Genomic DNA, 288,358 nt, shown 5'->3' on the forward strand with positions numbered 1-288,358 from the left:
AGCCTCAGGTGGTTGAGGAGAAGGTTGGTAGTGTTGTTGTTGGTGCTGATAGTGTGCCTGATGCGGCTGGTGTTGGGGTTCATTGTGGTTCGATTCTGAGGATCAATATGAGACAGTAGAAACGGTACCCATGCTGATGGAAAAGATGGCAGGTCAAGTAGAGAGCAGAGGAACAAGCTGTCAGTGGTGTGATAGGTTATAACAATGAGTTGAAACTGGATAGTGACTTTGCTGGAAGTACTAGCAGCCTGTAGAAAGCTAAATGTGGCTGGGAATACAGTCAGCAACAGCTTCTACCAGCTGTGAGGTGGGAGCTTTTATACTACATTTCATGCTGTCATCTAATCAGCGGTAGCAATGGCCACTAAACCCCTGACTCAGGTTGACAGACATGGTTCACGAGCTGCATGAATCCCACTAGGGAAAATTGAAAGGTAAGCTGAAAAAGGTGCTTAACAATCTGACCTGTTAAAGATTTGAATTAGGTTACTCACCTCTGCCGGTCAGGTCATTGCCATGCCAACAGATGTGCGCAAGGGAAAGGCGCATGGGGGCGAGATGATGATAGGTTTCCAATCCACTGCAAGATATTTCAAATTTCCCACCCAGCCTGCCACCAATCATGTCCACATGGACCCCAGAAAATTCTGGCCATTAAGTATATTCAAGGCTGAGATAGATAGATTTTTGGACTCGAGGGGAATCAAGAGATTATGGGGATCGGGCGGGCGGAAAGTGGATTGAGGTCAAAGGTCAGCCATGATCTTAGTGAATGGCAGACCAGGCTTGAGGGGCCATATAGCCTACTCTTGCTACAATTCTTATGTTCTTATGTTCTTATTAGTACTTTGAAAGCCTGTAAGACTGTAAATTTGAGAACAAACAGCTGTGCAATCCAAAATGGCTTCCATGGGTTGCCATTGTTGCCTTGTCAGTACATTCTCGACATCCTCCGGGCTGTGCTTGAACCCACACCCAGCTTAAACTAGTACCCAGCTTAAACTACCACCCAGCTTAAACTCATCATCATCATAGGCAATCCCTCGAAACAAGGATGACTTGCTTCCACGCCAAAAAGGGATGAGTTCACAGTTGTTTCAATGAAGGAACTAATATTCCAGATCCCGAACTACACCTTGAAGGGTGGAAGATGCCTGTACGTGGATTTTTTTGACATGTGGTGGCCGTTGCATCCCAGCCACCACACGGGCTTGATAGAGCTAGATCTTGGTCCAGTGGCAAGGATTAACCAAGACTACTGGAGACCAGCTCTGCTGCACTGACCTAATGCACACACATATCGCAGTGTGGGCTGGCTCATGCTGCCGCTGGGCCCTCGCCTCTTCTGGGCCCCGAACTCTCGCCTCTGCTGGGCCCCCATTACATCCCTCTACGAACTCTTGCCGCTCCTTCGCCCCGACCTCACCACTCCTGTTGTACCTGCCCGCACTGCAGTCACCCGTCGTCCTCCTGCAGCAGCACACGCTGCTCCCTGCATTGGTATGCCGCCGCACGCTGCTCCCTCTAATGGCCCCGGTCTACCATCCAGCTTAAATTACCACAAACAGCTGGCTGGATGTATATGGGGATATGACCGAGGGCCCATTTCACAAATGAGAGATGAGGTCACCTGGCTTCACAATGAAAACCATGACAACTCACATGGTGGACGTAAAACATCAAAGTGGCACAAAATGTGTATCTTTACACAGGAAACATGGCAAGAGTTTAAAATCAAGTGTGTTTATCAAACCCATCTCAATTTGAGATCACTGGAGAGTGGGTAAGAAATATTGTGTAAAGGAACAGAATCAGAGAGTAAAGAGACAAAGTCACCCGAGAACACTTCAGGCTGTGAGTGAGTCAATTAAAGGCAGCCTTTAATTTATAATTAGCCATTTATATGGTTCTGATCTCACTAATATTTTGGCTATAAAAAGGTTCAATGGTGCAATAGGGATTGCTTTTTAAAGTTTAGTGCTAAGATACATTTTTGGAGAATAGTATAGAAGCTTTGCCAGTAGCGAAACCATGTTACACTTGAGTCAGATGTGTTTGAAACTGATACTTATTGCATAAAGTAAAAACATGTTCCATTTCCTAATTCTAAATTCTTCGAGGGACTACTGAGTTAAAATAATATTCTGAGGCCTTCATTCTACCAAATTCCATGATGGGTAATAATACTGATGGAATTAATCGTAAGATGGATTTATCCCTATATGTAAAAAAGCCCAACAAGGGAGGATTCGCTATTGGATCTAGTAATGGGGAATGAACCAGAGCAGATAAGAGAAGTAAAAGTAGGGGAACATCTAGGCAATAGTGATCATAATATAATATGCTTTAAGATGATAATTGAGAAGGATATAAGTATGGCGAAGACCAGGTTAATTGATTGGTGAAAATAGAACTTGGGAAAATAAAATAAAATGGCAACAATATTGGCAAACAATGATGTAGAACAGCAATGGGAAACATTTAAAACGTTATTCAGCAGAGTGCAGGAACAATATATTCTGCTAAAAGAAAAGAACAAACTAAACACTAATGAGACTCCATGGATGAATGAAGACATACAGGAACAATTGAGGGTAAGGAAAGAGGCATACATTAAATACATAGACAGAAGGGGAGTGTATGATAAGAGAGAATATGAAGAGATTGAAAACAAGTCAAAAACAATTAGAAAGGCAAAGAGAAAATATGAAATTAAATTATCATGTAACATAAAACAAAATAGTAAAATATTTTACAGGCTCATCAATAAAAATGGAAGGTTGGGATGGAAAAAGACCATTAAGGGATAAATAGGATAATACTACAGGTAACGATAGGGAGATGGCAAAAATATTAAATCATTATTTTGCTTCTGTATTTACGAGGGTGATAGAACAGGTGGACATGACATTGGATGATGAGATTAGTAATGAGATAAGTGTATTTAAGATTTAAAAAAAGGATATGTTAAATAAACTAATCAAACTCACAGAGGATTAAACCCCTGGTCCTGATGGATTGCATCCGCACATTTTAAAATAATCTTGGGATGAGATGGAAGAGGCATTATTACACATATTTCATAATTTGTTAGGAAAAGGTTTAGTGCCAGAGAGCTGGTGGACAGCTAACATAGGGCCCGAACTTGGTCAAAGCCAAGGCCCACCCAAGTGCCGCCCAAAGGACTGCCGAGGGCCGCCGAGAGACTGGGCGGTACTTTGCCAGGAAGATTCCTCTAACAGAGATGGCAGTACCGGCCGATGGCAAAACAACAATTTACACCATCAATCTGGGAGGCAGTGGGCAGGAGCTCCCAATCTCGGTGGCAAATGCGATCCTCACCAAAGTGCTGCTGAGGATTGAATCAGGCCCAGGGAGGGAGAAGCACATAAAAATAAAAATCTTCACTTAAAAAAATGCACTGGAATACCTTCAGGGGACACCGTACAGATAAATCACTGAAAATAAAAATTAAAAGATGTTCACTAATCTTTTTTTGCAGGTCTTCTTACTTACCGTTGGGGTTAGATCTGCCTTCAGGCAGATGTCTTTCCCCCTGCTGCCACCGACTCCTGCCCAGAGGAACCTGCCAGCTCGGCGGGCAAGAGGCCACTTACACGACTTGTGCGCCAGCGGCCGTAAGCGGGTGGTTCTCAGCGATACTCCCCTCCCGCCGGCGGCAGACCTAGAGGAACCTGTCACCGAGGGGCGAGCACCAAAAAAAAAACTTGGCAGCAGCCGGCGGCATGGGTGGTCATGGGTGGTAAGGCCCCATAATACCTATTTTGGTCCCATAATACCTATATTTAAGAAGGGGGATAGAACATGTCCAGGGGATTATAGACCAGTTAGCTTTACATCGGCGGCAGGAAAAATAATAGAATCCCTACTAAAGGAGAGAATAGAAGAACATCTAGAACCAAAAAATATAATAATGAACAGTCAGCATGGATTTCAAAAGGGAAAGTTTTGCTTGACAACCTCATTGAATTTTTAAAGTGGTAACAGAGAGAGTAGACAATGGTAATGCAGTAGATGTAATTTATCTAGATTTTCAAATGGCCTTCATTAAGGTACCCCTTAATAGGCTGATGAACAAGGTCAGAGAATGCGGATTGAGGGGACAAGAATGGATCGCTAGCTGGCTTCAAGACAGAAAGCAGAGAGTGGGGTAAAAGGCAATGGCAGAACATGGGTAGTGGTGTTCCACAAGGATCAGTGCTGGGACCACTGTTGTTCACAATTTATATTAACGATTTAGACTTAGGAATCAAAAACATACTTTCTAGATAGTAAACACCGAAGAGGACTGTGCAACATTACAGGAGGACATTAATAAACTTATAGAATGGGCATATAATTGGCAAATGAAATTCAACATGGATAAATGTGAGTTATTACATTTTGGTAGGAAGAATAGGGAGGTCAATTATTACTTGAAAAGTGCAAGTCTGGGTGGGGTAGAGGAATAAAAGGATCTCGGAGTACAAATACACAAATCACTAAAATTTGCGACATAAGTTAGCAAGGCTATAGAAAAAGAGTCTTCTGAGTCTTCTGTCTGCGCCGAAAAGCCGAAAAACACAGCCGAGCCTTCTGCGCTGGGGGGGAAAGAACGTACGTTTTTGACGTCGCTGCAATGCATGCGCAGTACAACTCAGAGTTGGCAACTGAGAGGCCTCCAGATCGGGACCGGGATCTCAAGCAGGCACAGCTAGGAGAAACAGTAGAATAGCAGAAAGAAAGGCACATTTAGATATCCAGGGTAAGCATAGAGTAAGGAAAGAATGGGATGGTTTATGGTCACTTTTAAGTTGCTTGTAATAAAGGACAATGTTGACTTATTTTGCCTTTACTTATTCATGGAAATTATAGTCATACAGAAAACTGTGGACTTATGTCATGCTCGGTTATTCATTCATGTTATGTACGTTTGGATGACCATGTAGGGCCAAAGAATTCCAATGTGATGTGATGACATAGGATGGGTACTGGATTAAAGGACTTGTAATTTTTGTGATGGTGGGGTTAAATGATGACAAAGGGAGATTGTTAAACAGTTGCAAACACTTTATTGATAAGTTGAATTTGGATTCGTGCTTCTACCGTCACTGAGGAGTTATCTGAGTAATGGTCCTCCTGATATTCCATGTTCTTTTACCTCCAAAATAGCTAGGACATTTCCAGAGGCATCTCCAAGCCCAGGTTTTTCTGGATAAAACAGTTGCTCCCTCCCCCGCCCAACCATCTCCGGTCCCCGAGTGAGTGCTTTCCCCCGGTCTACTTCACTTCCCACCCCTAGCCCAAGCTGAAGGGCTTGCCAGTAAGTGCGCTCCCTCCCCCGACGACCCTCTCCGGTCCCCAAGTGAGTGCCGGTCCCGTTCGGCTGTGGCCCTGAGTGAGTGCCAGTAAGTGCGCTCCCTCCCCCGCCGACCCTCTCCAGTCCCCGAGTGAGTGCCAGTCCCGGTCCGCTTCGCTTCCTGCCCCTAGCCCAGGCCGAATGGCCTCCGATTTACTTACCTATGACGATTTCTTTAACTCCTCACAAGGGTTTTCTCGAGAGGCCACATACGATGGCCTAAGCAGAAATGGAGTAACTATCAGCTGGCCAAAGTTCACTAAATGGCCAGAATTGGCGTAGGTGGCTGGTTATGCCCCCTTTGGATGAAAACAAAACGTACCTAAAAAAAATGTAACTAAATGAGTTACGCTGGTGCAAATTGATTGGGGAAACTGTGGATTTTTAAGTTAGGCCAGAAAAAGCAGCCTGCTCCAAAAAAGCGGCACAAATCACTGGGGAAAATTGAGCCCAGAGAATTGAAAAGTAGGGAAATTATGCTAAACCTGTATTGAACCTTGGTTAGATGATACTTAGAGTACTGCTTGCAGTTCTGGTCATCATATTATAAAAAGGATATAGAGGCATTCGAGAGTGTGCAGAGAAGATTTACAAGGATGATACCAGAAATGCGAGGATATATATATTAGGAAAGGATGAACAGGCTGGGTCTTTTTTCTCTTGAAAAAAGAAGGCTAAGGTGTGACCTAATAGAGGTCTTAAAATTATCAAAGGTTTTGGTAGAGTGGATACATTGTTTCCACTTGTGGGGAAGAGCATCAAAAGATAGTCACCAAGAATTCCAATAGAGCATTCAGAAGATATTTCTTTATCCAAAGAGTGGTGAGAATGTGGAACTCGCTACCACAGGGAGTGGTTGAAGCGAATAGTATTGATGCATTTAAGGGGAGGTTAGATAAGCATATGAGGGAGAAGGGACTAGAGAGTTATGCTGATAGATTTAGATGAGGAAAGACGGGAGGAGGCTCAAGTGGAGCATAAATGCCGGATGGATTGGTTGGGCCGAATGGTCTGTTTCTGTGCTGTACATTCTATGTAATCCTATGTAAAGCTCTCCCAATCCTCTGGCTTACTACTATTCTTCCCAACATTATAAGCTTCTTTTCGTTTAATACTATCCTTAACTTCTTTATTTAGCTCCAGATGGATCCCGTGGAGTTTATTTTTCTCAATCGAATATATATTCGTTAAGTATTTTGGAATATTTCTTTAAATGTCAACATGTGCAGAAATGGGATTATTGGAGAGACATTTCTAGTAAATGCCACAAAGCTGAGATGTTCAGTGAACAAATTCATAGAATCATAGAAAATTACGACACAGAAGGAGGCCCATCTTGTCTGTGCCAGTCGAAAAAGGGCTACCCAGCCTAATCTCACCTTCCAGCACTAGGTTCGTAGCCCTGTAGATTATTGGTCTTTGTGCACATCCAAGTACTTTTTAAATGTGATGAGGGTTTTTGCCTCTATCACCCTTTCCGGCAGTGAGTTCCACATTCCCACCACTCTCTGGGTGAAGACATGTTTCCTCATCTCCCCTCTCATCCTCCTACCAACTACTTTAAATCTATGCCCCTGGTTATTGACCCCTCTGCTAATGGAAATAGGTCCTTCCTATCTAGGCCCCTCAATTTTATATACCTCAAGTAAATCTCCCCTCAGCCTCCTCTGTTCCAAGGAAAACAACCGCAGCCTATCCAATCGTTCCTCATAGCTAAAGTTTTCCAGGCCCAGCAACACCTTCATAAATCTCGTCTGCACCGTTTCTAGTACGATCACATCCTTCCTGTAATGTGGTGACCAAAATTGCACATAGTACTCAAGCTGTGGCCTAACTAATGTTGGATACAATTCTAGCATAACTTGTCTTATTCTATGCCCCGGCTATTTAGAATATACATTAATGCTTTAGACAAAGGAATTGAGTGTTATATCTCCAAGTTTGCAGATGACACTAAGCTGGGTGGCAGTGTAAGCTGCGAGGAGGATGCTAAGAGGCTGCAGGGTGACTTGGACAGGTTAGGTGAGTGGGCAAATGCATGGCAGATGCAGTATAATGTAGATAAATGTGAGCTTATTCACTTTGGTGGCAAAAACAAGAAGGCAGAATATTATCTGAATGGTGACAGATTAGGAAAAGGGGAGGTGCAACGAGATCTGGGTGTCATGGTACATCAGTCATTGAAGGTTGGCAAGCAGGTATGGTGGTGAAGAAGGCAAATGGCATGTTGGCCTTCATAGCTAGAGGATTTGAGTATAGGAGCAGGGAGGCCTTACTGCAGGTGCACAGGGCCTTGGTGAGGCCACACCTTGAATATTGTGTTCAGTTTTGGTCTCCTAATCTGAGGAAGGACGTTCTTGCTATTGAGGGAGTGCAGCAAAGGTTCACCTGACATATGAAGAAAGACTGGATCGACTCGGCTTATATTCACTGGAATTTAGAAGAATGAGAGGGGATCTCATAGAAGCATATAAAATTCTGACGGGATTGGACAGGTTAGATGCAGGAAGAATGTTTCCGATGTTGGGGAAGTCCAGAACCAGGGGTCACAGACTAAGGATAACGGGTAAGCCATTTAGGACCAAGACGATGAGAAACTTGTTCACTCAGAGAATTGTGAACCTGTGGAATTCTCTACCACAGAAAGTTGTTGAGGCCAGTTCGTTAGATATATTCAAAAGGGAGTTAGATGTGGCCCTTACGGCTAAAATGATCAAGGAGTATGGAGAGAAAGCAAGAATGGGATACTGAAGTTGCATGATCAGCCATGATCATATTGAATGGTGGTGCAGGCTTGAAGGGCCGAATGGCCTGCTCCTGCACCTATTTTCTATGTTTCTATGTTTCTAATAATGGAAAGCACTCGGTATGCCTTTTTAACTACCTTATCGACCTGTCCTACTACCTTTAAGGATCTGTTGTCATATACGCCAAGGTCCTGTTCCTCCACATCTCTAAGTATCCTCCCATTTATTGTGTATTCCCTTGCCTTGTTGCTCCTTCCCAAACCTTACACTTTTCTGGATTGAATTCCATTTGCCACTTTTCTGCCCAACCGACCAGTTCATCGATATCTTAAGTAAACATAAGATAAGGGTTCTCTTCCCTTTCAATAGGCAGAAGTGACCTCCCCAGAAGATCAACGCAGCCTGGTTGCACATTCAAAATCATGTTTGACGAATTTGCTGGAGTTCTTTGAGGATATAACGAGTAGGGTGGATAAGGGGGGGACCAGTGGATGTGGTGTATTTGGATTTCCAGAAGGCATTCGATAAGGTGCCACATAAAAGGTTACTGCACAAGATAAGAGCTCACGGGGTTGGGGGTAAAAACTAGTTTGGATAGAGGATTGGTTAACTAACAGAAAACAGAGAGTCGGGATAAATGGGTCATTTTCTTGCTGGCAAACGGTAACTAGTGGGGTGTCTCAGGGATCAGTGCTGCGGCCTCAACTATTTACAATCTATATTAATGACTTGGATGAAGGGACTGAGTGTAATGTAGCCAAATTTGCTGATGATACAAAGTTGGGTGGGAAAGCAAGTTGTGAGGAGGACATAAAAAATTTTCAAAGCGATATCGACAGGCTAAGTGAGTGGGCAAACATTTGGCAGATGGAGTTATAATGTGGGAAAGTGTGAGGTTATCCATTTTGGCAGGAAAAATACAAAAGCAAATTATTATTTAAATGGAGAGAAACTACAAAATACTGCAGTACAGAGGGACCTGGGGGTCCTTGTGCATGAAACACAAAAAGTTAGTATGCAGGTACAGCAAGTAATCAGGAAGGCAAATGCAATGTTGGTCTTTATTGCAAGGGGGATGGAGTATAAAAGTAGAGAAGTTCTGTTACAACTGTATAGGGTATTGGTGAGGTCATACCTAGAGTATTGCATACAATTGTGGTCTCCTTATTTAAGGAAGGATATACTTGCATTGGAGGCGGTTCAGAGAAGGTTCACTAGGTTGATTCCGGAGATATGAGGGGGTTGATTTATGAAGAAAGGATGAGCAGGTTGGGCCTATACTCATTGGAGTTCAGAAGAATGAGAGGTGATCTTATTGAAACATATAAGATAATGAGGGGGCTCGACAAGGTGGACGCAGAGAGGATATTTCCACTCATACGGGAAACTAAAACTAGGGGACATAGTCTCAGAATAAGGAGCTGCCGATTTAAGACTGAGATGAGGAGGAATTTCTTCTCTGTGGGCTGTAAATCTGTGGAATTCTCTGCCCCAGAGAGCTGTGGAGGCTGGGTCATTGAACATATAATGAAGGTGGAGATACACAGATTTTTGAGTGATAAGCGAGTGAAGGGTTACGGGAAGTGGGCAGGGAAGTGGAGCTGAGCCCAAGATCAGATCAGCCATGATGTTATTAAATGGCGGAGCAGGCTCGAGGGGCCAAATGACCTACTCCTGCTCCAAATTCTTAAGTTCTTATGTTCTTATGTGCACGGGAGGGCACAAGCAGGGATGTCGTCAGGAGGACCTGGCTGCAGTGGTGCAAACATTTCAGTAGATCATGAAACGTTACTGCAAAGTCACACTCAATCTCATCCTGCTGTGCCTCTCAACACATCCGTATCACTCTGCCTTCCCTACCCTACTCCTGCACATCCTTACTCATGTCAACTTACCTTGCACTTCCATCCATCCCTCTTCTATCTACATTATCACATCCCTGTACAATCATACCAACTAACAACACACAAGGGTGGGCACTTGGGTCTTTTACCAATGTTCATGTCAAGTTTCTGTTAATGTGTTGTGGAACATTGAAATCTTTATTTTCAACACTTTGTGTTCTTGGACAGATTTGTGTGCACTTTTGGATGCAGCTTAGTGAGTTGCAGTGAATGGCGAGACATAATGGTAACCCCCGCAATGGTGATGAGTGTGAAAGTAATAGCTTGGGCCTTGTAAGGAAGCTTTAGTGTTGGTGTGGGGTTGTTCCAACCTTGCACAGCATTTGGCAGTCAGGGTGTACAGCATCAAATGAAGTAAATCCAGACAAGGTGAGGCTACCCCAGGCTTCCCGGACAGCAATATGGTCGGGAGCTGATGCCGTGTGCCCTGTGCAGCATCAGGTGTTGTGGAGAAGGTTGGTGTTGTTGTTGATGCTACTGGTGTGCCAGATGCTGCTGGTGTGCCTGGTGATGCTGGTGTTCAGGCTGATTGTGGTGGGATTCTGAAGATGAAGGTGAGAGAGTATAAAGTGCAGTGATGCTGATGGCATAGATGGCAGGTGAAGTTGAGATGACAGAAGCGATCTATTAATGGTGAGAGAGATAATGAGGTTAGACGGGATGAAGACTTGTGTAAAGACTTGCAGCATTCTGAATCTATAGTGGAAAGACAGTTTAGTGAAGTGGCTAAAGGAACATTTCTCAATCAGTTGGGAGCTTTGATTTGACATTTGAAGCTGTCAGTTCATCACCTGCAACAATGGTAGTGACCTCCCACCTCAGCCCAGTGGGCGACCTGTCAAATCCAAAAAGCTGTGGAAAAAGCATTGGTAGATAGCTGTAAACAAGCCAGGAATGATTTTAATTGCCTCCACCGACACTGTGTATCGAGTCTGCTCAGAGCTAACAGAGTCCGACATTCAACAAAGGTGCGGGGTGCCAGGTTGAGAGCTGGGTCCCGACCCGCTGTGAAAAAAAGACACATTCCCACCCAACCTGCCACTGAGCGTGCCCGCTGACCCCACTGCAAAATTGCCCCAAGATCTGTTTCCAGTTGTCAGAAAGTAACTTGTCCTTGGATGGATCACAGGTAAGAGATCCCAGTGTTGGAGAATAATCTTTGGTCCAGAACATCAGAAAGCTTGGATGGAGGAAAACATGGTAACAAGTTCTGAAGAATAAAAACCATGAAAGAAAACAAATGAATGTTGAAATACATGAGCAGTTCTTGTGATATATTTAAATGCTGCAGTGTAAACACAACTACCTTGACAAACTGAGGATAGACTGGGTGGTGACCAGCAATATTTCCTGAGTCCTCTCCCATGGTGAGATGCATTGCCTGCTGAAAGTGCACATGAGAAAATCCCGAGCCTGTGATCCTCATGTGCATTGAGCTCAATGGATGGAAAATTACAGACAGAATGCCCATGATTTTCTTTTGTGTACTCACTTCATGCAAGGACTTGGAAAATTTACTCTTAAATATATCTTACAATTAATTCCATCAGTATTATTACCATCATGGAATCTGATAGAATGAAGGCCTTGGAATATTAATGTAACTCAGTTGTCCCTCGAAGAATTTAGGAAATGGTACCTGTTTTTACTTTATGCATCAATACTAGTGTCAAGCACATCTGACTCAGGTGTAACATGGTTTTGCTATAGGGCAAAGCTGCTATACTATACTCTAAAAATGCATCTTAGCACCAAATGTTACAAAGCAATCCCGACGGCAACATTGTACCCTTTTATAGGCAAAAATTTAGTGAGATAGGAACCATATAAATGGCTAATTATAAATTAAAGACTGTCTTCATTGACTCACTCACAGCCTGAAGTCTTGGATGACTTTGTCTCTTTACTCTCTGATGCTGTTCCTTCACATAGTGTTTCTAACCCACTCTCCAGTGATCTGCTCAAATTGAGTTGGGTTTGATAAACTCACTAGATTTTAAACTCTGGCCATGTTTCACATGTAAAGATACACATTTTGTGCCACTTTGTTGTTTTATGTCCATCCTGTGGGTTTTCATGGTGTTTATTGTGAAGCCAGGTGACCTAATCCCTAATTTGCGATGCGGGCCTTGGGGCGTGTCCCCATGTATGTCCAGCCAACTGTTTGTGGTAGTTTAAGCTGGGTGTGGGTTAATGCAGAGCCTGGAGGTAGAGAATATACTGACAAGGCAACAATTGCAATCCAAGAATTAGGAGCAGGAGTAGACCATATGGCCCCTCCAGCCTGCTCTGCCATTCAGTAACATCTTGGCTGATCTTCAACTTTAACTCCACTTTCCCACCCAATCTCCATATCCCTTGTTTCAACTAGTGTCCAAAAATCTATCAATCTTAGCCTTGAATATACTCAATGAATCTACATTCACAGCAATTTTCAGTAGAGAACTCTAAAGATTCACAATCCTCTGAAAGAAGAAATTCCTTCTCAGCTCAGTCTTAATGGTCCGACTCCTTATCCTGAGACAATGCCGTCTAGTTCTAGACATTCCAGCCAGGAGAAACAACCTCTCAGGATCTACCCTGTCAATATCCCTCAAAATCTTATATGTTCCAATGAGATTACCTCTCATACTTCTAAACTTCAGAGAGGAAAGATCCAATGTACTCAATCTCTCCTCATAGGACAACTCTCTCATCCCAGGAATCAATCTAGTGAGCCTTCATTGCACCACCTCTAAGGCAAGTATATCTTTTCTCAGATAAACACATAAGAATATAGGAGTAGAAGTAGGCCATTCACCTCCTCGAGCCTATTCCGCCATTCAATAAAATCATGGCTGATCTTCGACCTCAACTCCACTTTCCTGCATTGTCCCCATATAGGGCCCAAGTTTCCACACGCGCCTAGAACGGCGCAGTCCCGACCTGGACGCCCGTTTTTCACGCCACAAAGTGCGCCTAAAAAATCTTCCGTATTCACCTGCAGGTCCTCTGGCCTTCGGCGCAGCCAGCACGAGCTGTGGGGGGGGCGGAGCCAGGTCCCTGCACTGAAAACAGTGCCGGGACCTCTGCACATGCGCGCTACAGTGGGCACGCGAGTGCAGTAGCTCCAGGCGCCGAACTGTGTGGGAGGGGCCCGAAGCACGCAGCCCCTAGCCCTGGCCGAATGGCCTCACTGGGGCTGCGTGAATAAGGCTCCTCCCACGGCCAGCTCCTGCTTACCCCCCCGCCGCCCCCCTGCCTCCGGACCAGACCGGACACCCGCTCCCCGCCCACCCCTGCCTCCGGACCAGACCCGACACCCGCTCCCCCCCCCCCCGACTGGACCCGATCCGACCCGCGCTCCTGTTCCCGCTCCCCGCCTCCCCGACTGGACCCGACCCAACCCGCGCTCCTGTTCCCTCCCCCCCCACCCCTGACTGGACCCGACCCGACCCGCGCTCCTGTTCCCCCCCCCACCCCTGACTGGACCCGACCCGACCCGACCTGCGCTCCTGTTCCCGCTCCCCGCCTGGACCCGACCCGACCCGCGCTCCCGTGCCTGCTCCCCGCCCCCCCGACTGGACCTGACCCGACCCGCGCTCCTGTTCCCACTCCCCGCCTCCCCGACTGGACCCAACCCGACCCGCGCTCCCGCCCCCTGACCCGACCCCCCCCCCCACTGGACCCGACCCGACCCGACTCCCGCTCCCTGACCTCTCTCTCTCTCCCTCCCCCCCTCTCTCTCTCACCCTCCCCACCTCTCTCTCTCTCCCTCCCCCCCTCTCTCTCTCTTTCTCCCTCCCCCCCCCTCCCCGAACAGAACCGAACCGACCCGACCCAACCCAACACCACCTACCTGTAAATCTGGTGCTGGGGACGGGCCCTGCCCGAAGTCTCGGGCCGGCCCGTTCAGCCTTCGGTCCCGAAAGGCCTGCCTGAAGCACTTTCACATAGGTAGGAAGATGGTTTATTTAATCTTTTCTTTGCTTATAAATGTTTATTCAGGTTGGATTTATTTGTATAATATTTGTATAAGTATAAATAAGGATTTATTATAGAATTTAATGACTTCCCTCCCCCCCCCCCCCCACACCTCGTTCTGGAGACCTAATTTGTAACCTGCGCCTGATTTTGTAATGTGTAGAACCGGTTTTTTCAGTTCTACAAAAATCTTCACTTGCTCCATTCTACTTTAGTTTGTAGTACGTTTTCACTGTGGATCTTTCAAATCAGGCGTCAGTGGCCGGACACGCCCCCTTTTGAAGAAAAAATTCTGTTCCAAAGTAGAACTGTTCTAACTGACTCGAACTGCAGAAAAAAAAATGTGGAGAATTGCGATTTCTAAGATAGTCCATTCTCCACCAGTTGCTCCTAAAAATCAGGCGGAAATCATGTGGAAACTTGGGCCCATAGTGTCTATACATAAGAAGAAAATTGATCGTAAAGTGCTTGATTCCATTAATATTCAAAAATATATCGATCTCTGTCTTGCATATACTCAAAGGCTGAGTCTTCACAGCCCTCTGGGTAGAGAATTCCAAAGATTCACCACCTTCTGAGTAAAGGAGTTTCTCCTCATATCAGTCTTAAATGGCCAACCTCTGATTCTGAGACTGTGACCCCTGGTTCTAGACTCCCCAGCCAGGGGAAACATCTTCCCTGCATCTCTCCTGTCAAGCCCTGATAGAATTTTGTATGTTTCAATGAGATCACCTCTCATTCTTCTAAACTCTGAAGAATATTGGCCTAGTCTACTCAATCTCTCTTCATAGGACAATCCCCCCCATCCCAGGAATCAGTCTGGTGAACCTTCCTTAGGTAAGAAGACCAAAACTGTACACAATACTCCAGGTGCGTCTCACCAGGGCCCTATATAATTGCCATAAAATGTCTTTACTCTTATACGCAAATCCTCTTGTAATAAAGGCCAACATATCATTTGCTTTCTTAATTGCTTGCAGTACATGCATGTTAACTTTTAGTAGTCCATGTACAAGGACACTGAGGTCCCTCCTGAACACCAACATTTCCCAATCTCTCACCATTTAAAAAATACTCTGCTTTTCTATTTTTCCTTCCAAAGTGGATAACTTCACATTTCTCCACATTACATTCCATTTACTATGTACTTGCCCATTCACTTAGCCTGTCTATATCCCCTTGAAGCCTCTTTACATCCTCCTCACAACTTACATTCACACCTGGCTTTGTATCATCAGCAAACTTGGATATATTACATTTGGGGCCCAAGTTTGGTCGACTTAATAACGGCTGCCACCGAATTTTCTCACCGGTCTCGATGTTTTTTGCGCGCTCTCCCCTCCAAGCGAGTTTGGTCAGGTCCTCCTGCCGGCAGGAGAAAAGACCGCTGGGAACCGTCCACTGGCGTGCAACGCCCACAGGAGTCCTCCCGCCCACTGAGCCCCCAGTTTGGTCTGGGCGGTCGTCCGCTCCAGCAGCAGAAGAGACCGTGGCATAGAGGCAGGTCTTACCTGGATGGTAAGTATGAAGACCTGCAAAAAAAGGTTAGTGCACTTGTTTTCTTTATTTCTTTTGCCGGGATTTAGGTGAATGGGGTCCACTGAAGGATTTCTGGTAGCTTTTTAAAATTGTTTTGAAATGGGTTTTTTTCCCGTTCCCCCCTCCCTGGGCCCGACTCTATCCTTGGCATTACTTTGCCGAGGATCGCATTTGCCACCCAGAATGGAACCTACTGCTCGCTGTCGCCCAGAATCGGTGTGAAAGGCCCATTTTTGTTCCATGGCATATTTTTTCACAAAACCTCCGCCCAAAGTACTGTCAGGATCTTAGCGGTCCTTTGGACGGTACTTGGGCAGAACTTACATTTCACCAAATTCGGGCCCTTGGTCTCCTCATCCAAATCATTGATATAGATTGTGAATGGCTGGGGCTCAAGCACTGATCCTTGCAGTACCCCACTAGTTACAGCCTGCCAACCTGAAAATGACCCGTTTATACCTGAGCTCTGTCTTCTGTCGGTTAACCAATCCTCAATCCATGCTAGTATATTACCCCCAAACCCATGAGCCCTAATTTTATTTAATAACCTCTTGTGGGGCACCTTATTGAATGCCTTCTGAAAATCCAAATACACCACATCCGCTGGTTCCCCCTTATCTATTCTACTAGTTACAACCTCAAAAAACTCTTTAACAGATTTGTCAAACATGATTTTCCCTTTCATAATTCCCTGTTGACTCTGCCCAATCCTATTATTATTTTCGAGGTGCCCTGTTACTACGTCCTTAATGATAGATTCTAGCACTTTTCCTACTACTGATGTCAAACTAACTGGTCTGTAATTCCCCGTTTTCTTGCTCCCTCCTTTCTTAAATAGCAGTGGTTACATTAGCTACTTTCCAATCTGTGGGAACCATCCTCGAATCTATGGAATTTTGGAAGATGACAACTAATGCATCCACTATCTCTATAGCCACTTCTTTCAAAACCCTAGGATGTAGGCCATCATTAGGTCATTGGGATTTATCGGCTTTCAGTCCCATTAATTTCTCCAGTACTTTTTTTTTACTAATACTAATTTCTTTCGGATCCTCATTCTCACTAGACCCTTGGTTCTCCACTATTTCCGGGAGATTTTTTGTGTCTTCTTCTGTGTTTAATTTTTCTGCCATTTCCTTATTCCCCATTATAATTTATTCTGTCTCAGCCTGTAAGGGACCCACATTTACTTTTGCTAATCTTTACCTTTTTATAAACGTAAAGAAGCTTTTACCGTCTGTTGTTATGTCTCTCACTAGTTTACTCTCATTCTATTCTCCCTTTCTTTATCAATTTCTTGGTACTCCTGTGCTGAATTCTAAAATCCTCCAAGTCGTCAGGCTTACTACTCTTTTTGGCAATATTATAAGCCTCTTCCTCTGATCTAATACTATCTTTAACTTCTCTTGTTAGTCACCGTTGGAACACTAAGGAGACCAAGAGGTCGAAATTGCCCCTTCCGATAAGACCTTTGGCTGCCTGAAAGTGACAGCCATGGGGCGACACTGAATGGCCGCTGACTCTCCGTGGAGGGGCCCCCATTTTGGAAATTGCCCTTCCTGAGTTTTGGAGCGGTGTCCAGGACTGCTCCACCAGTTTTCCTACCACGGCGTACATGCGCTGACCCCTTACTGACTGGCAGGGACCCCCTCGCGAAATTGTCCCCTGGGAAATTGCCCCTTTTCTAGTATTGCCCCGTGGGAGCCGCCCTTCGCCAATTGGTGCCCTCCACAGCTTTTGCTTTCGGTGCACTCTCTGTAGCATGGCGGCGCAGCTGCCTTTAAAGGGGAGGGCGCACTGCCACGGCCGCCATGTTACTTTTTTTCCAGCCGACTGCCAGGTCCTCTTGGATGCCAGGCTGCTGGCCTGGCCGAACCCCTCCCTGGTGGCCCAGTGTTTGCCACTAAAGTGGCTAAAGAGTTCGCAGCAGCCCTCCCCTTTAACTGAAGGGGAGAGATGTTATGTCGCACCAGCGCGATTACATCATCATGATAGTCTCGGCTACTCTGCCCCGCCCCCCACTTCCGCCGCCCTGATGAGGCCACTTCCGCCCCACTCCAAAGAAATCCCCGAGGAGCAGAATTTCGACGGTTTGACCGCCCCAATGCATGGGGCGGCCAGAACACATCAAAACCGATAGCTGTGCCTCATTTTGGATGGTAGGCAATTCCGGCCCCCAAATCTGTGCACTGTACCCTAGGTGCGGCCTCACCAAAGCCCTGTACAATTGCAGCAAGACTTCCTTACACAAGTACTCCATCCCCCTTGCAATAAAGGCCAACATTTCATTTACCTTCCTAATTGCTTGATGTACCTACATGCGAATTCTCTGTGTTTTCTGTAGAAGGACACCAACATCTCTCTGAAACCAACATTTAAAAGTTTCTCACCATTTAAAAAAAGATTGTTTTTCTATTCTTCCTACCAAAGTGAATAATCTCACATTTACCCACATTATACTCCATCTGCCACCTTACTGCCCTGTCACTTAACCTGTTTATCCCTTTTGTCGGCTCTTTGTGTCCTCTTCACAGTTTACTTTCCCACCTAGCTTTGCATCATCAGCAAATCTTGGCTACATTACACTTGGTCCCTTCATCTAAGTCATGAATATCGATTGTAAATAGCTGACGCACATGCACTGATCCATGCGGCACCCCACTAGTTACAACCTGCAATCCAGAAAATGACCCCTTTATCCCGACTCTCGATTTCTGTCCATTAGTCAATCCTCTATCCATGCTAATATATACCCCCAACCCCATTATCCCTTATCTTGCGTAGTAACCTTTTATGTGGCACCTTATCGAATGCCTTTTGGGAATCCAAATAAACAACATCCACTGGTTCCCCTTTATCTACCCTGCTTGTTACATCCTCAAAAAACTCTTAGAAATGTGTTAAGCACAATTTCCATGTCAGAAAACCATGTTAAGTCTGCCTAATCATATTAAGTGGACTGTTACCCCTTCCTTGATAATGGATTCCCACATTTTCCCAACTTCTGATGTCAGGCTAACTGGCCTATAGTTCCTTGTTTTCCCTCTCCCTCTTTTCTTGAATAGCAAGATTTCATTTGCAATGCTACATTTGCTACCTTCCAATCTGCTGGGAACATTTTAGAATCTGGGGAATTTTGGATGATCACAACCAATGCATCCACTGGCTCTGCAGACACCTCAATTAGAACCCGAGGATGCAGGCCATCAGGTGCGAGGTTTTGTCAGCTTTTAGTCCCATTAGTTTCACAAGTACTTTTTCTCTACTGATCTTAATTACTTTAAGTTCCTCACTCTCCTTAGTCCCTTGGTTCCCCATTATTGTTGGTATGCTTTTTGTATCTTCTACTCTGAAGACAGATACAAAGGGCTGGATTTTCCAGGTGGTCACCAGGCATGATCGGTGGTGGGTCGGGTGGGGAAATGTGTTTTATCCCCAGCAGGTCGGGACCCCCTGTGAACCCGCCACCATGCGCCTTTACCCGATGGTGGGTCTGTCAGCGCTGAGTAGACCCGACACGCAATGGCAGGTTCATCGCGGGGTATCCAATTCAAGTAATTAGTGGCTTGTTTGAAGCCACTTAAGAATGAATGTCATCTCAACTTCTGCATTTTACATCTCACCCATGCAGTCCATGCTTGTCGTGGACCATGTCAGTCAAGCCGTGGAGGGAGTGCAATGGCTATTGACTCAGCTGTTGAGTTGATAGCTTCAAATGCACGGTAACGGCTCCCACCTTACAGAGATATCTTCCCTCAGCCATAAACTATTCCTCACTGCATTTTCACAACAGATTCACCATGCTGCAAGTCTTTACACAATACTGCATCCAGTCTGAACTCATTTTTTCTCTCACCGTTGACAGATCGCTTCTGTCAATTCTACTTTACCTGCCATCTAATCTATTAGCACAGGTGTCTTTTACACTCTCTCAGCTTGGTCCTCAGAATCTCACCAGAATCATCCTCAACACCAGCATCACCAGGCTCACCAGCATCACCAGGCACACCAGTAGCACCAACAACAACACCACTAACCTTTTTCTGCAAGAACCTGATGCTGCACAGGACACAGGGCATCAGCACCCGACCACATTGATGCCTGGGAGACCAGGGATGGCCTCACCATGGCCAGATTGACTTCACTTGACACTGTACACCCTGGCTGCCACATGATAAGCCAGGCTGGCACCACCCCACACCTAGTCCATAAAGCACCTCTGCAATGCCGAAGCCATTCTTTTCACACTCATCATCATTGCAGCGGGTACTGTTATGACTCACCCACTGGCTAAGCCACTTCGAAAGGTGCACACAAATCTGTCCAAGAAGGCAAAGCATTGAAAATAAAGGTTTCAATGTTTGACAGCACATTAACAGAAACTTTACATGAACATTGGCTAAAAGACCTAAGTCCCTATCCTTTTGTGTTGTTAGCTGGTAAGATTGCACGAGGATGAGGGTGAGTGTGGGGGGGGCGGTGGTGGGGGGGCGTGGGGGGTGGCTGGTGAGATGGGAAGTGATAATGTAGTTAGAGAGAGATGAGTGGAGGTGCAGGTAACCATCATCATAGGCAGTCCCTCGAAATCGAGGAAGACTTGCTTCCACTCTAAAAGTGAGTTCTTAGGTGACTGAGCAGTCCAAGATGGGAATTACAGTCTCTGTCACAGGTGGGACAGATAGTGGTTGAAGGAAAGGGTGGGTGGGACTGGTTTGCCGCCGCTCCTTCTGCTGCCTGTGCTTGTTTTCTGCATACTCTCGGCGACGAGACTCGAGGTGCTCAGCGCCCTCCCAGATGCACTTCCTCTACTCAGGGCGGTCTTTGGCCAGGGACACCCAGGTGTCGCTGGGGATGTTGCATTTTATCAAGGAGGCTTTGAGGGTGGCCTTGAAACGTTTCCTCTGCCCACCTGGGGCTCGATTGCCATGTAGGAGTTCTGAGTAGAGTGCTTGCTTTGGGAGTCTTGTGTCAGGCATGCAGACAATGTGGCCCGCCCAACGGAGCTGGTCGAGTGTGGTCAGTGGTTCGATGCTGGGGATGTTGGCCTGATCGAGGACGCTAACATTGGTGCGTCTATCCTTCCAGGAGATTTGCAGGATGCACATAAGTTGGTGTGAGTAAGGATGTGCAGGAGTAGGCTAGGGAAGGCAGAGTGATGGGGATACGATGAGAGGCACATCAGGATGAGGTTGAGTGTGGCTTTGTACTAACCTTTTGTGATCGACTGAGATAATTGAAAGTTTTGCAGTACTATATCCAGGTCCTCCTGACGACATCCCTGCTTGTGCCCTCATCCTCATTATGCAACTAGGCTGTGTTGATCTCCTTGGGAGGCCTATTCCTCTCATGGGCAGGGAAGAGGAGCCCCCTTCATAAGCATATGGGGGGAGTCATGGGAGAGCCAGCGTGCATATCTCTGTACAGTCATTGTCAGTGTTTATAGCACCTCAATGCTCTAGAATACTGACAGCACAAATGTCAAAATAAAGTTGGCCATGGTCCCTTTAAAGAAATGACTGATGACACCTTATAAATGGCATCACCAGACCTGCTTCCGCTAATTGACTGGCAAACATGCTGGGTGGGCTTAACAAGCCCAATCAAGAGAAATTCATTTCAGAGGCAGGGATGGAGCCAGCAGCGGGGTCGGGACCCGCCACCGACGTCGCCTGCCATGGACCCGCAGAGCTCAGCAAATGCAAGGCCAAAATAATTTTTTTTAAGTCTCTGCCATACCCTTATTCTCCATTATTATGTCTCCAGTCTCAGCCTCTAGTTTATTCCCATATTCTATTTTCTCCCTTTTTATCAATGTTTTTGTCATTCTTTGCTGATTTCTAAAGCTCTCCCAATCCTCAGGCTTACTACTATTCTTCACCTCTTCTTTTAATCTAATACTATCCTTAACTTTTATAGTTACCCACGGATGGATCCCATAGATGTTTATATTTCTCAATGGAAATTATATTCATTAATAATTTTGGAATATTTATTTTAAGGTCAAAATACGCAGAAATAAGATTGTTGGAGAGACATTTCAAGTAAATGCCACAAAGCTGAGACGTTCCGCAGAAGCGAGGTGGCCACCATTATTTCTCCCAAACCATGACCAGCGTAAATGGGGCCAATTTCCTGGCCAAAAGATCTGACTTCTCCTGACCTTTTACAGTTTAACATCTGAAAAAACATAATTTCCAGGCCCTGGCAAAATATGGCTGCATCATTTTGAAAATGTCACTTTTTCCAGCTGTCAGAAAGTAACTTACGCTTGGCTGGTTCACAGGTAAGAGATCTTACCAGTGTTGTAGAATAATCTTTAGTCCAGAACATCAGAAATCCTGGATGGAGGAAAACATGGTGACACGTTCTGAAGCATAAAAAAAAATGAAAGAAAATAAATTAATGTTGATATAAGTGAGCAGTTCTTGTGATATATTTAAATGCTAATGGCTGCAGTGTACACACAACTGCCTTGACAAACTGAGGATAGACTGGGCGACTGAAGGGTGTGAGAGGGAATATTTCCTGAGTCCTCTCCCATGGTGAGGTGCATTGTCTGCTGAAAGTGCACATGAGAAAATTCCGAGCGTACTGCCTGCCAGTGATCCTCAGTGCATTTATCTCAATGGATGGAAAATTACAGAGAGAATGCCCATGATTTTCTGATGTGTACTCACTTTATGCAAGGACTTGGAAAATCTATTCATAAATCCATCTTATGATTAATCCCATCAGTATAATGGGCCCAGGTTTCCACATGATTTGCGCCTGATTTTTAGGAGCAACTGGTGGAGAACGGACTATCTTAGAAATCGCAATTCTCCACATTTTTTTTTCTGCAGTTCTAGTCAGGTAGAACAGTTCTACTTTGGAACAGAATTTTTTCTTCAAAAGGGGGTGTGTCCGGCCACTGACGCCTGATTTGAAAGTTTCCACAGTGAAAACGTACTCCAAACTAACTTAGAATGGAGCAAGTGAAGATTTTTGTAGAACTGAAAAAACCTGTTCTACACATTAAAAAATCAGGTGCAGGTTACAAATTAGGCGTCCAGAACGAGGTGAGGGGTGAGGTGGGGAAGGGAAGTCATTAAATTCGACAATAAATCCTTATTTATACTTCTACAAATATTATACAAATAAATCCAACCTGAATAAACATTTATAAGCAAAGAAAAGATTAAATAAACCATCTTCCTACCTGTGTGAAAGTGCTTCAGCCAGCCTCACAAGTTTGTTTGTTCGTTCCCAATGGCGGGCGGGCACGACCGCAGCGGGGGGAGGGTGGCAGGAAGACATTCCCGACGGCAGGCGGGCCCAACTGCAGGGGAGGGGGGGGGGGAGGAAGACGTTCCCGAAGGCGGGCGGGCCCAACCGCAGCGGAGGGGGGGAGGAAGCCGTTCCCGCGGGGGGGGGGAAGGAGACAGTGAGAAGGCTGCAGGAAGCCTCAGTGCTGATGTGCTGATGGCAATGTGCTTTTATTAAAAAATGTTCAAAAATTAAACAGCTACAAAGAACTACAAAAATGGCCGAGTGCCAATGTTTCCTTCACACTGCGCGTGCGCGAACGCTGCAACGCGCACGCGCAGCGTTGCCGGCAGGAAAAAAACTAATTTAAATAGTACCCGCCCCCTCCCACTTACAAAATCGGCGCGAGTGCAGGCTCCGTCCCCCTGGGCGCCGCGCCAAACAGACAAGGAGCTGCAGGGCTCTCCAGAATCGCAAGTTTTTTTTCAGGCGCCGTTTTAGGCGCGAAAAACGGGCGCCCAGCTCGGAGGGGCACCCGTCTTTTATCGTGTGGAAACTTGGGCCCTATAACCCATCGTGGAATCTGATTGAATGACGTCTTTGGAATATTACTGTAACTCAGTTATCCCTCGTAGAATTTAGCATTTAGGAAATGAAACATATTTTTACTTTATGCATCTCAAATTGAGATGGGTTTTTTAAACTCACTTGATTTTAAACTCTGGCCATGTTTCCTATGTAAAGACACACATTTTGTGCCACATTATTGTTCTATGTCCACCCCTGTGGGTTGTCATGGTTTTCATTGTGAAGCCAGGTGACCTAATCCCTCATTTCTGATGCGGGCCTTGGGTCATGTCCCTATATAAGTCCAGCCAGCTGTTTGTGGTAGTTTAAGCTGGGTGTGGGTTAATGCATAGCCCAGCGGTACAAAATATCCTGCAAGGCAACAATTGCAACCCATGGCAGCCATATTGGATTGCACAACTGGTTGCCCCCAATTTAGACGCTACAGTATCACAGGCAACAAGTATCCTATCTTGTTTATTGACTGACAACTGTGCAGGTTCACGATTCTCTGGAATATCTGTATCCCAACACGGGATCTGTAATGAGTGGGCGATCCATTGTGTCCAGTTGAGAGAAAAATCTACTACATGGATAAGTTCACAGCTTTTATTGTAACTAGAAAGAAAGACTTGCATTTATATAATGCCTTTCACAACCTCAGGATGTCCCAAAGCACTTTACTGCCAATAAAATACTTTTTGATATATAGCCACTGTGGTCATATAGGAAACACAGCAGCCAATTTGCACACAGCAAGCTCCCACAAATAATGTGATAATGACCAGATAATCTGTTTTAGTGTTGGTGATTCAGGGTTAAATATTGGCCTGGACACCAGGGTTAGATCCCCTGCTCATCTTCGAAATAGTACCATGGGATCTTTTACACCTGAGTTAGCAGACAGGGCCTCGGTTTAACATCTCATCTTGAAAGACAGCACCTCTGACAGTGTAGCACTCCTTCAGTATTACAGTGGAGTATCAGCCCGGATTTTTGTGCTCAAGTCTCTGGAGTGGAAACTTGAACCCACAACCTTCTGACCCACAAGCGTAAGTGTTACCCACTGCTGATACTTGGCTATAGTGTCTACACATCAGAAAAACTTAATTGATCGTAAAGTGCTTTAGGACAACCTGAGGTAGTGAAAGGCGCTATATAAGTGCAAGTACTTAAAAATTTTGTTTCCCTTCAGGATGTAAACTCTGAACAGATTGAATCTGCTTCGTGATAGCATGAAAAAGTTAATGTGACAGTGCAGTGGTTTGTGACATCAGTATTTAGTGACGAAGACTGCAGACATGTTAGTGGCTTAGTCTGTGTTATTGTGAGTAACTAATAAAGCCCCTATAGTATTACTCAGAGATAGTTTGGGACCTAGAGTGACTTTCTGATCCTACTGCAGTCCTACAATAGCAGGTCACCCATCAAAGTAATACAGAAAATTTGCGGAAGAATATATTACAACTGATGCAATGTAGTGCTATATAAAACACATTGGGCTAGAGTTTCCTTGTTTTTTGCATGCTTAACGCCTACTTAACATCCATTTTACCATTGAAATGATATATAATGCCCATATATCGCCCATTTAGGCACAAAATGGAAACTGATGGACATTTTTCGGAAACTTATTGCCAAGCGTTATTTTCGCCATGTGCGTAACGCCAGGAAAAAATAATACCGTCCGTCCACATTTTTGGGTGAAATCATCGGAATGGGCAAAATCAACGGCCATAATATCGCCCAGCGTTACTTTCTGCATGGAATTAACGCCGAGATTCATTAATACCACCCACCCAATTTTTTGTTGTTGTAAAGAGCACATTTGGCGAAACTAATGCCCAGGGGATCACCCACTGTCACTTTCACCACCTCGCACACATATCGCCCAGAAAAAGTCGAACTGTTCTGAACTCAAGCCAGCGGTGTGGCTGCCATTTTTAAAATCGCAGTTCGCTTCATTCAAACGGCTGCTTCAATTTCGGGGGAGTTTGCATTGACTCTGGAGTTCTTGTCAGGTGAAGTGACCATCTCAACAGACATATTGTCAGACTCTGGACTATTGGAGGTTTAATCTAGGTGTATTTTAATGAAGAAATGATTGCTTCTGATCAATCGCTATTATACTTTCATTGCAATGGGGCCAGACATTTCTCAGACTATAGATGCTGCAGAGTGCAGATGGCTCAATGTGTGTTGCAAATCATTATGTCCCCAAATTAAGATGTGCAAGAATGAGGAGGAGGGACAGACCATATACACCCCGCACGTACAGGGAAAAATGATCTTACCTCGACGTGTCCGCCCACACCTGCCTTCGGAGACTGCGCTTTCACAAGGTGGTGATCAATTAAATATGTGAGATCATCAGATCACATATGCAGCCTGCTATCAGGACATCAGTGTCGGTCGAGGTCAAGGTCACCGCGGCACTGTCTTTCTACGCATCCGGTTGTTTTCGGGCCTCCGCGGTCGAGATTTGCCCTCTGCCTCACCTTGCAATCCATCGCTGCATTCGACAGGTCATGGAGACCCTGTACACGAGAAAGATGGACTTTATCAGCTTCCCCATGACCACGGAAGCTTAGACTGACAGGGCTGGAGCATTCTTCCTCATTGCTAAGTTCCAGAGGATGCAGGGAGCTATACAGTGCACTCACATCGCCTTCTCAGGACCCAGAGCGTTTTCGTAACAGAAAAGGATTTCACTCCCTGAAGGTCCAACTAGTTGTCGACCACAACCAGATCATACTGGCAGTGAATGCCAAATGTCCGGGCACCTTCGATGAGCCTCACATCCTGCGTGAGAGCGCTGTCTCTGACATCTTTAAGAGTCAGCCACAAGGACAATGCTGGATGCTTGGTGATAACCGATATGGCCTGGCCACCTGGCTGATGACCCCCCTGCGTGACACCCACACCGAGACCAAGAATCGATACAACCAGAGCCACAGAGACACACGCAATGTGGTCCAGAAAACAATAACTGTGCTTAAGTAGTGCTTCAGATGTCTGGACCACTCAGGAGGGGAGCTACAATACAACCCTGAGCAAGTAGGTAAATTCGTGGTCGTGTGCTCCATGCTGTACAACCTGGCTATCAGGAGGGACCGAGAATTGCCAGAAGGGACTGATGCTCCACCTCAGGAGAGAGAGGAAGAGGACAACGAGGGGCTGGAAGCTGACCTAGGGTCAGACAATCAGGCTGGCTATGCAACCATGCCCATGACCCCCTCCAGACCGCAGGAAAGGGCCCGTTGGGGCTACATATCTGCAAGACTCTTACGTGAGGAGCTGATATTTGAACAATTTGCCTGAAAGAATGTTACTTTGAGTGACAACACTGACACACTGCCGTGTGTGTGTAGCTCTGATTTCAATGGTGCCCATCACCTTGGTGCCAGTTAAACTTTACGTTGTTTGAAGTTAAGTTTTATTTAACCCTTTCATGTTAAGGAATCACCAGTGTGTAACGGTCCAGCTATCTGAGACAATGTGCAACAAGGTTATGTTCAATAAAAAAAATGTTATACCAACATTGGTCTGAAATCATAAGTATCACAGGCAAAAATACCCAACCCCCGCCCACACCCCACTTTTTCCACCATTGACATCAATCAATATTCAACATGTCCAGCAACACAGAATACAAAGGCAAAGCAGGAGGGTGGTCCCCTCCCCCCCAGACATTACAACAAATTGCATACAGCCAGATGGAGATATAACACAGCCATCACCTGCAGACATGCATCTCACTTTCCTTCCCCCCTCCCCTTCTTCTCCCCACCTCTACCCCTTTCCCTCCTTGTTCCATGGCGCCTGGCCGAGGAGTTCCTCAGGCGGTGCCTCATTGTGGGGGGGGGTGAAGGCAGAGGCGATGGTTGCATGGGTATGGGAGCGGGGGTGCCGAGGGGGCAACATTCTCTGATGCAGAAGCAGGATCTTGGTCCTTGCCCTCATCTGTCATTCGCAGTGGTGGTGCGGAACCTAGGGGTGGAGTGTCACGCTCTGGAACCATTTGGAGGCCTGTGGCTGCAGTGTTCCTGGCTATCGCCTCCAGGGCCTCCGCCATCCATGGAATGTACTCAGTCATGGTGGCCAGCTGTCGGGATATGCCCCCCAATGTCTACAGTCCTTCTGGACAACTGTACCATCTCTCCGCTCTCATGTGGCACTCGTGGACCAGATCTGCCGCGTCCACGAGGCCTCCACGGGGTCGGCGCCATCCTGGGGACAAATGGGGTGCCCTGTGGCGAGGTGCAGAGGGCCGGTATCTCCAGAGTGGAGGCGGGAATGACCGGAGGAGCACTAGATGGCCTTGGAGTGGAATGGCTTCTGGAGGGTGTCGATCCAGGTTCCTTGAAGTCTGTGCTCTCATCCGTAGGGAACAGACCCAGCGGATTGATGGGCGAGAATCGGAGCTCCTCAGCACCAGATGTAGGATCATCTGGAGTGTCGGGCCCCGCGCCCCCACCTTCTGGCCTCTGTGGTCTTGCCTGGGACCGCGCTGCTGGCTGAGCTGCAAAACACAAATGAGGTTATTAGAGGAGAAGGGGGTGCTAGTGTGACAAGGTGAGTCCAGCGCTACACACAGCATTTACACGACAAAAGCACCACCTCTATCAAAATCATCACAGACATCACATTTCATGACCATCAACACATTTGCATTGCAATGATTTTCATTAGGCCAGCATTATTTCTCGGACAATTTTAGAAATCATCTATCATATATGATTGTTCGGATATGAGTGGGTGTGGCATCTATTGACTTTACATCATGCAATGGTGTAAGCTTTACTCACGTGGCATCACTTCAGGTCTACAGATGCATCCATGGCTGTCCGGGGGTGCTTCCCCACGAGTGCGAGCACCCGCTCCTCCATCTCTGTGATGTCGCTGGGGACTGGTGGCCCCCCGACCCGTTCACCTCTGCACGGACCTCATCGTCGATAGCTTCTTCTGTAAAAGGTGACAGGACGACATGGCATGAGATCATTGCGTGATATCATTGCTAGGTACTGTCACAGAGACTGATACAACACATAACCGACAGATGTAATCATGATTATTATGATAATTAGCATTCTTTACCTAAAGACGTGGACCGTGACCGCAGGCTTTGAGTAAAACATTCCCGGTAAAAGTGCAAGACCTCACAGCTGGTGATAATCACTCATGACTGTTACAAATCAAATTATATAAATACATAAGCACATGTAAATCAATGTAATACTTACTCTTGCAGATCCCATCGTTTGCGGTATTGGTTGCCTTCACGCACCTTGTTGGACGTTGACGAGACCACCTCTGCTATCTCGGGCCATATCTTTTGGTAGGCCTTTGGGGTAGGCTTCCCACGCCCTCCCTGTGTCAAATCACACCAGCATAATTTGACCTCCTGCAGGAGGACGGCATTTGCTTCATCCGAGAACCTCCTGGCTCTTTTGCGCCTCCAATATGCTCCTCTCCCACCTCACTGCTCTCGCCAGTGTCAGTCTTCACAGCGTGCTGTGATGCCTCCTCCTCTCTCTCCATTATAGACCAAATTCGGGCAAATATGTGGCTGGTAACAGCTAATTTTTGTTTCCCCATTTGTTGTAAAGCTCTAAACTCTCCCTCCTTCCTCCCAAAGCAGCCATACCACACCCACACACGCCTTCAGTCCCTCTCAGCTCCCTCTTTCTCTGTCTCCTCTTCTGCGCATGTCATGATTACCCTTGATCTCCTGAATCACTGGACTTGAGCGTTGCCATGCTGTCGCTTAGGACGGGGCCACTTTACAGCAGAAGGTCAGTGAGATTTAATGCTATCACCCATTTCATATTGCTCGTGGTAACGCCCAATTTCAATAATGGAGATTAGGTGCTTTGAGAATGGGTGAGATGCCGGCGATCTGAAAACCCATTTTTACCGCTCCGCCGGAAATAACGCCTATTTTTGGGCGATCAGCATAAAAGTGTAAAGTCTAGCCCACAGAGTCTCACGTTACATATTTAAAATATCATATCATAAAACTTGCTTATGATGGAAGTAACAGTATTCCTTCCTTTCCAAAAGCTCTCATCCCAGTTCTTTACATTGTGAAATATAATTTGTTGCTCTGTCTCCAGGAGAGTTTGCAGTAATTACTTAAAGTATGAGGCCTCCACAACATCCAGAACTGTTCCAATGTACTCCTTCCATAGCTCCTGTGATAGTGCACTAAACTAGGACCCTGATTTTGCTGTGGTCCACCAGGTTCCAGCATTTGCCCCGGGGGATGAAGATGTGCCCACCCCAAAGATGTCCATCAGCATAAGGGGAAAAGTGTCAGGGGTGAGGAAAACCTACCTCGGGAGTTCACCCTTGACAGGCTTTCTCTGGGATACAGCATACGGTCAGTGAAAGCATGTCTGCTCAGACCAGATGTATCTCTCTGAAAAATGGCATTGGTGGGGCCAACCAGAAGGTCCAGGCCTGGACGGAGACCAGGACCCCCAAATATGAGCAAAAACATTTGAAAAAATAAGAGCCCTTGAATTTCTTTAATGTGAGTTACGCTGTTTATAAGCTTCTAGAGGGAGTTGCAAGCAAATTTCCTGGGAACTAGCCTAACATCTGTCATTGGGAAAATGCTGGAGTCCATCATTAAGGAAGTACTAGCAGGACATTTAGAAAATCATAATACAGTCAAGCATAGTCAGCATGGTTTTATGAAAGGGAAATCATGTTTGACAAGTTTTCTGGAGTTCTTTGTGGATGTAATGAGCAGAGTGGATAAAGGAGAACCAGTTGATGTCGTATATTTGGATTTTCAGAAAGCATTCGATAAAGTGCCACATAAAAGGTTACTACACAAGATAAGAGCTCATGGGGTTGGGGGTAATATATTAGCGTGGATAGAGGATTTGCTAACTAACAGAAAACATAGAGTCAGGATAAATGGGTCATTTTCAGGTTGGCAAACTGTAACTAGTGTGGTGCCACTGGGATCAGTGCTGGGGCCTCAGCTATTTACCATCTTTATTAATGACTTGGATGAAGGGACCGAGTGTAACGTAGCCAAATTTGCTGATGATACAAAGATAGGTGGGAAAGCAAGTTGTGAGGATGACGCAAAGAATCAACAAAGGGATATAGATAGGTTCAGTGAGTGGGCAAAAATTTGGCAGATGGACTATAATGTGGGAAAATGTATGGTTATCCAATTTGGTAGGAAAAATAAAAAAGCAAATTATTATTTAAATGGGGAGAGGTTACAAAAGGCTGTGATACAAAGGAATCTGGGTGTTATTGTGCGTGAAACACAAAAAGTTTGCAAGCAGGTACAGCAAGTAATTAGGAAGGCAAATAGAATGTTGGCTTTTATTGCAAGGGAGATGGAGTATAAAAGTAGGGAAGTCCAGCTCCAAATTTACAGGGCATTGGTAAGACCACACCTGGAGTACTGCATACAGTTATAGTCTCCTTATTTAAGGAAGGATATACTTGTATTGGAGGCTGTTCAGAGAAGGTTCACGAGGTTGATTCCTGAGATGAAGGGGTTGTCTTATGAAGAAAGGTTGAGCAGGATGGGCCTATACTCATTGGAGTTTACAAAAATAAAAGATGATCTGATTGAAACATATAAAATTCTGAGGGGGCTTGACAGGGTAGATGCAGAGAGAATGTTTCCCCCCATGGAGGAATCTAGAACTAGGGGGCATAGTTTCAGAATAAGGGGTCGTCCATTTAAAACAGAAATGAGGAAAAATTTATTCTCTCAGAGGGTTGTGAATCTTTGGAATTCTCTACCCCAGAGAGCTGTAGAGGCTGGGTCATTGAATATATTTAAAGTGGAGATAGACAGATTATTGAATGATAAGGGAGTCAAGGGTCATGGGAAGTGGGTGGGGCAGTGGAGTTGAGGCTAGGATCAGATCAGATTGAATGGCGGAGCAGGCTCGAGGGGCCAAATGGCCTATTACTGCTCCTAGTTGTTATGTTCATATGAATGTTCCTTTGCAGTTCTCTTGGCACAAGCTCTGCTATAAGTCACATGTAGAAGCGGAATGAGTAGGAGTTCCAAGTAGAACGCTTGCTTTGGGAGTCTTGTGTCAGGCATGCAGACAATGTGGCCCGCCCAACGGAGCTGGTCGAGTGTGGTCAGTGCTTCGATGCTGGGGATGTTGGCCTGATCGAGGACGCTAATGTTGGTGCGTCTATCCTTCCAGGAGATTTGCAGGATGCACATAAGTTGGTGTGAGTAAGGATGTGCAGGAGTAGGGTAGGGAAGGCAGATTGATGGGGATGTGATGAGAAGCACAGCAGGATGAGGTTGAGTGTGGCTTTGTACTAACGTTTCGGGATCTACTGAGATCATTGAAAGTTTTGCAGTACTATACCCAGGTCCTCCTGACAACATCCCTGCTTGTGCCCTCATCCTCATTATGCAACCAGGCTGTGTTGATCTCCTTGGGAGGTCTATTCCTCTCATGGGCAGGGAAGAGGAGCCCCCTTCATAAGCATATGGAGGGAGTCATGGGAGAGCCAGCATGCATATCTCTGTGCAGTCATTGTCAGTGTTTATAGTACCTCAATGCTATGGAATACTGACAGCTCTGGTATAAGTCACATGTAGAAGCGGAATGAGTAACTCTTCCCTCAGGAAACCTGCATGCAGAAGTGGTGCAGCCTTTACAACCTCCCTACAGACGTCAGACTTCAGCATAACATTTATGGACAAAAAAGGAAGGCTGTGGCAATTGTTCACAGCCTCTTCGGATCAAATCTCTTCAGGGCATTTCTCACCCTCATCTTCAGTCCATTTCGGCAGCAGTATGAGCAGTAGAATGCCAGCTTGCCCACTGGGCATCATGCCAGTGCACTGTCCTGAAAAAGGGTAGCAAGTTTTTCAGAGGAAGACCTGCAAATCCTCCTGGTTTAGAATCTAAGCCTATAAAGTATGGCTGGTGACATGAGCAGGTGGACCCTTTAGCATGTCCACCCAACATTTATCTGTCCACTATTTTAATACAGGCATTCCCTACATTACAACAGTGACTATACTCCAAAAATACTGCATTGGCTGTAAAGCGCTCTGAGGCATTTACTGGTTGTGAAAGGCGCTATATGAATTCCAGCCTTTCAAGTCTTTCTTTATTATTCCATTCACTTGAAATGTATTAAAGCTCCCTTTAACAGAAGAATTTCTTATGAGCACGTTGTATTTGGTCATTAACATTACCATAATGGCTGAGCTAAAACAGAAAGTGATTAAATACCCTAGAGCAATTCATTTTATTTCTGACATTACTACAGGATGTTCGAATGGCCTCAGAGATGCCATGATAACAGCTATTAATGTTATCATTTAACTTTGACTTCCAGAAACTATTATGGTTATGTGAATGGAGTGCATTGTTAACAAAGCAAAAAGACCTATATCCTGGAATTTTCCATTCATAAATTGGTTGGTGCAGCAGGTGGGGGGGGGGGGGCATGTGAGGGGTGATCTTATCTATAATCAGCTGTAAATGGAATAGCCATTATTCATAAAGGCTAATTTTTTATTGGATGTCAGTAGATCTCCAAATATATTAATAATGTGCTATCATCCCGATGATGGATGGAGCTGCCTGTCCAGTTACAGAGCAGATCCAGACCTCATGGGAGTGTACTCAAGATAATTGTGCAAAATGGAAAATTGCAGATTTAGTCAAGGATTGTTGAATTTTCTGGAGCTTGCAGAGATATTTCTGCTCTACATCAAAAAGGTCCATAACAGAGGTCAGGATTTTTATTAATTATTTAAGTAAATGGTATATGCATTTTTTTCAATCCATTTCCCTTTATCAAGACTGATAACAATTTTTTAAACTTGATTTGTAACATTTCTGTGAATAATGAATATTATTAATGAACCAGTCCATCTTCTTGATTGCCTGCCCAATATAGGTTCAAAAATATCGTAAATCAAATGCACTGAACATCTTTGTTTTCAAAAAGAATCGGCCTCACCATAAAACGTAAGGTATTTTAAATAAATCAAGCTTAAAGGATAACAGCACTACAGCAGAAATAAATAGATAGATTTATTTATGGATCTGTAAAAGGGAGATAATTTTGAACACTGCAGAAGAAAGTAAGCCAGCTTTTCTGGATGCTGTGATACCACAAGGTGATTTGTGACACATGATTTTATTGCAAATTGGTCTTGTGGACATTTTTTGACAGAACTATCTATAATCCCTCAAACCACACCCACCAACCCGCCACCTCCCCAGCCATGTTTTTGGAACTGCAGGGAATTTGGAAGAATTTCAAACACAGGGGCTGACTGAGAAAATAAAGTCTCAATTTTAAATCGCTTGCAGACATTGGCATTTTCGACAGTAAAATTTCATGAAAGAATGTCACCACTGCAGAGACTGTTGACTCAGTCTTTAGAAACAGAGAAACATAGAAAATAGGTGCCGGAGTAGGCCATTCAGCCCTTCTAGCCTGCACCGCCATTCATAGAGTTCATGGCTGAACATACAACTTCAGTACCCCATTCCTGCTTTCTCACCATACCCCTTGATCCCCTTAGTAGTAAGGACTACATCTAACTCTTTTGTGAATATATTTAGTAAATTGGCCTCAACAACTTTCTGTGGTAGAGAATTCCACAGGTTCACCACTCTCTGGGTGAAGAAGTTTCTCCTCATCTCGGTCCTAAATGGCTTACCCCTTATCCTTAGACTGTGACCCCTGGTTCCGGACTTCCCCAACATTGGGAACATTCTTCCTGCATCTAACCTGTCTAAACCCATCAGAATTTTAAACGTTTCTATGAGGTCCCCTCTCATTCTTCTGAACTCCAGTGAATACAAGCCCAGTTGATCCAGTCTTTCTTGATAGGTCAGTCCTGCCATCCCGGGAATCAGTCTGGTGAACCTTCGCTGCACTCCCTCAATAGCAAGAATGTCCTTCCTCAGGTTAGGAGACCAAAACTGTACACAATACTCCAGGTGTGGCCTCACCAATGCCCTGTACAACTGTAGTAACACCTCCCTGCCCCTGTACTCAAATCCCCTCGCTATGAAGGCCAACATGCCATTTGCTTTCTTAACCGCCTGCTGTACCTGCATGCCAACCTTCAATGACTGATGTACCATGACACCCAGATCTCGTTGCACCTCCCCTTTTCTTAATCTGTCACCATTCAGATAATAGTCTATCTCTCTGTTTTTACCACCAAAGTGGATAACCTCACATTTATCCACATTATACTTCATCTGCCATGCATTTGCCCACTCACCTAACCTATCCAAGTCGCTCTGCAGCCTCATAGCATCCTCCTCGCAGCTCACACTGCCACCTAACTTAGTGTCATCCGCAAATTTGGAGATACTACATTTAATCCCCTCGTCTAAATAATTAATGTACAGTGTAAACAGCTGGGGCCCCAGCACAGAACCTTGCGGTACCCCACTAGTCACTGCCTGCCATTCTGAAAAGTGCCCATTTACTCCTACTCTTTGCTTCCTGTCTGACAACCAGTTCTCAATCCATGTCAGCACACTACCCCCAATCCCATGTGCTTTAACTTTGCATATTAATCTTTTGTGTGGGACCTTGTCGAAAGCCTTCTGAAAGTCCAAATATACCCCATCAACTGGTTCTCCCTTGTCCACTTTACTGGAAACATCCTCAAAAAATTCCAGAAGATTTGTCAAGCATGATTTCCCTTTCACAAATCCATGCTGACTTGGACCTATCATGTCACCTCTTTCCAAATGCGCTGCTATGACATCCTTAATAATTGATTCCATCATCTTACCCACTACCGATGTCAGGCTTACCGGTCTATAATTCCCTGTTTTCTCTCTCCCTCCTTTTTTAAAAAGTGGGGTTACATTGGCTACCCTCCACTCCACAGGAACTGATCCAGAGTCAATGGAATGTTGAAAAATGACTGTCAATGCATCCGCTATTTCCAAGGCCACCTCCTTAAGTACTCTGGGATGCAGTCCATCAGGCCCTGGGGATTTATCGGCCTTCAATCCCATTAATTTCCCCAACACAATTTCCTGACTAATAAGGATTTCCCTCAGTTCCTCCTCCTTACTAGACCCTCTGACCCCTTTTATATCCGGAAGGTTGTTAGTGTCCTCCTTAGTGAATACCGAACCAAAGTACTTGTTTAATTGGTCCGCCATTTCTTTGTTCCCCGTTATGACTTCCCCTGATTCTGACTGCAGGGGACCTACGTTTGTCTTTACTAACCTTTTTCTCTTTACATATCTATAGAAACTTTTGCAATCCGTCTTAATGTTCCCTGCAAGCTTCTTCTCGTACTCCATTTTCCCTGCCCTAATCAAACCCTTTGTCCTCCTCTGCTGAGTTCTAAATTTCTCCCAGTCCCCGGGTTCGCTGCTATTTCTGGCCAATTTGTATGCCACTTCCTTGGCTTTAATACTATCCCTGATTTCCCTTGATAGCCACGGTTGATCCACCTTCCTTTTTTTATTTTTACGACAGACAGGAATGTACAATTGTTGTAGTTCATCCATGCGGTCTCTAAATGTCTGCCATTGCCCATCCACAGTCAACCCCTTAAGTATCATTCGCCAATCAATCCTAGCTAATTCACGCCTCATACATTCAAAGTTAGCCTTCTTTAAGTTCTGGACCATGGTCTCTGAATTAACTGTTTCATTCTCCATCCTAATGCAGAATTCCACCATATTATGGTCACTCTTCCCCAAGGGGCCTCGCACAACGGTATTGCTAATTAATCCTCTCTCATTACACAACACCCAGTCTAAGATGGCCTCCCCTCTAGTTGGTTCCTCGACATATTGGTCTAGAAAACCATACCTTATGCACTCCAGGAAATCCTTCTCCACCGTATTGCTTCCAGTTTGGTTAGCCCAATCTATGTGCATATTAAAGTCACCCATTATAACTGCTGCACCCTTATTGCATGCACCCCTAATTTCCTGTTTGATGCCCTCCCCAACATTACTACTACTGTTTGGAGGTCTGTACACAGCTCCCACTAACGTTTTTTGCCCTTTGGTGTTCTGCAGTTCTACCCATATAGATTCCACATCATCCAAGCTAATGTCCATTCTAACTATTGCATTAATCTCTTCTTTAACCAGCAATGCTACCCCACCTCCTTTTCCTTTTATTCTATCCTTCCTGAATGTTGAATACCCCTGGATGTTGAGTTCCTAGCCCTGATCATCCTGGAGCCACGTCTCCGTAATCCCAATCACATCATATTTGTTAACATCTATTTGCACAGTTAATTCATCCATCTTATTACGGATACTCTGTGCATTAAGACACAAAGCCTTCAGGCTTGTTTTTTTAACACCCCTTTTCCTTTTAGAATTTTGCTGTACAGTGGCCCTTTTTGTTTTTTGTCTTGGGTTTCTCTGCCCTCCACTTTTCCTCATCTCCTTTCTGTCTTTTGCTTTTGTCTCCTTTTTGTTTCCATCTGTCTCCCTGCATTGATTCCCATCCCCCTGCCATATTAGTTTAACTCCTCCCCAACAGCACTAGCAAACACTCCCCCGAGGACATTGGTTCCGGTCCTGCCCAGGTGCAGACCGTCCGCTTTGTATTGGTCCCACCTCCCCCAGAACCAGTTCCAATGCCCCAGGAATTTGAATCCCTCCCTGCTGCACCACTGCTCAAGCCATGTATTCATCTGCGCTATCCTGTGATTCCTACTCTGACTAGCATGTGGCACTGGTAGCAATCCCAAGATTACTACTTTTGAGGTCCTACTTTTTAATTTAGCTCCTAACTCCATAAATTCGTTTCATAGGACCTCATCCCTTTTTTTACCTATGTCGTTGGTACCAATGTGCACCACGACAACTGGCTGTTCTCCCTCCTTTTTTAGAATGTCCTGCACCCACTCAGCGACATCCTTAACCCTTGCACCAGGGAGGCAACATACCATCCTGCAGTCTCGTTTGCGGCCGCAGAAACGCTTATCTATTCCCCTTACAATTGAATCCCCTATCACTATCGCTCTCCCACTCTTTTTCCTCCCCTCCTGTTCAACAGAGCCAGCCATGGTGCCATGAACTTGGCTGCTGCTGCCCTCCCCTGATGAGTCATCCCCCTCAACAGTACTCAAAGCAGTGTATCTGTTTTGCAGGGGGATGACCACAGGGGACCCCTGCACTACCTTCCTTGCACTGTTCTTCCTGTTGGTCTTCCATTCCCTATCTGGCTGTGGACCCTTCACCTGCGGTAAGACCAACTCGCTACACGTGCTACTCACGTCATTCTCAGCATCGTGGATGCTCCAGAGTGAATCTACCCTCAGCTCCAACTCCGCAACGCGGTCCGTCAGGAGTTGGCGGCAGATACACTTCCTGCACACGTAGTCGTCAGGGACACCGGAAGTATCCCTGAGTTCCCACATGGTACAGGAGGAGCATAACACGCGACCGAGCTGTCCTGTCATGACTTAACCCTTAGATAAGCAACAACAATGCTAAAGTTTACTCACTGTTATAGAAGAGAAGAAAGAAAAACCACTCACCAATCACCAGCCAATCACTTACCCCCTTGGCTGTGACATCACCTTTCTGTTTCTTTCTACTTCTTTTTGCCTTCTCCCTGTAGCTGCACAAGTACGCCTCTCGCTGCCACTGGGCCTTTTATAGGCCTCCGACCCCGGACTTTAGCTACTGAATGCTCAAACATTGGAGCTTTGCAGCAAGGTCCCAAATTGGATCATGTTGTAAATAGACTGGGAGTGGGAGAAACACAAAATTACTGGCTTCTGGGCAGCACTAAGCAGCATCCGCACAAACCCTGCAAGATGCAGGTACTTGATGCGCAAGTGTTAAATTAAAAGCTCTCCACTGTGTTCACCCAGAACAGACCATGGAACATACAACGTCCCAATGCCCGATTCACAAATATGATGGAGGCATCGCAGCGATACACTCCACTACACCTGGCGCAATTATCTGGCGTAACCATCTAAACTGTTGTTGTTCTACATCTACACCAGCCATATGAGGTAGTAGTGCGCCCCTTCCCCCTGCACCTTTACACATCCTGGACAGTGAGGCTGCTGTTCCTTCTCCGGTGCACCTGCATGGCTTTAAGTACATCTTCCCTCTTCAGGACCACATAGTCACCCTCGCTGACAGTGTGGTCCTGAAGTTGTTGGTGCTGCTGGTGTTGGAACTGATCGTGGTGAGATTCTGAGAACCAAGGTGAGGTGAAACAATATAAGCAGCACCCCTGTTGATTGAATACATGGCAGGTGAAGTAGAGATGACGGAAGCAATCTGTCAATGGTGAGAGAGATTCTTCCAATGAGGTGGTACTGGATGGAGACCTTGCTGGAAGACTTGCAGCCTGCAGAATCTGTTGCTGGGAGCAATCGCTTCTGTCTGAAGAATGTGATCAGCTGTCAGGTGGCAGTTATTATAGTACATTTGATGCTGTGAACTAATCAGCTGGATCAATGACCACTGAACTCCTGCCTCAGGTTGACAGATATCGGAGCAGCATGAGTCCCGTGGGCATCCAGTGAAATTGCAAAGGTAACGTTAAAAAGACTCTTAAGGATCTGAGAACAAGCTAATAATCCTTTAAATTGGATCCCTCGCCTCTGCCAGTCGAATTGCTGCCGCACTGACCAACGTACCCAAGGGAAAGGCATATGGGGGCAGATTACCAACCCACTGCAAGAAATTTCAACTTTCCCACCCGACCCACCTGTGACCACGCCCTGGAAAATTCCAGCCAACCTGGGCCATTGCTGCACCAGCTTGCCCCTCTTCCAAGGCTATTACCTGGATTGATACTTCAATGCCGAACTGAGGGATTGCTACATTATCACAGGTTTCATCTTTCAGATGAAACGTTAAGCCAAGACCCCTGATACCATCCCAACACCACCAAAAACAGATTATTTAGTCATTTATCTCATTGCTGTGTGTGGGACCTTACTGTGTGCAAATTGTTTGCTGCAGTTACTACACATCAAAATGATGTCCTGAGATTAAGAAAGGCAATATATAATTGCAAGTTCTTTCTTTCTTTCTTTCTTTCTTTCCTCCATTGTGATCTTGAGGACGTTGGTCACCAATGCACAATCCCTCTTGTCTAGAACAACATGTAGCACCAAGCAAGCATTAATAGTATTAAGTATGATACAAGCAGTTGCAGGGCCATGTCATTACTCAGAAAAAGGAGTAATGGGGCTGCCTTCATTTCAATAGGCACAATACAACCAATCACCAGAATTACTTCTCCCATTAATGAAACAATGAGCACTAGGTGAGGTCATCATAGTGCAGCACGGACTAAGATATATTATTCTGACATACAGAGTTCACTTTTGGGCAAATACATGTGTTGCACTTTATTTCAATGTTACCAGTATGTTCACTTCTAATGATGTGGAATAAGGGAGCAACAGATTAATGGATTGGTAGTAAAGGTATGGTGGAGGACAATGATGGGATAATGTATTGTGACATTGCATGATGCACATGCAGACTGGGCTGTTTCTACTGTGAGATCAGGCACTTAGCTGAAGATTTTGTCAGTTGAATTCTGCCTTCGAACTCACCTGCGGCTCGGTAGGCATTTCTTCTGGATCTAGCTCTGTGTCCTCTTCTGTCAATGTTGTGCCTGGGTCGACATTTCCACCTATACCATGCTAATGCTTCTTTGTACAGCAAATTGTGGCAACATGCAACACAGTACTGTGATCTTTGACAGTATTACCTTCAATTGTAATTTCTCTGTTGTTTGGAAGATGATTTTATTTTAATAATTAATTCCCTGTCTTGTATCTTGTTTTTGTGATCGTGTTTATTTTTCCTTCTCATTTCACCTAAAGGATGCTCATGGGCCCAATTTTATTGCTACATATGTTTTGAATTGTACCATTTTACAAAACATGTAAATTATCTGTCATAACCAGCAACCTTTAACAAGTACATTGTGTAAACATTTCCTTTCCATGTAATGTCATGAGGTGTAAGGTTATAAAACATTATTGCTCAGCAGGTTCTCCTTGGATGGCCATCTGAATTTTACAATGTAGATTACAGCATGGGGTCAATTAGTGACTCTAGTTGTGTCTTGGGGGACCGTACTTGGTGTAAATAAAGTTAGCACAAACCTTAAAAATTAACACTTAGCTTCTTTATTCATGGGCATGTGTATCTTTTCCAAGATATCAGTTGTGAAGAAAAGTTCAAAACAGCTGGATAAAGTCAAAGATGGACATGATGCTAGTGCTAACAGTTGTCAAGCCTGGCTGCTCTGTAAGAACATCCTTCATTGTAGCTTACCCTTGGAATTGATTGTGTAGAATGGTTCATCACCCCGCCAGCCCTATCATTAACTGTATTGCTTCTTTTGTTGCTTTTTGTATCATCAGACTCAAAGCAAATTCGCCATTTGCTTCTTCTATTTCTTCAAAGTTATCTTCTGTTTTAGAACATGTCTCTTCCTGTTCTATTTGAATGTCCATTGTCAAGAAAGAAAGCATATTTGTAGAAGCTGTAGTTCATTTTTCTTACTTGGGTTCAGCTAGCAACCCAGAATGGCTGGAGGAGGGGGAATGTGTTTCAGAGCATTTAAAGAAAAAGAAATACATTGGCTGTCAACTTGTGAGTGATCAGTGAGAGTTATACTCAATCAAGAGAGCAACACCCAAACATAATAGAATCATGGAATCATAGAATAAAAACATACAGAACAAGGCCATTCGGCCCATCATACCTGTGCCAGCTTTTTGAAAGAGCTATTCAATTAATTCAACTCCCCTGCCCTTTCCCCACAGCACTGCAATTTTCCCCTTCAAGTATTTATCCAATTTTCTTTTGAATGTTATTATTGAATCTATTTCCACCATTCTTTCAGGCAGTCTATTCCAGAGCATAACAATTCGTGGCTTAGTATAACTTCCTAATGTTGTACTTGCTTCTACTTATAAAGCCAAGGGTACCATATGCTTTAAAAAAAAACATCTTCACAACTTGTCCTGCCAACTTCAAAGATTTGTGTATGTGAACCAAAGATCTCGCTATTCCTGCACCCCATTTAAAATTGTGCCATTTAGTTTAAATTGCCTCTCCTCATTCTTCCTACCAAAATGCATCACTTCGCACTTCTCTGCAATAAACTTCATCTGCCATGTGCCTGCCCATTTCACCAGTCTGTCTATGTTCTCCTGAAGTCTGTTACTACCCTCCTCACTGTTTACTACATTTCCAAGTTTTGTGTCAGTTGCAAACTTTGAAATTTTTCCCTGCCCATCCAAGTTCAAGCCATTAATATATATCAAAAAGAGCAGTGGTCCTAATACCGACCGCTGGGGAACCCAACTGTATACTACAATTACATAAAATGGCAGTGCAGTAATCCATCCGGGGTGATTCTCCCACCACATATCACATTGGGGTTCATTTTCACCTTCACTACTTGGACAATAAATTGGTGGAGTGGATCGCACTACCCGACTTTTATTTTCATTGATTTCAATAATGGGTTCTATATTGGGTGGCAGTTCCATTCCATCAGTTCACTGGCCAAGCCGTGATGGTGAAAATTACCTTTGTCGTGTTGAATAACTTCTGTCGGAATGTTGGCTTGGGTCCTTCTTTCCTGTGAGAGAGAAAGGTCATAAAGAAAACATAAAGAAACAGTTTGCAGCAGCTGAACTACTATGTGCGTTTGGTTCTACCTCTTGATCGTGAGTACTGATTAAGCACACATGGAAGGGGAAAGGTTATCAGTTTACCGCCATAAAGTTTTGTAATGGAGAAAAAAAAAACTCAGGTACAATGAATTATATAGTATTGGTTTGTTATGGTTCTGAGAGTATCGCCAATCTGTCTTGTAGGCAGTGTGTGCAGTTTGCAAAGCTCCTTTGAGTATGTTTAAATTCTACAGGGGCACAAGGTTTGAATCATAATGGACAATCTGATCGATTACTAATTTGGTTGATTTCCCCCTCTAAGTAAAACTGAGTACATTGGTAACATTCAGAACTGAGCATAAAAATAATCCCACAAAATAGGTATAATGTGGATGATTCAGCCTGGTGGTAATCTAACCAAAACCCAGATTCCACTCAACTCCCTGGTGGAAAATGATATGTTGCTGGCAGTTGGAAGATTCTTCCCTGCTCCCTGCCCCTCTACAGTGTTGGAAGATCCTCTCTCTCCTCATCTCAACAGTGTTTAATCATTCTGTTAGCTTTACAGGTTGACATAATGCATGTCTGGATAATGATTGAGTTTGAGATAAAAGAAAATCTCAAATGATCCACATTGGGTCCCAATAAATTGCTGTTTTAAATGTTAGTGGCAGAGCACTTACTGCATTCATCTGAAATTCCTCTCCCTGCTATTTTAATGAAGGTGTTAATCTATTTTAAATGGATTAAAGCCTCAGTAAAATAGAGAGAGAAATTACATGCAAATAAGTTGCATTCTTGATAGTATTAGCCATAGTCATTTCTAGGCTACATTCTACAAAACAAAATCAGAACTTTGGGCTAATTTGGCCCAAGGAGGTTCAAAAGCACCTGCCTCTTTAAGAAAACAGTAATATGTGTCAATGGAATTTTGCTTATCTACATCCTTTTTCTGTTTGTAAGATGTTATTTCATAAGCGACACTAATGCTCATGCAAACCAAAATTCCTGTCTTTAATATATTATACTGGCTGAGTTAGTGACTTTAGAAAAAGGTTATGAGACTTATCACTGTCGAGAGTTGGTTATGCCATTAATTATTTCTCCCACTTCTGCAGTGAATTTATATATATCAATATTTTTTTATCTTTTACATTCCTGAATTCATTGTTCTGAAAAATGTTGACTATGTACAAGTGCCAAAATTGTCCTCGGGGGAGGGGGAGGGGGTGGGTCGGAGGTGGGGGTCTCCCAAACAGTCACTAACTTTGGCGACAGAATGGCAGAAACCTCCAATCTGTAGGCCGATCGGGGGGACACCCAAACACCACATCTTTCTATTCTCTAAATATTTATTTCAGTTAATCTGGGTCCCATTTTTGGTAATCACAGGATTATAAGATACATTACATAGGCACATAGGAACAGGAGAAGTCCATCAGTGGCTCGCGCCTTCTCCACCGTCCAATTAGACCATGGATGATCTGTATCTTAACTCCATTTACCCGACTTGGTTCCATATCTATTGATACCCTTACCTAACAAAAATCTGCCAATTTTGAAAGCTCCAATTGTTCCAGCAACCACAGCCTTTTGGAGGAGAAAATTCCAGATTTCTACTACCCTTTGTGTGAAAAAGAGCTTCCTGATTTTGTAAGGAATTTGTTTCATGGTTTCTTTGCTTAAGAATTCATCGCAACACATTGTGATTAAGAACTAGTGGGTTTATTAGCAAAGGTTCAACAATCACACTACACATTACCAGTTCATCCATCAGGCTCATAACCACCTGCCTCATTGTGCATCCCTTGAACCCAACTAGCTGGGGTTTTATTGAGTCTTGTGAACATCATGTGACTGGCTAAGCCACTTCCAACTCAATAGCTCTACAAACCTGTGAGCATACTCACAGGGGCATACATTACTGATTTCACTCCTAAATTGCCTAGCTCTAATTTTAATATTATTTCCCCTCATTCTTGATCCCTCCATTAGTTTCTCTGGGCCCAAATTTGCCCAGGAGTTGCTCTGTTTTTTTTGGAGCAACTTGATTTTTCTGGAGTATCTTAAAAATCCCCATTCTGCACATTTAGTTTGTGCCAGTGTAAGTGAGTTAGTTAGGACTTTTTTTAATTTAGTTTTTTTTTCAAAAGGGGGCGTTACAGGCCACCTTCACCAATTTTGACGATTTAAGCCAGTTTGGACAGCTAATAGTTGCTCCAACTAACTTCGGCCAGTGCATGTGGCCACTTGTGGCCGCACAGAAAACCCTTGCGGAGAGTTAAGAAATCAGCACGGGTAGGTACTTAATGACTTGACTAAAGAATGTGAATAGGATCAAACAGCTATACAGAACTGACAAACTTCGCGAAGTTAATTTACTATACAACAGAAGCATTCATGGAAGCTTAAACTACAAAAATAAAAGAAGTAAACAGACAAAACATATTTACATAATTTTTTCAAAATATCCAAATAAAAAATAGAAGTACCTCCTGCTCGAAGGAAAGTATTTTCATCAACAGAGTTGAGGAAAGTCTTGAGTAAGCTCATTAAAATTACTGGCTACACAGTTATTACACCGCCTCCCCCCCCCCCCCCCCACCTCCCCCATCAAAACTCTCCTCTCTTCTCCCACCCCACCATCAAAACTCTCCTCTTTCCTCCCCCCCAGATCAAAACTCTCCTCCTTCCCTCAACTGATCAAAACTCTTCCTCCCCCCCCGATCAGAAGTCTCCCCGCACCAACCTGTTTCTTGTAGCCCTCAGAGCGGCCTGTGCGGCAGGCCACTCGGCCTGGGATAGGGTGGGACGCGTTGGATCTCATGCTGCAGGCACAATCATAGGAGGAGCGAAGCTACTGCGCATGTGTGAACGCTCCAATGTGAATGCGCAACGCTGCCGGCGCTGTTGCAGACGCTGGGCCCTAGCCCCGCCCCCCCGGCCAGCTCTGTTTCAGCAGCATGGCCCTAGCTCTGCCCCCCACTGTGCTTGTCACGTCGCGCCAAGGCCTAGGATGGTCCATGGAGTGGGGAGAATACGGAGCTACATTATGCCACCGTTTTGGGAGCAGAAAGTCGGCGCACCTCAGGTAAGTGCACCATTTTAACCAGAGGGCCAAATTTGGGCCCTCTGTGTCTATTCTATCAAATATTTTTATAATCTTAAACACCTCGATCAAATCACTCCTAAATCTTCCATATTCGGGATCATACAGCCAAATTTAGTCCTCTTCATCTTATCAGGAAAGTAATCTTATCCACTACAGCACTTAGGTGCTTCTTATTAATACTGTATTAATTTGCTTTCTCAGTTATGTAATTCAATGCTGCCATTTGAAAACTAACTGCAGGTACTTCAGATGTGTGAAGCTCTACACTTTCCCATTTGACCGAACACAATCCAAATTGCCCAGCGCGGGGGTGGGGGCGGGGGGTGGGAGCGGGGTGCTGACTGATTATGATGTCGCTTTCTACCCTTTCAGTGATGAATGACATCATTCCGGCCTGATTTCCAGTCCATGTGTGCTGTGCATGATGTCACCCTGCGCAAGGTAATTTCCAACAAAGGAAAGTTCGAATTGAACATTTGAGATAAATGATAAGCTTTAACCCAGATCTTTCAAACTGCCAGAGCCTTAATCTGTTGATCCGTGATTCCAAGATCGCGTCCTTTGTGCTATTAATTTTCTGTATGAACAAAAACATGATTTATAATTAAAATATGTGAAACCTTAAAGGAGGCAGCTGTGTTTAATTTCTTAGTATTGACTACCTCATAGGAGAATAAATTATGTTGCCTGACCTCATTCAATATGATTCATGGCATCTGTATTGTAATTTAATAAAATTACTGTAACTCTTTTCAACACAAGGTGGTTAATGGGAGCTACAGCACAGATGTAACCTTTTACATGAATAGAAGAATTCATAAAGCATTAACAAAATTGTTCCTCTTTATAGGCATCTGGAAAAATGTCAACCTTCCCCACAGTTTCACTGTTAAAGAGATTATGTAAGGGAAATATGGGCAGAGCACTTTTATGCTGTTGTGTACTTAATTCTGTAAGAAAAAAAAGATTGCCCACAGTTTTCATACAGTTTGTAATTTTGCAAATATAAATGTGTATTATATCTTCAGCTAAATATTGGCCGATCTCTTGTGGATTTCACTTTGTATTTTCTAATCCTTCTTTTCTTGCTTTTCTTTCAAGGAAAATAATTAGATTGGGCCCAACAGCCCTGGAAATGAAAAGTTTAATGATCTCAGCAGGTAGAAGTAATACTCCGTCTTTCTCTGCTACTTTTGTGAAGATTTGATAAATATTTTCCACCTTAAGTTGGCCAGGAGTGATGAGAATCCCCATTATTTTGAGCCCGATTTTAGCCCAGCCCGCATGGCACGAACGGGATGGGCAGGTGGCTAAAATGTCAGGCGGGGGGCGGGTGGGTGCATGGGGGGTGGGGGTTGCTCTGCATTCCTACCCACCGCCATTTTAACCATGGACATTTTAGGCACGGGAGGGCCTACTTAATAAGCTTATATCACTGGCAAGGTGACACGATTTTTACCTGATATCACGGGAGGCTCACACGTGTACAGTTTTGGTCTTTGTAACTAAGGTAGGATACACTTGCCTTAGAGGGGGTGCAAAAAGGTTAACTAGACTGATTCCAGAGATGAGAGGGGCACCCTATGAGGAAAAATGGAGTAGATTGGGTCTATACTCTCTGGAGTTTAGAAGAATGAGAGGTGATCTGATTTAAGGGTATAACATTCTTTGAGGGCTTGACAAGGTAGATGCTGGGAGGCTGATTCCCCCTGGCTGAAGAGTCTAGAATTAGCAGTCATAATCTCAGGATAAGGGTTTGGCCATTTAGGACAGAGATGAGGAGGAATTTCTTCAATCAGAGGGTTGTGAATCTTTGGAATTCTCTACTCCAGAGGGCTACGAATTCTTAGTCGTTGAGTATATTCACGACTGAGATCGATAGGTTTTTTGGCAGCAAGGAAATCATCTTGCTCCTATTTCTTATGTTGTTATATTCTTACAACGTCAAACCCGGCAGAAAACCTGGCAGGAGGCTGCAGAGTGGTGAGGATTCCTTGTAGGCCAGGAGCAGCAAGGAATCCTTGGGCCTCCCCAGCCCTGGCCTTCTGCCTCCCTCCCACACAGCAGGAGCACTAACATTGTGCCAGAAATCGTTCCCTTGGGATGCCAGTTGCATTGGCCTCCCGCCCGATTTCCTGCTCCCACCCATTGTGATGTCATTCCTTGCCGACTTTGGACCGGAAACAGTGCTGCACTAGACGCAACAGGGATTCATGAAGGAGAAATCATGTTTAACTAATTTACTGGAATTTTTTGAGGATATAACGAGCATGGTGGATAGAGGTGTACCGATGGATGTGGTGTATTTAGATTTCCAAAAGGCATTCGATAAGGTGCCACACAAAAGGTTACTGCAGAAGATAAAGGTACGCGGAGTCAGAGGAAATGTATTAGCATGGATCGAGAATTGGCTAGCTAACAGAAAGCAGAGAGTCGGGATAAATGGGTCCTTTTCGGGTTGGAAATCGGTAGTTAGTGATGCGCCACAGGGATCGGTGCTGGGACCACAACTGTTTACAATATACATAGATGACCTGGAAGAGGGGACAGAGTGTAGTGTAACAAAATTTGCAGATGACACAAAGATTAGTGGGAAAGCGGGTTGTGTAGATGACACAGAGAGGCTGCAAAGAGATTTAGATAGGTTAAGCGAACGGGCTAAGGTTTGGCAGATGGAATACAATGTTGGAAAATGTGAGGTCATCCACCTTGGAAAAAAAAACAGTAAAAGGGAATATTATTTGAACGGGGAGAAATTACAACATGCTGAGGTGCAGAGGGACCTGGGGGTCCTTGTGCATGAATCCCAAAAAGTTAGTTTGCAGGTGCAGCAGGTAATCAGGAAGGCGAATGGAATGTTGGCCTTCATTGCGAGAGGGGAGTACAAAAGCAGGGAGGTCCTGCTGCAACTGTAAAAGGTATTGCTGAGGCCGCACCTGGAGTACTGCGTGCAGTTTTGGTCACCTTTCTTAAGGAAGGATATACTAGCTTTGGAGGGGGTACAGAGATGATTCACTAGGCTGATTCTGGAGATGAGGGGGTTACCTTATGATGATAGATTGAGTAGACTGGGTCTTTACTCATTGGAGTTCAGAAGGATGAGGGGTGATCTTATAGAAACATTTAAAATAATGAAAGGGATCGACAAGATAGAGGCAGAGAGGTTGTTTCCACTGGTCGGGGAGACTAGAACTAGGGGGCACAGCCTCAAAATACGGGGGAGCCAATTTAAAACCGAGTTGAGAAGGAATTTCTTCTCCCAGAGGGTTGTGAATCTGTGGAATTCTCTGCCCAAGGAAGCAGTTGAGGCTAGCTCATTGAATGTATTCAAATCACAGATAGATAGATTGTTAACCAATAAGGGAATTAAGGGTTACGGGGAGCAGGCGGGTAAGTGGAGCTGAATCCACGGCCAGATCAGCCATGATCTTGTTGAATGGCGGAACAGGCTCGAGGGGCTAGATGGCCTACTCCTGTTCCTAATTCTTATGTTCTTATGTTCTTATGTACTATGCAAATGTAGCTGGGAGTTCAAATGACCCGGGTCTCATGCTGAACTCTCCATCGGGGGGGGGGGCGGGGCGGGTGCGGGGGTGCGGTTCCCTCCCAATTTACACACACCACAAGAGCTCCTCATGTTTAAAATCAGGACTCTGAATACAGTATTGTGATCCCCATAGAATCCAGATGGTAGTAACTATTCTATATCAGAATCAATTTCTCATCGTCAGCTAATGTCAGATGGCTTTAGTGATTTTAATCTGTTGGGAAGGATTTTTTAAACATTTCCATTTTTTCCCATTGTTACCAATCATTTCCAGCAGAAAGGTTGAGCAAGTGAACAGTCCCAAGGCTTTCACCAATAACATTCCAAAACTGGCAATTATAGCATTGGCAGGGCTTGCAATTTATGTAAGAGCCTCATTCTTCAATGCTTTGACTCACATATAAAATACAATCAATTGGCAAATGTTAACAATGCTAATGTTAGGAAGTGCACCAAAAGCGCGGGAAAAAGTTTTCTTTTTGGCATCTTTGAGCATGGCTGAGACAGAGAATTGAACATGTGGGTACATAAAATAGTAAACGGTCTGGAAAAGATCAACCTTAAATTAAATTATGGGAGTAATGCAAGGAGACATGGGGCCGTAATTTGCAGCCCCGATGGGTACGCATGAGGTGCGCACGCGTCTGTAGGGGAATCACAAGTTCCGAGTTTAGGCATGCGCTAAAACCCTAATTTCTTCAGCATTTCCGGGAAAAGGGCATCTGTGGGTGGAGAGTTGGGCTATTTGCTCAACTTCTGCCCATCGAATGCCCTTGAAATTCTTACGCCTGGCAAAAGCAGGCCTTAAGTCATAAGAGTTTTAAAAAACATAAAAATATTTTTTTTCCATTCTTTTGAACATTAAAACATATGTAGACTAAGGTAAGGTTATTTTTAGGCCCTTTAAAACTTTTAAATTTATTTTTCAAAAAATTAAATTTTTTGTTTTAAATGTTTAATTATATTGTATTTGAATTAATGTTAAATATATAATTTTTTTATTTATTTGTTACGTTAAATGTGTTTTTTATGTGATCCCCATTCATGTTGATGGGGAATCCCGGTAAGCATGAATGGGGATCCCCTCCTTTCATTGCTTGGGCTGGCCCATGTAATCCCAGGGGTGCTTGCGAACCGCCTGCGCACCTGGTGTACATAGGCCTTTACGCATGTCTGCGCATAGAGGCCTAGGATCGCAATTCTCTGTGTTCCCGAGGTAGAAGGTAAGTTCGTAGATTTTTTGCCAGTCGGAGGCATCCGCCCACAGGAAGACTCCAACCGCAAATTCAGGGCCATGGGTTCAAACTAATATAACATAACTTTGGATTGATGTTAGGAAATTCTTCTTCACTCAGAGCGATCAAGACGTACAGATAGAGTGGGGGAGGTGAAAGTCCAAGATGTATATAAGAAACAATTAGATATTGCAATGGAGGGGATGCAGGGTGCTTCTATTTGAATGAACTAATATGGATCGAACACTTGCCCTTATTTCTAAATATTTTGTGATGATTGCAGTTGCAAATCTACATCCCATCACTCCACACTGCATCCTTTGGGACCCCAACACAGTGTGTAGCTCACTATGTTTGGCAAGATGTTATTTTTTATATCTCTCATGGCACTAAAGACGAAAGCAAGAAATGCAGTGGCACGAAAACATAATTCTACATCATTGAATAGTTATTGAAACATTCATTTTATTTCCAGCATAGTTTTGAGCTACAGCCATTATAATACTGAAGTGCTGTTAAGAAATCAATATGTTCGGATTTAGATGCTCAAGGAGACAGTGTCACCTTCTGCCAAATCACATAAAGTATAAGCCCACCTACTTAAATCAAGAAATGTCAAAAAGACAAGTAGGGTAAGTGCTTTGTACTGTAACTTTATATAAAATATCAAAGATGAATGTACTCTCTAAGACACGCTGAGGTAGATATTGGCAAACATTGTGTCCATTATTTGGACATAAAATGGATGTAAAACATATTAATTTAGCAGTGCGACAGCCAATGCCCAATGAGCGCAAGCGTTGGTCCCACTTCTAAAATAGGCCTCTTAAATATTAAAATTATTGGTGTAAGGCCTGTTGAAGGATCCTATCCAGAAATTATTCAGCGATGAGCCAAGTCTGGGCCCGAAAACATCCCCAGACCAAAGTCTAACGCGTTACATCTAAGGTGCCATTAATGCCATTCAGCTATTATCTATGTGGCAACAAAAGAAAAACATGAATATTATTCATGGTGCTGATCATTAAAAACAGTTGGTCCAGAATAGCATAGCATGGCAGTCCTGTGCATCTACTGATGAAGTTACAAAATGGTGTCGCTAAGTAGAATCTGCACTCTACAATGTGGCACTACTTGGAGTTACTGCTGAATCAAAAATCTTCTGCCTGTTGTGTCACTCATGATGATATTAATTCCCAATGAAATTCAATGCAGTACTTTGTAACTAACAGTAAAATTAGAGACACCGGTCGGAATTTTACCGGCGCTGAGAGGACGGGAGCAGAGGTGGGTCAGCTGCAAATTTGAAATGATTGACAGCTGTTTGGGACCCTGCTGTCAACCCGCCTTCACGCTAGTCTCCCAGGTATCGGGTTTGACAGCACTGAATAGATCCGACATCAAGCGGTGGAGGAGGCAATTTAGATTATTAAAACTTGTTAACAAATGATTTTAACTCACCTTTAAATTTTAAGAGTTCACCAACAGCTTCCCCGCTGCTCGGGATCACGTCAGGTAAGGAGGTCGGGTGTTGCGTCAGCATGACTTCTTAACTTGACAGCTGCAAATGGTCTATAAAAGTTCCCATTTCATATTTGTTCACGTTCCAAGATTAGCATCTGTTGCTTACTGCTTTTGGAAGACAGATTGAGCTTTTTTGCAGCTTCCAAGTGTTTGGAGCAAACTCTCTATCCAGTGTCACCTCATTGGAACAACCTCTCTCACCATTGACAGATCACTTCTGTCATTTCAACTTCAGCTGCCATCTATTCCATCAGCATTGGTGCGCTTGAAAAAAAATATCACCTTGTTCCTCAGAATCCCACCACGATCTGCCCCAACACCAACATCACCAGGCACAACAGGAGCACTTACAACAACACCAACTTTCTCCGCAATCACCTGATGCTGCACAGGACACAAGGCATCAGCACCTGACCACAATGCTGCCCAAGACACCAGGGATGACCTCACCATGGCCAGATTTATTTCACTTGACTTTGTACACCCTGGTTGTCACATGACACGCCAGCTTGGCACCACCCCACACCAACAACATAAAGCATCCAAGCCTACAATGCTCAAGCCATTCCTTTCAAACTCATCACCATTTTTGGGGGTTACTGTTATGCCTCACCATTCACTCACTAAGCCACTTCCAAAGGTGCACACAAATCTGTTCAAGAAGGCAAAATGTTGAAAATAAAGATTTAAATGTTTGACAAAATATTAACAGAAACTTTACATAAACATTGGCGATAACATCCAAGTGCCTACCCCCGTGTGTTGTTAATTGGTATGATTGGACTAGGATGAGGGTGAGTGTGAGGGGTGGCTAGTGAGATGGGGAAGTGATAATGTAGATAGAGAGGGAAGGTGGAGGTGCAAGCTAAGTTAGTGTGAGTAAGGATGTGCAGGAATAGGATAGGGAAGGCAGAGTGATAGGGATGTGATGAGTGGCACAGCAGAGTGAGGTTGAGTGTGGCTTTGCAGTAACGTTTCATGATCTACTGAGATCATTGAAAGATTTTCACCACCAGGCTGTGTTGATTTCCTGGAGAGGTCTCCTCCACTCATTGGAAGGGAAGAGAAGCCCCCACTGCGAGTTGAGACTCCCTCCATAAGCATCTGGAGGGAGTGATGGGAGAGCCTGGGTGCAGCTGAGTACCTTTGTGCAGTCATTGTTAGTGTTTGCAGCACCTCAATGCTGTACGACACTGACAGCACAACTGTCTAAATCAATTTGGACATGGTCCCTTTAAGGAAATTGGCTGATAATGCATCATCAAATGACATCATCTGACCCACATCCTTTTAATTGGCTGGGAAACTTGCTGGGCAAGCTTAACAAGCCACACAAATCGTAGAAAGGAGATAAGGAAAGATGGAGGGCAGAGAAATCAAATGCAAAAATCAAAAAGGGCCACATTACAACATAATTCTAAAAGGACAAACAAGCCTGAAGGCTCTGTGTCTCAATGCGTGGAGCATTCGTAATAAGGTGGATGAATTAACTGCGCAGATAGCTGTTAACAGATATGATGCAATTGGGATTACGGAGACTTGGCTCCAGAGTGACCAAGGCTGGGAACTCAACATCCAGGGGTATTCGATATTCAGGAAGGATAGACAGAAAGGAAAAGGAGATGGGGTAGCGTTGCTGGTTAAAAAGGAGATTAATGCAATAGTAAGAAAGGACATTAGTTTGGATGATGTGGAATCTGTATGGGTAGAGCTGCGAAACACCAAAGGGCAGAAAATGCTAGTGGGTGTTGTGTACAGACAACCAAACAGTGGCAGTGAGGTTGGGGATGGCATCAAACAGGAAACTAGGGATGCATGCAATAAAGGTACAGCAGTTATCATGGGTGACTTTAATCTACATATAGATTGGGCTAACCAAACTGGTAGCGATATGGTGGAGGAGGATTTCCTGGAGTGTATAAGGGATGGTTTTCTAGACCAATATGTCGAGGAACCAATGAGGGAGCAGGCCATCCTAGACTGGGTGTTGTGTAATGAGAGAGGATTAATTAGCAATCTTGTTGTGCGAGGCCCCTTGGGGAAGAGTGACCATTAAGATGGAGAGTGACACAGTTAGTTCAGAGAATAGGATCCTAAACTTAAAGAAGGATAACTTTGAATGTATGAGGTGTGACTTGGCTAGGATAGACTGGCAAATGATACTTAAAGGGTTGGCGGTGGGTAGGCAATGGCAGACATTTAAAGATCACATGGATGAACTTCAACAATTGTACATCCCTGTCTGACGTAAAAATAAAACAGGGAAGGTGGCTCAACCATGGCTAACAAGAGAAATCAATATTCAGGAAGTATAGACAGGAAGGAAAAGGAGGTGGGGTAGCGTTAATGGTTAAAGAGGAGGTTAACGCAATAGTAAGGAAGAACATTAGCGTGGATGATGTGGAATCTATATGGGTAAAGCTGCGAAACACCAAAGGGCAGAAAACGTTAGTTGGGGTTGTGTACAGACCACCAAACAGTAGTAGGGAGATTGGGGATGGCATCAAGCAGGAAATTAGGGATGCGTGCAACAAGGGTACAGCAGTTATCATGGGTGACTTTAACCTATATATTGATTGGGCTAACGAAACAGGTAGCAATACTGTGGAGGAGAAATTCCTGGAGTGTATAAGGGATGGTTTTCTGGACCAATATGTCGAGGAACCAACTAGAGAGCAAGCCATCCTAGACTGGATCTTGTGTAACGAGAGAGGATTAATTCGCAATCTGGCCGTGCGTGGCCCCTTGGGGAAGAGTGACCATAATATGGTAGAATTCTTCATTAAGATGGAGAGCGACACAGTTAACTCAGAGACTAGGGTCCAGAACTTAAAGAAAGGAAACTTCGATGGTATGAGACGTGATTTGTCTAGGATAGACTGGCGAATGATACTTAATGGGTTGACGGTGGATAGGCAATGGCAGATATATAAAGATCACATTGATGAACTTCAACTATTGTACATCCCTGTCTGGCATAAAAATAAAACAGGAAAGATGGCTCAACCGTGGCTAACAAGGGAAATTAGGGATAGTGTTATATTCAAGGAAGGGGCATATAAATTGGCCAGAAAAAGCAGCAAACCTGAGGACTGGGAGAAATTTAGAATTCAACAGAGGAGGACTAAGGTTGTAATTAGGAGGGGGAAAATCGAGTATGAGAGTAAGCTTGCAGGGAACATAAAAACTGACTGCAAAAGCTTCTATAGATATGTGAAGAGAAAAAGAATAATGAAGACTAATGTAGGTCCCTTGCAGTCAGAATCAGATGAATTCATAATGGGGAACAAGGAAATGGCAGACCAATTGAACAAATACTTTGGTCTGTCCTCACTAAGGAAGACACGAATAACCTCCCGAAAATACTAGGGGACCGAGGGTCTAGCGGGAAGGAGGAACTGAGGGAAATCCTTATTAGTCAGGAAATGGTGTTAGATAAACTGATGGGACTGAATGCCGATAAATCCCCAGGGCCTGATAGTCTGCATCCCAGAGTACTTAAGGAAATGGCCCTAGAAATAGTAAGTGGTCATTTTCCAGAATTTCATGGATTCTGGATCAGTACCTGTGGATTGGACGGTAGCTAATGTAAACCCACATTTTAAAAAAGGAGGGAAAGAGAAAACAGGGAATTATAGACAGGTCAACCTGACATCGGTGGTGGGGAAAATGCTGGAATCAATTATTAATGATGTAATAGCAGAGCATTTGGAAAGTAGTGACAGGATCAGTCCAAGTCAGCTTGGATTTATGAAAGGGAAATCATGCTTGACAAATCTTCTAGAGTTTTTTGAGGATGTAACTAGTAGAGCGGATAAGGGAGAATCAGTGGATGTGGTGTATTTGGACTTTCAAAAGGCCTTTGACAAGGTCCCACACAAGAGATTAGTGTGCAAAATTGAGGCACAATGTATTGACGTGGATAGAGAACTGGTTGGCAGACAGGAAGCAAAGAGTAGGAATAAACGGGTTCTTTTCAGAATGGCAGGCAGTGACTAGTGGGGTTCAGTGCTGGGACTCCAGCTATTTACAATATACATTAATGATTTAGACGTAGGAATTGAAGGTAATATCTCCAAGTTTGCAGATGACACTAAGCTGGGTGGCAGTCTGAGCTGTGAGGAGGATGCTAAGAGGCTGCAGGGTAACTTGGACAGGTTAGGTGAATGGGCAAATGCATGGCAGATGCAGTATAATGTGGATAAATGTGAGGTTATCCACTTTGGTGGCAAAAACAGGAAGGCAGATTATTATCTGAATGGTGACAGATTAGTACAAGGGGAGGTGCAAAGAAACCTGGGTGTCATGGTACATCAGTCACTGAGGATAGCCATGCAGGTAAAGTGGGCAGTAAAAAAAGAAAATGGCATGCTGGCCTTCATAGCGAGAGGATTTGAGTATCAGAGCAGGGAGGTCTTACTGCAGTTGTCCATTCCTTGGTGAGACCACAGCTTGAGTATTGTGTGCAGTTTTGGTCTCCTAATCTGAGGAAGGACGTGCTTGCTATTGAGGGAGTGCAGCGAAGGTTCACCAGACTAATTCCCGGGATGGCAGGTCTGACACATGAAGAAAGACTGGATTGACTAGGCTTATACTCATTGGAATTTAGAAGAATGAGAGGGGACCTCATTGAAACATATAAAATTATGACGGGACTGGACAGCTTTGATGTAGGAAGAATGTTCCTGATGTTGGGGAAGTCCAGAACCAGGGGTCACAGTCTAAGGCTAAAAGGTAAGCCATATAGGACGGAGATGAGGAGAAACTTTTTCACCCAGTGAGTGGTGAACCTGTGGAAATCTCTACCATAGAAAGTTGTGGAGTCCATTTCTTTGGATATATTCAAGAGTGTAAGGTTCGAAAATCCACGGCCGCATTTTATTGGAACAACCTAAGGACAAGAAAACCAAGATGGGATCGTTCTAGACATTTCAAATGAACATTTTTGGCCAATTAAAATCCTCAGACCAGGCAGGCTGGGAAACATGTGGGCGGATACAGACATTGTGGAGTCTGGCTCACAAGCGAGACAGAGGCACTGGCCAATGGGGGAAAAGTATATTCTGGCAGACCAATCAGGGGTCGAGTCGGGCTTGAAGCGGGGTAATCCTTAACCAATAGGGACTACCCGGCCCAGTTCGAAAATATGACTCACCCCTAATCAAATTATGAATGTGGACCATCATCTACCTAATTAATATGGACAGTGGACAAAAATCCTGAGATCACTGCGGTGATGGCCCATCAAAGGGGAAGCCCAAACCGATTGACTCCCAGGACTGTTACAATGGACCAGCAGACTTTGAGGCACCAATGTGTGCTGAAACAATACCCTTGTCCTCACACCTACCTGTACCTGTGACATCTTCTGATTAAATATTCAAAGCTATCTCCCAGCCCAAACTTACACAATGGATCACCAACTGAGTTTGGGCGCGAAAATGCCAGAACTAAACTGGATACAAATATAGGACCTACAGAACCACCGAGAGGAGAGAAGCAGCTGGAGCAGTATGAGAAGAAGTAGAGGAGCAGTATCAGTCACAGACAGACAAAAACCGAGAGAGAACGGAGACGGATTGTTACCGGCTGGGAAACCTACCATCGAACGGGCCCTGGATTCGACTTGTGTGCAGAATATACAACCCAACTACCGAGAGGCCCAACATCGTCTCAAGAAGCCGAGCCGCACACCGAACAACGCTCCGAAGCCAACCAGCTGAAGAACCGGAGACCGATGTAACTGGGAGAGGCAACATTCACTCCAGCTACCCCGTAAACCAACCATCCTAAGGCTAAAAAATAACTGTCAAAAGGGATCGTAAGTATTATCCTGGGGTTTCTTTTCCCAACTGTCAGCCTAGGTCAGTCAGGTAAAAAGGAGGGTGGGGGTGGTGTTGGAAATGTCTTGTAAAGATAAAATTGTGTAAGGTTTTCGTTGTGTCCGTTTCTTCCCATAGATTTTCATAGTTTATAAGTGTGTGTCAGATATGCGTTTTGATGAAGTTTGACCTTGTTGGAAACTTACCGTGGTTAATAAATTGGACTTACCCGTTTTTTTCGTTCCAAGGACTACTTGTCTCTGAGTGTTTTGTTTTCCCTTGTGGAAGCTCATAATCCACCAAAATTCTGAGGTTAGAACCAGATAGGGGTGCTAGGATGCTTCGAAACCGCCAGTTTAGTGGTCAGCGAGCCATAAGTTGCTGAACCGTCCCCTAGAAGGGACAGAGAGGCCCAATATACCAACAGCCACCAAAGACCCCCATAATTGGGCAGAGCAAAAAACCCCTACACTCATGGCGAGCCAGCCAGGAGCTCAGTGGGAGAATGAGCTTACTACCTCAGAGAGGGTGGTACTGGAAAAATCTAAAATGGAGGAGAGAATTACGGAATATGTTATCTCCAAGGTCAATTTTGCCAAAACATAGGTTCAGAACCTGACCAGGTCGCCACCTCCAGCGGATACGGCAGTCCAGTAGACAAAAGGGCCTACACATAACAAAAGGGTAGAAAAGGCAATTTGGCTGATATTTTTAACTAGGCAGGTTCGGGAGTTAGACCTCCAGGTAGGAAAATTACAGGAGGAATTAAAGGATGCCGTTATCACCTCAGCGGCCAGGGGGGCCGCGGGTACTAAGGTCACAGAAGAGTTAATAGAGGAAAGGAATAGAAGGGCACGGTTAGAGGAAACGTTCTGCAATCATCAGGAGTACCTGCAGAGTTAGGTTACGGTGTCACGGGCTACGGAACAGAAGTACAGGAAACAGAGTGCAGCTTATGCCCAGCAGGTCCAAGAGCTTCAGGTCCAATTAAGGGATTTGCGCACAGCCCTGTAAAGTTAACACCGAAATAAGCCATGAGAAGGCAGATCATGCGCCCTGCCATAAGCGGATCCAATCCCTCCTCCAGGCTCTGTCCCAGGTAAAGGGGGCAGTCTGTCTGTTGGGGCCCAGGGAGGCAACCAACGTGTCAGGGTATTGGGGAGTGGAAGAGGATCCGGCGGCAGAGGACAGTCGACCGCCTCCTGAGGCGCCGGTAGTGTGTCCGGCAGGCCTTCCGGAGGATCAGAGGGTGCAGCCCAAGAAACCCACAGAGCATGGGATCGGCCAGGTAGAGCCGGTCCAGCCAAAGGGATATGGGACACCCACAGAAAGGGTCGAGTCTACAGATTTAAATTCAGAGGCAGTTGAGGCTGAGGAAACGGGGAGCCAGTGGTGGTGTCTGCCGTGGGACCAATGTGCCTGGCTGTGCAGAGGAAGTACGGTCCCCCACAAGGTGCACAACCCCAAGAATCGCTGGACAGCGAGTTTATCATTCCGCATTCAGTTGCTGCATTAAAGGCCATGGTGTCACATATCCTAAAGCTCACTAGACTGGGAGATCCAGATGCTCACTTCCTGGAGATAGCGCAGGCAGTGGACATGAACACATGCGATAACACGGAAGCAGTTAAAGGGCTCCTTTTTTCCATTGACGGGAAGATCTATCAGGCTCTTCCCCCAGATTGTCGCGGGGGACAAAGCACCCTCGCAGCACTACAAAGAGCTATCCTAGAGGCCATGGGGTGGAATGAAAGGAGTCCCTTTGAAAGGATAGTGAAAACACACCAGTTAGCAGGAGAGGCCCCACAGATATACATGGAAAGGTTATGGCTGGTCTACAGTACAGCATGTGGTGGCCTGCTTGTCAGAAACAACCTTACAGCGGAACAAAGGGAAGCATGGTTTCGCACTATAATTGCGAACTGCCTGCCCAGTGTCAAGGAAAAGGCAGATCTCTGGTTCATCCCGGGAGATCCCAATCTCACTGAAGCCATCGTGATAGGCAGATTGGCTGCCACACGGCAGCGGGATGGGGAGGAAGAGGGGAAGCCAGAGAAAACAGTAAAAGGCCAGGTGCATGCAGTGCAACCCAACCAAACCCCCAAGAGAGAGTGGCATCAGGAGGGTGGACATCCTCCTGATAGAAGGGGGGGTGTGTTACTGGTGCGGTAAGCCTGGCCACTACCTCAACAACTGCAGGGCCAATCCCTACCGCGTGAAAGAAGTAAAAACACCCACAGAGGTGAAACCGGGTAATGAGAAAGCGGGTGCCACAACAGTGTTTGAAATCGCTGTAGAAACCCTCAGGCAGCTGCTGACAGGTCCCAGCCATATCAATGTAGCGGTGGGTAGAGAGATCCCCACAGCTCCCATACGGCAGGAACCATGACTAGCACCCACCAAGCCTGCCTACCTGTGTCCGCTGGACTATGACTCGTGGGGAAGACCGTGGGTAAACATGGAGGTGGAGGGGAACCAGGAAACTTACTTGTTGGACACGGGGGCTTCAAGCACCCTTGTCCACACAGAGGACCCGGCCTCCTCGCCCCTGTCCAGCGGTGTGCCCTACGAGCTAGTCGACTTCACGGGGAACGAAAGAACAGGGTATTTTTCGATCCCACTGACCCTTAAGTTGGGAGCACTCACCACCAAATGGAAGTGCATCATGATAAGGTGGGAGCAGGCTAACAAAGGTATATTGGGGGCAGACTTCATTATAGCCCACCAGATCTGCGAAATCACTGTTTATGGGGAACAGTGGCCCAGGTACAAACAACGAGGTCATGCTTATAGAAAGGATACAAGACAAAGGGGCTCTGTGTACTGTGAAGCCAAAAGGGGGTTATGACTTAGAGCTTCTGGTCAGGGACACCCCGGCAGAGTACAGGGCCTATGTGCGAGCCAGTCTCGCAGCATGTGCCACCCACAAACACGACTGTGGGAGAGTCACTGGAGTAGAGGTCAGGATAGATGGGGATCCCATGTCCCGACCTCAGAGGCAGTATAACTTCCCGAGAGAGGCAAAAGCCGACTTGGAAGTGGCACTGAGCTCACTGGTGGAGCAGGGTGTGTTGAGACCCATAGCCATGCACGTGAACTGTCTCCTGTGGCCAGTCAGAAAACCGGACAACTCGTGGAGGGCCACCGTGGACTACCGGGTGCTCAACAGAAACATCCTGGCCTGTGCTCCTACAGTGGCAGCAGTGGCAGAGCTGATCAGGGAAATCCCTGCGTCAGCAACCACCTTCACAGTCCTAGACATTTCAAATGGCTTCTGGTCTATCCCTGTGAGGAGAGAGGGCCAGTACAAGTTTGCTTTCACCTTTAAGGAACAGCAATATACTTGGAGCTGCCTCTCGCAGGGATTTCACAACAGTCCCAGCATCTTCCACCAGTGCATGGCGAACTGTTTGAAGAGCTTCAGCCAGCCGCAACAGTTGGTGCAGTATGTGGATGACCTGCTCCTTTTCACTGACAACAGTAAAGAGCATGGTCCCCTGCTGGCAGAACTGTTGGCTGTGCTGAAGGAGGGGGGTTCTAAGGTCAACCCCAAGAAGGCCCAGATAGGGTTAAAGGAAGTAAAATTCCTGGGTCCAACACTCAGAGCAGGGGAACGAGGTATAGATGAGGCCCGAAGGCAAGCTGTGCAGGAACTCCCGGTACCGACCACCGTATCCGGAGTCAGATTTTTTTTTAGGGATCGCAGGCTACTGTACAGATTTCATAGAAGATTGTGCAGCAACTGCAGCCCCTCTACTCAGGCTCCTACACAAAGGGGTCGAGTGGGAGTGGGATCAAGGCTGCCAAGCTGCATTTCTTCAGTTGAAACAGAACCTGCAGAAGGCACCTGCACTGGGGGCCATTGATGGGGGAAAGGATTTCTATGTAGAAGTAGCAGCCAACGGGGACAGTCTGAGTGCAGTGCTTTTACAGGAAAGGCACGGTCAGCTGAGACCGGTGGTGTACTCCTCTAGAGTCCTTGCAGAGGTGGAGAAGGGGTACTCCAACTGTGAAAGGCATCTGTTAGCCACTGGGCTGTGAAAAGAGCACAGGTTTTCACAGGAGTATCCCCGATCACACTCCTCACCCATCTCACCCTACCCAGATGTTGTTAGATGGGAGAATAAAGGATGAAACAGTCAGCAGTGCCAGGATCACTCGCTGGACCCTCCTCCTCTCCCATCAAGGTCAGGGGCCTCTGCAAGCCCAGGCTCGCAGCTAACCTCACTTATGCAGGGTAGCCACACATGTGCTCAGTAGAAGGGGTTTGGGACACCAACTTTGGATTTCGGGAAGGGGTACATCCCACAGGCCGCGAGATCTACGTCGATGGATCCAGTTCGGTGTTCGCGGGTACAAGACTCATGGGCTGCGGAGTTTGGGACCCCGAGGCAGGCATAGCCTTGGCGCTTAAACTCCCCAGCACCCTGAGCGCCCAGCAGGCTGAACTGTCAGCGGTGATGTATGTGGTGACATACCCCGAGGAATTCCCTACCCTGTACACGATTTGTTCGGACAGTATGTTTACTTGCAATTCGTGTACGGAGTATCTGGTTATTTGGTCATGCAGGGGGTACACATCCGCAGATGGGAAGCCCCTGGTAACCAAACCCCTGCTAGTAAGGATAGTGGCAGCCCTATGGAACAATAGGGAGGTCTACATCCACAAGGTTAAGGCCATTCTAAGACAGAGCCCAGGGCAGAATGTAACCAGCGGGCAGACCTCCTGGCCAGAGAAGGAGCTAAGACAGGTCGCTTCTGGGACCCGTATGAGAAAGGCAGGGTGATAACAGCTAGAGGCAAGCCAGGGGTAGCAGTGGCCCCGGACCTGAGAACGGTTCAGGTGCAGGACCCCGTCCTCAAGGCTGCCATAGCAACCATCCTAAGTGGAGGAAAGGCAGAGAGCCCATACAGTGCCGCAGATATAGCTGTCAAGGAAGCGATGATGTTTAAAGGGGATAAATGAGTGGTTACAGCACAACACCAGCGGGAGTTCCTACAACTGGCCTATGAGGGTCCAGGTGCGGGACACCCCGGACCAGAGTCCACCTGGCAGAAGGTGGAACAGGCAGCATGATGGCCAGATCTCCGGAATGACGTCCGTGATTTCTGCGCAGCCTGTCAGGTGTGTGCAGCCAACAACCCAGACCCCCAGAAGAGAAAGGTATAGAAACATAGAAACATAGAAAATAGGTGCAGGAGTAGGCCATTCGGCCCTTCTAGCCTGCACCGCCATTCAATGAGTTCATGGCTGAACATGCAATTTCAGTACCCCATTCCTGCTTTCTCGCCATACCCCTTGATCCCCCGAGTAGTAAGGACTTCATCTAACTCCCTTTTGAATATATTTAGTGAATTGGCCTCAACAACTTTCTGTGGTAGAGAATTCCACAGGTTCACCACTCTCAGGGTGAAGAAGTTTCTCCTCATCTCGGTCCTAAATGGCTTACCCCTTATCCTTAGACTGTGTCCCCTGGTTCTGGACTTCCCCAACATTGGGAACATTCTTCCTGCATCTAACCTGTCTAACCCCGTCAGAATTTTAAACGTTTCTATGAGGTCCCCTCTCATTCTTCTGAACTCCAGTGAATACAAGCCCAGTTGATCCAATCTTTCTTGATAGGTCAGTCCTGCCATCCCGGGAATCAGTCTGGTGAACCTTCGCTGCACTCCCTCAATAGCAAGAATGTCCTTCCTCAGGTTAGGAGACCAAAACTGTACACAATACTCCAGGTGTGGCCTCACCAAGGCACTGTACAACTGTAGTAACACCTCCCTGCCCCTGTACTCACATCCCCTTGCTATGAAGGCCAACATGCCATTTGCTTTCTTAACCGCCTGCTGTACCTGCATGCCAACCTTCAATGACTAATGTACCATGACACCCAGGTCTCTTTGCACCTCCCCTTTTCCTAATCTGTCACCATTCAGATAATAGTCTGTCTCTCTGTTTTTACCACCAAAGTGGATAACCTCACATTTATCCACATTATACTTCATCTGCCATGCATTTGCCTACTCACCTAACCTATTCAAGTCGCTCTGCAGCCTCATAGCATCCTCCTCGCAGCTCACACTGCCACCCAATTTAGTGTCATCTGCAAATTTGGAGATACTACATTTAATCCCCTTGTCTAAATCATTAATGTACAGTGTAAACAGCTGGGGCCCAAGCACAGAACCTTGCGGTACCTCACTAGTCACTGCCTGCCATTATGAAAAGTCCCCATTTTCTCCTACGCTTTGCTTCCTGTCTGACAACCAGTTCTCAATCCATGTCAGCACACTACCCCCAATCCCATGTGCTTTAACTTTGCACATCTCTTGTGTGGGACCTTGTCGAAAGACTTCTGAAATTCCAAATATACCACATCAACTGGTTCTCCCTTGTCCACTCTACTGGAAACATCCTCAAAAAATTCCAGAAGATTTGCCAAGCATGATTCCCCTTTCATAAATCCATGCTGACTTGGACCTATCATGTCACCTCTTTCCAAATGCACTGCTATGACATCCTTAATAATTGATTTCATCATTTTACCCACTACCGATGTCAGGCTGACCGGTCTATAATTCCGTTATCTCTCTCCCTCCTTTTTTAAAAAGTGGGCTTACATTGGCTACCCTCCACTCCATAAGAACTGATACAGAGTCAATGGAATGTTGGAAAATGACTGTTAATGCAGCCACTATTTCCAAGGCCACCTCCTTAAGTACTCTGGGATGCAGTCCATCAGGCCCTGGGGATTTATCGGCCTTCAATCCCATCAATTTCCCCAACACAATTTCCTGACTAATAAGGATTTCCCTCAGTTCCTCCTCCTTACTAGACCCTCTGACCCCTCTTATATCCGGAAGGTTGTTTGTGTCCTCCTTAGTGAATACCGAACCAAAGTACTTGTTCAATTGGTCCGCCATTTCTTTGTTCCCCGTTATGACTTCCCCTGATTCTGACTGCAGGGGACCTACGTTTGTCTTTACTAACCTTTTTCTCTTTACATATCTATAAAAACTTTTGCAATCCGTCTTAATGTTCCCTGCAAGCTTCTTCTCGTACTCCATTTTCCCTGCCCTAATCAAACCCTTTGTCCTCCTCTGCTGAGTTCCAAATTTCTCCCAGTCCCCGGGTTCACTGCTATTTCTGGCCAATTTGTATGCCACTTCCTTGGCTTTAATACTATCCCTGATTTCCCTTGATAGCCACGGTTGAGCCACCTTCCCTTTTTTATTTTTACACCAGACAGGAATGTACAATTGTTGTAGTTCATCCATGCGGTCTCTAAATGTCTGCCATTGCCCATCCACAGTCAACCCCTTAAATATCATTCGCCAATCTATCCTAGCCAATTCACGCCTCATACCTTCAAAGTTAGCCTTCTTTAAGTTCTGGACCATGGTCTCTGAATTAACTGTTTCATTCTCCATCCTAATGCAGAATTCCACCATATTATGGTCACTCTTCCCCAAGGGGCCTCGCACAATGAGATTGCTAATTAATCCTCTCTCATTACACAACACCCAGTCGAAGATGGCCTCCCCCCTAGTTGGTTCCTCGACATATTGGTCTAAAAAAACCATCCCTTATGCACTCCAGGAAATCCTCCTCCACCGTATTGCTTCCAGTTTGGTTAGCCCAATCTATGTGCATATTAAAGCCAGCCATTATAACTGTTGCACCTTTATTGCATGCATCTCTAATTTCCTGTTTGATGCCCTCCCCAACATTACTACTACTGTTTGGAGGTCTGTACACAACTCCCACTAACGATTTTTGCCCTTTGGTGTTCTGCATCTCTACCCATATAGATTCCACATCATCCAAGCTAATGTCCTTCCTAACTATTGCCTTAATCTCCTCCTTAACCAGCAATGCTACCCCACCTCCTTTTCCTTTTATTCTATTCTTCCTGAATGTTGAATACCCCTGGATGTTGAGTTCCCAGCCCTGATCATCCTGGAGCCACGTCTCCGTAATCGCAATCATATCATATTTGTTAACATCTATTTGCACAGTTAATTCATCCATCTTATTGCGGATACTCCTTGCATTGAGACACAAAGCCTTCAGGCTTGTTTTTTTAACACCCTTTGTCCTTTTAGAATTTTGCTGTACAATGGCCCTTTTTGTTCTTTGCCTTGGGTTTCTCTGCCCTCCACTTTTCCTCATCTCCTTTCTGTCTTTTGCTTTTGCCTCCTTTTTGTTTCCCTCTGTCTCCCTGCATTGGTTCCCATCACCCTGCCATATTAGTTTAACTCCTCCCCAACAGCACTAGCAAACACTCCCCCTAGGACATTGGTTCCGGTCCTGCCCAGGTGCAGACTGTCCAATTTGTACTGATCCCACCTCCCCCAGAACCGGTTCCAATGCCCCAGGAATTTGAATCCCTCCCTGCTGCACCACTGCTCAAGCCATGTATTCATCTGCGCTATCCTGCGATTCCTACTCTGACTAGCACGTGGCACTGGTAACAATCCCGAGATTAGTACTTTTGAGGTCCTACTTTTTAATTTAGCTCCTAGCTCCTTAAATTCGTTTTGTAGGACCTCATCCCTTTTTTTACCTGTGTCGTTGGTACCAATGTGCACCACGACAACTGGTTGATCTCCCTCCCTTTTTAGAATGTCCTGCACCTGCTCCGAGACATCCTTGACCCTTGCACCAGGGAGGCAACATACCATCCTGGAGTCTCGGTTGCGGCCGCAGAAACGCCTATCTATTCCCCTTACAATTGAATACCCTATCACTATCGCTCTCCCACTCTTTTTCCTGCCCTCCTGTGCAACAGAGCCAGCCACGGTGCCATGAACTTGGCTGCTGCTGCCCTCCCCTGATGAGTCATCCCCCCCAACATTACCCAAAGCAATGTATCTGTTTTGCAGGGGGATGACCACAGGGGACCCCTGCACTACCTTCCTTGTACTGCTCTTCCTGTTGGTCTTCCATTCCCTATCTGGCTGTGGACCCTTTCCCTGCGGTACGACTAACTCGCTACACGTGTACTCACGTCATTCTCAGCATCCATGGGACACATCAGGCGGGTAGAGGGACCATGGCAGTCGATCCAAATTGACTACATAGGGCCCCTACCAACCGCCCAGGGAGAGTACAATACTGTCTAGTGCTGGTGGATGTATTCTCCAAATGGGTGGAAGCCTTCCCTTGCCGAACAGCTACTGCATTGGGGACGGAAAAGATCCTGGTCAGGGAAGTGTTCTCAAGGTGGGGTCTGCCGCAGTTTGTGGAGTCCGACCAGGGATGCCACTTCACCGGCCAGGTGATGCAGGCCACCTTAAAGGTACTGGGGATTAAAGCACGGTGGCATGTGGCGTACAACCCCCAGTCCTCAGGCCGTGTAGAGCATCTCAACCGCACCATCAAGGAAAGGCTCCGCAAGGAGACAGGGAATTCACCCAACAGATGGGTAGCGGTCTTGCCACTCGTCCTTATGGGGATCTGGGCCTGTCAGTCGAAAAGCACAGGGTATTCACCCCACGAGCTGATGACTGGGAAACCCATGAGGACCCCAGTACACACATTGGTGCCGGGTCTCAGCGAAGGACAGCTTCAGGAAGCTAACCGAGATCACTTTGCGAGGAATCTGCTGGACCAGCTGCAGCAGATTCACTGGCAGGCAGCCAGCAACATGGGAAGACAGCACTTTAGTAACAAGCTGCTGCTGGAACCCCGTAGCCACCACGACTGGGAAATAGGCGATCAGGAATACGCAGCTTCGCCAGGGTGGGGGTGTTCGAACCACTGTACATGGGGCCCTACAGTATAGTGGACAAGGCAAGCCCTACGGTTTATGCGGTCCAATTACCCCACCGGGTAAAGTGGTACCACATAAACCAATGCAAGCAGTTCGACCCTACTAGGGCAGGAAAAAGGAAGGCTCCCACAGGTAAAGAAACCTCACGGGAGGCAGAGGACATTCCGGTGGATGTGGAGGCTGTAACAGAGGTCAACCCCGGCCCCAAAGCCCCACAACCCGGAATAGTCCACTGCCACAGTAGGACCATCACACAGCAGAGTGAAGTGGCACAGCCTGATAGGCAGGAAAGGGTCTTAGCACAGGAGAAGGGAGTCCTGTGCAGTATAACAACAGGGCAGAGAGAGGAAGGGCTAGACCAGTGGGAGGACCAAGGGGTGCAGCCCGTAACATGGGACTCCGCGCCACTGGTTAGGCATAGTTCCAGAGTGGGACAGCCTAGGATGGCTTGGTCCCCCGTATACCTTCCCGCCCGTCCCAGATTCAAACGAGAAAAGAAGCACAAGAGTGGTAGACTCTGTGCGGTAAAAGGGACACCACCGAAAGACCCGAGAAAGATCCCAGACACCGAAGGGCTTACAGAAATGGAAGCAGGACATTTAAAAGAAGTCCTCCTGCAAGCCCTACAAACAGGGGCAGTCCAGCTCCTGGGGCAAGGTCAGCAAGATGGCCAACAAAGCCAAGTCAGTATCAGAGACTGACCTGGCCACCCGGAGACGGGTGGCATTATATATATAACGGTGTTCTGTATATAGTTTAGGGAGATTTTAAAGTGAGGGGATGGTGTTTTTTATTTTGTGATATTACTCCAGTCGAGCCTGAAGAGGTCTCAGACAAGACTGTGTTCAATTTTGTGTTCCAGGAGATGCTCCGGACCGTCACGATGTTAAATACCTACCTGGGGACCTGCACCGGACAGAAACTCGACATCGAGATGTCTTTGACATACAGGTGCTCCGGGGGCGGGGCGCCAATCGTGACCACGGGAGAAGGGATCATGGAGGCAGAAGGCCAGGCCACCTACTTCCACAAGGGGAGATGGCCTGGGTGGTTGGGTTCGAATTCCACCCGGTATTCGAGCCACGAGAGTTTTACCTGTGGGGAGGCCTCCATCCCTTGCCCCGAAATCGAGATGGCCACGTCCCGGGTTAGGGTGACAGAGGGAAGGAGAGTGTGTTTAACGTGTGTTGGGGACATACCTTTGGGACGCTGGTGGTGGCTCAGGAAACTGAGCGCGGACATCGAGGACAACAGCTCAGACTGGGAATGTCTGAGCAATGACACCTACCGGACGATCACGGGGTCACCGGGGGGGGGGGGGGGGGGCGGGGAGTCACGGTGCGTTGGGAGAAATGGTGGGCCTATGATCAGGGGATCTATACATGCCTATGGGGGTCGGCCCAGGTGTGCCCAGCGGGTTTATCCATTGCCTTTGCCAGATGGTGGAAGGACTCGGGGAAGGGGATGGAATGGGATCACAGCAGGGAAGACTGTGTGCTCCCTCGCTTCCGGGTACCAGTCAACGCCATCGAGCTGCTGGCTCAGGTGACGAAACCCCTGCCCACGCCCAAGCCCATTGACAGTTATGGATGTCCGTCCATCACTAAGGGACCTGGGAATGGGTTAGTTTTAGTACCAACAGATAAGTTAGTATACCAGGGAGTACATTATGCTGTTGCTTCAGTAATTCTAAATTTGACAGAAGTACGCCTACCTGCCTTCTGCCCCAGAGAAACTGAGTTGTTGTACCAAGCTCTACTGAAGGAAATGTTCAAGAGCTTCTATGAGCTGGACTTTGGGGACGTCAATGTGGCGGACCTGTATAGACAAGAAGATACAGCCGAGCAGGGCAGACAATGCGGGGGGGTCATGAATGACGTTTTCACCAGATTTAACACTGGGGCATCCGTCATGAACAGCCTGGATGATGTGCAGCTGGCCCTACAGATCAATGGGTTAAAGTCACAGCTGCACAGCATCCTAGGGAAAGAGAATAATGTGTTGGGTTCCACGCTTCACGAGGGGGTGGCTATGACTGTGCATCTGAAAGAAATTATGCCCAGCTAGAGGCTCACGCCTGGACAATAAACACCTTGATCAAGGAGGACCGGCTGGCCTCGGATCAGGCTGCACAGAACGAGGTGTGTGCACTCTATGGGGCCTGGTTGCTGGGAGAGAGACGCAGCAATTTGGAAGACCTTGGGCAACGTCGGGTCCCCTCCTGGATCAGCAACCAGCACGTGGAGGCACTACACCCATACAGCAGCACCCTCAGTCCCTGCCAACTCCGCGTGGCGTCGGAAGCCAATCCTGTCCCTGTTGACTGTGGAAATCCAACCACACTATTATGGGTGTAGTTGTACGAATGCCAGTGATGGGGCCATCCACCAAGCCAGCACCCCTGTACCGTGTGGAGAACATTGGAGTCATTTGTGGGGGGTACATGTCCGTTTCACAACGGTCCCATCCTATGTCATTGTGTGGGAGCACGCAATGAGAGGTACAGGCCTATCTGGCTGCCGTAGCCGGGGAGCACACATCATCCTGTGTCCCCAGCACTTGAACGCCTTCGGGAGGCCACAGTGCGGGTTTAGCACTGCTGGGGCAGAACCTATAAATTGCACGATGGAGGTGATGGCACCTGGCCATGTACCTCCACAGATAGCATATGTAGGTGGTGGGACGTATTGTGTCGCCACGACTACCCACCGGTACAGACATGACCCGAGTAAGTGGTGTGATGTTCCGGACAGCAATTTTTGCTTTAAACCTAGGGCAGAAGTTCAAGTGGCCCAAACTTACATAATGGACCACCAACTGAGTTTGGGCGCGAAAAGGCCAGAACTAAATTGAATACAAATATAGGACCTACGGAACCACCGAGAGGAGAGAAGCAGCTGGAGCAGTATGAGAAGGAGTAGAGGAGCAGTATCAGTCACAGACAGACAAAAACCGAGAGAGAACGGAGACGGACTGTTACCGGCTGGGAAACCTACCATCGAACGGGCCCTGGACTCGACTTGTGTGCAGAATATACAACCCAACTACCGAGAGGCCCAACATCGTCTCAAGAAGCCGAGCCGCACACCGAACAACGCTCCGAGGCCAACCAGCTGAAGAACCGGAGACCGATGTAACTGGGAGAGGCAACATTCACTCCAGCTACCCCGTAAACCAACCATCCTAAGGCTAAAAAATAACTGTCAAAAGGGATCGTAAGTATTATCCTGGGGTTTCTTTTCCCAACTGTCAGCCTGGATCAGTCAGGTAAAAAGGAGGGTGGGGGTGATGTTGGAAATGTCTTGTAAAGATAAAATTGTGTAAGGTTTTCGTTGTGTCCGTTTCTTCCCATAGATTTTCATAGTTTATAAGTGTGTGTCAGATATGCGTTTTGATGAAGTTTGACCTTGTTGGAAACTTACCGTGGTTAATAAATTGGACTTACCCGTTTTTTTCGTTCCAAGGACTACTTGGCTCTGAGTGTTTTGTTTTCCCTTGTGGAAGCTCATAATCCACCAAAATTCTGAGGTTAGAACCAGATAGGGGTGCTTCGAAACTGCCAGTTTATTGGTCAGCGAGCCATAAGTTGCTGAACCGTCCCCTAGAAGGGACAGAGAGGCCCAATATACCAACAGCCACCAAAGACCCCCGTAATTGGGCAGAGCAAAAACCCCCTACAAGAGGGAGTTAGATGTGGCTCTGACGGCTAAGGGGATCAGGGGGTATGGAGGGAAAGCGGGAATGGGATACTGAAGTTGCATGATCAGCCATGATCATATTGAATGGTGGTGCAGGCTCGAAGGGCCGAATTGCCTGCTCCTCCATCTATTTTCTATGTTTCTATGTTTCTATCGTGTTAAATCCAAGGAAGAGGCATATAAATTGGCCAGAAAAAGCAGCAAACCTGAGGACTGGAAGAAATTTAGAAATCAACAGAGGAGGACAAAGGGTTTAATTAGGAAGGGGAAAATAGAGTATGGGCCCAAGCTTTTGCCCTCTGGAAAAAGGGCGCATCTCGATAACGTGTGCCGACTTTCTGGAAGAAAAAGGGCGCCGAAAACTTACCTTGTGATTCTGCGAACTCTTCAGGACGTCTTCGTGTTTGGCGTGGCGCAGCACAAGCGGTCGGGGGCGGAGCCAGGTCCTGGCGCTGAAAACAGTGCCGGGACCTCTGCACATGCGCGCTAGAGTGTGTGCGCATGTGCAGTAGCTCCAGGTCCCCGAGGCTGCGTGGAAGGGGCTCGAAGCACGCCGCCCCAAGCCCTGGCCGAATGGGCTCACTGGGGCGGCGAAGATCGGACTCGGGACTCCCTCCGCTTCAGCTTCAGCTCCCCACACCTTCCCTCCACCCCCTCCCCCCCCCGCCTCCCGTTCAAGTCCCGCTCTGGCTCTCCCCCCAATCCCTCCCTCCCGTTCAGGTCCGGCTCCGGCTCCGCACCCCCGTTGTTCAAGTCCCGCTCCGGCTGCCCCCCCACCTCCCTCCCATTCAAGTCCCACTCCGGCTCCGGTTCACGTCCCGTTCCGGCCTCCACACCCTCCCTTCCCGTTCAAGTCCCGCTCCGGCTCCCCCCGCCCCCCTCTCTCCCGTTCAAGTCCCACTCCGGCTTCCCCCGTCTCCCGTTCAAGTCCCACTCCGGCTCACCCCCCTCCCGTTCAAGTCCCACTCCAGCTCCCCCCCCCTCCCCACCCGTTCATGTCCCGCTCCGACTCCCCACGCCCCCCTCTCTCCCATTCAAATCCTGTTCTGGCTCCCCCCACCCCCCCCCCTTCCCATTCAAGTCCCACTCCGGCTCCCCCCCTCTCCCGTTCAAGTCCCACTCCGGCTCACCCCCCTCCCGTTCAAGTCCCACTCCAGCTCCCCCCCCCTCCCCACCCGTTCATGTCCCGCTCCGACTCCCCACGCCCCCCTCTCTCCCATTCAAATCCTGTTCTGGCTCCCCCCACCCCCCCCCTTCCCATTCAAGTCCCACTCCGGCTCCCCCCCTCTCCCGTTCAAGTCCCACTCCGGCTCCACCCCCCCCTCCCGTTCAAGTCCCACTCCGGCTCCCCCCCTCTCCCGTTCAAGTCCCACTCCGGCTCCACCCCCCCCTCCCGTTCAAGTCCCACTCCGGTTCCCCCCCTCTCCCGTTCAAGTCCCACTCCGGCTCCACCACCCCCCTCCCATTCAGGTCCCGCTCCGACTCCCCCCCCCTCTCTCCCCCCTCCCCTCTCCCCACTCCTCCTCTCCCCTCCCTCCCCCTCTCCTCTTTCTTCCCTCCCCCCCTCTTCCCTCTCTCCCCCCTTACCCCCTTTCCCCTCCTTTTCCCCTCTTCCCCCTCCTCTTTCCCCCCTCCTCTTACCCCTTCCTCTCCGCCCCCCCTCATCTTCCTCCCTCCTCCCCCCTCCTCTCCCTCCTCTCCCCCCCTCGCCCCCCTTCCTCCCCCACCCCTCACTGTCAGAAACACAGAGAGACACTGACACTGACAGAGAGATACTGACAGAGAGAGAGATACTGACAGAGACAGGGAGAGAGCCACTGGGAGGCCCCCCGTCCCAGCAAGCTGTTGGAGGGCTCCCGGTGTTGCAGTCGGTGAGTAGAAACAATTTTTTATTTATTGATTTTTTTTTTTGTTGATTTTTTTTGATTGATTTATTGGTTGATTTATTGATGTATTATCATTTATTATTGATGATGGCTCTTTATTTGTAAAACTGAAGTGTTTAATGTTTGTAAACTTCCCTCCCCGCTCCCCCATCACTCGTTCCCTATGCCTGATTTCTAAGGGTAGGCAAGGTTTTTCTGAGCGTACAAAAATCTACACTTACTCCATTCTAAGTTAGTTTGGAGTAAGTTTTTGCTCCCTAAACTTGCAAAACAGGCGTAAGTGGCTGGACACGCCCCCTTTTGAAAATAAAATCTGTTCTAAAATGGAACTATTCTAACTCACTAGAACTGAAGCAAACTAAATGCCGAGAATTGCAATTTCTAAGATGCTCCATTCTAAACTAGTTGCTCCAAAAAAATAGGAGCAACTCAAGCCTAAACTTGAGCCCGATGAGAGTAAGCTTGCAGGGAACATAAAAAATGACTGCAAAAGCTTCTATAGATATGTGAAGAGAAAAAGATTAGTGAAGACTAATGTAGGTCCCATGCAGTCAGAATCAGGTGAATTTATAATGGGGAACAAAGAAATGGCAGACCAATTGAATAAATACTTTGGTTCTGTCTTCACTAAGGAAGAGACAAATAACCTTCTGGAAATACTAGGGGACCAAGGGTCTAGCGAGAAGGAGGAACTGAAGGAAATCCTTATTAGTCAGGAAATTGTGTTAGAGAAATTGATGGCATTGAAGGCCGATAAATCCCCTGAGCCTGATAGTCTGTATCCCAGAGTACTTAATGAAGTGGCCCTAGAAATAGTGGATGCATTGGTGCTCTCTCTCTTCCCCCCACTCTCTCTCTCATCCAGCCCTCTTGCTCTCTCTTCCCCAATTCTCTCTCTCTTACCCCCATCCCCCTCACTTCCTCCTCACTCTCTCTCTTCCTCCCTCTCCCTCTCTCTTCCCTCTGGCTCTCTCTCCATCTCTCTCTCTTCCCCCCCCTTCTCTCTCTCTCTTCCCCTCTCTCTCTATATCTCTCTCTCTTTCCCCCTCTCTCTCTCTGCCCCCCTCTCTCTCTCTCTTTTCTCCTCTCTCTCTCTCTCTCTCTCTTTCGCCCCCCCATCTCTCCCTCTCTCTCTCATCCCCCCCCCCACTCTCTATCTCTCTTCACCCCCGGCTCTCTCTCTCTCTCTCTCTTTCCCCCACCGCTCTCTCTCTCTCTCTGTCTCTTCCCCCCGGCTATCTCCCTCTCTCTCTTCCCCCCTCTATTTCTTCCTCTCTCTACCCCCTCTCTTCCCCCCCTCTCTCTCTCTCTATCTCTATCTCTTCCCCCCCGATCAATCTCTATCTCTCTCTTTCCCCCATTATTTCTCCCTCTCTCTTCCTACCCCCCCCCAAACCTCGCTCCCCATAATATGGTAGAATTCTTCATTAAGATGGAGAGTGACATAGTTAATTCAGAGAATTTAAAGAAAGGTAACTTCGATGGTATGAGATGTGAATTAGCTAGGATAGACTGGCGAATGATACTTAAAGGGTTGACGGTGGCTAGGCAGCGGCAGACATTTAAAGATCACATGGATGAACTTCATCAATTGTACATTCCTGTCTGGCATAAAAATAAAGTGGGGAAGTTTGCTCAACCGTGGCTAACAAGGGAAATTAGGAATAGTGTTAAATCCAAGGAAGAGGCATATGAATTGGCCAGAAAAAGCAGCAAACCTGAGGACTGGGAGAAATTTAGAATTCAACAGAGGAGGACAAATGGTTTAATTAGGAGGGGGAAAAGAGAGTATGAGAGTAAGCTAGCAGGGAACATAAAAACTGACTGCAAAAGCTTCTATAGATATGTGAAGAGAAAAAGATTAGTGAAGGCAAATGTAGTTCCCTTGCAGTCAGAATCAAGTGAATTTATAATGGGGAACAAGGAAATGGCAGACCAATTGAACAAATACTTTGGTTCTTTCTTCACTAAGGAAGACACAAATAACCTTCTGGAAATACTAGGGGACTGAGGGTCTAGCGAGAAGGAGGTACAGAAGGAAATCCTTATTAGTCAGGAAATTGTATTGGGGAAATTGATGTGATTGAAGGCCGATAAATCCCCAGGGCCTGATAGTCTGCATCCCAGAGTACTTAAGGAAGTGGCCCAAGAAATAATGGATGCATTGGTGGTCTTTTTTCAACATTCTATAGACTCTGGATCAGTTCCTCTGGATTGGAGGGTAGCTAATGTAACCCCACTTTTTAAAAAAGGAAGGAGAGAGACAACAGGAAATTATAGACCGGTCAGACTGACATCGGTCGTGGGTAAAATGATGGAATCTATTATTAAAGATGTCAAAGCAGCGCATTTGGAAAGACATGATAGGTCCAAGTCAGCATGGATTTGTGAAAGGGAAATCATGCTTGACAAATCTTCTGGAATTTTTTGAGGATGTTTCCAGTAGAGTGGACAAGGTTGTGGTGTATTTGGACTTTCAAAAGGCTTTTGACAAGGTCCCACACAAGAGATTAACGTGCAAATTTAAAGCACATGGGATTGGGGGTAGTGTGCTGACATGGATTGAGAACTGGTTGTCAGACAGGAAGCAAAGAGTAGGAGTAAATGGGTACTTTTCAGAATGGCAGGCAGTGACTAGTGGGGTACCGCAAGGTTCTGTGCTGGGGCCCCAGCTTTTTACATTGTACATTAATGATTTAGACGAGGGGATTAAATGTAGTATCTCCAAATTTGCAGATGACACTAAGTTGGGTGGCAGTGTGAGTTGCGAGGAGGATGCTATGAGGCTACAGAGTGACTTGGATAGGTTAGGTGAGTGGGCAAATGCATGACAGATGAAGTATAATGTGAATAAATGTGAGGTTATCCACTTTGGTGGTAAAAACAGAGAGACAGACTATTATCTGAATGGTTACAGATTAGGAAAAGGGGAGATGCAATGAGACCTGGGTGTCATGGTACATCAGCCATTGAAGGATGGCATGCAGGTACAGCAGACGGTTAAGAAAGCAAATGGCATGTTGGCCTTCATAGCAAGGGGATTTGAGTACAGGGGCAGGGAGGTGTTGCTACAGTTGTATAGGGCCTTGGTGAGGCCACACCTGGAGTATTGTGTACAGTTTTGGTCTCCTAACTTGAGGAAGGACATTCTTGCTATTGAAGGGGTGCAGCGAAGATTCACCAGACTGATTCCCGGGATGGCGGGACTGACATATCAAGAAAGACTGGATCAACTGGGCTTGTAGTCATTGGAATTCAGAAGAATGAGAGGGGACCTCATAGAAACGTTTAAAATTCTGACGGGGTTAGACAGGTTAGATGCAGGAAGAATGTTCCCAATGTTGGGGAAGTCCAGAACCAGGGGTCACAGTCTAAGGATAAGGGGTAAGCCATTTAGGACCGAGATGTGGAGGAACTTCTTCACCCAGAGAGTGGTGAACCTGTGGAATTCTCTACCACAGAAAGTTGTTGAGGCCAATTCACTAAATATATTCAAAAGGGAGTTAGATGTAGCCCTTACTACTAGGGGGATCAAGGGGTATGGCAAGAAAGCAGGAATGGGGTACTGAAGTTGCATGTACAGCCATGAACTCATTGAATGGTGATGCTGGCTCGAAAGGCCGAATGGTCTACTCCTGCACCTATTTTCTATGTTTCTATGTTTCTAATATCTCCAAGTTTGCAGATGACATTAAGCTGAGTGTCAGTGTGAGCTGTGAGGGGGATGCTAAGAGGCTGCAGGGTGACTTGGACAGATTAGGTGAGTGAGCAAATGGCAGATGCAGATGCAGTATAATGTAGATAAATGTGAGGTTATCCACTTTGCTGGCAAAAACAGGAAGGCAGAATATTATCTAAATGGTGACAGATTAGAAAAAGGAGAGGTGCAACGAAACCTGGGTGTCATGGTACAGGGCCTTGGTGAGGCCACACCTTGAATATTGTGCACAGCTTTGGTCTCCTAATCTGAGGAAGGACATTCTTGCTATTGAGGGAGTGCAGCGAAGGTTCATCGGACTGATTCCTGGGATGGCAGGACTGTCATATGAAGAAAGACTGGATCGATTAGGCTTATATTCACTGGAATTTAGAAGAATGAGAGGGGATCTCATAGAAACATATAACATTCTGACGGGATTAGACAGGTTAGATGCAGGAAGAATGTTCCCGATGTTGGAGAACCAGGGGTCACAGTCTTATGATAAGAGATAAGCCATTTTGGACCGAGATGAGGAGAAACTTCTTCACTCAGAGAATTGTGAACCTGTGGAATTCTCTACCACAGAAAGTTGTTGAGGCCAGTTCGTTAAGTACATTCAAAAGGGAGTTAGATGTGGTCCTTAGGGCTAAAGGGATCAAGGGGTATGGAGAGAAAGCAGGAATGGAGTGTTGAAGTTGCATAATCAGCCATGATCATATTGAATGGTGGTGCAGGCTCGAAGGATAAAATGGCCTACTCCTGCACCTATTTTCTATGTTTGTATGTTTCTAATCATTGTAAAATCACTTCTATAGAGCGGGCTGGAACCAGCAGCGGGTTCGGTCCCCGCTACCATCCTCGGTCCCACTGAATCCGACTCAATAGATGAAATCACTACCACAGTTGCTATTCTGAGGGAATTTTCAGGCCAGTTTAACTCCTCAACCAGTCAACTCTGACAAATATATATCAACAGCCATCATATTTCGTGCCAACGAAGCTCACACAGGTGCTGTATATTCTCAGAGGATGTTCACAGTGTAGCTATGTGATATGTCACCACCATGTGATTTTCTCCATAATCTATTGCAATACTGGAGAAGAGTCAAAAAATATCTTGTGATCTATGCTGTAGAGAACCCTGGATGAGTGCAGCTACAGCAACACTCAAGAAGCTCGACACCATCCAGGACCCAGCAGTTCACTTGATTGGCACCCCATCCACCAGCTTAACCACCTACTCCCTCCACCACCGAGCTCAGTGGCTACAGTGTGTACTATGTACAGGATGCACTGCAGCAACTCACGAAGGCTTCTTTGGCAGCATCTCCCAAAATCACGTCCTCCACCACCTAGAAGGACAAGGGTATCAGATGCTTGAGAACATCATCGCCTCTAAGTTCTGCATCTAGTCAAACACCATACCGATGTGGATAAGTATCACGTTTCTTCATTATCACTGGGCAAACATCTTGGAACTTCCTACTTAACAGTGTTGTGGGCGTATGTTCACCACACAGACTGCAGTGCTTCAAGAAGAAGTCCCACCACCATCTTCTCAAGGGCAACTCAGGAATTGCAATAAAATGCCGGCGTTGCCAGTGACGTCCACATCCCGAGAATAATAATAAAAAGAAAATCTCAATATATGTGTGCTGTTACCCACTTTGGAGAAAAAGGAAGGGTATAGATGGGATTACAGTATATTAGCAATAAGCCAACTCAACTTTTGGGAGATCGTCAAAGGAAATATTGTTTTTTCAGGAAGGAATTTACTTTGTGGATTCTAGAGGAACAAGACTTTGCTAGGATGGTCTCTCAATGTGTACAATAGGGAAAATGAGTACCGTTGGAGTTCACTGTTATTGTCAACCTTTAAGAATAATCTATCACAGAAGGCTGATGTGGCTATGAAATAGAGAGCACATATGGTAGGGGTCTGCAATTTAATATGATGGATGATTATATTTTGCAATATAAGTTTTAATAGGCCAATGTGTTTCTGTACAAATAAGGAGCAAAAGGATCTTCTATAAAAGAGCAGCATATTGATTGCTTCATAAGATCAAACGAGACTAAGTCACAGGAATGTAACCTTAAACTAGAATGCACCCCCCCCCCCAGGAGAAATTGGCAGGAAATAAAGGGAGAACGGGAATAAATGACCTGAATTTGCAGAACTCTAGACCAGGGGGCTTCGGGTAAAATGTGACTCATTATAAAATGGCTATTTCATTCAGGATGCAACTTTTCCTTCTAGCACCCTATAAGTTGTTCTTGCATGTGGAATTAATAAACTCGCAAGCACCTTGTCAGATCACCATTCATTTCAAATTCCTCCTTGCCTCCAAACAGAAGAGAGCTAACTTTTATCAGGATAACTCAGTACCTTTTGTGGAGGGCTGAAGTTCCATTATATATCTAGATCTCTCTCTTATCTTGGCTCTAGGAACTTCCCAAAGTTGACCAGCTGTGGCCAGAGCTCTGGAGACACATACATCAGCTGACAGCCACAGGTGTGGAGAGGTGTACCACAGACGAAACCTGGGCAGCTTAATCTGGACCACTGGGACAGATGTAGTGAAACATCCTGTGCATAACTTTTTGACCCACCATGCACTGTTGACGATGAACCCAACCGCAGTTAATGCGCAAATTGGCTAGCCAGTTCAGGAGATGAAGAGCTATGCCATGCCTTGCGAATCTCCAGAGCTTGCTGGTCGACTTACGCCACTCTGCCGTTTGCTATGTACAAACAGCATCCCGCCCTTAGCCTCTGCTATTATTTTTAAGAATGTGCTGGATTTGCTCATTACTTACCCATTAAACTCATTGTAGAAAGTTAGGGCTGGTAATTAAGAGTTTAAGTACCTTTTCAACTATGTGATAATTATTATTACAAGGCGAATTAACCCTTCTGGCCCAGAAAGGGAACAACTTAAACCGTTGAGTCTCATTCCTGCATGTAGTCAATTCTTTTTAGAGATATAAAAAATTTCTAATTTCAATTTTTAAAATGTTTTTCTTACACTTTCTTTCTGCCGCATTTTTTCTCTCTCTCTTAATCCAATCTTTCTTCCACTCTCTTTATTTCTTTTTCTATACCTGATTTGACTCTAATACCCTCCTTTTATGTCATTCCGTTTCTTTCTCAATCCTTAAAGCTAATTGATAAGGAGATAGACTGTTGGTCCCATCGTTCACTAAAGTCCCAGATGCCCTGTTACCCTTGCACTTATCAGATCGCATTTGCAGCAAGTTTTGGCGCAAGAAAGTCTTGAGCTATAATGATGAAGGGAAAGATCTTCATGAATCAGATGTGAAAAGAAGTAGGGCTTCACTTGTTGTGAGGCTTTTTTTGAAAATTGGTTCTTTGACAAACTTCAAAATATGTTTGGTATCCTAAACACAACATTTTCCTAATTCAGTCCACCCGTGAGACCAATTTCTTGGTCTTTTAATTCACCAGAAAGTCAACTGTAATTAAAACAATTCCACGACTTCAGCAAAACAAGAAAAGCTAAAACGAAAAGGAATGTGAAAAAGAACTTGCAATACAAACGTTCACAGGAACCCAGGAGGTGACATAGCATCTGAATGGAGAGTCCCGTGGCAGTCTGGAAGTTATTGGAATTAATGGGCCTAAGTTTCCGATATCCGTTAGAACGCGCACCTCCGAGATGCCCGCCTATTTTGTAGAATGAAAAGCGCGCCAAAAACTTACCTCGCAATTCTCCGAATGCAGCAGGCCTGTTCAGCAGTCAGACCAATGCAGCACAACAGCGGGGGGTGCGGAGCTACAGCCCTGGGCCAAAAAGAGTACTGGCAGCTGCGCGCATGCGCAGTGGAGTCTGTGCGCATGCGCAGTAGTTCCTGGCCCACAGATTCTGTGTGAGTGTGCTGCTGGCTGTGTGAGAGGGGCTCGAAGCATGCCGACCTGAGCCCTGGCCAAATGGGCTCCCCGCTGCAAGTAAGGCTGATTGGATATCTCCCCAAGGCAAGAAATATTGGAGAGTGGAGGAGAAAGTCAAGAGTTCAGCACCACCTCTCTCCCCTCCCACAATGCCACATTGAGCCTAGCCTCCCAATGTGCGTCTTACCGCACCTAGCCCTGCCTGGCCGAATGGGCTCTCAACTGCAAGTAAGGCTGACTGGATATCTCCCCAAGGCAAGAAATATTGGAGAGATTTCACAGTGGAGGAGAAAGTCATTTGCTGAATGGGCTCCCTCATTGCGACTAGAGTGCCGATTTCCAGCCTACAGCAGGCAGCTTCTAGCCCTGGCCGAATGGGCTCCTGGAGCGGGCAGAGTGCCGATTTCTAGCCTGCAGCATGCAGCCCCTAGCCCTGGCTGGGCTCCCAGTGCTCCCAAATGGGTATGTGAGGTAGGAACTTTTTATTTTTTATTTATTGATTTAGTGAATGATTTTTTATTTTTTATTTATTGATTCATTTATTTATTTATCATTTATTATTGATGATGGTTATTTTTAAAAGTGAAGTGTTTAATGCTTTGGAAAATCCCCTATTTCCCTCTAACTTCCCTCGCCCCCCTGCCCCCCCCCCACCCCCCCGCCCGCCCCAATCTCTGGCTACCTGCGCCTAATTCTAAAGTGTACGCAAGGTTTTTCTGAGCATATAAAAGTCAACACTTACTCCATTCTAAGTTAGTTTGGAGTAACTTTTCGGTGTCTAAACCTGTGAAACAGACGTAAGTGGCCAGTAACACCCCCTTTTGAAAATAAAACGGAACTAAAACAAAAGTGTAAACTAGAACTGCAGCAAACTAAATGCCGAGAATTGCGATTTCTAAGATACTCCAAACTAAACTAGTTGCTCCAAAAAAATAGGAGCAACTCCACCCGAAACTTGGGCCCTATGAGGGGTACAGATTTTGAAAAAATAGTATTTCATGACTCAAGTGGTGCAAAGTGAAAGAAAGCATGTCAGGAAGATCTGTGGGCACCAACGCCAGACTGCCCACATCTGCCATTATACTATCAAAACTATCTGTAGACCTACCTGGCACAGGCCTTACAGGCTCTGGATCAGTGCAGTGCCAGTCTGTGCCATCTGCTGCAAACACGCCTGCAGCCAAACTGCACCACCGTGACAGCAGTGTCAGTGGCAGACAAGGTCACCTCCTCCTTGAATGTTGTTGCCTCTTCCTCCTTCCCAGCTAGCACAGGGATGATCTGCAGCACATAAGTATTAAACAGGTGACTGATGCACAGCCAGCATGGCCAGCACTTTCATCTCCTTTCCCACTGAAATTGCACAGCAGCGTGGCACAATGCCCAATGTAACCACACCAGCATTTCCCAAAGGTAAGGGTTCATCGATGCCACCATGTGGCTATCCTGTGTTTCAGTGGGGCCAATGATAGAGTCCCGGCTCCTTGTTGCTCCTTAGATGTTGTGCGTGCCTGCGCACAAATAAGCTGACCTTGCACGTTAATACATTGATCAGCTCATTTGGACATTTTGATGTGGCTGCCAGTGAATTGTTCATGACAGATTTGGAGAGTACTGAGCTCATGTGGGTAGGATGTCCAGTGCTAACAGCACATCGATGGCTGTGATCCATGAAGACAGCAGATGCGTATTTCTAAACATTTATTCACGGGATGTGTGCGTCGCTGGCAAGCCCAGCATTTATTATCCACCCCTAATTGCCCTTGAGAAGGTGATGGTGAGCCGTCTTCTTGAACCGCTGCAGTGCTTGAAGTGAAAGGACTCCCATAGTGCTGTTAGGGAGGGAGTTCCAGGATTTTGACCCAACGTATGAGCAAACCTGGCCCCTTGAGGCCCAAGAGTGTGGCTGATGGTAAGCTGGGTTGCTCCAGTGGAAGGTTAGAAGAAAAAAAAATGGAGTAACTATTTGTACTAAGCCTCCCTTCTGCGCATGTGTCTCCCGATACATGTGCTGTGCCACTCCATCACTTGCCCAAACACTGTGTTTGCTGCCTCCACGCTTATACCGGTTTTTGTCTCATTCGGTCGTTGGAAAGGTATTTTTAAAATAATTGAATCCTTTGCAAAAACTGCAATATTTGTTCCCTATTTACCTGTCTGTGAGGTTTTACTGTGTGCAAAATGCCTACCACATTTGCTTACAGACAATAGTTACTGCACCTTACAATAACTCATTTTATGGAAGGTGCTTTGAAATGTATCTGAGGGATCTGAGAAAGTGTTATACAAAGGCAATGCTGGACCCTGATGGTGCACATGTTACTTAGTACTGGTGAAGCAGTTAAAGGTTATAGAGTGGTTTCACCTGGGATAACAGCTTCCATTTAGAACTGCTTACCACACATCAGATGTGTCATTATTGCAAGACCACATGGTCAGCAATCCAACACCAAAAAAGTCTATTCGGTGTCCTGATGATTGTCAGGAAGTGTAGCACCTTTCCGCACTGGACTGCTGCACTGTCAGAGATGACAGGTTTTGGATGAGATATTAAAGCGAGGCCCCAGTCTTCCCTTTCAAGTGGACGCAAAAGATCCCAAGGCACTATTTTGAAGAAGAGCAGAGGAGTCCTGGCCAATGTTTATCCCTTAACCAACATCACTAAAGCAGATTATCTGGTCATTATCACATTGCTGTTTGTGGGAGCTTGCTGTGTGCAAATTGATTGCTGTACTTCCTATGTTTCTCCATTTCAAAAGTACTTTGTACTTTGTTGCTGTATAGCACTTTGGAACGTCCTGAGGTCGTGAAAGGCGCTATACAAATGTAAGCCAAGTCTATTATAATATGAGACTGCCTGCCTCCAACTATTTTTTTTCTCAATCGGAAATGTTAAATAACACTGAATTTTGCTGCTCTGGACCCAGCCTTGGATAATACATAGATATTTATTACCAAATACAGTTCTGGGATACACAAAATGAAGTGGCACTTTGTGTGCATCCCTATCATTTTTAATTGTCAATCAGTCATTTTAGATTTAGAATTTTTTTTTCAGATTTTATCTCTAATTTTGCCTGTGTTACGAGACTGTCAACAATTAAACAAATACTCATTGCCAGGTGATCAAAGGATATGCATATCCTGGAAAACAAAACACAATTTAGATTTCCTTGATTGATACACTGGCTAAAGAAAGAATTTGGAAAATTCACCCTCCTTTTCAATCCACATGCATGGTTACAAGAACATAAGAACATAAGAATTAGGAACAGGAGTAGGCCATCTAGCCCCTCGAGCCTGCTCCGCCATTCAAAAAAATCATGGCTGATCTGGCCGTGGACTCAGCTCCACTTACCCACCCGCTCCCCATAACCCTTAATTCCCTTATTGGTTAAAAATCTATCTATCTGTGATTTGAATACATTCAATGAGCTAACCTCAACTGCTTCCTTGGGCAGAGAATTCCACAGATTCACAACCCTCTGGGAGAAGAAATTCCTTCTCAACTCGGTTTTAAATTGGCTCCCCCTTATTTTGAGGCTGTGCCCCCTAGTTCTAGTCTCCCCGACCAGTGGAAACAACCTCTCTGCCTCTATCTTGTCTATCCCTTTCATTATTTTGAACGTTTCTATAAGATCACCCCTCATCCTTCTGAACTCCAACGAGTAAAGACCCAGTCTACTCAATCTATCATCATAAGGTAATCACCTCAGCTCCGGAATCAGCCTAGTGAATCGTCTCTGTACCCCCTCCAAAGCTAGTATATCCATCCTTAAGTAAGGTGACCAAAACTGCACGCAGTACTCCAGGTGCGGCCTCACCAATACCCTGTACAGTTGCAGCAGGACCTCCCTGCTTTTGTACTCCATCCCTCTCGCAATGAAGGCCAGCATTCCATTCGCCTTCCTGATTACCTGCTGCACCTGCAAACTAACTTTTTTTGGGGGGGATTCATGCACAAGGACTCCCAGGCCGCCTGCAATTTCTGCGGTCTGGAGGAGTCCGTGTTCCATGTTTTTATTGAGTGCACAAGGTTGCAGCCCCTGTTCCACTATTTAAAGGGGCTGCTCCTGAAATTCTGGCTGCACTTCAGTCCCACTCTCCTGATCTTTGGGCACCCTGTGCGGAGGGGAGCGGGTAGGTCCGAGGGCCTCCTCGTAGGACTGCTCCTGGGCACGGCCAAGGGTGCCATCAGCCGGTCCAGGCAGCGGGCGGTCGAGGGGGTCGTTCAACCTGACTGCCTGCCTCTCTTCCGCTCTTATATCCGGTCCAGGGTGTCCTTGGAGATGGAGCACGCGGTGTCCACCGGTACGCTCGCGGCCTTCCGCGAGAGGTGGGCACCAGAGGGACTGGAATGCATCATCACGCCCGGCAACCAAATTTTAATTTGATTTTACGTTTTTTAAGTTTAATTTGTTTTAATTGCCGGTGCTTTTAGTGTCCCCCTCCCCTTTTATAGGGGGCACTGGAGAAAAAAATTTGATTTTAGTGCCCCCAAAAAAAAAAAAAAACACAAAAAAAACCCCACAAAAAAGAAAAAAAAAAGGGGCCTTGTAAATGTCTGGTGTGTCATCCAAGTCGGGTGGCACCGATTAATGTTTTATGTTTTTCAGATAAACTCCAAAAAGAGTTTCATGCACAAGGACCCCCAGGTCCCTCTGCATCGCAGCATGTTGTAATTTCTCCCCATTCAAATAATATTCCCTTTTACTGTTTTTTTTTCCAAGGTGGATGACCTCACATTTTCCGACATTGTATGCCATCTGCCAAATCTTAGCCCATTCGCTTAACCTATCTAAATCTCTTTGCAGCCTCTCTGTGTCCTCTACACAACCCGCTTTCCCACTAATCTTTGTGTCATCTGCAAATTTTGTTACACTGCACTCTGTCCCCTATTCCAGGTCATCTATGTATATTGTAAACAGTTGTGGTCCCAGCACCGATCCCTGTGGCACACCACTAACCACTGATTTCCAACCCGAAAAGGACCCATTTATCCCGACTCTCTGCTTTCTGTTGGCCAGCCAATTCTCGATCCATGCGAATACAATTTCTCTGACTTCGCGTACCTTTATCTTCTGCAGTAACCTTTTGTGTGGCACCTTATCAGATGCCTTTTGGAAATCTAAATACACCACATCCATCGGTACACCTCTAACCACCATGCTCGTTCTCTCCTCAAAGAATTCCAGTAAATTAGTTAAACATGATTTCCCCTACATGAATCCATGTTGCGTCTGCTTGATTGCACTATTCCTATCTAGATATCCTGCTATTTCTTCCTTAATGATAGTTTCAAGCATTTTCCCCACTACAGATGTTAAACTAACCCACCTATAGTTATCTGCCTTTTGTCTGCCCCCTTTTTTAAACAGAGGCGTTACATTAGCTGCTTTCCAATCCGCTGGTACCTCCCCAGAGTCCAGAGAATTTTGGTAGATTATAACGAATGCATCTGCTATAACTTCCGCCATCTCTTTTAATACCCTGGGATGCATTTCATCAGGACCAGGGGACTTGTCTACCTTGAGTCCCATTAGCCTGTCCAGCACTACCTCCCCAGTGATGGTGATTATCTCAAGGTCCTCCCTTCCCACATTCTCGTGACCAGCAATTTTTGGCATGGTTTTTTTGTCTTCCACTGTGAAGACCGAAGCAAAATAATTGTTTAAGATCTCAGCCATTTCCACATTTCCCATTGTTAAATCCCCCTTCTCATCTTCTAAGGGACCAACATTTACTTTAGTCACTCTCTTTCGTTTTATATATCGGTAAAAGCTTTTACTATCTGTTTTTATGTTTTGCGCAAGTTTACTTTCGTAATCTATCTTTCCTTTCTTTATTGCTTTCTTAGTCATTCTTTGCTGTCATTTAAAATTTTCCCAATCTTCTAGTTTCCCAGTAACCTTGGCCACCTGAGACGCATTGGTTTTTAATTTGATACTTTCCTTTATTTCCTTGGTTATCCACGGCTGGTTATCCCTTCTCTTACCGCCCTTCTTTTTCACTGGAATATATTTTTGTTGAGCACTGTGAAAGAGCTCCTTAAAAGTCCTCCACTGTTCTTCAATTGTGCCACCATTTAGTCTGTGTTCCCAGTCTACTTTAGCTAACTCTGCCATCATCCCACTGTAGTCCCCTTTGTTAAAGCATAGTTCGCTCGTTTGAGACACTACTTCCTCACCCTCAATCTGTATTACAAATTCAACCATACTGTGATCACTCTTTCTGAGAGGATCTTTTATTAGGAGATCGTTTATTATTCCTGTCTCATTACACAGGAATGGTTAAGACAGAGGTGGAAACAGTTTTAAGCAATGTATTGAAAAATGATCATGTGCCTTGATTCCAGAAAGGTGACACTGGTCTCCTGCAAGTGAGTCATCATTGAACTCTAATCAATTGGATCATGAGTATATAACGAAGAAATAATTTTCCAACTTCATGTTCCTGGGCAACGTATCCTGCTGAGAGCTCATATTGGAAATTTCTCCTGTATGTTCCATACCATTTTCTGACCATTATTTAAAATGTGGTCACTGGAATTTCAATATCTATTCTCAATAAGCAGAGCTCTCTACCAGGAGCTTGAGGTTGAAAAACATAGAAACATAGAAAATAGATGCAGGAATAGGCCATTCGGCCCTTTGAGCCTGCACCACCATTCAATATGATCATGGCTGGGATTTCAGTACCCCATTCCTGCTTGCTCACCATACCATTTGATCCCTTTAGCTGTAAGGCCACATGTAACTCCCTTTTGAATATATCTAACAAACTTGCCTCAACAACTTTCTGTGGTAGAGAATTCCACAGGTTCACAATTCTCTGAGTGAAGAAGTTTCTCCTCATCTCAGTCCTAAATGGCTTACCCCTTATCCTTAGACTGTGACCCCTGGTTCTGGACTTCCCTAACATCGGGATCATTCTTCCTGCATCTAACCTGTCCAATCCTGTCAGAATTTTATATGTTTCTATGACGTCCCCTCTCATTCTTCTAAATACCAGTGAATATAAGCCGAGTCAATCCAGTCTTTCTTCATATGTCAATCCTGCCATCCCAGGAATCAGTCTGGTGAACCTTCGCTGTACTCCCTCAATAGCAAGAATGTCCTTCCTCAAAACTGTACACAATATTCAAGATGTGGCCTCACCAAGGCCCTGTACAACTGCAGTAAGACCTCCCTGCTCCTATACTCAAATCCTCTCGCTATGAAGGCCAACATGCCATTTGCCTTCTTCACCGCCTGCTGTACCTGCATGTCAATTTTCAATAACTGATGTAGCATGACACCCAGGTCTCGTTGTACCTCCCCTTTTACTAATCTGTCATCATTCAGAAAATATTCTGCCCTCCTGTTTTTGCCGCCAAAGTGGATAACCTCACATTATACTGCATCTGCCATGCATTTGCCCATTCACCTAACCTGTCCAAGTCACCCTGCTGCCTCTTAGCATCCTCCTCACAGCTCACACTGCCACACAGCTTAGTGCCATCTGCAAACTTGGAGATATTACATTCAATTCCTTCGTCCAAATCATTAATGTATATTGTAAATAGCTGGGGTCCCAGCACTGAACCTTGCAGTACCCCACTAGTCACTGCCTGCCATTCTGAAATGGACCCGTTTATTCCTACTCTTTGCTTCCTGTCTGCTAACCAGTTCTCTATCCATGTCAATACATTATCCCCAACACCATGTGCTTTAATTTTGCACACTAATCTCTTGTGTGGGACCTTGTCAAAAGCCTTTTGAAAGTCCAAATACACCACATCCACTGGTTCTCCCTTGTCCACTCTACTAATTACATCCTCAAAATATTCTATATTTGTCAAGCATGATTTCCCTTTCATAAATCCATGCTGACTTGGACCGATCCTGTCACTACTTTCCAAATGCGCTGCTATTACATCTTTAATAATTGATTCCAACATTTTCCCACTACCGATGTCAGGCTAACTGGTCTATAATTCCCTGTTTTCTCTCTTCCTCCTTTTTTAAAAAGTGGGGTTACATTAGCTACCCTCCAATCCATAGGAACTGATCCAAATCTATAGAATGTTGGAAAATGACCACTAATGCATCCACTATTTTTAGGGCCACTTCTTAAGTACTCTGGGATGCAGACTATCAGGCCCTGGAGATTTATCAGCCTTCATCACATCAATTTCCCGAACACAATTTCCTGAATAATAAGGATTTCCTTCAGTTCTTCCTTCTCACTAGACCCTCAGTCCTCTAGTATTTCCGGAAGGTTATTTGTGTCTTCCTTAGTGAAAACAGATGTCAGGCTAACTTGTCTATAATTAGTCTGCTATTTCTTTGTTCCCCATTATAAATTCACCTCTTCTATCTTACATGTATTGGGGGAAAGGAAATGTGGGCAGGAACACAAAAGAGATGGAATCGCTTTTGCTGGCCGTCATACGACACACCCGATGTTCAGCTCTATTGAAATCAGTGGAACCGAATATTGAGCGGAGCGTATAATGGGCAACTGATGCAGTTTTTTTTTGCATCCAATTAAACCTCCATGATCTTTGTGCCAAGCTGTTTATCTTTTGTCTAAAATCATGCAAAGGATACCACGTGAAGCTTAGCCTGGTGAGCAGAGCCCTCGAGGATCTGTTAATAATGTATTAAACTCACCCTATCCCAGAATCAATGCGTCACAGTCATCAGTGAGTACGCCCCAACACTCGATGTTACAGATGAGACCAAAGAGGGTTTTTACTCCAATCTTGAAAAATCCCTGTCCCATGTCCCTGCGGATGACAAACTGATCCTCCTCGGTGACTTCAACACCAGGGTCGGAGGGAAAACCAATTTCAGCGGTACCCTACTCCTGACAAAATGTCTAGAAGATGAACTTGTCATCACCAACACCTTGTTCCACTGGAGAGACAAATACAAGGCATTGTGGCAACACCCTCGCTCTAAACACTGGTACCTGCTCGACTATGTCATCGTCCGAGCCAGGGATCGCAAGGCTGTGTGCATCACCCGCGCCATGACAGGAGCTGACAAATGCTGGATGGACCACCGACTAATCCGATCCATTATTGACATCAACATAGCCCCAAAGTGGCGAGGGCAACAAAAGCAGTGCCGCAAAAAACTTAATGCCGGGGCACTCAAAGACCCTGTACAGTCAATGCTTCACAGCTAACCTGGCGTGCCTTGATGACCCCAAGACGCAGAATGCCAACAGTGCTTGGTCTGCCCTCCAGACCTCCATAACCAGTGCTTGCAAAGAGATGCTCGGTCACTCAACCAGAAAACACCAGGACTGGTTTGAAGAGAATGACCAGGAGATCCATGAGCTAATAGATTGCTAGCACAGGGCATTTCTGAGCCTTAAACAACAACCCAACTTGGGAGCAACAAGGCAGCATTACAAACGGCTTAAGGCCGAGGTCCAACAAAAAGAACAGGTGGTGGATGGAGAAGGCACAGGAGATACAGCAGCTGGCCGACAGCCAGGATTCTTCATCGCAGTCAAGGCCACCTACAGGCCAAACACCCAAGGCCCCACCCCACTGCTAGCCAAGAACATGGATACACTCAGCAAGGACACCGGGGCAGTCAGGACCCACTGGAAGGAACAATTCGAAGATCTCCTCAATCGAGACTCTGCCTTTGACTCGAGTGTTCTCGACTCCATCCCGCAGCATGCAACCTGCCACCACCTCAGTAAAACCCCAACACTGCACGAGGTAGAAAAAGCAATAAGGCAGCTTAAGAACAACAAGGCTACAGGAATGGATGGAATCCCCGCTGAGGCACTGAAGTATGGCGGAGAGGCACTGTTGTTGCGAATACATGACCTCATCTTCTCATCTGGAGTGAGGAGAGCATGCCTGGAGATTTCTGAGATGCAGTGATCGTGACCATCTTTAAAAAAGGGGACAAGTCTGATTGCGGCAACTACAGAAGAATCTCCTTGTTATCAGCCACTGGGAAAGTCGTCGCTAGAGTCTTCCTCAACCTTGTGGCTGAGGAGCTCCTCCCTGAGTCACAGTGCAGATTTCGTCCCCTACGGGGCACTACGGACATGATTTTTGCAGTGCGACAGCTGCAGGATAAATGCAGGGAACAGCACCAGCCCTTATACATGGCCTTCTTCGACCTTACAAAGGCCTTTGACATTATCAACCGCGAGGGTCTATGGATCATCCTCCTCTGTTTCGGATGCCCCCAAGAGTGCGTCACCATCCTCCGCCTGCTCCACGACGACATGCAAGCCATGATCCTTACCAATGGATCCATTACAGACCCAATCTACGTCCGGACCGGGGTCAAACAGGGCTGCGTCATCGCCCCAACCTTCTTCTCAATCTTCCTCGCTGCCATGCTCCACCTCACACTCAACAAGCTCCCCCGCTGGAGTGGAACTAAACTACAGAACCAGTGGGAACCTGTTCAACCTTCGCCAACTCCAGGCCCCGTCCAAGACCACCCAAACCTCTGTTGTCGAGCTACAGTACGTGGACGACACCTGCATCTGTGCACATACAGAAGCTGAACTCCCAGTCATAGTCAACGTATTTAGTGAGGTGTACGAAAGCATGGGCCTTACGCTAAACATCTGTAAGACAAAGATCCTCCACCAACGTGTCCCCACTGCACAGCACTGCCCCTCAGTCATCAAGATCCATGGTGCGGCCCTGGACAATGTGGACCACTTTCCATACCTCGGGAGAATATCAACAAGGGCAGACATCGACGACGAGGTCCAACACCGCCTCCAGTGTGCCAGTGCAACCTTCGGCCGCCTCAGGAAAGTAGTGTTTGAAGACCAGGCCCTCAAAACTGTCACCAAGCTCATGCTCTACAAGGCTGTAGTAATACCCGCCCTCCTGTATGGCTCAGAAACATGGACCATGTACAGTAGACACCTCAAGTTGCTGGGGAAATACCACCAACAATGTCTCTGCAAGATCCTACAAATCCCCTGGGAGGACAGCCGCACCAACGTTAGCGTCCTCGACCAGGCCAACATCCCCAACATTGAAGCACTGACCACACTTGATCAGCTACACTGGGCAGGCACATCATTCGCATGCCCGACACAAGACTCCCAAAGCAAGCGCTCTACTCGGAACTCCTTCACAGTAAACGAGCCAAAGGTGGACTGCGGAAACATTACAAGGATACCCTCAATGCCTCCCTGATAAAGTGCGACTTCCCCACTGACACTTAGGGGTCCCTGGCCAATGACCGTCCTAAGTGGAGGAAGTGCATCTGGGAGGGTGCTGAGCTCCTCGAGTCTCATCGCCGAAAGCATGCAGAAATCAAGCGCAGGCAGTGGAAAGAGCGTGCGGCAAACCAGTCCCACCCACCTCTTCCCTCAACGTCTATCTGTCCCACTTGTGACAGAGACTATGGTTTTTGTATTGGACTGTTCAGCCACCTAAAGACTCATTTTTAGAGTGGAAGCAAGCCTTCCTCGATTCCGAGGAACTGCCTATGATGATGATGATGATGATGATGTTGAAATGTCTTGTTTTTAATGCGCATTTTCTGCAAATGTCACATTTGAGACCTTCCCCCGATCCTACTTCATTGAGAGTTATTATTATAAAAAGACTGTATCCTCTGAAATAAAAACAGAAAATGCTGGAAACACTCAGCAGTAGGCCAGGCAGCAATAGAATTAATGTTTCAGGTCGATGATCTTTCATCAGACTTGGGAGATTTGAGCAAGTACAGAGTATGGGCAAAGGGGGAGGAAAGAACAAATGAGAAGTGATAGGATGGAAGCAGGAGACATTAAATGATGAAAGGGATATTGGTGCAAGGCAAAAGGGGGTGGTAATGGGACAAATAAAGAAACAAAAGATGGGTCTAGAGGAGGTGTAAATGGCAACAGTAGAACCATTACCAACACTGCTGTCCGAAAAAATGGAAACGGTGGTTCTGATCTGAAGTATTTGAAGTCAATGTGAGTTTGGAAGGTTGTAAAGTGTCTAATCGAAAAATGTGGAGCTGTTCCTTGAGCTTCCTTTGAGCTTCATTGAAACAGTGTAGGAGGCCTCTACTCTGACTTACCATGAGCAGTGCCATGGGCAATCTGCTAGAGGCATCAAGACTACTTGACTATGGAGTATGTTTAATGGAGATATATCACCAATGATTTCTCCGCAAGATCCTGCAAATCCCCTGGGAGGACAGGCACACCAACATCAGTGTCCTCGACCAGGCTAACATCCCCAGTATTGAAGCACTGACCACACTCGATCAGCTTTGTTGGGCAGGCCACATTGTACGCATGCCAGATATGAGATTCCCTCAGCAAATGCTTTATGCGAAGCTTCTTCATGGTAAACGAGCCAAAGGAGGACAGTGGAAACGTTATAAGGACACCCTCAAAGCCTCCCTGGTAAAGTACGACTTCACCACTGACACCTGGGAGACCCTGGCCGCAGACCGCCCGAGGTGGAGAAAGTGCATCCGAGAGGGCGTTGAGCTCTTCAAGTCTCAACGCAAAAAGCATGAAGAGGCCAAGTGCAGGCAGCGGCAGGAGCGCGCGGCAAACCAGCCCCACCGACAGCTTCCCTCGACAAATGTCTGTCCCATCTGTAACAGGGTCTGTGGCTCTCATATCGGACTGTTCAGCCATCAAAGGACTCACTTTGGGAGTGGAAGCAAGTCCTCCTTGATTCCGAGGGACTGCCTATGATGATGATGTTTAATGCAGCTCACCTCCTGTCATGTTTTCTTTTCTGGTGTTCAAAATGGGCCCTGAGATGTGGAATGCCATCTTCCTGTTTAAACAATCCCTATAGCTTTGTTGTATGAGGATTACTGCTACTCAGTCCAAATTTATTTTTACCCCTCCCAGAATTAATGTAAATTCTGACTCTCCTGCTCCATAATGACTTTCAAAAATAATCAACCCTGCCCACAGAATAAATATATAATTGACAGTAATTGCAACCCCAAGAGGTGCTAATCTTCAGACCATATATGCTTACAATCAGTGGCATTATGTAGTCACCGCAGTAATATCCCATATGACTTCTTATACATTCTCAGTATTTTCGGTTTTTATTTCAGATTTCCAATATTCACAGATTTTTTTACCTGTAAATTCTTTCAAAAATTTCTTTCTCATACTGATCTTCAGGCATTTAAACTGCACATGAGTAATTTAACTTCTACGCATTTTACATTAAGTTAGAACTTCACATTTAAACTTAGAGTAACTATGAATTCCGACAGCCCAATAATTACATTTGGCACATCTTAAGAGAGCATCCATTTATTACAAGGCCGAATGTATGCAATGGACTATTACAACGCAGGATTGTAATGACTTGCCAAAACTAGATAACCTAGTCGACTGAAGCTAGTCTTTCCTCACTTTGAACGATATACCAGTGGTTCCTAAAGTATGACCTACCAGTCATGTAGAGCACCCCCTTGACATTTTCTGTGTAGTCGTGCTCCCCTCCACTTTCAGCTTTGAGTTGTCCCTGTGCCTGGAATGGAACATTGCAGCTGGCTTGTGATTTGAGTAGAGAGTTGTTAAAGGTTTCAGACAGCTCTCACTGGCTGTGTGAAATGGTGAATAGCAGCTGGCGGGTACATAAGATGTCAGTTGGAAAATGGTATTGTTCCTGGTGCCTATAAAGCAACAGACTTAAGAATGAACTGCTGAGAGGACTAAGGGCCTCTTACGGGCTGTTTTTTATGTTCAGGTGAGGAACATTGACACATAAAAGTCCAGCGGACTTCTCTGATTGCAAAGCAGGTAAACACGGCACTCAATGTGCTGGTGACTCACATCAAATCCAGTTGATCAAGGTCATCATTTGAGCCAAACCTATCAGAAGGTGTCGGCTTCACCTCCTGGTCTGTGCAGAACTTGCTGTACGCAACAGTTAGATTGATATTGTTCCACCAGGCTGGGAATGGGAAAAGCAACCAGGAAATCTTCTGATCATTATCTAATGGCCCCAATCGACATGTGAAAACACTGCTGGAGAGCAGGGTCAACTGTGATCGGCTCCATGGGCAAATAAACTGCCGACCATCACTGAGATTTTCCGATGCAGACACAGCTTATTACTGAGTGATTAGTAATGAGTGCAAAGCTCGCTCAAAGTGAAGTATACTATTTGCACACAATTGTTCATGGTCAGCTCCTCATCACAATTTGAATATGTGATTGACGTGCAGGGAGTACACTGGGCTTGGAGCAGAAAGATTCATAGACATGAAACTTAAAGGGACGTAAGCAAGTGACAGAAGAGAGAGCCTAGGGGAGCAAAAATCATTGCAGCTTTAGAAAAGGCTCAAAAGGCATTCCAGACCACTGTAGCCTTCTCCAGAGCTCAAGGGCAAACATGATGGGAAAGGAAACTCACTGTTTTGGCACGTGAAGTCCAAAAACCATAGGGTAGTAATAGTAGGCGAGTTTAACTATCCAAATATTGATTGGGACAAATTTAGTGTGAAGGGTGATATGTCCTGAATATACAGTATAAATGCACACAAGGCCCATGCTTGAGAGAAGGTCACTCTGTGACCAGCAACTTTTATTCCAGCACTGAAGTGATGAAGGTGGGTGGAGCTTCCCCTTTTATACCTGAAAGACCAGGGGTTAGGAGTGTCTCCCACAAGTTCACAACCTAGTGTCAATGTTCTCACAGTGTACAACTAGCCAGTTTATACATGGGTTACAATGACAGTTAAATACATGACATCACCTCCCCGCCAAAGTCTTATTGGGATCACAAGTTAAGTCTCTCTGGTGGTTTATGCTCCCTTGTAGAGCGCCTGAGTTGGGGCTCCGGTTGTTGGGCGCTGACCTGAGTGTCTGCTGTTTGCGGTGCCTCAGGCCTGTCCGGACTGCCCACAGTGACTGGGCTCTCCTCCACTTGGTTCCGGTGTTCGGTCACCTGTGGTGGAGTAAACGCTACATCGTGTTCTTCCTCCGCTTCTTCTATGGGGTTGCTGAACCTCCTTTTTATATGATCCACGTGTTTGCGGCAGATTTGTCCACTGGTAAGTTTAACTACCAGAATCCTATTCCCCTCTTTGACAATCACAGTGCCTGTGAGCCATTTAGGCCCTGCAGCGTAGTTGAGAAGAAAGACAGGGTCATTGACATCAATACATCGCGCCCTCGCATTCCTGTCGTGGTATTCACATTGCGACTGGCACCTGCCCTCAACAATTTCTTTCATGCTGGGTGCATAAGGGATAACCTGGTTTTGAGCTTCCTTTTCATTAGCAGCTCTGCGGGTGGGATCCCTGTGAGCGAGTGTGGTCAGGATCGATTGGCCAACAGGAGGCGTGATAAGCGGCTTTGTAGGGAACCCCTTGGATCCTGAGCATCCCCTGTTTGATTATCTGCACTGCTCGTTCTGCCTGGCCGTTTGAGGCCAGCTTGAACGGTGCCATTCTGACATGGTTGATACCATTTTCTGCCATGAAGTCCTGGAATTCAATGCTTGTAAAGCACAGGCCATTGTCACTGACCAAAACGTCAGGTAGACCATGGGCGGCGAACATTGTCCGTAGACTTTCTACCGTGGCCGAAGATGTGCTTGAATTGAGAATGTCACACTCGATCCATTTGGAGTAGGCGTCTACTACAACCAAAAACATTTTTCCCATGAAAGGACCTGCGAAGTCCACATGGATGCGTGATCATGGCTTGGTGGGCCAGGACCAGGGGCTAAGGGGGGCTTTCCTGGGCACATTGCCCAGCTGGGCACACGTGTTGCACCTGCGAACACAAAGTTCCAGATCTGCATCTATCCCTGGCCACCAAACATGTGACCTGGCAATTGCCTTCATCAAGACAATGCCCGGGTGCCCATTGTGGAGTTCTCTGATGAACATCTCTCTGCACATCTGGGGCATGACTACTTGGTTTCCCCATAGTAGGCAATCGGCCTGAATCGAGAGTTCATTCTTGCGCCTGTGAAATGGTTTGAATTCCTCAGGGCATGCCCCGTATGTGGCTGCCCAGTCCTCATTAAGGACACATTTCTTGACTAAAGACAGTATTGGGTCTCTATTTGTCCAGACTTTGATCTGACGGGCTGTCACGGGTGAGCCTTTGCTTTCGAAAGCTTCCACAGCCATTAGCATCTCAGCAGCATGATCGCTTGCCCCCTCGGTGGTGACTAGAGGGAGCCTGCTGAGTGCATCAGCGCAGTTTTCAGTGCCCATTCTGTGCCGAATTGTATAGTCATAGGCGACTAACGTGAGTGCCCACCTCTGTAAGTGGGCCGATGCATTTGCATTTATGGCCTTGTTGTCGGCCAAAAGGGACGTTAGGGGTTTGTGATCTGTCTCCAGCTCAAATTTCCTGCCGAACAGGTACTGGTGCATTTTTTTTACAGCATATACTCACGCAAGCGCTTCCTTTTCTACCATCCCGTAGCCGCGTTCTACCTGGGACAGACTTCTGGAGGCACAAGCTACTGGCTGTAACTGACCCTTGGCATTGACATGCTGCAACACACACCTGACCCAATAGGACGACGCATTGCATGTTAAAACAAGTTTCTTACATGGGTCATATAGTGTTAACAGATTGTTGGAGCATAACAAATTTTGTGCTCTATCAAAAGCCCTTTCCTGGCTGTCCCCCCAGACCCATTCTCGACCTTTGCATAGGAGCACGTGTAGCGGCTCTAACAGCGTGCTCAATTTGGGAAGAAAGTTACCAAAATAGTTCAGGAGCCCCAGGAACGAACGCAGCTCCGTCGTGTTATGGGGTCTGGCAGCTCTCTGGATCGCTTCTGTTTTGGACGCAGTAGGTCTGATCCCGTCTGCTGCTATCCTCATCCCCAGGAATTCTACCTCTGGAGCTAGGAAGATGCACTTCGCCTTTTTCAGTCGCAGACCTACCTGGTCCAGTCTGCGTAGCAACTCCTCCAGGTCGCGGAGGTGTTCTTCAGTATCACAACCGTGATGAGGATGTCGTCTTGAAAAACCACCATCCTTGGAATCGACTTGAGGAGTCTTTCTATATTGCGTTGAAAGATCGTGGCGGCCGAGCGAATCCCAACGGACATCTGTTGTACTCAAACAACCCCTTGTGTGTCGTGATGGTGGTCAGCTTCTTCGACTCACTCGCCAGCTCCTAGGTCATGTAAGCTGAGGTTAGGTCCAATTTTGAAAAAAGTTTGCCACCGGATAGCGTCACGAAGAGGTCCTCCACTCTTGGTAGCAGATACTGGTCTTGGAGTGACACCCGATTGATGGTGGCCTTGTAATCACCACATATCCTGACCGACCCATCCACCTTGAGCACCGGCACAATCATGCTCGCCCAGTCACTGAATTCGACTGGCGAGATGATGCCTTCCCTCAGCAGGCGGTCCAATTCGCCTTCTATCTTTTCCCGCATCATGTACGGCACCGCTCTGGCCTTGTGGTGTACTGGTCTGGCGTCCGGGTTTATGTGAATCACTACCTTGGTCCCCATGAAAGTGCCAATGCTGGGCTAAAATAGTGAGTCAAATTTGTCCAGGACCTGTGAGCATGATATTCGCTCCACAGAAGGAATTGCATTGACATCGCCCCATTTCCAGTTCATGACAGCCAGCCAACTCCTCCCCAGTAGTGCGGGACCGTCCCCCGGAACAATCCAGAATGGTAACCTGTTCTCCGAATCTTTGTGGGTCATGACTACCGTGGCGCTGCCTAGCACTGGAATGCTCTCCTTTGTGTATGTCCGTAGCTGTGCCTCAATCGGGAATAATTTTGGCCTCCTGGTCTTGGACGCCCACAACTTGTCGAACTGTTTGATACTCATCAGGGACAGGCTGGCCCCTGTGTCTAGCTCCATTGATACTGGGATGCCATTGAGGAGCATTTTCATCATTATCAGTGACGTCCTGTTATATGACTCCACATGAACTTGCTGAACTTCAGCTTCCAGTGATTTCCCCCAGTATCCATTTGGCCCCGTAGGGCTTGCATCGTCTCCGTCCTCCTCGTACATCAACCTGGCTGCAGGCTTCCTGCACATATGCGCCAAGTGACCGCTGACGTTGCAGTTTCTGCAGGTGTATTGCTGATATCTGAAAGCTCTGGCTGGGTGTTTGCCTCCACACCTCCAACATGAGCTGTTGTTGGAAACAAAAGGCCCATTACCAGTCAATCGTCTCTGACTGTCTGTGTAACTGTTTTTAAGCACACCATTGCCAGGTGTTGATGGCCCTATTACTGGCCGCATTGTCCCTTGCGATGGCGTGAATCGCCGTTAAGCTAGCCATTATCTCTGTTGAATTCCCCCTTTGGATTCGACTACATGCTCGGGCATGTCCGATTGCCACTGTCTGCCTGGGGAACTGTGTGCCGTGTTAACAATGTTGACTCCCTGTCCATTTACTGCATTGAAACCAAGATTTTTGTCAAACATCATTCTGGTCTCTTACTCCCCTGAGATAAACATCTGGGCCATTAAAGCCGCTGTTTCCAGGGTCAAGTCTTTGGTCTCAATCAGTTTCCTGAAAACCCCAGCGTGCCTGATGACCTCAATAAAAAAGTCTCGCAACATCTCCGCTCTGCATGCATCTGGGAACTTACATAGGCGCGCCAGTCGCCGGAGGTCTGCCACGAAGTCTGGAACGCTTTGCCCTTCTCGCAGCCAGTGCGTATAAAACCGATGTCTCGCCATGTGCATGCTGCTCGCCGGTTTAAAGTGTTCCTCGATCAACTTACTGAGCTCTTCAAAAGTCTTGTCCGCCGGCTTCTCTGGCACTAGAAGGTCCTTCATCAGGGAGTACGTCCTGGACCCACAAACCGTCAGGAGATGAGCCCTGCATTTGTCGGCCGAATCCTGTCCCAGACATTCCTTAGTGATGAAGCTTTGCTGTAGTCTCTCAATAAATATGTCCCAATCATCACCAACACAGTACCTCTCTTCTGTGCTGCTAGTGGCCATGCTCGCGTGGTTTAAATCCCAGTTTCTTGTCGCCAATGATATGTCCTTAATATAGTATAAATGCACACAAGGCCCATGCTTGAGAGAAGACCACTCTGTGACCAGCAACTTTTATTTCCAGCACTAAAGTGATGAAGATGGGTGGAGCTTCCCCTTTTATACCTGAAAGACCAGGTTAGGAGTGTCTCCCACAAGTTCACCACCTAGTGGTCAATGTTCTTACAGTATACAACTAGTCAGTTTATACATGGGTTACAATGACAGTTAAATACATGACAAATTTTTGAAATGCATTCAAGAGAACTTTTTTTGTCAGTAAGTAGCAAGCCCAACACGAGAGGGGGCAGTCTTGGATTTCGTTTTGGGGAATGAAGCTGGACAGGTTGAAGGGGTATTAGTGGGAGAGCACTTGGGTGCCAGTGACCATAATTCAGTCAGATTCAAGTTGGCTATGGATAAGGACAAGAATAGGCCTGGAATAAAAGTTCCAAATTGGGGAAAAGCTAATTTTGCTAAGTTAAGGAGTGATTTGGCCATAGTGGACTGGAAACAGCTACTTGTGAGTAAATCAGTATCGGAACAGTGGGAGGCATTCAAGGAGCAGATCCGGAAAGCTCAGGCCAAACATGTGCCCTTAAAGAAAAAGGCTAGGAATAATAATGCTAGAACCCCCTGGATGTCTAGGGATTTACAGGAGAGGATTAAGAAAAAAAGGGATGCTTATGTCATATACCAATGGCTAAATACTTTTAGAATTTTTAGAGGAATATAGAAAGTTAAGAGGCAAAATTGAAGAGGATATTAGGAATGCTAAAAGAGAGCACGAAAAATTCTAGGCCAGTAAAATTAAGGAAAACCCTAAGATGTTCTATAAATATATTAAGAGTAAGAGGGTAACTAAAGAAAAGGTAGGGCCTATTAGAAACCATGAGGGTAGTCTTTGTGTGGAAGCGGAAGATGTTGGTAGGGTTCTGAATAAATACTTTGCATCTGTTTTCACAAAGGAAAGGGGTAATGTAGATACTGCTATCGAGGAGGAGTGTGATATTCTGGATGAAATAAATATAGTGAAAGAGGAAGTGTTAAGTGGTTTAGCAGCTTTGAAAGTAGATAAATCCCCAGGCCCGGATGAAATGCAACCCAGGATGTTGAGTGAAGTAAAAGAGGAAATAGCAGAGGTCTTGACCATTTTCCAGACTTCTTTGGATCTGGGCATGGTGCCGGAGGATTGGAGGACTGCTAATGTAGTTTGTTTAAGAAGGGAGAAAGGATAGGCCGAGTAATAACAGGCCTGTCTGCCTAACCTCAGTGGTGGGAAAATTATTAGAAAAAATCCTGAAAGACAGGATAAATCTGCATTTGGAAAGGCAAGGATTAATTAGGGACAGTCAGCACGGATTTGTTAAGGGAAGATCGTGTTTGACTAACTTGATTGAATTTTTTGAGGAGGTAACTAAGAGGGTCGATGAGGGTAGTGCGTACGATGTAGTATATATGGACTTTAGCAAGGCTTTTGATAAGATCCCACATGGTAGACTGGTCATGAAGGTTAAAGCCCATGGGATACAGGGCAAAGTGGCAAGTTGGATACAAAATTGGCTTTGAGGTGGGAAGCAAATGGTAATGATTGATGGATGTTTTTGTGACTGGAAGGATGTTTCCAGTGGGGTTCCGTAGGGCTCAGTACTGGGTCCCTTGCTTTTTGTGGAATATATCAACGAGTTAGATTTGAATATAGGGAGTATGATTAAGACGTTTGCAGACGACACTAAAATTGGCTGTGTGATTGATACTGAAGAGGAAAGTCATAAGCAGCAGGAGGATATTAATCTACTGGTCAGGTGGGCAGAGCAGTGGCAAATGGAATTTAATTCAAAGAAGTGTGAGGTGATGCACTTTAGGAGGGCTAATAAGGAAAGGGTATACACATTAAGCGGTAGGCCACTTAATAGTGTAGATAAACAAGTGCTTGTCCACAGATCCCTGAAAGTAGCAGGCCAGGTGGACAAGGTGATTAAGAAGGCATACAGAATGCTTGCCTTTATTGGCTGAGGCATAGAATATAAGAACAGGAAGGTTATGTTTAAATTGTATAATACTTTGGTTAGGCCACAGCTGGAGTACTGCGTGCAGTTCTAGTCGCCGTATTATAGGAAGGACGTGATTGCACTAGAGAGGGTGCAGAGGAGATTTACTAGGATGCTGCCTGGAATGGAGAATTTTAGTTATCAGAACAGATTGGATAGGTTTGTTTTCATTGGGACAGAGGAGGTTGAGATGTACAAAATATTAGGGGCCTGGACATAGTGGATAGTTAGGGTCTATTTCCATTGGTGAAGGGTCCATTACGAGGGGACATAGTTTTAAGGTGGTTGGTAGAAGGTTTAGAGGGGATTTGAGGGGGGGCTTCATTACACAGAGGATTGTGAGGATCTGGAGCTCGCTGCCTGGAATAGTGGTGGATGCAGAAACCCTCACCACTTTTAAGAGATGGTTGGATGGGCACTTAAAGTGTAGTAACCTGCAGGGTTACGGACCTAGAGCTGGTAATTGGGATTAGACTGGATGACCTTTTGTTGGATGGTGCAGATATAATGGTAAATACTGTAGGAAATAGCATACGGCCAGGGTGATCTCCTGGACTAGTTTCGATTGCCTGGATGGGTCGGAGAGGAATTTTCCCAGATTTTTTCCCCCTAAATTGGCCTGAGTTTTTATATGGTTCTTGCCTCTCCCAGGAGATCACATGGCTCCAGTGGGGATGGCATGTAGAATGTTTCAGTATAAGGGGTGTCGCAGTTGTGTGAGGTGGACTGGTTGGGCTGCGTGATCTTTGCCTTTCCGTCATTGTTCATAGTTTCATATGTAACCTTTAGGGCTGCTGACCAAGGGCTGTGTGGCTATTTGTCGGCCGGAGCGGACATGATGGTCTGAAATGGCCTCCTTCTGCGCTATAAATTTCTATGTTTCTATGTTTCTATGGTTGATGAGCAGTGACAGACATTTAAGGAGATATTTCATAACTGTCAACAAATTTATATTCCAATGAGAAGGAAAGACTTTAAGAGAAAGGATAACCATTTGTGGCTAACTAAGGAAATAAAGGATGGTATCAAATTGAAACCAATGGCATACAAAGTGGCTAAGATTAGTGGGAGGTCAGAGGATTGGGAAACTTTTAAAAACCAGCAAAGAACGACTAAAAACATAATACAGAGAGGGATGATAGATTATGAAAGTAAACTAGCAAGAAATATAAAAACAGATAGTAAGAGTTTCTACAGGTATATAAAAAGGAAGAGAGAGGCTAAAGTAAATGTTGGTCCCTTGGAGGATGAGACTGGGGAATTATTAATGGGGAACAGGGAAATGGCAGAGAATTTGAACAACTATTTTATATCAGTCTTCATGGTAGAAGACACTAAAAACATCCCAATAAAGGATAATCAAGGGGCTATAGGAAGGGAGGAACTTAAAATAATCAATGTCACTGAAGAAGAAGTACTCGGTAAAATAATAGGACTAAAGGTAGACAAGTCCCCTGGACCTGATGGCATGAATCCTAGGGTCTTAAAAGAAGTGGCTGCAGATAGTGGATGCATTGGTTGTAATCTATCAAAATTCCCTGGATTCAAGGGGAGGTCCCAGCAGATTGGAAAACCGTTTGATTTCTGCACCCCTATTTAAAAAGGAGGCAGACAAAAACCAGGAAACTATAGACCAGTTAGCCTAACATCTGTTGTTGGGAAAATGCTGGAGTCCATTTTTAAGGAAGCAGTAACAGGACATTTGGAAAAGGATAATATAGTCAAGCAGAGTCAGCATGGTTTTATGAAAATGAAATCATGTTTGCCAAATTTGCAGGAATTCTTTGAAGATGTAACGAGTAGAGTGGATAAGGGGGAACCAGTGGATGTGGTGTATTTGAATTTCCAGAAGGCATTCGATAAGGTACCACATAAAAGGGGACTGCAGAAGAGGAATGTTTATGGGGTTGGGGGTAATATATTAGCATGGATAGAGGATTGGCTAACTAACGGAAAACAGAGAGTCGGGATAAATGGGTAATTTTCCAGTTGGCAAAATCACTAGTGCGGTGTCACAGGAATGGCGCAGAAGTCAGCGCAGTCCCGGCCTACAAGGCCATCAGCAGGCCGGGGCCATTGGAGGGAACAGTATGCAGTGGCCCGGCCCGGAAATTGGCGCGGTTCCAGTTTGCAAGACCATCAGCAGGCCGGAGCCATTGGAGGGAGCAGCGTGCGGCGGTATACCACTTCAGGAAGCAGCACGTGCTGCTGCAGGAGGGCGACGGCTGCGAAGCCAGGTCACTGATTACAGTACGGGCAGGCACAGCAGGCGGGGCAAAGGAGCGACAAGAATTTGTAGAGGGAAGTGACCGGGGGCCCAAAAGCGGCAAAAGTTTGGGGCTCAGAAGAGACGAGGGCCCAGGGGCAGCACGGGCCAGACCACACTGCGATATGTGTGCGCACTAGGTCCGTGCAGCAGAGCTGGTCTCCAGTCGTCTTGGGTAATCCTTGCCACTGGACCAAGAGCTAGCTCTCTCATGCCTGTGTGGTAGCTGGTGTGCAATGGCCACCACACGTTAAAAAATTCCACGCACAGGCATCTTCAAGATGTAGTTCGGGATCTGAAATAGTAGGTCCTTCATTGAAACACCTGTGAACTCATCCCTGTTTGGCGCAGAAACAAGTCATCCTTGCTTCGAGGGACTGCCTATGACAGGAATTGGTGCTGAGTCCTCAATTATTTACAATCTATATTAATGATTTGGATGAAGGGACCGAATGTAATGTAGCCAAGTTTGCTGATGATACAAAGATGGATGGGAAAGCAAGTTGTGAGGAGGACACAAAAAATCTACAAAGAGAAATAGTCATCACCATAGGCAGATCCTTAGAATTGAGGAAGACTTGCTTCGACTCTAAAAATGTGTCCTTAGGTGGCTGAACAATCCAATACGAGAACCACAGTCTCTGTCACAGGTGGGACAGATAGTCATTGAAGGTTAGGGAGGGTGGGACAGGTTTGCCGCACGCTCTTTCCGCTGCCTGCGCTTGATTTCTGCATGCTCTCGGCGTCAAGACTCAAGGAGCTCAGCACCCTCCTGGATGCACTTCCTCCACTTCAGACGGTCTTTGGCCAGGGACTCCCAGATGTCAGTGGGGATGTTGCACTTTATCAGGGAGGCTTCGAGGGTGCCCTTGTAACGTTTCCTCTGCCCACCTTTGGCTCGTTTGCCGTGAAGGAGTTCCGAGTAGAGCGCTTGCCTTGGGAGTCTTGTGTCTGGCATGTGAACAAAGTGGCCTGCCCAAAGTGTGGTCAGTGCTTCAATGCTGGGGATGTTGCTCTGGTCACCTGGTAATGTTGGTGCGTCTGTCCTCCCAGGGGATTTGCAGGATCTTGCGGAGACACAGTTGGTGGTATTTCTCCAGCGACTTGAGGTACATGGTCCATGCCTCTGAGCCATACAGGAGGGCGGGTATTACTACAACCCTGTAGACCATGAGCTTGGTGGCAGATTTAAGGGCCTGGTCTTCGAACACACTTTCCCTCAGGCGACCGAAGGCTGCACTGGCACACTGGAGGCGGTGTTGGATCTCATCATCAATATCTGCTCTTGTTGATAAGAGGCTCCCAAGGTATGGGAAATGATCCACATTGACCAGGGCCGCGCCGTGGTTCTTGATGACTGGGAGGCAATGCTGTGCAACGGGTACAGGTTGATGGAGGACCTTTGTCTTACGGATGTTTAGCGAAAGTCCCATGCTTTCGTATGCCTCAGTAAATATGTCGACTATGTCCTGGAGTTTTGTCTCTGTATGTGCGCAGACGCAGGCGTCGTCTGCGTACTGTAGATCGATGACGGAGGTTGGGGTGGTCTTGGACCTGGTCTGGAGACGGCGAAGGTTGAACAGGTTCCCACAGGTTCTGTAGTTTAGTTCCACTCCAGTGGGAAGCTTGTTGACTGTGAGGTGGAGCATGGCAGTGAGGAAGACTGAGAAGAGGATTGGGGCGATGACGCAGCCTTGTTTGACCTCGGTCCGGAAATGGATTGTGTCTGTAATGGATCCATTGGTAAGGATCGTGGCATGCATGTCGTCGTGGAGCAGGTGGAGGATGGTGACAAACTTTTGGGAGCATCCGTAACGGAGGAGGACGCTCCAAAGATTCTAGCGCCTTTGTAAGGTCGAAGAAAGCCATGTATAAGGGCTGGTGCTGTTCCTTGCAATTTTCCTGCAGCTGTCGTGCTGTAAAAATCAGGCTAAGTGATTGGGCAAAAATTTGGCAGATGGAGTATAGTGTGGGAAATTATGGGTAGAAAAAATAAAAAAGCTAATTATTATTTAAATGGAGAAAAATTAGAAAGTGCTGCAGTACAGAGGGAACTGGGTGTCCTTGTGCAGGTACAGCAAGTAATCAGGAAGGCAAAAGGAATGTTGATCTTTATTGCAAGGGGGATGGATATAAAAACAGAGATGTCCTGCTACAACTGCAACCTAGAGTATTGCGTGCAGTTTTGGTCTCATTATTTAAGGAAGGATATACTTATATTGGAGGGTGTTCAGAGAAGGTTCACTCGGTTGATTCTGGAGATGAGGGGGTTGGCTTATGAAGAAAGATTGAGCAGGTTGGTCCTATACTCATTGGAGTTCAGAAGAATGAGAGGGGATCATACTGAGACAGATAAGATAATGATGGAGCTTGACAACATAGATGCAGAGAGGATGTTTCCATTCATGGGGGAATGTAGAACTAAGGGGCATAGTTTTAGAATAAGAGGCCGCCAATTTAAAACTGAGATGAAGAGGAATTTCTTCTCTGAGAGGGTTGTAAATCTATGGAATTCTCTGCCCAGAGAGCTGTGGCGGTTGGGTCAATTAATATATTTAAGGCGGAGATAGACAGATTTTTGAGCGATAAGGGAGTAAAGGGTTATGGGGAGCGGGCAGGGAAGTGGAGCTGAGTCCATGATCAGATCAGCCAGGATCATATTGAATGTTGGACCAGGCTCGAGGGGGCAAATGGCCTACTCCTGCTCCTATTTCTTATGTTCTTGTGTTCTTATGTTCTTATGTGCCTGAAAATAAGCTTGGTGGCATCTTAGTGGGTGCAACGCCCAAATTTAAAACGAAAATAAAGGATGGTATCAAATTGAAAACAATGGCATATAAAGTGAGAAAGATTAGTGGGAGGTCAGAGGATTGGGAAACTTTTAAAAACCAGCAAAGAACGACTAAAAACATAATACAGAGAGGGATGATAGATTATGAAAGTAAACTAGCAAGAAATATAAAAACAGATAGTAAGAGTTTCTACAGGTATATAAAAAGGAAGAGAGTGGCTAAAGTAAATGTTGTTTCCTTAGAGGATGAGACTGGGGAATTAATAATAGGGAACAGGGAAATAGCAGAGATTTTGAACAAATATTTTGTATCGGTCTTCATGGTAGAAGACACTAAAAACATCCCAATAAAGGATAATCAAGGGGCTATGGGGAGATACTTAAAATAATCACTGTCAGTAAAGAAGAAGTACTTGGTAAAATAATGGGACTAAAGGTAGACAAGTCCTCTGGACCCAATGGCTTGCATCCTTGTGTCTTAAAAGAAGTGTCAGCAGATATAGTGGATGCATTGGTTGTAATTTACCAAAATTCCCTGGACTCAAGGGGCGGTCCCAGCAGATTGGAAAACCGCAAATGTAACACCCCTATTTAAAAAAGAGGCAGACAAAAAGCAGGAAACTATAAACGAGTTAGCCTAACATCTGTTGTTGGGAAAATGCTGGAGTTCATTATTAAGGAAGCAGTAGCAGGACATTTGGAAAAGGATAATATAGTCAAGCAGAGTCAGCATGGTTTTATGAAAGTGAAATCATGTTTGACAAAATTGCTGCAGTTCTTTGAGGATTTAATGAGTAGGGTGGATAAGGGGGAACCAGTGGATGTGGTGTATTTGGATTTCCAGAAGGCATTCGATAAGGTGCCATATAAATGTTACTGCACAAGATGAAATTTCACGGGGTTGGGGGTTATATATTGGCACAGATAGAGGATTGGCTAACTAACAGAAAACAGAGAGTTGGGATAAATGGGTAATTTTCCGGTTGGCAAACAATTACTAGGGGGGTGCCACAATGATCAGTGCTGGGGCCTCAACTATTTACAATTTATATTAATAATTTGGATAAAGGGACTGAGTGTAATGTAGCCAAGTTTGCTGATGAAATATAGATGTGTGGGAAAGCAAGTTGTGAGGAGGACAACAAAAAATCTGCAAAGGTATATAGACAGGCTAAGTGATTGGGCAAAAATTTGGGAGATGGAGTAGAGTGTGGGAAATTATGAGGTTATCCACTTTGGCAGAAAAAATAAAAAAGCTAATTATTATTTAAATGGAGAAAAATTACAAAATGTTGCAGTACAGAGGGAACTGGGAGTCCTTGTGCAGGTACAGCAAGTAATTAGGAAGGCAAAAGAAATGTTGGCCTTTATTGCAAGGGGGGTGAACTATAAAAGCAGAGATGCCATGCTCAACTATACAGGATATTGGTGAGGCCACACCTGGAGTATTGTGTACAGTTTTGGTCTCATTATTTAAGGAGGGATATACTTGCATTGGACGGTGTTGAGAGAAGGTTCACTCGGCTGATTCTGGAGATGAGGGGGTTGACTTATGAAGAAAGGTTGAGCAGGTTGGGCCTGTACTCATTGGAGTTCAGAAGAATGAGAAATTATCTTATTGAGACTTATAAGATAATGATGGGGCTCGACAAGGTGGATGCAGAGAGGATGTTTCCACGCATGGGGGAATCTAGAACTAAGGGGCATAGTTTAAGAATAACAAATCGCCCATTTAAAACTGAAATGAGGAGCAATTTCCTCTCTCAGAGGGTTGTAAATCTGTGAAATTCTCTGCCCCAGAGAGCTGTGGAGGCTGGGTCATTGAATATATTTAAGGCGGAGATAGACAGATTTTTGACCGATAAGTGAGTAAAGATTTATGTGGAGTTGGCAGTGAAATAGAGCTGAGCCCATGATCAGATCAGCCATGATCTTATTGAATGGTGGAGCAGGCTCGAGGGGCCAAATGGCCTACTCCTGCTCCTATTTCTTATGTTCTTATGTGCCTGAAAATAAGCTTGGTGGCATCTTAGCAGGTGTAACGCCTTAATTTAAAAAAATGAGGCAAACAAAAAGCAGGAAACTATAGACCAGTTAGCCTAACATCTGTTGTTGGCAAAATGCTGGAGTGCATTATTAAGGAAGCAGTAGCAGGACATTTGGATAAGCATAATTCAATCAAGCAGAGTCAGCATGGTTTATGAAACAAAAATCATGTTTTGAGAAATTTGTTGGATTTCTTTGAGGATGCAACGAGCAGAATGGATAAGGGGGAGCTAGTGGATGTTGTATATTTGGATTTCCAGAAGGCATTCAATAAGGTGCCACATAAAAAGTTACTGCACAAGACAAAAGTTCACGGGGTTGGGTGTAATATATTAGCATGGATAGAGGATTGGCTAACTAACAGAAAACAAAGAGTCGGGATAAATGGGTCATTTTCCAGTTGGAAAATTGTGACTGTGGGGTGCTGCAGGGATCAGTGCTGAATCCTGAACTATTTACAATCTATATTAATGACCGGGATGAAGGGACCGAGTGTAATGTAGCCAAATTTGCTGATGATTCAAAGATGCATGGGAAAACAGTGCTGCAACACGTGGGAACTAGTGGACACCATTGCGGTCCATGGTGGCCATGTCTGCGGTAAGTGTCTGCAGCTCGAGGAATTTCGGCTCCGTATTGATGAGCAGGAGTCCAAGCTGCAGAAATTGCGACACTTCAGGGAGGGGGAGAGTTACCTGGACACTGTGTTCCAGGGGTTAGTCACACCCCTTATGTTAACTAACTCATACTTGCCTAGTGGTCAAGGACGGGAGAGTGTGACTATGAGTGAGGAAGATATGGGGATCCAGGATGTCATCATCATAGGCAGTCCCTCAGAATCGAGAAAGACTTGCTTCCACCCCTGGTGAGTTCTTTGATGGCTGAACAGTCCAATACACAAAAACCATGCCAAAAATTGCTGGTCATTGGAATGTGGGAAGGGAGGACCTTGAGACAATCACTATCACTTGGGGGGTAGTGCTGGACAGGCTAATGGGACTCAAGGTAGACAAGTCCCAGGGTATTAAAAGAGATGGCGGAAGTTATAGCAGATGCATTCGTTATAATCTACCAAAATTCTCTGGACTCTGGGGAGGTACCAGCGGATTGGAAAGCAGCTAATGTAACGCCTCTGTTTAAAAAAGGGGGCAGGCAAAAGGCAGGTAACTATAGGCCAGTTAGTTTAACATCTGTAGTGGGGAAAATGCTTGAAACTATCATTGAGGAAGAAATAGCGGGACATCTAGATAGGAATAGTGCAATCAAGCAGATGCAGCATGGATTCATGAAGGGGAAATCATGTTTAACTAATTTACTGGAATTCTTTGAGGATATAATGAGCATAGTGGATAGAGGTGTACCGATGGATGTGGTGTATTTAGATTTCCAAAAGGCATTCGATAAGGTGCCACACAAAAGGTTACTGCAGAAGATAGAGGTACGCGAAGTCAGAGGAAATGTATTAGCATGGATAGAGAATTGGCTGGTGAACAGAAAGCAGAGAGTCGGGATAAATGGGTCCTTTTTGGGTTGGAAATCGGTGGTTAGTGGTGTGCCACAGGGATCGGTGCTGGGACCACAACTGTTTACAATATACATAGATGACCTGGAAGAGGGGACAGAGTGTAGTGTAACAAAATTTGCAGATGACACAAAGATTAGTGGGAAAGCGGGTTGTGTAGAGGACAAAGAGAAACTGCAAAGAGATTTAGATAGGTTAAGCGAATGGGCTAAGGTTTGGCAGATGGAATACAATGTCGGAAAGTGTGAGGTCATCCACCTTGGGAAAAAAAACAGTAAAAGGGAATATTATTTGAATGGGGAGAAATTACAAGATGCTGAGGTGCAGAGGGACCTGGGGGTACTTGTGCATGAATCCCAAAAAGTTAGTTTGCAGGTGCAGCAGGTACTTAGGAAGGCGAATGCAATGTTGGCCTTCATTGCGAGAGGGATGGAGTACAAAAGCAGGGAGGTCCTGCTGCAACTGTATAGGGTATTGGTAAGGCCGCACCTGGAGTACTGCGTGCAGTTTTGGTCACCTTACTTAAGGAAGGATATACTAGCTTTGGAGGGGGTACAGAGACGATTCACGAGGCTGATTCCGGAGATGAGGTGGTTACCTTATGATGATAGATTGAGTAGACTGGGTCTTTACTCATTGGAGTTCAGAAGGATGAGGGGGGATCTTATAGAAACATTTAAAATAATGAAAGGGATAGACAAGATATATGCAGAGAGGTTGTTTCCACTGGTCGGGGAGACTAGAACTAGGGGGCACAGCCTCAAAATACGGGGGAGCCAATTTAAAACCGAGTTGAGAAGGAATTTCTTCTCCCAGAGGGTTGTGAATCTGTGGAATTCTCTGCCCAAGGAAGCAGTTGAGGCTAGCTCATTGAATGTATTCAAGTCACAGATAGACAGATTTTTAACCAATAAGGGAATTAAGGGTTACGGGGAGCGGGCGGATAAGTGGAGCTGAGTCCACGGCCAGATCAGCCATGATCTTATTGAATGGCGGAGCAGGCTCGAGGGGCTAGATGGCCTACTCCTGTTCCAAATTCTTATGTTCTTATGTTCTAATACGGGAGCCACAGGCTCTGTCACAGGTGAGACAGATAGTTGTTGAGGGAAGGAGTGGGTGGAACTCCTTTGCCACTTACTCATTCTGCTGCTGGCGAACTGATCCAGGATATAGTGATGGAGGAGCCTCGGCACTTGTTCTTGTCCAACAGGGTCGAGGCTCTTACTTCCTGTGTGGACGAGAGCAGGGTCTGCAGGGAAGATGAGCAAACTGACCACAGCACCGTGGCACAGGAGGCCATTCAAGTGGGGGGAGTAAAAATAAACAAAAAAGGGACAATATTATTAGGGGGATAGATACTGTTCTCTGCAGCCGTGAGCGTGAGTCCCGAAGGCTATATTGCCTGCCCGGTGCCAGGATTAAGGACATCTCCTCCGGGCTGGAGAGGAACTTGGAGTGCGAGGGGGTATATCCAGTTGTCATGGTCCACGTGGATACCAATGATATAAAAAGGACAGACAAGAAGCTTCTGCTAAGGGATTATGAGGAGCTAGGGGCCAAATTAAAAAGCAGAACCACAAAGGCAATAATCTCTGGATTACTACCTGAGCCACGAGCAAATTTAGATAGGTTAAATTAGATCAGAGAGATAAACTCATGGCTTAAAGCCTGGTGTGTGAGTAATGGGTTTTAGTTCCTGGGGCACTGGCACCAGTACTGGGCTAAGAGGGAGCTGTTCCATTGTGACGGACTCCATTTGGAATGTGCTGGGGCTAGGGTCCTGGCGAATCGAATAACTAGGGCTGCAGAGAGAGCTTTAAACTAATTTGTGGGGGAGGGAGGGGTGTTCAGGTGAGCAGAAACCTAAAAACTCAAAGAACAAAGTGAAGGCAATAGAGCAGGGTAGCTTCAGGGGAAACGAAAACCAGAGCTTGACAGGAAGGGACAGAATATATAAACATAAGAGTATATCAGAAACTGAGGCTGTGGCAGGAGAAAATGGTAAGAAAACACATTTAAAAGCTCTTCATCAGAATGCACGTAGCATTGGTAACAAATTAGATGAGCTGTCGGCACAAATATTTACAAATGTGTATGATCTGGTCACCATAACAGATGTGGTTGCAAGGTAATCAAGACCAGGAACTAATTATTCAGGGGTATTTGACAATTCGGAAAGACAGACAGAAAGGAAAAGGAAGTGGGGTAGCTCTGTTGATTAAGGATGGAATCACTGCAATAGTGAGAAACTATATTGGCCAAATGATCAGGATGTTGAAACAGTTTGAGTGGAGATAAGGAATAATAAGGGGAAAAAGTCACTGGCGGGCATAGTCTATAGGCCCCTTAACAGTAGCAACTCTGTTGGTCAGAGTATCAAACAAGCAATAGTGGGGGCTTGTAAAAAAGGCTACAGCAATAATCATGGGTGATTTTAACCTCCATATTGATTGGACAAATCAAATTGGTCCAGGAAGCCTTGAGGAAGAGTTCACAGAGTGCATAAGGGACGGGTTCCTTGAGCAGTATGTAATGGAACGAACCAGGGGGCAGGCTATTTTAGATCTGGTCCTGTGTAATGAGACAGCATTAATAAACAATCTCCCTAGTAAAGGATCCCTGTGGAATGAGTGATTATAGCATGGTTGAATTTCAAATTCAGTTGGAGGATGAGAAAGTTGGATCTCAAACCGAAGCTTAAATAAAGGAGACTATAAAGGTATGAAGGCAGAGTTGGCTAAAGTGGACTGGGAAAACAGATTAAAGTGTAAGATGGTTGATGAGCAGTGGCAGACATTTAAGGAGATATTTCATAACTCTCAACAAAAATATATTCCAATGAGAAGGAAAGACTTTAAGAGAAAGGATAACCATCTATGGCTAACTAAGAAAATAAAGGATGGTATCAAATTGAAAACAATGGCATATAAAGTGAGAAAGATTAGTGGGAGGTCAGAGGATTGGGAAACTTTTAAAAACCAGCAAAGAACGACTAAAAACATAATACAGAGAGGGATGATAGATTATGAAAGTAAACTAGCAAGAAATATAAAAACAGATAGTAAGAGTTTCTACAGGTATATAAAAAGGAAGAGAGCGGCTAAAGTAAATGTTGTTCCCTCAGAGGATGAGACTGGGGAATTAATAATGGGGAACAGGGAAATAGCAGAGATTTTGAACAAATATTTTGTATCGGTCTTCATGGTAGAAGACACTAAAAACATCCCAATAAAGGATAATCAAGGGACTATGGGGCGAGAGGAACTTAAAATAATCACTGTCAGTAAAGAAGAAATACTTGGTAAAATAATGGGACTAAAGGCGGACAAGTCCTCTGGACCCGATGGCTTGCATCCTTGTGTCTTAAAAGAAGTGTCAGCAGATATAGTGGATGCATTGGTTGTAATTTACCAAAATTCCCTGGACTCAAGGGGCGGTCCCAGCAGATTGGAAAACCACAAATGTAATACCCCTATTTAAAAAAGAGGCAGACAAAAAGCAGGAAACTATAGACGAATTAGCCTAACATCTGTCGTTGGGAAAATGCTGGAGTCCATTATTAAGGAAGCAGTAGCAGGACATTTGGAAAAGCAGAGTCAGCATGGTTTTATGAAAGTGAAATCATGTTTGACAAATTTGCTGCAGTTCTTTGAGGATGTAATGAGTAGGGTGGATAAAGGGGAACCAGTGAATGTGGTGTATTTGGATTTCCAGAAGGCATTCGATAAGGTGCCATATAAATGTTACTGCACAAGATGAAATTTCACGGGGTTGCGGGTAATATATTGGCACAGATAGAGGATTGGCTAACTAACAGAAAACAGAGAGTTGGGATAAATGGGTAATTTTCCGGTTGGCAAACAATTACTAGGGGGGTGCCACAGTGATCAGTGCTGGGGCCTCAACTATTTACAATTTATATTAATAATTTGGATGAAGGGACTGAGTGTAATGTAGCCAAGTTTGCTGATGAAACAACGATGGGTGGGAAAGCAAGTTGTGAGGAGGACAACAAAAAATCTGCAAAGGTATATAGACAGGCTAAATGATTGGGCAAAAATTTGGGAGATGGAGTAGAGTGTGGGAAATTATGAGGTTATCCACTTTGGCAGAAAAAATAAAAAAGCTAATTGTTATTTAAATGGAGAAAAATTACAAAATGTTGCAGTACAGAGGGAACTGGGAGTCCTTGTGCAGGTACAGCAAGTAATTAGGAAGGCAAAAGAAATGTTGGCCTTTATTGCAAGGGGGATGAATTATAAAAGCAGAGATGCCATGCTCAACTGTACAGGATATTGATGAGGCCACACCTGGAGTATTGTGTACAGTTTTGGTCTCATTATTTAAGGAGGGATATACTTGCATTGGACGGTGTTGAGAGAAGGTTCACTCGGCTGATTCTGGAGATGAGGGGGTTGACTTATGAAGAAAGGTTGAGCAGGTTGGGCCTGTACTCATTGGAGTTCAGAAGAATGAGAGGTGATCTTATTGAGACATATAAGATAATGATGGGGCTCGACAAGGTGGATGCAGAGAAGATGTTTCCACGCATGGGGGAATCTAGAACTAAGGGGCATAGTTTTAGAATAACAAGTCGCCCATTTAAAACTGAAAGGGGGAGGAATTTCTTCTCTCAGAGGGTTGTAAATCTGTGGAATTCTCTGCCCCAGAGACCTGTGGAGGCTGGGTCATTGAATATATTTAAAGCGGAGCTCAGTAGATTTTTGACCGATAAGTGAGTAAAGGTTTATGGGAAGTGGGCAGGGAAATGGAGCTGAGCCCATGATCAGATCAGCCATGATCTTATTGAATGGCGGAGCAAGCTCGAGGGGCCAGATGGCCTACTCCTGCTCCTATTTCTTATGTTCTTATGTGCATGAAAATAAGCTTGGTGGCATCTTAGCAGGTGTAACGCCTTAATTTAAAAAAATGAGGCAAACAAAAAGCAGGAAACTATAGACCAGTTAGCCTAACATCTGTTGTTGGCAAAATGCTGGAGTGCATTATTAAGGAAGCAGTAGCAGGACATTTGGATAAGCATAATTCAATCAAGCAGAGTCAGCATGGTTTTATGAAACAAAAATCATGTTTGAGAAATTTTTTGGATTTCTTTGAGGATGTAACGAGCAGAGCGGATAAGGGGGAACCAGTGGATGTGGTGTATTTGAATTTCCAGAAGGCATTCGATAAGGTGCCACATAAAAAGTTACTGCCCAAGATAAAAGGTCACGGGGTTGGGTGTAATATATTAGCATGGATAGAGGATTGGCTAACTAACAGAAAACAAAGAGTCGGGATGAATGGGTAATTTTCCAGTTGGAAAAGTGACTGGTGGGGTGCTGCAGGGATCGGTGCTGGGTCCTCAACTATTTACAATGTATATTAATGACTGGGATGAAGGGACCGAGTGTAATGTAGCCAAATTTGCTGATGATACAAAGGTGCGAGGGAAAGCAGTGCTGCATCATATGGGGGCTGGTGGACACCATTGAGGTTCACGGTGGCCATGTCTCCTGTAAGTGTCATGTATCTCACACTACTGTATATAACTGTATCTTACCATGCTATACATGACTGTAACTAGATATGACCTGTAACCACAAGCATACTTTACCACCAGGGGTGCACTTGCAGGAGACACTGCATACCTGTTCCACACAGGTATATAAAGGCAGGTCTCAGGCAAGTGTGGCACTCGAGAGCTGTGAAATAAAGGTGCAGGTCCAGAGTGACCTTGACTTCAGCATGTGCCTCGTGTAAGTCTGTACTGCAGGGTCAAGACTTTACAGTAAGTGTCTGCAGCTCGAGGAACTTCGGCTCTGCATTGATGAGCTGGAGTGTGAGCTGCAGAAACCGTGACACATCAGCGAGGGGTAGAGTTACCTGGACATTATGTTCTAGGAGGTAGTCACACCCCTTAGGTTAACTAACTCAGATTTAGCTCATGGTCAAGGACAGGAGGGAGTGACTACAAGTGAGGAATGTATGGGGATCCATTAGGTAGTGATGGAGGAGCCTCGGCCCTTGCTCTTGTTCAACAGGTTCGAGGCACTTACTATGTAGATGAGTACAGGGACTGCAGGGAGGATGAGCAAACTGACCACAGTACTGTGGTACAGGAGGCCATTCAAGCGGGGGAGATGGTCTACTCCTGCTCCTATTTGTAAGGATTCTAAACTCATACTTTAATTATCCTTTTCCAAATATCCCGCTACTGCTTCCTTAATAATGGAATCCAACATTTTCCCATGCCTGAAAATAAGCGGGTGTAACGCCCCTATTTAAAAAAGGAGGCAGACAAAAAGCAAGAAACTATAGACCAGTTAGCCTAACATCTGTCGTTGGGAAAATGTTGGATTCCATTATTAAGGAAGCAGTAGCGGGACATTTGGAAAAGGATAATTAAAGTATGAGTTTAGAATCCCACTGTAGTAATACCCTGGCAATTGCAAAGTAGGTCAGCAGCAAACCCAACTGACCTAGCAACAGGGGGATTGAGACATCACTTACACTGTTCCAAGAAATCGCATGGGTCAGGATGTCCAGCTGTGAGAATGTAAAAACGAAGGTGTCTGAGACTGTGAGTTGTGCGCTTCTCTATAATGGTCATAGACATTGTGGTTGAGATGTACAAACCACACAATTGAAGCGAACTTGTCAACACGATGTTTTTAAATGTAATGTTAAATGTCATGAACCTTGCGGTCGGGCCGAGCAGGTGTGTCTCTGACTGAAATAGGTCAATGTAGCTGTATAATTGAAACAATAATTTTATGTTCGAAGAGAGCGAGTGTGGATTGGCCTGGGTAAGGACTCGGCTAGGTCGTGCTCCCTGCAGGTATAGGGAATAAACGATGCTTTGACTTTCAACAGACTTCGAGTGATGTATTCATTTGGTACACTACATCAAAAGGTATAGTCGACACGATAATTCCTGGGAGGCCAACAGACGATCGTTGACAGATCATCACGGAATGAGTATTTTAAACTACCACTCTAAAAATCCGATGTAAGCTGTGACTGGACGTGATGGTCAACTAGGGAATCTGAACATAAAGAAGTCTCTGAAAGAATAAAGACTCGTGGTAAAAGTAGGTATGTTTGTGATGTGTATGTGGTGTGTGTGGTGGTGTCTGGCTGACATGTGAAACTAAGAATATTATATTGTTTGTGTTATATATGTAAACGTGTATGTACAGCCACCAGAGGGCTTATCCCCTGGAGTCTCAAGGGATCCCATAATCCCTTGGGAGTACTGGTATTTAAGGAGGCTTCACAGGTCGGAGAGGCACTCTGGAGACCTGCAATAAATAAATGACTACGGTCACACTTTACTTTGACCTCACAATGTTCAGTCTGACTCTTTCTCCATACACAACAACTGGCGACGAGATACAGATAGCAAACCCAAAGTTGCAGAGAACAATGGGCATCCTGGAGAAATTCTCGGAGGGAGATGATTGGGAAACTTTTGTGGAGCGACTTGTGGAGCGACTCGACCAATACTTCGTGGCCAACGAGTTAGATGGGGAAGAGAGCGCTGCCAAACAAAGAGCGATCCTCCTTACCGTCTGGGGGTCACCAACGTATGGCCTCATGAAGAATCTGCTCACTCAAGCAAAACCCACAGAGAAATCATACGACGATTTGTCACACTGATCCGAGACCATTTGAACCCGAAGGAAAGCGTTCTGATGGCGAGGTATCGGTTCTACACCTACAAAAGATCTGAAGGCCAGGAAGTGGCGAGTTATGTCGCCGAGCTGAGACACCTTGCAGGACATTGCGAATTTGAAGGACATTTGGAGCACATGGTCAGAGACTTTTTTGTACTTGGCATTGGTCACAAGACCATATTTCGCAAACTTTTGACTGTAGAGACCCCACCCATAACGTTCATAGTCACCAGTGACAATACGAAGCAAATCTCTCAGCACACAAGTGCTGCTACAAGTACTGAGAACAAAGTGATGTTGTTTTTGAATCGTAACGTATAGGGCAGGTCACACATACCTGCAGCTACACGTCCACAGATGTCTCAGAATCCACCATCACGGATGATCATCGTTTCCATTCATGCCGAATCAAAGAGTACGTTTGCAAGGGCTGTGGAACAATGGGACACCTCCAACGAGTGTGCAGGCGAGCTGCAAGACATGTTAAACCTGCAAACCACTATCTTGCAGAGGAGAACAGATCCACGGAGGATCACGACGAACCAGAGCCTCAAATCGAGGAGGCAGAGGTATATGGGGTACACACATTCACCACGAATTTTCCCCCGATAATGCTGAATGTTGAACTAAATGGACTCCCAGTGTCAATGGAGCTGGACACGGGCGTGAGCCAGTCCATCATGGGCAAAAAGACTTTTGAAAGGTTGTGGTGCAACAAGGCCTCAAGGTCCGTCTTAACTCCAGTTCGCACGTAACTAACAACTTACACGAAAGAACTGATTCCTGTAATCGGCAGTGCTACCGTAAAGATCTCCAATGATGGAGTGGTGCACAAGCTACCACTCTGGGTGATACCGGGTGATGGTCCCACAATGCTCGGCAGGAGCTAGCTAGGAAAGATATGCTGGAATTGGGACGATGTCCAAGCGCTATCGCCCGCTGACGACACTTCGTGTGCCCAGGTCTTAAATAAATTTCCTTCGCTGTTCGATCGGGAAATTCCATGGAGCAAAAGTGCAGATCCACCTAATTCCAGGGGCGCGACCCATCCATCACAAGGCGAGAGCAGTACCATACATGATGAGAGAAAGGGTAGAGATTGAGCTAGACCGGCTACAAAGAGAGGGCACCATTTCAACGATCGAGTTCAACGAGTGGGCCAGTCCCAGTCCCATTGTCCTCAAGGGAGGAGGCACCATCAGAATCTGTGGCGAATACAAAGTAACCATCAATCGTTTCTCTCTGCAGGACCAATACCCACTACCAAAGGCAGACGACCTCTTTGCAATGCTGGTGGGAGGAAAGACGTTCACGAAGCTGGATCTGACTTCAGCCTACATGACGCAGGAACTGGAGGAATCATCGAAGGCCCTCACCTGCATTAACACGCACAAAGGTCTTTTTGTTTATAACAGATACCCGTTTGGAATCCGATCGGCAGCAACGATAATCCAGAGAAACATGGAAAGATTATTGAAGTCAGTCCCGCACACTGTGGTCTTCCAGGATGACATCTTGGTCACAGGTCGGAACACAGTCGAGCACCTGCAGAACCTGGAGGAGGTTCTTAGTCGACTCAACCACGTGGGGCTCAGCTTAAAACGCTCGAAGTGTGTTTTCCTGGTGCCTGAAATGGAGTTCTTGGGAAGGAGGATTGCGGTGGACGGCATCAGGCCCACCAACGCGAAGACGGAAGCAATCGAGAACGCACCGAGGCCACAGAACGTGATGGAGCTGCGATCGTTTCTGGGACTCCTGAACTACTTTGGTAACTTCTTACTGGGTCTCAGCACACTGTTAGAACCACTGCATGTCTTACTCCAAAAAGGGGGCGAATGGGTTTGGGTCAAAAGCCAAGAAAATGCCTTTGTAAAAGCGAGAAAATTGTTATGCTCAAACAAATTGCTTGTGTTGTATGATCCATGAAAGCTTTGGTACTAGCATGTGATGCGTCATCATATGGTGTCGGGTGTGTATTACAACAAGCTAATGATTTCGAGAAACTGCAACCGGTTGCTTCTGCATCCAGGAGTCTGTCTAAGGCTGAGAGAGCCTACAGCATGATTGAGAAAGAAGCGTTAGCATGTGTCTATGGGGTAAAGAAAATGCATCAATATCTGTTTGGCCTAAAATTCGAATGGGAAGCTGACCATAAGCCACTTATATCCCTGTTTTGCGAGAGTAAATAGATAAATGCCAATGTATTGGCCCACATCCAGAGATGTGCGCTCACGTTGTCCACATAAAACTACACCATCCGCCACAGGCAAGGCACAGAAAACTGCGCCAATGCTCTCAATAGGCTGCCATTGCACACCACGGGGGTGGAAATGGCGCAGCCCGCAGACCTAGCCATGGTTATGGAAGCATTTGAGAGTGAGCAATCACCCGTCATTGCCTAGCAGATCAAAACCTGGACAAGCCAGGACCCCTTATTATCTCTAGTAAAAAGTTGTATGCTTCACGGGAGCTGGTCCAGTGTCCCAGTGGAAATGCAAGAAGAGATAAAGTCATTCCAGCGGCGCAAAGATGAAATGTCTATACAGACAGACTGCCTTCTGTGGGGCAATCGAGTAGTGGTCCCCAAGAAGGGCAGAGACACCTTCATCAATGACCTCCACAGTACCCACACAGGCATCGTAATGATGAACGTGATAGCCAGATTCCACATGTGGTGGCCCGGCATTGATGCGGACTTAGAGTCCTGCATTCACAGATGTAATACATGCTCGCAGTTAAACAATGTACCCAGGGAGGTGTCGCTAAGTTTATAGTCTTGGCCCTCCAAACCGTGGTCTAGGGTACACGTCATCTAGGGTACATGTCAACTATGCAGGCCCATTCTTGGGTAAAATGTTCCTTGTGGTAGGAGGCACGAACTCCAAGTGGATTGAGTGTGAGATAATTTCGTCTAGCATGTCCGCTGCCACTACTGAAAGCCTGCGGGCCATGTTTTACCAGTGCTGAGCTCAAAGAATTCATGACCCGTAACAGAATCAAACATGTCACATCTGCCCCATTTAATCCAGCGTCCGATGGTCAGGCAGAGAGAGCAGTGCAAACCATCAAGCAAGGCTTGAAGAGAGTAACTGAAGGCTCACTGCAGACTCGCCTATCCCGAGTCCTGCTTAGCTACCCCATGAGTCCCCACTCGCTCACTGGGATCCCACCTGCTGAACTGCTCATGGAAAGAGCACTTAAGACAAGGCTCTCGTTAGTTTACCCTTATCTACATGAACAGGAAGAGAGCAGGCGGCTTCAACAAAGTGCATACCATGATAGCGCAAATGTGTCACGCGAGATTGAAAACAATGATTCTGTATTTGTATTGAATTATGGACAAGGTCCCAAGTGGCTTCCCAGTACTTTTGTGGCCAAAGAGGGAAGCAGGGTGTTTCAGGTCAAACTTTCAAATGGACTCATTCACCGGAAACACTTGGACCAAATAAAACTCAGATTTACGGACTATCCTGAGCAACCCACCTTGGACCCTACATTTTTTGATTCCCCAACATACACACCAGTGGCAACTGGCACCACGGTTGACCATGAAGCAGAACCCATCATCCACAACAACCCAGCAGGACCCAACAAACCAGGCAGCCCAGCAAGGCCAGCTGTACAGCAGCCCAGCGAGGGCCCAACAAATGATTTAACAATGCCAGCTTTCACACCGAGACGATCAACCAGAGCAAGTAGGGCCCCAGATCGACTCACATTGTAACTAGTTACACTATTGACTTTGGGGAGGGAGTGTTGTTGTATATATAAACTTGTATTTACTCTGTACAGCCACAAGAGGGCTCATCCCCTGGAGTCCCAAGGGATCCCATAATCCCTTGGGAGCACAAGTATTTAAGGAGGCCTCACAGGTTGGAGAGGCACTTTGGAGACCTGCAATAAAAGACTAAGGTCACACATTACTTTGAGCTCACACTCTTTCTCCATACATAACACTAACTATATGCGGTGCCTTACAAAGGAAGGTAGCCACAGGGGTATCAGTATAGAAGACGTCACAGCAGACATCATGAGAGATTGTTGGATATTTGACCGGGAAGTCATCCCGAATTTGGTCCAATACCAACCTCACGCAAAGTTTTGAGCCTACGCAATACGTTTATGTGCGAAATGACAAAGACATGTCTATCCCCAATAATCCGGGGAGAGTGGTCTGAATATTGGCCAACCCCAGCGCCAACAACACCAGCCCCCACAACAATTGTGCCCTCCCCTCCACCATTGGAGTGACCAATCCATACTGATGGACCTTCGAGCGGAGTGGGCTTGCGATCAGAGGGGATCCAGTTGTATGATAATGTACACCACGAGATACTCCCGGTAATAGTCAACTTAACTGACCTGAACTTACCAGAGAAATGTGATCCCAAGGTAAGGGCCCTATATACCAGAATGCTGGATATAGTGCTCAGGGAAGCTAGGGACGCCTCAGGGGCCTCCCAATACTGAGGACACACAGGGTTCTGCCGCCACAAGCGAGGACTAGTCAATGACATACTGACTGGCATAAATACTGGCACATTCCTCGTAAATACTTTGAATATCCAATCCGTGAAAGCAAGCTCATTGAGTTTTAAGGAGACCATGCGGATTTTGCTCCAGAGGTACACAGGTGACGCCAGGACAGGAGTAGACTTGGGACAGCAGACCTCCAAGATATTATTACAGGGACTTACGATACTAGAGGGGCATGCTGCCACGATTAACCATTTAATTGACCGAGAATACAGGGACGCCACCGATGGGGTGAAACGGGACATTTGTCACGCATATGGGGGATGGATGATAGGACAAGTCCAACATAACCTGGACCAGATACAGGCACGCAGGGTCCCCGACTGGATCAACAGCACCCACCTAATTCAGTTGGCACAGCACCTGGGATCACTGGATGGCTGTATATTAAAGGGCATGACAAGGGTCTACCCTGTGATGGGTGGGTGCGCTGACTCCCACACCTCATTAGTAGGGATGGTGCTTATGATCCCGGTAATGACCGTAAATGCAAATCCATACCCGCAGTACGAGGTAGAGATTATAGGATTGATCAGGGAAAGAGACTACCTGCGGTACTACCCAATGGATCATTACATGATCAAAAGAAATGGTGCCATGAGAGGGGTCTCATTGACTGGGTGCCGTGGGGAAGGGAGCCTAATGATCTGTCCACACCCAGTGGGACTAGGCAGTAAGGATGGATGCGGGTTCAATCAGACTATCGCATGTGTGCTGGAAATAAGTCCAGCGGAATCTGAAGCGACCCTCTCTGCTTACCGGGGAAAGGGCGAGTATTGCGTAGTAACAACCCAATGGAAGTACGACTATGGCGAATTGACATGTAACATCACTAACCCCAACTTTTGCTTTACACCCAGCCTACCCGTGACAATTGGGCGTGCACAGATGACGTACATTCACGCACGCAAAACGGTCACCCAGAATCTAACAGATGAGATAAGAGCGGACCTGGGGCTATACAAGGAAGCCCTCGCAGTGCCCATCCTGCATCTTCCTGAGGATCTAAAGACCTTCAGGAATCCTTTACAGGAGAACATTAAACAGTATCACTTCCTAAAACAAGAATTACAAAAGCTTGACAAGGAGATCGAAACTGAACTCCGTAAGACCCCTTGGTATGAGCAAGCCTGGAATTGGGGCTTAAATGTAAATATTCAGCCTTGGATTCGCATTATCTCACATACATTGGTGGCGTTACAGGTGGTTTTACATTATGCTGGTTGGTGATGATATGCGCCGCTTGTTTGAAGCAAATAAATAAAAAGAAAGCTAAAGCAATAGTTAAGGAGTAGGCGAAGTTACTTAAGGAAGATGTTACTTCGAACTTAAAAAGCACTGGACCTCCCCAACCTGTAGTGGCCACTACACATGGGGGGGGCGAGACATACAAGGCAGGAAAGATAGTAGGTACTGGTTGTCTCCTTGGGCAGGTTAGCCAAGGACTAAAATGGGGGATTGAAGTAGGATTTTAGAATATCACTGTAGTAAAGCACTGGCAATTGCAAAGTAGGTCAGCAGCAAACCCAACTGCTCTAGCAACAGAAGGATAGAGACATCACATACAATGTTCCAAGAAATCGCATGGGACAGGATGTCCAGCTGTGAGAATGTAAAACTGCAGCCGTATGAGACTGTGAGTTGTGCGCTTCTCCATAACGGTCATAGACATTGTGGTTGAGCTGTACAAACAACACAATTCAAGTAAACTTGTCACCACGATGTTTTTAGATGCAATGTTAAATGTCATGAACCTTGCAGTCGGGCCGAGCAGGTGTGTCTCTGACCGAAATAGGTCAATGTCGCGATATAATTGAAACAACAATTTTATGTTCGAAGAGAGTGAGTGTGGATTGGCCTAAGTAGGGTGGATAAGGGGGAACCAGTGGATGTGATGTATTTGGATTTCCAGAAGGCATTCGATAAGGTGCCACATAAAAGGTTGCTGCACAAGATAAAAGTTCACGGGGTTGGGGTAATATATTAGTAAAAAGAAACATTGTAATAGTAGGGAACAGTAGGGAATTAGGGGGATAGATACCGTTCTCTGCAGCCATGAGTATGAGTCCTGTGTTGCCAGCCCGGTGCCAGGGTTAAGGACATCTCCTCCAGGCTGGAGAGGAACTTGGAGTGGGAGGAGGAAGATCCAGTTGTCGTGGTCCACGTGGGTACCAACGACATAGATAGGACAGACAAGAAGGTTCTGCTCAGGGATTATGAGCAGCTAGGGGCCAAATTAAAAAGCAGAACCACAAGGTAATAATCTCTGGATTACTACCCAAGCCAGAAGCAAATTTACATAGGTTAAATAAGATCAGAGAGATAAACTCGTGGCTCAAAGACTGGTGTGGGGGAAATGCGTTTTGGTTCCTGGGGCACTGGCACTAATACTGTCCATCAGGACAGACTCGACTTGGAAAGTGCTGGGGCTAGGGTTCTGGCAAACCGAATAACTAGGGCTGCAGAGAGAGCTTTAACCTAATTAGTGGGCGGTTCAGGTAAGCAGAAACCTAAAAACTCAAAGAACAAAGTGAAGGCAATAGAGCAGGGTAGCTTTGGGGGAAACGAAAGCCAGAGCTTGACAGTAAGGGACAGAATATATAAACATAAGAGTGTATCAGAAACTAGGGCTGTGGCAGGAGAAAATGGTAAGAAAACACATTTAAAAACCCTTTATCAGAATGCACGTAGCATTGGTAACAAATTAGATGAGCTGTCAGCACAAATAGTTACAAATGCGTATGATCTGGTCGCCATAACAGACGTGGTTGCAAGGTAATCAAGACCAGGAACTAAACATTCAGGGGTACTTGACAATTCAGAAAGACAGACAGTAAGGAAAATGAGGTGGGGTAGCTCTGTTGATAAAGGATGGAATCACTGCAATAGTAAGAAACTATATTGGCTCAAATGATCAGGATGTTGAAACAGTTTGGGTGGAGATAAGGAATAATAAGGGGAAAAAGTCACTGGCGGGCGTAGTCTATAGGCCCCTTAACAGTAGCAACTCTGTTGGTCAGAGTATCAAACAAGAAAAAGTGGGGGCTTGTAAAAAGGCTACAGCAATAATCATGGGTGATTTTAACCTCCATATTTATTGGACAAATCAAATTGGTCCGGGTAGCCTTGAGAAAGAGTTCATAAAGTGCATAAGGGATAGGTTCCTTGAGCAGTATGTAATGGAACGAACCAGGGGGCAGGCTATTTTAGATCTGGTCCTGTGTAATGAGACAGCATTAATAAACAATCTCCCAGTAAAGGATCCCCTTGGAATAAGTGACCATAACATGGTTGAATTTCAAATTCAGTTGGAGGGTGAGAAAGTTAGATCTCAACCAATGTCCTAAGCTTAAATAAAGGAACTACAAAGGTATGAAGGCAGATTAGGCTAAAGTGGACTGGGAAAACAGATTAAAGTGTAAGATGGTTGATGAGCAGTGGTAGACATTTAAGGAGATATTTCATAACTCTCAACAAAAAGATTAGTGAAGACAAACGTAGGTCCCTTGCAGTCGGATTCGGGTGAATTTATAATGGGGAACAAAGAAACGGCAGACCAATTGAACCAATACTTCGGTTCTGTCTTCACGAAGGAAGATACAAATAACCTTCCAAAGGTACTAGGGGACAGTGGGTCTAGTGAGAAGGAGGAACTGAAAAATGTAACTAGGCGGGAAATTGTGTTAGGGAAATTGATGGGATTGAAGGCTGATGAATCCCCGGGGCCTGATAGTCTGCATCCCAGAGTACTTAAGGAAGTGACCCTAGAAATAATGGATGCATAGGTGATCATTTTCCAAAAGTCTATCGACTCTGGATCAGTTCCTATGGATTGGAGGGTAGCTAATGTAACACAACTTTTTAAAAAAGGAGGGAGAGAGAAAATGGATAATTATAGACAGGTTAGCCTGACATCAGTAGTGGGGAAAATGTTAGAATCAATCATTAAGGATGAAATAGCAGCGCATTTGTAAAGCAGTGACAGGATCGGTCCAAGTCAACATGGATTTATGAAAGGGAAATCATGCTTGACCAATCTTCTGGAATTTTTTGAGGATGTAACTAGCAGAGTGGACAAGGGAGATCCAGTGGATGTGGTGTATTTGGACTTTCAAAAGGCTTTTGACAAGGTCCTGCACAAGAGATTGGTGTGCAAAATCAAAGCACATGGTATTGGGGGTAATATACTGACTTGGATAGGGAACTGGTTGGCAGACAGGAAGCAGAGAGTCGAGATAAACGGGTCCTTTTCAAAATGGCAGGCAGTGACTAATGGAGCGCCACAGGGCTCAGTGCTGGGACCCCAGCTATTTACAATGTACATTAACGATTTAGATGAAGGAATAGAGTGTAATATCTCCAAGTTTGCGGATGGCACTAAACTGGATGGCTGTGAGAAGGATGCTAAGAGGCTGCAGGGTGACTTGGACAGGTTAGGTGAGTGGGCAAATAATGGCAGATGCAGTATAATGTGGATAAATGTGAGGTTATCCATTTTGGTGGCAAAAACACGAAGGCAGAATATTATCTGAATGGCGGCAGACTAGGAAAAGGGGAGGTGCAACGAGACCTGGGTGTCATGGTTCATCAGTCACTGAAAGTGGGCATGCAGGTACAGCAGGCGGTAAAGAAGGCAAATGGTATGTTGGCCTTCATAGCAAGGGGATTTTAATATAGAAGCAGGGAGGTCTTACTGCAGCTGTACAGGGCCTTAGTGAGACCTCACCTGGAATATTGTGTTCAGTTTTGGTCTCCTAATCTGAGGAAGGATGTTCTTGATATTGAGGGAGTGCAGCGAAGGTTCACCAGACTGATCCCAGGGATGGCTGAGCTGTCATATCTGGATCAACTGGGCCTTTATTCACTGGAGTTTAGAAGGATGAGAGGGGATCTTATAGAAAAATGTAAGCTTCTGACGGGACTGGACAGGGTAGATGCGGGAAGAATGTTCCCGATGTTGGGGAAGTCCAGAACCAGGGGACATAGTCTTAGGATAAGGGGTAGGCCATTTAGGACTGAGATGAGGAGAAACTTCTTCACTCAGAGAGTTGTTAACCTGTGGAATTCCCTGCCGCAGAGAGTTGTTGATGCCAGTTCACTGGATATATTCAAGAGGGAGTTAGATATGGCCCTTACGGTTAAGGGGATCAAGAGGTATGGTGAGAAAGCAGGAAAGGGGTACTGAAGGAATGGTCAGCCATGATCTTATTGAATGGTGGTGCAGGCTCGAAGGGCCAAATGGTCTACTCCTGCACCTATTTTCTATGTTTCTATGTTTCTATATATTCCAATGGGAAGGAAAGACTTTAAGAGAAGGGATAACCATCCGTGGCTAACTAAGGAAATAAAGATGGTATCAAATTGAAAACAATGGCATACAAAGTGGCCAAGATTAGTGGGAGGCCAGAGGATTGGGAAACTTTTTAAAACCAGTAAAGAACGACTAAAAAATAATAAAGCGAGGGAGGATAGATTATGAAAGTAAACTAGCAAGAAATATTAAAACAGATAGTAAGAGTTTCTGCAGGTATATAAAAAGGAAGAGAGTGGCTAAAGTAAATGCTGTTCCCTTAGAGGATGAGACTGGGCAATTAATAATAGGGAACAGGGAAATAGCAGAGATTTTGAACAAATATTTTGTATTAGTTTTCACGGCAGAAGACACTAAAAACATCCCAATAAAGGATAATCAAGGGGCTATAGGGAGAGAGGAACTTAAAATAAGCACTGTCACTAAAGAAGAAGTACTTGGTAAAATAATGGAACTAAAGGTGGACAAGTCCCCTGGACCCAATGGCTTGCATCCTAGGGTCTTAAAAGAAGTGGCTGCAGAGATAGTGGATGCATTGGTTGTAATCTACCAAAATTCCCTGGATTCAAGGGGAGGTCCCAGCAGATTAGAAAACTGCAAACATAACACCCCTATTTAAAAAGGAGGCAGACAAAAAGCATGAAACTATCGACCAGTTAGCCTAACATCTGTCGTTGGCAAAATGCTGGAGTCCATTATTAAGGAGGCAGTAGCAGGACATTTGGAAAAGGATAATTTAGTCATGCAGAGTCAGCATGGTTTCATCAAAGTGAAATCATGTTTGACAAATTTGCTGGAGTTCTTTGAGGTTGTAATGAATAGGATGGATAAGGGGGAACCAGTGGATGTGGTGTATTTGGATTTCCAGAAGGCATTCGATAAGGGGCCATATAAAAGGTTACTGCTCAAGATGAAAGTTCACGGGGTTGGGGGTAATATATTAGCATGGATAGAGGATTAGCTAAATAACAGAAAACAGAGTCGGGATAAATGGGTAATTTTCCGGTTGGTTAACAGTAAATAGTGGGGTGCTACAGTGATCGGTGCTGGGGCCTCAACTATTTACAATCTATATTAATGATTTGGATGAAGGGACCGAGTGTAATGTAGCCAATTTTGCTGATGAAACAACGATGGGTGGGAAAGCATGTCGTGAGGAGGACACAAAAAATCTGCAGAGGTATATCGACAGGCTAAGTGATTGGGGAAAAATTTGGCAGATGGAATAGAGTGTGGGAAATTATGAGTTTATCCACTTTGGCAGAAAAAATAAAAAAGCTAATTATTATTTAAATGGAGAAAAATTACAAAATGCTGCAATACAGAGGGAACTGGGAGTCCTTGTGCAGGTACAGCAAGTAATCAGGATGGCAAATGGAATGTTCGCCTTTATTGCAAGGAGGATGGAACATAAAAGCAGAGATGTCCTGCTACAACTATACAGGATATTGGTGAGGCCACACCTAAAGTATCACGTACAGTTTTGGTCTCATTATTTAAGGAGGGATGTACTTGCATTGGAGGCTGTTCAGAGAAAGTTCATTCAGTTGATTCTGGGATGAGACTGAGAGCAACATGGATAGCACCTTTCAAGAGGTGGTCACCCCACAGCTAAGAGTGTGCGGGCAGAGAGTGAGTGGGCGGCCGCCAGACAGAAGAGTAGGTCTAGGCAGGTCGTGCAGGAGTCCCCTGAGTCCATCTTGCTCTGGGGAGTGCAGCCAGAGCCAAGACCACGGCACCACAGGTGGCTCAGCTGCATGGGGGGGGGGCGGCTGGGGGGAGGAAAAAGAATGGAAGAGCGATAGTGGTAGGGGATTCAATAGTCAGGGGAGCAGACAGGCGTTTCTGCAGCCGCAGACGTGACTCCAGGATGGTATGTTGCCTCCCTGGTGCCAAGGTCAAGGTTGTCACTGAACGGTTGCAGGGCATTCTGGGGGGAGAGGGTGAACAGCCAGAGGTCATAGTCCATATCAGTACCAATGACATAGGTAGGAAGAGGGATGAGATCCTGCAGTCAGAGTTTAGGGAGCTAAGAGAGAGATTAAAAAGCGGACCTCGAAGGTAGTAATCTCCGGATTACTCTCAGTGCCACGAGCTAGTGAGTACAGAAATAGGAGGATAGAGCAGATGAATATGTGGCTGAAGAGATGGTGCAATTGGGAGGGCTTTAGTTTCCTGAGGCATTGGGACAACTTCCGGGGGAGGTGGGACCTGTACAAGCTGGACTGGTTGCACCTCAACAGAGCGGGGACAAATATCCTCGTGGGAGGGGGGGTTGCTAGTGCTGTTGGGGAGGGTTTAAACTAGCTTGGCAGGGGGATGGGAACCTGAAACTAGATTCAGTAGGGAGGGGAGTAAAGCTGGAATTAGAAAGCAAAAATAAAGAAAATGAGTTTGAAGGAGAGTGGAAACAAGCAGGAAAAAAGGTTAAAAAACCAAACTTAAAGGCACTAGGTCAAAATACACATAGCATTTGTAACAAGATAGATGAGTTGACGACATAAATTGAGACAAATGAGTATGATCTGATAGCCATTACAGAGACGTGGTTGCAAGGTGACCAGGACTGGGAATTAAATATTCAGGGGTACTTGACAATCTGGAAGGATAGACAGAAAGGAAAAGGAGGTGGGGTAGCTCTATTGATAAAGGATGGAATCACTGAAATAGTAAGACGATATTAGCTCAAATGATAAGGGTGTTGAAACAGTTAGGGTGGAGATAAGGAAAAATAAGGGGGAAAAGTCATTGGTGGGTGTAGTCTATAGGTCCCCTAACAGTAGCAACTCTGTTGGTCGGAGCATAAACCAGGAAATAGTGGGGGCTTGTAAAAATGGAACAGCAATAATCATGGGTGATTTTAACCTCCATATTGATTGGACAAATCAAATTGGTCAGGGTAGTCTTGAGGAGGAGTTCATAAAGTGCATAAGGGATGGGTTCCTTGAGCAGTACATAACGAACCAACCAGGGATCAGGATATCTTAGATCTGGTCCTGTGTAATGAGACAGCATTAATAAACAATCTCCGAGAAAAGGGTCCCTTCGGAATGAGTGATCATAGCATGATTGAATTTCAAATTCAGATGGGGAGTGAGAAAGTTGGATCTCTAACCAGCGTACTAAGCTTAAATAATGGAGACTATGAAGGTATGAGGACAGATTGGGTAAAGCGGACTGGGAAAATAGCTTAAAGTGTAGGATGGTTGATGAACAGTGGTGTACATTTAAGGAGATATTTCACAACTCTCAAGAAAAATATATTCCAATGAGGAGGAAAGGGTGTAAGACAAAAGATAGCCATCCATGGCTAACTCAAGAAATAAAGGATGGTATTCAATTAAAAACAAGGGCATACAAAGTGGCCAAAACGAGTGGGATGACAGAAGTCTGGGAAGCTTTTAAAAGCCAGCAATGAATGACTAAAAAAATGATTAAGAAAGGGAAGATAGACTATGAAAGTAAACTAGATCAAAATATAAATAAGATAGCAAGAGTTTCTATAGATACATAAAAAGGTAAAGGATGGTCCCTTAGAGGACGAGACCGGGGAATTAGTAATGGGGAACATGGAGATGGCAGAAACTCTGAACAAATATTTTGTATCAGTACACTAATGATATTCTGACAGTGGATAGTCTAGGGGCTATAGCGGGAGAAGAAGTTAACACAATCACAATCAATAAGGAGGTGGTACTCAGTAAAATAATGGGACTAAAGGCAGTTAAATCCTCTGGAACTGATGGTTTGCATCCTTGGGTCCTAAGAGAAGTAGCGGTAGGGATTGTGGCTGCATTGGTGGTAATTTACCAAAATTCCCTGGATTCTAGGGGGGTCCCAGCAGATTGGAAAACTGTAAATGTAACGCCCCTATTTAAAAAAGGAGGCAGACAAAAAGCGGCAATCTATAGACCAGTTAGCCTAACATCGGTGGTTGGGAAAATGTTCGAGACCATTACTAAAGAAGCAGTAGCAGGACATTTGGAAAAGCAAAATTCGGTCAGGCAGAGTCAGCATGGATTTATAAAGGGGAAGTCATGTTTGACAAATTTGCTGGAGTTCTTTGAGGATGTAACAAACAGGGTAGATAAAAGGGAACCAGTGGATGTGGTGTATTTGGACTTCCAGAAAGCATTTGACAAGGTCTATAATTCCCTGTATTCTTTCTCCCTCCTTTTTAATAAAGTGGTGTTACATTAGCTACCCTCCAGTCCATAGGAACTGATCCAGAGTTGATAGATTGTTGTAAAATGATCACCAATACATCCATTATTTCTAGGGCCACTTCCTTAAGTACTCTGGGATCCAGACTATCAGGCCGCAGGGATTTATCGGCCTTCAATCCCATCAATTTCCCTAACATAATTTCCCGCCTAACAAGGATATCCTTCAGTTCCTCCTTCTCACTAGACCCTCGGTCTCCTAGTACTTCCGGAAGGTTATTTGTGTTTTCCTTCGTGAAGACAGAACCAAAGTATTTGTTCAACTGGTCTGCCATTTCTTTGTTCCCCATTATAAATTCACCTGAATCTGACTGCAAAGGACCTACGTTTGTCTTCACTAAACTTTTTCTCTTCACATATCTATAGAAGCTTTTGCAGTCAGTTTTTATGTCCCCAGCAAGCTTCCTCTCATATTCTATTATCCCCCTCCTAATTAAACACTTTGTTCTCCTCTGCAGAATTCTAAATTTCTCCCAGTTTGCTGCTTTTCTGACCAATTTATATGCCTCTTCCTTGGAATTAACACTATCCTTAATTTCCCTTGTTAGCCACGGTTGAGCCACCTTCCCCATTTTATTTTTACTCCAGATAGGAATGTACAATTGTTGAAGTTCATCAATGTTGTTGTGTATCTGTAAAGCATGCACTCCCATGTTCCGCCACCCGGGAGTGCATCCCCTGAAGTTCCAAGTGATCCCAGCATCCCTTGGGAGCACTGTATATAAGCCGGCCAAGGCCTATTCCTCACTCTGGAGTCTCTTAATAAAGACTGAGGTCACTGTTACTTTAACGTCCCTGTGTGCAGTCTCATCTGTGTTAGGAACACAACAACTGGCAAAGAGTATACGAATCCAACACAAAGATGCAGCAAACTGTGGGCATCCTGGAGAAGTTCTCGGAGGGTGAGGAATGGGAAGCCTATGTCGAACAGCTAGACCAGTACTTTGTATCCAACGAGCTGGATAGAGAAGGAAGCGCTGCAAAAAGGAAAGTGGTCCTCCTCACAGTCTGTAGGGCACCGACCTACAGCCTCATGAAGAATCTGCTGGCTCCGGTGAAATCCACAGATAAGTCATATGAGGGGCTGTGTACACTGGTTCAGGAGCATCTTAACCCAAGGGAGAGCGTGCTGATGGCAAAGTATCGGTTCTACATGTGCCAGCGATTTGAAGGTCAGGAAGTGGCGAGCTACGTCGTCGAGCTAAGGTGACTGCAGGACAATGCGAGTTTGATGCCTACCTGGAGCAAATGCTCAGAGCTTTTGTACTGGGCATTGGCCACGAGACCATCCTACAAAAACTTTTGACTGTAAAGACACCGACTCTCAGTAAGGCCATTGCGATAGCACAGGCGTTTATGTCCACCAATGATAACACAAAACAAATCTCTCAGCGCACAAGTGCCACCAATGTTCATAAATTAACTGGAACTATGTTTGCGAGCAGAAATGTACAGGACAGAACCCACGAGTTTGCAACTGCCAACAGGCCTCAGGTGACCCAGATTACTCAGAGTCACCAACAAAGGATGAAGGCAAGGCAATTCACACCTTGTTGGCGTTGTGGAGGCTTCCATTCAGCCTATTCATGCTGCTTCAAAGGTTTGTTTGCAAGAGCTGTGGAACAATGGGGCACTTCCAATGCGCTTGCAAACGAGCTGCAAGCTCTGCAAAATCTGCTCATCACCACGTTGCAGAGGAAGATCGGTCCATGGTGGACTAAAGCAATTTCGAGCCTCAGAGAGAGGAGCCAGAAGCTGATGTACACAAGGTGTACACATTTTCGTCGAAATGTCCACCTATAATGCTGAATGTAAAATTGAATGGCTTACTTGTAGCCATGGAACTGGACACTGGCGCTAGCCAATCCATCATGAGTAAAAAGATGTTTGAGAGACTGTGGTGCAATAAGGCACTCAGACTAGCCCTGAGCCCCATCCACACAAAACTGAGAACATACACCAAAGAGCTTATCACTGTCCTGGGCAGCGCCATGGTCAAGGTCACCTACGAGGGCACAGTGCATAAACTGCCACTCTGGATTGTCCCGGGCGATGGCCCCACACTGCTTGGAAGGAGCTGGCTGGGCAAAATCCGCTGGAACTGGGATGGCATCCGAGCACTATCACATGTTGATGAGGCCTCATGTACCCAGGTTCTTATCAAATTTATTTTCCTTTTTGAGCCAGGCATTGGAAACTTTTCCGGGGCGAAGGTGCGGATCCACTTGGTCCCAGAGGCATGACCCATTCACCACAAGACGCAAGCGGTACCTCACATGATGAGGGAGAGAGTGGAAATCGAGCTGGACAGGCTGCAACGCGAGGGCATCATCTCCCCAGTGGAATTCAGCAAGTGGGCTAGCCCGATTGTTCCTGTACTCAAAAGTGATGGCACGGTCAGGATTTGCGGCGATCATAAAGTAACCATTAATCGTTTCTCGCTACAGGACCAATACCCGCTACCTAAGGCAGACGACCTATTTGCGACGCTGGCAGGAGGCAAGACATTCACCAAGCTCAACCTGACTTCAGCCTACAAGACGCAGGAACTGGAGGAGTCTTCAAAGGGCATCACCTGCATCAACACGCACAAGGGACTGGTCATTTACAACAGATGCCCGTTTGGAATTCGGTCGGCTGTAGCGATCTTCCAGAGAAACATGGAGAGCCTACTCAAGTCCGTACCACGCATGGTGGTTTTTCAGGATGATATATTGTTCATGGGTCAGGACACCGTCGAGCACCTACAAAACCTGGAGGAGGTCCTCTAGTGATTGGATCGCGTAGGGTTGCAGCTGAAGAGGTCGAAATGCATCTTCATGGCAACAGAAGTGGAGTTTTGGGGAGAAAGATCATGGCGGACGGCATTCGGCCCACACACGCCAAGACAGAGGCTATCAGGAACGCACTGAGGCCACAGAATGTCACAATTCTGCGGTCGTTCCTGGGACTCCTCAACTATTTTGGTAACTTCCTACCGGGGTTAAGCACCCTCTTAGAGACCCTACATGTGTTATTGCGTAAAGGTGAGAACTGGGTATGGGGAAAAAAACAAGTAATTTCTTTTCAGAAAGCCAGAAACATTTTATGCTCCAACAAGCTGCTTGTATTGCATAACCCGTGTAAAAGGCTTGTGCTAGCATGTGACGCATCGTCGTACGGAGTCGGGTATGTATTACAACAATCTAACATTGCGGGGAAGTTGCAACCTGTCGCCTATGACTCCAGGAGCTTGTCTAAGGCCAAGAGGGCCTACAGCATGATTGAGAAAGAGGCATTAGCGTGTGTGTTTGGAGTAAAGAAAATGCATCAGTACCTGTTTGGCCTCAAATTTGAGCTGGAAACCGATCACAAGCCTCTCATATCCCTGTTCGCTGCAAACAAGGGGATAAATACTAATACCTCAGCCTGCATACAAAGGTGGGCACTCGCGCTATCAGAGTATAACTACACCATCCGCCACAGGCCAGGCACTGAGAACTGTGCGGATGCTCTCAGTCGGCTACCATTGCCCACCACAGGGGTGGAAATGGCGCAGCCTGCAAACTTGTTGATGGTGGCGCAACCCGCAGACTTGTTGATGGTCATGGAAGCGTTTGAAAATGATAAATCACCTGTCACGGCCCGCCAGATTTGGACTTGGACCAGCCAAGATCCCCTGCTGTCCCGAGTAAAAAACTATGTACTGCATGGGAGCTGGGCCAGCATCCCCGTTGAAATGCAAAAGCTAATCAAGCCGTTCCAGCGACGAAAGGTTGAGCTGTCCATTCAGGCAGACTACCTGTTGTGGGGTAACCGCACAGTGCTAACTAAAAAGAGCAAGGAGACGTTCATCTCGGATCTCCACAGCACACATCCGGGTATAGTAATGATGAAAGCGATAGCCAGATCCCACGTGTGGTGGCCCGGTATCGACTCTGACTTCGAGTTCTGTGTACGGCAATGCAGTGTGTGTGCTCAGTTGAGCAACGCGCCCAGAGAGGTACCACTAAGTTTGTGGTCCTGGCCCTCCAGACCATGGTCAAGGATCCATGTCCACTATCCGGGCCCGTTTCTCGGTGAAATGTTCCTGGTAGTGGTGGATGCTTTTTCAAAATGGATTGAATGTGAAATAATGTCAGGAAGCACCGCCACCACTGCCATTGAAAGCCTGAGGGCCATGTTTGCCACCCACGGCCTGCCTGACATACTGGTCAGTGACAACGGGCCATGTTTCACCTGTGCCGAATTTAAAGAATTCATGACCCGCAATGGGACCAAACATGTCACCTCGGCCCCGTTTAAACAAGCTTCCAATGAGCAGGCAGAGCGGGCAGTACAAACCATCAAACAGAGCCTTAAACGAGTCACAGAAGGCTCACTCCAAACCCGCCTGTCCTGAGTACTGCTCAGCTACCGCACGAGACCCCACTCGCTCACAGGGGTGCCCCCGGCTGAGCTACTCATGAAAAGGACACTTAAAATCAGACTCTCGCTGGTTCGCTCCAACCTGCATGATCAGGTAGGGAGCAGGCGGCAGCAACAAAATGTAAACGATGGTCGCGCCACTGTGTCACGGGAAATTGATCTGAATGACCCTGTGTATGTGCTAAACTATGGACATGGTCCCAAGTGGATCGCAGTGATAGCTAAAGAAGTGAGTAGGATGTTTGTAGTCAAACTAGACAATGGACAAATTCGCAGAAAGCGCCTGGACCAAACGAGGCTGCGGTTCACAGACTGCCCTGAACAACCCACAGCAGACACCACCTTTTTCGAGCCCACAACACACACTCAAAGGATCAACGACATCACGCCGGACCAGGAAATCGAACCCATCACACCCAACAGCCCAGCAAGGCCAGGCTCACCCAGCAGCCCTGCAGGGCGAACAACACACCAGCCCAGCAAGGGCACAGCCAACACACCAGAACAGACATTTGTACCGAGGCGCTCCACCAGGGAAAGAAAGGCTCCCAACCGCCTCACCTTGTAAATAGTTTTCACTTTGACTTTGGGAGGGAGTGATGTTGTGTGTCTGTAAAGCATGTACTCCCATGTTCCGCCACCAGGGAGTGCAACCCCTGAAGTCCCAAGGGATCCCAACATCCCTTGGGAGCACTGTATATAAGGCGGCTCCTCAGGCCTGTTCCTCACTCTGGAGTGTCTTAATAAAGACTGAGGTCACTGTTACTTTAACCTCCTTGTATGCAGTCTCATCTGTGTTAGGAACTTAACACATGTGATCTTTAAAATTTGCCATTGCCTATCCACCATCAACCCTTCAAGTATAATTCGCCTGCCTATCCTAGCCAATTTACGTCTCATACCATCGAAGTTACCTTTCCTTAAGTTCAGGACCTTAGACTCTTAATTAACTGTGTCACTCTCCATCTTAATAAAGAATTCTAACATATTATGGTCGCTCTTTCCCAAGAGGCCTCGCCCAACAAGATTGCTAATTAATCCTTTCTCATTACACATTACCCAGTCTAGGATGGCCAGCCCTCTAGTTGGTTCCTCAAAATATTGATCTGGAAAACCATCCCTTATACACTCCAGGAAATCCTTCTCCACTGTATTGCTACCAGTTTAGTTAGCCCAATCTATATGTAGATTAAAGTCGCCCATGATAACTGCTGTACCTTTATTGCACACATCCCTAATTTCTTGTTTGATGCTGTCCCCAACCTCATTACTACTGTTTGCTGGTCTGTACACAACTCCCACTAGCATTTTCTGCCCTTTGATATTCCGCAGCGCCACCCATACAGATTCCACATCATCCAAGCTAATGTCCTTCCTTACTATTGCATTAATTTCCTCTTTAACCAGCAACACTACCCCACCTCCTTTTCCTTTCCGTCTATCCTTCCTGAATGTTGAATACCCCTGGATGTTGAGTTCCCAGTCTTGGTCACCCTGGAACCATGTCTCCGTGATGCCAATTATATCATATTCGTTAATTGCTGCCTGCGCAGTCAATTCATCCACCTTATTACGAATGCTCCTTGCATTGAGGCACAGAGCCTTCAGGCTTGTCTTTTTAACACACTTTGCCCCTTTAGAATTTTGCTGTAATGTGGTCCTTTTCGATTTTTGCCTTGGCTGTCACTGCACTCCACTTTTTCTTTTCTTTTTTCTATCTTTTGCTTCTGCCCCCATTCCACTTCCCTCTGTCTCGCTGCATAGGTTCCCATCCCCCTGCCATATTAGTTTAACCCCTCCCCAAAAGCACTATAAAACACTCCCCCTCAGACATTAGTTCCGGTCCTGCCCAGGTGCAGACCGTCCGATTTGTACTGATCCCACATCCCCCAGAACCGGTTCCAATGTCCCAGGAATTTGAATCCCCCCCTTCTGCACCACTCCTCAAGCCACGTATTCATCTTAGCTATCCTGCCATTCATACTCTGACTTGCACGTGACACTGGTAGCGATCCTGAGATTACTACCTTTGAGGTCCTACTTTTTAATTTAAGTCCTAGCTCCCTAAATTCAGCTTGTAGGACCTCATTCCATTTTTTACCTATATTGTTGGTACCTATATGCACCATGACAACTGGCTGTTCACCCTCCCCCTCCACAATGTCCTGTAGCCGCTCCGAGACATCCTTGACCCTTCCACCAGGGAGGCAACATACCATCCTGGAGTCTCAATTGCGGCCACAGAAACACCTATCTATTCCCCTTACAATAGAATCCCCTACCACTATAACTCTCCCACTCTTTTTCCTGCCCTCCTGTGCAGTAGAGCCACCCACGGTGCCATGAACTTGGCTGCTGCCCTCCCCGATGAGTCATCGCCCCCAACGGTTCCCAAAACGGTGTATCTGTTTTGGAGGGGGATGGCCACAGGGGACCCCTGCACTATCTTCCTTCCACTGCTCTTTCTATTGGTCACCCATTCCCTATCTGCCTGTGTATCCTTTAACGGCGGTGTGACGAACTCACTAAACGTGCTATTCACGACATCCTCAGCATCGTGGATGCTCCAGAGTGAATCCACCCACAGCTCCAGTGCCGCAATGCAGTCTGTCAGGAACTGCAGCAGGATACACACAAGAATGAGAGATGATCTTATTGAGACATATAAGATAATGAGGGGCTCGACAACGTAGATGCAGAGAGGATGTTTCCATGCAAGGGGGAATCTAGAACTAGGGCGCATAGTGTTAGAATAAGTGATCGCAATTTAAAACTGAGATGAGGAGGAATTTCTTCTCTCGGAGGATTGTAAATCTGTGGAATTCTCTGCCCCAGAGGGCTGTGGAGGCTGGGTCATTGAATATATTTAAGTCAGAGATAGACAGAGTTTTGAGCGATAATGGAGTAAAGGTTTATGGGGAGCGGGTGGGAAAGTGGAGCTGAGTCCATGATCAGATCAACCATGATCTTATTGAATGGCGAAGCAGGCTCGAGGGGCCAAATGGCCTGCTCCTGCTCCTATTTCTTATGTTCTTGTGTTCTTATGTTCTTATGTGCCTGAAAATAAGCTTGGTGGCATCTTAGCGGGTGTAATGTCCCTATTTAGAAAAGAGGCAAACAAAAAGCAGGAAACTATAGACCAGTTAGCCTAACATCTGTCGTTGGGAAAATGCTGGAGTCCATTATTAAGGAAGCAGTAGCGGGACATTTGGAAAAGCATAATTCAATCAAGCAGAGTCAGCATGGTTTTATGAAAGGAAAATCATGTTTGATAAATTTGCTGGAGTTCTTTGAGATGTAACGAGCAGGGTGGATAAGGGGGAATCAGTGGAGGTGGTGTATTTGGCCTCCACGACTGAGGTTTTAGGTGGCAGTCGGACGAGAGGGCTGTGGCTGGTGAGGTGACCAGGGTCAGGGACCTGCTCGATGGTGGAGGAGCGGGCTGGATGGCGCCAGACACGCTGGCGCGGCGCCTAAATTTGGCCGACGTCCGCCGCGCGGCCGATGCCATCGAGTCGCTAAAAACAGCTCTGGGCCCTGACTCCGTTAGGTGCGTCGAGGAGGCTCAAGCACGTGGGGAGATCCTGTCCGAACTAACCCCTGTCCGGACGGAATTCCTCATCGGCGCCAAACCCCGGAACCTCCCTCGGGAGCCGGCGCCTCACAACTTGAGCCGCCTCAGGGAAATCCCCTCCATGCCTTTCAGTTCTGCGCGGAGGGATTTCCTGTATGGGCTGCTCCTGCACACTCTCAACTTTGCCATCCTCGCCTGCCGTCCGGACACGCCATGGCGAACCATCTTGCTGTCCGGAGGAGGTGGGGGTCCCCGATGGAGGGCATTCTACGCAGGGGTCCTCCCACTATTCATCGGGGACTTGGCCTGGAGGGTGGTGCACGGAGCAGTGCCGTGCAACAAATTTTTAAGCCGGTTCACGGACTCCCAGGCCGCCTGCAATTTCTGCGGTCTGGAAGAGTCCGTGTTCCTTGTTTTTATTGAATGCATGAGGCTGCAGCCCCTGTTTTATTATTTAAAGGGGCTGCTCCTGAAATTCTGGCTGCACTTCAGTCCCACACTCCTGATCTTTGGGCACCCTGTGCGGAGGGGAGCGGGCAAGTCCGAGGGCCTCCTCGTAGGACTGCTCCTGGGCACGGCCAAGGGTGCCATCAGCCGGTCCAGGCAGCGGGCGGTCGAGGGGGTCGTTCAGCCTGACTGCCTGCCTCTCTTCCGCGCCTACATCTGGGCCAGGGTGTCCTTAGAGATGGAGCACGCGGTGTCCACTGGTACGTTCGCGGCCTTCCGCGAGAGGTGGGCACCAGAGGGACTGGAGTGCATTATAACCCCCGGCAACCAAATTTTAATTTGATTTTATTTATTTTACAGTTTAATTTGTTTTAATTGCCGGTTTTAGTGTCCCCCTCCCCTTTTATAGGGGGCACTGGTAAATTATATGAATTTAATGCCCCAAAAAAAAATCACAAAAGGAAAAAAACACAAAAAAAAAAGAGGGCAGGTATAAGTGTCTGGAGTGTCCCCCAGATCGAGGGGCACTTGATTTAATGTTAATTATGTTTTACTCCAAAAGAGTTGTGGTGTATTTGGATTTCCAGAAAGCATTCGATAAGGTGCCACATAAAAGGTTACTGCACAAGATAAAAGTTCAAGGAGTAGGGGGTAATATATTAGCATAGATAGAGGATTGGCTTACTAACAGAAAATAGAGATTCGGGATAAATGGGTCATTTTCTGATTGAAAAACAATGACTAGTGGGATGCCGCAGGGATTGGTGGTGCTGGGTCCTCAACTATTTACAATCTGTATTAATGACTTGGATGAAGGGAACGAGTGTAATGTAGCCAAGTTTGCTGATGATACAAAAATGCGTGGGAGAGCAGTGCTGCAACATGTGGGAGCTGGTGGACACCATTGAGGTCCATGGTGGCCACGTCTGCGGTAAGTTTCTGCAGCTCGAGGAACATTCGCTCCGCATTGATGAGCTAGAGTCAGAGCTCCAGACACCGTGACACATCAACGAGGGGGAGAGTTACCTGGATACTGTGTTCCAGGGAGTAGTCACACCCCTCAGTTAACTAACTCAGATTTGCCTAGTGGTCAGGGACTGGAGGGTGTGACTATGAGTGAGGAAAGTATGGGGATCCAGGAGGTAGTGATGGAGGAGCCTCGGCCCTTGCTCTTGTCCAACAGGTTCGAGGCTCTTACTCCCTGTGTGGACGAGAGCAGGGACTGCAGGGAGGATGAGCAAACTGACCACAGCACCGTGGTACAGGAGGCCATTCAAGCTTGGGGAGTAAAAAAAATCATTGTAATAGTAGGGGACAGTATCATTAGGCGGATAGATACAATTTTCTGCAGCCGTGAGCGTGAGTCCCGAAGGCTAGGTTGCCTGCCCGGTGCCAGGCTGGAGAGGAACTTGGAGTGGGAGGGGTCCATGTGGGTACCAACGCCATAGATAGGGCAGACAAGAAGGTTTTGCTAAGGGATTATGAGCAGCTAGGGGCCAAATTAAAAAGCAGAACCACAAAGGTAATAATCTCTGGATTACTATTCGAGCCACGAGCAAATTTACATAGGTGAAATAAGATCAGAGAGCTAAACCCGTGGCTCAAAGCCTGGTTTGAGAGAAATGGGTTTTAATTCCTGGGGCACTGGCACCAGCACTGAGCTAAGAGGGAGCTGTTCCATCGGGACAGACTCCACTTGGAAAGTGCTGGGGCTAGGGTCCTGGTGAACTAAATCACTAGGGCTGCTGAGAGAGCTTTAAACTATTTTTTTGTCAGAGGTGGGGGAGTGGTTCTGGTGAGCAGAAAACTAATAGCTCAAAGAACAAAGTGAAGGCAATAGAGCAGGATAGCATTGGGGGAAACTAAAACCAGAGCTTGACAGGAAGGGACAGAATATATAAACATAAGAGCTTATCAGAAACTGGGGCCATAGCAGGGGAAAATGGTAAAAAAAAACACATATAAAAGCTCTTTATCTGACTGCACGTAGCATTCGTAACAAATTAGATGAGCTGTCGGCACAAATAGTTACAAATGCAAATGATCTGGTCGCCATAATAGAGACGTGGTTGCAAGGTGATCAAGACCAGGAACTAAACATTCAGGGGTACTTGACAATTCGGAAAGACAGGCAGAAAGGAAAAGGAGGTGGGGTAGCTCTGTTGATAAAGGATTGAATCACTGCAATCGTGAGAAATTATATTAGCTCAAATGATCGGGATGTTGAAACAGTTTGGGTGGAGATAAGGAATAATGGGAAAAAGTCACTGGAGGGCGTAGTCTATAGGCCCCCTAACAGTAGCAACTCTGTTGGTTGGAGTATAAACCAAGAAATTGTGAGGGCTTGTAAAAAGGGAACAGCAATAATCATGGGTGATTTTAACCTGCATATTGATTGGACAAATCAATTTGATCAGGGTAGCCTTGAGGAAGAGTTCATAGAGTGCATAAGGGACGGGTTACTTGAGCAGTACTTGGGCAGGCTATTTTAGATCTGGCCCTGTGTAATGAAACAGCATTAATAAACAATCTCCTAGTAAAGGATCCCCTTGGAATGAGTGATCATAGCATGGTTGAATTTCAAATTCAGATGAAGGGCGAAAAAGTTGGATCTCAAACCAGCGTTTAAGCTTAAATAAAGGAGACTACAAAGGTATGAGGGCAGAGTTGGCTAAAGTGGACTGGGAAAATAGATTAAAGTGCAGGGCGGTTGATGGCATTTTTAGGAAACTTATCATCGAGCGTTACTTTCTCCGTGTGCTTAACGCTGGGAAATAATATTATCGCCCGCCCACTTTTTTTGGGCGGAATCATCAGAATGGGCGAAATCAACGCTCATATTGTCCAGCATTACTTTCCACACGGAATTAACACCAAAATTCAATAAGACCGCCCACCCACTTTTTTTTGTCGTAAAGAGCAAATTTTGCAAAACTATCGCCCAGGAGATCGCCTACTGTTAATTTCACCACTTTGCACACATATCGGCCACAATATCGCTCGCCCAAAAAACCTTCCACAAAAAGCGGGGTGGCTGCCATTTTTAAAATCGCAGGTCGCTTCATTCAAAAGGCTGCCTCAACTTCGAGTGGGGTTTGCATTGACTCTGGAGTTCTTCTCAGGTGAAGACATATTTTCAGAATCTGTACTATTGGGGCTTTACTCCAGGTGTATTTTAGTGAGGGGATCATTGCTTCTGATCATTTGTTATTATACTTTCAATGCAATGGGGCCACCAAAGAATAACTTTGCTTAAGCAGCGCTTCAGATGTCTTGACCACTCAGGAGGGAAAGTACAATACAACCCTGAGTAAGTAGGTAAACTCGTTGTCGTGTGCTCGATGCTGCACAACCTGTCTATCAGGAGGGGCCAAGAATTGCCAGAAGGCACTGATGCTCCACCTCAGAAGAGAGAGGAAGAAGACGATGAGGAGCTGGACGCTGACCTAGGGCCAGACAATCAGGCTGGATATGCAACTATGCCCATAAACCCTTCCAGACCACAGGAAAGGGCCCATGGTGGCTACAACTATTTTAAGTTGTGATCAGTAATCAAGTGCCCCCTGATTCAAGGGGGTGGGTGGGGGGAACACACCAAACACTTTCAAACAAGTGCCCCCTTGTGTTTTTTTTTGAGGACACTGAAACACAAATTATACAAGTGACCCCTGGCAAAAAAGGGGTGGGAGGGGGGGCACTAAACCCGACAAACATAGACAAATTAAACTTTAAACAATAGTATTTAAATTAAAATTTGGTTGCCGGAGGTAATGATGCACTCCAGTCCCTCTGGCGCCCACCTCTCGCGGAAGGCCACGAGCGTACCGGTGGCCACCACGTGCTCCATCTCGAGGGACACCCTGGCACGGATGTCACCACGCAAGAGAGGCAGGCAGTCAGGCTGAACGACCCCCTCAACCACCCGCTGCCTGGACCGGCTGATGGCCCCCTTGGCCGTGCCCAGGAGCAGTCCTACAAGGAGGCCTTCCGACCTGTCCGCTCCCCTCTGCACAGGGTGCCCAAAGACCAGGAGTGTGGGACTGAAGTACAACTAGAATTTGAGGAGCAGCCCTTTCAAATAATGGAATAGGGGCTGCAACCTCACCGAGTAAACAAAGGCAAAAAAGAAAAAGGGCCACACTACATCATAATTCTAAAAGGTCAAAGGGTGTTAAAAAAACAAGCCTGAAGGCTTTGTGTCTTAATGCAAGGAGTATCCGTAATAAGGTGGATGAATTAACTGTGCAAATAGATGTTAACAGATATGATATGATTGGGATTACAGAGACGTGGCTCTAGGATGATCAGGGCTGGGAACTCAACATCCAGGGATATTCAACATTCAGGAAGGATAGAATAAAAGGAAAAGGAGGTGGGGTAGCATTGCTGGTTAAAGAAGAGATTAATGCAATAGTTAGGAAGGACATTAGCTTGGATGATGTGGAATCTATATGGGTAGAGCTGCAGAACACCAAAAGGCAAAAAACGTTAGTGGGAGTTGTGTACAGATCTCCAAACAGTAGTAGTGATGTTGGGGAGGGCATCAAACAGGAAATTAGGGGTGCATGCAATAAAGGTGCAGCAGTTATCATGCGTGACTTTAATATGCATATAGATTGGGCTAACCAAACTGGAAGCAATACGGTGGAGGAGGATTTCCTGGAATGCATAAGGGATGGTTTTCTAGACCAATATGTCGAGGAACCAACTAGGGGGGAGGCCATCTTCGACTGGGTGTTGTGTAATGAGAGAGGATTAATTAGCAATCTCGTTGTGCAAGGCCCCTTGGGGAAGAGTGACCATAATATGGTGAAATTCTACATTAGGATGGAGAGTGAAAAAATTAATTCAGAGACCATAGTCCAGAACTAAAAGAAGGGTAACTTTGAAGGTATGAGGCGTGAATTGGCTAGGATTGATTGGCGAATGATACTTAAGGGGTTGACTGTGGATGGGCAATGGCAGACATTTAGAGATCGCATGGATGAATTACAACAATTGTATATCCTTGTCTGGCGTAAAAATAAAAAAGGGAAGGTGGCTCAATCGTGGCTATCAAGGGAAATCAGAGATAGTATTAAAGCCAAGGAAGTGGCATACAAATTGGCCAGAAATAGCAGCGAACCCAGGGACTGGGAGAAATTTAGAACTCAGCAGAGGAGGACAAAGGGTTTGATTAGGGCAGGGAAAATAGAGTACAAGAGGAAGCTTGCAGGGAACATTAAGACGGACTGCAAAAGCTTCTATAGATATGTAAAGAGAAAAAGGTTAGTAAAGACAAACGTAGGTCCCCTGCAGTCAGAATCAGGGGAAGTCATAACGGGGAACAAAGAAATGGCAGACCAATTGAACAAGTACTTTGGTTCGGTATTCACTAAGGAGGACACAAACAACCTTCCGGATATAAAAGGGGTCAAAGGGTCTAGTAAGAAGGAGGAACTGAGGGAAATCCTTATTAGTCAGGAAATTGTGTTGGGGAAATTGATGGGATTGAAGGCCAATAAATCCCCAGGGCCTGATGGACTGCATCCCAGAGTACTTAAGGAGGTGCCCTTGGAAATAGCCGATGCATTGACAGTCATTTTCCAACATTCCATAGGCTCTGTATCAGTTCCTATGGAGTGGAGGGTAGCCAATGTAACTCCACTTTTTAAAAAAGGAGGGAGAGAGAAAACAGGGAATTATAGACCGGTCAGCCTGACATCAGTAGTGAGGAAAATGTTGGAATCAATTATTAAAGATGAAATAGCAGCGCATTTGGAAAGCAGTGACAGGATCAGTCCAAGTCAGCATAGATTTATGAAAGGGAAATCATGCTTGACAAATCTTCTCGAATTTTTTGAGGATGTAACGAATAGAGTGGACAAGGGAGAACCAGTGGATGTGGTGTATTTGGACTTTCAACAGGCTTTTGGCTAGGTCCCACACACGAGATTGGTGTGCAACATTAAAGCACATGGTATTGGGGATAATGTACTGACGTGGATCGAGAACTGGTTGGTAGACAGGAAGCAGAGATTTTGGATAAACGGGTCCTTTTCAGAATGGCAGGCAGTGACTAGTGGGGTGCCGCAGGGCTCAGTGCTGGGACCCCAGCTATTTACAATATACATTAATGATTTAGATGAAGTAATTGAGTGTAATATCTCCAAGTTTGCAGATGACACTAAGCTGGATGGTGGTGTGAACTGTGAGGAGGACTTTAAGAGGCTGCAGGGTGACTTGGACAGGTTAGGTGAGTGGGCAAATGCACGGCAGATGCAGTATAATGTAGATAAATGTGAGGTTATCCACTTAGGTGGCAAAAACATGAAGGGAGAATATTATCTGAATGGCAGCAGATTAGGAAAAGGGGAGGTGCAATGAGACCTGGGTGTTATGCTACATCAGTCATTAAAAGTTGGCATGCAGGTACAGCAGGCGGTGAAGAAATCAAATGGTATGTTGGCCTTTATAGCTAGGAGATTTTAGTATAGGAGCAGGGAGGTCATACTGCAGTTGTACAGGGCCTTGGTTGAGGCCTCACCTGGAATATTGTGTTCAGTATTGGTCTCCTAATCTGAGGAAGGACGTTCTTGCTATTGAGGGAGTGCAGCGGAGGTTCACCAGATTGATTCCCTGGATGGCTGGACTGACATATGAGGAGAGACTGGATCGACTGGGCCTGTATTCACCGGAGTTTAGAAGGATGAGAGGGTATCTCATAGAAACACACAAAATTCTGACGGGACTGGACAGGTTAGATGCAGGAAGAATGTTCCCGATGTTGGGGAAGTCCAGAACCAGAGGTCATAGTCTAAGGATACGGGGGTAAGCCATTTAGTACTGAGATGAGGAGAAACGTCTTCACTCAGAGAGTTGTTAACCTGTGGAATTCTCTACCGCAGAGAATTGTTGATGCCAGTTCATTGGATATATTCAAGAGTGAGTTAGATATGGCCCTTACGGCTAAAGTGACCAAGGAGTACGGAGAGAATGCAGAAAAGGGGTACTGAGGTGAACGATCAGCCATGATCTTATTGAATGGTGGTCCCAGTTCCAGCGCATCTTTCCCAGCCAGTTCCTGCCGAGCAGCGTGGGGCCATCGACTGGTACCACCCAGAGTGGTAGCTTGTGCACCGCTCCATCGTAGGACACCTTTACGGTAGCACTGTCGATTACAGGAATCATTTCTTTTGTGTAAGTTCTTAGTTTTGTGCGAACTGAAGTTAAGACTGGCCTTGAGGCCTTGTTGCACCACAACCTTTCGAATCTCTTTTTGCCCATAATGGACTGGCTCACGCCCGTGTCCAGCTCCATTAACACCGGGAGTCCATTTAGTTCAACCTTCAGCATTATCGGGGGACAATTTGTGGTGAATGTGTGCACCCCATGTACTTCTGCCTCCTCTATCAGAGGTTCTGTTTCATTGTGATCCTCCATGGATCTGTCCACTTCTGCAATGTGGTGGTTTGCAGGTTTGGCAGGCCTAGCAGCTCGCCTGCACACTCGTTGGAGGTGTCCCATTGTTCCACAGCCCTTGCAACTATATCCTTTGAATCGGCATGAATGGAAGCGATGATCACCCCCGCAGTGCCAACAAGGTGTTAATGGCCTTGCATTCATCACCCTTGATGGTGGACCCTGAGACATCTGCGGACATGTAGCTGCAGGTATGTGTGGCCTGCCCTGTCTGTTATGATTCAAAAATAACATCAGTTTGTTCACAGTACTTGTAGCAGCAATTGTGTGCTGAGAGATTTGCTTAGTATTGTCACTGGTGGCAATGAACGCCTGGGCTATCGCTATGGCCTTACTCAAGGTTGGGGTCTCTACAGTTAAAAGTTTGCGAAGTATGGTTTCGTGGCCAATGCCAAGTACGAAAAAGTCTCTGAGCATGTGCTCCAAATGTCCTTCAAATTCGCAATGTCCTGCAAGGCATCTTAGTTCGGTGACATAACTCGCCACTTCCTGGCCTTCAGATCTTTTGTAGGTGTCGAACTGGTACCTCACCATCAGAACGCTTTCCTTCGGGTTCAAATGCTCTCGGACCAGTGTGCACAAATCGTCGTACGGTTTCTCCATGGGTTTTGCTAGAGTGAGCAGATTCTTCATGAGGCCATACGTTGGTGCCCCACAGACAGTGAGGAGGATCGCTCTACGTTTGGCAGCACTCTCTTCCCCATCTAGCTCGTTGGCCACGAAGTATTGGTCGAGTCGCTCCACAAAAGTTTCCCAATCATCTCCTTCTGAGAATTTCTCCAGGATGCCCACTGTTCTCTGCATCTTTGGGTTCACTATCTGTATCTCGTTGCCAGTTGTAGTGCATGGAGAAAGAGTCAGACTGAACACTGTGAGCTCAAAGTAAAATGTGCCCTTAGCCTTTTTTTGCAGATCTCCGGAGTGCCTCTCCAACCTGTGAAGCACTCTTAAATCCCTGTGTTCCCAAGGGATTATGGGATCCCTTGGGACTCCAGGGAATGAGCCCTCTGGTGGCTGTACAGAGTATATACATGTCCAGATACATAACAGAGAGAAAGCAGGAAAGGGGTACTGAGGTGAATGGTCAGCCATGATCTTAATGAATGGTGGTGCAGGCTCGAAGGGCCGAATGGCCTACTCCTGCACCTATTTTCTATGTTTCTATGTTTCTATCTACAATTGTGTGCATATGCCATGCTTTCATTTGAGCCTTCTAAAACCCATAACTAGCCATTTGGATCCATTTCAGCAAATCTAATCTTGAGCTTGCTTCACGTATGAATATCTGCGAATCCCTACATACATTTTAATATTTAAATAAAATCCTTGCCTGTTTCAGGCAGGTCTGACCTAATCCGGATGTGGATAACATTGGAAATACAGGCAAAGTGCTCAGTGGGCTTGGATCTGCAGTAACTAATCTCCTTTACCTTTTCCAATTGGGCAAGTCTGTTATGGAAAAAATTAACTCGGCTCCCAACAGCAACAATAGCAACTTGCATTTATATAGCACCTTTAATGTAGTAAAATGTCAAAAGGTGCTTCACAGGAGCGATATCAAACAAAATTTGACACCGAGCCACAAAAGGGGATATTAGGGCTGTTTGGTCATAGCGGTAGATTTTAAGGAGCCGGTGTCAGCTGTAGCTCAGTGGGTAGCACACTTGCTCTGAGTCAAAAGGTTGTGGGTTCAGGTCCCACTGCAGGGACTTGAGCACAAAAATTCTGGGCTGACATTCCAGTGCAGTGCTGAGGGAGTGTTGCACTGTCAGAGGCGCTGTCTTTCGGATGAGACGTTAAATTGAGGTCCTGTCTGTTCTCTCAATTGGATGTAAAAGATCCCATGGCAATATTTTGAAGAAGAGCAGGGGAATTATCCCCATGCCCTGGCCAATATATAACCCTCAATCAACATAACAACGATAGATAATCTGGTCATTATCATATTGCTGTTTGTGGGAGCTTGCTTGTGCGCAAATTAGCTGCCGTGTTTCCTACGTTACAACAGTGACTACACTCCAAAAGTACTTCATTGTCTGTAAAGCGCTTCGAGGCATCCAGTGGTCATGAAAGGCATTATATAAATCCCAGTCTTTCCTTTTTTTCTGAAGAAAGAGAGGTAGAGAGGCGGAGAGGTTCAGGGAGGGAAGTCCAGAGCTTAAATGGAGATTGATCATTTGGACAAGCACCTCCTGTGGATTTGTCAAACAAGCTGGAGTCAAAGTCAGTAGGAGAGGGGAGTGAAGAAAAGTTGTTGATGATAGAAATGTGGGAGGGAAGTTTCCACTTCAGGTCTGCGCCTCCTACGCCTGGTACTTCTGCCGCCAAATGTCCCCTTGAGACACATAGATAACAGTGCTCTGCTGACTTTTCCAAAACTGTGTACCCCCAGCCCGTGATTTTCCATCCAATATAAACAGAGAATCAGAGACTGGAGGTGCGCCATTACCCAAAATGCTGAGAGTGCTAAAGTGGACTGTCAAGGAAGGCAACTGGTCAAGTATGATTAATGCTTGACGTTACATGGTATCTGCAGAACCGTTTCCTCAGGTTGGGTTCCACCGGGCTGGTTAGAATCCATAATAGCACGGATAATAGTCTGTGGAGGGAATCAGGTTAAACGGTGTCCGCATTTGGAACTTTGCCTCGTTTCATTTTTAATTAAAGAATCAGATGGTGTCTTTTGAACATAATTCAGGCTGTTTCAAATTGCTAATGATTGCATCAATGTGACTGGCAGCTGTTTCCTGTACTCTGAATGAACTAATTGCATGTCCATTGTCAACGTCTGGTTACATGTTAGCTGACAGACTCATTTGTTTGGAAACTTGTTAATACAGTTCAGAACTTAGCAGACTTATATATAATGCCCTGATGATTGGATGGCGGGTGTTGAGTTCCAAACCTGTCTAATGTGTTTTTACATGTACAAATGTAAGTAAGATCATCAATTGGAATATTTGAATATTATAGCATTCAATTCCTCTGAAAACATCTTCAGAAGAGGTCATGGGTTAAAACGAGGGAGCTTTATTCAGTACAGCAGTGTTTGAGCAGTGACCACACTTGATCAACTGCGTTGGGCAGGCCACATAGTTTGCATGCCAGACACGAGACTCCCAAAGCAAGTGCTCTACTCGGAACTCCTTCACGGCAAACGAGCCAAAGGCGGGCAGTGGAAACGTTACAAGGGCACCCTCAAAGCCTCCCTGATAAAGTGCAACATCCCCACTGACACCTGGGAGTCACTGGCCAAAGACCGCCCTAAGTGGAAAAGTGCATCCGGGAGGTCGCTGAGCTCCTCGAGTCTCATCGCCGAGAGCATGCAGAAATCAAGCGCAGGCTGCGGAAAGAGCGTGCAGCAAACCAGTCCCACCCACCCCTTCCCTCAACGACTATCTGTCCCACTTGTGACAGGGACTGTGGTTTTCGTGTTGGACTGTACAACCACCTAAGTACTCATGTTAAGAGTGGAAGCAAGTCTTCCTCGATTCCGAGGGACTGCCTATGATGAAGATGATGATGATGATGATGATGATGCTTGCTGCTTTTCATGGTAGATCAGATGCAAGGCTTAATATTAACTCATTGCGTGGCATGGAGTTATAATTTGATGTGCCAGGGCATCTAATGGCATCTGCTGTTAGACTTGCTCTTGCACGTTTAGGTTTTTTAATTTTTTGCGTGGCAAGTTGCTGAAGGTGCGAGCTGATAACGTCGTACCGAGGGAAACCGAACATCTGGGACCTGAGCAAGCAGGCCAGGCAACTGTTTATCTCCTTAACCCATCAGTTTGGAGGATTGTGAAATTAACAGTGCAAGGACTGAAAAGGAAGTGTCAATTACAATGGGTGAATTCAATGTCAAATCAGGTACAGAAAGAGAAATAAAGGCCGAAATTTTCCCACCACTGAGTGTGCAGGTTTGGAGGTGGGTCGGCAGCAAAAGTTGCAGGAAATGCGAACACATCGGGAACTCGCTGTCGTCCCACTTCCTCGTGCCTTTAACTCAGGCACGTTTGTCGAGGTGGGCGAGCTAATTAAGTTCATTAATCCTTGTTGCGAGACCCTTAACAGAGATTTTAACCAGACCTTTTGAATTTTCACTGGATGACCATGGGAATCACACAGCTCGGGAACCACGTCTGTCAATCTGAGGCAATTGTGCGAGGTCAATAATGCAGAGCGTGGAAATCCAAATAAATAGTCCCACGTGACACCTCATTATTGCTTGAGGGAAAGGCTCTTGATAACTCCATTTTGAGCACAGATTTAGGTGTCTAGAGTTTGCAAGTCGTTTCTGTAACCTTGGAAGCCAGTCTCACCATATTGCTAGTAACTATCACACCATTGACAGATTGGTCCTGTGATCTCTACTTGACCTGCCATCTATTACGTCAGCATGGGTACCGTTTATACTGTCTCACTTTGGTCCTCAGAATCGAACCAGGATGAGCCCCACCAGCAGTAGCACCAGCAACTGCAGGAAAAGCACTACCAACCTTCTCCTCAACGAACTGATGCTCCACAGGACAGAGGGCATCAGCGCAAAGCTGCACCACACCGGAGACGATACCCCCAACACAGGGCATACAAGCAGAGGATGAGCTTTCTCAAAATGACTGAGCAGCAGTGCCAAAGGAGGCTCAGGTTATCGCAGCAGGTCATCACAGTCATTTTCAGGTTGCTGGAACAAGACCTGCAGCCCAGAGGACATGGTGGACATGTCTTACCAGTGGCTGTCAAAGTCACCAGCGCCTTCAACTTCTTCACCTCAGACTCCTTCCAGGGATTTGCAGCAACCATTTGTGGCTCGCAGTCGGCTGCCCACAGATGCATCACCCAGGTCACCGATGCCATGTCTGACAAGTCAGCCAATTATATCAACTTTGCCACTGATGAAGCCAGTGTTACTGAGCTTGCGCTTGACTTTGTGGCTCTGGTTGACTTTCCACAGGTGCAGGACATCATCGACTGCACACATGTGGCCATCAAGGCACCTCCACATCACCCAGGAGTGTTTGTGAACCGCAAGGGCTTCCAATCCCTCAACGTGCAGCTGGTCTGCAACCATAGGAATATCATCATGCATCAAATTCCCTGGCAGCTGTCATGACTCTCTCGTGCTGCACCAGCTTCAGCTCTTCACACCTCCAAACAGGCTTTCCGGCTGGCAGCTTGGAGACAAGGGCTATCCACTGAAGACGTAGCTCATGACTGCGCTGAGGGAACCAAGCAATGAGTCCGAGGAGAGATAAAATGAGAGCCACATATCCACCAAGATGTGTCATTGAGCAAACAATAGGATTGCTGAAGATGTACTTCAGATGTATTGACAGATCTGGAGGAGACCTTCAGTATGCACCAGCCAGGGTCTCCAAAATCGTCAGTGTTTGCTGCATGCTGCACAACATAGCGCAGCAGAGAGGATTAGCGCTGCACAAGGAGCAAAGCGCAGAGCACACAGCCTCTTCAGAGGAGGATAAAGAGGAGGAGAAGGAGATCAGCTGGAGATGAAGAAGAGGAGCAGGAGGAACCTGAGGCCAGATGGCACCAGCAGCAGCACATATTGCAGCCCGGGAGGCCAAGGATGGCCTTATCATGGCCAGATTTACTTAACCTCCTGCATTGCACCCATATGGCTGCCACATGCTGTGCCAAGTCTCCCCCTGCCAACAACACCATAAAACATCCCCACAAAGAACAAGCCTTTCCTTTCACACTGATCCCCATTGTTGGAGATAATGATAAGTCTCACCATTCACTCCAACTCACAAAGCCACTTCCAAAGTAGCAGACAAAAATGGGGATGACCGGAAAGTGGTGAAAATGGATACATTTACACGTGTAATAACAGTAACGGAACCTTAACAATAACACTTCTCTGTACACCCAGGTGCTTACTCTTGTGCATCTACTTTTGTGTCATTTTTCTTTTCTGAGTGCTTCTACGAGGTGCAACCCTGTGGCTTCAGCAGAGGTAGAGGCAGGCTGCTCACGTCCCTGCTGCAACGGCGTAGACACTTTTTGCGGACATCCTCTGGGTTTTGAAGCCTGTGAGGGCCCCGCCAAAGATTGCTCCTCCTGCAACTGTGCAGGGGCAGATTCAGCCATCCGAGGAAGTATCTGGGGCTCTGATTGAGGGGAGGGCAATGGGGGAGAAGTGTGAGCACTTTGAGAGGAGCCTCCCCTTCCATGTCCCCTCTCACCCTCATCCCTTAAATGGACCACCTGCACTTCCCTGCTAGCAAGGAGGTGGAGAGCACCTTGCTGCACATCAGTGAGGCGATGAGGACCTAAGTCTATGTTTAGAACCCTCCTAGAGAGGAGAGTGAGTAATGATTTGCAGGAGTAGGCTTGGGAAGGCAGAGTGAAGGGGATGTGTTTACAGGCAGTTCTTGATGAGGGTGAGTGTGGCTTTGCACTCACTTTTCCTGATCGCATCAGATCATTGATGCACTTCCTGCACTGTATCCAGGTCTTCCTTACAACATCCCTGCCGTTGCCCTCCTGAGCAATTGAGAGCCAGAGTTTTTTGACTCCCTCTGTGCACGTGCACCTGTTTTGTACTGCGCATGTGCGCTTAATCTTGTCGCACATGCACAGCACACTATATTAGGAAGCTAGAAGTTGGGCCAAACCATGTTGCCAAGTCTGGAGCTGCTGTCATTTGTGCCTGCCACTTGAGCCCGAGCCTGCTGCTAGGGCTTTTGGGTTATCTTTCTGTTGTGTTCTTAGATGCTCCAACAATGACTCCACGAAGCAGTGTGTTGTACTTGAACTGTCGTGACCTTAGTCCTTTATTAGTTAACTCCAGAGTGAGGATCACACCTGGTGCCCTGCCTTTTATACTAGGCCAGGCACATCTGTACAGGTAACCTACAAGTCGTCCACTGCTGTGCCCACTGGTGGCACAACTTAAGATAGTACCAACAGTGGCCATGTAAGATACATGACATCAATCCCCCCTGACCCCTCAGTGCAAATTGCCCCTGCGTTAATTGTGCTCTGGGCTTAGCTCTATATGGGTTTTGTCTGGTAGACCTCTGGCGGGCTAGCTCAACCTTGGGCGGATAGTTGGTGCAGTAGCGTGCTGGTGGTTGCTGTTTGTGTGTGTGTGTGTGTGTATGTGTGTATGCTCTTGACCACTCCATTCTCTCCCCCTCCCCATATTGGTGTGGCGGGGGCATCTAACATTCATGTACATTCAAGTTCAGGTAAGTGGGTTTTGCGTTTTTTTTGGTGTGGTTCCGTGGTGCGACGAGAGCGTTAGATGCCTTGTCGATGCGGTGACCGGTGCGCGAGGACAAACTAGTTCTGGAGCTGCTGGGTTGTGTCCCTACAGTCTGGTGGTGGCTCAGTGCCCGGTGCTGGCAGTGGGAACCCGGTTGGCTCGCGTAGCCTGCTCTCGGGGCTGTTGCCGTGGTCCCTAGCGTCGAGCAGGTTCACAGATGTCTGTGACCAGCCCCCGTCCTTTCTTTACGCCCTGGGTCCCAGCTGCTCCCTGAGGAGCTGTCGTCTAACAGTGCACAGGGAACTGCTGACTCGCTGGCCTGAGCATCGCTTGGTTTGAAATCTTGGCTGATGCTTGTTTCCTCTGGGGGAACAGTGGCAGGTGACCCTACATCTAGGGGTATGGCCTTGGTGCAGTCTGCTCCTTCAGGCTCATGGCAGTTGGTGCCATCGGTTGCCTGAGAGATGAAGCCGACCCAGGGCATGGTATCCATACCGGTGCCTTTGCCCTGCTGAGGTTGCTTGCTTCGCAGCTTGTGTGTGTTAGCTGCTTGTGGCCACACTTCGTGGTGCATGACTCTGGTCCCCGGGACGCAGGCTACAGCATGGGGTAGCTCGCTGGACCTGTGTGCACCCGATGGGTGTCTGCCCACAGCATTGGTTACTTGCAGTGAGAATCCTGCATCGCATAGCTTTTCCTTGAACGCTCTGGAAGTCCGATCACAATCGCGCGACTTTTCCTCGCTGGTTGCACATGCACATGCACAGTTCAGATCATTGTACATAATCGCGTGACTTTTCCTCGCCGGTTGCATGTATACAATTCTGATTATCAGTTACACCTTTTACATGGTCAGTTACACCTTTTACATAATCCGTTACATCTTTAGTCTCTATCACAATTACTGTTACATTGCTTGAATGTGTGGAACTGTCCCTTTAGTTGTGGTGGGTTGCAGGCTTCCTTTAAGAGACCCTTGCTTGCTTTACACCAATCCGCTTCTCCCTTTGGTGCCACATGTTGCTCCATCAGAGCTGCACCTCGTGGTCTGGCCACGGCCATCTTTTTCTTCAGCGCATCGCATCGTGGTTCGGACGCCATCTTTTCTTCGTCCACGATGTCGATCGCGGTGATCCTCTTCTCCCCGGGTTCTGCCTCCACAGTTGGGAAGTCACTTCTGGATCCGATTTTCTCCCTCCTGAGTCCTGCCACTGGAGCCTGGAAGGTGCGTTCGGGTCGTCTCAGCTGGATCATCTCCACGCAGTCGTGCTGAGCGGTCTGTGCCTCGGGTGCTGTGCTGGTCTGCTCTCCGGTGCTGGGTCCACCCTCAAGTGAGGGCTTGCTGTGCCTCCGAATGCAGAGGACGTCGATCGCTGGAGGGCTGAAGTCTTCCCACGTCCAATGGATCTTCTCCATCCACCTTCTGCCGAGTAGCATTGGTCCATCACCTGCAACAATCCACAGAGGTAACTTGTGCACCGCGTCATCATGGCGAACCTTTACATTCACATTTACCAATGACTGGGATGATTTCATTGGTGTAGGTGCGCAGCTTTGCCTGAACCGGAGCCAACTCAGGTCATTCAGCTGGATTGTCCCATAACCTCTTATAGGCTCCTTGATTCATCACTGACTGGCTCGCCCCCGTGTCCACTTCCATGAAGACTGGACTTCCCTCTATCTCGACTTCCATCTTCAGTGGGCAGCACTCAGTGGTGCAGGTAAACATGTTATGTACCTCCTCATGGGACTGGGCTGCCTCTTGGTCTATCAATTCATAATCCACACTGGATTCATGGCCATCTGTGCACTCCTCATCGACACAGTGAGTTCTATTTCTCTTACATATTCGCTGGAGGTGGCCCTTTGTGTTGCAGCCTTTGCAAACATAGTCTTTAAAATGGCATTGGTGAGCCCTGTGATTCCCTCCGCAACGCCAGCATGGTGCTACTCGATTAGCCCCCCTCGGCGGACTCTGAGTTAAGTGACTTGGGGGCCTGTTCTCTCTTCCCTGAGAGGATTTGTGCTCTACAGTCCAGCTCCTGAACGTCGCCACTCTGTGCACAATACCTGCCGGGTTTGAGTCCTGAGGGTGAGACACCTTCCTAGAGCCGCAGGTCGAGGTCATGAATGACTAGCTCACAGAGATGGCCTTCTGCGGTATCCTGTGGTATCCGCCGACAGTAGCTTATGAAGAAGGCCCTCATGGCCAATTCCAATGACAAAAATGTCCCGCAGCACTTCGTTGCGGTGGGTGCCGAACTCGCATGGTGCCGCCAGCCTCCTGAGGTCTGTGGAATACTTTGCGACTTCCTGACCTTCGGGCCGTCGGTGGGTATAGAACCGGTGTCTGGCTGTGAGGATGCTCTCCTTGGGCTTGAGTTGCTCCTGGATCAGGGTTTCGAGCTCCTTGTATGACTTGGTCATTGTCTTCACTGGTGCCAGCAAGTTCCTGAGGAGGCCATAGATGTTGGGCCCACAACTGGTTAGCAGGATAGCTCTGCGCTTATCAGCCAGTACGGCCGGGCTGTCTCCTGCCAGGTCATTTGCTGTGAAGAAATGTTCCAGCCTCTCCACAAAGACGTCCCAATCATCATCATTGACGAACTGCTGCAACGTACCAAGGGTAGCCATTTACGCATGAAAGTTCGTAGTCACTTCGCCATTTGTTGTGTTCTTAGATGCTCTAACAATGACTCCACGAGGCAGTGTGTTGTACTTGAACTGTAGTGACCTTAGTCCTTTATTAGTTAACTCCAGAGTGAGGGTCACACTTGGTGGCCTGCCTTTTATACTAAGCCAGGCACACCTGTACAGGTAACTTACGAGTCTCCCACTGCTGTGCCCTCTGGTGATACACCTTGTGATAGTACCAACAGTAGCCATGTAGGATACATGACACTTTCAAAAATCAATGACGATACTAAAGGAGCCTCCAGGACTTTTGCCTAGAATGTCGCTGTGATTATCTTCACAAATATTTTTGTGGCTTTCAGAGGGGAGAGAGAGGGGATCGGAGGGGAGAGAGAGAGGAGAGAGAGGGGAGAGAGAAGGGATCGGTGAGGAGAGAGAGGGGAGAGAGAGGGGAGATAGAGGAGATCGGAGGGGAGAGAGGGGATCGGTGGGGAGAGAGAGAGGAGATAAGACGGGAGGGACAGAGTGGATTGGCTAACTAACAGAAAACAGAGAGTCAGGATAACTGGTTCATTCTCGGGTTGGCAATCAGTAACTAGTGGGGTGCCGCAGGGATCAGTGCTGGGACCCCAACTATTTACAATCTATATTAATGACTTGGATGAAGGGACCGAGCGTAACGTAGCCAAGTTTGCTGATGATACAAAGATTGGAGGATAAGCAATGTGTGAGGAGGACACAAAAAATGTGCAAAAGGACATATACAGGCTAAGTGAGTGGGCAAAAATTTGGCAGATGGAGTATAATGTTGGAAAGTGTGAGTTTATGCACTTTGTCAGAAAAAAATCGACGAGCAAGTTATTATTTAAATGGAGAAAAATTGCAAAGTGCTGCAGAACAAAGGACCTGGAGGTCCTGGTGCATGAAACACAAAAGGTTATTTTGTTGGTACAGCAAGTGATCAGGAAGGCCAATGGAATCTTGGCCTTTATTGCAAAGGGAATGGAGTATAAAAGCATGGAAGTCTTGCTACTGTTACACAGGGTATTGGTGAGGCCACACATGGAATACTGTGTACCATTTTGGTTTCCATTTTAAAAAAAGGATATACTTGCTTTGGAGGCAGTTTAGAGAAGGTTCACAAGGTTGATTCCGGAGATGAAGGGGTTGACTTATGAAGAAAGGTTGAGTAGGTTGGGCCTCTACTTATTGGAATGCAGAAGAATGAGAGGTGACCTTATCGAAATATATCAGATTATGAGGGGGCTTGACAAGGTGGATGCAGAGAGGATATTTCCACTGATGGGTGAGACTAGAATTAGAGGGCATGATCTTAGAATAAGGGGCCACCCATTTAAAACTGAGATGAGGAGGAATTTCTTCCCTCAGTAGGTTGTAAATCTGTGGAATTCGCTGTCTCAGAGAGCTGTGGAAGCTGGGTCATTGAATAAATTTAAGACAGAGATAGACAGTTTCTTAACCGATAAGGGAATAAGGGGTTATGGGGAGCAGGCAGGGAGTCCATGATCGAATCGGCCATGATCGTATTAAATAGCGGAGCAGGCTCGAGGGACTGTATGGCCTACTCCTGCTCCTATTTCTTATGTTCTTATGTTATTAAGAGGGGAGGGAGAGAGTGGGGTATAAAGAGAGGGAATCGGTGGGGTGGGGAGAGAATGGAGGGGGGAGAGGATGTCAGAAACTCATAGGGGGTTAATGAGCATGGAGGGCACAGTGGGGATGAGGGAAGAATGTGATCCAGGTTTAAAGTGGATGGGTGGGGGGAGCTGGTGAGAGCGAGAACATGATCCACCTGATATGATGGATCATGTTCTTCCAACCCTACCCCCTTTACACCCGCACCACGTTCTCACTCTCCTATCCCTAGACCTTGTTGATTTCTCGGAAAGCTGTCATTATTCACTTCATACCCAATAAACCTGTTAACAATCCATGACCTACGCACAATGCCGCATCTATCGGGGGGTGAGGAGGAAGATCAGAATCTTGGGGCGAGGGAGGTCAGGAACATAGGTAGGGGGTGCGGTCAGGAAATCGGTGGGGTGGGTGGATGGGGTCCGAAACTTGGGCGATGAGGATAGGAACTAGTTCGGGGGGAGAGAGAAGGTCTTAACCCGCGAGGGTGAGCACTGTCTGTTCCAAGTGAGCTCTGTTCTGCCTGGAATTGGCAGTCAGAATGACTCAAATTACGTTTTGCAAAGTTACTAATTACATAGGCAGGGAGAATCTAATTACACATTCCAGAGAAACTGCTGAATGTGTCTTGTCCTCCAAGGGGACCAATCAGCAATCAGGTCTTGTCACCCAAGGGGATCAATCAGCAATCAGGTCTTGTCATCCAAGGGGACCAATCAGCAATCAGGTCTTGTCATCCAAGGGGACCAATCAGCAATCAGGTCTTGTATCTAAGGGGACCAATCAGCAATCAGGTCTTGTCATCCAAGGGAACCAATCAAAATTTTTGTGTTGGAAATAGACATGTTCATTTGGAGCCAGACTCTTTTGGTCTCTTGGGGAGGACTCTTCCCCCATCAGCAGGGAAGAGGCCCTCCCTGCTTGCTCTGACTCCTTCCACAAGAATATGTAGCGATTCATAGGAAAAGTTGGTTGCAGCCTTCTGTCTCTGTAAACTAATTTTTCTATTTCTCAGGAACAACACACTCCTCTCCAATCCTCCCTCCACTCTCCGACATGAACCTTCAAATGTGACATGGCCAAGGCTTTTTAAAATATCCCCACTGGAAATGTGTTATCGATGACGTCATCAGACCCGCGCAATTTAATAGGGTCAGCAATCGCCATGTCTGCCTTAATAGGGGTCATTACGCTAAAGTTGCTATGAAGAGCGGGCTGATCAATAAATCGAGGTACCGACCCGTTACACGGCCCACACGCACCCGACCGAACTTGGTAGAGAAAATTCCGGCCATAGAAAGGGAAAGAAAGATTGGATTTTAAGAGAGAGAGAGAGAAAAAAGAGAGAGAAACGAAAAGTAAAAAATATGTTAAAATTTAAAGAATGTACATTTTTATAATCTCCAACAACAATTAACACCTAAAAGGAATAAGACTACACACTTGTGATAGTTAATTTTCAATGCCAGAGAGATTGACTTGCAATAATTAACACTCATTACATCGTTAAAAGAGTACTTGGACTGAAATGGACAAGGCACAACTTTCTGTGACATGTTTAGTTTGCATCTACCGTGCAAATACAGCAAATTCACACCATTCAATGCATTTCAAGGTGAGGCTATTTGTTACATTTTGAGACCTCTGTAGAATTGGTGGAGTATTACTGAAAAAGGGCACAGTGTCTGGATCAAAGGGCCTTAAAGGGACAGATGTTGAGTGCTTGATATCAAGATGTTGTTTTTGTGAAGCACAACACGGACAGTAACTTTTGGATATTTGAGTTTATGCCCCTGGTCTGAAGTTGTTGTATGATTTGCGCATAAATAACGTAAGCACCATTAGCCTCACTATTATTTTGACAGCAAATTATGGACCATTGTTTCAATATAATACAGCTGTCAATTAAACTGGTATGAGAAGAAAACAGATGAAATTTGCCATTCAGAGACAGAACATTTTGCAATTGAGGTTTTCTTTGTATATCCAAATGTGTTATTATGAAGGGTAATTTAACCTAATATGGGCTCTTCACATGTTGTTTTGTGTTATGGTCATGAGACAAAGTTTTGAGCTTCATATATCGAATTGTAAGTAAATAATTTTGCCTGTAAAACATGGTCTGTATTTAATGTTTACCATTCTGAGTTGTGTGTAGGATTGTAGCACAAGACTTTGTTCAAGCAGATCATTGCCACTGGAATGATTGTTTATTTTAAGGGCCTCACTACTCTGAAAGGATAGATAACTGGGCATGGCCTTAGGATCAAAGGGCCTTAAAGGAGCAGATGTTGAGCTCTTAATGAAGAAAACAGGGGTGAGTTTCACCCTCACTGCTTGGGTGGTGAACAGCTGGAGCAGATCGTCCAAGATTTATAGAACACACCCAATTTTCATTTCCATTGATTTGACTAGAGATGAAAATCGGGCGAGTTCTATAACAGGCAGACGATCCGCTCAGCCAGTTTCCCCCAAGCGGAGAAGGATAAAATGACCCCGTTTTCTCCTTCAAGCACTCAACATCTGTCACTTTAAGGCCTTTTGATCCAGACACTATGCCCTTTTTCAGTTATGCCCCACTAATTCTACAGAGGTCTCAAAATGTAACAAATGTTTTATTTGAGCCTTGCTTTCTTTTGTTCTTATGTCTAACTTAGCCTTGTACTAAATTCCTTCCATGAAATGTATAACAGCAGGATGGGCATTCCTAACCTAGAATTGCCATATAATCTGCAAAAGGACATAGGCAGGCTAAGTGAGTGGGCAAAAATTTGGCAGATGGAGTATAATGTCGGAAAGTGTGAGGTCATGCACTTGGCAAAAAAAATCAAAAAGCAAGTTATTATTTTAATAGAGAAAGATTGCAAAGTGCCACAGTACAGCGGGACCTGAGGGTACTTGTGCATGAAACACAAAGGGATAGTATGCAGGTACAACAAGTGAACAGGAAAGCCAATGATATCTTGGCCTTTATTGCAAAGGGGATGGAGTATAAAAGCAGGGAAGTCTTGCTACAGCTATATAAGGTATTGGTGAGGCCACACCTGGAATACTGGGCTCAAGTTTCGGCCTTCCCTTAGAACGGCGCACCTCCGAGAAGCACGCCTGTTTCCTAGAACAAAAAGTGCACCTAATGCCTACCTCGGTATTCTGCGATGTTTTTCGGGCCCATTCCAAGTCAGCGCGGCGTATCAGCAGCTGCAGGGGGCGGGGCCAAAGCGTGGCGCCGAAGATCTGCCAGCAAGAGGGCGGAGCTAATTCACAGCAGCACATTTAGTGCCGGCAGCCCTGCGCATGCGCGTTGGAGCGTGCGCGCATGCGCAGTGGGAGACAAACATTGGCACTCGGCCATTTTTAAAGGTAAATGAGGAACAGTGCTGTTTTGTTTTGTGGAGCTGTGGAAAGGCTTGTGAGTGATTTTTGGTAATTTTGCTTTTCACAACACTGTGGAAGAAATCACCTGCTGAAATCAGTGAGTGCTGTTTGTTGCTGCTAAACTTCCAGAACAAGTGTTGCATAGGTGCATGCAAAATAAGGACTGTGTGTTTTGAAAAATCAGAGTGTCAATTCAATACAGCAATGGAACAACGTTCACCAAGAACAAAGAATTTCTTGCATGAGGAAGTGGAGACACTAGTTAACATCACTGAGCAGAGATGGCAGGAACTGGATACCAGCAACAGAGGTCGCACAAAAGTGCCACCCAAAGAAATGAAGAATTCGCTGGAACCAAGTTGCAGAAGATTACTGCACAGTGGTGCATACCAGGAGATCTGGAAGCCAGTGTAAAAAAAAATGGCACGACCTTGGTCAAGTAGTTAGTGTAAGTAATATTTTCATTTTTGAATGGAATCTTAATTGTAAATGTGACCATCTGTATATGTCCCACCCTGCAGAAAGACACACTCTGTAAAAAGTTATATTTTAAGCTTTGCAGAAGAAATTGGCCCACAACAAAAGGGAAAGAACTCGAACAGGAGGAGGCGTGCCAAATCTGCATCCACTGACACCCTTGGAGCAGAGGGTAGCTTCTATGCTGAGTCGTACATGGAGAAAAGCAATCAGTACAGCACAAGCTGGGCTCACTCGCAAGGGAGAGGGTGAGTCCTGAAAATATACCGTGGCCCTACAAATCAACCTGCTACCTGGCCTGCTATGTGTGAGAGTACTCATGCCACCCATCCTGTCCCCTAACCATGTGCTGCTAACCATTTGACTGTTCTGATATATTTTGCAGAAGATGATGCCAATCCTGAAGATCCAGAAGAAGAACCAGAAGAACCAGATGCGGAGGATCCAGACGATCCAGACCAAGGGTGGCTGCAGGCGTTGGCTGAAATGTCTTCAGGGAAGACCTTAGAACTTAATATTTATAAGCCCACATTAACGGACATCATTGTTTCAAACCCTTGCATAGGTTCTGGTTCCACCTTCCATGGTTTCACAGATTCTGACGTTGCGGGTCCCAGTGGTGCTGGTGGTGTAATGCAGCAATTTGCACCCACTGCCCCACCGTCCCAGCCTACACCTCCCACTGGAGTGGTACCGAATGCAAGAACCAGGGCCCCACCATCCCAGCCCGTGGCTCCCACTGGAGTGCTGCTGTTTGGAACACCCAGGGTCCCACCGTCCCAGCCTGCGTCTCCCGCTGGAATGGTGCCGCGAGGCAGACTCAGGCAGAGGAGAAGGAGATTGGAAACACGCTCTCCTGAGATGCAGCGTGCAACAGATGTGGCTCAGGTTGTGGCATTGGGTGTGGAGAGCAATGACCTTACCCGATCACTCGTGGGCAGCGTCAGTGCAGTGGGTGAAGAAGTAATGGTACTGATGGGAGAAATAGCAGTAATGACACGGGAAATGAGGGAGGGAATGTCCGAGGGAGTGCAAGTAATGGCACAGGCCATCAGGGAAGGCTTGGGTGAGGTAGCTGTTGCAATAAGGGTACACAGCCTGGCCAATCAAATGACACCCCCATGAAGAAGTGAACATTCACCGAGATGTGGGTGAGAGATGGTTGCAGCCTTTCTTTGCTGCTTTTGTTTGTGTTCTTGATGTAACTGTAGTAACTTTGTTCAAATTGAAATTGTTTTGTAAGTTTTGTAACTTTATAGCTTATAAGTGATCTTAGGGTTTTTAAGTGATCTTATAGTGTAAATATTCACATATTTTGTAACTTATTTAATTTTGCATCTAAAAAGTGATCTTGAAGTTTAAGTGATCTTAAGAGTGTTAGATTTTTCACATTGAAATTGTTTTGTAACTTTTGTAACTTTACAAGTGTATAAGTGATCTTAAAAGTTTTTAAGTGATCTTAAAGAGTCATATTAAAAAGTAAAGTTTGATACAACAAATATTTTATTAGACTAAAGTTAACTTTTCAATAAAATATTTTTTCATTAAAACTGAATCATGTTCCATTAACACAACACAACGTAGGAACAACTCCAAAAAATAAACATGTCCATGCGCAACAGTTGTCGCAGAGCCCTCAGGCATCAGGAATTGAAGCGTTCACGGATGAGCTGTTGGCGCAGGGCTCGAGCAATCGTTAAAGGAGCATGATGGAACGCCCTCCTCCGATGTCATGCTCTGACATCAGGCACTTGCATGCATTCCTGATCGTCGTCATCATCCTCATCCGGCTCTTCCAAATTACTATCATCAGGCACTCTCCCCTCATGTGGGTCTTCGAGTTCCAGTACCAGCTCCTGCTGCCTCATGATGGCTAAGTTATGCAGCATGCAGCACACAACAGTGAACTGACCGACAGTCTTAGGAGAGTATTACAAGTGGCCTCTGGAATGTTCCAGGCATCGGAATCGCTGTTTCAAGTTGCCAATGGTCCTCTCTATGATGCTGCGTGTCGCAATATGCGACATGTTGTATTCCCAGTCAGCTTCCGTCCGTGTTACGCGTAGGGGCGTCATGAGCCAGGTGGCAAGGCCATACCCTTGGTCTCCCAGTAGCCAGCTCTGCCCTTCTGTCTGCTGCTCAAACAAGTCAGATATAATGCTGTCGCTTAGGATGAATGCATCATGGGTGCTGCCATTGTATCTCGCATCGACTGACATGATGTGCTGCTTGTCGTCACACATGAGCTGCACATTAATGGAGTGGAAACATTTTCTATTCCTGTACTGCTCCGAATCCTCCACAGGTGCTCGCAAGGCGATGTGGGTACAATCAATGCAGCCCTGTACCTTTGGGAAGCCAGCAATCCAGAAGCCCACAGCCCTGTCATGCATTGTTTGGCCGGTCATTGGGAACTTGATGAAGTCATTCCTCCGCGCATACAGTGCAGCCGTGACCTGGTAAAAGCAGGCATGTATTGCATGTTGAGATGGCGCACACATTTCCAGTTGTAACGATCCCGAGGCATAGAAGGAAAGTGCAGCTGTAACCTTCACTTCAACAGACAAGGCAGTCGGCGTTCTGCTTCTCGGCTGGAAATCTGCTCTCAGCATATCACAGATCTCAACGACAACTTCTCTGCGGAAATACAGCCTTTGGACACATTCAGCCTCGCTCATGTCCAGGTACCAATGCCTAGCTCGATATTGCCGATGTGGGTAAGGTCTCCTGTCCATCAGCCTACAGGCTATGTCGTTCCTGGTGCGGTGAATTGATGGAGAACCATTGCATAATCCATGGTGTTGATAATGCAGCACCCATACTTGAAGTACAAATTAAATTTTTAAACTTGCTGGCTGGTTGGCTGGCTCTCCCTCCCGGTGCTTTGTACGCCTCCCCTATCCCCCGGCCGAACGGCCAAACTCATAAACAGCTGCTACCGGGCTGTTCTGACTTCGCTCTTGCCTGACGCCGCCCCTATCCCCTGGCCGAGCAGCCTAACTCTTCGCAGCTCGGAGCCTGCTGTGGCCACCGGATTGTACTGCCATCTCTGTCGGTCGCCTCACGCCGCCCCATCCTCTGGCTGAACGGCCGAACTCGTAAATAGCTCAGTGCCTGCAGCTGCTGCTGCTGCGTCTGCTTCAGATAGGTAAGAAAATTAAATGTATTTTTTATTTGCTTTATTTATCATTTATTATTCATGATGGCTCTTTATTTGTGAAAGTGAAGTGTTAAATGCGTTAAATTCCCGAGGCAAAAAACCCAAGGCAAAAAACAAAAAGGGCCACTGAATGTAAAGGGGCTGCAGAAGGGGTCAAAACTAAAAATCATGGTTTAAAAACTAGGATTAAAACACTCCACCGAAATGCACGCAGCATTCAAAATAAAGTAAATGAGTTGACGGCACAAATCATTACAAAGGGGTATGATTTGGTGGCCATTACAGAAACGTGGTTGCAGGGTGGCCAAGACTGGGAATTAAACATACAGGGGTATCTGATGATTCAGAAAGATAGACAAGAAGGGAAAGGAGGTGGGGTAGCTCTGTTAATAAAGTATGATAGGGCAGTTATGAGAGACGATATTGGCTCTAATGAACAAAATGTTGAATCATTGTGGGTGGAGATTAGAGATAATAAGGGGAAAAAGTTACTGGTGGGCTTGGTTTATAGGCCCCCAAATAATAACTTCACGGTGGGGCGGGCAATAATCAAGGGAATAATGGAGGCATGTGAAAAAGGAACGGCAGTAATCATGGGGGATTTTAACCTACATATCGATTGGTCAAATCAAATCACACGGGGTAGCCTTGAGGAGGAATTCATAGAATGCATACGGGATTGTTTCTTAGAACAGTATGTTATAGAACCTACAAGGGAGCAAGCTATCTTAGATCTGGTCCTGTGTAATGAGACAGGAATAATAAAGCGGGTTGTGTAGAGGACACAGAGAGGCTGCAAAGAGATTTAGATAGGTTAAGCGAATGGGCTAAGGTTTGGCAGATGGAATACAATGTCGGAAAGTGTGAGGTCATCCACCTTGGGAAAAAAACAGTAAAAGGGAATATTATTTGAATGGGGAGAAATTTCAACATGCTGCGGTGCAGAGGGACCTGGGGGTCCTTGTGCATGAATCCCAAAAAGTTAGTTTGCAGGTGCAGCAGGTAATCAGGAAGGCGAATGGAATGTTAGCCTTCATTGCGAGAGGGATGGAGTACAAAAGCAGGGAGGTCCTTCTGCAACTGTATAGGGTATTGGTGAAACCGCACTTGGAGTACTGCGTGCAGTTTTGGTCACCTTACTTAAGGAAGGATATACTAGCTTTGGAGGGGGTACAGAGACGATTCGCGAGGCTGATTCCGGAGATGAGGGGGTTACCTTATGATGATAGATTGAGTAGACTGGGTCTTTACTCGTTGGGAGTTCAGAAGGATGAGGGGTGATCTTATAGAAACATTTAAAATAATGAAAGGGATAGACAAGACGGAGGCAGAGAGGTTGTTTCCACTGGTCGGGGAGACTAGAACTAGGGGGCACAGCCTCAAAATACGGGGGAGCCAATTTAAAACCGAGTTGAGAAGGAATTTCTTCTCCCAGAGGGTTGTGAATCTGTGGAATTCTCTGCCCAAGGAAGCAGTTGAGGCTAGCTCATTGAATGTATTCAAGTCACAGATAGATAGATTTTTAACCAATAAGGGAATTAAAGGTTATGGGGAGCGAGTGGGTAAGTGGAGCTGTGTCCACGGCCAGATCAGCCATGATCTTGTTGAATGGCGGAGCAGACTCGAGGGGCTAGATGGCCTACTCCTGTTCCTAATTCTTCTGTTATATGTTTTTATTATGTTCTAACTTCACTCGAACTTCCCTCCCCACCCTCCTCCCCCCCACCCCCATCTCTCGTTCCCTGCGCCTAATTTCTAAAGTGTAGGCAAGATTTTTCTGAGCGTACAAAAATCTACACTTACTCCATTCTAAGTTAGTTTGGAGTAAGTTTTCGCTGCCCAAACTTGCAAAACAGGCGTAAGTGGCTGGACACGCCTCCTTTTGAAAAAAAAACTGTTCTAAAATGAAACTATTCTAACTCACTGGAACTGGAGCAAACTAAAAATACCGAGAATTGCAATTTCTAAGATGCTCCATTCTGAACTGGTTGCTCCAAAAAAATAGGAGCAACTCAGGCCGAAACTTGAGCCCACTGCGTGCAGTTTTGGTTACCATATGTACGAAAGGATATACTTGCTTTGGAAGCAGTTCAGAGAAGGTTCTGGGGATGATGGGGTTGACTTATGAGAAAAGGTTGAGTAGGTTGGGCCTCTACTCATTGGAATTCAGAAGAGTGAGAGGTGATCTTATCGAAATGTGTAAGATTATGAGGGAGCTTGACAAGGTAGATGCAGAGAGGATGTTTCCATTGATGGGGGAGACTAGAACTAGAGGGCATGATCTTAGAATAAGGGGCTGCCCATTTAAAACAGAGATGAGGAGAAATTTCTTCTCTCAGAGGGTTGTAAATCTGTGGAATTCGCTGCCTCAGATAGCTGTGGAAGCTGGGACATTGAATAAATTTAAGACAGAAATAGACAGTTTCTTAAATGATAAGGGGATAAGGGGTTATGGGGAGCGGGCGTGGAAGTGGACCTGAGTCCATGATCAGTTCAGCCATGATCTTATTGAATGGCGGAGTAGGCTCGAGGGGCCGTATGGCCTACTTCTGTTCCTATTTCTTATGTTCTTGTGTTCTTATTATGTGTAGCAACTATCATTCTACTGAATGCTACAGGCTATTAAATATACTGCCTGGCAAAAGTGATAATGAGTATTTCTTAAATAGGTACATCTCAAGTGTTGGCCATAATACCTGAAGATAACCATGATTCAGAGAATTTTAATGACAGACTACCAAAATAATGTACCTTTTAACAATCCCAGCACATAGGCTATTTTTAATATTTATTCTTAACCATTAATATTCCAAGATTCATTGTATACACAAGAAAAAAAATACCATTATTAAAGGAATGCAATGTATATCTGGCAAGAGTGTGGTGGAAGGGTCGGAAATTAAGCCAAGTCCTGGATCCAGATTCCAGCCTTCCCCGGCTGCTTCCATGGGGTCTTGTTAAGGGCATAGCCTCTGTCTGCCCTGAACAAGGCTTGGAGTTTAAGAGGTATCATGGCTGCAGAGGGGAGCCCAGAGGCCAGGAATTTCCTCCAGGAGTCACTGGAATAGAAGGACAACAGAAGGCAAGTACATCAAGGGGAACCAGACATACCAGCCTGCCAAACAATGCAAATCGGACCAACTTGGGGGTCTGAGCTGCAGTATGACTTAGATCCTTGAAGAACAGAAGAATTTTGGCCCGATTTATTGCCCCCCTTATACCCCAGAATTGGTTATTTAGTTGTGTGATCATAGTAAATGGCTACAGCCTATTTTACACCCATGCCAAAATTAAACGTTCTACCAATGGACTTCCTTCAGAATGAGATTTCTGAATGTCTTGTTCCCCGCTGCCTCAATAAATGTTTCCACTATGTAGCTGTGCCATGTACACCAAGAAGATCCTAGATGCAATGCACTATCTGTTTTGAATTGGATATTTTTAGCCAGAACCTCTGCAGGGTGGCAGAGTTGACCTCAGTACCATTGAGTTAATTGGTGAAGGGAAAATTGGGCTGATCCTGATCATCAGCTCATGATCCTACTGGAAGAGTGCATGTATGGACAGTGGGTAAGAATAGACTCAGATTATGCTGTGACATCCCCCACAGTCAAATAGTGCACTGGCCCTCATTATCAAAGCTCACACATGAATAATGGCCACTTGAAAGAGGGGAAGAACTGAATGAAAAAACTTGAAAAAAAGTCCCAATGGATGGATAGATGAAAGGTCCAGCAGAAAGATGAGGCAACCTGAACAAGTTGCACTAGCCCTTATTTTCCTGCTCTATATTTTAAACTTATGAACACAATCCAACTATGATGGATGAACTCATACCACTGAATTGATTGAATATAGCCTTGCTTCACTCTGAATGATACAAAATATTATACAAGGTACCCTGCTGGTTAAAGAATAATCATCTGGCAAAATAGAAATAGATTGACTCCCTGTTTGAAGTCCAGTACACTGTTCTGGTTATTTATTGGGGGATCTCAATGAATGGGTTAAAAGCTTTATTCGATGTTTGACGTAGGAAGCAACATTCAAAGCAATCCACTGATGGTACAATTAAAGAACATCATAATCTTGGTATTTAAGTAAAGATCTAATTCAGGAAGCTCAAAATTATGGGGGAGAAATTCAAAACACGACTGTCTATTGTTCTGGCGTAAAATTGATGTTAGATATCCGAACTTCACATCGTAATCTGCCGCGCCTAAACTGTGCCAGGTGCCTTATTGGTTTTGAGCAACTTTTAATCATTCAAGGTGCTTGCCTGAAAGAGATGTTGGGCTTCTTAAATAAGCATATTAAGGTCCTATACCAGTTGTAAGACCTCCCAAATGAGAAATTCAGGTTAAAATGGGCAGAGCATTCTTGGAGCGTATGCCACCTAATTGCACCAGGTGTTGAGCTACCGAACCAGTGATCCTTGAAGGGACTGCTGTAGGCCGCTCCAAAAAATTTTTTATGTGGGCATAGGAGAATCACAACTCCCCCTCAAAAAAAACTCAGGCCTGTTGCTGGCCCATTCAAGGCTCTCCCCAGGATCGCCACCCACCACCCCTCCCACCTCCAGACCTAACCTGCCAGCCAGCTCGGTGTAGGAGAAGGATGATATCCAGCCCATCCATTGCTGCAGCGGGACACCTGGTGCCTGCAGTTCACCAGTGGCATTTAAATGAGGCCCAAACCTGAATTTGGTTCAGGCCTCAGGCTGACATTGAGTGATTGCTGATGACTTAAGGTCTGTTTCGGGCTCAAGTTGAATCTCTTCCCCCTTATATTTTCCTTCTTTCAAGTTTTGTGTGTTGAGAACCGAGGACCATCAGTTCACATCCTTCACATCCTTCACATACTTGTGCCAGGTATAAATAGGTTGCCACTTTCAGCTGTTCTAACCACATCACTTTAAATGCTTATGTTCAAACAATTTGTAGTTTAACAATATAAGACTGATAATATTAGACAGACTTCACTTCACATTTTTACACTTCTTTGAACCAGAAATGATATTTTCATTAGATTAATGACTCCAGATTCCTTGTTCCATCGATGATATTTCCTTAAGTATGTTCTTGCTGATAAGCTAAGAGTTTGGGAAAGGGTTTTCAACAATGTGCCCAGGGCCCCCTTGGTGCCAATGTGGCAAAGTAACATGGTATTAAGTCATAGAGACCCTGAATGAATTAGGTTCAATGCCTGTTAAGTATTTAGTTAGGAACTCTTAACTAGAGTATTCGTAGGGATGCTACAGGTAGATTTGGTAAACCTAATCTAGAATGGAGGGAAACTGCCAGGGTACCACTTCCTGATTGTAGTCATAGGAACATAGGAACCGGAGCAGGCCATTCAGCCCCATTGAGCCTGTTCCACCGTTTAATTAGATCATGGCTGATCTGTATCTTACCTCCATCTACCTGCCTCGGTTCCATAGCAACATAACATCCTTGCCTAACAAAGATCTATCAATCCCAGTTTTCAAATTTTTAAGACCCCCCCCCACACCCCCACCAGCCTCAACAGCTTTTTGGGGGAGAGAGTTTGAGATTTCCACTACTCTTCGTTTGAAGGGAGTCCAGTGCCTTTCTGTTATAAACTGCTGGAGTAAATGCCTCCATTGGGAAAGGGAGACAACCTGAAAGGGAGGGGAATTGTGCATTCTTCAGGAGTTTCCATTGCTGGCCTATTGCCTGTTGCTAGTAGGCACCCTCCTTTACATACACATAAGTACAAACTCTAAAGTGGCAAGGCACTGGACAGAAAATAGGCCGGAGATTATGGTAAAAAGGGGCACATAATGAGAATGTATTCTGAGCCTTCCCTCCCACATGAACTGCAAGGGTCATCTGCAAGCAATTCACAGCTGTATACCAGATGGGTGCCAAACTGTTCCATGTTATAATGCATATTGGCAATGTACGTATGCACCATCTGTAATGTAGCATAACGTGCTATACTGTAGATCAATTAAAGAAAAGTTACAAAAAATGCTTAAGATAATATCCCTTGATGTTGTCATCACTGAACAAACTGATGCGTTAAGCAATGGTAAAAAGGTCAACCACGGACAGTAGTTGATGACTTAAAGTGCAATGGAAGATGGTAGAGTAAGGCTCCAGCATCTATTTTAAGCAAGGGTAAACAAACATCTGTAAAGACTTGACAACAGTCAAAAAAGCTTTCATTTTGTTAAATGTGCAGAGCAGTTTCAAGTCTCTGCTCCAATAGTATGAGGCTTATCTAACAAAATGTATGGGCCATTATCTGTATAACAGTGCCGGTAGGTTGTGCCAAAGTAAATAAGTGTAGCAGCTGTGGGTTAGAATGCCTTACATTAAGATCATTTTCATGTGTGAGCAATTTTTCATTAATCTCTCAGCGGGTTTTTTGTTTCTTTTAGTCTGAGAAGCATAGTGACTATTCACAGGAAGGATGATTTTGGCATCTATGTCACAGAGATGCATGAAGGAGCCATTTGGATTCCTTATATCCTTTCAAACTGCACCAATCAATCTATGTGCCCATTACAATTCAGGAAATAATGATGGGGAAGAGAGATGGCTTAGGCTGAAATCTTGATGCACAAAGAAGAATTGATTGACGAAAATATTATTTCTTCAAAGTTAGAAGGTATTTTAACCAGCAATGTGTGCTTTGGCCCAAATATTTTTCAAAGTTTAGTTCTTAAAAAAGGAAGGGAATAACATCAAAAATGAGCAAAGCCCCATTTTCACATAAGCCACATGACGTATCACTTAAAGTTTTGATGATGTGAATGCAGCGTGTTATATAGTGCTGCTTCCAGTCTGTGTTCATTTGCCTTTGCTGCTGATGTTCCAGTGTGGAACTGCCGACTTCTGTTATTAATGATATTCGATAAACTTAAATGTTGATGCTTGAAGACAGACATGAGGGAGCTGAACGCCATGAGTTCTTTAGTAGACGGAAAGACACCTTTACCATCAAACAGCACTCCAGAGATGATTAAATCAATTGGAATTTCATCTCCGCCAAATATTTTTTACTGCTTTGTCACCAACTGTTCAATAATCACATTTTAAATAAGTAAATGTTTACAATTTGGACATTTCAAATGATACGTTTTTGTGAACACACCATCAAAGATCGCAATGCTACACAAATCATATCTGTGAATATTTTTTCTTTTAGGAAATGGAAATTGAAAAATCCTACTTCTAATATGCCTGCGAAAATAGATAATATCCATGCATACAGGGAATCAAGAATAGTAAAAATTACAAGCTACAAATAGTTGGCACCAAAATTATTGATTTACTTCTGTACTCCTATATAAGTTAGAGGTATGGGGTGAAAATTCAGCCTCCCGAAAAGGCCTCTTACTGTTGGAAAGCGGCGACCAAGCGGTGGAGTTACAGGCCGCCAATTTGTGATCGAATGGCCGCCGCCAGCAAAATTTAGTTGATTTTTCCGGTGGTCCCCACTTCTGCCCCACTGCTGCCGACCCCGCCAAAGTGTGTCATCAAAGCTTGCACCGCCGATCTCCCGCACCTCCATAGAAATTCAGCCGCTGAGCGGTGCCCCCAAAAGCTTTTTCTGTCGATGCGCTGTCTTCGAAGTGTGTGCAGCGGTTATTCAAGGGGAGGGCGCACTGCCGGGGCCGCCATTTTATTTTTTTGGCAGCCGACTGCCAGGTCAGCCCGACAATTAGGCAGCCTGGCACCCACTCTTGGGTGCCAGGCTGCTGGCCCGGCCGATACTCTCCCTGGTGGCCCAGTGGACCTAACTAAAATAATCGCAGAGCTAGCAGCACCTCTCCCCTTTAAGTGAAGGGAAGAGACGTGGTGACGCACACGCATCATGACATCATCAGCACCAAGTGGAGGCAGGATGGAGTCTCTGCCGCTGATGATTGACAGCGGCGGAGACTCTGTCCTGCCTCCACTTCTGCCCCTCTAGCGTGCTCATCGCCGCACTTCGCCCCCATTAACACGACTTCCGGTCCGGTCAAAAAAAAAAATGACAAAGAGCTGAATTTCTTGCAGGAGGCCACCTCATCCACAGCGGCGGTGAAAACACATCAGAAGCGGTAGACGCGACCCGTTTCGGGCAGCACTGAATTTCTACCCCATAGTGTGTTCTTCTTCTAACTAAAAGGTCCACTGCTTGATTTTATGCAAAATAACAACCCCAAATCAAATTGATGGGTGCATGCCATACTGGGCCGAGTTCTGAATTTGATAATGGGAATGAAAGTACACCAACTACTTTCATACTCCCTGAGCACCTAACTGGCATATTAACATAGCTAAATGGCAAATGCTTCATTTGTCTAACCATGGAGTGCGCAAAGCTGTACAAAGTTGGTGAACAAGGTGGCTAAGACATCAAATTCTCGATTGACAACGTCTGGAAAGAAATGCTAAACTTTTCAGACAACCCACAGACTTACACCAGACCTGAAGAGCATGGCAGAAAATTGCTGACCAGGTGAGCTCCGGGTTATCCACCAGAGGGATCCCAGAGATGGTCCAGAAGAAGCTGTACAATTTAGTGTCAGCCGTGGCTCAGTTGGTAGCGCTCTTGCCTCTGAGTCAGAAGGTTGTGGGTTCATAGTCCCACTCCAGGGACTTCAGCACAAAAATCTAGGCTGACACTCCAGTGCCAAACTGAGGGAGTGCAGTACCGTTGGAGGTCAGTGTTCCCTATAAGCTGCATAGCCAAACAGTTCCATACCAGTCCTGCACAACCTGGGACTGGCTTTTTCAATGTTATGTTTCACAAATTAGTGAAGCTGTGAATGAGCCACGCAGCCCCATAAAGGGGCGCGCATGCGAAGCAAAATAAGAGGGAACATTGTCGGAGGTGCATTGACATCTCTGCTTGTGCCCTCCTGTGCAATGTGCAACCAGGATGTGTTGATCTCCTGGAGAGGTCTCTTCCATCCTTTGGAAGGGAAGAGAACTGCCTTGCGTGCTGAGACTCCCTCCATAAGCATCTGGAGGGAGTGATGGGAGAGCCTGGGTGCAGCCATGCATCTTTGTGCAGTGCTTGTCAGTGTTTGCAGCAGCTCAATGCTGTAGAACACTGAGAGCACAACTGTCATAATAAATTTGTGCATGGTCCCTTTAAGGAAACCGGCTGATGATGAACCATCAAATGATGTCATCAGATCTGCTTCCTTTTAATTGGCCGGGAATCTCGCTGGGTGGACTTAACAAGCCCAATCAGGATAAAATCACTTCTGCAGATCAGGAGGGAGCCAGTGGTGGGTTGGGACTCTGCTACGGACATTGTCTGCCTCGTTCCCACTTTGGTAGGCGATATTGCAATCAGTACTCCAAGTATGGTTTAACCAAGGTTCGATACAGGTTTAGCATAACTTCTCTTCTTTTCAATTCTATCCCCCTAGAAATAAACCCGAGCACTTGGTTTACTTTTGTTATGGCCTTGTTAACGTGCGTCACAACTTTTAGTAATTTGTGTATTTGTACTCCCTTGCTCCTCTACCCCATTTAGATTCTTATTTTCTAAGTTATATGTGATCTCCTTATTTTTCTTACTAAATTGTAATACCTCACACTTATCTGGAGTTTTTCTTGACATTTTTGCGTGGGAGGAGACATCAGAGAGAAATTTGACAGCGAGTTCCTGCGAGTATATAATGTAAGTATACTTCCTGTACACTCAATGTACAGTTACATAAGACTACTGAATGTACCTTCACACTGTATACACTATTCAGAGGGTGCAACTGGTGGAGACCTAGGGGTCACCTGTACACGACAGGTAACCAGGTATAAAAGGGAGCTCACCATGCTGTACCCTCACTCAGGAGCTGTAATAAATGGACTAAGGTCACCACAGTTTAAGTACAATACCTTGCCTTGTGGAGTCATTACTAGAAGGCTTACAGACACAACGGTTCTCTTATTGAATAAAGCGTGAGTTAAAATCCATGATAGGGCACCTTGTACACATTTGACTGCACGAATCAGGCCGAAAGATAGTATTGTTCCCCACCTTCTAATGTTGTTGTGTTTAAAATGATAAAAGGTAGATGCAGTGTGACTGTTTACTCTGGTGGGGAAATTCAGAACAAGGAGGCATCATTTTTAAATTAGAGTAAGGAGTGAAATCAGGAAGCATTTTTTCACACCAAGGGTAGTGGAAATCCAGAACTTGCTCCCCCAAAAGGCTGAGGATGTTGGTTAAATGATATTGTCAAGACTGAGAGCGATCGACATTTTTCGCTAAGGGTATCATGGGATGGCAGGTAGATAGGTAGGCAAAGGCAGGTAGATAGAGTTGAGGTACAGATCAGCCATGATCTAATAGAAAGGCACAACAGACTCGAGGGGTTGTTTGGCCTCCCTGTTCCCTGGTTAGAGGCTTCATTCCTTGTAATGTTAGTGAGCGGTCAGGTCAATAAATAGATTTCAAAAATTACCTCAAAGGCTCAGTGTCCTTCATGATATGGAGTCATATCTGCCAGGAAACTCCCAGGGTCCTGTCTCTAGTCAGGCTGTCACCTGATATCAGCTACAATTGCCTTCACTGTCCCTTGGCTAGGGAAAGCAAATCAGGCAGAAATCTTGCTTTTGACAACTGTGTATTAGCCCCTTCCAGAAACTGCACATGTTTTGATTACAGGTGAAGACAGCAAAGGGCTTGGGAATGTTGAACAATGTCCTGATGCCCATGAATGACGCATGTCCATTTGCATTGACTGGGGAGTTACTGGAGCCGATAGATCCTTACCCACGCATAAATCACCACCTGCAGGAGAGGAGCAGAGAATATTCATGACATCTTATTTTTAAATGAGCTACTTTCTGAGCTCTAAAAGGGAAACCGTCTAAGGCTGAACCAGACTGTTCGCAACCTTGGTGTCATATTTGACCCTTAGATGAGCTTCCGACCACATATCCATGCCATCACCAAGAATGCCAATTTCCATCTCCATAACATCGCCTGTCTCCGTCCCTGCCTCAGCTCATTTACTGCTGAAACCCTCATCCATGCCTTTTTTACCTCTAGATTTGACTATTCCAATGGATTCCTGGTCGACCTCCTACTTTCTACCCCCAACCACTACCCCCCCACACCGCCCTCCCCCTCCACCCCCACCACCGCAACCTTACCTCTGGAACATCCCTAATTGTAATCGCTCTACCACTATAATCGCTCTACCACTGGCAGCCGTGCTTTCAACTGCCGAGTCCTAAGCTCTGGAATTCCCTCCCTACATTACTCCACTTCGCTAAGGGCCTAAGTTTCGGGTGGAGTTGCTCCTAGCTTTTTGGAGCAACTAGTTTAGTTTGGAGTATGTTAGAAATTGCAATTCTCGGATATTAGTTTGCTCCAGTTCTAGTGAGTTAGTTTAGGTTGGCTTTAGGTAAGGTACTTTTTTTTCAAAAGGGGGTGTATCCAGCCACTCAGGCCTGTTTTGCAAGTTTCGGCAGTGAAAACTTACTACAAACTAATTTAGGATGGAGTAAGTGTCCACTTTTGTAAGTTCTGAAAAACCTTACCGAGAGTTAAGTTTAGTGCAGGCAGAGCCAGAGACGGCTGGTGGGAAGCATTAAACACAAAGGACACATCAACATCACAACAGCGGGGGGGTAAGGGAAGTTAGAGGATTTTCCATAAACACCTTCACAACAACATTAAAGAAGCAAAGTACATTCAAAGCGCTAAGCACTAAACAAAGCAGTACATTTAAAGCACCAAGCACTAAACGAAGCACAAAAAGTAATAAGCAATTAATTAATTAAAAAATAGAAGGAACCCTGCACCTAAAACACCAAGACCAAAGTAATAAGTAATCAATCAATACAAAATAGAAGTCCTACCTTTATGTGAAGGGAAGGTGTCTCTGTCAGTGTCTCTCACTGTAGTGTCTCTCTCTCTGTATCTGACAGTGAGGGGTGCGGGGGGGGGGGGGGGTGTGTGTCTGTGTGTGTGTGGTGTGTGTCTGTGTGTGTGTATGTGTGGGAGTGGGGGAGGGTGTGTGGGAGGGGTGTGTGTGTGTGTGTGTGTGGGGGGGGGGCGGTGGGAGGGTGTGTGTGTGGGGGGGGGGCGGTGGGAGGGTATGTGTGTGTGGGGGGGGTGGGAGGGGGTATGTGTGTGTGTGGGGGGGATGGGAGGGGGTGTGTGTGTGGGAGGGGGTATGTGGGGGGTGGGAGAGGGGTGTGTGGGGGGGGTATGTGGAGGGTGGGAGAGGGGTGTGGGGGGGGTGGGGGTGTGTGGGGGGGGGTGGTGGGGGGTGTGTGTGGGGGGGGAATGTGGGGGGGTGGGTGTGTGTGGGGTGGGGGAGAGGCTGGAAGGAGGCACCCCTGCTCTCTCCTCCAGTCCTTCGATCATTGAGTGCCCCCCAACCCACGCTCCTCCATCCCTGTTGCCACGCTCCCCACCCCGGTACCTACTCCCCCCCACTACCGGTACCCACGCTTCCCCTCCTCCCGGTACCCCCCCACCCCCCGGTACCCATGCTCCCCCCCTCCCGGTACCCACGCCCCCCCATCACCCGGTACCCAAGCCCCCCCCCCCCCGGTACCCATGCTCCCCCACCTCCCGGTACCCACGCGCACCCCCCCCGGTACCCACGCCCCCCCCCCCGGTACCCACGCTTCCCCCCCCCGGTACACACGCCCCCCCCTTCTCCCGGTACCCACGCTTCCCCCCCCCCCGGTACCCACGCCCCCCCCCTCCTCCCGGTACCCACGCTCCCCCCCGGTACCCATGCTCCCCCGAGCCATTGCGCAGACGCACATGCTCCAACGCGCCTGCGAAACACTGCCGGCACTGAGAAGAAGGCATGATCCCTAGCCCCGCCCCCCCTGCAGGCAGACTTCTCCCCAGGGAGACTACGCTGTGCCACGCCACGCCATGGTCCAGGAGGACCGGAGAATTGCTGCAGACTATTCCGGCGCACCTTCGAGCCCAGGCAGGTCACGTAAGTCTCGGAGGTGCACCGTTTTCACCAGATGCCGTAACTTGGGCCCTAAGTCTCTCTCCTCCTTTTAAGATGCTCCTTAAAGCCCATCTATTTGACCAAGCTTTTGGTGATTTGCCCTAATATTTCCTTATGCGGCTGAGGGTCAAATTTTGTTTCATAACACTCCTGTTGTTGGGGCGTTGTAATATGTTAAAGGCGCTATATAAATAAAAGTTGTTGTTGTTTTTAAAGTTAAAAAAGAACACTGTTTTGTTTAAGCAGGGCCTGAACATCAAATCACTCCTGATTTTAATTATGGCATATTGCTGCTTTAAACTCACTAATAAGAGTGGAAGAGGAAACCATAATATAAGCAATTTCAATTAAGTATTTTTATTGAATACTTAAAGTTCCAAGAATAACAGTGTAATTGCCTTGTTATAATTATTAATGTGTCATTACATTTATTCTCCTGGAACTACTCCACAATGTAATTCTATGTAACAAATTCTCAGACTCTTGGAAGGGATACAAGATGAAGCTTGTTGTTTGAGAGGTGATTCTTTTCTCACCCCGAACCTCCAACATATCTCTCTCTCCATTACAACCTGTGTTGTGTCTCTTTGTTTTAGGTACTGTTATGTTATTGGTCCTCTGAACGTTCCTTGTATGTTCCTCCTAAGTTCCAAATACACCTCCTTTACATTTTTAATTGACTCTGCATTCTCATTGTGTTGACATTGAGACTTATCAAATTGTTACCCATTCTCTTTGCTATCTCAGAACCGCAAGGCTTCTTACCTCACTCAGCCTTTGCTTGCTCTCATGTTAAAACCTAACTCAGCCATTACCTCACTATTATAAGAACATAAGAACATAAGATATAGGAACAGGAGTAGGCCATATGGCCCCTCGAGCCTGCTCCACCATTTAATAAAATCTGATCATGGATTCAGCTCCACTTCCCTGCCCACTCCCCATAATCCCTTAGCCCCTTATCATTTAAGAAACTGTCTATTTCCGTCTTAAATTTATTCAATGTCCCACCATCCACAGCTCTCTGAGGCAGCAAATTCTACAGATTAACAATCCTCTGAGAGACAAAATTTCTCCTCATCTCTATCTTAAATAGGCGGCCCCTTATTCTAAGATCATGCCCTCTAGTTCTTGTCTCCCCCATCAGTGGAAACATCCTCTCTGCATCCACCTCGTCAAGTCCCATCATCATCTTATACGTTTCGATAAGATCACCTCTCATTCTTCTAAACTCCATTGAATAAAAGCCTAGTCAATCCAGACTTTCTTCATATGTCAGTCCTGTCATCCCGAGAATCAGTCTGGTGAACCTTCACTGCACTCCCTCAATAGCAAGAATATCCTTCCTCAGATTAGGAGATCAAAACTGTACACAATATTCAAGGTGTGGCCTTACCAAGGCCCTGTACAACTGTAGTAAAATCTCCCTGCTCCTATACTCAAATTCTCTCGCTATGAAGACCAACATGCCATTTGCCTTCTTCACCGCCTGCTGCGCCTGTATGCCAACCTTCAATGACTGATGTACCATGACACCCAGGTTTCATTGCACCTCCACCTTTACCAATCTGTCACCATTCAGATAATAATCAGCCCTCCTGTTTTTACCACCAAAGTGGATAACCTCACATTTATCCACATTGTACTGCATCTTCCATGTATTTGCCCACTCACCTAACCTGTCCAAGTCACCCTGCAGTCTCTTAGCATCCTCCTCACAGCTCACACTGCCACCCAGCTTAGTGTCATCTGCAAACTTGGAGATATTACATTCAATTCCTTCATCTAAATCATTTATGTATATTGTAAATAGCTGGGGTCCCAACACTGAACCCTACGGCACCCCACTAGTCACTGCCTGCCATTCTGAAAAGGACCCATTTATTCCAACTCTCTGCTTCCTATCTGCCAACTAGTTCTCTATCGACGTCAATACATTACCCCCAATACCATGTGCTTTAATTTTTCACACTAATCTCTTGTGTGGGACCTTGTCAAAAGCTTTTTGAAAGTCCAAATACACCACATCCACTGGTTCTCCCTTGTCCACTCTACGAGTTACATCCTCAAAAAATTCTAGAAGATTTGTCAAGCATGATTTCCCTTTCATAAATCCATGCTGACTTGGACCGATCCTGTCACTGCTTACCAAATGCGCTGCTATTATGTTTTTAATAATTGATGCCAACATTTTCCCCACCACCGATGTCAGGCTGACCGGTCTATAATTCCCTGTTTTCTCTCTCCCTCCTTTTTTAAAAAGTGGGGTTACATTAACTACGCTCCAGTCCATAGGAACTGATCCAATGTTGGAAAATGACCACCAATGCATCCACTATTTCTAGGGCCATTTCCTTAAGTACTCTGGGATGCAGACTCTCAGGCCCTGGGGATTTATCGGCCTTCAATCCCATCAATTTCCCTAACAAAATTTGGGGAAAATAAGGATTTCCTTTAGTTCCTCCTTCTCGCTAGACCCTCGTTCCCCTAGTATTTCCGGAAGGTTATTTGTGTCTTCCTTAGTGAAGACAGAACCAAAGTATTTGTTCAATTGGTCTGCCATTTCTTTATTTTCCGTCATGACTTCACCTGATTCTAACTGTAAGGGACCTATATTTGTCTTCACAAATCTTTTTCTTTTCATGGATTTGTAGAAGCTTTTGCAGTCAGTTTTTATGTTCCCTGCAAGCTTACTCTCATATTCTATATTCCCCCCCCTCCTAATTAAACCCTTTGTGCTCCTCTGCTGAATTCTAAATTTCTCCCAGTCCTCAGATTTGCTGCTTTTTTTGGCCAATTTATAAGCCTCTTCCTTGGATTCAACACTATCCCTAATTTCCCTTGTAAACTACGGTTGAGCCACCTTCCCCATTTTATTTTTATGCCAGACATGGATGTACAATTGTTGAAGTTCATATGTTATACATTTGAATAAATTGTTAGCGGGAAACTCCAGTCTTTGTATTAACAAAAATTCACCACTGACAATTTTGTAGGTATTTCATTATTACATAATATATAGGGCAGCATTATTTCACAGTAATCAATTGCACATTAAATTCTGGACATGTTATACAATTGCATCACAAATGTATGGTCATCAGCATATATCACAGAAGGCAGCATCCTGGCTGTCGATATCTGTCACCTTGTCCATTACTAAAATCCTCCCCAAGAGAAAGATCTGTTAAAGATAGCATTATTCCTCATAACAGTGACAAATGGTGGAAGTGATTCACTGACAATCACCTTGACTTGAGTAAATGTATTGCATGGACATTTGTGGGTTCAATCCTTGGTCTATGCTAAGTTAGCTGATTTTGCTCAAGGATATCAGTAGAGGCACACAATTGGCCATGGTATTTCTGAGCTAGAGGACAACATCAACCAGTATTCCCATTCCTAATTTCCCACATTACACAGTGACTACAATGGCTGTAAAGTGCTTTGGGATGTCCTGAGATCATGAAAGGCACTAAAAAATGCAAGTTTTTTCTTTGTTTAATCACTGTAACTGTGACCATTGATGGAAAGTGTGTAAATGTGAACATTGATTAAAGTCATTGGGATCAGCCCTTCGTCAACCGCAGTGTCAGCCATAGTTCAGTTGGTAGTACTCTTTCCTTTGAGTCAGAAGGTTGTGGGTTCAAGTCCCACTCCAGAGACTTGAGCAGAAAAATCTAGGCTGACACTTCAATGCAGCACTGAGGGAGTTCTGTACTGTTGGAGGTGCTGTCTTTCACATGAGATGTTAAACTGAGGCCCTGTCTGCCCTCTCAGGTGGCGGTAAAAGATCCCATGGCACTATTTCGAAGAAGAGCAGGGGAGTTATCCCCGGTGTCCTAGCCAATATCTCCCTCAATCAACATAACTGAAACAGATTATCTGGTCATTACCGGATGTTTGTGGCAGCGTGCTGTGCGCAAATTGACTATCGTGTTTCCTTCATTGCAACATTACAACAGTGACTACAATTCTAAAGTACTTAATTGGCTGTAAAGTGCTTTAGGACATCCGGTGGTCGTAAAGGCACTATATAAATGCAAGTCTTTTTATATACCTCTCCCGATTTTCATTTCCATTTGGAGAAATGTATAACGGGCGATTGATCCAAGAGTCAGAATTACCCCCATTGATTGAGGGCAGGGTAGGACTAGGTTGTGAGGCCCCTGTATTACCAAATAGCCTGCAAACACATGCAGTCTAAATTCACACGTGAATAATGACTACTTGGGCAAAATACTGGAGCTAAATTTAATTTGAGATCCTTTTTAAGCCACCCTTATTTCAAGCTGAGGATGATTTACCTTTCAATGAAGTTGCGCACAGCATGCTGCCACAAACATCTGGTAATGACCAGATAATCTGTTTTTTAGTGATGACTGAGGGATAAATATTGGCCAGGACCCCAGGGATAACTCCTCTGCTCTTCTTCGAAATAGTGCCATGGGATCTTTTACCTCCACCTGAGAGGGCAGACAGGGCCTCAGTTTTTGGAGCATGTCACTCATCACTGAAGCGAAAGGTAGTAAAGTAGAAAATTGGAGGGGAAAATGTAATATAATGAAAACAATCTCATGGCAGGGTTCAATGACAATAAATCACCACCTGGATTATTCAACAAGTTTGCTTGCTGTAATTACTTCCACCCAACAATTATTCCATTTATTATTGTCATTGAATTTTTGCTATCTAAAACAAAGTATAGAAATATCATGAAAGTGTTCAGTGTGATTGAATTATGATTTGCCTTTCTTTTGCACTTCAAGCATGGTTTGAAAAAAATGTAAAAATTATATTCCTCAGTAGATTATGTATTTGTTGACAACTTTAATTGAATTAGAGATTATGACATGTTTTTCAATTTCTTAAAAATTGTCTAATTTTGAGATTTTTTTAAACAATATATCTCAATAAGAGCTGTATAACTGTAACATGATTATAGGTCGAATGGGATTAAAGATACCAATGACTGTATTGAGTTAATTCTAACAAGAGCTCGTTGCTCAACTCCATTGAAAGGTAAATTATCCTCAGCTTGAAATAAGGGTGACTTAAAAAGGATCTCAAATTAAATTTTGCTTCAATTACTTAATACTTTGAAATATTTCAGAGCGCAAATATTGAAAGGCAACTCAAAGTGAATTAGTAGAGATCTTAGCCTAATTTAATTAGTGCACTTTAACCATCATCTGCTAAAGCTGCAGAGCTCAACGTTGTAAACTGACTGAAGAACCTAATGTGACTCCGTTTTCTTGACCATATGTGCCATGCATACTTGCAATAGGCAGGCCACCAAAAGAGTAAACTCTTATTGAAAGCAAAGATCAATGTAATGCTATATCCTCTCTAACTGTTTCCTGTTCCTGTCCTATATTATAATGTTATGCTTCATTTATTATAATACACATGAATGATCTCCAGAAGACACTTCCTACTGTTCAAGCATGCATGGAATTCATTCTACAAGTTCCTATGTTTAGAATAACTAACCCAAATTATTATTTGCACATACATGAAACAGGATGTATAACATAAAATATTTATCATTTAAAATAGCTGCCACCGCATTTTACTCACAATGTATGGGAGCAGGCACTGAATACGTGCAGATCAGTAAAACTAGTGCTTTTAGACTGACAAGCTGCACATAAAGTGAAGCTTATTGAGCAGGCAGCACACTTCATGAAAGTAGGACTTAAAGGAGAAGTATATTCTACTGAATTACTGTGTAATGCTAAAAGTTATAATGGGAGGTAGCTCAACTGCCTCTTGTTGCCTCATTTTATGGTTTACAATTGCTAGTTTGACAATATTCTGCCTTAAAAATGCGCATTACAAAAAAACTGATGGAAGGTGGCTACTGGAGTCAGAATCTGGGTATGTAAGAAAGAGATGGAACGAAAAATGTGTCCACAGAGATTTGAGATAGCTTATTGTCAATGGTTCGTCTGCAACTGAAATACACGAGAGAAAGTCTCACAGAAAAACTATTGGGAATAAATCAACTTAAAATCATGTTCACATTTACAATGTGTTTCTTTACGAGTTTAAGACCAACAGGATCAGGATGCCAAATCCATTGTGAAGAGTTCTTTTCAGTATATTGGTCATCATCATAGGCAATCCCTCGAAATCGAGGAAGACTTGCTTCCACTCTAAAAGTGAGTTCTCGGGTGGCTGTACAGTCCAATACGGGAATTACAGTCTCTGTCACAGGTGGGACAGACAGTGGTTGAAGGAAAGGGTGGGTGGGGAGCCTGGTTTGCCACACGCTCCTTCCACTGTCTGCGCTTGGTTTCTGCATGCTCTCTACGACGAGACTCGAGGTGCTCAGTGCTCTCCCGGATGCTTTTCCTCCACTTTGGGCGGTCTTGGGCCTGGGATTCCCAGGTGTCGGTGGGAATGTTACACTTTATCAAGGAAGCTTTGAGGGTGTCCTTGAAGCGTTTCCTCTGCCCACCTCGGGCTCGCTTGCTGTGTAGGAGTTCCAAGTAGAGCACTTGCTGAGGGAGGCTTGTGCAGGTAACACAGCGGCATGATTTGCTGATGCTGATTAAAATATAAATGTGCACAACTGAGCTGCAACTGATGCGCACAGTTTAAAATTAATATTAGCAGGCAAGTCTGTGAGCAACAAACAGGAGAATATGGACACAGCTGAAAGCTCAGCACAGCATCCAAAACACATGCAGATTTTGAATCAGCTTCTCATGTACCCCAACGCAAGAGTGAGCTGGAAGAGGTAGAAATTCATCTCGAGCGATGGCGCAAAGCAGGGTGTATCGGATCGGCCTCCCGTTATAAGCAGCGCCTGATTTTCAGTTGCATTGACTGCAATGGAGCTGAATATCAGGCACTGCGTATAACAGATAGTCGATCTGATACTGCTCGCTTTGTGCCGTCGACCGAGATAAATTTCTACCCAGCAGCTTTTTAGTTGAGAAATATCCAAAAATATGTGTAACATGTTGCCATTCAATTCTGTACGCATTTATTCCTTAAAATGTTTGTTTATTATGTAGGATGGTGCTTCCTAGCAGCTACTGGCAAATAGCAAGTACGTTTGGAAAGCCACTGGTTAGCTGGCTGAACAAAGCAGTGCCTGGGGGTTATTGGTATTTATGGAGAAGAATAAATTCCATCCCACATTAAAATATGAAATCTAAAACTGAAGAAGGATTGGCGTAAGACAAGATACAAACTGGGACATAGCACTCACATTAACCAAATCATCATCTGCCAGACTACTCTTGGAACAGAGAACTTCCGAATCAACGTTAAAAGGGAAAGATTTTTTCTGTGCACTCTGTGTCACAAAATCGCAAATCTCTTTCTAAAGAATGAGCTGACGATTTTGTTTGGAAAGGTGTGCAGAGGAGATCTTCCGTGTGAAAAAGCATGGAAATCAGTCAAAAGGCAGCAAGAAGAAAAATGCATGCAGAAGGCAAGTGTGATTAGAAAGAAGAAGAAAGACTTGCATTTATATAGCGCCTTTCATGACCACCAGACATCGCAAAGCGCTTTACAGCCAATGAAGTACTTTGGAGTGTAGTCACTGTTGTAATGTAGGAAATACGGCAGCCAATTTTTGCACACAAGCAAACAGCAATGTGATAATGACCAGATAATCTGTTTTTTTTGTTATGTTGATTTGAGAGATAAATATTTGCCAGGACACCGGGAATAACTTCCCTGCTTTTCTTCGAAATAGTGCCGTGGGATCTTTTACATCCACCTGAGAGCAAAGGGTGCCACGGTTTAATGTCTCATCCAAAAGAAAATCAAAATCTATCAGTGCAGATCAGGCTTTACATTAAATTTAATGTTCTGAATTTTCACGCCAACTTAAATTAACGTCTTAGAAGGTGTTAAGGAAAATGGAAATAAAAACTTGTGTGGTTTATTTGACAAATTCTCTCCTTATTTTAATGTAAAATAATTATATAACTTTAATCTTTAATATAACTATGGTGGACTTATTTGTGTTTTTCCCACAAGTGGTTGGCATTATTTAAAGAAACAAATTGTTATTTTGACTATTTCCTGTAATTATTTTTTGAATTCTTTTTCCTTATTTTTTGTTATTGACCTTTTTTTTTATCAGTACATTTACCAGCTGCATTAAATTACCTTGTGAGTTTGGGGAGAGCTGTCTCTGTGTCACATGACAGAGCTGTAAATGCCTCCCTAGTTTTATGGGCTGTGACTAAGATCAGACAGTATATAAGAATTGAAGTTACTGAGCTGACAAGTTAATGTTCACAGATAGAAGCACAGCACAGAAATAAATAACTTGAAAGGATTAAAAAAACAGCAAAATATGTCGAACAAAAACACTGTAAAAGACGTAGATAGCTACACTGTGGGGCCATTAAAACAGTTAATAGAGTTCAGTACTAGAGATAAATGGTATTAAAGCCTAGATTTTCATGCCGCCAGAACTGTAACACCAGCATTTGTATGATCTTTATCCTGGAGATATCATTAAAATGAGAGTTTCAGACTGTGCTCTATCCCCCTGTACCTTTAATGCAGGTCTTCCTTTATGGAAATACATGTTTCAATCTTGTTGCCAGCAGGATACCCAATTACACCTTTCTAGAAGATGGACACCAGTCCCTGCCATAGTGTTTCAGAAACAATCTTTCCATCATCCCTGCTGCCAGACTGGAACCCTAACCTCAGCGAAACATGCATTCAAATGCTGTTTTCCAGCGACGATCAGTGGGGATTGAAACAATCATTGTTGTTTTTAAATATTTCACTCTCTCAACACGAACAGTCAAGAAAATAATGACGGGTGTGGATAATTCCGCTCTCAAAAATTAGGATAAATGACAAGAGCGGAGGATTACTAAATCGGGCCGGAGCAGAGTTGTCCGTTAGTTCTGCTGGAAGGAACCCTACTGCTTGCAAACACCAAATTCCAGTCCTAAGTTCCAATAACTAGTGTGATAGTAACCAGAATTGGTTTTGCTTTTGTGAGAAGATGCAATAAGTTGTTGGTATTTACCAGTAGTCTGCAACCATGCATCTGGTAAATTTTGCTCAGGCAAAGGAACGTTTGAATAATCATTAATCTCAGCTATTTATAATGGTATAAAATACATGATGAGTGCTCACCTGATGGGCAAATACATTGCATGCTGTGGGAGTAAACCATGGGTCTTTGCATTTGATTCCCGATTTGTACTCAGTTAGCAGGCCTCAACCATGGCAGCAGTTAGGTTGGGACAATTATCCTCTGTCACCAATTAGAGAGGGGATAAATTTTCCAAAGTTCCTACTCCAAATCACTGACTCCTGTTATAGAGTGTTCTTCTGTAGCTGTCAGGTGAGGATAGAACATAAGAACATAAGAAATAGGAACAGGAGTAGGCCATATGGCCCTTCAAGCCTGCTCCGCCATTCAATATCATACTGACTGATCATGGATTCAGCTCCACTTCCCTGCCCGCTCCCCATAACCCTTTATTCCCTTATCGCTCAAAAATCTGTCTATCTCCGACTTAAATATATTGAATTCAACCCCTCGAGCCAGTTCTGCCATTCAATAAAATCATGTATGATCTTCTACCTCAACTCCACTTTCCCGCCTTTGTTCTGTATCCCTTGATACCTGTACCTAACTAAAATCTATCGATCTCAGTCTTGAAAATTTTGATTGACCAAGCATCTACAGACTTTCGGGAGAAATTTTCAGATTTTCTACTACCCTTTGTGTGAAAAAGTGCTTCCTGATGATAACAGTTTTAACACCATTCGGAATACAAAATATTTCTTGGTACTTCAGGGAAGAACCTATTAAAAATATCCAATCATTAAAAGTAGCAAGTTAATGTAAAAATTTATTAGAGATAGGTGGCATGTGAATCTGATGAAGTCCAGAAGGAATTGTCCAAATTGAATTAAAAGTCATATGGATATATTGTAAATCATACGCTAGTTATTCAAGGGTTGAGTGTTCCTTCCATTGGGAAAGCAGAAGTGATCTTGACTATTTTCTGTTAGTCAAAATAATCTTTCATCGGCAAAAATCACAGCTATTAAAATAAATGTTTGAGTGTCGGGAAGTGATGTTTGATTTAGTTGAAGGTTAGAGGTGTCTTCTAACAAGCACAGAGATATCGAGTTGGGAATAGAAACCTGATATGTGGAGGATATGTGAAGGGGAAGAAACATGTGGTACTTGGAGTGAGGTGTCAAAGTTTATGCAATCTGGAGCCTGAAGGAATAGTAGTAACGTTTGGAAGAAATATTGTAACTGAAGCAAGGCCAAGGATAGAAGAGTTCCTGTCAGACAATTAAACTTTAGAACATTAGTAGTTTATGTACTGCCATTTGTTTTATGGCATTTGAGCTAACACTTTTGACTTATTGCATAATGGTCAGTGCTATTAATCTTTCAAATGTCAAATTAGTTTTGCAATTTTTACATGGGGACTACAGGTCTCTTATATAAACAGTTCAAAGTCCTTAATCGGCTCATTAATGTGAAAACTAGCATTAAAAATTATGTAAATTATCTACAAAATTCAACTTGTATAAATTATTGAAAAGAACAAATTATGTTTTTAATTCATTATTAAATATTGCAAATGAATAACTACATAGATGTTTATCAAAAGGAGCTGTGATATTCGGTGCAAAACCTTTACTGGAAGTTTGGGGTGGAAAACACACATGAACACACATACACAAATACGCACACACACGAACTCACTCACACACAGACACACACACACACACACATGAACACACACGAAAATGAACACATCACACACATATTCATTTCTGATGCTGCTGGGATCACCCTGTGTTGTGTTGAAATATGTGGGCTTTTCCTTACCATGCTGCGTCCACATACTGGGTGAGCTTTTTGGAACATCCATCTCTTCCATCTTTGGGGTCAAATGTTGGTTCTGAACTTGGAGAGAGATGGCTTCCAAAGCTTGACCAATGTGCTGGCACACAGTATTGAGAGAAAAACCTGCCTATATTTTGAGTATTATTGATTTGATTTGATACTTGTCCTCATCAAGAAACATACCGCAAGTTATCTGGAAGCCTGAAATTCCAAATTACAGTAAAGTCAAATCTATTCAACTTCATCAGCCTTCCGTCGGGGCTTTTGGCAGTATTTCTTCGTTTTGGGTGGTAAACCACCTGGTGGGAAATTCATGGAAGTGTTCCGCCGGCAGTTTTGAAATACCGCTGGGGAGCGGACCACCGGCATGCAATACTCGAAAAAACGCTTCCGCCCGAGTTTGGTCACAGCGGTGACCCATAGATGGGAAAAAACACGCCGAGGAGAAACCTGTCAGAGCAGCCCTTGGAATGGTGGTAGGTATGAAACCCTGCAAAAAGGTAAGTTAAAGTTTCTTTTAAAAATTCTTTTGCAGCGATTCAGTACAAAAGGGTCTTGTGAATGTTTTGTGTTCTCCCCTCAGCCCCCCTCCCCGCCACCCCCGCTAGGCCCAGCTCACAGCAGTAATCAGCCTCGGGCTAAAGTTGACAAGGATTGCGTTTTCCGTCGCAAATCCTGGTACAACGCCGAATTTTCCCGCCGGGCGGATTTTTCCCCCATTTTTTTCATGAATTTTCCGCTGTTCTTAATAGCAGAATCATAGCGGCTTTTTGGGCAGCAAACCAGTGGTGGTGGTTTTTGATCAATTTCCAGCCCAAAATAATGAATTTAGAAAATAGTTGATTTGTATAGTTGTTATCTGTTGCTGCAATGAAATGCACTTTAACAGTTTTGACAATAAAGAATAGGAAATCCAGTTCACATTTCTAGATAGCTGTTGAATCTAAAGCTTTATGTCCTGTTGTGTAATTTGAAGTACATCAGAAAATGTTAAATCAATAAGAGTAATGTGAGGAAATAAATTGTTTAGAGACTGATAGATTGAAGAATGTGTCATCAATAAATTAAAACAAGTTTTCTTATTTCTGATCCCCCCATGGCTCTTTGGTAAAGTACCAGTTGGTATGGTGTGAGCCATGCTGATGAAGGAAGTCCCAGATTCTATCACTTGCCTGTGCTACAATAGCAAATCTTAGCCAGACAAACATTGGCCTCAAGTGCACTTGTGCGGATGTTGGGTGAGAAGACGATCTGCCTCAGCTGAAATCTTATTAACCCTTTGCATGAAAAAAATCCTTCTAACCTCTCCTTTCAGTTACTAATCTGGAGTTGCTGCTTTGTTGCTAATTTGCCATCAGTGGAAATTATTTTTCTTATTTACTCTCTTTCATAATTTTAACACTTCCATTAACGCCCTACTCTTGATCTTCACAGATCCAAAGAATTCAATCCTAAGTTTTTTTAAAAATCTTTTGTCAAGACTATAATCTCTTGTCTCGAAGACAAAGAGGATCATATGACTGAATTGAAGGCCATTCCCTCCATTAAATTCATGTCCTCATCAAGAAACATACCGCAAGTTACCTGGAAGCCTGAAATTCCAAATTACAGTAAAGTCAAAATTATTCAGTGAAAAGACTATGGGCCTGAACTCAGTCGAAGCCAAGGCCCGCCCAAGTGGCACCCAAAGGACCGCCGATGGCCGGCGAGAGACCGGGCGGTACTTTGCCAAGAAGATTCCTCTAAAGGAGGTGGCAGTACCGCCCGACGGCCAAACAACGGCTTACGCTGTCAATCTGGGTGGCAGCGGGCAGGACCTCTCAATCTCAGCGACAAAGTCTCTTGCTGCCCAAGTGCTGCCAAGGATGAAATTGGGCCCAGGGAGGGTGGAAGTTCTGCAAATAAAAATCATAGCAAAAACAAACATTGCAACACCCTCTGGGGACCCCACCCAGGTAAGTCGCTGTAAAAAAAAAATTTTTTAAATAAGTTCACTAACGTTTTTTTTTACGTTCTTCGTCATTACCGTCGGGGTTAGAACAGCCTCCACGCAGCGGTCCTTCCCCCTGCTCACGCCAATTCCCGCCGACTCCCGCCCGCATCAATCTGGCATCTCAGCAGGCGGGAGGCCACTTACGCTGCTTGGCCACGAGCGGACGTCAGCGGGCGGTCGCCAGCAGTGCTCCCCTCCTGCCCGCTCCAGCCCGAGTGAACAATGGCAAAGAGGGGAGACCGGCAGCAAAACTTGGCGGCAGTCGGCGGCAGCGGACGGCAGTGGGTGGTAAGGCCACCAATATCGGGGCCTAGGGGCCCGAAATTCAATATTGCTGGAAAGCTGGTGCTGCCCCCACCTTTTTGTGGCCATTAGCGTTGAAATCTTTTCGTGGCTGGGCCACCCCATATTCAGCTCCAAAAGTGAACAAATGGGTTCCAGCGCTAATGAACCCTTCCAAAGTGGATTTTTCAGCGGTGTAGCAGGTAAGGGATTCTGACAAGCCAGCTGCTCCCTGTCCTTCTTAAAGGCTAGGGTTTGCAGCAAGGCCCTGAGGGGAGAAGGAGTTTGGAAGGATGGCTGGTGTAAGAGGTGCAAGGAGAGCCAAGAGGTTCACTGAGACTGAGCTGGAGACACTGATGGATGGTGTGGAGGACAGAAGAAGAATACTGTTTCCTGACGTGGGGAGACCTGGCAGACCACCAGTACATAATGCGTGGAGAGAGATTGCAGGGGAGGTGACAGGTGCCTCCATATATGTGTGAGGACGCACCCTCCCAGGAGGGTGCCAGCCCTTCCAGGGTGGCGATGGGTTGACGCCTCCAAGCTCTGGGTGACGGGCATCCTCCTCCTTCTCCTCCTCAGGAGGTACTGCTGGCTCGACATCCAGAGGCTGTCCCCTCATGATGGCCTGGTTGTGCAGCATGCAGCAGATCACAACGATTATGGAGACCCATTGAGGAGAGTACTGCAAGTTGCCACCAGAGCGGTCCAGGCACCGGAATCTCTGCTTAAGGATGCCTATGCACTGCTCGATGATATACCTGGTGGCACATGAGCGTCATTGTATGCATGCTCTGTCGCTGTCCTGAGGTTCCGCAGTGGAGTGAGCAGCCAAGTGGCTATCCCTTGTTCCCAAGCAGCTAACCGCAATCCTGATTCGGGCCGGTGAAGACGGTGGGCACACTGGTCTGGCACAGAATGAACGAATCATGGCTGCTGCCTCCCTTGCCCGTTGCCTCTCTGCACTGTGCTGACGGCAATGCCTTCTCCTGTGTGCTGCCCTGCTTCTGAGCAGGTGCACCAGGTGTTGCCCTCCCAACACTCCTCCCATCCTCAGGGTGAACCCTGCCAAGTAGGTAAGTTGTATAAAAGTACAGGGATATGTGCAAATCTCTGAGAAGCACTCAGCAGGTTTAATGGAGCCAAAATAATTAATAAAACGACATCAAAAGATATGCGGATGCTGGAAAAGGAAATAAAAACGAATAACTATTTACCTACCAAAGAGCCCCAGCGGTTTCACGTTCAAGCACCGCATCAAAAACCTCGCAGGGGCACTGCCGGGAAAAGTCCTACCTTTTCCTCGGTGAATTTCACTGTCCTGGTGGCTTTCCAGCGGTCCGCATGCTGCAGAGCTCACTGCTGGAAACTTACCTTTACAGCGGCTTCACCGCGCCGTTTCCGGCAGAAGTGAACACTGCTCAAATCCTCCCCGAGCTGAATACCCGACTGCGGCGGCCGATCGATCTTTTTCGATCGACCGCCCAAACTCCGCGGTGGCCGTCCCATCGGGGACGGTGAATTTCGGGCCCGATGTAATGATTTTAGAAAACATAAGAAAGTAGATTAACACAATCCTCTCATTTCTGGGAAATGGATTGAAATTCACTCCAGCTGATTGATGAACATCACCTCTTTCTGTTATTCTGACGGTCCTACATGAAATAGATTTGTGTGGTCTCCGCTCAGTTCCAGCAGGAGTAGGCTGCAGATTAAAGCTGGCTGGAATTCAGGGCAAATTCCCACTAAATTGGCTCAGGTTTCAGGAAATGGGAACATCAACATTTATGCAGCAAGAGCTTTCTTCTGAGGATGAGGTTCAAGAATTTTGTTCGGCAAAACGGAGTGGTACCGTGAGTCAGCACACCGTCCTTTCATCTCTGAAACCCTGGATTTGGCTCTGTCCAATCAAAAAGGACCAATGGCCTGTCTCTCTGCTGTCTCTATGGGTCATACATGAAACAAGTTATTTTCCAACTGAGTAGCTGTAGACCTGCAGTCGGAGAGGTGGAGCAGCAGCATGGCTGGGGCCTATAAAGGCCCAGCGGGAGTCTGGGGATCGGCGGCAGTCCGAGAGGTAGAGCAGCAGCATGGGTGAGGCCTATAAAGGCCCAGGGGAGTCCGGGGATCGGCGGCAGTCGGAGAGGCGGAGCAGCAGCATGGGTGAGGCCTATTGTCATGTATTCAACCATCATTGTAACCCATGTATAAACTGACCTAAGTTGTACACTGTGAGAACATTGACCACTAGGTGGTGAACTTGTGGGAGACACTCCTAACCTGGACTTTCAGGTTTAAAAGGGGAAGCTCCACCCACCTTCATCACTTCAGTGCTAGCCAACAAAGGTTACTGGTCACAAAGTGACCTTCTCTCAAGTATGGCCTCATGTGCATTTATACTGTATAGTAAGGACATATTATTGGCGACGAGAAACTGGGATTTAAACCACGCGAGCATGGCCACTAGCAGCACAGATGAGAGGTACTGTGTTGGTGATGATTGGGACGATTTTATTGAGAGACTACAGCAAAGTTTCGTCACTAAGGAATGGCTGGGACAGGATTCGGCCGACAAATGCAGAGCTCATCTCCTGATGGGTTGTGGATCCCTGATGAAGGACCTTCTAGCGCCAGAGAAGCCGGCGGACAAAACTTTTGAAGAGCTCAGTAAGTTGATTGGGGAACACTTTAATCTGGCGAGCAGCATGTACATGGCGAGACACCGGTTTTACACGCACCGGCGGCGAGAAGGGCAAAGCATTCCAGACCTTCGTGGCAGACCTCCGGCGACTGGCGAGCCTATGTAAGTTCCCAGATGCATGCAGAGCGGAGATGCTGCGAGACTTTTTTATTGAGGGCATCATGCACGCTGGGGTTTTCAGGAAACTGATTGTCAGGTATCAGCAATATACCTGCAGAAACTGCAACGTCAGCGGTCACTTGGCACGTATGTGCAGGAAGCCTGCAGCCAGGTTGATGTTCGAGGAGGACGGGCCCGATGTAAGCCCTACGAGGCTAAATGAACACTGGGGGAAATCGCTGGTAGCTGAAGTTCAGCGAATTCATGTGGATATACAGTTCATACACCAGGACGCCACCGATAATGATGAAAGTGCTCCTCAATGGCATCCCAGTATCAATGGAGCTAGACATGAGGGCCAGCCAGTCCCTGATGAGTATCAAACAGTTCGACAAGTTGTGGGCATCCAAGGCCAGGAGGCCAAAATTATTGCCAATTGTCGCTCAGCTATGGACATATACAAAGGAGATCATTCCGGTGCTAGGCAGCACCACGGTAGTCGTGACCCACAAAGATTCGGAGAACAGATTGACAGATTTTCCTGGGGGATGGTCCCGCATTACTGGGGAGGAGTTGGCTTGCAGTCATGAACTGGAAATGGGGCGATGTCAATGCAATTTCTTCTGTGGAGCGAGTATCTTGCTCACAGGTCCTGGACAAATTTGACTCATTATTTCAACCCGGCATTGGCACTTTCATGGGGACCAAGGTAGTGAGTCACATAAACCCGGACGCCAGGCCAGTGCACCACAAGGCCAGAGCGGTGCTGTATATGATGCGGGAAAAGATAGAAGGTGAATTGGACCGCCTGCTGAGGGAAGGCATCATCTCGCCAGTCGAATTCAGTGACTGGGCAAGCCCGATTGTGCCGGCGCTCAAGGCGGATGGGTCGGTCAGGATATGTAGTGATTACAAGGCCACCATCAATCGTGTGTCACTCCAAGACCAGTACCCGCTACCGAGGGCGGAGGACCTCTGTGTAACGCTATCCGGTGGCAAACTTTTTCAAAATTGGACCTGACCTCAGCTGACATGACCCAGGAGCTGGCAAGTGAGTCGAAGAAGCTGACCACCATCACGACACACAAGGGGTTGTTTGAGTACAACAGATGTCCGTTCGGGATTCGCTCGGCCGTCGCGATCTTTCAACGAAATATGGAAAGCCTCCTCAAGTCAATTCCAAGGACGATGGTTTTTCAAGACGACATCCTCATCACGGGTTGCAATACTGAAGAACATCTCCACAACCTGGAGGCCTGCCAAGCCATGGTCACACATCCATGTGGACTACGCAGGTCCTTTCATGGAAAAAATGTTTTTGGTTGTAGTGGATGCCTACTCCAAATGGATCGAGTGTGACATTCTCAATTCAAGCACATCCTCTGCCACGGTAGAAAGTCTACGGGCAATGTTCGCCACCCATGGTCTAGCGGACGTCTTGGTCAGCGACAATGGCCTGTGCTTTACAAGCATTGAATTCCAGGACTTCATGGCAGGAAATGGTATAGAAACATAGAAACATAGAAAATAGGTGCAGGAGTAGGCCATTCGGCTCTTCGAGCCTGCACCGCCATTCAATGAGTTCATGGCTGAACATGCAACTTCAGTACCCTATTCCTGCTTTCTCGCCATACCCCTTGATCCCCCGAGTAGTAAGGACCACATCTAACTCCTTTTTCACTATATTTAGTGAATTGGCCTCAACAGCTTTCTGTGGTAGAGAATTCCACAGGTTCACCACTCTCTGGGTGAAGAAGTTTCTACTCATCTCGGTCCTAAATGGCTTACTCCTTATCCTTAGATTGTGACCCCTGGTTCTGGACTTCCCCAACATTGGGAACATTCTTCCTGCATCTAACCTGTCTAAACCCGTCAGAATTTTAAACGTTTCTATGAGGTCCCCTCTCATTCTTCTGAACTCCAGTGAATACAAGCCCAGTTGATCCAGTCTTTTTTGATTGGTCAGTCCCGCCATCCCGGGAATCAGTCTGGTGAACCTTCGCTGCACTCCCTCAATAGCAAGAATGTCCTTCCTCAGGTTAGGAGACCAAAACTGTACACAATACTCCAGGTGTGGCCTCACCAAGGCCCTGTACAACTGTAGCAACACCTCCCTGCCCCTGTACTCAAATCCCCTCGCTATGAAGGCCAACATGTCATTTGCTTTCTTAACCGCCTGCTGTACCTGCATGCCAACCTTCAATGACTGATGTACCATGACACCCATGTCTCATTGCACCTCCCCTTTTCCTAATCTGTCACCATTCAGATAATAGTCTGTCTCTCTGTTTTTACCACCAAAGTGGATAACCTCACATTTATCCACATTATACTTCATCTGCCATGCATTTGCCCAATCACCTAACCTATCCAAGTCGCTCTGCAGCCTCATAGCATCCTCCTCGCAGCTCACACAGCCACCTAACTTAGTGTCATCCGCAAATTTGGAGATACTACATTTAATCCCCTCGTCTAAATCATTAATGTACAGTGTAAACAGCTGGGGCCCCAGCACAGAACCTTGCGGTACCCCACTAGTCACCGCCTGCCATTCTGAAAAGTACCCATTTACTCCTACTCTTTGCTTCCTGTCTGCCAACCAGTTCTCAATCCACGTCAGCACACTACCCCCAATCCCATGTGCTTTAACTTTGCACATTAATCTCTTGTGTGGGACCTTGTCGAAAGCCTTCTGAAAGTCCAAATATAGCACATCAACTGGTTCTCCCTTGTCCACTCTGCTGGAAACATCCTCAAAAAATTCCAGAAGATTTGTCAAGCATGATTTCCTTTTCACAAATCCATGCTGACTTGGACCTATCATGTCACCTCTTTCCAAATGCGCTGCTATGACATCCTTAATAATTGATTCCATCATTTTACGTACTAGCAATGTCAGGCTAACCGGTCTATAATTCCCCGTTTTCTCTCTCCCTCCTTTTTTAAAAAGTGGGGTTACATTGGCTACCCTCCACTCGATAGGAACTGATCCAGATTCTATGGAATGTTGGAAAATGACTGTCAATGCATCCGCTGTTTCCAAGGCCGCCTCCTTAAGTACTCTGGGATGCAGTCCATCAGGCCCTGGGGATTTATCGGCCTTCAATCCCATCAATTTCCCCAACACAATTTCCCGACCAATAAGGATTTCCCTCAGTTCCTCCTTCTTACTAGATCCTCTGACCCCTTAATATCCGGAAGGTTGTTTGTGTCCTCCTTAGTGAATACCGAACCAAAGTACTTGTTCAATTGGTCTGCCATTTCTTTGTTCATAGAAACATAGAAACATAGAAAATAGGTGCAGGAGTACGCCATTCGGCCCTTCTAGCTTGCACCGCCATTCAATGAGTTCATGGCTGAACATGCAACTTCAGTACCCCATTCCTGCTTTCTCGCCATACCCCTTGATCCCCCTAGTAGTAAGGACTACATCTAACTCCTTTTTGAATATATTTAGTGAATTGGCCTCAACAACTTTCTGTGGTGGAGAATTCCACAGGTTCACCACTCTCTGGGTGAAGAAGTTTCTCCTCATCTCGGTCCTAAATGGCTTACCCCTTATCCTTAGACTGTGACCCCTGGTTCTGGACTTCCCCAACATTGGGAACATTCTTCCTGCATCTAACCTGTCTAAACCCATTAGAATTTTAAACGTTTCTATGAGGTCCCCTCTCATTCTTCTGAACTCCAGTGACTACAAGCCCAGTTGATCCAGTCTTTCTTGATATGTCAGTCCCGCCATCCCGGGAATCAGTCTGGTGAATCTTCGCTGCACCCCTTCAATAGCAAGAATGTCCTTCCTCAAGTTAGGAGACCAAAACTGTACACAATACTCCAGGTGTGGCCTCACCACGGCCCTGTACAACTGTAGTAACACCTCCCTGCCCCTGTACTCAAATCCCCTCGCTATGAAGGCCAACATGCCATTTGCTTTCTTAACCGCCTGCTGTACCTGCATGCCAACCTTCAATGACTGATGTACCATGACACCCAGATCTCGTTGCACCTCCCCTTTTCCTAATCTGTCACCATTCAGTGAATAGTCTGTCTCTCTGTTTTTACCACCAAAGTGCATAACCTCACATTTATCCACATTATACTTCATCTGCAATGCATTTGCCAACTCACCTAACCTATCCAAGTCACTCTGCAGCCTCATAGCATCCTCCTCGCAGCTCACACTGCCACCCAACTTAGTGTCATCCGCAAATTTGGAGATACTACATTTAATCCCCTCGTCTAAATCATTAATGTACAGTGTAAACAGTGTAAACAGCTGGGGCCCCAGCACAGAACCTTGCGGTACCCCACTAGTCACCGCCTGCCATTCTGAAAAGTACCCATTTACTCCTACTCTTTGCTTCCTGTCTGACAACCAGTTCTCAATCCATGTCAGCACACTACCCCCCAATCCCATGTGCTTTAACTTTGCACATTAATCTCTTATGTGGGACCTTGTCGAAAGCCTTCTGAAAGTCCAAATATACCACATCAACTGGTTCTTCCTTGTCCACTCTGCTGGAAACATCCTCAAAAAATTCCAGAAGATTTGTCAAGCATGATTTCCCTTTCACAAATCCATGCTGACTTGGACCTATCATGTCACCTCTTTCCAAATGCGGTGCGATGACATCCTTAATAATTGATTCCATCATCTTACCCACTACTGATGTCAGGCTGACCGGTCTATAATTCCCTGTTTTCTCTCTCCCTCCTTTTTTAAAAAGTGGGGTTACATTGGCTACCCTCCACTCGATAGGAACTGATCCAGAGTTAATGGAATGTTGGAAAATGACTCTCAATGCATCCGCTATTTCCAAGGCCACCTCCTTAAGTACTCTGGGATGCAGTCCATCAGGCCCTGGGGATTTATCGGCCTTCAATCCCATCAATTTCCCCAACACAATTTCCCGACTAATAAGGATTTCCCTCAGTTCCTCCTCCTTACTAGACCCTCTGACCCCTCTTATATCCGGAAGGTTGTTAGTGTCCTCCTTAGTGAATACCGAACCAAAGTACTTGTTCAATTGGTCCGCCATTTCTTTGTTCCCCGTTATGACTTCCCCTGATTCTAACTGCAGGGAACCGACGTTTGTCTTTACTAACCTTTTTCTCTTTACATATCTATAGAAACTTTTGCAATCCGTCTTAATGTTCCCTGCAAGCTTCTTCTCGTTCTCCATTTTCCTTGCCCTAATCAAACCCTTTGTCCTCCTCTGCTGAGTTCTCAATTTCTTCCAGTCTCCGGGTTCGCTGCTATTTCTGGCCAATTTGTATGCCACTTCCTTCGCTTTAATACTATCCCTGATTTCCCTTGATAGCCACGGTTGAGCCACCTTCGTTTTTTATTTTTACGCCAGACAGGAATGTACAATTGTTGTAATTCATCCATGCGGTCTCTAAATGTCTGCCATTGCCCATCCACAGTCAACCCCTTAAGTATCATTCGCCAATCAATCCTAGCCAATTCACGCCTCATGCCTTCAAAGTTACCCTTCTTTAACTTCTGGACCATGGTCTCTGAATTAACTGTTTCATTCTCCATCCTAATGCAGAATTCCACCATATTATGGTCACTCTTCCCCAAGGGGCTTCGCACAACGAGATTGCTTATGAACCCTCTCTCATTACACAACACCCAGTCTAAGATGGCCTCCCCCCTAGTTGGTTCCTCGACATATTGGTCTAGAAAACCATCCCTTATGCACTCCAGGAAATCCTCCTCCACCGTATTGCTTCCAGTTCGGTTAGCCCAATCACTGTGCATATTAAAGTCACCCATTATAACTGCTGCACCCTTATTGCATGCACCCCCAATTTCCTGTTTGATGCCCTCCCCAACATCACTACTACTGTTTGGAGGTCTGTACACAACTCCCACTAATGTTTTTTGCCCTTTGGTGTTCTGCAGCTCTACCCATATAGATTCCACATCATCCAAGCTAATGTCCTTCCTAACTATTGCATTAATCTCCTCTTTAACCAGCAATGCTACCCCACCTCCTTTTCCTTTTATTCTATCCTTCCTGAATGTTGAATACCCCTGGATGTTGAGTTCCCAGCCCTGATCATCCTGGAGCCACGTCTCCGTGATCCCAATCACATCATATTTGTTAACATCTATTTGCACAGTTAATTCATCCAACTTATTATGGATACTCCTTGCATTAAGACACAAAGCCTTCAGGCTTGTTTTTTTTAACACCCTTTGTCCTTTTAGAATTTTGCTGTACAGTGGCCCTCTTTGTTCGTTGTCTTGGGTTTCTCTGCCCTCCACTTTTCCTCATCTCCTTTCTGTCTTTTGCTTCTGTCTCCTTTTTGTATCCCCCTGTCTCCCTGCATTGGTTCCCATCCCCCTGCCATATTAGTTTAACTCCTCCCCAACAGCACTAGCAAACACTCCCCCTCGGACATTGGTTCCGGTCCTGCCCAGGTGCAGACTGTCCGGTTTGTACTGGTCCCACCTCCCCCAGAACCGGTTCCAATGTCCCAGGAATTTGAATCCCTCCCTGCTGCACCACTGCTGAAGCCACGTATTCATCTGCGCTATCCTGTGATTCCTACTCTGACTAGCACGGGGCACTGGTAGCAATCCCGAGATTACTACTTTTGAGGTCCTACTTTTTAATTTAGCTCCTAGCTCCTTAAATTCGTTTCGTAGGACCTCATCCCTTTTTTTACCTATGTCGTTGGTACCAATGTGCACCACGACAACTGGCTGTTCTCCCTCCCTTTTTAGAATGTCCTGCACCCGTTCCGAGACATCCTTGACCCTTGCACCAGGGAGGCAATATACCATCCTGGAGTCTCGGTTGCGGCCGCAGAAACGCCTATCTATTCCCCTTACAATTGAATCCCCTATCACTATCGCTCTCCCACTCTTTTTCCTGCCCTCCTGTGCAACAGAGCCAGCCACGGTGCCATGAACTTGGCTGCTGCTGCCCTCCCCTGATGAGTCATCCCCCTCAACAGTACTCAAAGCAGTGTACCTGTTTTGCAGGGGGATGACCACAGGGGTCCCCTGCACTACCTTCCTTGCACTACTCTTCCTGCTGGTCTTCCATTCCCTATCTGGCTGTGGATCCTTCTCCTGCAGTACGACCAACGCGCTACAGGTGCTACTCACGTCATTCTCAGCATCGTGGATGCTCCAGAGTGAATCCACCCTCAGCTCCAACTCCACAACGCGGTCCGTCAGGAGCTGGAGGCGGATACACTTCCCGCACATATCGTCGTCAGGAACACTGGAATCGTCCCTGAGTTCCCACATGGTACAGGAGGAGCATAACAAATGAACAAGCTGTCCTGCCATGACTTAACCCTTCAATAGGCAACAACAATGCTAAAGATTACTCACTGTTATAGAAGAGAAAAAAAATAAACTACTCACCAATCACTTACCCCCTTGGCTGTGATGTCACCTTTCTGTTTCTTTCTACTTCTTTTTTGCCTTCTCCCTGTAGCTGCACAATTACGCCTCTCGCTGCCGCTGGGCTTTTATAGGCCGCTCCGACACCACGTACTCCCGCCTCTCGGACTGCCGCCGCTTCTCACTGCTGCTGGGCCTTTTATAGGCCGCTCCGACACCATGCACTCCCGCCTCTCGGACTGCCGCCGCCTCTCGCTGCCGCTGGGCTTTTATAGGCTACTCCGACACCACGCACTCCCTCCTCTCGGACTGCCGCTGCCTCTCGGCTGCCGCTGGGCCTTTTATAGGCTGCTCCGACACCACGTACTCCCGCCTCTCGGACTGCCGGTGCCTCTCGGCTGCCGCTGGGCCTTTTATAGGCCGCTCCGACACCATGCACTCCCGCCTCTCGGACTGCCGCTGGGCCTTTTATAGGCCGCTCCGACACCACGCACTCCCGCCTCCCCGTTATGACTTCCCCTGATTCTGACTGCAGGGGACCTACGTTTGTCTTTACTAACCTTTTTCTCTTTCCCTATCTATAGAAGCTTTTGCAATCCGCCTTAATGTTCCCTGCAAGCTTCCTCTCGTACTCTATTTTCCCTGCCCTTATCAAACCCTTTGTCCTCCTCTGCTGAATTCTAAATTTCTCCCAGTCCCCGGGTTCGCTGCTATATCTGCCCAATTTGTATGCCACTTCCTTGGCTTTAATACTATCTCTGATTTCCCTTGATAGCCACGGTTGAGCCACCTTCCCTTTTTTATTTTTCCCAGGAAGGGATATACAATTGTTGTAGTTCATCCATGCGGTCTCTCAATATCTGCCATTGCCTATCCACTGTCAACCCCTTAAGTATCATTCGCCAATCTATCCTAGCCAATTCACGCCTCATATCTTCAAAGTTATCCTTCTTTAAGTTCTGGACCATGGTCTCTGAATTAACTGTTTCATTCTTCATCTAATGTAGAATTCCACCATATTATGGTCACTCTTCCACAAGGGGCCTCGCACAATGAGATTGCTAATTAATCCTCTCTCATTACACAACTTCCCCCTAGTTGGTTCCTCGACATATTGGTCTAGAAAACCATCCCTTATACACTCCAGGAAATCTTCCTCCACCGTATTGCTTCCAGTTTGGTTAGCCCAATCTTTGTGCATATTAAAGTTACCCACGATAACTGCTGCAGCTTTATTGCATACACCCCCAAAATCACTACTACTGTTTGGAGGTTGGTACACAACTCCCACGAACGTTTTTTGCCCTTTGGTGTTCTGCAGCTCTACCCATATAGATTCCACATCATCCAAGCTAATGTCCTTCCTAACTATTGCATTAATCTCCTCTTTAACCAGCAATGCTATCCCACCTCCTTTTCCTTTTATTCTATACTTCCTGAATGTTGAGTTCCCAGCCCTGATCATCCTGGAGCCACGTCTCTGTAATCCCAATCACATCATATCTGTTAACATCTATTTGCACAGTTAATTCATCCACTTTATTACGGATACAGCTTGCATTAAGACACGAAGCCTTCAGGCTTGTTTTTTTAACACCCTTTGTCCTTTTAGAATTATGATGTAGTGTGGCCCTTTTTGTTTCTTGCCTTTGTTTACTCGGCCTTCCACTATTGCTTTTTACCTTTCTACCATCTGTTTCTGACTCCATATCACTTTGCCCTGTCTCACTGCATAGGTTCCCATCCCCCTGCCCTATTAATTTAAACACTCCCGAACTGCATTCGCAAATGTTACCCCCAGGACATCAGTTCCAGTCCTGCCCAAGTGCAGACCGTCCCTTTTGTACAGGTCCCACTTCCCCCAGAACTGGTGCCAATGTCCCAGGAATTTGAATCCCTCCCTCTTGCACCACTGCTCAAGCCACGTATTTATCCTAACTATCCTGTTCCCTCTACTCTGATTATCACATGGCACTGGTAGTAATCCAGAGATTACTACCTTTTGAGGTCCTACTTTTTAATTTAACTCCTAGCTCCCTAAATTCACCATGTCAGAACGGCACCATTCAAGTCGGCCTCAAACGGCCAGGTGGAATGAGCAGTGCAGATAATCAAACAGGGGATGCTCAGAATCCAAGGTGGTTCCCTACAAAGCCGCTTATCATGCCTCCTGTTGGCCAATAGATCCCGACCACACTCGCTCATAGGGGCCCACCCGCAGAGCTGCTAATGAAAAGGACGCTCAAAACCAGGTTATCCCTTATACACCCCACCATGAAAGAAATTGTTGCGAGCAGGCACCAATCACAATGTGACTACCATGACGGGAATGTGAGGGCGTGATGTATTGATGTCAATGACCCTGTCTTTGTCATCAACTACGCTGCACAGCCTAAATGGCTTGCAGGCACTGTGATTGCCAAAGAGGGGAATAGGATTCTGGTAGTTAAACTTACCAATGGACAAATCTGCTGCAAACACGTGGATCAAACAAAAAGGAGGTTCAGCAACCCCATAGAAGAAGCAGAGGAAGAACACGATGTAGAGTTCACTCCTCCACAGGTGACCAAACACCGGAACCAAGTGGAGGAGAGCCCAGTCACTGTGGGCAGTCCGGACAAGCCTGAGGCACCGCAAACAGCAGACACTTAGGCCAGCGCCCAACAACCGGAACCCCAACTCAGGCGCTCTACAAGGGAGCGTAAACCACCAGAGAGACTTAACCTGTGATCCCAATAAGACTTTGGGGGGGAGGTGATGTCATGTATTCAACTGTCATTGTAACCCATGTATAAACTTACCTAACTTGTACACTGTGAGAACATTGACCACTAGGTGGTGAACTTGTGGGAGACACTCCTAACCTGGACTTTCAGGTATAAAAGGGGAAGCTCCACCCACCTTCATCACTTCAGTGCTGGCTAATAAAGGACTGGTCACAGAGTGACCTTCTTTCAAGTATGGGCCTTGTGTGCATTTATACTGTATAGTAAGGACATATTACCTATAAAGGCCCAGCGGGAATCTGGGGATCGGTGGTAGTTGGAGAGGCGGAGCAGCAGTGTGGGTGAGGCCTATAAAGGCCCAGCGGGAGTCCGGGGATCGGCAGCAGTCGGAGAGGCAGAGCAGCAGCCTGGGTGAGGCGTATAAAGGCCCAGCGGGAGTCCGGGGATCGGCAGCAGTCGGAGAGGCGGAGCAGCAGTGTGGGTGAGGCGTATAAAGGCCCAGCGGGAGTCTGGGGATTGGCGGCAGTTCGAGAGGCAGAGCAGGACGTCGGAGAGGCCAGCCGGTGCACCTGCAGCAGGGAGGCAAAAAAGGAGAAAGAAATCGAAAGGTGACATCACAGCCAAGGGGGTAAGTGATTGGTGAGTAGTGTTTCTTTTTCTTTACTATATCAGTGAGTAATCTTTCGCATTGTTGTTGCCAATTTAAGTTTATCTAAGGGTTAAGTCATGGCAGGACAGCTCGGACACGTGTTATGCTCCTCCTGTACTATGTGGGAAGTCAGGGACGCTTCCGATGTCTTTAACGACTACGTGTGCGGGAAGTGCATCTGCCTGCAGCTCCTGATGGACCGCTTTGCGGCACTGGAGCTACATGTGGATTCACTCTGGAGCATGCACGATGCTGAGAATGACGTGACTAGCATGTTTAGTGAGTTGGTCTTACCGCAGGAAAAGGTTACTCAGGCAGATAGGAAATGGATGACCAACAGGAAGAGCAGTGCAAGGAATGTAGTGCAGGAGTCCCCTGCGGTCATCTCCCTGCAAAACAGATACACCACTTTGAGTACTGTTGAGGTGGATGACTCACCAGGGGAGGGCAGCAGCAGCCAAGTTCATGGCACCGTGGGTGGCTCTGCTGCACAGGAAGGCAGTAAAAAGAATGGGAGAGCTATAATGATAGGGGATTTAATTGTCAGGGGAATAGATAGACGTTTCTGCAGCCGCAACCAAGACTCTAGGATGTATGTTGCCTCCCTGGTGCAAGAGTCAAGGATGTCTCAGAGCGGGTGCAGGATATTCTGAAAAGGGAGGGTGAACAGCCAGTTGTCATGGTGCATATAGGAACCAACGATATAAGTAAAAAAAGGGATGAGGTCCTACAAGACGAATTGAGGGAGCTAGGAGCTAAATTAAAAAGTAGGACCTCAAAAGTAGTAATCTCAGGATTGTTACCAGTGCCACGTGCTAGTCAGAGTAGGAATCGCAGGATAGCTCAGATGACTACTAGTCAGAGTAGGAATCGCAGGATAGCTCAGATGACTACGTGGCTTGAGGAGCAGTGCAGCAGGGAGGGATTTAAATTCCTGGGACATTGGAATCGGTTCTGGGGGAGGTGGGACCAGTACAAACCGGACGGTCTGCACCTGGGCAGGACTGGAACCAATGTCCTCAGGGGAGTGTTTGCTTGTGCTGTTGGGGAGGAGTTAAACTAATATGGCAGTGGGATGGAAACCTATGCAGGGAGACAGAGGGAAATAGAATGTGGACAGAAGCAAAAGATAGGAAGAAGAAAAGTAAAAGTGGAGGGCAGAGAAACCTAAGGCAAAAAGCAAAAAGGGCCACATTACAGCAAAATTCTAAAGGGGCAAAGTGTGTTAGAAAGACGAGCCTGAAGGCTCCGTGCCAATGCGAGGAGTTTTCGGAATAAAGTGGACGAATTAACTGCGCAGATAGCAGTTAGCGCGTATGAAGTAATTGGCATCACGGAGACATGGCTCCAGGGTGACCAAGTCTGGGAACTCATCATCCAGGGGTATTCTACATTTTGGAAGGATAGACAGAAAGGAAAAGAAGGCGGGGTGGCATTGCTGGTTAAAGAGGAAATTAATGCAATAGTAAGGAAGGACATTAGCCTGGATGATGTGGAATCGATATGGGTGGAGCTGCGGAATACCAAGGGGCAGAAAACGCTAGTGGGAGTTGTGTACAGACCACCAAACAGTAGTAGTAAGGTTGGAGACAGCATCAAACAAGAAATAAGGGATGCATGCAATTAAGGTACAGCAGTTATCATGGGCGACTATAATCTACATATTGATTGGGCTAACCAAACTGGTCACAATGCAGTGGAGGAGGATTTCCTGGAGTGTATTAGGGATGGTTATTGAGACCAATACGTTGAGGAGCCAACTAGAGGGCTAGCCATTCTAGACTGGGTGATGTGTAATGAGAAAGGACTAATTTACAATCTTGTTGTGCTAGACCCCTTGGGGAAGAGTGACCATAACATAGTAGAATTCTTTATGAGGATGGAGAGTGACACAGTTAATTCAGAAACTAGGTTCCTGAACTTAAGGAAAAGTAACTTCGATGGTATGAGACGTGAATTGGCTAGAGTAGCCTGGCAAATGATACTTAAAGGGTTGACGGTGGATAGGCAATGGCAGAGATTTAAAGATCACATGGATGAACTTCAACAATTGTACATCCCTGTCTGGAGTAAAAATAAGACGGGGAAGGTGGCTCAACCGTGGCTAACAAGGGAAATTAAGGATAGTGTTAAATCCAAGGAAGAGGCATATAAATTAGCCAGAAAAAGCAGCAAACGTGAGGACTGGGAGAAATTTAGAATTCAGCAGAGGAAGGCAAAGTTTCAATTAAGAGGGGGAAAATAGAGTATGAGAGGAAGCTTGCTGGGAACATAAAAACTGACTGCAAAAGCTTCTATAGATATCTGAAGAGAAAAAGATTAGTGAAGACAAACATAGGTCCCTTGCAGTCGGATTCAGGTGGATTTATAATGGGGAACAAAGAAATGGCAGACCAATTGAACAAATACTTTGGTTCTATCTTCACGAAGGAAGACACAAATAACCTTCCGAAAGTAATAGGGGACCGAGGGTCCAGTGAGAAGGAGGAACTGAAGGATATCCTTATTAGGCGGGAAATTGTGTTCGGGAAATTGATGGAATTGAAGGCCGATAAATCCCTGGGGCCTGATAGTCTGGATCCCAGAGTACTTAAGGAAGTGGCCTAGAAATAGTGGATGCATTGATGATCATTTTCCAACAGTCTATCGACTTGGGATCAGTTCCTATGGACTGGAGGATAGCTAATGTAACACCACTTTTTAAAAAGCGAGGGCGAGAGAAAGAGGGTAATTATAGACCGGTCAGCCTGACATCAGTGATGGGGAAAATGTTGGAATCAATTATTAAGGATGAAATTGCAGCGCATTTGGAAAGCAGTGACAGGATCGGTCCAAGTCAGCATGGATTTATGAAAGGGAAATCATGCTTGACAAATCTTCTGGAATTTTTTGAGGATGTAACTAGTAGAGTGGACAAGGGAGAACCAGTGGATGTGGTATATTTGGACTTCCAAAAAGCTTTTGACAAGGTCCCACACAAGGGATTGGTGTGCAAAATCAAAGCACATGGTATTGGGGGTAATACACTGACGTGGATAGAGAATTGGTTGGCAGACAGGAAGCAGAGAGTTGGGATAAACGGGTCCTTTTCAGAATGGCAGACAGTGACTAATGGAGTGCCGCAGGGCTCAGTGCTGTGACCCCAGCTCTTTACAATATTCATCAATGATTTGGAGGAAGGACTTGAGTGTAATACCTCCAAGTTTGCAGATGACACTAAACTGGATGGTGGTGTGAGCTGTGAGGGGAATGCTAAGAGGCTACAGGATGACTTAGACAGGTTAGGTGAGTGGGCAAATGCATGGCAGATGCAGTATAATGTGGATAAATGTGAGGTTATCCACTTTGGGGGCAAAAACACGAAGACAGAATATTATCTGAATGGTGGCAGATTAGGAAAAGGGGAGATGCAACAAGACCTGGATGTCATGGTTCATCAGTCATTGAAAGTTGGCATACAGGTACAGCAGACGGTAAAGAAGACAAATGGTATGTTGGCCTTCATAGCTAAGGGATTTCAGTATAGGAGCAGGGAGGTCTTACTGCAGTTGTACAGGGCCTTGGTGAGGCCTCACCTGGAATATTGTGTTCAATTTTAGTCTCCTAATCTGAGGAAGGACATTCTTGCTATTAAGGGAGTGCAGCAAAGGTTCAACAGACTGATTCCCGGGATGGCCGGAGTGACATCAACTGGGCCTTTATACATTGGAGTTTAGAAGGATGAGAGGGGATCTCATAGAAACATAAAAGATTCTGACGGGACGGGACAGGTTAGATGCGGGTAGATTGTTCCCGATGTTGGGGAAGTCCAGAACCAGGGGACACAGTCTTAGGATAAGGGGTAGGCCATTTAGGACTGAGATGAGGAGAAACTTCTTCACTCAGAGAGTTGTTAACTTGTGGAATTCCCTGCCGCAGAGAGTTGTTGATGCCAGTTCATTGGATATATTCAGGAGGGAGTAAGATATGGCCCTTATGGCTAAAGGGATTAAGGGGTATGGAGAGAAAGCAGGAAAGGGGTACTGAAGTGAAAGATCAGCCATGATCTTATCAAATGGTGGTGCAGGCTCGAAGGGCCGAATGGCCTACTCTTGCACCTATTTTCTATGTTTCTATGACCTGCAGTACAAAAGACTAAAGGGTGTTTAGAAGGGGAAAGGCAGTTGAGTAGAGCGAGACTATGTTTCGGGGCGATCGTGGTAGAATGAGATAAGACCATACATGATTAGAGTGAGATTGGGGAAAAGTTAGGTCAGGTTATCCATAAAGAATTGAATTAAAAACAAACAGTAGTTGTTCATCAAGGCATACTGGCATTTGTAGCATGTAGGATTTAGGCCAGCCTGGACCCATAGAGCACCCAGAGAGGTAAAGCTTGCATGAAGCGTCAACTAGTTGAGTCACCTAAGCGAACAAATGCTGAGGTCAAGGACCATCTATCTGCAAGGAGGGAAGGTATCTTGTAGATCTTTTCCATAAGGTGGTCAGCCCATAGATAGAGAAGGGCAGTGAAATGGACAGGAAGAAATGGATAGGAAGAAATGGACAGGAAGAAATGGATGACTGCTCTCATGGCATGAAGAAAAGGGAGAAGAAAGAAATCCCTGTGAGACTGGAACGATCCAATTCAGCAAAATTCAGCAGCAAACACAGCGAACGGCAAAGCCTTCTTCGTTTAGGTTAGAAGCACGAAGAGGGCAAATGGTGCAGAGAGACTTTGGGGCACTAAAACTGAGAATGGGGAGGTGATGTCTGAAAACAGGGAAGTCACTGAAATATTAAACCACTACTTTGAAACTGTGTTCACAAATGGAATAGGGGTGGCGGGGGGAGGGGAGGGGGGAGGGGGGAGGGCGGAAATGCCAAAATTCAGCAAACAGTTTAATGTTGTTTAGATTAGAAACGTTTCAAATCACAAGGGAGAAGCCACTGGGGAGGTTGCTGAAGCTCAAATTAAATAAGGCCTGGGGCTCTGACAATTTTCATCTCACGGTCTCGAAGGAGATTGTGAGCTCCCACACTGATACTTTCCCGAGTTTACTGGATTGGGTCACATCGCAAAGAATTGCTGCGTAGCAAATGTGACTCCTATTTTATTTAAAGACAGTCAAATGACAAATTTGTAAGCCTTACCTCAATCGTGGGAAAATTGTTTGAAATGATGATAAGAGCTAGTATAAGGGATCATCTTGAGAGACAGAGGTGAATTGAGGCAGTCAGCATGGTTTTAGAAGCAGCAGATTACCCAATTCATTGGGATTGCTTTGAGGAGACTAAAGACCTGCTGCGTGGCCTCATTCAGCCCCCTGAAATCACCCATCCCATTACCTGTGAGACAAGATTTCCCCTTTGGTGCCAAAAAGAAGAATTATATTCCTTTCCCTAGTCTTAATGTGCCACATTGGTCAGCACAGACCTTTCCCAGCCACTGCGGGAGGGCTGGTGGACACAACACAGAGTTGCAAATCACGTGCTGTCCTTTTGTGTTGCGCTGGTGCTCTGGACTACGGGTTAATAATCTCTGACACCTGCGCACCGAGGAGCTAACCTCACTTGACAACGTAACAACTAGGTCATCTAAATCTGTTCATGGCACTCCTGGTGTTTGGTGGATGAAACACTGGCACTTCACTGGGACAGGAGGGTGAATGGTCAGACACCAGCATCAAGGTAAGGGCATCTCGCTGCTGTAAAGTTCCACCACTTTTAGCGGGGAACAAAGGCTCGATTGAAGACTTGGCCATTGATGGCCAGGCTATAAGTGGGACTAAAAGCAAAGGTGGCCTCGAACACGGAGAGGGCCAATCGGAATTAAAACTGGATTATTTTTTTAATGGGCATCCCATGAAGTACCCATTTTAAATGAGTGTTTAGCAGCTGTGACATTGCTCAGGCATTCCAGTTACATCATGGGGAGGCCCCCTAATTGACATAATTTCTGGCTCTTTCATAATATATTCAAAAGGGAGTTAGAAATATATTCAAAAGGGAGTTAGATGAAGTCCTTACTACTAGGGGGATCAAGGGGTATGGCGACAAAGCAGGAAGGGGGTACTGAAGTTGCATGTTCAGCCATGAACTCATTGAATGGTGGTGCAGGCTAGAAGGGCCGAATGGCCTACTCCTGCACCTATTTTCTATGTTTCTATATTTCTATAAGGCCTGAGTACTGTAGGTGGTCAGGCCCCTAGCCCAGTAGGCACTACCTGTCTGCATTGGGTGGCAGGTGTGGAGCAGGCCTCAGGTCTTCTTATATAAATGGACAGATTCCACAGCATTCCCACCCTGTAGCATAGTTTCCTGACATCAAATTGCTCTTGTACTGATTTGAAGTCATAGGCCGGAATTTTCCTGTTGCCGAGCGTGCGGGTTTGGGGGCAGATCAGCACATCGGGAACCCGCCGTCATCCCACTGGCTCCGTGGTCACTGGTGAGTTCATTCATTGACAGCCAGGAAATACTGCAACATTACACCTCATTACTTGCCTCATGGAAAGGCTCTTGCTCACTCCATTTTGTCCACTGATTTTGGTGTCAGCAGCTTGCTGATCATTTTTGGAACCTCGGAAGCCACGCTCACCACATTGCTACTCAATGCGCCAGCGCAGCCTTCGGCTGCCTGAGGAAGAGAGTGTTCAAAGATCAGGCCCTCAAATCTGGCACCAAGTTCATGGTCTACAGGGCTGCAGTGATACCCGCCCTCCTGTGTGGCTCAGAGATGTGGACCATATACAGTAGTCACCTCAAATCGCTGGAGAAATACCACCAACGATGTCTCCACAAGATCCTACAAATCCTCTAGGAGGACAGGCACACCATCGTCAGTGTTCTCCATCAGGCCAACATCCCCAGCATCGAAACACTGACCACACTCGACCAGCTTCATTGGACGGGCCACATTGTTCGCATGCCTAACACAAGATTCCCAAAGCAAGCGCTCTACTTGGAACTCCTACATGGCAAGCGAGCCCCAAGTGGGCAGAGGAAATGTTTCAAGGACATCCTCAAAGCCTCCTTGATAAAATGCAACATCCCCACTGACACCTGAGAGTCCCTGGCCAGAGACCACCCAAAGTGGAGGAAGAACATCTGGGAGGGCGCTGAGCACCTCGGGTCTCATCACCGAGAGCATGCAGAAAGCAAGCGCAGGCAGCAGAAGGAGCGTGTGGCAAACCAGACTCCCCACCCACCCGTTCCCTCAACGATTGTCTGTCCCACCTGTAAGAGACTGTAATTCCCGTATTGGACTGTACAGTCACCTAAGAACTCACTTTTAGAGTGGAAGCAAGTCTTCTTCGATTCGAGGGACTACCTATGATGAGGACTCACTATCACAACATTGAGGGATTGGCCCACTCAGTTCCTCTTTACGTGCGATCTACTATTTATACTGTCTCACCTTGCTCCTCAGAATTGGACCAAGTTGAGCCCCAATACCAACAACATCAGCCACACCAGCAGCAACACCAGTAGCAGCAGTTATCAGAACAGCAACTTTCTCCTCAATGACCTGATGCTCCACCGGAGAGAGGGGGACGGGGCACTATAGGGCTGTAGTGCACCGGAGGAGATATCCCCAACACACGGTATACAGACAGAGGATTAGCTACCTCAACATGAATGAGCAGCAAGGTTTCAGGAAGCTCAGGCTATCTCGCCAGGTCGTCGCAGACATTTGTAGCATGCTGGAACATGACCTGCTGCCCAGAGGTCCTGGTGGACACGCCTTACCAGTGTCCGTCAAAGTCACCACCACCCTCTACTTCTTCACCTCAGGCTCCTTCCAGGGATCTGCAGTAGAAATTTGTGGAATCTCGCAGTTGCCCGCCCACAGATGCATCACCCAGGTGCCCAATGCCATGTTTCACAAGTCAGCCAATTATATCAACTTTATCACTGGTAAAGCCAGTGTTACTTGGCTTTATGGCTCTAGCTGACTTCCCACAGGTGCAGCGCCTTATCAACTGCACACATGTGGCCATAAAGGCATCCCCAGATCACCCAGGAGTGTTTGTCAACCGCAAAGTCTTGCACTCCCTCAATGTGCAGCTGGTCTGCAACCACAAAAAGATGAATATGCATGTTTGGGTCAGGTTCCCTGGCAGCTATCATGACTCTTTTGTGCTACATCAGTCCACCCTCCCTCAGTTCTTCGCATCTGCTTGGAGACAAGGGCTATCCAGTGAAGACGTGGCTCATGATACCCTTAAGGAGGCCAAGTGCTGAGACTGAGGAGCGTTATAACGAGAGCCACATCTCCACCAGTTATGTCAGAGAGCAAGCAATCGGCATGCTGAATATGCACTTCAGATGCTTTGACAGATCTGGAGGAGCCCTTCAGTACACACCAGACAGGGTCTTCAGAATCATCATTGTATACTGTGCGCTGCACAACATAGCGCAGCAGCAAGGATTGGAACTGCAGGATGAGCATGGCGTGCAGCACACAACATCGTCAGAGAAGGAGGACGAGCAGGTGGAAGATGAGCAGGAGGAGGAGGAACCTGAGGTGGATATGGCATCAGCGACGCTGCACATTGCTGCCCGGAAGGCCCAGGATGGCCTCATCATAGCCAGATTTACTTAACTTGCTCCAATGCAGCCACATCGCTGCCACATTCTGTACAAAGTTCCCCCGTCTCCCAACAACACCATAAAGCATCCTAACAAAACCCAGTCCATTCCTTTCACCCATAGCCCCAGTGCTTGAGGCAAAGCCACCTCCAAGTTTTGAGGCAAAAATGGACAAGTCCCAAAAGTAGTGCAAAGAAAAACATTTATGTGTGCAATCAAAATAACTGAAACTTAGCACTAACATTTTTGGATACACCCATGTGCATACCCATGTGCATCTACTTTTGTGTTAATTTATTTTCCGAGTGCTTCTATGAGGTGCAACCCCTGTGGCTTTAGCAGAGGTAGAGGCAACCTGCTCACTTCCCTGCTGCAACTCATCAGACACTTTTGGCGGATGTCATAGAAACATAGAAACATAGAAAATAGGTGCAGGAGTAGGCCATTCGGCCCTTCTAGCCTGCACCGCCATTCAATGAGTTCATGGCTGAACATTCAACTTCAGTACCCCATTCCTGCTTTCTCGCCATACCCCTTGATCCCCCTAGTAGTAAGGACCTCATCTAACTCCTTTTTGAATATATTTAGTGAATTGGCCTCAACAACTTTCTGTGGTAGAGAATTCCACAGGTTCACCACTCTCTGGGTGAAGAAGTTCCTCCGCATCTCGGTCCTAAATGGCTTACCCCTTATCCTTAGACTGTGACCTCTGGTTCTGGACTTCCCCAACATTGGGAACATTCTTCCTGCATCTAACCTGTCTAACCCCGTCAGAATTTTAAATATTTCTATGAGGTCCCCTCTCATTCTTCTGAACTCCAGTGAATACAAGCCCAGTTGATCCAGTCTTTCTTGATAGGTCAGTCCCGCCATCCCGGGAATCAGTCTGGTGAACCTTCGCTGCACTCCCTCAATAGCAAGAATGTCCTTCCTCAGGTTCGGAGACCAAAACTGTACACAATACTCCAGGTGTGGCCTCACCAATGCCCTGTACAACTGTAGCAACACCTCCCTGCCCCTGTACTCAAATCCCCTTGCTATGAAGGCCAACATGCCATTTGCTTTCTTAACCGCCTGCTGCACCTGCATGCCAACCTTCAATGACTAATGTACCATGACACCCAGGTCTCTTTGCACCTCCCCTTTTCCTAATCTGTCACCATTCAGATAATAGTCTGTCTCTCTGTTTTTACCACCAAAGTGGATAACCTCACATTTATCCACATTATACTTCATCTGCCATGCATTTGTCCACTCACCTAACCTATCCAAGTCGCTCTGCAGCCTCACAGCATCCTCCTCGCAGCTCACACTGCCACCCAACTTAGTGTCATCCGCAAATTTGGAGATACTACATTTAATCCCCTCATCTAAATCATTAACATTTAATCCCCTCATCTAAATCCTCTGGGTTTTGGAGCCTGTGATGACCCCACCAAAGATTGCTCCTCCTGCGACTGTGCAGAGGTAGACTCGACCATCGGGATCCGAGGAAGCATGTGGGGTTCTGATTGAGGGGGAGGCAACAGGGGAGAAGTGTGAGCGCTTTGAGCAGAGCCCCCACTTCCATGTCCCCTCTCACCATCATCCCTCTCATGGGCCACCTGCACTTCCCTGCTAGCAAAGAGCTGGAGAGCACCTTGCTGTACAACAGTGGGGCGATGAAGGCCCAAGTCTACATTTACATCCCTCCTTGAGAGGATGTCTATGAGCGCCTGTCATCTGTTGTCCAAAGCTAGCACCTGCTTACGTGACTGTTGCATTAGCTGCTCCAGGCAGGTGGCCATCCTTTCCATCGATCAGCATATTGTCACCATCACCTGCGACATGATGGTGCTCATGTTGGAGATGGTCTCCTCCATTCTCTGCACATTTGCAGACATCATGGCTGCAAAAGACCCAGAAGCCCCTGCATTTCTTGCTGCCCCATCAGGATCACCCTCTTTCTCGATGGCCCCCGAGGCTCAGCGTCTGCATTCAACTCAACAGAGCTCGGAGTGTCCCGTGCCCTCCGGCGAGGAGTCTCCACTGCTGTCCCTGTCAGCCCCATCTTCTCTTGCTCACTTGTGAATTGTGAGACACCAGGTGACAACACTACTCTGGCCCAAAGGACCCACCGAGGTGTGTGTATCTGCACTGGTGCTGGTTGCTTTTGGGTCTGCTGATAGTGCACACTCAGAGGCTCGAGGCTCCTCTGAGGAGTCGTCTTCCTCCTCTGGCTGGATAGTGAGGGTGGGGGGAGGGGACACTTGATGGAACTGTGAGAGAGTAAAGGGATGATTTAGTAATGTTATATTAAGAATGGGTAACATTAATATTATGCATATGATGACATTTAACTGGCTGCTGACATCAGTCACCATCTGAGTGACTGCTGTATGCCATGTGGCTTTATGAGATGTGATTCTGTCACCAGGTTGCTGGGATGTCCCCCTCTCTCCAGCGCCCACTGCCAGCTTCTCTTGAGCTCCCGAGGTCTCCAGAGCCCCCTCCTGTGCAAACTCTGGCGTGCCACTTCCGGTTCTCTCCCTCTCCCTGTTGTCATGCGCTCTTTTCTCCTGCAAGGAGCGAAAGAAGAGAGGTTTGAGTGAGAGTGACAGAATGAGTTTTAGGAACAGATGGACTAGATCTGTAGAGGGTGACTATGAGGGAGTGGGGTGACATTGCCAAATAGCCTCTTTTTGTGGTGTTACTTGCTATGATTGCAGTAGGATGAGGATGAGTGTCAGGGGTGGTAAGTCAGGATGTGAGTGTGTACATAGAGGGATGGGTGGACTTGGAAGGTATGTTGGTGTGAGGAATGTTGTGAAGGAGTAGGCTTGGGAAGCAGAGTGATGGGGATGTGTTGACAAGCACATCAGGATGAAGGTGAGTGGGGCATTGCACTCACTTTTCCTGACCTCACCAAATCATTGAAGAGTTTCTGCACTGTATTAAGGTCCTTCTCAACACATCCCTGCTGCTGACCTCCTCAGTTATATCCAGCCAGGCTCTTTTTGTTTCTTGTGGAGGTCTCCTTTGCCGATCAGCATTGAAAAGGACCTCCCTGCCTGCTCTGGCAGCCTCCACCAGCGTATGCAAGGATGATTATGAAAAGCATGGTGCAGCCTTCTGCCTTTGGCTATCCATCCTTCCAAATTTATAACAGTACTCAAGCCTTTCTCTGTCACACTGCACCCTCCTCTGGCAACCTTCAAGTGAGTTGATTGCAAAGGTGTTGGAAATGAATCATCAATGATCTCATCAGACCCGCACCATTTAATAGGGCTGGGAAACGTGCATGGCTCTTTCAATTGGAGCCATTAAGTAAAAGTCGCTCTGAACGACGCGCTGCTCAGACTATCGCATTCCCCACCTGCTTTGTGGCTCGCACGCACCAATCCAAACCAAAGGCAAAAATTCTGGCCATAGTGCATTCTGATTTGTATGGAGCTACTCTGAGATACATGGAAATGAGGTCTAGTGGAGACAGACAGCTGACTGGAGAATTTTCATTCTGGTGGAAATAATTGTCACAAAATAGTTTTTTAAAATCTCGAGATTAAATGTGGAGCACTTTGAACAAAAAAATAACTCTGCCAACACTTTCCATCCACTGCATTTATTCAAGTTTTCTTTGTTTGAATGATGGGATACTCAGAAATGTTCTAAAGAAAGGCTGATTAAGGAAATCCATGATACACAAGAAATAAACTGCAATCTACATAATTCTCTTGCTAGAAATAAATCTGTCTTGTCCTCATTTTCCTTCTCTTGCTCTTTTAAAAATGCTTACTTTTGCTGGGGTACGTTTCCACAGACATTAGCAGCTATCTTGTCCAAGTAACCATTCTGCATGTGTGAGCCAAGTTAGTAGTCTACTTGATCCTGGAGGACATCACTGCTGAACCTGATCTTATTCATCTGACATCCACACAAGAAGGAGTTATGGTGAAGAGAGGTATTCCAGTGGGAGTCAGTGGACAGCAATCAGGATCGAAGGACTCTGGCTGATTTTTTCCCCTCGTTATTACACATAGTATTGCAGCCAAGTGTAACATCCCAACTACTGCCCCAGCTGAGATCAGTTAACTCAGCACAAATTGTAAATCAAACCCAAGGACTTTTAGTCGCTATAGCTTAGTGCATTGTTTGCCCAATAGCCAATTAGGAGTATTCAGGATCATAGGGCAGTGGAAGGAACATGCGGCAAACCAGACTCCCCAACCACCCTTTCCTTCAACGACTGTCTGTCCCACCTGTGACAGAGACTGTAATTCCCGTATTGGACTGTTCAGTCACCTAAGAACTAATTTTTTGCGTGGAAGCAAGTCTTCCTCGATCTCGAGGGACTGCCTATGATGATGAGAATCATAGAATAGTACAGCACAGATGGAGGCCATTTGGCCCATTGTGTCTGTGCCAGCTCTTTCGAAGAGCAACCAGTTAATTCCACGCCCCTGCTCTTTCCCGAAATCCTTGCAATTTTATGGATTCAAGTTGAGAGGCAAGACATAGAAAATAACCTGTGGTCTCCATAGAAAGTATCACACAGGGGATATGTCCTAGACTGGCAGGAACCAAATGGTTCAGGCAAACAAACAAACCCTCCTAGTTCAAAGGTCTGGGGAAGAACAGCTTGGTCTCCTCCTGTATGCTTGAAGTGAGAGAAAAATCAAATCCACATAGATACCAAACACAGAGAACTTTACTTTGATCTCATTGTGCAATACCCTGCCACGTGAGAGAGACAGGAAGGAATAGATAATGAAGCAATTAAAGAATGGAAAATAGGGGCATATGAAGACACGCAAGCATCACATGGCAAATCTAATTACAGAGAATGCGTGGTAAAGTACTATTGGGGCCACATGTGATAGAAGGGCTGCTGGACCTGTTCAATTTCTGCCTGTCGAACTGCACAGCACAAAGGAAACAACAAAGCTGTATCCTGGAATGTTAAAGCTATCAGTAGCTTAGCCAAAAGATCCAACATTTTGGCACTTCTTCACTTTCAGAAATTAGATATAATCCCTTGAAAAGAAACACATTTGAGATGAAGGGGGCAGAAAGTACAAAGAGAGGCTGGGTCGGAGAAATGCTCGCAGCAAGTTACAATGCCAAGAGGAAAGAGGTGACAATCCTTCTGGGGAAATCATTCAGATCACAGCCACTCTGGCGTAGAGCAACCCTAAAGAAAAACTGAGTAGAAGGAAATAAAGAGACATTAGTCATAAACATTATAAGAAGAATGTACTCCCATTGTTATTAAATTCACTGATAATAGCAACCTATGTGGGCCAGCTGCAAGGGGATTGCACGTATTTAATGACATTTGGACAAATTCACGAGATGACCTCCGTGATTGAATTTAAAGTGAAAAATATACGCCGGTGTACTTTGACCTAGGAAACGCAAATGCACAATAGATTGATCACTATCAACAAAGGAAAAAAATGGATGTAATTAACAATCACACACCAAAAGCACCAATTTTAACTCTAGATGGATTCCTCGCTCAGGCCTGAGATAAAATTACAGTCAGGTTTCAATGATGTCATCGGGCCACAACATGCATAATAAAGAAGGATCCTGTTGGCTCCGGGCACATGTCCTTGCTGCCTGCTCAGGAAAGCAGGTTAAAATTACAGATGTTGCGATCGTGGTGGCTTTCGGACAGGTAAGAGCCAGGGCGATCTTAATTGCCCACCCACCAGATTTCTGCTGAACGAGTAGGGTTAAAATCGACCAAAAGTATCCAGCCAATGCAGAGCTACCTAAACAAAGCCAACCATGTTCTGAGATACATCTCAATTAAATTTGATTATAACTCAAGAGAGGTGATGTTAATCATTTAAAACTTAATTAATGCCATATTTAGAATACCATGTACAATTTTTATCACTTATGCTACAATACATTACTGTATTGAAGAGGGTTCAGAGAAGAATCAAATGTTAAGTTTTTAGACAGGCTGACAGAATTGGACTTATTCTCATTGGAACTAAGAAAGAACTTGCATTTGTGTAAAACCTTTCAAAAGCGCTTCACAGCAAAATGAAGTAATTTTGAAGTATAGTCACTGTTGTAATCCAGGAAACATGATAGCCAACTTGTGCATAGTAAAGTCACATGACAGCAATGAAATAAATGACCAGATAATCTGTTTTAGTGATGTTAGTTGAGGGATAAATAATGGTCAGGACACTGGGGAAAACTCCCCTGCTCTTCTTAGAATATCGCTATGAGACTTTTATGTCCACCTGAGAGGGAAGACAGGACCTTGATTTAATGCCTTCCGACAGTGCAAGATTCCCTCAGTACCGCACTGAAAAGTAAACTAAATTATATGCTCAAGTCGTTGCAGTGGACCTCACAGATGAGAGTGCTACTACTCAGCCTAGACTGAGATATGACAAAATCTGCATGCATAAAAAGCATCAGAGTAGATTAAGGTTGCAGTTCTGCAGGATATGAGTGGAAAAATTGGCAAACTTCATGTAAGATTAGAGATCAGAAAAATGTGGGGGTTTTTTTCCCACTGCGTAGTAAATAGTTGGAAATTATTGCTATGTTCATGAACTCTTTTAAAAAAGCAGCTGGATAAATATCTGGCTATGAAACAAATTGGAGGTTATATGGGTGCATATAGATATATGGATGATGAAATACTCTCTGGGCAACGATGGCACCAGACCTGTTCCAACCATAGAAGTGCCATCTGTGAACTGCAACACATCAGAGTGAATAATTTTGGATTGCTATCCCACAGTTTTACAGTTAATTGCCTTGGGGACCTGGGAAGAATTTCACAGAGTGTTCTGTTCTTGAAGTTATTTGCTTACATCAGAAATAAAGTATGTTAGGGGCAATCCATGACGGTAAAAATTGGACATGATTTGATAGAAAGAGCAGGCTTGATAGGACATTAGGCCTTTTTAAAAAGAAACCTTCTGTTACTCACTTCTTAAGAAGTTTTCCACTGGCCCATTTCTAGCTCTTATTCCAATTTTAAGGTCTCAGTGGTAATTAGAGGGAACTGTAACATCATGTTAACAGATCAGTTAACAAGCAGGACTCGCAAGGAATGGTTTAAATAGTTACATAGGGCCCAAGTTTCGGATGTCCTCCCAGAATGGCGCACTCCGAGAGGCCCGCCTATTTTTTAGAATTAAAAAAGTGCCTAAAACTTACCTCGCGATTCTCTGAGTCCAGCAGGTCTGTTTCACAGTCAACGCAGCGCAACAGAAGCAGCTGGGGGCGGAGCTACAGCCCTGCGCAAAAAGAGTGCCGGCAGCTGCGCGTGTGCGCAGTGGAGTCTGCGCGCGTGCGCAGTAGCTCCTGGCCCTCCCAGCGCGTCATGCCTCCGGGTGACCCTATCCTTGGTCGAAGGGACGTCGCCCCTATCTGGGCCGAGTGGCCTGCCTGCCTCACTGTCCCTTGCCTCGCCTCGCCTCGTCGCCACTGCCCTTACCTCTTCGGTGGCAGGCCCCGCCCGAACTCCTCCCCAGTGGCGGGCCCCGCCCGAACTGCAGCTCTTCGATGGCGAGCCCCACCCGAACTCCTCCTCGGTGGCGGGCCCCGCCCGAACTGCAGCTCTTCGATGGCGAGCCCCACCCGAACTCCTCCTCAGTGGCGAGGCCTGTCTGACCAGCACCACTTCGGCGTCAGGGCCCGCCCGAACTCCTCCCCGGTGGCGGGCTCCGCCCGAACTGCAGCTCTTCGATAGCAAGCCCCACCCGGACTACTCCTTGATGATGGGCCTCGCCCAAGCACCTCTTCGGCGGCAGGGCCTGCCCGAACTCCTCCCTGGTGATGGGCCCCGCCCAAGCACCTCTTCAGCGGCGGGGCTAGCCTGAGCACCTCATCGGCGGCGGGGCCCACCCGACCAGCTCTTCGGCAGGCTGTTGGAGGGCTCCTGGTGCTGTAGTAGGTGATTAGAAATGTTTAATTTTTTATTTATTGATTGATTTTTAATTTTTTTTATTTTTAATTTTATAATTTTTTTTGATTGATTTATTGGTTGATTTATCATTTATTATTGATGATTGCTCTTTATTGGTAAAAGTGAAGTGTTTAATGCTTTGTAAAATCCCTTAACTTCCCTCTAACTTCCCTTCCCTCCCCCATCTTTCACTACCTGCGCCTAATTTCTAAAGTGTCGGCAAGGTTTTTCTGAGCATACAAAAATCGACACTTAGTCCGTTCTAAGTTAGTTTGGAGTAACTTTTCACTGCCTAAACTTGCAAAACAGGCGGAAGTGGCTGATAACGCCTCTTTTTGAAAAAAAAACTGTACTAAAACTAAACTATTCTAGCTAACTAGAACTGGAGCAAACTAAATGCCGAAAATTGCGATTTCTAAAATACTCCAAACTAAACTAGTTGCTCCAAAAAAATAGAAGCAACTTGAGCCGAAACTTGGGCCCATAGGAACTAGGAATCCCACTGCTTGCAATTACACATTTTTCAATATTCTTGGCTCCTATACCTTCATCACTTATTCCTGGTAACTAAAAATTGAAAGGACAATTGTCTTGAATACAACAATAAATAAAATATATATTTGAATCATGTGCTGATATTTCTTTTTCTGCCAATTGCTTTCAACAAAGATGACAGAAGCCAGTGATTTAACATATCTATGTCATTAGACAAGGCATTTGGTTGCTTTATCTGCATAGAGGAATTCCTGAATCAACACCTCAGTATGAGCTTTCTGACATCATTATGGGAGTCGAACAAACCTAAGTGGAACTAGTGAATTATAGATTGTTTCTAAAGATGAAGAAAAAGAAGGAAGGACTTGCATTTATAAAGCGCCTTTCATTACCTCAGGACATCTCAAAGCGTTTTACAGTCAATTAAGTACTTTTTGAAGTCACTGTTGTAATGTAGTTGCTGTTGAAACATGGCAGCCAATTTGCGCACAGCAGGCTCCCACAAACATCATCATCATCATAGGCAGTCCCTCGAATCGAGGATGACTTGCTTCCACGTCAAAAAGTTCACAGGTGTTTCAATGAAGGACCTAAAATTCCAGGTCCGAAACTAAATGTTGAAGGGTGGAAGATGCCTGTGCATAGATTGTTTTAACGTGTGGTGACCGTTGCACACCAGCCACCACACGGGCTTGACAGAGCTCAGTCTTGGTCCAGTGGCAAGGATTAACCAAGACAACTGGAGACCAGCTCTGCTGCATGGACCTAGCGCGCACCCATATCACAGTGTGGGCTGGCCCGTGCTGCCTCTGGGTCCTCCCCTCTTCTGGGCCCCGAACTCATGCCTCTCCTGGGCCCCAATCATGTTGCTCTGAAATCTCTCGCCGCTCCTTCGCCCCGACTTCACCGCTCCTGCTGTATCTGCCCGCACTCCAATCACCGACCTGGATCCTGGTGACATTAACTCTTCACTGCCATTGCTCTCCTGCTCCAGCACGTGCTGCTCACTGGAGTGGTATGCCACCACGCTGCTCCTTCCTTCCCGGCCTGCTCCGATGGTGCTCGCAGGTCAGGGCCACTCGGCCTGCTGGGCCAGGCCTCCAAGCTGCTCCTTCCGGTCCCCGGCCTGCTCCGATGGTGCTCGCAGGTCAGGGCCACTCGGCCTGCTGGGCCAGGCCTCCAAGCTGCTCCTTCCGCTGCCCGGCCTGCTCCGATGGTGCTCGCAGGTCAGGGCCACTCGGCCTGCTGGGCCAGGCCTCCAAGCCGCTCCTTCCCTCCCGGCCTGCTCCGATGGTGCTCGCAGATCAGGGCCACTCGGCCTGCTGGGCCAGGCCTCCAAGCCGCTCCTTCCTTCCCGGCCTGCTCCGATGGTGCTCTCAGGCCAGGGGACAGCAGTGCCCACAGTGTGATAATGACCAATAAACTAGTTTTGTGAAATTGGTTGAGGGATAAATATTGGCCAGGACATCGGGGAGAACCTTGAAAGCAGATGAATGAGAAAAGACATTATAGAGCTGTATAAGTTACTAAGTACAACAGAAAAAGTAAATCAAAAGGAAATGTTTTTTTAATTCATTCTCGGAATGTGGGCATCGCTGGCAGGGTCAGGATTTATTGCCAACATCTAGTTGCCTTGAGAAGGTGGAGGTGGGCCTCCTTCTTGAGCCACTAGTAGCAGTTTTGATACAACAGTGATTTTCTAGGCCACTTCGGAGGGCAGTTTCGAGTCAATCACGTTGGTGTGGGACTGGACTCACATATAGGCAGGCCAGGTAAGGTCTGGTAAAGCACATTAATCAACAGCTAAAGTACTAAAACATCAAACAGGTAAGGAGAAGGCTGACTACCTTACAGATGGGAAGGGTAGAACTCTCTTCTGCAGAAGATCAAGAAGCATAGGACAGAGGGCAGAGGATAGGAATTACTGACACATCAGATGTGGAAGCAAGGGCAACTAATACAATATCAGGAATCTGAGAGGCCAAAGGTGAGCTATTCTCTGGTACAGAAGGTATTAGCAAACAGTTCTGGAGGGCAAAATAGGGCTCCGGTGCGCCTGCCATTAGATGGTGGGGGGACACAAATGGGTTTTCGCCCGGGCGTAGCAAGACAGCGCCCCCGCCCCCCCCCCCACACCCCCCACCACGAAATTGGGCTGGGGTTTTGCGGAGGTGCTGAGAGGTAGAGCCCTGCTTCTACCTGTTATGTTTAGAATAACTCCACAAGACTGAGTATGTAAGCTTAAACTGATGTGACATAGAAACACAGAAACATAGAAACTAGGTGCAGGAGTAGGCCATTCGGCCCTTCGAGCCTGCACCACCATTCAATAAGATCATGGCTGATCATTCACCTCAGTACACCTTTCCTGCTTTCTCTCCATACTCCTTGATCCTTTTAGCGGGTAGGCTCATGTCTAATTCCGTCTTGAATATATCCAATGCACTGGCATCAACAACTCTCTGCAGAAGGGAATTCCATAGGTTAACAACTCTCTGACTGAAGAGGTTTCTCCTCATCTCAGTCCTAAATGGCTTACCCATTAACCTTAGACTGTGTCCCCTGGTTCTGGACTTCCCCAACATTGGGAACATTCTTCCCGCATCTGACCTGTCCAGTCCCATCAGAATTTTATATGTTTCTATGAGATCTCCTCTCATCCTTCTAAACACCAGAGAATACAGGCCCAGTTGATCCAGTCTCTCCTCATATGTCAGTCCTGCCATCCCAGGAGTCAGTCTGGCGAACCTTCGCTGCACTCCCTTAATAGCAAGAATGTCCTTCCTCAGCTTAGGAGACGAAAACTGAACACAATATTCCAGGTGAGGCCTCACTAAGGCCCTGTGCAACTGCAGTAAGACCTCCCTGTTCCTATACTCAAATCCCCTAGCTATGAAGGCTAACATACCATTTGCCTTCTTCACCACCTGCCGTACCTGCATGCCAACTTTCAATGACTGATGAACCATGACACCCAGGTCTCATTGCACCTCCCCTTTTCCTAATCTGCCGCCATTCAGATAATATTCTGCCTTCATGTTTTTGCCACCAAAGTGGATAACCTCATATTTATCTACATTATACTGCATCTGCCACTTGCTTGCCCACTCACCTAACCTGTCCAAGTCACCCTGCAGCCTTTTAGCATCCTCCTCACAGCTCACACTGCCACCCAGTTTAGTGTCATCTGCAAACTTGAGGATATTACACTCAATTCCCTCATCCAAATCATTTATGCATATTGTAAATAGCTGGGGTCCCAGCACTGAGCCCTGCGGCACCCCACTAGTCATTGCCTGCCATTCTGAAAAAGACCCATTTATCCCGACTCTCTGCTTCCTGTCTGCCAACCAGTTCTCTATCCACGTCAGTACATTACCCCCAATACCATGTATTTTAATTTTGCACACCAATCTCTCGTGTGGGACCTTGTCAAAAGCTTTTTGAAAGTTCAAATATATCACATCCACCAGTTCTCCCTTGTCCACTCTACCAGTTACATCCTCTAAAAATTCTAGAAGATTTGTCAAGCAGGATTTCCCTTTCATAAATCCATGTTGACTTGGACCGATCCTGTCACTGCTTTCCAAATGTGCTGCTATTTTATTTTTAATAATTGATTCCAACATTTTCTCCACTACTGATGTCAGGCTAACCGGTCTATAATTACCCACCTTCTCTCTCCCTCCCTTCTTAAAAAGTGGTGTTACATTAGCTATCCTGTAGTCCATAGGAACCGATCCAGAGTCGATAGACTGTTGGAAAATGATCACCAATGCATCCACTATTTCTAGGGCTACTTCCTTAAGTACTCTGCGATGCAGACTATCAGGCCCCAGGGATTTATCGGCCTTCAATTCCATCAATTTCCCTAACACAATTTCCTTTAGTCCCTCCTTCTCACTAGTCCCTCGGTCCCTTAGTATTTCCGGAAGGTTATTTGTGTCTTCCTTCGTGAAGACAGAACCAAAGTATTTATTTAACTGGTCCGCCATTTCTTCGTTCCCCATTATAAATTCACCTGAATCTGACTACAAGGGACCTACCTTTGTCTTCACTAATCTTTTTCTCTTCACATATCTATAGAAGCTTTTGCAGTCAGTTTTTATGTTCCCAGCAAGCTTCCTCTCATACTCTATTTTCCCCCTCTTAATTAAACCCTTTGTCCTCCTCTGCTGTATTATAAATTTCTCCCAGTCCTCAGGTTTGCTGCTTTTTCTGGCCTATTTATATGCCTCTTCCTTGGATTTAATACTATCCTTAATTTCCCTTGTTAGCCATGGTTGAGCACCTTACCTGTTTTATTTTTACTCCAGACAGGGATGTACAATTGTTGAAGTTCATCCATGTGATCTTTAAATGTTTGCCATTGCCTATCCACCGTCAACCCTTTAAGTATCACTCACTCGTCTATTCTAGCCAATTCACATATCATACCATCGAAGTTACCTTTCCTTCAGTTCAGGACCCTAGTCTCTGAATTAACTGTGTCACTTTCCAACTTAGTAAAGAATTCTACCTTATTATGGTCACTCTTCCCCAAGGGGCCTCGCACAACAAGATTGCTCATTAGTCCTTTCTCATTATACATCACCCAGTCTAGGATGGCCAGCCCTCTAGTTGGCTCCTCGACGTATTGGTCTCGATAACCATCCCTAATACACTCCAGGAAATTCTCTTCCATTGCATTGCGACCAGTTTGGTTAGCCCAATCAATATGTAGATTATAGTCGCCCATGATAACTGCTGTACCTTAATTGCACGCATCCCTAATTTCTTGTTTGATGCTGTCCCCAACCTCACTACTACTGTTTGGTGGTCTGTACACAACTCCCACTAGCGTTTTCTGCCCTTTGGTATTCCGTAGCTCCACTCATATCGATTCCACATCATCCAAGTTAATGTCCTTCCTTATTATTGCATTAATTTCCTCTTTAGCCAGCAACGTCACCCCACCTCCTTTTCCTTTCTGCCTATCCTTCCTAAATGTTGAATACCCCTGGATCACCCTGGAGCCATGTCTTTGTGATGCCAATTACATCATATCCATTAACTGCTATCTGCGCAGTTAATTCGGCCACCTTATTGCGAATACTCCTCGCATTGAGGCACAGAGCCTTCAGGCTTATCTTTTTAATACCCTTTGCCCCTTTAGAATTTTGTTGTAATGTCTTGGGTTTCTCTGCCCTCCACTTTTATTTTTCCTCTTTCTATCTTTGCTTCTGCCCCCATTCTACTTTCGTCTGTCTCCCTGCATAGGTTCCCATCCCCCTGCCATATTAGTTTAACCCCTCCCTAACAGCACTAGCAAGCACTCCCTCTAGGACATTAGTCGCTTTAATAAAACTCCAGAGTGCCAAAGCAGCATGGCAGACAACCTTTTATACTCGCTTGCATGAGGTGTACAGGTGACCCTTGGGCCTCCAACAGGTGCATCCTCTGGTGGCAAGTCTTACACAGTTATAATGTTTATATACATAACACTACCGGTAGCGTCCCACCTGGCTGCGCCCACAAATCATCATCATCATAGGCAGTCCCTCGGAGTCGAGGATGACTTGCTTTCACACTAGAAATGATTTTTCAGGTGACTGAAGAGTCCAATGCGGGACCTACAGTCTCTGTCACAGGTGGGGCAAACGGTGGTTGAAGGAACAGGTGGGTGCGGTGCCTGGGTTGCCACGCACTCCTTCCGCTATCGACGCTTGGCTTCAGCTTGCTCTCGCCGATGAGACTCGAGGTGTTCTGTGCCTTCCAGGATGTGTTTCCTCCACTTTGGGCGGTGTTGGGCCAGGGATTCCCAGGTGTCAGTGGGGATGTTACATTTTTTCATGGAGGGTTTGAGGGTGTCCTTGAAGCATTTCCTCTGCCCACCTGAGGCTTGCTTGCCATGTCGAGGCTCCAAGTAGAGGGCTTATTTTGGGAGTTTCGTGTCGGGCATGCAGACGATGTGGCCCGTCCAGCAGAGTTGATCAAGCATGGTCAGTGCTTTGATGCTGGGGATGTTGGCCTGAGCGAGGACACTGACGTTGGTGGGCCTATCCTGCCAATGGATTTGCAGGATCTTGCGGAGGCAGCGTTGGTGGTACTTCTCCAGTGTTTAGAGGTGCCTGCTGTACATAGTCTATGTCTCTGAGGTGGGCAGGTATCACCACTGCTCTGTAGATCATGAGCTTGCTGCCGGGTTTGAGGTCCTGGTCTTCAAACACTCTCTTCCTTCCTCACGCGACCGAAGGCTGCATTGGCACACTGGACGCGGTGTTGGACCTCATTGTCGATGTCTGCCCTTGTTGACAGTAGGCTCCCAAGGTATAAAAAATGGTTCACATTGTCCAAGGCCTCGTCGTGGATTTTGATAACCGGGGAGTAGTGCTGTGTGACGGGGGCAGGTTGATAGAGGACTTTTGTCTTACAGATGTTTAGTCTAAGGCCCATGATCTCGTACACCTCGGTGAAGATGTTGACGATCGGCCAGGGATGATGACATCATCGCCGTGCATAGTGCCCCGTTACCACCCCGAAAGATAAATTTTGCCACACCCTCTTACCGCCTGGCACTGACAACGACAGCTTCAGCGACAGCTGGAGGAGCGCTTTTTAAAGGCCCCATTTTACAAACAAGTTTTGTCGGCCATTACTCTTTGCAGCTTGCTAAAACATAGGCAGACTGACAGTTAGACAGATTTGAGCAATTTTCACTTCAAGGACTGTTGTTCCTCTTGAACATTCCTTTGTTTCACTGAGGGCATAATGGAAATGACAACATTTATATTGTTTCATGGGGCCTTTGTTGACATTTGACCTCCTGCTCGGACGTCACCGTCAGAGGCTCCTTAAGTGGAGACAAAGAAAGAGATAAATGCAAAGAGAAAGACAGAGAGAAATATGGGAGCAAGACAGGGAGAAAGGCAGCAAAATATGGCCAGAGGGAGAAGGTCCAACACGGCTAGCAACAGGAGAACTTACCCTCCCAGGGTATTCTGGCAGCAGTTCTCCTACATCAGTTTCACTGAGGAGCAGCGTATTCGAAGGCTGCGCTTCAGCAAGGATGTGGTCACAGAGCTCTGCCAGCTTCAGCAACCAGACCTCAAGCCTCATCCAGGATGAGGACGGCTCCCTCAGTGGCAGTCAAGGTCACCCTCATGCTCCATTTCCATGCCAATGGATCCTGGCAACAGGAGACATCTCCAACATCTCCTGGTTTGCTGTCCATCGCTTCATTCGCGAGGTCACAGATGTTCTGTACAGAAGGAGAAGGTGTTGTGTATGGAGAAAGAGTCAGACTGAACACTGTGAGCTCAAAGTAAAGTGTGACCTTAGTCTTTTATTGCAGGTCTCCAGAGTGCCTCTCCAACCTGTGAAGCCTTCTTAAATACCTGTGCTCCCAAGGGATTATGGGATTCCTTGGGACTCTGGGGAATGAGCCCTCTGGTGGCTGTACAGATAAATACAAGCCCACATATATAACAACAATCCCCCACCCCCCAAAGTCAATAGTGTAACTACTTACAATGTGAGTCGATCTGGGGCCCTTCTTGCCCTGGTTAATCGTCGCGGTGTGAAAGCTGGTGTTGTTGATTCATTTGTTGGGCCCTCGCTGGGCTGCTGTGCAGCTGGCCTTGCTGGGCTGCCTGGTGTGTTGTCCCTGCAGGGCTGCTGTGGATGATGGGTTCTGCTTCATGGTCAACCGTAGTGTCGGTTGCCACTGGTGTGTGTGTTGGGGGATCAAAACAGGTAGTGTCCAAGGTGCTCAGGGTAGTCTGTGAATCTGAGTTTTATTTGGTCCAAGTGTTTCTGGTCAATGAGTCCATTTGTAAGTTTGACCCGAAACACCCTGCTCCCCTCTTTGGCTACGACAGTGCTGGGAAGCCACTTGGGACCTTGTCCATAATTTAATACAAATAAAGGATCATAGACTTCAATCTCGCGTGACACATTTGCGCTATCATGTTATGCACTTTATTGAAGCCGCCTGCTCTCTACCTGTTCATGTAGATCAGGGTGAACTAACGACAGCCTTGTCTTAAGTGCTCTTTTCATGAGCAGTTCAGCAGGTGTGATCACAGTGAATGAGTATGATCTCGTGCGGTAGCTAAGCAGGACTCAGGATAGGCGAGTCTGAAGTGAGCCTTCAGTTACGCTATTCAAGCCTTGCTTGATGGTTTGCACTGCTCTCTCTGCCTGACCATTGGACGCTGGTTTAAACGGTGCAGATGTGACCTGTTTGATCCCGTTACGGATCATGAATTCTTTGAACTCAGCACTGGTAAAACATGGCTTGTTGTCGCTCACCAGGACATCGGGTAAGCCGTGTGTGGCAAACATGGCCCACAGGCTTTCAGTAGTGGCAGCGGACGTGCTAGCTGACATTATCTCACATTCAATCCATTTGAAGTACGCGTCTACATCCACAAGGAACATTCTACCCAAGAACGGGCCTGCATAGCCGACGTGTACCCTAGACCACGGTTTGGAGGGCCAAGACCATAAACTTAGCGACGCCTCCCTGGGTACATTGCTTAACTGTGAGCATGTATTACATCTGTGAACGCAGGACCCTAAGTCCACATCGATACCGGGCCACCACACGTGGGATCTGGCTATCGCTTTCATCATTACGATGCCTGGGTGGGTACTGTGGAGGTCATTGATGAAGGTGTCCCTTCTTGGGGACCACTACTCGATTGCCTCACAGAAGGCAGTCTGCCTGTATAGACATTTCATTTTGCGCCGCTGGAACAGCTTTATATCTCCCTGCATTTCCACTGGGACACTGGACCAGCTCCCATGAAGCACACAGCTTTTGACTAGAGATAATAAGGCTTGTCCAGGTTTTGATCTGCCGGGCAGTGACGGGTGATTGCTCACTCTCAAAAGCTTCCATAACCATGGCTAGATCTGCGGGCTATGCCATTTCCAACCCCGTGGTGGGCAATGGCCTATTGAGAGCATCGGCGTAGTTTTCTGTACCTGGCCTGTGGCGGATGGCGTTGTTGTCTGCGGACAACGTGAGCGCCCATCTCTGGATGCGGGCCGATGCATTGGTATTTATCCCTTTACTCTCAGAAAACAGGGATATAAGTGGCTTCTGGTCAGTTTCCAATTCGAATTTTAGCCCAAACAGGTATTGATGCATTTTCTTTACCTCATAGACACATGCTAACGCTTCTGTAGTGTATGTCGGCACCTTTAGTAATGACTCCACGAGGCAGGGTATGATATTTAAACTGTGCAGACCTGTAGTCCTTTATTTGCAGCTCCTGAGTGACGACAACAAGCTGTGAGTTCCTTTTATACTGGGTTACCTGCCGTGTGCAGGCAACCCTTAGGTCTCCAGCAGCAGCACCGTCTGGTGTACAGGCAAGGTGTGTACAGTGTAAGGGTACATTCAGTGTTGCACAACAGTGTTACAGACATCACACAGTAAACAGGCATGCATACACAGCAGCTTCTTTTTCAATCATCCTGTAGGCTCTCTCAGCCTTAGACAGACTCCTGGATGCATAAGCAACTGGTTGCAGTTTTCTGAAATCATTAGCTTGTTGCAATACACATCTGACCGCCATATAACGACGCAACACATGTTAGTACCAAACGCTTACATGGATCATACAACACAAGCAATTTGTTTGAGCATAACAATTTTCTCGTTTTTACAAAGGCATTTTCTTAGCTTTTGCCCCAAACCAATTCACCCCCTTTTCGTAGTAAGACATGTAGTGGTTCTAACAGGGTGCTGAGACCCGGTAAGAAGTTGCCAAAGTAGTTCAAGAGTCCCAGAAACGACCGCAGCTCCGTCACATTCTGTGGCCTCGGTGCGTTCTCGATTGCCTCCATCTTCGCATTGGTAAGCTTGATGCTATCCACCGCAATCCTCCTTCCCAGGAACTCCACTTCAGGCACCAGGAAAATGCACTTTGAGCATTTTAACCTGAGCACCACGTGGTTGAATTGACTAAGAACCTCCTCCAGGTTCTGCATGTGCTCGACTGTGTTTAGACATGTGACCAAGATATTGTCCTGGAAGACCACGGTGTGCGGGACCGACTTCAGTAAACTTTCCATGTTTCTCTGGAATATTGCCACCACTGATCGGATTCCAAACGGACATCTGTTATAAACAAAAAGACCCTTGTGCGTGTTGATGCAGGTGAGGGTCTTCGATGATTCCTCCAGTTCCTGCGTCATGTAGGCTGAAGTCAGATCCAGCTTCGTGACCGTCTTTCCTCCCGCCAGCGTTGCAAAGAGGTCGTTGGCCTTTGGTAGTGGGTATTGGTCCTGCAGAGAGAAACGATTGATAGTTACTTTGTAATCACCACAGATTCTGAGGGTGCCATCTCCCTTGAAGACTGGGACAAGAGGACTGGCCCACTCGCTAAACTCGATCGGTGAAATGATGCCCTCTCTTTGCAGCCGGTCTAACTCAATCTCTACCCTTTCTCTCATCATGTACGGTACTGCTCTCGCCTTGTGATGGATGGGTCACGCCCCCGGAATTAGGTGGATCTGCACTTTTGCTCCTTGGAATTTCCCGATGCCTGGTTCGACCAGCGAAGAAAATTTGTTTACGACCTGGGCACACGAAGTGTCGTCAGCAGGCAATAGCGCTCGGACATCGTCCCAGTTCCAGCGTAACTTTCCTAGCCAGCTCCTGCCGAGCAGCGTGGGACCATCGGCCAGTACCACCCAGAGTGGTAGCTTGTGCACTGCTCCATCGTAGGAGATCTTTATGGTAGCACTGCCAATTACAGGAATCAGTTCTTTTGTGTAAGTTCTTAGTTTCGTGCAAACTGGAGTTAAGACTGGCCTTGAGGCCTTGTTGCACCACAACCTTTCGAAAGTCTTTCTGCCCATGATGGACTAGCTGGTGCCTGTGTCCATTTAGTTCAACATTCAGCATTATCGGGGGACAATTCGTGGTGAATGTGTGCACCCCATATACCTCTGCCTCCTCTATCTGAGGCTCTGGTTTGACGTGATCCTTCGTGCATCTGTCCTCCTCTGCAACATGGTGGTTTGCAGGATTAACAGGTTTAGCAGCTCGCCTGCACACTCGTTGGAAGTCTACCATGGTACCACAGCCCTTGCAAACGTACTCTTTGAATCGGCATGATTGGAAACGATGATCGCCCCCGCAGCGCCAACAAGATGTTAATGGCCTTCATCACTCTTGATGGTGGATTCTGAGTCATCTGCGGATGTGCAGCTGCAGGTATGTATGACCTGCCCTGTACGTTACAGTTCGAAAACAACATCACTTTGTTCACAGTACTTGTGGCAGCACTTGTGTGCTGAGAGATTTGCTTCGTATTGTCACTGGTGGCAATGAACACCTGGGCTATCGCTATGGCCTTACTCAAGGTTGGGGTCTCTACTGTCAAAAGTACAAAAATGTCTCTGAGCAAGTGCTCCAAATGTCCTTCAAATTCGCAATGTCCTGAAAGGCGTCTTAGCTCGGCAACATAACTTGCCACTTCCTGGTCTTCAGACCTTTTGTAGGTGTAGAAACGGTACCTTGCCATCAGAACACTTTCCTTCGGGTTCAAATGCTCTCGGACCAGTGTGCACAAATCGTTGTACGATTTCTCCGTGGGTTTCGCTGGAGTGAGCAGATTCTTCATGAAGCCATACGTTGGTGCCCCACAGACGGTGAGAAGGATCGCCTTTCATTTGGCAGCGCTCTTTTCCCCATCTAGCTCGTTGGCCACGAAGTATTGGTCAAGTTGCTCCACAAAAGATTCCCAATCATCTCCCTCCGAAAATGTTTTCAGGATGCCCACTGTTCTCTGCATCTTTGGGTTCGCTATCTGTATCTCATGAGATACAGATTGTATGGAGAAAGAGTCAGACTGGACACTGTGAGCTCAGAGTAAAGTGTGACCTTAGTCTTTGTGGAATTTAGCGCTGAGAAGATGGGATTCACACTTGCTGCTTTTTCGGTGCCAAAGGACTCATGCGCTAACAGCTGTGGAATGGACTATCAAAGTTAGGGGATATTGGAACAGGACAGGCACATATTGATGACAGACACCAACATGAACTGGTTGGGCTGAATGGTCTATTCCCATGTTGTAAGTTTGATGCAATCCTATGGCAGAGTTAATCAACAAACAGCTTGTAACCTTGCCAACATCTGATTTATACAGACATTCAACAAATCAAGACCACGGTGTGCAGGACCGACTTCAGTAAACTTTCCATGTTTCTCTGGAATATCGCCGCCACTGATCGGATTCCAAACAGGCATCTGTTATAAACAAAAAGACCTTTGTGTGTGTTGATGCAGGTGAGGGCCTTCGATGATTCCGCCAGTGCATGCGTCATGTAAGCTGAAGTCAGATCAAGCTTCGTTAACGTCTTTTCTCCCGCCAGCGTTGCAAAGAGGTCGTCGGCCTTTGGTAGTACGTATTGGTACTGCAGGGAGAAACAATTGATAGTTACTTTGTAATCGCCACAGATTCTGACCGTGCTATCTCCCTTGAGGACTGGGGCAATAGGACTGGCCCACTCGCTGAACTTGATTGGTGAAATGATGCCCTCTCATTGCAGCCGGTCTAGCTCGATCTCTATCCTTTCTCTCATCATGTACGGTACTGCTCCCGCCTTGTGATGGATGGGTTGCGCCCGCGGAATTAGGTGGTTCTGCACTTTTGCTCCTTGGAATTTCCCAATGCCTGGTTCGAACAGCAAAGGGAATTTGTTTAAGACCATTGCACACAAAGTGTCGTCAGCGGGCGATAGCGCTCGGACATCGTCCCAGTTCCAGCGTATCTTTCCCAGCGAGCTCCTGCAGAGCAGCTTGGGACTATTGTCCGGTACCACCCAGAGTGGTAGCTTGTGCACTGCTCCATCGTCGGAGACCTTTATGGTAGTATTGTCGATTACAGGAATCAGTTCTTTTGTGTAAGTTCTGAGTCTCGTACGAACTGGAGTTAAGACTGGCCTTGAGGCCTTGTTGCACCACAACCTTTGGAAAGTCTTTTTGCCCATAATGGACTGGCTCAGGCCTGTGTCCAGCTCCATTGACACTCCATTTAGTTCAACATTCAGCATTATCGGGGGACAATTCGTGGTGAATTTGTGCACCCCATGTACCTCTGCCTCCTCTATCTGAGGCTCTGATTCGTAGTGATCCTCCGTGGATCTGTCTCCTCTGCAACGTGGTGGTTTGCACGTTTAACAGGCTTAGCAGCTCGCTTGCACACTCGTTGGAGGAGTTCCAATATTCCACAGCCCTTGCAAACGTATACTTTGAATCGGCATGAATGGAAATGTTGATCACCCTCACAGTGCCAACAAGGTGTCAATGGCCTTGCATTCATCACCCTTGATGGTGGACTCTGAGACATCTGCGGACGTGTAGCTGCAGGTGTGTGTGACCTGCCCTGTACGTTACGATTCGAAAACATCATTATTTTGTTCACAGTACTTGTAGCAGCACTTGTGGGCTGAGAGATTTGCTTAGTACTGTCACTGTGGCAATGAACGCCTGGGCTATCGCTATGGCCTTACTCAAGGTTGGCGTCTCTACAGTCAAAAGCTTGCTAAGTATGGTTTTGTGGCCAATGCCAAGTACTGAACAGTCTCTGAGCATATGCTCCAAATATCCTTCAAATTCGCAATGTCCTGCATGGCATCTCAGCTCGACGACATAACTCGCCACTTCCTGGCCTTCAGACCTTTTGTATGTGTAGAACCGGTACCTCGCCATCAGAATGCTTTCCTTCGGGTTCAAATGCTCTCGGACCAGTGTGCACAAATCGTTGTACGATTTCTCTGTGGGTTTCGCTAGAGTGAGCAGATTCTTCATGAGACCATACGTTGGTGCCCACATACGTTGAGGAGAATCGCTCTACGTTTGGCAGCGCTCACTTCCCCATCTAGCTCGTTGGCCACGAAGTATTGGTCGAGTCACTCCACAAAAGTTTCCCAATCATCTCCCTCCAAAAATTTCTCCAGGATGCCCACTGTTCTCTGCATCTTTGGGTTCTCTATCTGTACCTCATCGCCAGTTGTTGTGTATGGAGAAAGAGTCAGACTGAACATTGTGAGCTCAAAGTAAAGTATGACCGTAGTCTTTTATTGCAGGTGTCCAGAGTGCCTCTCCAACCTGTGAAGCCTACAAACTTGACTGGGACTCAAGATACACGTGATCCCGGCTTCTGTTGTGAGTATCTGAGGGGCCATGTTTAGCGGTGCAAGTTCCATCTGCCAAAAAATGCCTCCCCACATCAGGAGAAGGAGCAACCCCGCTGGGAGTTTCCTTGGCCCTGGTCTGGATTCCCAAGATGGACCCATAGCAGAACTGGTGCCCGCCAGTTTCATGCAAGCAAGAGAAGCTCTGCCTGAGCAGCCTTATGAAAAGAACAATAATGAAGATTCAAAATGGAATTAAAATTACACAGGAATGTCAGACCTACTGCTTTACACTGATTCAGCTGCCAAACGGATTGATTTGAAGTTGCCCTGTCTATGCCATATGCTCACATTGCAGTTATAACGTACACATCAAGATGCACTGCATGATGGCCACTCACACTGGCACTGATCTGTTTGCTTTAATATTAAACTGTTACAGACCTTGTATCCAGGGGGATTGGTTTTTATACTAGTTTCGATTAATCCTAAAAAGTTTTCACTGCAGTCTTGCAAAACGATGCCAGATTTGAATCTACTACAAAGATTCCAATGCGAGCAGGAATGTCAATTCTCTGGCTGTGGGTTTTTGGACGGGATAACTGTGACAGCATTTTAAGACTACTGTTTTTGTATCTGGTAAAATGCAATCTTACCATTATGTACCTTAAACAATGCTTCTTCCTATCTGTGATGGGTAACAATAGAGCTACAAATGATCTTTAGCAGCATTGACAGCATTATCATATATATTCATTATACAAATTCCACAGCAGAAGTGTGCTGACACTGGAAAATCTGCAATATTTCAGAGAAAAAGTAATCACATTGTAAGTAAGAATTGTTGTACTCTTCATGTGGTGGGATTTTATGAGGCACTTTGTAATTCCGACCCTTAGGTTTTAAGTAGTAAGTGCCGCTCAAGTAGCAAAGCATATCAAAATGTAAACAATACTAACTCTTCTCGATACAGTGTAGGGTTTACACTGGAAGCCTTTGTCTATTTTAGGTCCATGGTAGAGGAAGATAAATTCATTAACACACCCAGTTTGCCAAACATGTGATATTCAACAGCCTTATGAAAAAGATGAGGGATAGAAATGAATGTAACATTAAATAAAAGGGAAAGTAATTTGAAAATAAAGACAACAACTTGTATTTATATAGCACCTTTAACATAGTGAAACGTCCCAAGGAGTATTGTGAGATAAAAAAATTTGACACCGAGCCACATAAGGAGAAGTTAGGGCAGGTGGTCAAAAGCTTGGTCAAAGAGGTAGGTTTCAAGGAGCGTCTTAAAGGAGGAAAGAATGGTAGAGAGGCAGCGAGGTTTAGGGAGGGAATTCCAGAGCTTAGGGCCTAGACAACAGAAGGCACGGCCATCAATGTTTGAGCGATTATAATCAGGGATGCTCAAGAGGGCAGAATTAGAGGAGCGCAGACATCTCGGGGGTTATGGAGCTGGAGGAGATTACAGGTGAGGCCATGGAAGGATTTGAAAACAAGGATGAAAATTTTGAAATCGAGGAGTTGCTGAACCGGGAGCCAATGTAGGTCAGCAAGCACTGGGGTGATGGGTGAGTGGGATTTGGTACGAGTTAGGACATGGGCAGCCGAGTTTTGGATCATCTCTAGTTTACGTGGGAGGCCAGCCAGGAGAGAGTTGGAATAGTCAAGTCTAGAGGTAACAAAGGCATGGATGAGGGTTTCAGCAACAGATGAGCTGAGGCAGGGGTGGAGACGGGCGATGTTACGGAGGTGGATATAACAACATTAATGGTGACCATGAAACTATCTGATTTTTGTAAAAACCCAACTGGTTCACTAGTGTCCTTTAGGGAAGGACACCTGCCGTCCTTAACCAGGTCTGGCCTACATGCGACTCCAGACCCACAAAAATGTGATTGATTCTTACCTGCCCTCTGAAGTGGCCCAGCAAGTCACTCTATTTTATCAAACCGCAACAAAAAAATCATAATGAAGGTAAAGGAGAAAGAAAAAGAGTGTTGCAAAACAAATTTGAAAGAAATAAAAGCCATATGAATCAATGAACATTCTAATAGGTTTGTCACACCATTTGTTCCGCTTGTTGCCACCTCTGTTTTTGGTCCCAGAGGGGTGCCAATGACAGTGGTGAGCATTTCCAGGCAGGCAGCCAGCTTCCAGCGTCCCGTCGGGGTTTTCGGGCCGGTTTCGGCGGGGTGCAGAGCATCACTGCCTGAAAGAAGCGAGCTGGCGTGCAACACCCTGGTTGCGACACCGGCTCAATTTTTAGCTCCTGCCTGATCCATAGATCTCCATAGAGTGCCACGCTGGGACCTCCTGTGCAAACTGTGGTCCGGCCTATACCGGTTGCAGTGAGGTAAGTAATGTCGACCTCAGGTAAGTGTGATTGGTTTTTATTTTTATGTTTTGCGATTTATGTTGTGGTGTCGTGAATTACTTATTGGGAATGGTTATGGTGGGTTATTTCAGGTTTTTTTTTTCTCCCCAGGCCTCTCTTAGAGTGCTCCGAGGCCGGCTGTTTAACTCGGGATTTTCGCTCGCTCAGCCGGCCTAGCGCCCTCAGAGCGGTGTGCAACGCCTCCCCTAAGCGTTCCGTCCCACACGCAGGGCCCAGCTGCCCAATTTTGCTGACGGAGGCGCAAACTGTTCCCGGGCACTATCAGGACTGCTCCGCCGCCATTACCACACCGAACTGAGCAAAGCCGGAAATCCAGCCCCATGTCTTTGTATGAATCAAACACTTCTTAAGATAATTATAAAAATATAAAAGTTGCTTGGGAGGAGATATGCCTTCTGTTTCATTTTAATGGCAACACTCATTTGGTTAACATTGCAACATGTTGCAAGGAGAGTGCAACAAGATTCAGGTTAAAGCTCACTATTACTGTCCTTGCCTGAGCCAGCCTTCTGCTGCATGGTAGCTGCAGGTATCCTTACAGCAAGTGGCACAGCTCCACCTCTGCCTTTCTACTGACCCAGGCTCTGAGAAGATAAGCCCCACATTGTCTTTGGCAGGATGATGTGCCAGGTAATGGTAGCATACTGGTTATGTTACTGGACTAGTAATTCAGAGGCCGGGACTAATGATCCAGAGAAATGAGAAAGAAAGAAAAGAAAGACTTACATTTATATAGCGCCTTTCATGACCATCGGACGTCTCAACGCACTTTACAGCCAATGAAGAACTTTTGAAGTGTAGTCACTGTTGTAATGTGGGAAACACGGCTGCCAATTTGCACACTGCAAGCTCCCACAAATAGCAATGTGATAATGGCCAGATAATCTGCTTTTCGTTATGTTGATTGAAGGATAAATTTTGGCCAGGACAATGGGGATAACTCCCCTGCTCTTATTTTGAAATAGTGCCATGGGATCTTTTACGTCCACCTGAGAGGGCAGACGGGGCCTCGGTTTAAAGTCTCATCTGAAAGACGGCACCTCCAGCAGTGTAGCACTCCCTCAGTACTGCATTGGAGTGTCAGCCTAGGTTTATGTGCTCAAGTCCCTGGAGTGGGACTTGAACCCACAATTTTCTGTCTCATAGATGAGTGAGTTCACAATCCCACCACGGTAGCTGGGGGATTTAAATTCAGTTAATAAATAAATCTGGAATAAAAAGCTAGTATCAGTAATGATGACCATGTAACTAACATCGTAAAAACCCATCTGGTTCACTAATGTCCTTTAGGGAAGGAAATCTGCCATCCTTACCCAGTCTGGTCTATATATGACTCCAGTGTGGTTGACTCTCCAAACAGCCCTCTAAAATGGCCTAGCGAGCCACTCATTTAAGGGCAATTAGGGATGGGCAATAAATGCTGGCCAGCCTGCGATGTCCACATCCCATGAACTAATTTTTAAAAAGAGCTGCAGAAATGGTTCCAAGCTATAACTGATCATGCAACATTGGCTCCTGTTCTGAGCGTGCATCAGACCACTGTTAAATTCGTTGGGTCCTTTCTTTTAGGCGTCCTGATGGGCCGATCACTTGTTTTAGGAGCCTTCTTGTGGGGCTTTTGTTGTGTTTCGACCTAATAGATTAAATAAGGAGAAACTGTTTCCAGTGGCAGAAAGGTCGGTAACCAAAGGACACCGATTTAAAGTAATTGGCAAAAGAACCAGAGGCGAGATGAGGGATACATTTTTTTACACAGCGAGTTGTTGTGATCTGGAATTCACTGCCTGAAAGGGTGATGAAAGCACGTTCAATAATAACTTTCAAAAGGGAATAATTTAAATCCTTGAATGGAAAAGATTTACAGGGCTATGGGGAAAGAGCAACTCAGTGGGACTAATTGTATAGTTCTTTCAAAGAGCCAGCACAGGCACAATGGGCCAAATGGCCTCCTTCTGTACTTTACGATTGTATGCTTCAATGAAATTGGGGGACATTGTGCTGAAGCTAAACTTTGTTTCTGTGTGTTCATCGTATAATTTCTTCGAAACTGCTAATTCTGCTTCAAATTAGTTTATATTTCCTGAGGCTTTTTATTTTCAGATCCACAAAAAAATGTTTTTTAATAGTTGCTCCTCAAGTGCGTCACTTGTAGGTTCATAATTTCTTTTAAGCTGAAATGATCACCATTCTTGAAAAGGCTTATTCAAATTCATGCTCTAGAATCTTGTATTTTCAGATTACTGTATTCTTCAGTTATCAATGCTGTCTCAATTGCTCTAATTTATGAGGGACAAGAATTACTACAAGTACTTCTTTCCTGTACTCAAACATGCATAGCTACTTGAGGTTTATATAGGAAACAGGAAAACTCTGGAAAATAAGATTTATTCCATGAGCGAGGAAAGTTCTATAATTTGATTGTGAATGAGTTCTGGAAATCTTCCTTGCTGACTGATTAAAGATTGTACCCAAGTTTAACTATTATTATATTGCTTATTTATACTGTGACTAATAGTCAGAAATGTATTTAATTAAAATGTACTTTAGATTTCATTTTAATGGGAACTATTACAAAGTATTTAGCTTCTATTTATAACAATTCCTTGCAGGCTCAAAGGTAACTTTATTGCTGGTGATTAATGTATACATTCTAAATACTGACTGCATCTGTGATACTTGCACTTACAGTCTCCACATTCAGTCCCGAATTCTAAATGATTTGATGTTAATGATTGAAACATCTGGTAGCCACAAAAGCTACAGGTTTTTATTGGCTCTGTCACCAACTATTGTATCTTTGAGGCTGTAACAGTCTCAATGAATCCCTTTTTATGGGATTTCTAGTTTGGTGGCCAATGGTCTACTTTAGGGTAGGTGTTGAGAACAGATCTGACTGCAGTGTTATTCTGTAACCAGATTACATTTATTCTTATTGTTTTAATATGTATCATTATCTCGTGCAAATAAAGATAGGATGGAATCAAAAAGCAAATCATTCTGATACAATTGCTACGTCAACATGCACAGAATCAGTAATTGTGTTAAGCCATTTAGCCAACTGTAACCAGTACTGTGCACATGAGCAACCTGCACCAGAAATCACATCGCTGTTCCTTGAAAGAGTGCAACTGTAATTGAAGACAATGCAAAATCCCTCTGTGATAGATTGAAGTGGCAAGCAGAGCTGCTCACTAGTAGTTTAGAATAGGTGTTGGTGTTTCAGCAATTCTCTTCTTTTAATCTTGTTCCTTACTTTGCTTTAGCTTGCCTAATGAAAAGATTAACCAAATGAAAATGTCATATTGATCTTGCAAAGAAGAAGACAACAACAATGACAACAGCTTGCATTTATAGAGTTGTAAAATGTCCCAAGGCCCTTCACATGAATGTTAACAAATAAAATTTGACACTGAGCCACATAAGAAAATATTAGGACAGGTAAGTGGTAGGTTTTAAGGAACCTCTTGAGCTTCCAACCACATATCCACGCCATCACTAAGACCGACTAAGACCTCTATAACATCGCTCATCTGCTGCTGAAACCCTCATCCATTCCTTTGTTACCTTCAGACTTTACTATTCCAATGCTCTCCTGGCTGGCCTCCCAACTTCTGTAAACTTGAGGTCATCCAAAACATTGTTGCCCATGTCCTAACTCGCACCAAGTCCCATTCACCCATCACCCCCACGCTCGCAGACCTACCTTGGCTCCCAGTTAAGCAATGCCTCAATTTAAAAATTCTCATCCTTGTTTTCAAATCCCTCCATGGCCTCACTCCTCGCAGTATTTCTGTAACCTCCTCCAGCCCTAAAACCCGCTGAGATCTCTGTGCTCCTCCAATTCTGGTCGCTTGTGCATTCCTGATTTTAATCGCTCCACCATTGGTGGCCGTGCCTTCAGCTGCCAAGGCTCGAAGCTCTGAAATTCCCTCCCTAAATCTCTCCACTTCTCTGCCTCTCTCTCCTCCTTTAAGGCGCTCCTTAAAACCTACATCTTTGACCAAACTAGTGGTCATTTGCCCTAATATCTCCTTATGTGGCTTGCTGCTAAATTTAGTTTGGTAAAGCTCCTGGGGATGTTTTACTATATTATAGGTGCTATATAAATACAAGTTGCTGTTGATATTGTTAAAGGAGAGAGAGGTGGAGCTGTTTAGGGAGGGAATTCTAGAGCTTAGGGCCAAGACCCTGAAGGCACGGGCCGCCAATGGTGGAGCGATGAATATCGAGGATACACAAGAGGCCATAATTGTTTAAAGTTAATTCGCTAATGGCTCTGCTAACTTATTCCAATAAGCTGTGCTTGTTACTCCAATGCTCGTGAACTTGCCGTTAAAAATACTCATTTCTGTTGGAGTGAATGGCAACTGGCTCTTATAAAAAGGTGTTTTAAATTTAAGTTTATCTTATACAATCAGACAATCTAGATATGAATTATATAAAAGGGGAACCGGGCCTTTCTTGCTATATTTTTACCTTAGTCTCAACACTGTGTGTGTGGATCCCCCTCCCTGCTGGCTACTTCAATTTAAAGTTACCTCAAGGCTCAACATGCAATTGACCCAGATAAACCTGCCTGTGTGTCCTAAACGATCTTTGATTAATGCTTGCTACTAATCAGTCATCCCACTTCTTTGTTGGATTGTTGAAACCAACTGTTAAACTTTCTCATTCGAAGTAGAAGGATTCGGAAGAAAGGACAAGTGGAATTCTGTCATATGCTGAGAATTACTGCTGCCCAGGAACCTCCTTTGGACACAACTCTTTTAGGGGAGACAAAAATAAACATTAAATCAAGTGCCCCCCGATCTGGGGGACACTCCAGACACTTATACCTGCCCTGTTTTTTTTGTTTTTTTTGTGCGTTTTTTTTCCTGTTGTGATTTTTTTTTGGGCATTAAAATCATATAATTTACAAGTGCCCCCTATAAAAGGGGAGGGGGACACTAAAACCGGCAATTAAAACAAATTAAACTGTAAAATAAATAAAATCAAATTAAAATTTGGTTGCCGGGGGTTATAATGCACTCCAGTCCCTCCACTCCTTTGGACACATTGGTTTCTTATCGTGTGCAGCTGCTTAGATTAACTCCCCAATTGTTGCCTCTCATTTATAGAACCATTTGGGTCGAGTTCACTTATATTGACTTAACATTCAACATTCAGGAAAGATAGAATAAAAGGAAAAGAAGGTGGGGTAGCATTGCTGGTTAAGGAGGAAATTAAGGCAATAGTTCGGAAGGACATTAGCTTGGATGATGTGGAATCTATATGGGTAGAGCTGCAGAAAACCAAAGTGCAAAAAATGTTAGTGGGAGTTGTGTACAGACCTCCAAACAGTAGTAGTAATGTTGGGGAGGGCATCAAACATGAAATTAGGAGTGCATGCAATAAAGGTGCAGCAGTTATAACGGGTGACTTTAATATTCACATAGATTGGGTTAACCAAACTGGAAGCAATACGGTGGAGGAGGATTTCCTGGAGTGCATAAGGGATGGTCTTCTAGACCAATATGTCGAGGAACCAACTAGGGGGAGGCCATCTTAGACTGGGTGTTGTGTAATGAGAGAGGATTAATTAGCAATCTCGTTGTGCGAGGCCCCTTGGGGAAGAGTGACCATAATATGGTGGAATTCTGCATTAGAATGGAGAATGAAACAGTTAATTCAGAGACCATGGTCCAGAACTTAAAGAAGGCTAATTTTGAAGGTATGAGGCATGAATTGGCTAGGATAGATTGGCGAATGATACTTAAGGGGTTGACTGTGGATGGGCAATGGCAGACATTTAGAGACCGCATGGATAAACTACAACAATTGTACATTCCTGTCTGGCGTAAAAATAAAAAAGGGAAGGTGGCTCAACCGTGGCTATCAAGGGAAATCAGGGATAGTATTAAAGCCAAGGAAGTGGCATACAAATTGGCCAGAAATAGCAGCAAACCCGGAGACTGGGTGAAATTTAGAACTCAGCAGAGGAGGACAAAGGGTTTGATTAGGGCAGGGAAAATGGAGTACGAGAAGAAGCTTGCAGGGAACATTAAGACGGATTGCAAAAGTTTCTATAGATATGTAAAGAGAAAAAGGTTAGTAAAGACAAACGTAGGTCCCCTGCAGTCAGAATCAGGGGAAGTCATAACAGGGAACAAAGAAATGGCGGACCAATTGAACAAGTACTTTGGTTCGGTATTCACTAAGGAGGACACAAACAACCTTCCGGATATAAAAGGGGTCGGAGGGTCTAGTAAGGAGGAGGAACTGAGGGAAATCCTTATTAATCGGGAAATTGTGTTGGGGAAATTGATGGGATTGAAGGCCAATAAATCCCCAGGGCCTGATGGACTGCATCCCAGAGTACTTAAGGAGGTGGCCTTGGAAATAGTGGATGCATTGACTGTCATTTTCCAACATTCCATTGACTCTGGATCAGTTCCTATCGAGTGGAGGGTAGCCAATGTAACCCCACTTTTTAAAAAAGGAGGGAGAGAGATAACAGGGAAGTATAGACCGGTCAGCCTGACATCGATAGTGGGTAAAATGATGGAATCAATTATTAAGGATGTCATAGCAATGCATTTGGAAAGAGGTGACATGATAGGTCCAAGTCAGCATGGATTTGTGACCGGGAAATCATGCTTGACAAATCTTCTGGAATTTTTTGAGGATGTTTCCAGTAGAGTGGACAAGGGAGAACCAGTTGATGTGGTATATTTGGACTTTCAGAAGGTTTTCGACAAGGTCCCACACAAGAGATTAATGTGCAAAGTTAAAGCACATGGGATTGGAGGTAGTGTGCTGACATGGAATGAGAACTAGTTGTCAGACAGGAAGCAAAGAGTAGGAGTAAATGGGGACTTTTCAGAATGGCAGGCAGTGACTAGTGGGGTACCGCAAGGTTCTGTGCTGGGGCCCCAGCTGTTTACACTGTACATTAATGATTTAGACGAGGGGATTAAATGTAGTATCTCCAAATTTGCGGATGACACTAAGTTGGGTGGCAGTGTGAGCTGCGAGGAGGATGCTATAAGGCTGCAGAGCGACTTGGATAGGTTAGGTGAGTGGGAAAATGCATGGCAGATGAAGTATAATGTGGATAAATGTGAGGTTATCCACTTTGGTGGTAAAAACAGAGAGACAGACTATTATCTGAATGGTGACAGATTAGGAAAATGGGAGGTGCAAAGAGACCTGGGTGTCATGGTACATCAGTCATTGAAGGTTGGCATGCAGGTACAGCAGGCGGTTAAGAAAGCAAATGGCATGTTGGCCTTCATAGCGAGGGGATTTGAGTACAGGGGCAGGGAGTTGTTGCTACAGTTGTACAGGGCCTTGGTGAGGCCACACCTGGAGTATTGTGTACAGTTTTGGTCTCCTAACCTGAGGAAGGACATTCTTGCTATTGAGGGAGTGCAGCGAAGGTTCACCAGACTGATTCCCGGGATGGCGGGACTGACCTATCAAGAAAGACTGGATCAACTGGGCTTGTATTCACTGGAGTTCAGAAGAATGAGAGGGGATCTCATAGAAACGTTTAAAATTCTGACGGGGTTAGACAGGTTGGATGCAGGAAGAATGTTCCCAATGTTGGGGAAGTCCAGAACCAGGGGACACAGTCTAAGGATAAGGGGTAAGCCATTTAGGACCGAGATGAGGAGTAATTTCTTCACCCAGAGAGTGGTGAACCTGTGGAAATTTGTTGAGGCCAATTCACTAAATATATTCAAAAAGGAGTTAGATGAAGTCCTTACTACTAGGGGGATCAAGGGGTATGGCGAGAAAGCAGGAATGGGGTACTGAAGTTGCATGTTCAGCCATGAACTCATTGAATGGCGGTGCAGGCTGGAAGTGCCGAATGGCCTACTCCTGCACCTATTTTCTATGTTTCTAAAGGGGAGTAATTTTAGCTCCCCGGGCATGAAGGGGAGGTGATGCAGTTCAAATGGAGCACCCACTGTGAAGTACCCACTCCCTTCCCACTTGATTACCAACCTGATTTTCCAGGCATATGAGTCAGGTGGGAGCCTCATACGTTCCTGCAAATTTGAGTTCTATTACGTCAATAGGACCTCAACGTATGTTAACCCGGAAGGAAGTGTGGTGCACACAGCAGCCACTCCGACAGCAGAAACCTGTTCAGAGCAATGAAGAAGCCCTGTAAGATAAGTTTAAACTTCCCTTTGTGGGCTCAGGAGAAACAGCAGTATTCCTCCAGGTCCCACAAGGGACATGTCGGTTCCCGCTGCACATACTGGACACTCCTCTTTTTGTTTCTTGATCATCTGAGGCCTCAGCACACACTTCACACTCTGAAAGCAACACTGGCACCACTCATGCTACATAATGGCCCAGAAATTGCGGTCGGTGGCTTCCCGCGGGCCTCCGACCTGAAATGTTTCTACGAATGTACCTGGTGGTCCCGGAGGAGCGTGAGATTCCGTTGGGGAGGACTTCTCTTCCCGCGCTGCGAAGCGCGCTCCCGTCCTCCAGGTTCCCACGCAGAAGGTGCACCCACATGTGACTGCTCAACCAATCAGGTACAGTATTCCACAGCTTTCTCATTCATTGCAATGAGGACTCCATATCTACGAGTTTTCATTGCTTTTAATGAGAAAAAACAAACAAACACACTAAACACCATAATAAAAAATAAAAAACACATCTCGCATAATTAAAATTAATTGAAATTAAAGTTAATAAATGCCTTAGAAAAAAATATATTTTACAGATTTTTTTTAAAGGTTTTGTAATTAGAGTTAAAAATAAACTTATCTTAGTGGGCAGGGTTTTTAATAATAACATTTGTTTTTTTAATCTAATTTAATTATATTTTTGTATGTTTTAAAACTCTTACGCATGTAAAAATAGGCTTTGCACCTGCTTTTATCAGTTTTGAGGACATTTGCTGGCCAAGATATGGGTAAATCCCACAAGCTTGTCCTTGCAAATGTCCTCGCTCCCAAGATGCGGAGGATCTGTCAAGCTCCAGCTTGACAGATCAGAAAAGCCAGTTTTCAGCGCATGCACATTGTGTGCTGAAAATTGGCTGTTGCGATGCCTTCCCGGGTCCGTAGACACTCCGTCCAGACCCGGGGAGGCTGGGATTTCTGGGACAATGTGCTCTGGTTAATGGAGGGGGGGGGGTTCTAATTTGGTGTATTGCACTGTAGCTACCCATGTCCCCTAAAAGCAATTATTCACATGCACAACCCTAAATCCCCTTCTTCCAATTAATTGGCTGGTAATCCCCACATCTCTTACTTCAATCCTCCCATGCCACTTGGCACAGACTCTACAATTGCTTAGCCTTACCCTCATTTACTCTTTCTTCTTGCAGAAGAAAATGCTGCAAAATGCCTAGCAGGAGCGAGTCATCAGAGGGGGCATCCCCAGCTTTAAACCCCTCATGCCTGAGGAAAAGGTTTGAGCTCATGGAGAGGCACTCTGCTACTGCTGTGGGAGATAGCATGGTCAGCAGTATATTGCCAGCTCCAGGTTAGTGACTGGACACTTACATTGTCATTCTGGCAACCTCATGAAGCACCGCATTGACATAATCCTCCACCCTCTTTTTTTGTCTCCTTAATCTTCAGGAGGTAATACTTACCCATTCTTAGCTTCTAGAAGTCATAGGCGGAGAAAGATGCTGTTGAAGAAGGGGAGGGGAGGTTGAAGAACAGTGACGCAACAATCTTCTTGTCAACTGTAATGATGATCATCATCGGCAGTCCCTCGGAGTCGAGGAAGACTTGCTTTCACTCTAAAAGTGAGTTCTCAGGTGACTGTACAGTCCAATGTGGGACTTAGAGTCTTTGTCACAGGTGGGGGCAGACAGTGGTTGAAGGAAAGGGTGGGTGGGGAGTCTGGTTTGCCGCATGCTCCTTCCGCTGTCTACGCTTGCTTTCTGCATGTTCTCGGCGATGAGACTCGAGGTGCTCAGCGCCCTCCCGGATGCACTTTCTCCATTTAGGGCAATCTTTGGCCAGGGACTCTCAGGTGTCAGTGGGGATGTTGCACTTTATCAAGGAGGCTTTGAGGGTGTCCTTGAAGCGTTTCCTCTGCCCACCTGGGGCTCACTTGCCATGTCGAAGTTCCGCATATAGCACTTACTTTGGAAGTCTTGTCGGGCATGCGAACAATGTGGCCCGCCCAATGGAGCTGATCAGAGCTGTAATGATAACAAGGAGGTGACAACAGTCTGCAGCCCACTTGTCAGTTTCTCCAGAGACCTTCAGCCCCATGTTCCTCTGCCTCAACCCCCAACATCACTTGCTTCCTCAGTCCCAGGCACCAGCTCAGATAACAGTAACAACTTGCATTTATATAGCACCTTTAACATAGTGAAACATCCCAAGGCATTTCACAGGAGATTTATCAAACAAAATTGGACAACAAGCCACATAAGAAGATATTAGGACAGATGGCCAAAAGCTTGGTTAAAGGGGTAGGTTTTAAGGAGCGTCTTAAAGGAGGAGGGAGAGATAGAGAGGCAGGGAGGTTTAGGGAGGGAATTTCAGAGCATAGGGCCCAGGCACGGTCGTCAATTGTGGAGCAATTAAAATAGAGGATGCGCAAGAGGCCAGAATCGGAGGAGCCCAGAGATCCCGAAGGCTTGTAGGGCAGGAGGAGGTTACAGAGATGGGGAGGGGTGAGGCCATGGAGGGATTTGAAAGCAAAGATGAGAATTTTAAAATTGAGGCCTTGTCAGACAGGGAGCCAATGTAGCGAACACAAGGGTGAAGTGTGAATGGGACTGGGTGTGAGATACTTTCACCCAAGGAATTAGTGTTAATGATGATGTGCACCGGATGGTTCAAAGAACACAAGGGAGCTGGGAAGTGGGTGAGGATGTGTCACCTTTCCCAGCAGAGGCTGAGGGGAAAAGTGCTTATGAGTTTGGAGTTGTGGGACCTAGACAGTATGGAGACTTACCTGAAAAGAAGGATATTTGAGGAACATTGCGGCTTCATGCATTGTCTATAATGGAAAGTAAAATCAAGCAGTATATAAAACCAGTGGCCAATCCAATCTCATCAGTTTTCTGCCCTCTCTGAGGCCTGATAGAGGCCTGAGAACATCCTGCCTGCTTGACCATTTGGCCAAAGAATGGCCCATGGTATAGGGAGACCCAGAGGTAGCAGAGAAAGTCTTCATATATTATTTAACAGTCACGACACGAAATAGAAACAAAACAGGTTTCATTTTAGATAATATCGAGCATTTCTTTGCAACCAAACACAATGAACTCATTCTAGAGTTGAACTGGGAGAGTCATGTTGGAAAGTGACATCGACAGAGTTACAAGAACTTGTACAGTACCTCTTCTGGAAAGGGCAAAAGATTCCTGGCTACCGCTAGGCAGTTTTATATCATTGTGTTTAAGAAAATGTATATTTTGTAGCTTAAATAGCATAACCAGTAAATCCATATGCCACAGGAACTGAATTGAATATAAAAGAGCAAAGACAGCCCTGCAATCCACAGCAAAGATCAGAGGAACTTTTAATCAAAGATTTGATTTTGTGCTAATAATAGGTGAACACATTGAAACAAATATCTCCACCAGATGGCAGGACATTTCCAAAGCAAAGACAGATATGTGCTGTGCACCGTATGGGAATTCTGCAAAATGGCAAAATACCTCGCATTTTTCGAGATGAAGACTGGTAGCAATAAATTGAAGGTGCTGCACAGGTTGGGTTTAGTAAAAGTTGTGCTTCTATATGGCATGTGGTGCATAGATCTTCCTGCTGTCCTGGTCCAGCCAACATCACAACATCTGAAACTCTGATTCATAAATTCTTCTCAGTGTAAGAAATGATGTCCAGTTGATAGGGTTTTTCAAAATAACTTAGAAGTACTTTTAATGCATCAGATACTGTATATATTCTATATTCAATACTTACATTTAATTACAGTGCAGTTACATTCCAAAAGGATCATTTTCGGGGCACATGTCAGTCGCTCCACCCAACACTGCTAACCAAAACATTCACAAAAGTGTAGATTCAAGGAATGCTGTTTGTTTGCAAGAAACATTTTCCATTGACCTGAATTTGCAATCATTTGTGCTGTTTCCTTTTTTACTTGCATGATGCAATTTTGGAACATTAATTTGAATCCAAGACAAAACGAGACCTATCTAACATATAAGGCAATTGGAGAACACTGGATCAATTTGAGAAATTTTTCAACTGTTAGAATTGGCAATGTATTTAATTTATTTCCCATTTGCTGGTCTTATTCCAGCTTTCAGTTACAAATGTAAAAACAATGAGTTACAAGGTAGCAAGATATTTGCTTGCGCTTCCTAACAAGATAACACAATCCACTTTGTTATACACCCTGCAATGTTGAATGCTTCTTGTGTCCTGAAGTTTCAAGTATATCAGTTTCCCATCAACCTTAATTAATGGATTTTACGCCAATAAATCACTGAGCGTTGACCTCTTACTTAGAATTAAATCTACAATGTTCTACATCTTGTAAATCTGACAGATTATTACATGCTCCTCTGACTGGCTAGGGAGTAAACCTCTCCAAATGCCTTAGAGTGCAGAGGAGTAAATGTTTAATTGTTTTATCTCTGACCGACCGAAGAGGGGGAGATTGGACTAACAACAGCCAAAGGTTTGCCTATCTGACCGGAAAAGTTAAGTGATAAAGTTTAACACCCACCATCTCTCAATGATTAGAGATTCCTGAGGACAATCGTTATTTTATTGTCTCTCCAGTGATAGGTAGTCTTTGATTTAGGTGCTTAGGAAGAAGAGAAAAAGTGAGTATAGAAACAGGGTAGAGAAACAAGTTAGTTCTCGGCAGCAATGTCACTGGATCTTTAAAAATCTATCATTTAATGACTTGATTTTTTTGCCATCCATGTAAAATTTTAGTTTGTTTATTAGTAAATCTGTATTTAATGATCTGAGGCAGATGTGCTGTGAAATAAAGACTTGCATTTCTTTAGTGTCTTTCACAACCTTAGGACGGCCCACTGCACTTTACAGACAATGAAGTACTTTTGAAGTGTAGTCACTGTTGGAATGTAGGCAGCATGGAGGCCCCGACCTGCGAGGGAACACCAGCGGCAGGTCGGGGCCATAAAAGGAGCGGCGAACGGCGGCCTGGGAGCAGCGTGGAAGCATGCCACTACAAGCCACTACAAGATACAACGCGAGCTGGTGCAGAAGGGTGACGGCTGTGAAGAGTGACGTCATCAAGATCCAGGTTGGTGATTGGAGCATGGGCAGATACAGCAGGAGCGGCGAGAGGGGCGACGGAGCGGCGAGAGACTGTAGAGGGATGTGATCGGGGCCCAGGGGCAGTACGGGCCGGCCCACACTGCGATACGTGCAGCAGAGCTGGTCTCCAGTCATCTTGGGTAATCCTTGCCACTGAACCATGTCAAGCCCATGTGGTGGCTGGTGTGCAATGGCCACCCCACGTGAAAATAATTCACGCACAGGTATCTTCCACCCTTCAGGATGTAGTTCGGGTCCTTCATTGAAACACCTGTGAACTCATTCTTTTTTTGGCGTGGAAGCAAGTCATCCTCGTTTCGAGGGACTGCCTATGATGATGATGATGTAGGAAACGTGGCAACCAATTTGTGCACTGCAAGATCCCACGAACAGCAATGAGATAATGACCAGATAATCTGTTTTAGCGATGTTAGTTGAGGGATAAATATCGACCAGGACATGGGGGAGAACTCCCCTGTTCCTCTTTGGAAAGATACCATCCTAAAGACATAGTGCGTGGGTGCCTTGGAATATACGTTTGCCGCACCCCCCCACCCGGCCCCCCACCGCCCGACCACCACTCCACACTCCACTGAATGCCCCGTCTTAGGTGTATTGCTGTGGTGAGTTGTCAACCAGAGGGTTAATGCCTCTCTATGTGAGGTAGGAGGCAGCACGGAGTGGGGGTATCAGAAAGACCGCTGTCCATGACCAATGATGTGCACCAGCTCTAGTGTCCTACGCCTAGAGAAATGCTGCCAGCCATCCTGGCACTGGCTGCATGTGAAAATAAAGAGAGCAACAAAAGCCTTAGGTGGAAACATTAAATATCAAAATCTCCAATTAATTTGTATAACTATTAAAACAAATAGTACAAAGGTCTATTGTGCCAGCTAATTTCATATATTAGCCTTGAGTACGGTAAATGAGCAGCCTTTGCATCAGGAAATCACAGAGATCTATTCTCGATGACTCAACATCCTACATGGTGTAGTATTGAGCCATGCAGATCAGGAAAATTCCAGGTGGAATCACAGCTCTCTGCTGAGTTAAGTAGATACTAACCACGTAGCTGTGGAAGTAACATATGAATATAAGAGAAACAGAGTTAAAGTTTCAGGTCTATGACCCTTCGTCAGAACTGGCAAAAGTTCAAAATTAACAGATTCTTAAGGAAGTGCCAGGGGCAGTGAAAGTGAGAGGGAATGAAAGAACAAAAGGGAAGATGTGTAATAGCGTGGAGGGCAGGAGAGATTTGGGAGAGAAAAAGGATGATGAACCAAATTGAGATGGTAATGGCACAAGTTAAGAAACAAAAGGTGAGTCTAGATAGGGTGTGAATGGCAGAATAATTACCAGCTGCCATGGGAAACGGAGAAAAACATAAAAAATAAAAATAAAAAGGGGGGAGTGGTTTGTAAAAACACAAGGGAGGAAAGGGAACAAAATATGGGCAAAGGTTATGAATTGTTGAATTCGATGTTGAGTCCAGAAGGCTGTAAAGTGTCTAAACGAAAGAAGGGGTGCTGACCCTTGAGCTTACGTTGAGCTTCATTGGAACAGTGTAGGAGGCCGAGGATGGAGAGGTCAGAGTGGGAGTGGAGCGGAAAATTAAAGTGACAAGGGACTGGAAGCTCAGGGTCATGCTTACGGACTGAACCGAGGTGTTCCGCAAAGCGGTCACCCCACTGTAGAGGAGACCACATCGTGAGCAGTGAATACAGTATACTAAATTGAAAGAAGTACAAGTAAATCGCTGTTTCACCCTGAAGAAGTATGTGGTGCCCTGGATAGTGGGAAGGGAGGAGGCAAAAGGGCAGGAGTTTCATCTCCTACACTTGCATAGGAAGGTGCCGTGAGAAGGGGAGGGAGTGATGGGGGTTACTGTGGAACCGACTGGGGTGTCGCGGAGGGAGCGGTCCCTTCGGAACGCTGAGAGGGGAGGGGAAGATGTGATTGGTGGTGGGATCACGCTGGAGGTGGCGGAGGATGATCCGTTGAATGTGGAGGCTGGTGGGGTGAAAGGTGAGGACATGGGGAACCCTGTCGTAGTTCTGAGAGGGAGGGGAAGGGGTGAGAGCAGAAGTGCGGGAAATAGAACAGACACAGTCGAGGGCCATGTTAACCATGGCGGAGGGGAATCCTCAGTTGAGGAAAAAGGAAGACATATCAGAGGCACTAGTGTGGAAGGTGCCGTTGTCAGAGGAGAATGGAATGGAGTTCTTACAGGATGCGGGGTGGGAGGAAGTGTAGTCCAGGAGATGTAACATCTGCCATTTTACCTCCTCCCTTCCACTGTCCAGGTCCCCAAATACTCCTTCCAGGTGAAACAGCGATTTACTTGTACTTCTTTCAAGTTAGTATATGGTAATTCACTGCTCACGATGTGGGCTCCTCTACATTGGGGAGACCAAACGTAGATTGGGTGACCGCTTTGTGGAACATCCCAGTTCAGTCCGTAAGTGTGACGCTGAGCTTCCGGTCACCTGTCACTTTAATTCTTTGCTCCTCTCCCACTCTGACTTCTCCGTCCTCGGTCTCCTACACTGTTCCAGTGAAGCTCAATGCAAGCTCGAGGAACAGCACCTCATCTTTCATTTAGGCACTTTACAGCCTTCTGGACTCAATATCGAGTTCAACAATTTCAGAGCATAATCTCTGCCCGTATTTTGTTCCCTTTCCTCCTTTTTTTTTACAAATCCCCCCCTTTTTTTTAATTAATTTTTTTCTCCGTTTCCCATGGCTGTTGGCAATTATTCCATCATTCACAGCCTATCTAGACTCATCTTTTGTTTCCTAATTTGTGCCATTACCATCTCAATTTGGCGCATCATCCCTTTTGTCTCTCAAATCTCACCTGCCTTCCACCCTATCAACACCTTTCCTTTTGTTCTATCCTCCCCTCTCCCTTCTACTGCCTCTGCACTTTCTTAAGAATCTGTTAATTTCGAACTTTTGCCAGTTCTGACGAAGGGTCATCGACCTGAAACATTAACTCTGTTTCTCTCCACAGCTACTGCCTGACTTGTTGAGATTTCCAGCATTTTCTGTTTTTATTTCAGAGTCCAGCATCCACTGTATTTTGCTTTTATGATAAGAACATGTGAATTAGGAGCAGGAGTAGGCCGTACGAGAGTCTCTACAGCAAATGAAACCTTTCCTGCTCCTGATTGTGATCCACTGACTCCCGCTGGAACGTACAAGTGCTTATGGTCAGTAAGGACAGGGTCAGGTTTGTGTGTGAGATTCACTCACTGACCAGGCTCATACAGGAACAACTAACCTCTTGGAACAAGGGTGTTAGAGAGTTATTGGTGCAACTCTGTCCTCGCTTAAATCCTTCAGGAGAGAAGGGTGAGATGGGGAGAGCTTAGGAACCAGCAACCAAAGAACTCATAAATATTGCTTGTTACTTAAAAGGTCACATTTTGAGAAGTTACCCTCAGGGTACAGGAAAAGCCAACAGTCGTGCACCCTGCAGATGGGATTTCACATTTTTTGTTTCCTGTTTCGTTTTTTCTCGTCTCTTCCTAGTTCAAGACAATGAAACCTTGTGTGTGGGTTGAACTGTATTTGAAATGCTATTAAAATAACAAACAGTACAAATGTACTGAGCTGTCACCTTGCGCCAAACCTTCCCTTCCCCATTGGCACACACACATATTACAGTACTGCACCATGCAAGCCTACTTGCATATAAGGGATCTGGGTGGTCAAAGCTACATTAAATATTATATTTGTAAAAGTTGTGAAAACTTTTAGATGTTCCCCTATGGAAGCTATAATTACACGATTTTTTTTCGGAGCAGACCGGAACAATTTTTAATCAACCATAATTATGTTTTTTTTTAAATGTAATTACACCTTAATTTCCACCTTTTCTGGCTGTTTTTCCTTTTTTTTGAGCAGTCTTTGTGACATGTGTAATATAATATTATGCGCTATATTGCCAACATGTCTGTGAATGGCAGAACAAGAGGTGCAGTTATTAATCATTGCTAATCAGATATTGAAATAGCATTGCACTGCCCAATGTTTATGTTCACATGAAGAAAAGTTTTGTTCTGGGTAAAATATCCCGGCTGCAGGGTGCAGTCATGTTATGCAAGGTATATTATTAGACAGTTGACCATGAACCCTGCAGAATAGATGTCACCCAGTAGAATGTGTCCAGCCATAATTGCCTCAGGAATCCATCAGACTAATAATACTGAACTCTTAAAAAAAACACAGAAGTGTTCGAAAAAGTGCAATACAGTGGCCTGCTCCTGTGCAAAGATCACGCGGCGAAATGATTTCCAGCAGGCAAAATACAACACAGACTTAGTCCAAGCTGAATTTTAATGAGCAAAATGTGTCTGAACGCATTTCATATCAGTGAGAGTCATTGCACTGGCTACCATCTGTCATTGTGTAACTTCCAATAAAATTAGGATTTTCTTTAATGCAAAGTGCATTGCCATTTTGTAAACATATTTTTAACAAGGATGCGTTAGACACCAGTTGATCAATGACGGAAAAGTGTGCATTATTCATCAGTAATGTGTTCCTCGTAGTTCATTATCATTGTGATGCCTTGGGCCATCCAACATCAGGTTTTGGTTTATTGCAAACTGTATAGTTAGTTCACAAAAAAAAATCAGGAAACGGGCTGTAACATGATATAATACTGTTTGAATAATAACTAAAAGATTAGCTTTCTTTTCTTATTGGTTCTAAACTTTTATTTCCAGCCTTCCATCAGTTGATGTTAGGCTTATTCTGTGCTTGTCAGCAAAAGTGGATTGTTTTCTTGTAAGATATCTATGAATATATCCTCCCGTTTTCCCTTTTGTTGATCACATATTGAGCAGCATGCCCAAATGAGAGGGTTGGGCTCCCGACTCACTCCTGACCATCTACCCATGCTGTTTAACAACTAGCAAATGTGTAAAAGTTATTTGAGTCTACTTTGTCTTCTGGTTTTCTCCTCCCTCCCTATGAGAAAAGCACCTGATCCTCCTCAGCACTTCCCCACAAAGGCACAACTGAGAACACACCAGGGGATGTGCAGAGGAATGCAGGGGAGAAGCAAGGCTCTGACTAATCTATGGGCCAGGTCCAACTCACTGCACTGTTGCACCTCTGGAGTAATAACAACATTAAATAAAGACAACAACAACAATTTGCATTTAAATAGTGCCTTTAACGTACTAAAACATCCCAAGGCGGTCCACAAGAGCGTTATCAAACAAAATTTGACACCGAACCATATAAGGAGACATTAGGAACTAGAAAGGAGATATAATCTCTCCTGCCTTCCACCCTATCACAGACCTTCCCTTTTGTTCTTTCTTCCCCTCCCCCTTTCAGTTTTCCTTAAGAATCTGTTCTTTTCAAACGTTCAGCAGTTCTGACGAAGGGTCATCGACCTGAAACGTTAATTCTGTTTTTCTCTCCACAGATGTTGCCTGACCCACTGAGACTTGCAGCATTTTCTGTTTTTATTTCAGATTCCAGCATCCGAAGTATTTTGCTTTTGTAAGGAGATATTCGGCAGATGCTTGGTCAAAGGGATAGTTTTAAGGAGCGTCTTAAAGGAGGAGCGAGAGGTAGAGAGGCGGAGAGGTTTAGGGAGGGAATTCCAGAGGTTAGGGCCTCGGCAGCTGAAGGCATGGTCACCAATAATGGAGTGATTAAAATCGGGGATGCTCGAAAGGTCAGAATTGGAGGAGCACAGATACCTCAAAAGGATTGTAATGACCAGTAAAGACAACCTAAAGACTAAATGCAGCCACTTGTCTCTTCACCTTAGTTTGGAAATTTGTTTTTATTTGTTTTCATTCCTTATTCAGAGTGTTTTTCAAAATGACATTGTAATGTAGTTTCAGGCATAGAAATGCATCTATATTGCATACTTCGCATAGTATTGGTGCCCTGTAACTATGGTTGCAGCGTTGTCACAATGTAGTATTCATTGATTCAGTACTAATTTAGTCAGTAAAGATAGTGAAGTTAGATAGCCTTTCATTGAATATGCAATTAAAATGGCGTCAGCTACATTGCCGGAATCAATCAACCCCATCTGAATCTCAAGTGTTAAAATAATTCCATTTTCCAATCTATCCTCATTTGCATAATTATTCACAACTCCAGGTGCAAACTCAGGTGGGTCTAAAGATAGCACCACTGGTAGGAAAGAAAAATTGTGCGTAGGTCAAATTTAAAGGGATGAGGGATCATTAAAGTGTTGTCTCACAGAGCATTACAACACTTCGCAACCCATCAGCGACCTTTGCCAAGACTGAAGGGGCAAGGGATTGAGACGCGTCATGCCAGGATGAAAGGAAAGAGACCTATAGGTGCAGGCATGAATCTGCAGACTTGTCTGCTTTCTTTGATCACTGCTAAAGTCAAAGTGGTGTTGCATGAGCTGCTTGCGAGGGGGGATTTATTCTCTGTCACTCGGCCCCGCCATTCCATAGCTTAGCATTGCAGCATGACTACAAGAAAGTGCAGCCTGTCATGTATCTTACATTATTATATATAACTGTATCCTAACATGCTATACATGACTGTAATAAGATATGACCTGTAACCACCAGCATACCTTACCACCAGGGATGCACTTGCAAGAGACAGGTATATAAAGGCAGGTCTCAGGCAAGTGCGGCATTCCAGAGCTGTGAAATAAAGGTGCAGGTCCAGAGTGACCTTGACTTCACTATATGCCTTGTGTGAATCTGTACTGAGGGGACAGGACTTTACAGTGGCGACGAGTTACGGGATTACAGAATGCACAGAATGGCGAACAACGGGTCAAATGAAAAGTACAATGCGGGAGACAATTGGGAGGACTTTATAGAAAGGCTCCAGCAAAGCTTTGTAACCAAAGACTGGTTAGGCGACGATAAGGCAGACAAGAGAAGAGCCCATCTGTTGACCAGCTGTGGCTCAAAAATATACGCTTCAATGAAGGATCTGTTGGCACCCGAGAAACCAGCAAGCAAGTCATTTGAAGAATTGAGCACACTGGTCAGAGACCACCTGAAGCCAGTGAGCAGTCTACACATGGCCAGACACAGGTTCGACAACTACAGACGTTGTGTGGGCCAGAGCATACCTGATTTTGTGGCGGAACTTCGGAGGTTGGCTAGTTTATGTGAGTTCTCCGATGAACTGAGGAGAGAAATGCTGAGAGATTTTTTCATTGAAGGAAAAGGCCACGCAGGCATATTCCGAAAGCTCATAGAGACCAAGAACCTGACCTTAGAGGCAGCAGCACTGGTTGCACAGACATTCTTGGTAGGGGAAGAAGAAATGAGGTTAATTTACAATGCAGTTACGACAACTAACTAAATATCGGAACAAGAAGTTCGCAGCACTAAACAAGCTGCTACTCCCACACACAGACAAAACCGGGAGAACAGGCTCTTGACAGCAGGCAGGAGCCATCAAAGGCCACAGGAACGGCCGTTCACACCTCATCAGCCCACAATGCGAGCAATCAACTACAAACTGAGAGAAGCTCAAGAGAGATCAGCCAGACGCAGCTCATTCTTTGGAAACACTTTGAACAATGGAACAGGTCTGTGCTGGAGGTGTGGGGGTGGGCACCCATCAAGGGGATGTCGATTTCAGCAGGCTGTTTGCAAAAATTGTGAATATACAGGGTATTTGGCCCGTATGTGCAAAAAAGCGGCAGCTCGGCTGGTATACGAATCGGATGGGTCGGAAAGCAGACCAGAAGATGGTGGGGACAGTACCCGGGACACCGATGTACAGCGGGTCAACACAATCAATGGCCGCTGCTCCTACAACAGGACGCCTCCTATAATGATGAGAGTCCTACTCAATGGGATATCTGTCAACATGGAGCTGGATACGGGAGCGAGTCAATCTCTCATGGGCGCTCAACAATTTGAACAACTGTGGCCGCATAAAAGAGACAGACCAAAACTCACAAGGGTCGACACCAAACTAAGGACCTATACCAAAGAAATCGTACCAGTCCTCGGCAGCGCCATGCTCTCTGTCACACACAAAGGGACAGTGAACTGATTTCCCCTGTGGATTGTCCCCGGAGACCCCCAACACTGCTGGGGAGAAGCTGGTTGGCAAAACTAAACTGGAAATGGGATGATGTCCATGCCATGTCATTAGAGGAACGAACCTCCTGCTCAACAGTTATAGAGCGATTTGAACATCTCTTTCAGCCAGGTGTGGGCACTTTCAAAAGGGCCAAAGTCAAAATCTACATCACACAGGATGCTAGACCGGTCCATCACAAGGCCAGAGCTGTACCACATGTGATGAGGGAAACGATTGAACACGAACTAGACAGGCTTCTGCGAGAAAGCATTATATCACCTGTGGAATTTAGCGACTGGGCAAGTCCCATCGTCCCAGTCAGGAAGCCTGATGGATCCGTACGAATCTGTGGGGACTACAAATCTACCATAAACAGAGTCTCCCTACAGGACCAGTACCCGCTGCCCAGAGCGGAGGACTTATTTGCCACATTCGCTGGAGGTAAACTTTTCTCAAAATTAGACCTCACATCTGCGTATATGACGCAAGAATTGACCGAGGAATCCAAGCTACTCACCACCATCAACACAAATCGAGGCCTTTTCATGTACAATCGATGCCCATTCGGCATCAGGTCGGCAGCTGCCATATTGCAGCGCAACATGGAGAGTCTGCTCAAATCCATCCCGGGGACGGGTGTATTTCAAGACTTATCACGGGCAGGGACACCGACTCCCATCTCCGTAATTTGGAGGAAGTACTAAAGCGGTTGGATCGGGTAGGCCTCCGAGTCAAGAAATCCAAATGCCTGTTTCTCGCACCCAAGGTTGAATTTTTGGGCAGAAGGATTGCCGCTGATGGAATCCGCCCAACAGAGTCCAAAACAGAAGCAATTCGCCTGGCACCCAGGCCCCGGAATGTCTCAGAACTGCGTGCCATTCTCGGGCTACTCAATTACTTTGGGAACTTTATGCAGAACTTAAGCACGCTGATGGAGCCTCTCCACGTGCTACTCAGGAAGGGGTGCGATTGGTTTTGGGGGGACGCCCAGGAACGCGCCTTCAATAAGGCACGCAACCTTCTGTGTTCCAACAGTGTTTTGACTTTCTTTGACCCAGGTAAAAAGCTAGTTCTCACATGCGATGCATCAGCGTATGGGGTCGGGTGCATGTTGCAACATGTCAATAGTGCGGGCAAATTACAACCCATAGCTTATGCCTCCAGGTCACTTTCGCGGGCGGAGCGCGGGTACGGAATGGTAGAGAAGGAGGCGCTCGCATGCGTGTACGGTGTCAAAAAGATGCACCAATAATTTTTTGGGGCAAAATTCGCATTAGAAACTGACCACAAGCCCCTCACGTCCCTCCTATCCGAGAGCAAGGCAATAAACGCCAACGCCTCGGCGCAAATTCAACGGTGGGCACTCATGCTGGCGTCCTACGACTATACCATAAGGCACAGACTAGGCACAGACAACTGTGCCGACGCACTCAGCAGGCTACCCCTAGCGACCAAGGAAGGGTCTGACGAACAGGACTGTGAGATAGTCATGGCAATCAATGCCTTTGAGTCCACAGGTTTGCCCATGATGGCTCGCTAAATCAGAGCCTGGACGGCCAGCGACCCCACGTTATCCTTCGTAAAATGATGTGTCCTAACCGGTGACTGGGCAGAGGCTCGCGATGCCTGCCCTGAGGAATTAAAACCCTTTCACAGGCGCATGCATGAGCTATCACGACAAGCAGACTGCCTGATGTGGGGCAGCTGAGTAATCATGCCTCTGCGAGGCAGAGAGGCATTTGTCCGGGAGCTCCACCGCGAGCACCCGGGGATCGTTTTCATGAAGACCATAGCCAGATCCCACGTCTGGTGGCCTGGTGTTGATGCGGACTTGGAGCTCTGTGTCTGAAGGTGCACCATTTGTGCCCAACTCAGCAATGCCCCCAGGGAGGCTCCACTGAGCCCCTGGCCCTGGCCCTGGCCCACCAAAACGTGGTCGCGGGTGCACGTAGACTATGCGGGCCCATTCATGGGCAAAATGTTCCTCGTAGTTGTAGATGCATTTTCAAAGTGGATCGAATGCACCATTTTAAACTCGAGCACAACCTCTACCACTGTGGAGAGCCTCGCAACCATGTTTGCAACGCACGGAATCCCTGACATATTGGTCAGTGACAATGGTCTGTGCTTCACCAGCGCAGAATTCCAAGACTTTATAATTGTCCACGGCATAAATCACGTCAAGATGGCACCGTTCAAGCCGGTCTCCATCGGCCAGGTGGAGAGAGCAGTGCAAATCATTAAACAAGGCATGCTTAACATCCAAGGTCCCACGCTGCAGGGTCGCCTGTCGCGACTGCTGCTGGCATACAGATCTCGTCTGCACTCACTGACTGGGATCCCCCCCCGCGCAACTGTTGATGAAAAAGACTTTAAAAACAAGGCTCTCATTAATCCTCCCAGACATGCACAAAATCGTTGAGGCAAAGCGCCGTAAGCTGACTGAGTACCATGACAGAAATTCGAGGGGGAGATGGAATGAGATAGGGGACAAAGTGTTTGTACTAAACTATGGCAGGGTTCCCAAATGGCTTGCCCAGTAAATCCCAGTATCGGGCAAGGAAGGAAACAGGCTCCTGGTAATACAAATGGACAATGGCAAAACCTGCCGGAGGCATGTAGACCAAGTCAATAGCAGATTTACCAACAACACTGCAGAACCAGAGGCAGACTACAATGTGGAACTCGCACCACACCTGGTGGACAGACAGAGGGAACAACCTGAGGAAAGGGAAATCCCAACAGACAGCCCAGGCGAGTCAACAACAATCACACCAATCGAAACAGACAGCCCAGGCGAGATACCAGCAACCACACCCAAAGAAAAACAGACACCAAGGCAAACAACTAAACCACAACTCAGACGCACCTCGCGAGAGCGTAGACCACCTGAGAGACTGAATCTATAAAGACAATAAGACCTTGGGGGAGGGTGATGTCATGTATCTTACATTATTATATATAACTGTATCCTAACATGCTATACATGACTGTAATAAGATATGACCTGTAACCACCAGCATACCTTACCACCAGGGGTGCACTTGCAAGAGACAGGTATATAAGAACAGGTCTCAGGCAAGTGCAGCATTCCAGAGTTGTGAAATAAAGGTGCAGGTCCAGAGTGACCTTGATTTCACTACATGCCTCGTGTGAATCTGTACTGAGGGGACAGGACTTTACACAGCCATGTTTCCAGGCCACAGCTGACCATTACTGTCTCTGCACCCGAGCAAGCTCTATGGTGCATGGTAGCTGCTGGTGTCCATACAGCAGACAGCCAAGCTCAGCATCTTCCTCTCTGCTGAGAAGGCAGCTTAACGCAACTATGCCCAGGTGGATCTTCCAGTGCCTGTAGAAATGGTCGATGCCATTTTGGCACAGGTAGCCAAAGTGATCCTGGCAGCAGATTGCCTTGGCATGCTTTCTTTGATGCCATTGCATTAAAAAATGTATAACATGCTGTGATTTAGATCCTTCTGAAGAACCTTTGTGCATAAGGGTGAGATTTTCATTCAGGTCGCATTGTGATGTCACCAGGGTCTGTCATCATTGGTAAGAGGGGCCTCCACCAACATCTGGCAACATAAGGCTTGCTCCCTCCCTCTGCAGATGCTAGGGTGCGGGTGTGAGCAGGGTGGCACAGATCACCTCTTGGGCAGCCTGACCCAGGCTGGCATCCTTCTGCTAGTGCCGTTTCCTTCCGAATCATGTCACCTTGACAGACTCCTGGTGCAAACCCTCCGGTGTCAAGAAAAGGGCAAAATAAATAAATAAATAACTGCAAGTAATACTAAGGCTCATGAAAGGCTAAGTGCCAGCTGGAGAAGAAAAAACAAAACAAATAAAAAATATCTACAAGAAGGACATTCAAAAGGCCTCATGCATTTACCTTTAAAGTGTGTGGGCCCATTAAACGCCCTCCTGTCTGAAGGTCTGCCGGAAGCCTTGATCCTGCCACGTTTCACTGAGCGTGCCGGAAACTCAGCATCCAGCATCACCCACCGTGAGTTATAACATGGCACTACGACCCCATGCCACACTCAACTGGGGTTTTAAGCTAGCAAAAAATATGGTGGAACACATTTCCAACAGATTGCCCAATCTCTGCTAGATCGGGCGAGATTAAAATTGACCCCAGTGGAATATATTTCCCTCTGTGAACTAGGTGGAGGAAAAATGCTATGCCTAGTGCACAGCGGCAATCTTCCTCATTATTGGGTAAAATTTAAGCAAGCTTTTATTCTGTGTCTGGCTGTCTAATACCTGACCTAGGAATGCTTGATGTGGACATGAGGGAGCCGAAATTGCCCACCACTGGAAACAGGGTGCACCGACCATGTTTCTGTTGTTTTTACCGGCGCGGTGGATGCCGTGGCTTTTTTTTTTCAGCGGACCGGAAGTTGGTCATAATGTGGGCAGATATGCGGCGGTGAGCGGAAGTTCCCAGTCTAGAGGGGTGGAAGTTGGGGGCGGGTGCAGTGCCCACCACTGTCAGTCATCAGCTTAGCGCTGATGACATCATCACGGCACCATGTCACCACGGCTCTCCACTTAAAGGGGAGAGCTTGCGCGATTCTTTTAAGTTCGGTCCACTGGGCCCCCAAGGAAGGTTTCGGCTGGGCCAGCAGCCTGGCACTCGAGAGCCAGGCTACCTGTTGGCAGCCCTGCCGAACCCGGGGAATAATTGACATGGCAGTCGGCCGACAAAAAAAACATGGCGGCAGCGGCAGTAGGTTCTCCCCTTTAATGGGAGCCGCACCGCCATTTTAGAAGCACTGCAAACAAAGTGCACCAGCAGAAAAAGGTGCTTTTGGCACCGCTCAGCGGGAACAAGATTTCTTTGGTGGAATTTTGCCATCGGGACGGGGGGGGGGGGGGTGATGACGCACTTAGGACAGATCGGCAGCAGTGGAGCTGCAGTGGGGGGAGTGGGTCACCAGCCGGGATACCGCAGGAGGGGAATTTTCAAAATGGCGGCTGTTATACGAAAAGTTGGTTGTCATTGCACTTCACAGCATGGCCTTTTAAGGGAATTTCGGCCCCGAAGTGTCTGGGTTTCAAAAATGAACAAATGCCCCATTTCACAGTACTGACAACCCTCACCTTGAAATCTGAGTACGTTGACACATGGCAAGCAAACAAATTAGACTTATTTGTAAGCCACTATTACGTACAATTGAACATAAAAACTGTTTTCTAAACAGGCATAGCATGACCACACTTTGCAATTTAATAAAAATACTGAAAGCAGAAGTTACTTTGGACATCAAGGGGTGAAATTCTGTGTATTGAAAATGTTTCTAACAGTAGATTGACACCTGGGGAACATGCCATGCCTGTGCGGATCAATATGGGGTCATTTGGGGTCAAGGTTCAAAATTTCTAACGCTTTTTCCTGACGTCAGAAATGGGTTGGCAAAGGTATCAAAGAAACACAAATCAAAGTTATTAACTGAGCTTGTTGATCAAATAAAAGGATTGTTCCTGTAGTTTCTGCACACGCCATGGGGCTAGTGGATCTGTCGTCTAGATATCCAGGTCGACAAGCAGCAAGTGGACAAAATCTTTGATGGAATCAGTAATAACAGGACAACACTAACGTCTGTCCTCTGGATTCTTTCAGATAAGGACAAACAAGAGCATTCTCGATTTTAATTGCCCCATCATTGGCATCTGTGCTTTCAGCTGCCTAGGCTCTAAGCTTTGGAATTCCTTCCCTAAACTTCTCTGTCATTCTACCTCACTCTCCTATTTTAGGATGTTTCTTAAAACCTACCTCTTTGACCAATCTTTTGATCACCTGTGCTAATATCTCCTTATGTGGCTCGGTGTCAAACTTAGTTTGATAATGCTCCTGTGAAGTGCCTTGCGATGTTTTACTATGTGAAAGGCACTTTAAATGCATGTTGTTGCTGCTTTGAGAAATTCTGATTGCCACCTTTTTCAGTTAAGGGAGTCTACTATGCAACAGCAAGTAACATCCTGTGCTTGTCTGGCTAACACCAAGTCACACATACTCAGCCATCAGAACAGCCTAGCCCACCCATAGGAAACAATACACAGACTTGCACATTAAAATTACAGGAGACAATAAATCATCAGCCGGGTTTTCTCTTTCCACCACACCAGCAACCATTGGTATTATCTACACTTACTATTACCTTGCGTTACACAATAGAGTGAACACAAGCAAAGATTCTGGTACAAATACATTTATTGCATTCTTTTATATGGGTAAAATACTCTATATATTTTATGCTCCTCTCTAATGAGAAACGTGTAGTTTGCACCCTGTAAGTATGTGACTGTATAAATATGGTGCCTTCTTTACTCCCATTCTGATTGCAGTGCTACTAGCAGAATATGGCCCAACAACTGAACCTACATATTGTGACAGAGAATGGTGGAGGTAGGAGAGTCAGACCCTGAAAGTGTATTATCAGGGTGAGAAATGCCTCAACTGGCCATAGGGGCTCCCCAGCTTCCAGTCGGAGCATCAGAAGGAATGTGACTAGCGGAATGGGGGGCAGGGGCAGTTATAATGGAGGCCCGTGTATTTTAATTCTGCCCCCACCGCCTCCCACTGCCCCCGCCCCCACCGCTCCCACCCCCACCAGAAACAGGCATAAAGAGGCAGCTGGCTTGTTTCAGACAGGTCAAAATTGCAGGGCCCGGAGGACGCCCATTGGCAGCAAGGTAAATTGCGGTGCTGGGGGAGAGGGGAGGATCAGGACCACTTCACGGGTGGGAAGCCGGGCAAGCAGAGGCCCGGAATTTTCTTTTGGGGCCTGGAAAGGCACTGCTACTCCTCCTCCTGGCCCCACCAAGGAAAGATTCCGACTTACCATACAGGGCCTCGTCTTCTTCCCCGCCAGGTTTCACTGAGCCAGGCATCTCACGCAGTAGGTTGTTAAAATGTCATCAGGGTCCGAATGATATCACAGGGCTCTGACTTGCATTTATTAATGAGGCTCCTATCTGGGTCAGGCGGTGTCTTGGCCACCTTAAAATGGGCCCAGTTAAGATGGCAGTGGATGTGAAATGAGCAGAAATGGGGCAGTAAGTCTTTGCACAGGTGTTTTAAATGTGTGCCCACCCTATTCCCGCTGGGTGGGGTAGGGTAAAATTCCTTCCTAGAGCTTCAATCAATAGAGATGAGTTCCAATGTCCCACCTCTGTAATACCCTAGTTAGGCCTCTGGTTGTGGGAATCTTCTCATGGCTGCCAGCAATATGCTAGAGACAGAACAATATCCATCTCTAAGATAAGGAAAACCTTCCTTATAGTTGACTGTATTCCTTCTCTGTGGTTATCTAGTCCTAAATTCTTAGATATTACACTCTAGCAATCTTATTGAGCAAGGCCCCAATATTCTTCTATGCCAAGTGGAAAGATTTTCTTTACGTCCACCCTTATTAAACTCTTTCATTGTCTTAAAGACCTCTATCAGGTCACCCTCAGTTTACTATTTTCGAGAGAAAAGAGCCCAACCTGTTTAGCCTTTCCTGCTAAGAATATCCTCTCAGTTCTGGTATCATCCTTGTGAGTTTTTAACATTTTCTCCAATGCCTTGACATCCTTTTTTAGAATATGGAGAACAAAACTGTATACAATACTCTAAGGGTAGTCTAACCAAGGTCAAAGTGTGGTCAAACCAAAGTCCAAGGGTGGTCTAACCAAGGTCCAAGTGTGTTCTATCCAAGGTCCAAGGATGGTCTAACCAAGGTCCAAGTGTGTTCTATCCAAGGTCCAAGGGTGGTCGAACCAAGGTCCAAGGGTGGTCGAACCAAGGTCCAAGGGTGGTCTAACCAAGGTCCAAGGGTGGTCTAACCAGGGTCCAAGCGTGGTCTAACCAAAGTCCAAGTGTGGTCTAACCAAGGTCCAAGGGTGGTCTAACCAGGGTCCAAGCATGATCTAACCAAAGTCCAAGTGTGTTCTAACCAAGGTCCAAGGGCAGTCTAACCAAGGTCCAGGGGTGGTCTAACCAAGGTCCAAGGGTGATCTAACCAGGGTCCAAGTGTGGTCTAACCAAGGTCCAAGGGTAGTCTAACCAAGGTCCAAGTGTGGTCTAACCAAGGTCCAAGGGTGGTCTAACCAAGGTCCAAGGGTGGTCTAACCAAGGTCAGAGATGAAGGAATTTATCTTTGACATGTGGGTACTCAGCTCAGCATGGATATCTCTGCAATTGATGTCCTGTCTTCCAGCAGAGTGGGTATGGAGATCATTACATTTACATGGTGCGGTGTCCCCCTGCAATTAGTTTGAACACTGTTCTCTTTCAACTACTCCTTTTGTTTAGGTTTCTTGTCTAGGACATCTGTATCCTCTGACCGATCACTTCAAACTACCTTCAGCGAATGGAGGTTCCTTTATCCATGCTTTATGAATGCTGGTGATTCACTAGATTATGAAGGTGCAGGCAGCTCTGTCTCTTTTGGCTCACTGGTATGATATTGGTTGTTGCAATAATGCCCTCTGGTGTGGTGCATGATACAGTTGTTCACTGGAGTCTGGATGGTCCAGCTTGCTCTGTGGAGAGGAACTCACAGGGGGCATATGACAGGGAAATCATGGGTGCATGTCCAATGCTGCTTGCCCACGATTTCCCATCACATGCTTCCTGTGAGGGTCATTCCCTGCTGAGTCAGTATCAAGCCTGAATCCAAATACCCTGTACTGTAACTACAAAGGTAAAGGAGTCACTTTTAACTTTCATACCCAATGCACATTGGAAGCAGTTATCACAACACTTACCCTTAAGTGTTAAAATGTAAAACAATGGAACTGATCCCGAGTATTTTACAGTGCAGCTCTCTGGCCGGTAACAAAAAAGTGTTACAAATTGTTTTAAACTACAGTTGCAGGATAAACTAGTGCTATGGAATGCATTAATCTACTGTTGCAGGATAAGCAAGTGTTATAGACCATATTAATCCTCTTGGGAAGATCAGCACAATTTTTAGCTTCCAAAATGCTACCCTACAATCTTAGTAATTTACAATGTAGTCCGGGGTGAGTTGAGCAACATTAAAATAATGAAGGACGGAGATGGGCCATAATATCGATCTCCATGTGATAGAACAATAGCTTTTTTTTAAGTCGCATTTCAGAAAGTTTTGGTTTAATTCCACATGTTGTGCATATTTACCAAGTTATGATTTCTGAAGATACCAAGAAATACAACAAATAGTCGCACAAGAAACCTCTTCTAGCCCAGCAACAATGTACCCATGCTGGATGCTTTGTCTTACAGAAAACTTTCTTTCTGTCAAATGCAGAATGTCCTACAAAACTAATTAAATTGAGCTTATGGATGGGATCCAATTACTAAACACTTAGCAAAATGTTCTTGAAAGCGGAAAGCTTGCTTGGAATTAATTCAGGATCAATTCCAGATTTACATCAAGTGTTTCACGCGGGGGCAGGGAACAACACAAGTTGGATGCACTGTTCAAACCTTGTGGCTGTATAGGCTAATCAGATATCGGTAATATTAATATTTAAGTCCTCAGTCTCTAGAAACCATTGAATATAATGGTGTCAGTATTGATTTAGAGATTTGTTTGTGGGAGCTTGCTGTGTGCAAATTGACTGCCGCCTTTTCCACATTATAACAGTGACTAAACTTCTAAAGTACTTAATTGGCTGTAAAGTGCTTTGGGACATCCTGAGTTTGTGAAAGGCAGTATATAAATGCAAGTCTTTCTTTCTTACTGATTAAGCAGTAAGCTTCATTCCAGTCATTTGAACAGCTTTTTGCTCCACAGTTGCATGAGACAGAAGGCTGGAAATTACTAATGAAAATATTAACGGATGGACACCTAACACAGAAATTTTTAGCCCAAAATCTTTTTTCTATCACTTACTGCTAACTTTAGACAGTAGTACTTTGAAAATAATATGAAATGAAATGAAATCTACATTTCTTCCTTTCGAACCATTTCTGTGGGGAGGACGTTCAAAAAACAGATTTTGAAAGATCTGTATTAAATCCATTAAAATATCTTTTAGTCATTAACTTTTTTCAAAAAAAATAAGCAGAACTTTAGATTAGATTGGGCATTAATACAGTATTCTGATTGGTTAGAGACTGGGCAAGCACCCATAATAAACATACTTAGCCATTATTGCAGAAATTTGTAGACTTATATTTGCAAAAGCCAGTAATCTACTGGCAATAATGACTTGAGTGCTAGGTGCTTATCTGGGTCTTAGCAGCTGGCTCAAGTTGATACCAGAAATTTGGATTTTAATGCCAGAATAGTGTTGATTAGATAAAACCTTAGAGAAGGGCTTATCTTCACATTAATTCATTACTATATAATTATTTTCTTGATCATTTTTGCGTTTTGCAGCCTACAGGACCAGTCCATTAAACTCCAGACCCAACCTTCAATCCCAGCCTCAACTTATATATTTTCTGAAGGAGAAGTATCCACTTCTCCCACCACTTCGCACTAAATTCTTTCAGTTTGACCTCTGTCAACCCACAGCATAGACAGCCATTTTGGCCAAAGTCATTGATAATAGTCTGTGTGACTGCAACCGTGGCGTGTTATCCCTCTCTGTAACCTTCAAAATAGTTGACCATTCAATTCTCCACTTCTATACTCCATGATCTACCTTTATGGCACTGCCCTTTCATGGTTGCATTCTTCACCGTCTCAATGCTTCTCCTCCCCTGTCTCCAAGTTCCATCCGGAACCCACTGCAGCTAACCTTCTACATGTTGCCTCTCAGTGGCATTGTTTGTAGCATGGCATCAGGTTCCAAATGTATTCCAATGACACCCTGTTTTATATCTCTGCCACCAACCTCAAATCCATGATTTTTGCTATGCTGTCTGATTATATCTGACATCAAGCCAGAATTTTTTTTCTGTTGAACACTGGCAACACTGAAGCTAACATGTTAGGTTCCTGACAGAAAGTGCTCATCCCAGCCCCTGATTACAACCATCTTTCCAGCTCTATCTAAGGTTGAACGTTTTGGTCACAAGCTTGATGCCCTGCTCAACTCTGGACTGAACTTCAAATTCCACATTCAATCCCTCATCAAGATAACTTATTTCCACCTTTAATATATTATGATAGAAAGGAAGAGAAAGAACTTGCATTTTACAGCACCTTTCATGACCTCAGGACATCCAAAAGCAAATGAAGTACTTTTGAAGTGTAGTCACTGTTGTAATGTAGGAGACATGGCAGCCAATTTGTGCACAGCAAGCTCCCACAAACAGCAATGACAAATTGACCAGAAAATCTGATTTTTTAGTGTTGTTAATTGAGGGATAAATGTTGGCCAGGGTACTGGGGAGAACTCCTTCCCTGCCTCATCCTCACTGGTGCTAAATTCCTATCATACATCTTTGTCACCGGTCTATCTTCTCCAATACTCTTCTCTCCAGCCCATTGAGCTCAACCCTGCAGAAATTTCAATTTGTCCAGAACTGCAACAACCAAATCCTATCCTGTACTAAGTCTCACTCATCTTTTAACCCTGTCTTCATCGAGTTCCACTGGGTGCTATCTCCGGTAAATTTATGTCAAGACCTTGTTAATAAATCCATAATGGTTTTGGTCCTTCCACCATCTGCAACCTTCTGCAGTCCACTGATTCAACTGACACTCTCTATTCTACTGACTGGATTACTTTCAATACCCTCCTCCCCTCGCTCCATCATGGATGCAAAGCTTTCAGACATCACACCACTCTGCTCCGAAATTCTCTACCTAAATCCTTTGCCTTGCTATGTCTGTCCTCACCTTCAAAGGCCCCTTCAAAACCTATTTTTTCAGCTGCAACTTTGGTCACCTTCCCTAACTCATCTCCCAAGTCCTGCTCAGTGCCCGATCTCCATCCCTTCCAAATTGGGACTTGTTGCTATGTTCAAGCACTATCTAAGTGCAAGTTGGTTTGATAGTCTTGTTTTCATTTGACTCTATCTCAGAGTGTCATCCATTACTGCTCAAGTTGCCTTCTGGGATCTCTGTAACAAGGTAGCATGAAGTCTATGGCCACGTCCATGGATACGAGCAATACTTGCTTCTTCTCACGGAAAATGAATGTGAATGCAGCCGGTTAACATGGTAAAAAAGAAAATGAGGGGTGACGAAAATACAGAAAGTATGACAGTGTTATTTTACATTAGGACATTCATTGTGCTTGGGTCTCAAATGGAATGCGGATCTGCAGCAGGAAGAATATAATAATCACTTTCATGGTGTCAATTTGTTAAGCAAGTATTATAATACTCTCATTAAGTAACAATGGAAGTGTAGGTGATGTGCAGTTGTTGAACCCTCATTGTATGGAAGTAAGGGTAAGTTTGAAACCCTTCTATGCTGAGTTCCCATTCGCATTTGTGTTGTGTAGGAGGACACTGACTGGGCAGTAGGCACTTCTTCATAGCAAAGGAGGGAGGGGGTAATTGAAAGTGAGGACACCTGCCGGTCAGTTTAGCATATCATCTGTAGGCTGGTTCAGAGCAATACTGGCAAAGGTTTAGGAGCATGTCTCCCAGCCCTCCCCATTTGACACTAGGTGGCATGTTGCTCAGGAGAGACCAAAGGTGAGAAAAAATGGGATAGGGAAAGGGGGAATCAGAGTGCAAATATCTCCTCAAAAACAAGAGCAGATAGAAAAACTATTTTAGCTATGGATGACTTTAGCATATTCGGATAAAGAAAATGCTTACCTCCAAGAACCAGCTATAAAGTCAGAGTTTTCATAGCAGAAAATAACCATTTACCACCATTCATCCAATAGGACATCTTGTAAAAACATCACAAACTGAAGTGTTGGCGTACCTCAAGAGGATTCCCAAAGGACCTCACTGTACTTGTTAATGTATCAGAATAAATTTGTACTGTGGCACAAAACGGTGGGAGTGGAATCAGATTCCAAAAAGGAACCACCACAGATTTCTACTTCAGTATTTTGCAAGGCTTGAGATGAACCATTGAAAGCTTTGCTAACAATATGTAAAGTTTGTGGAACAAAAGATCTGCTCCATTAGTAATGATATAATGCTGCAGAATGATGGCCTTATATTTGTAACATAAAGCTGAACTCTTTAAATAAGAAATTTTATTTTCAGGCCAAACGATTACTTGTATCTGGGTATGTATGCATCACTAATGGGCAATCCATATGCTATGAAATTTCAATATTGCACTTATAAAAATATATTGATTCAGAAAACAAGTCCCACAGTGCAGAACAGAACCAAAGCTGAAAAAAGTAGAACAGAAAACAGAGAACAACAGGTTCGTAAAATTATTTGTCTTTTTCACTCTCTGCAAGAGGGAAAGAAAGAAAGACTTGCATTTACATAGCACCTTTCACGACCACCTCAAAGCCTCAAAGCACTTTACAGCCAATGAAGTATGTCTGGAGTCAAGTCACTGTTGTAATGTAGGAAATGCAGGAAATGCGGCAGCCAATTTGCACACAAGCAAGCTCCTACCAACAGCAATATGATAATGATCAGATTTTTTTTTTGTTATGTTGATTGAGGGATAAATATTGGCCAAGAAATCATGGATAACTCCCCTGCTCTTCTTCGAAATCGCGCCATGGGATCTTTTACGTCCACCTGAGAGAGCAGAGGGGGCCTCGGTTTAACGTCTCATTCAAAAGACAGCACCTCTGACAGTGCAATGCTCCCTCAGCATGCACTGGAGTGTCAGCACAGGGTTTTTTTTGTGCTCAGGTCCCTGGAGTGGGACTTGAACCCACAATGTTCTGACTCAGAGGCCAGCGTGCTACTCACTGAGCCACAGCTGACACTTGATTGCAAGAAATACAGGTACAGCGTCTGAATTCCGTCAACCTCGGGACCGAGTCCATGCCGGTTTTCGGGTTTTGCCGGATTTCGGACCTCGCTGTCAGCACTCCTCACTGCCTGCCGCTCTGCCGCTCCTCGCCGCCCACCGATTCCCGTCGATTCTCTCCACCCGCAGCCCCCTGACATTGCATGTTTACTGGCTTACTCGTCCCTTGACGCCCAAAATCGCCATCATCGCTGCCAAAAAAATGTCTGCTTGTTGGACAATTTTGTTTTTCAGAATTCCATATTCGGGACATTGGACTAGACTTTCCACATTTTTTGCATCGATACCGCCCATTTAATGTCCATTTTAATGCTAAGATGAGGTGTAAGGTCCAGATATCGCCCATTTAGCAACAAAATGAAAACTAACACCCATGTGTCACTCACTTATCACCCAGCATTACTTTCGGCATGTAGTTAATGCCGACAATTAATAATACCGCCCACCCACTTTTTTTTGCCGTAAAGATCAGAATGGGCGAAACTAACGCCCATAATATTGCTTAGCGTTACTTTCGGCACCTCGTCCACATATCGCCAAAATTATCGCTCGTCGTAAAACCCGCTGAGAAAAAGTTGCTCTCACCTGAACTAAACCCAGCGCTATGGACGCCATTTTGTAAATCGGAGGTCGGTTCATATAAAAGGCTGCTTCAACTTCTGGGGAGTTTTGATGTACTGTGGAGGTCTTTTATGGTGATTTGAACATCTGAACAAACATCTTATCATACTATGGACGATTTGAATTTAGTTTAGGTGTTTCAGTAGGTAAATTTATTGTTTGTGAACAATAGGTATAACACTGATTGTCATTGTAATGGGGCCTGTAATTTCTCAGCCTTTCTTGATGACCACGCACATGCTGCAGACTCGAGATGGCAGAAGGTATATTCAACAGCATTATGTGCCCAAAGAGGTGGCAGACTGCTGAGGAGGACAAAAACTTACACCGCATGTGCTTACAGGGAGAAGCGGTCTTACCTGAACTTATCCGATAACACGTGCCTTAGGAGACTGCGCTTCCACAAAGAGGTTATCAGTGAGATATGCCAGTTCATCAGGGGAGATGTGCAGCCTGCCAGCACCATCAGGACTGCACTGTCCGTCAAGGTCAAGGTCATTGTGGCATTTGCCTTCTACACATCGGGTTCCTTTCAGGCCTCAGCTGGCGACATTTGCGCTATATCTCAGCATGTCACACATTGCTGCATTCGACAGGTCACTGAAGCCCTTTACGCACACAGGATGGACTTTATCAGCTTCCCTATGACCAGGGAGGCACAGACTGAGAGGGCTCTAGGATTCTCCAGAATTGCAAATTTCCCCAAGGTGCAGGGAGCAATAGACTGTGCGCACATCGCCACGCAGGCACCTTTTCAGGATGCAGAGGTTTTTCGGAACCAAAGGGGATTCCACTCACTGAATGTGCGACTCGTTGACCACCAGCAAATTATTATGACGGTAAATGTAAAATTTCCAGTCAGCATCCATGATGCTCACATTCTGTGTGAGAGCGCTGTATCTGACATGTGTACCAGTCAGCCACAAGGTCAATGCTGGATGCTTGATGACAAAAGATATAGCCTCGCCATCTGGCTGATGACCCCCCTACGTAACACCCACACAGAAGCCGAGAAGTGATACAATGAGAGCCACAAAGCCACATGCACAATCGTTGAGAATACTATTGGAGTGCTTAAACAGCGCTTTAGATGCCTGGACCACTCAGGAGGTGAGTTACAATACCACCCTGAGCAGGTAGCTCAATTCGTGGTGGTGTGTGCTACATGCTGCACAACTTGGCTATCAGGAGGGGACAAGAATTGCCAGAAGGGACTGCCGGTTCACCTCAGGAGAGAGAGGAAGAGGAGGACGAGGAGGTGGACGCTGACCTCGGGGTGGACAATCAGGCTGACGATGAAACCATGCCCCCGCCCCCATCTAGACTGCAGGAAAGGACCCATGGTGGCTACATAGCTGCAAGGCTCTTACGTCAGCAGCTCATAAATGAACACTTTGCTTGAAAGAACATTGTTGTTATTTACAAAGCTGCAACACTGCTGGGTGTGCAGTTCATAAATGAATGGTGTGCATTACCTTGGTGACAGTTAATATTTAAGTTGATTTAAGTGACGTTGAATTATCCCCTTTCATGTTAAGGAATCATCAATATGTAATGGTGCAGCTATCTGAGACAATGCGCAATAAGGTTACGTGAAATAAAAAACATTTAATGAGAACATTTGTATAAAATCATAACTATAACTGCAAAAAACATCCCACCCCACCCTCACCCCACCCCACAACAAATTGATGACATTTATATCATTCATAAAATTATTCATATTTCAAACAAAACTTCATAATCAAAGAACACTATTGCAAAAAAACAAGGTACCCCCCCTCCCTCCTTCCCCCAAACCTCCCAACAAAATAGCAGCCACAACATAAAAGTGCTGTGATCAATACAACTCCTGCAGCCATGCACCTCACTTTCCTTTCCTCCCCGCTACTCCTCCCCACCTCTACCCCTTCCCCTTCTGACTCCAAGTTGCCTTGTGGAGAAGCTTCTCAGGCATTGCTTCATTGGGGGGCATGATGGCAGAACCGCAGGTTGGCAGGATATGGGAGAGGACGGTTCCAAGGTGGGAACATCCTCCGGGCCAGGAGCAAGATCTTCCTCCTGTCTCTCATGTGTCATTGGCAATGGGGGTGCGGCACCTTGGAGTGAAGTGCCATGCTCCAGGACCACTGGGAGCCCTCTCCCACCAGTGTTCCTGGCTATCACCTCCAGGCCCTCTGCCATCCACGGCACGTACTCGGTCATGGTGGCGGACATGCTGGCCAGCTGTTGGAATATGCCCCCCATTATCTGTAGGATCTGCTGACCTATGTCAACACTCCTCCTGGACAAGTGTACCATGTCCCCGCTCAGATCTGCCGCTCGTGGAGCAGACCTGCTGCGTCGAACCAACCTCCGCGTGGTCGGCGCCTTCATGGAGACATCTTGGGTGCCCAGCAGCAAGGTACTTGGGCCTGTTACCTCCACGGTGGAGGAGGGCATGGCCGCAGGAGCACTAGATGTAATCGGTGTCGAATGCATTATGGAGCGTGGCGATGCAGGCTCCTCGAATTCTGCACTGACATCTGTGGAGAAGGCATCCTGTAGCTCCATGGGCGATAATCGGGGCTCCTCAGCACCAGATGTCCGAACGTCCGGTGACTCTGGCCCCAGACCCCCAGCTCCTGGGCTCAGTGGTGTTGCATGGTGCCATGCTGCTGGCTGAGCTACAAAACATATTATTAGAAGAGAAGGGGGTGCTAGGGTCACAAGGTGATTCCAATGCTACACACAGCATATTCACGACAAAAGCACCACCGCTATCAAAATCATCGCAGACATCACATTTCATGACCATGTCCAAATTCTGCATTGCAATGATTCTCATGAGGCCATCATTATTTATATAAAACTTTTATCAATCATCTATCGTATATTATTGGTCGGATATGAGTGGGTGTGGCATCTATTGACTTTACATCACGCAATGGTGTATACTTTACTCACGTGGCATCACATTGGGTTCTGCTGCTGCTTGCGTGGCTGACCGGGGGTGGCTCCCCATTAGTGTCAGCACCCGCTCCTCGATGTCGGTGAGGTCACTGATGACTGGTGACCCGCCACCTGTTTGCCTCTGCTCGGCCCTATTCTTCAAATGCCTCTTCTGTAAGAGGTAACACCAGCACGACATGGCATGAGATCATCGCGTGAGATCATTGCTAGGTACTGACACAGAGACTGATACAAGACATAAACGACAGATGTTATCATGATTATTACAAAAATTGTCAATGCAGGCTTTGAGTAAAACATTCCCGGTATAAGTGCAAGACATCACATCTGATTTTAATGACTCATTACACTTACAATTCAAATTACATAAATATGTAAGTAAATGTAAATAAATGTAATACTTACTCTGGCAGATCCGACAAGGTCGTTCCAGCACTTGCGGCACTGGTTACCCTCATGCATCTCATTCGTGGCCGACGAGACCACCTCGGCTATGTCGGCCCATATCTTCTGGTAAACCTTTGGGGCAGGCTTTCCACTCCCACCCCAAGTAAATTGACCCCAGTGTGACTCCACCTCCTGCATGAGGGAGGCATTTGCCTTGTCGGAGAATCTCCAAGCTCGTTTTCGTCCTCCCAATAGTTCCTCTCCCACCTCACTGCTTTCGCCAGCATCCTCAGTCTCCACAGCATGCTGTGTCGCCTCCTCCATCCCTTCCATTGTAATTAGATTTTTTTTGCCAAAATCTCCATGCACATAATGTTATTTGTGCTCTGAATTCTTTTTGCTGCTGGTACCTCCTATCTCCCACAACAACTAAACAACCACACAACACATCCACACATGCTTTCAGTTCCTCTCTGCTCCCTCTCTCTCTCTCTCGCCCTCTCCTCTTCTGCGCATGTATTGATGACCCCTGACCTCCTGAAATGCGGGAAACGACCATTGCCATGGCGTTGCTATGGATGCTGACACTTTATGGCAGAAGGTCAAAAAATTTAACGCTAACGCCCATTTTAGATGGTTTGTGGAACGCCCATTTTATAAAATAGCAAGTTGGGGTTTTGAAAATAGCCAATAATCCGACGATCCGAAATCCCATATTTACCGCCAAAGCTGGAAATAATGCCCATTTTTGGGCGATCTGCACAAAAGTGGAAAGTCTGGCCCATAGTACCGGTACTGGGTTAGAGGTAATCACCAGGATCAGGCATAGTGAGACTGTTGGATCTTGGATCTTGAGATTTGTAACTCCAAGATTAATTGCTTTCAATATTCCAGTCTCGGAAACTGAGCATTAAAATCGATAAATAAAATAAAGGCTATAGTCTTGAAACAATTGTTGCAAATATTAGTGGCAAGAAACTTAACACAGGTTCTAGTGAAAGGTCATCGACTTGAAACGTTCGGCCAGAATTTGCTCTCAATATAACGGTAAGGCTAATAACAGCAAGCACCATTAGCCTCTGTTATTTATGTGCAAATAGTACAACAGCTTCAGGCAAGGGGAAGATGGCTGGTTAAAGACAGATATCCAAAATTTGCTATCCGAGTTATATCACTCGCCTGTTAACTTCGGGGAAAAGGCATCTCACTGTCTGGCTCACCATTAAAATGCATTGAATGGTGTGGAATTGCTGTATCTCCGCGGCAGATATGAACTAAACGCGTCACAGAATGTTGTCATAATTTCAAGCCTAAGTACTCTTCTAACAACATGATAAATGTTAATTACTGCCAATCAACCTCTCTGGCACTGAAAATTATCTAGTGCAAGTGTGGAGAATCATTCCATCAGATTTCAATCGTTGGAGAATTTTTTTTCTCTCTTTTTCTCCCTCTCTTTTAATCCAATCTTCCTTTCCCTCTCTTTATTTTGTTCTGTACTTGATTTGACATTGAATCCACCCACTCTAATTTACACTTCCTGCTCAGTCCTTGTGCTGTTAATTTCACAATGCTTCAATCTGATTGGTTAAGGAGATAAGCAGTTGCTTTCCCTGTTCACTCAGGTCGAAGATGCCCAGTTTCTCTCGATGGGACATTATCGGCTCGCATTTTCAGCAACTTACCACGCGCAAAATTTTAAAACCTTAACGTGCAAGGGCAAGTCTAACTAACGGCACAGCAAACTCTCTTTCTCTCTCCACAGATGCTGCCTGACCTGCTGAGTCCAGCATCTTCTGTTTTTATGGCATTCCTATTTAGCACCGGCATTAATCTCTTTAAAGTAACAATGCCTGCGTTAAGATAGCGGTGTTAAACCTCATCTGCTACTTTCATCAACAATCACTTGTAAAATGTGGCATGGCTTTGTCAAAAACCACAACATTACGTTTGTGATAATGGTCCTAGCCAGTCTGAGAAAGGAGTTCGACCAGATTATGGCTGGTCAGTCATCTAAATCGGTAGACGCAGAATGATAGTAGTGCGATTGAGTCTTATTTGAATTGAAAATGTAGTTCTAATAATAATGAAAGTTTGATAAATATGAAATTTTTATATAGTACCTACATTTCAAAGATCAGTACGAGAGTTTCAAAATAAACATTGCCCAAGCTACACTTAATATTTTAATACCAAACATTTGTGGGCTGTTTCTCCCACACCAGGTTATATTATAATCAAAGCACATCACAATTACAATCTATCCCACTCACAAATGAGTAAGTCAGAATGTGAACACTCCCAGTTATTTCAGTAATTAGATCCAACATCACCAGGTGAATAAACTTTGGGATCCACCCAAAACCAGTGAGGTATCCCACTTAAGCCAATGAATTTTCAAAGTTCTAGTATGTAGATTAAACAAGAAAGAATGTACGCCTCTGCTTAAATCCTTTCCCAGCTAGAAAGTATGGCACGCCCCTCAAATGAGATAGTTGTTTGTAATTCTGCTGGAATCAGTTTATGAAATTTTCAGTGTTTAGAAATCCTTAGAACACTAAGTAATTGGAAAATTGGCCCAGATTTTCCTGTCAAAGTAACGGAGAGGATAATGGTGTTCGCTGTTATTTATGCGTAAACCGAATCCATCACTTTTGGTCCCCGCCACAAACTCCGCTCCCTAGCCACTGACTCCATCCCTCTCCCCAACTTCTGTCTGAGACTGAACCAGACTGTTCACAACCTTGGTGTCATATTTGACCCTGAAATTAGCTTTTGACCACATATCCGCAGCATAAGTAAGACCACCTATTTCCACCTCTGTAAAATCACCCGTCTCCGCCCTTGTCTCAGCTCATCCATGCCTCTGTTACCTCTAGACTTGACTATTTCGTTTTTACCACTTTGGTGGTAAAAACAGAGAGACAGACTATTATCTGAATGGTGACAGATTAGGAAAAGGGGAGGTGCAACGAGACCTGGGTGTCATGGTACATCAGTCATTGAAGGTTGGCGTGCAGATACAGCAGGCGGTTAAGAAAGCAAATGGCATGTTGGCCTTCATAGCGAGGGGATTTGAGTACAGGGGCAGGGAGGTGTTACTACAGTTGTACAGGGCCTTGGTGAGGCCACACCTGGAGTATTGTGTACAGTTTTGGTCTCCTAACTTGAGGAAGGACATTCTTGCTATTGAGGGAGTGCAGCGAAGGTTCACCGGACTGATTACTGGGATGGCGGGACTGACCTATCAAGAAAGACTGGATCAACTGAGCTTGTATTCACTGGAGTTCAGAAGAATGAGAGGGGATCTCATAGAAACGTTTAAAATTCTGACGGGTTTAGACAGGTTAGATGCAGGAAGAATGTTCCCAATGTTGGGGAAGTCCAGAACCAGGGGTCACAGTCTAAGGATAAGGGGTAAGCCATTTAGGACCGAGATGAGGAGAAACTTCTTCACCCAGAGAGTGGCGAACCTGTGGAATTCTCTACCACAGAAAGTTGTTGAGGCCAATTCACTAAATATATTCAAAAAGGAGTTAGATATAGTCCTTACTACTATGGGATCAAGGGGTATGGTGAGAAAGCAGGAATGGGGTACTGAGGTTGCATGTTCAGCCATGAACTCATTGAATGGCGGTGCAGGCTCGAAGGGCCGAATGGCCTACTCCTGCACCTATTTTCTATGTTTCTATGTTTCTATTCCAACGTCCCACATTCTACCCATGTAAACTAGAGGTGATCCAAAACTCGGCTATCCATGTCCTAACTCGCAACAAGTCCTGATCACCCATCATCCCTGTACTCGCTAACTTACTTTGGCTTCCAGTTAAGCAGCGCCTTATTCTCATTCTTTTCAAGTCCCTCCATAGCCTCATCCCTCCCTATCTCTGTAATCTCCTCCAGTCCCACAACCCCCCCGAGATGTCTGCGCCCCTCTAATTCTACCCTCTTGAGCATCCCTGATTATAATCGCTCAACCATTGGTGACCGTGCCTTGTGTTGCTGAGGCCCTAAACTCTGGAACTCTCAGCCTAAACCTCTACGCCCCTCTATCTCTCTTTCCTCCTTCAAGACGCTCCTTAAAACCTACCTCTTTGACCAAGCTTTTGGTACCTGCACTAATTTCTACTTATGCGGCTCGGTGTCAAATTTTTTATCTCATAATACTCTTGTGAAGAGCCTTGGGACATTTGAGTGTGTTAAAGACACGATATAAACACAAGTTGTTGTTGTAAATGCTACAGCAAATTCAGGCGAGAGGCAGATGCGCGGTTAAATGCGGATATCCAAGAGTTGCTATCCGAGTTGCGCTGTTCCGCCATTAGCTTCACGAAAATGGCATCTTGCTGCCTGCCTCACCATTGAAATACATTGAATGGCATGAAGTTGCTGTATCTGTGTGGCAGATACGAACTAAACTCACCATAGAAAGTTAAGCCTTGTCCATTCTAATCTAAGTGCCCTTTATTGATGTGGTAAGTATTCATTACTGCCAAGCAACCTCTCTGGCTCTGAAAATTAACTATGACAAATGTGGAGTCTCATTCCTTCAGATTGTTGCAGATTTTAAAAATGTCAAATTTTACATTTGAAAAAAGCATTACTTTTTCTTTCTATCTTTTTTCTCTCTTTCTCAATCCAATCTTTCTTTCCCTCTCTTTATTTCTCTTTCTGTACCTGATTTGACCTTGAATTCATCCATCCTAATTTACACTTCCCACTCAGTCCTTGTACTCTTACATTCACAATGCTTCAATCTGATTGGTTAAGGAGATAAGCAGTTGCTTTTTCCTGTTCACTCAGGTCCCAGTTGCCCTGTTTTAACTTACTTATTCTTGCCATTGGGAAAGCACGCATAAGGAAAAGAAAGAAAGACTTGCATTTATATACTGCCTCAAAGCGCTTTATAGCCAATGAAGTTCTTTTGAAGTGTAGTCACTGTTGTAATGTGGGAAACCTAGATTAGGACGTAGAACACACATACATTGGCACCAAGGTAACGTACTGGGGATAAAACATTACTAGCCACGTACACATAAGTAAAGATGTGCAGGAGTAGGGTAGGGAAGGCAGAGTGATGGGGATGTGATGAGGGGTACAGCAGGATGAGGTTGAGTGTGACTTTGTACTAACATTTTGTGATCTACTGAGATCATGGAAAGATTTGCGCAACTGTAGCCAAGTCCTTCTGACCACATTCCTGCTGTGCCATCCTCTGCAATGTGCAACCAGACTGTTCCAGCCTATCGGATGGGAAGAGGACCTCCCTGCGAGCTGTGACACCCTCCATAATATATGAAATTATGTCACTAGACCCGCTTCCTCTAATTCACCCAGGAAACGCGCTGGGCGAGCTTAACAAGCCCTATCAATGGAAAGTCATTTCACAGAGCACGATGGAGCCAGCTACATCGCCCGCCCCGGACCCACTGAGGTAAGTAAAATCGTGGCCAATGCTACTCACCATGCTGCTCATGCACAGCTCCTAATCATCGCGAGAATGGGCAGTGCGGGACTACAAAGGATGGCAGCAGCGAGTGATAGCGGCGACAGATCGGAGGAGGCCAGCATCGTGAGAGCGGACGGTGCGGGACGACAAAGGGCGGCAGCAGCGAGTGGGAGCGGCGGCAGATTGGAGGAGGCCAGCCGGTGCAGGGGCAGAAGGTAAACAAAGAAGTTAAAAGAAATCGAAGTGTGACGTCACAGCGAAGCAGGTAAGTGATTGGCTGGTGGATTGGTGAGTATTTAATCTTTTTCTTTTCTTTTTATTTCCTTAGCAGCAAGAAACCTTGCCATTGTTGCCAAATTAAGTTAATTTAAGGGTTAAGTCATGGCAGGAGAGCCCAGACCCGTGTCATGCTCCTCCTGTGCTATGCGGGAAGTCAGGGACAATTCAAGTGTCCCTGACTACTAAGTGTGCAGGAAGTGTGTCCAGCTGCAGCTCCTGACAGAACGTATTGTGGCACTGGAGTTGCGCATGGACTCACGCTGGAGCATCCTTGATGCTGTGGATCATGAATAGCATGTTTAGTGAGTTGGTCACACCGCAGGTAAAGGTTACTCAGGCAGATAGGGAATGGCTGACCATTAGGCAGAGCAGTGGAAGGAAGGTAGTGCAGGGGTCCGCTGCAATCATCTCCCGCCAAAACAGACATACCATTTTGGGTACTGTTGGGGGAGATGACTCATCAGGGGAAGGCAGCAGCAGCCAAGTTCATGGCACCATGGGTGGCTCTGCTGCACAGGAGGGCAGGAAAAAGAGTGGGAGAGCTATAGTGGTAGAGGATTCTATTGTAAGGAGAATAGATAGGCGTTTCTGCGGCCACAATCGAGACTCCAGGATGGTATATTGCCTCCCTGGTGCAAGGGTCAAGGATATCTTGGAGCGGCTGCAGGGCATTTTGGAGGGGGAGGATGAACAGCCAGTTGTCGTATGCATATAGGTACCAATGATATAGGTCAAAAACGGGATGAGGTCCTACAAGCTGAATTTAGGGAGCTAGGAGTTAAATTAAAAAGTAGGACCTCAAAGATAGTAATCTCAGGATTGCTACCAGTGCCACGTGCTAGTCAGAGTAGAATTATGAATCAGAGTTAAGATGAATACATGGCTTGAGGAATGGTGCAAGAGGGAGGGATTCAGATTCCTGGGACATTGGAACTGGTTCTGGGGGAGGTGGGACCAGTACTAACCAGATGGTCTGCACCTGGGCAGGACCGGAACCAATATCCTAGGGGGAGTGTTTGCTAGTGCTGTTGGGGAGGGTTTAAACTAATATGGCAGGGGAATGGGAATCTAGGCAGGGAGACAGATGGAAATAAAATAGGGGCACAAGCAAAAGGTAGAAAGGAGATAAGGAAAGGAGCGGGCAGAGAAATCAAAAGCAAAAATCAAAAATGGCCACATTACAACATAATTCTAAAAGAACAAAGAGTGTCAAAAAAACAAGCCTGAAGGCTCTGTGTCGCAATGCGAGGAGCATTCGTAATAAGGTGGATGAATTAACTGCGCAATAGCTGTTAACGGATATGATGTAATTGGGATTACAGAGACATGGCTTCAGGGTAACCAAGGCTGGGAACTCGACATCCAGAGGTATTCAATATTCAGGAAGGATAGACAGAAAGGAAAAGGAGATGGGGTAGCATTGCTGCTTAAAGAGGAAATTAACGCAATAGTAAGGAAGAATATTAGCTTGGATGATGTGGAATCTAATGGGTAGAGCTGTGGAACACCAAAGGGCAGAAAACGCAAGTGGGAGTTGTGTACAGACCACCAAACCATGGTAGTGAGGTTGGGGATGGCATCAAACAGGAAATTAGGGATGCGTGCAATAAAGGGTTATCATGGGTGACTTTAATCTACATATAGATCAGGCTAACCAAACTGGTAGCAACACGGTGGAGTAGGATATCCTGGCATGTATAAGGGATGGTTTTCTAGACCAATATGTCGAGGAACAAACTAGAGAGCAGGCCATCCTAGACTGAGTCTTGTGTAATGAGAGAGGACTAATTAGCAATCTTGTTGTGCTAGGCCCCTTTGGGAAGGGGAACCATAATATGGTAGAATTCTTCATTAAGATGGAGAGTGACACAGTTAATTCAGAGACTAAGGTCCTGAACTTAAAGAGAGGTAACTTCGATGGTATGAGACGTGAATTGGCTAGGATAGACTGGCAAAGGATACCTAAAGGGTTGATGGTAGATAGGCAATGGCAGACATTTAAAGATCACATGAATGAACTTCAACAATGATACATTCCTCTCTGGCGTGAAAATAAAACGGGGAAGGTGGCTCAACCGTGGCTAACTAGGGAAATTAGGGATAGTGTTAAATTCAACGATGAGGCATGTAAATTGGTCAGAAAAAGCAGCAAACCTGAGGACTGGGAGAAATTTAGAATTCAGCAGAGGAGGACAAAGGGTTTAATTAGGAAGGGGAAAATAGAACATGAGAGTAAGATTGCAGGGAACATAAGAACTGATTGAAAAAGCTTCTATAGATATGTGAAGAGATAACGATTAGTGAAGACAAATGTAGGTCCCTTGCAGTCAGAATCAGGTGAATTTATAATGGGGAACAAAGAAATGGCAGACCAATTGAACAAATACTTTGGTTCTGTCTTCACGAAGGAAGACACAAATAACCTTCCGGAAATACTAGGGGACCGAGGGTCTAGTGAGAAGGAGGAACTGAAGGAAATCCATATTATTCAGGAAATTGTGATAGGGAAATTGATGGGATTGAAGGTCAATAAATCCCCAGGGCCTGATAGTCTGCATCCCAGAATACTTAAGGAAGTGGCCCTAGAAATAGTGGACGCATTGGTGTTCATTTTCCAACATTCTATAGACTCTGGATCAGTTCCTATGGATTGGAGGATAGTTAATGTAACACCACTTTTTTAAAAAGGAGGGAGAGAGAAAACAGAGAATTATAGACTGGTTAGCCTGACATCAGTAGTGGGAAAAATGTTGGAATCAATTATTAAAGATGTAAGAGCAGCGCATTTGGAAAGCAGTGACAGGATCAGTCCAAGTCAGCATGGATTTATGAAAGGGGAATCACGCTTGACAAATTTTCGAGAATTTATTGAGGATTTAACTAGTAGAGTGAACAAGGGAGAACCAATGGATGTGGTGTATTTGGACTTTCAAAAATCTTTTGACAAGGTCCCACACAAGAGATTAGTGTGCAAAATTAAATACATGGTATTGGGGGTAATGTATTGATGTGGATAGAGAACTGATTGGCAGACAGGAAGCAAAGAGTAGGAATAAACAGGTTCTTTTCAGAATGGCAGGCAGTGACTAGTGGGGTACCGCAAGATTCAGTGCTGGGCCCCCAGCTATTTACAATATACATTAATGATTTTGATGAAGGAATTGAATGTAATATCTCCAAGTTTGGAGATGACACTAAGCTGGGTGGCAGTGTGAGCTGTGAGGAGGATGCTAAGAGGCTGCAGGATGACTTGGACAGGTTAGGTGAGTGGGCAAATGCATGGCAAATACAGTATAATGTGGATAAATGTGGGTTATCCACTTTGGTGGCAAAAACAGGGAGGCAGTTATTACCTGAATGGTGACAGATTAGGAAAAGGGGAGGTGTAACGAGAGCTGGGTGTCATGGTGCATCAGTCATTGAAAGTTGGCATGCAGGTACAGCAGGCAGTGAAGAAGGCAAATGGCATGTTGGCCTTCATAGTGAGAGGATTTGAGTATAGGAGCAGGGAAGTTTTTCTGCAGTTGTGCAGGGCCTTGGTTGAGGCCACACCTTGAACATTGTGTACAGTTTTGGTCTCCTAATCTGAGGAAGGACGTTCTTGCTATTGAAAGAGTACAGCGAAGGTTCACCAGACTAATTCCCGGGATGGCAGGACTGACATATGAAGAAAGACTAGATCGACTAGGCTTATATTCACTGAAATTTAGAAGAATGAGAGGGATCTCATAGAAACATATAAAAGTCTGACGGGTTTGGACAGGTTAGATGCAGGAAGAATGTTCCCGATGTTGGGGAAGTCCAGAACCAGGGGACACAGTCTAAGGATAAGGGGTAAGCCATTTAGGATTGAGATGAGGAGAAATTTCTTCACTCAGAGAGTTGTGAACCTGCCGCGGAGAGTTGTTGAGGCCAGTTCGTTAGATATGTTCAAAAGGGAGTTACATGTGGTCCTTATGGCGAAAGGGATCAAGGGGTATGGCGAGAAAGCAGGAATGGGGTACTTAAGTTGCATGATCAGCCATGATATTGAAGGGTGGTGCAAGCTCAAAGGGCCGAATGGCCTACTCCTGCACCTATTTTCTATGTTTCTATGTTTCTAATACCTGTTGTTTATCGAGTGAGAACTTAAACTCAAGCAACTAGTGATTAACCTTCTTGTAGGCAAGGCAAGCATGATCTTTTGAGGTCAAGTAGGCTCCAATATGACATTCCTGATGATGAAACCTCAGAACTGAGTCATTCTTCTGTGGCAGGCTTGACTAGGCGATACCTAAAACCAAGCATGTCCACAGTGTTCCAGTGTTATTTGTTGAACACAGGAAATTAGTCATGCGAAGCCATACATTTATTGT

At 45.8% G+C, this 288,358-nt stretch overlaps 1 long non-coding RNA gene across 2 annotated transcripts; it reads right to left on the reverse strand.

Moving 5' to 3' along the window:
* Positions 1-45,619: 45,619 nt before the first annotated feature.
* Positions 45,620-188,270, reverse strand: LOC139272695 (uncharacterized). Of its 2 annotated transcripts, none has more exons than XR_011594945.1 (3): positions 188,074-188,270; positions 176,422-176,750; positions 45,620-45,665 (listed from the first exon to the last, which is right to left on the reverse strand). It is a non-coding gene; the product is annotated as an uncharacterized lncRNA (long non-coding RNA). The 2 variants fall into 2 exon arrangements; XR_011594944.1 differs by lacking the exon at positions 45,620-45,665 and adding an exon at positions 164,424-165,961.
* Between the last annotated feature and the right edge of the window lie 100,088 nt (positions 188,271-288,358).

Source organism: Pristiophorus japonicus, chromosome 9 (genome assembly GCF_044704955.1).
Source record: "Pristiophorus japonicus isolate sPriJap1 chromosome 9, sPriJap1.hap1, whole genome shotgun sequence".
Taxonomy (NCBI): domain Eukaryota; kingdom Metazoa; phylum Chordata; class Chondrichthyes; family Pristiophoridae; genus Pristiophorus; species Pristiophorus japonicus.